The 288,358-nt window shown below is 41.2% G+C and overlaps 9 protein-coding genes and 1 long non-coding RNA gene across 16 annotated transcripts; 7 read left to right on the top strand and 3 right to left on the bottom strand.

The window, feature by feature from the left end:
• Positions 1-17,046: 17,046 nt before the first annotated feature.
• Positions 17,047-19,125, top strand: sox17 (SRY-box transcription factor 17). The gene is made up of 2 exons (XM_085468180.1): positions 17,047-17,574; positions 17,899-19,125. The coding sequence occupies exons 1-2, from the start codon at positions 17,277-17,279 to the stop codon at positions 18,792-18,794; spliced, it is 1,194 nt and encodes a 397-aa protein (XP_085324306.1). The 5' UTR covers positions 17,047-17,276; the 3' UTR covers positions 18,795-19,125.
• An 18,889-nt stretch (positions 19,126-38,014) lies between these two features.
• On the top strand, positions 38,015-46,688 carry LOC146701811 (uncharacterized). Its single transcript, XM_085469210.1, has 3 exons — positions 38,015-38,659; positions 39,057-39,213; positions 39,625-46,688. Exons 1-3 carry the CDS (start codon positions 38,015-38,017, stop codon positions 46,059-46,061), a joined length of 7,239 nt encoding a protein of 2,412 aa, XP_085325336.1. The 3' UTR covers positions 46,062-46,688.
• A 1,657-nt stretch (positions 46,689-48,345) lies between these two features.
• LOC146701810 (uncharacterized) lies at positions 48,346-64,746 on the bottom strand. The gene is made up of 10 exons (XM_085468179.1): positions 64,676-64,746; positions 56,018-64,049; positions 55,872-55,938; positions 54,671-54,728; positions 54,462-54,570; positions 54,166-54,297; positions 53,519-53,608; positions 50,394-50,537; positions 49,927-50,111; positions 48,346-49,816 (listed from the first exon to the last, which is right to left on the bottom strand). Exons 2-10 carry the CDS (start codon positions 64,046-64,048, stop codon positions 49,648-49,650), a joined length of 8,985 nt encoding a protein of 2,994 aa, XP_085324305.1. The 5' UTR covers position 64,049; positions 64,676-64,746; the 3' UTR covers positions 48,346-49,647.
• A 1,146-nt stretch (positions 64,747-65,892) lies between these two features.
• vps41 (VPS41 subunit of HOPS complex) lies at positions 65,893-87,852 on the bottom strand. 2 transcript variants are annotated; one of them, XM_085468172.1, is made up of 28 exons: positions 87,631-87,852; positions 87,306-87,344; positions 81,702-81,809; positions 80,158-80,235; positions 77,531-77,605; positions 76,469-76,531; positions 76,314-76,379; positions 74,481-74,600; positions 74,249-74,395; positions 74,095-74,161; positions 72,842-72,939; positions 71,439-71,568; positions 71,188-71,303; positions 70,968-71,086; positions 70,532-70,613; positions 70,309-70,401; positions 70,098-70,225; positions 69,334-69,478; positions 69,192-69,233; positions 69,052-69,102; positions 68,830-68,967; positions 68,697-68,751; positions 68,476-68,616; positions 68,240-68,376; positions 66,595-66,694; positions 66,462-66,506; positions 66,289-66,368; positions 65,893-66,177 (listed from the first exon to the last, which is right to left on the bottom strand). In XM_085468172.1, the coding sequence occupies exons 1-28, from the start codon at positions 87,649-87,651 to the stop codon at positions 66,097-66,099; spliced, it is 2,565 nt and encodes an 854-aa protein (XP_085324298.1). In that variant the 5' UTR covers positions 87,652-87,852; the 3' UTR covers positions 65,893-66,096. The 2 variants fall into 2 exon arrangements, with proteins under 2 accessions (XP_085324298.1, XP_085324299.1); XM_085468173.1 differs by lacking the exon at positions 87,306-87,344.
• Positions 87,853-87,867: 15 nt separating this feature from the next.
• Positions 87,868-167,168, top strand: pou6f2 (POU class 6 homeobox 2). Of its 3 annotated transcripts, none has more exons than XM_085468174.1 (11): positions 87,868-87,946; positions 89,722-89,819; positions 95,388-95,575; positions 111,398-111,495; positions 117,398-117,617; positions 134,798-135,144; positions 147,841-147,978; positions 153,222-153,431; positions 155,185-155,338; positions 159,234-159,402; positions 163,714-167,168. In XM_085468174.1, exons 2-11 carry the CDS (start codon positions 89,734-89,736, stop codon positions 164,219-164,221), a joined length of 2,118 nt encoding a protein of 705 aa, XP_085324300.1. In that variant the 5' UTR covers positions 87,868-87,946; positions 89,722-89,733; the 3' UTR covers positions 164,222-167,168. The 3 variants fall into 3 exon arrangements, with proteins under 3 accessions (XP_085324300.1, XP_085324301.1, XP_085324302.1); XM_085468175.1 differs by lacking the exon at positions 87,868-87,946 and adding an exon at positions 92,568-92,728 and having other exon boundaries at positions 89,769-89,819; XM_085468176.1 differs by lacking the exon at positions 87,868-87,946 and adding an exon at positions 92,568-92,807 and having other exon boundaries at positions 89,769-89,819.
• A 13,421-nt stretch (positions 167,169-180,589) lies between these two features.
• otulina (OTU deubiquitinase with linear linkage specificity a) lies at positions 180,590-183,124 on the top strand. 2 transcript variants are annotated; one of them, XM_085468178.1, is made up of 3 exons: positions 180,590-180,804; positions 180,977-181,098; positions 182,560-183,124. In XM_085468178.1, exons 1-3 carry the CDS (start codon positions 180,766-180,768, stop codon positions 182,960-182,962), a joined length of 564 nt encoding a protein of 187 aa, XP_085324304.1. In that variant the 5' UTR covers positions 180,590-180,765; the 3' UTR covers positions 182,963-183,124. The 2 variants fall into 2 exon arrangements, with proteins under 2 accessions (XP_085324304.1, XP_085324303.1); XM_085468177.1 differs by having other exon boundaries at positions 180,590-180,842.
• A 964-nt stretch (positions 183,125-184,088) lies between these two features.
• Positions 184,089-207,061, top strand: LOC146701806 (uncharacterized). 2 transcript variants are annotated; one of them, XM_085468169.1, is made up of 10 exons: positions 184,089-184,399; positions 188,033-188,599; positions 193,115-193,333; positions 193,574-193,864; positions 194,250-194,314; positions 194,447-194,553; positions 194,669-194,812; positions 197,551-197,682; positions 203,325-203,594; positions 204,049-207,061. In XM_085468169.1, the coding sequence occupies exons 2-10, from the start codon at positions 188,049-188,051 to the stop codon at positions 204,256-204,258; spliced, it is 1,989 nt and encodes a 662-aa protein (XP_085324295.1). In that variant the 5' UTR covers positions 184,089-184,399; positions 188,033-188,048; the 3' UTR covers positions 204,259-207,061. The 2 variants fall into 2 exon arrangements, with proteins under 2 accessions (XP_085324295.1, XP_085324294.1); XM_085468168.1 differs by lacking the exon at positions 184,089-184,399 and adding an exon at positions 187,202-187,353.
• Positions 207,062-209,045: 1,984 nt separating this feature from the next.
• Positions 209,046-221,797, bottom strand: ankha (ANKH inorganic pyrophosphate transport regulator a). Its single transcript, XM_085468170.1, has 12 exons — positions 221,537-221,797; positions 220,053-220,269; positions 219,727-219,845; positions 219,496-219,579; positions 219,241-219,411; positions 219,016-219,150; positions 218,335-218,427; positions 218,155-218,247; positions 212,504-212,633; positions 212,266-212,389; positions 211,975-212,074; positions 209,046-209,924 (listed from the first exon to the last, which is right to left on the bottom strand). Exons 1-12 carry the CDS (start codon positions 221,630-221,632, stop codon positions 209,796-209,798), a joined length of 1,491 nt encoding a protein of 496 aa, XP_085324296.1. The 5' UTR covers positions 221,633-221,797; the 3' UTR covers positions 209,046-209,795.
• A 14,305-nt stretch (positions 221,798-236,102) lies between these two features.
• myca (MYC proto-oncogene, bHLH transcription factor a) lies at positions 236,103-238,807 on the top strand. The gene is made up of 3 exons (XM_085468167.1): positions 236,103-236,369; positions 236,713-237,437; positions 237,776-238,807. The coding sequence occupies exons 2-3, from the start codon at positions 236,747-236,749 to the stop codon at positions 238,396-238,398; spliced, it is 1,314 nt and encodes a 437-aa protein (XP_085324293.1). The 5' UTR covers positions 236,103-236,369; positions 236,713-236,746; the 3' UTR covers positions 238,399-238,807.
• A 798-nt stretch (positions 238,808-239,605) lies between these two features.
• On the top strand, positions 239,606-277,118 carry LOC146701803 (uncharacterized). 2 transcript variants are annotated; one of them, XR_014922393.1, is made up of 3 exons: positions 239,606-239,708; positions 269,664-269,854; positions 276,627-277,118. It is a non-coding gene; the product is annotated as an uncharacterized LOC146701803 (long non-coding RNA). The 2 variants fall into 2 exon arrangements; XR_014922392.1 differs by having other exon boundaries at positions 269,664-269,957.
• Positions 277,119-288,358: the final 11,240 nt, after the last annotated feature.

Genomic DNA, 288,358 nt, shown 5'->3' with positions numbered 1-288,358 from the left:
TTCTTGCTTTTTTCCGTTTAGTTAAAGCAAGCAGTTACACAAGATAACAGACTCTGCTCAAGTACAAGTCGTGCATTTATAACCTGACTTTGTCAGAGCATTTAACTTCTAAGTTGCAGATCATTTAGGTGCAAATGGCAGCTATGCAAGCAACCAAAACTTAAAAATGACAATTTAATTTCAACAGTAAATTTCATAAAAGCTGATGACTGCAACTAAAAGCAAAGACTGGTTGCTTTACCCCGTTATGCATCATAGCTATCACCATGTGTGCTAATGCTAGCTACCGTGGTTAGCAAAGTGAATCCACACGTGCTACTTCAGTGGTAAAAAAAGTCTACAATAGTACTCATTAACTCACTCAAATAAACTAAACCACAGAATTTTCTGGAAAGCGTTAGCACTGTTAGCACAACAAACTGTACAAAAAGCCACTAACTTTGCATACAGCATTAAGAGGTTCCTTTTAGTGACTCACATCAGTCAAAGTTACCATTCCTCTGTTTAATGTCAAAGGGATGACTGTTAAAGAAAAAATAGCCTTCATATAATGAAGAGCTAATAGAGCTCAAAATATTTTTTTAAAATGCACTGTTAAAATAATTAATTTCTACCAGTTTCTAAAAGGTCTTCTTTGCTTATTTTATCCTTCTAGCACGCACTGCCCAAACATACAAGAGTGTTTGCTATCAGATTGGGGCAGTGTCCAAAGCATTTGACACAACTGGTGTATGGATTAATGAGTCAGCTGCAGACAAAAGTGAAGTGAACATAAAAACCCGTGTCGTTCATTGCCTGACAGTGAAACTGCCAACAAGTCATTAGTCAGCAAGTGGAAAATATGTCTGCTAATTCTTTGTCTTGAGACAGCACAACCAAAATGTATAAAATACATTATTTAGTCTAAATGACCCAAAACTCAACAGCAAAGTGTTTACAGAGGTCAGAGGAGAAAGTTTCATATAGATTTCTACAGCACCACAAGTCTTTTTGCACCCAGAGTTATTTCCATCTGGAAAGCTGTCAGACAAACTAATTCTTACTATCACATTGAGAATGTTAACATTGGAGTCTATGGAGTTTGACCCCCTTTGGAGATGGCCTCGACTGGACACTATAATGAAGGTTAACACTTGATTAAACCAAGTGAAATTTATGTGATATTTTTTAGGGTTAACCCTAAAACCTAACCCCCCTAACCTAACCTCTAAAACCATGTTAATGAAAGAGAGGATTGCTTGATAGCTGATAAAATACAATAAAACATGTAACACTCGCTTAAAAAAATATCAGACGTCAACACCTACCTCAAAACTGTACTTAGGAGCATTGCTTTAGTCAACATGCTTACTTATGTTGCATGAAAAACAACAATAGGATAATGCTTTTAGTTCGTATTACTTTTCACATGAGATCAGGTGGTGTTTCCTTTGATGTTGCAGGGTAAAAAAAAGGAAAAGCACCTTTAGATCAGCCTTATTTCTGGCATGAGACACATATTCTAATGTCTGATCCCCTTTTCATTGCTTCCTCTTTCCTCCGCTGCCGCTTTCCCAGGCAGCGGACCCAGAAGAGCAATGCAGGGGGGATCAGGAATGACAAGGCAGTCCGGCCTCCCATTGTACATGAGCGTTTACTCAGCATGGGAGAGCAAGGACAGTGAGCCTACAGGAATACAATAGCCTCATATTTATTTACTGCTTAGTGGCAGCCTGGGAGACTCCTCCCAACCCCCACAAGTTGCTGATAGCAACTTTACAGTAATAGACCACTAATAAATACATCAGAGGGCAAGTAGAGGCTAGACTCTCTGGCTCTGCCCTGAATGTGGAAGACTTCAGAGTTATAAAATACAGAGTTGTGAAGAAAACTGAGGCATATTTCTCATTGAATTATCTTCTCATTGACTAAATTGTGACTCAAAAAAAGCATGTGTTGGTCTTTGTATTTTTGGAAAGATGATGATGCTGCCGCCTCCACCGCCTTTGTGCGCTTTTTACTGCTGAAAATATGGTAATATAGTCTTAACTTGATTAACCAGTTTATCGTTTGAGGAAGTTTCTTATTTATGCACTTAAACGGACAAAAGGCCTCTGCATGTGCATTTTACTGCAATAGATAGAGAGATATATAGATAGATGTCTTTTATGTATTTAGTTATGTGCATTTGAAAAAAAGAAGAAAGATTAAAAGGGTTTAAGCTCAATCTAACCTGAAGTGTAATGCATGTGAGTTCCAGGAGAGGGCTCCCCTCTGTTGTGCTGACCTTCCCAATAGGACTCAACAAACCAAATGTAAAACAGAGAAGCAGAGCTGCTGATCTCAGAGAACAAAAAGACATTTTACTTAAATGTGTTTTCCATGAAAACTCTGCATAATTGTGCTGATGTGAATCCAATCCATCATCTTTGGACCGAAGGTGAAAAATCAAAGATCACATTCAGCCGAGCTGCTGTTTTCAAACACAGCCTGACAGATGCTTGACCCTCGCTTACATTTGTCTCTTCCCGTGTTTTAATCTGACTGAAAAATGCCTGTAAATCGACCAAACCGGCTTCCACTATCTGACCTACATGACCGCGACCCGAGCCTAAAAAAAAATTAATTTTGTGAGAGGCATTATGAGAGTGTGATTTATTGGTTGCCTTGTGGGTGTAATTGTGAGAGCAGAGCTGATGCTGAGTGGCTTTGATGCCACGTCCGCTCCCCTCCTCCAATCCCTTAGCTTCAGAGATTAACTCAGTCACTGGATTAAAATCTCAAAATAGAGAAATCCTTTTTAGATGAACAGGTTGATTAAAAATGAGAAAAGATGAGCGCGTGGTTGACCTGTACGGCCGATATTCTCACCTGGGAGTTCTCAAATTAAAGCTTAGCAAGTTTGCTGATTTAAAACCCAAACGTTTCAAGACGCGTCGTTTTTACTTGCAGGTGAAATCCTGTTTGACCTGAAGGCAAATGAAAGGTTTTCTCTTTATCTTTAGGTTAGCCTTATTTATCTCTCACTCAGAGCTGATAATGAATTATGTGCAGAGTTCTGTGGTATCACAACTTTTACTCAAAATAACCGTTTAACCTTTTGAGAAATACACTGGTGAGCTTTCTTTCTAAGAGTAAAATGAACACAAAGCTACATTCACCAGTAGCTTAGCACCAAGGCCAGAAACAAGCAGAAAATTCTTGTCTCTGTCCAAAGGTAGCAAAATGCACCTACGAGCACCTCTAAAGCTCTCGAACAGTGAAAACCATATTTAAAAAAATAGAAGTGAAAGATGAAGTCACGCATTGCTTTGTGAAATCCTGTTTTAATGATATGGCCTTTGAAATTTCACTTTTTCTGGTGCTACAGTGCTGTCTTGAAGTCTTGAACTACCTCTTATGTCTTTATATTTTGCAAAGAAAATGGGAAATAATTGCAATTTATAGAAATATGTGCAAACATTCATGGAAATACAATATAACAGGCAAAAGCTGTGTTTGTACAATTCTAATTAGCTGGAAATTTAATATGTGGTATGACCAGCTTTATTCTTCAACACAGTCTGAACTCTCTTAGTCAGCTTTCTTGTTATTTATTTAGGTAGTCTTCAGGAATAGTTCTCCAGGCTTTTTAAAGGACATTCAAAGCTCTTCTTTGGATGTTGGCTCCTTTTTGTTCTGTTCTCTGTCAAGATGATTCCAGACTACTGCTTCAATAATGTTGAGGTCTGGAGTCTGAGTCTTTTTTTAATCCAGGTATGCTTTTACTGCAGGGTCAGTTTGTTTGGGATCATTGTCATGATGAAAAATGACACTGATATTGCATAGCAGATCAAAATCTAACTATTTTCACAAAATCTGCAACACTGCTGGCTTAAATACAGACGTAAACCATGACAGAGCCTCCTCCGTGTTCTGCAGACGGCTGTACAGACTCATGTTGTGCCTCTCTCCTGACCTCCTTCTTGCATTTTAATGGTGGTTTAAAACTAACAAAAATTCAAATTTGGATTCATCACGCCATAACCTGCTGCAGCTGATTTTCAGTCCAGTTCTTGTGTAATTTGGCATACCTCAGCCTTTTCTTCCTGTTTCCTTTCTTAAGAATGGGCTTCTTGACAGCCACCCTTCCACTGAAGGGTGTAGAGAAATCCACCAAAGTGCCAGATGCGTCTCACGTGGCCCGCTCTTTTCTGAATTTCTTTCATATTTCTCCAGAGCATGACATTCAGATACTGTTCATATGCTGTAAATAGTTTTTATGCCTACCACTTTTTCCTTCCTTGGTCCTCTTCTTGTCCAGTTTCCACAATTTTCTTAACACCAGACTTGACACCATTCTGAGATATGTCAAGTGTTCGACTCTCAGCTCTTTGAGAATCATTTGTTTGTACAAAAATACAGTTTTATGCCTCTCAAACTGGGTTATCTTTGGCATTTTTCATAGAGTCAACTAAAGAAATTTTTCTTTGCTAAGTTGTGTTAAAATGAAATGAAAAAAAAAGAGTGATTACAGTAAAAGGACATGTTCATGCTGCACATATTTTGAAGCATGATCATGCATATAATACAAACTGCATGCCTGCTCAAGCACATTTCAGTTTCAGAAACACTTGAGAGCTCTGATTTTAGGAAAAGCTGCAGGATAACATTGTATGTTTTCATATTGCTGGGTCTGGTGCTAACAGACAAAAGCCTGATGCTTGATATCGTCATCATTGTGTGGCCTGTTTGATTGCGGGAAGCAGGTGTATGTTAACGTGGCCTTTCAGACCAAATTTAGTCATCCACTCACTTCCCCCTGGACCCCAGGTTCCCTTTGCATTTCCTAGCAGAGCACAGCTCAGAGAAACAGTGCAGAGAAAATACACCACATAGCACTGTTTCTTTTTCTTTCTTTACTTTTTCCCCACTGCTCTGCTCCCTTTTCCTACATCTCTCATTGCCCTCATCCTCCATCTCCACAGCTCCCCTCTCTCCTTCCAGACCTAAGCTCTCTTCCTTCCTGCCCTCTCACAGCTTCCTGCTCCGGCTCTTATCACTCCAGAAAACGTGACACAGTCTCAGCCCAGTCAAACCAACGCTAACCTCTGTAATCCCCCTTTTTCCTTGGCCATCACTGCCTTAAATGGAAGTGATCCAGCCCTGGTGGGGACTAGCTGCTTACAAGGGGGTGATAGGATGTCATAGAGGCCCCTTTCACCCACCTGGGCCAAATCTGTTAATGGACTTAATTACTATAAACAATATAGTCCCTACTTCACAGCCTACAGAGGAACAATAAATCTGAAGTGGCCAGGCGTGTTTTTATTTATGTATTTATTTATCTGAGAGGAAGCCGTGGGCACGCAGGGACATTATCAACTCATTCTCCTCCAAGGGGTTTTCCTCTGAGCTGAGGAAATTCTCCGCTTTGATTTACTTTGAGACAAAATCTGGGACGTGGAAGTCAGGGACAGAAGATCTTCCAAGGCCATGGAGTCCACTTTTGGAGGGAAAAATACGAAAAAACATATTTGAGATGACGCATATTTAAATTTGTTTGAAAAACAACATTAATTCGTAGCATTCATCAAAGTAAAAGATTGCACTAACTAACCTATGTATCAGACTAGGTTTGGTATATTTCCTGCATTAAATCTCAGATTCAAGCAGCCTATCCCAGTTTATAGGAGCATCTTGAGTAATCTTATGTGAATTGCTGCATTTGTTATTATTCTGTGACAGTGTTGCCAGATAGGGGCCTGCTAAGGCATGATAGAGTCCTTGTTTTTGTAAGGCCACAAGGCCATCTGATAAGCCTTCATGCTGCACAGCCTGCGACGATAACACATGTTTTGGATGGTATCAGGCCAAAAGAGCTGAACCTGCTGCTGCACAGAATGCAACAATAACTGCAAAGTTCAAAGTCCACTTCATGAGTACTGATCAGAATATGTGGATGCAATTTTTCAACTGCAAATAGAGTCCTCTTGGGTCTCCATTGTTCCACGCGCTGCAGCATGTCAGCGCAGGTAGCAGGCTTTTGTTCGAATGCAGTCAGTGATGATATCAGGAGGGACTTTCCCCGAGTTTCCTGATGCAACTTTTTCCCAGGTTATCTAATCGAAGTATTCACAGGGAGGCTAATCGGCTGACATGCAATGCTAAAATGTGCTTTAGCTTTGTTTTTATGTAACAGCATCTACCACATAGCATCACTGTTAACCTTATGGCGAGTCTTAGCTTACAGATGACGCACATCGGGGCGGTAAATATGACGCTGGTGCATGCAACCGGTTAGCTTAGCTATGCAACTATAAACAAGTGGAACCAGCTAGCCCGATGCTGTATAAAGGTAATAAAATGCATAGTGTGTTTATATGATGTTTCCTTCGCCCACACCAAACCACAGCAAGCTGTGGTTTTAAGTTGACTGGCTGCTGGCTGTGCATGTTACAAATCAATGTGAAGTGTTCACAGGTTGCTCTTCAGTAGGCTACGTAACCCACCGCAAAACCTCGCATTGTGCACACTATCATGTTAAGTTACTGATCTTTAGAGGTCCTAACAGGTGGGTTGTGTTACCTTTGGACCAAGCTAGGGTAGCTGTTTTCTGCCACCAGATGCTGCCAGTGGTTTCATACTCTCTGCACAAGTCTAACCTTTTAACATTCACCAATTTAGGATAGAAAGTGAAGTTTTCAAAGGCTCGCCCAACTGGATGAGTGAACTGGATAGTCAAGGCCAATGTCCACTCCTGTGTTTCCCTCAAATGTTTAAATAAGAGATTAAGAACGTCTGACTCATAGGTTCAAAGTCTAAGATTAAAATGTAGAAAACAGTTTTAGCATCAACTGTTTTTTGGGTTGGTTTTTTTTTTTACTTGAGAATAACTCCTAATCCTCTGGTTTGGCTGTAAATCCAGTTTGATTTGGGTTTAAGCATTTAAATCAAGTGGTTAGAGTTAGGATAATCCAGTGGCTCATATTTGGGTCTAATTTTGAGTGAATTTTGCTTAAAGATGACATTCGAGTTAAGTGTTTGGCACAAAGACGGCTAGTCCTTTGAAATCATTGGTCGAGAGTAGAACAGTTCACTTGGGGTGAGGTTAAAGTCAGATTTTGATAGTCATTTTAAACTCCAGGTTGTCAGGTTTAGCCATTAAAACATAACTTTAGGTTCAGGTTAACTTTCACCCCTTTACATAATTAGGCATAACCAAATTAAAAAGTTAAGAAAGGGTGTTATCTTTTATTTAAAAGATAAGATCTTGTAATTTCTGAAAACAGTGTTTATTTAGTGTGTGGCTAAAGCTTAACTTAACCTCAAATGGGTCAGAGGGCAAACTGGGGCTGCAGCTCCTCTTTGGTGCCTTATAACCTCAGTGAGCAGATATTGATGATCCAGACCATTGTGTGTAAATGAACAGAGGAGATAATCTTGATCAGGTGATTTCAGACTCTGAGAGGTTTAGTCAAACACCGGAGCTCCTTGAAGTTTAAGATAGGCCAGATATGTGAGATAATGAGCTGGTAAAGTGATCTCATGACGTAGTTTTCACAGTGACGTGCGTGGGTAAAACAGACAGGTTTCACTGTGAAGATGCGTTCCTGGAACATGTTAATATCAGCCCTCTCGATAAGGAACATTTTTAAAAAGGTGAAGGCAAAGTTTTCACACCTGAGGCTGATTTTTATTCCACTGACACCCATCCATCTGCCTCGTGATTGTTAATTAGGAAGACAGGGCATTAATTTGACAGGAGGATTGAGCTTGAGAAGAGAGGGTGGGTGGGTACGCTTTCAACCCGAAGAAACAATTTCACAGAAAATATGTGTGAATCCGATTAAAAGGTGGGCAGACTCTTCCTCTCAGTGACACTTGTTTCTATACAGCGTTAGTGTAAAGGGAACAACGCAGGGAGGAAGCACTCACACACACAGTGCATTTCCTCCATAAAACCACAGCTGTGCAAAAACAACACGAGGCGCATTCCTCTGCCATTTCTGTCGCTTTTGCACAATAAAACACAACAAGGTCTGCACATTATTGTAGCTTCTGGTATGTCTGAAGTAAAGCTGATTGGGAGCTCATTTCTGTGCATAAAATCTGCATCATTGACCGTTCAGCGACAGCATGCTTACATCAGTAACGGACATTTAAAGATCAAAGCTGATGTGGGAAAGCAGTTTCAAGGAGCTCTCAACCGCGGTCCATTAAAGGAGAAGTTGCAAAGTCTGTGAGGAAGTTCCAGGCATGACTTTTGGAGTATTTGTTCTGTAATCTCCAGAAATGTCATTATTATTTCACAGCAAGAGACACACTATGAAAAGTCCCCCATTAAAAAAAAAGTCTTATGATTTTGTTTCCACCACAGCTCAGGATTTTCTCTTATCTTCTGTTTCTGAAGTTCCCTGCGTACCTCTATTGATCCAGATTCCTACTGGCTGCGATGCCACTGATCACACATGCTATTATTGATTGACTTTGGCCACGCTGGACCAACATGGCGTCCTGTTAGCACCTCGGGGGTATCAGCATTGTTGTTCCGCGGTGACGCTTTAGCGCCTCAACAAGGCAAAGGCCACACATGAAAGGATCGGGAGTGTTTGAGCGACTGAGGAATCAATTCACGCTCTGATTGTCATGTACAAAGGCCTCACTGTCTCCTTTCTTCCCTCATTTCCAAAATCTGGAGAGTCTAGAGAGTCCGATCAGTAATTAACTAATCAGCTTTCATTATAAAGACGCTGATTTCAGAGTTTCGATGATATTCTGATTTAGATTTATCGGAGAATGAAAGAGCAGCGTCTTCAAACTGCATCGTCACGTCTCTGCAAAACAGATTAGATGAATTGAGGGACTTCTACTGGCGGTGGGGTCAAATGCAGGTCAAGTTGCAGGGAGTAGTATTTATGTGGCCGGTGGCTGTCAGGAAAACAATAATGTGGCCTGAACATAATCTATCATTTGTTTTTTCACCAATAGTTACAAAGCAGTTCCTTATTTTGCCACACAAAGACTACAGTCAGTGTGGGGTTTATGTAAGTGTTGAAAATGACAAACAGCTCTTTGGGTGTTTGGGTATTGTTGGCACAGGAGTGGACTAGTTATTGTTTCGGAGCATTTCTAGATTCAATTAATCCGGAAAAATTCTTTATTATACAGCTAAACTTCTTTTTATCGTGTGGTTCAAGTTTGTAATAAGTGGATGAAAAATAAAGGTTATTTCAGGTACACGGTCATGTGCCAAGGACAAAAAGAAAAGACGGACCCAAAATAGACGAATCTTATCAGTTTGGGAATGGTCATAGCACCAGTGGAAACAATGCAGTGGCAAGATGGGAGCTGAGCTTGACCCTAATAATGCGACTGGTCTGTCATGAAAACCTGGAGAACAGGAAGCCCGCCGTACCCCCTGTCTTCTTGGATAAAGTCATAAAAATGATAAACACTGGTTTCAATTAGACTCGGTCGGGACAATGAGCTGCACCGCTGGTGGGGAGGATTTGGGCTGGGCCAGTAAAAGTGAAGAGATGAAAGCGTCCACTCTCCCGTGTGGCTGACCCAGCTTTTTCGTCTCAGTGAGGAAACCTGGGTTTTCCCTTTCCCCTCTTGCTAATTGTAATTCATCCATCAATCATGACATTTTATTAATAGATTTTTCTGGGATAACAAAGTGGGAATGCAGTACTTTAAAAATAAGGAAACGTCACCCGGAGAGCAAAGGGTGCCTTGAAGTTAAATGTATGTAAGTACAATAAACTGCTCGCTAGGGCATGCTTAAGTGTCTGGTTTTAATAGAAAATACAGGAGAACTTTATAATAATCAGCTCGCCGGGTTAATGATGTGTCGATCTTCAGATAAAAGTGTTTCTTCAAGAGCTGTAACATCAGTTACAGCTTTTATATTTGTACTGTTCACATGTTGGAAACCAGTTAGATCGTCATGCTGTGCATTACAGCAATGAATCGCTGTGGCTTCCTAAGATGTCGGCATGGAGATTCATCTTAGCATCCTGACTTTTTGGTGTTAGTAGTGTGGATGAGGTCATCACTGACACGTTCTTGTCTGCAGTTAAGGCTCTGTCCACAAGTACATGGCGCAGGTATTTCTGAAAACTCTGTGTTTTTTGGCCTTTCGTCCACATTTTCAGAAACTCACAGAAAACAAGAGGGTTTTCTCTCACAATGTCAACGGTTTGTGCTATGTTTAAGGAGTTCTCTTTCCAACATGTATTTGTTTCAAGCGATGGATGGATGAACCACGATTAAAACACTATAAATGAACTGCAAGTATTTCTAGATGCAGTTCAACAAGATGTTTTTATTCCTGGGGAGAAGATCAGGTAAGGAGACCAAATATGAAACTAACAATACAATTAACAATATATGTAAGGGTGTGTCTTGGTTAAAAGAGCAATAATTAAGGAAATGTTGTTGATAAATTGTAAGAAAATGGACTGTAGTTTAGCTTAGCTTCTATGTTTGAACAGAGAAGCTAGTTCAGAAGCAAAGGATAACTCCTCTGGTTACAGAAATATTTTTTAGAAGCCAACAGGAAACTGAGTCTTTGGCTTCTTTTACTTGTGTCTTTGGTAAACATTTTCCTGGTGCATTTATGGTCTCAAGTCTTTTGAAACAACGCATGATGTTTATTTTGTCAAATTACAGTTAAACTGAAGATTTAGAAGATAAACCGTCCACTACGTGATTGACAAGTCACTCCATTATGACTGTGCAGTGTCCCTCAGTCCCTTGCTTGTCAAATTTGATGACAGCCAACATGAAACCCATTGATATAAAGTTCATCAACCTTGATGCTAAAGGATATCCAGTGAGTTAAAGTGATGCACGGGTCTGCGTGTGGTAAGAGTTACAGTATTTTTCCCTTTTCTTTGCGTGTAAAGGTACCATGTAGAAAGGTGAATTTTACCACTTTTGCCAGGATGATGCATTCATTTACTAGTCTTCCCACGTTTGCAGCCCCTCCTCCAAAGACTCATAAAATATCCTTGATATTACAGCGTTGCATTGCTGCATCCTCTAAGTGGCCTGAGTGAAACTTCAGCTCTATGGATGTTCTCAGGAAAGAGACTTTGATTATTTTACTTGTTGCTTCCGCTTTATTGTTGGCTGACCCCTGGCAGTGCGCAAACCCAGAGGTCACCTCAACTTGTGGCGAACAGTTTCCAAACATCCTCGTGTTAGCATGACTAAAAGCATATTTAAGATTTGTCTTGGACGCAGACTTCAGTTTTGTAAAACATACAGAGAAAGAGGGCGAGACGAGAAGATAAGGCGGATGTGCTCATCTCCAAACTGAGCGGCAGAGACAAACAAGAAATAGTTTTATCATTAGAGCATCTTCATGAGGCAGGAGGTGGGTGGAGGCAGGGTGGCGAAGATATCAAAATGTCCCCTTTTCTAAACGTGGAATGAACTGGCCAATAAACACAAAAAGGGGCTGAGTAGATTCCCACCTGATTCCCAGCAGATCCCTGACAGATTAACGCCTCCAGAACAATGAGACGAGAGCGTAGACGGCTTCCTCTGTGTCCCCCCTCTTGTCTGGGGCAGACAACATCCCTGCGCTACCCTTTCAGTGTGGTTAGAGTGTGTGCTCACGGGCAAGGAAACTTTCCCAGCAATCCCCAGAGGGAGGGGGAAGACTATACCACCAATAACACACAAAACATCTGTGTGTGCATGTGACAGAGACGCAACATTTAAGACAACGTGATCGTTTTCTCTCTCTCTCTCTCTTTTTTTGCGTCATTTGCCATAATTTCAAGTCCCCAATTTCTGTAACCAACAGTCTTGCTTAGCGGATTCTGGAAAAAACATGAACCAACACAGACTCTCACATCCTTCATGTGCGCATAATTTAACCACCATAGCCTGTGGATGATCTCTCATATCTACTATCTCACATGCGGGGTGATTTTCAGGCTACTACAGAGCAACCAGCAGCACAGCACGAGCTTTGAATAAGTGGAACTGCGCTTTTTATTGACACAGTCCCGTGTCTGGTCCTCAGCAGGCTTCTGTAGTTTGACAGGTGACAAGAGGAAGGACTAAAGTTGAAATGTTCCAGCTTCAGGAAAAAGTGTGATTTCTATTTACAGATTCAATCTCTGACTTTTGTCTCCACCTTTCTCCCTCACACACCTGTTACGTGCTTGCTTCCTTAACCCCCACACTCCCTCTTTAGCTAAAGAGCTCTTCCCCCCCCCATCCTGAAACACCTCCTGCACCCCCGAGCAGGTGTTGGAGGAAGTCATAGCCTAATCAGACAATCTAAACAGTCGCTATCACGCAGCTGATAACAACAGGTGTCTGTACACTAGTGAAGAGGTCCAACGCTGAATGGCTTCCAATTTATTTTCTATCTTTAACAAAGCTTCAATAACCAGACACTAAACATTTACAGCCCGAAAGTGTGATACACGATCGAAACCAACTCTAATTTCAGTATTATTTATTTCCTGTTACATGATCTATTACATTGTTTAATCACTGGACAGAAATTTAAATTAGAACAACATTTTTAAAGCCGGTCCACAATAATGAAAATAATTTGTTGTTTTGCTGGTGGAGACTAAACTCCTGAGTGTAAAAGACTGCTTTTCCCCTAAACTCACACTTTATTACATCCCAATAAAGTAATGCATAATTCCTGAAACCAAAGAAAATCTAAAAAATTAAAATAAAGAATATAAACAGATTAGAGGCATAGACTGTATATAAAAGATGGCCATATCCACCTACACTACCAGCTGGTTAGTGAAATAATTTCTGTGATTTCTTGAATATTTTGGCCATGACCATCTTTCTCGTTTGTGACACTGTATGGTAGTACTCACATTAAACACACCCTCCATTATCATCTATTTTAGATGGGATTCTAACCCTAACCATAATTTACAACCTCAACATCATGTGGTGATTAATAAGACTTGAAACTAGTGGTTGAAACCATTAGCACATCAGGACAGTGTTTACTGGTGCCCAATTTTTTTCTTTCTTTTGTCTCACCCAACTTAGCCATTAAGCTCAATCCAAGTCCACATGCATAAGGGTATTTTATAAAATACCTTATGATATTTATAAAATATCTTTGTCTAAATGAAAACACAAAACATCATGTTAACTGCCCAGAGCATGCTAACGCAACAGGTGGTGATACATACCTAACAACATAAAAAAAAAAGTCTACACTGTTTTATGCAGTTAGGCCAAAATGTATATAAAACGCTATGACTACCAAAATAGCTGTGTACGTGTGAACAGGGAATCAGTCCCAGAAGCTACTGCCATCTTTTCTATACAGTCTGTGATAAAATACAAACTTCACAAGCAGCATGTCGGTTGTTTGTTTCGTTGTTGTTTTTTTAAGAAAGCACATTCATTATGATAACTTCCATTCATCCATCCGTTGTCTTCCACTCATAAGTGTTGCAGTGGGCTGGACCCTATCCCAGGTACCACAGGGCAAGAGGCAGTGTACACCCTGGACAGGTGGCCAGGTAACTTTAAAAAAGGTAATGATTCCTCCTTCGTACATTCATCCAACACTCTGCGCATGGATGAATGGATTTAAAACTCCCATTTCAGGGATTTTTTTTAGTTATATTATATTCTTATAAACTTTTAGGCGTAAGCTATGAGTTGTGAATATCTCCAGTCCCCGAGCAACAAGACAGCATCCCAGCTTTACAAACCAGCTCGAGTTTCCCACTCTTTCTAAGTACAAAATAGGTAACCAATAATCCCGTCTCCTCTTTGCTTGCTTCTCCCTGTTAATTTAAGTATCATAGCATGCTGCTAATACATATGCTAAACATACAGCTGTGGTGACTCTGAAACAGACCCTAAGAAGCAGCTCCACACAGGGGTATACAGGTAAGGCGGAGAAGATCATCTGTATTTTGAGGTCAGACTTAATATATGGTACACTCTGGAGATGTGTGACGTGTGAGACTAGCATATGTCTTAAAGTAAAACATCTGATTCAAAAGAGTTTGCATAATGATCTGAATTGCCTGGTAAAACTGCCCTCTATGTAACTATCTATCTATATAATTAGTTAAGTTAAGTTAATTAAGTGGTAATGTGGTTTTATACGGAGGCAATATGTCCTTCTTTTTTTTACAGCTTTTTGCCTTTATTTGCTAAAAATGTTTTTTTGTTTTTTTTTAAGTTAATGCAAGTTTAAGTTTACATATGCAACAATGGATGACAAGCCATATATATATGTCTATGTTCTTAGGCATCATAAATGAATGATTTAATTGTATTCATCCCACTAGTGGAATAGGCAGAACCCGGACAAAGCTGTTTTTTCTTTCTTTATAAACTTTCTTGTAGGCAGACATTTTTCACATTTGAAGAGCTTAAAGTAGTCAATGTTTGGCACATTTTGTGCAATATGTGTGTTAAGCAGGTTTCAAAACCATTGTCAATCAGTTGATGTAGTTTTCCAGTCCACTCACCCATTTATGGCCATATTCTTTATAAGGATAGGGCAGAATATCTAGAACACTTGCTGCTAATTACCAGAGCATTGTTTAAACTTTGTGGCCTGTGCAGCTCCAGCGGCTCAGGGGATCAGCGTGGAGTGCTAACATATATATACCTTCCGTTCCTGTGATTTAAACTAACACTCCTGCCTCGCCACTCAGCACAAAGGAGCCAGCAAACACATTGTGCAATTCCCAAGAAAGCCACCCACAGACATTTATACAGCAAGACTGGCGACCAGCAGCTCAACTGCGTTTCAGAACTCACTTGGAAGGCGGACAGTTTGTGCTGCTACGCCAAGGACAGGAAGTGCTTGCAGAGGGACAGGAAGTGCTCACCGCTGCAGTAGCCGAGGCTGGAACTGAGATAATGCCATTGTGTAAGCAAGCCAAGTGACCTCTCCCTGAGCGCAGAGTCCAGAGGCTGGCGTCGAGAGCCCTGGCCCCCACCCAGCCCCAGACTCCCCAGGCACGGGGTGGGGGACTTGGTGGAGGGACTGGGGGAGGAATGGAAGGAGGAGGGGGGGTATGAGGCGTGTCACCTCCACATTCCCCCCCCACCATCCCAACACCGACAACACCACCTCCCCTCCTCTGGGTTGACTCTGAACCTCACCTTGTAGAGGAAATGTGGCTACGACTCCAGACTTTATGACTTCTCCCATCAAAAGCCAGGGTTTTTCACTCCCACACAGAGAGAGAGGCCATCAGGGCACACTCATACCCCACGCCCATATCAACACACGCATTCACAGAGACACACAGGCAACCACCACACACACAGCGTCCCTCTTTCTCTTTTCTCTTAGGAACGGAGGGGGAAAACCCTATCAGGTCATCAGCGGTAAAATAGACGATGACAGTATTATAGTCCAGATCCTGTCCCATGCAGCTCCCAGCTGGACCTCCATCCAAAACACCCTCCTACTAACCCCTAGAGGGTCACCCAGCATGCTCTGGAGTACTACTGGTGTCTGCTCGGGGCATGAAAAGGTTGCATAAGCATCTGTCATATTTCTGTCAGCCCCTTTTGACATGTCAGAGAGGCCGTAGACCACAACAAGATGGGAATGGTCTGAGAAAAGACGGAGCTGACAGTTTGGGGTCTGCTGGCTCTGATAAGAAATCCCGTGGCCTGGGGGTGATGTTTGGATTTCTGACCACAAACATGGGCTTCATTCTCTGAGAGATAAACACACCATGTCTGGATATTTCAGGTGCAACAGGTTGCTTTAACCTTTGCCTCTGCACCATTACCCAGGTCTGAGTCGGTTGCACCAAAAAACAACAAAAAAACATTTTTGCACAATTCAATAGCGTTTGTCTGTCTGTGTGTGTGTGTGTGTGTGTGTGTGTGTGTGTGTGTGTGTGTGTGTGTGTGTGTGTGTGTGTGTGTGTGTGTCATGCGAGTTTATAAAGTTTATATTTGACTACTGGCTGATGTCATCTCCATATCCGAAGAGAAGCTTGCCAAAGGTTTAACCTCCAGCTCAGTATGAGACTTCAAGTCACAAGGAAAGGGCAAATATAGAAAGCAAAAATATTCTTTGCATAGTAAAATCAGGTTTATCTTTAATTTTAAAACTCATACAAAGTATAATAGAGAGCAAAATGACAGGAATGAGCACCTAATGAGATGAAAGTAATTATTAGACGTGATATTTGAGATATTGCAGATTAAAAGTTCCTTGCGATGTTGAAAAGGGTGCAGTATAATCGCTGGGAATGAAATTAAAAAGCCCTTTAATAAGGCTGCCAAGCAAGCACGTTCTCAAGTGGATGGATCGAAGGGATGTGATTAAGAGAGTTTTGAGACCTCAGTTTAATCAATCAGCTGTTTGCTGACATCGAAGCCCAGACCCTCGGTGTGTCTACAGCAGGAGAAACTTGACTTTTTGAACATCGGGGTGCTGAGAGAGAAGCTGCAGCGCTCCAGTATCACAACACTTTGTGGTTTTAATGTTTATTTCACCCCCCCTGTTCATTTCACTCTCAGAAGACTCGAATCTTCAATGGGCGTCTTTTGTCCAGCGCGTCTTATTATGCTGCTCTCAAAGAAAGTTTGCATCGAGACAGCCGCGCGTAAAAGTTGCTAATGACGGAGCCATTAAGTCCATTAGATTGCAAGAGCCTCTAACGCAGTTTGGGAGCCAATACACAGATTGGTGATGAGGTATTGGTGTCTGACGCAAGAGCGAGGTGAGAATAACAACGCGACCGGCGCGCGTGGCTCTGCCTCTCCGTTTATTGTGGATTTAAAAGTTTTTTTGTTTAGTTTCAAGTCTTTTTAATCCAAACGCATAAATCCAAATGCAAAGTCTGACAATGTTGCACTAATGGCAGGATACGTGTTTAAATTCATTGCAGAATTCAACATCTAGCTGCACATGACTTTCTGCACCTATTTGAAATACCGCTGCTTCCCCCCTCCTCCCCCTTTGAAGGATGTCACCACACCAAACAAGGGTCGTGGGCGTGCTCTGAACTTTTTTACACCTTTGTAGTAGTGGGCACTCCCTCCACACGGCGATTGGCTGCTTCTGCGTTTATAGCGCACCGACATTCACGCTCACTGCTGAGTAGTCGGTATCTTTCGGTCCATGCGGCTTCTAAGAGACGCTAATGGATGTGACTAATTATTTTTCATTCCACTCTGAAAGCAAGGCGCATTTGATTTTTCTTTGATTTGTTAAAAAAAACAAAAACTTATTATTAAGAATTTATTACTTGTCGTGTGTTGTCGCCTCTGCGAGCTGTCCGGTGGCTCTCTCCAATCCTCCCAGCTGGACAGAGATGAGTAGTCCCGATGCGGGTTACGCCAGCGACGATCAGACCCAGGGAAGGTGTACGCTGTCAGTCATGATGCCTGGAATGGGACACTGCCAGTGGGCCGACCCTCTCAGTCCTCTTGGGGACACAAAAGTGAAAAACGAGCCGTGCGCGTCCAGCTCCGGCAGCCAGAATCGCGGGAAAAGCGAACCTCGGATCCGACGGCCCATGAATGCGTTTATGGTCTGGGCAAAGGATGAGCGCAAGAGACTGGCGCAGCAAAACCCGGACCTGCACAACGCAGAGCTGAGCAAAATGCTGGGTAAGGGCGTTCATACTTTTCTAAACAACTGTATTTGTCACATCTGTGCAGTCACGCTTTTATTTTCCACTGATTTTCAGTCTTTACGTGATTGCATTTTTACTGTTATGTCAATTTTATTCTCAGATAAATGTAAATAGTCCTTTCCCAGCAGATGACGTGACGTTTTTAAAAGTTACTCTTGTCTGAGTTGGCTGTAGGTGTAACCTCAAAAACCTGTCCCAGTCCCCTAAAATGGCAACAGGCTATTTTTGTGTGCATCACCAGACTGCACACGATATCTGCTGACATATCACTGATGTGTACTCTCTTCTTGACCTGCAGGAAAATCATGGAAATCGCTTCCTATAACAGAAAAGCAGCCTTTTGTGGAAGAGGCAGAGCGGCTGCGGGTCCAGCACATGCAGGACCACCCCAACTACAAGTACCGGCCCCGGCGGCGGAAGCAGGTGAAGAGGATTAAGAGGCTGGACTCTGGCTTTCTGGTCCATGGCGTGTCAGATCACACGGCCTCATTGATGCCCGGGGAGAACAGGGTGGGTGTGGATAGCCTTGGCATTGGCTACCATGAGCACGGCTTCCAGGTTCCTCCACAGCCGCTCAGTCACTACCGTGATGCTCAGGCTCTTGGAGGCCCCTCTTATGAAACCTACAGCCTGCCCACACCTGACACCTCTCCCCTGGACGCTGTGGAGTCAGAGTCCATGTTCTTTCCCCCCCAATCACAAGAGGATTGTCACATGATGCCTGCATACTCTTACCAGTCACAAGCTGCAGAATTTCAGCCCCAGGACCCCCTCTCCAACCACCACAGCAACGCCATCGTGCACCGACACCCAGCCTCGGCTCAAGAGCAGCCCCCTCAGCTCCCCCCTTCGTACATGGGGTGCCCCAACCCTTTAGCCATGTATTACCCTCACCACTGCAATCCCAGTCACACCAAACGGCACCCCGGTGGAGCAGGACAGCTCTCCCCACCTCCTGACGCTCACCCTCACTCAGCAGACAGCGTGGAGCAGATGCACCACTCTGACCTGATCGGTGAGGTAGACCGCAGCGAGTTCGAGCAGTATTTGAGTTCCTCTTCAGCGCGTGCGGACATGACAGGCTTGCCGTACGGGTCACACGAGGCAGGCATGCAAGGACCTGAAAGCCTCATATCATCGGTGCTGTCAGACGCCAGCACAGCTGTGTATTACTGTAGCTACAACAACTCCTAACCTCCTGCCCGGCCTGTTACCCTGCAACAAGGACACATGCTCTGACCTCAAATCTCTGTAGCTAAATCTGAACAAAAAATGTTTTTTTTTTTTTACTGAAGCAGGAGGTTTAGGAGATTTAAACCCAGCTTTGTACTGTACAAGAACAGTTAATAAAGCCATTGAGGATTTTAGTAGGAACACTGGCTTGAACTTTTCTCTTCCTCTCTCGCAGGGATATGAAGTCATTTTGTGATGATAAATATTGTACAGTCACTATTTTAAAGTTTATGTATATACTGAATGTTTTTTTTATACTTTTGCACTTTTGAGAAATAAATGTTTGCAAATAGTCTTGTTCTCTCGCGTATTATTTTGTCTATATTCTTAAATTCAGAATGACATTTGATGAAATGCATCGGATTTCATATTTTAATTTTATATTGGGGTATGTTTTATTTCATAAATATGTCAATATTTAGTTATAAAAATATTATAGCACAAATTCACCTTTTTATGCAGCCCAGCCTTATTCCTTATTATGTGGTTGTTTGTTTTTCCGACTTCCACACGGAGCTGAACGCGTTCCCAGCAGAAACGGTTGCTCACCTGGAAGCAGGGCAGCGGAGGGCTGCGACCCGGCTTCCTGGCCCGGACACAGTGGAGGCAATCTCAGTGCCTGTGTTACACATGGCGCCTTGTTTTCGCAGCATGGGAGAGCAGTTTATGCTCCGGATATCCTGTCTGTAAATGATTTAGTCTTTTCTGATTAATGGTAGGGGCCATTAAAATTACGTGTGGACAACTACACGTCTTTTGAACAATGGTGACCATTTATTTTTGCGTGTTTAACAACAGAGCATTAGGTATACGCTTCAATATCCATCCTCCAGCTATGCTTAATAACATGGCAGTGACATCAGGCGTTATTTCTGTGGGTATACCGAACGGCGATGATATATTTATCCACTAATGCCCGTCTGTCGCTTTGACATGAATCAAACTTATCGGGCTAAAATCTTTAAGAGATCAACCCAGACCTTGAGGGTAATTTGATGTATTTATAACACAGCAAGAGTCCCATTTTATAAATAGAGGTTTTTCCTATTTTAAAAGGAAGAGGTTCTTCTCTCAGGGGTCAATCACCCTGACCTCACGAGCCATTTTTAGCACTTCAGAGGAAACATGGTCCTGAGGTGTGTATATGTATTCGTACACTTTGTTCCCTCTGAATGTTCTAAGTATTCTCTTATGCAGAAACAGATGTTGGGCTCAGGGTAAATACTGACGCTCTTCCCACAGTTCGCTACGTGTTTTGCTTTCCCTTCTGTCACCCAAACCCGACGTATCTACCTCCAGGCCGTGCAGGAGAATCCAGCGTAATGGCTCTGAATGTGTTTAAATTCAGTCTGCAGCTGAGTGGCAGGTTTATCCTCCCTGTCGTTACCGCTAATAGGTGCATAACAACAGGCTCAGGCCACGATCCCCGAGGCATCAGCACAGTGGGTGGGGGTCACCTGCGCGGACTTAGGGAGAGGCAGACCCCCCACGTCAACCGTGATATTATCTCATTACGATAATTGACCCGGGCTAATTGACGAGGAAGAGCTCAAGGAAATCTGACAATTCAGACAGATGTGGGAGGTGTTGGATAAAATTATGTACATGTTGGAGATATGATGGAAACTTTTAATCAGTTATTTGATTGATTTCTTTTGTTTATATTTCTTTTTCATTTATAATTGAATCAAATTCACTTAAAAACAGCTTGAAAAACATTCTGCTTTTTATATAAAAAAACAACATTTATAAAAACGTAAAATTTCTCAGCAGTAGAATGTAGATGTTGTAATTTTATTTCTGGTCTTATGTTTTTTGTTTTGTTGGTTTTATTGGATGTGACACAGGTGGTGATTGGTATCCTGAAAAGCACTGTATAAGTACATGTAATTACTTACTAATGTAAAAGACTTAATTATTATTTGCTTTTGTATTTAACAAGCTAGATACAGTTTATGGTGTTAAGAGGCCATTCAGTTCAAATTTATTTATATAGCCCCAAATCACAACAACAGTCACCAAAGGCATTTTATATTGTGAGGTAGACCCCACAATAACACAAACATGCATTTCTTAATATAATATTTTATACTATACAACTGGTTGTTTTCATATTGTCCCACATATAAGAAAGAAGAGCATCTATTTAATGTTTTTCAGCCTATTTATAACAGTGATGTTTGTATCAAGCAGCAGCACTGAAATGTTTTCAGGTAAAAGCAAGAAATTCTGTCAGAGCAAAGAGAGCACAGCTCAAAGCTCAGGAAATCAGGGCTTTCATGATGTTCCCACTGCAGCAGTAGTGTGCACGTGTGTGTGTGTGTGTGTGTGTGTGTGTGTGTGTGTGTGTGTGTGTGTGTGTGTGTGTGTGTGTGTGTGTGTGTGTGAGGTTTTTTGTGTACCCGTGTGTCCTGGGGCTTCGCTGCCAGGCAGTGCGCAGGGAGCCACTCAGAGATTACAGCAGCACGACGGGCTGCATTAACACAGCAGCACTTAATCATGGCACTGCCCTAATCTCATCTCAGGTAGCTGCCTTTCGCAAACACACAGACAAATACGGCCTCGTGTAGCCGCAAAGGAGACAGCTGCAGTTTGATTCAACAAACCGGCACCGTCGGCTGTATTTGACCTCCGAGAGGTTTTAGCAGATATTATTATGTCACCACAGCAGTGCGTGATTATGCTCAATAAACAGCAAACGCACAGTATAGATAATACAGCTCACCTGAGGAGCTGGCTCCAGGTGCAAGCACTTATCCCTAATTGAGTTCTCGCTCTTAACATTATACCATTCAGTAACAAGGAGAGCAAATAAAAAGCCATGTCACGTGAATGTCCCGAATATGATTTTACTATAAAGAAAAAATAAAAAGCTAATAGTTTATCAACTATTATATAAAAGTATTTTTTCCATAAAGTTATTTTATTAAGGTTGGTAACACCTTATTTATAGTGAGAAATAATCCATTCATTGTATTTATTTTAAAACAATTTCACTGCAGCTTGGTTTGACTTTTTTCAGCAGCTTATAGAATAGACTAGAATACCTTTTATAGTAACTATACAAATATACAATGAGATTTATGCAAAAAGGCTGCAGAAGACCTGGACTTTCTGATATTTTACCAGCATTTGCAGCATAAGCATTGCCCAAGGAGACTTTTCACAACCTGCCAAATTGGTTCTCATTAAGACCTTACAAACCACCTAAAATAAATAAGTATTTGATCTTGATTTGACTGTTGTAATAGGTTTAATTCAGGTGTCAATCATCCCAAACGCTGCGACTCGGTGCTTAACAACTGCATATCCCCCATGTTGGTTTCTTTACACTGGCTACCAGGCAGTTTTAGAATTGATTTTAAGATTTCACTGTTTGCTTTTAGGGCATTGCATAGGTTGGCGCCTCCTTACTTCTCTGATCTCTTAACTTTGTACACTCCCACTAGATCCCTGAAGTCTGCTGAGCCAAAAAACATAAAGGAGATCAGGCCTTTAGGTACACCTGAACTAACTCTTCACATCAGCTTTTAAGCCAGGCACGACTTTACGTGTGTGGTTTTACTGAAGTTTTCTCGTTTTGTGCTTTGATTTTTAAAATCTCTCTCATTGTTTTGTATGAATTTATTGTTTTAGCTGTACAACACCGACAATAATAGATGCTGCTTTTTTTAAAATGCTTGTAAACAATAAAGTAATCAAGTAATTAAAGTTATTATATTCAAGTTGTGTACTAAAATACTGTCCTATTAGGTCTTAATACCATTCATACAGAAAAAAACGAAACTGTGGCTCAAAATAACGTGAGGATCTGCTGTGTTTCGCTGACATTTTTCAACGTTGGTCCAACAAAACAAGGAATTTGATTACATCAATTTGTGCTACAACTCACAATGGTACAGTCTCACTATTTCCTGGCATTTTCTATTCTAAACAGTTAATCGGTCAATTGTATGAAGACTGATCAGCATGAAAATGACGCACAAATAAATAAAATCATATATGCATATGACACGAGGTTAGATTTCAACATGGTTTTACATCTGTAACTGACTTTGAAATGGGTTCAGTTTCAACACAAGTGTGACGCAGTAACGCACATAAATCAAAACTCTGTGTGCAAACTATTGAAAGTCTGGGTTTCAGAGAGAGCGACAGATAGGGGCTGCAAACTGATTAAGTCATTGATAGTAGATTGCAAATACAGCATGCGAGACAGCTGCAGGAGAGGGTGTGTCCTTTGTCTAAAGCAGGGCTGGTTGTTCATAATCCCAGGCATATGCTATCCCTCTCAGGCCTGATCGCTTTTATGGTCTCTGCCTGTCACACCATCGTCCAGTTGTGTTCCCACTATATATAGTTTCACAGATACAGTCAATCTCCACTCAATGCTGTGACCTAAAAAGCTTTCTTTTTTTTCTCTATGACGACAAAGTCAGATGTAAGCAATTTGTTTGTGATTTAATTAATTGAACAGGTATTCTGTGATAAATAATTACTGACTTGAAGTCTTTTTAATTGCATGGTTACAAGGCAATGTTAACATGTTTCACAGGAAGGTGTTTTGTTTTATATAAATTAGTTAAAAGTTCAACTGCATGATTTTTGCTTCGTGCAAAAAAAGCTGGACATTTAGAGAAATTAAAACAATCACAAAATGTGATGCATAATACATTCATTCATTTTATATTACATACATTATGTAATTTCAAACACCAACAGGCCAATAGAAGGAGTATAGTAATATTTACGAGACATGAAGATGCTGCATGCAGGTATAAAAGTATTGGTGCTCAACCTAGCTTCAAAGCAGAGGTGGCCTACATACGTAAAGTGTTTTGTTTTGGTTCGTTTCTTAAAAAGGTGTTTCAAAAGAGAGTAAAAAATATGCAGAAATGATAAAGTGTTGCAGCAGAAATAAGTAAGATAAGGCCAACAGAAGCTAGGTCTGATAGTGCTGATTATAAAGTTGTGGTTTGGTGCCAGAGAACATTTTTCAAACTGGCTAGCACATTTGTTTCACAGTCAGGAATTGACTCAGGGAGCTGAATCAACTCCAGGCCTCTCCTGATCAGCTCAGCACTCACTGTTCTTTTGTCTGAATCCCCTTGTGGCATTCAGGACAATTTTTAGCTCATGTCCAGGCGGGTAGTGAGTATAAGATGACTACATCAGCAGTCAGTTTCCTCTCGGCTGTGTTTTTTCTTTGGGAGGCTAAAAGGTGTTGGCAGAGTGTTCAGCCACACTTTGCTTTCTTTAAGTTTTGTGTCCTCTTGTTACAGGATTCCCTGCTGGCTCCTTTCTTGAGAAACAAGTAAGGAAAGTGAGCAATGATGAACAAAGAACATTGTGTAATATGATTAGTCATTAATGAGTAACTTCAATTTGATGCCAGCGTTGAGAAGAAGTGAATGCAAAATCCAAATAATGTGGAAAATTACAACATGAATTTCAAATACACTTTAAAAGCAAAGTGAAAAGTTGAAAGGGCAAAAATGTATGAAATGTAGATAAAATACAATGGATATCCTAAAATATCGTCATGGAAAAGCTAAATAGTGTCAGTCTTATTTATATCGTACAGTTCATTAAATGTAAACTCAATGTGCTTACCATAAAAGATAAAAACACTTAAAAAAAACTGTGTAGCTCTACAAGAGCTTAAAGCTTTGAAAACAATAAAATAAAATACAAGTTAACTGACATACGCAAACTTACACTTCTTGGCCATTCGTTTTTGCTTAAAAGCCCAGATAAAAATCATAAAGTTATGTAGCTGAAATGTACTCAGTGAACAATTTACTGAAATCATTTGCTTAATTTAAGTGGTTTAATAGCTAAAAGTATTTAACAGACAAATACTAACAAATTAGATAATTATTTGGTTAGCTTAATTAGCTAGCTACAACTAACATGTTTATGGTAAAACAGATTTTTTTTTTAAAACATTTAATGTAATTGCTAGCTTATGGCAATTAACAAGTGACTGAAACAATTAGCAAAAGGTAATCATAAAGTACAACATTTAATGAAATATAATTAAAAGCAGCAGGCTATGTAAATGCAGATTAATAGTTCAGGAAAAGTAACCGAAAAATGAGGACTAAATGTTTGAAACAGAATCTAAAAACTGCTGAAATAAATAATAATTTCTGAAAGAAAAACCTGAAAAAATACAAAAACTTTCAGTTGCAGATGAAATAGCAAACCTAACAGCAGAAATACTTACTTAAATATAAAAAATTAGCCCTTAGCTAAAAACAACAGAAATGGTTTAAAAATAACTTAGCTAAGGATTAATAATAGTTAGGCCTTAGCTAAACAGTTTAAGCAGATAGCTAAAAGACAATGAAGAAGTAAATAAGTAAATAAAGAAAAACTGATGAAATAGGTTAAGTAACTGATTTATAGTTAAAACCAACAGAAGCTAGGTCATGGATTGTGAGTATGAAAAGACACTTGAGTAAAAATTGAGTAAACAGCTAAAAGAAACTGAAATAAACAGTGACATGAATCTTTCAGATCCTACAACAAACTGATTTAATAACATCCAAAATACTGCAGCTCAAGATAAACGTGGGTCATTGTCTGTAGCTCTGTTTTTTTCTTTCTTTCTTTCAATCATTGAATCTTCAGAGAGCACCTGTCCCCACTTCCTCGTTCCGATGACTTCTGTTTGCTCCATCCATGAAAGATTGGCTGGGAACATCCTCTATCCGAGAGGAAACCATGCTCTGTGAAATTCACACCACTGGACCCATTTTGGGAATCACCGGTAGGACTTCCTAAAAAATAAAAATACATAAAAATATAGTCTAAATAAAGGGAGGAGAGGGCAGAGTGTCATGACCCAGGTCACCTGCCTTTGTTGTCGCATTGTTTTTGTGTGTGAATGAGTGTGTCTTTGAGTGTATGTCTGAGCTGCTGAAACTGGGGTGTTGTACAATTTATGAGATGTTTTTGTTGTTTGTGCATTTATCTTAGATTTTACCCACATTCAAGTCAACTTTACCTTCCTAGAAAACTGAAACTTGAGCTCAGTATCTCTTTTAATCAGTTGTTTCAGTTTGATAAGTGATTACAGGACAGTTTTAATGCTAACCTCTCGATATGAAATAAAAATACTGCATTCAGAATAAGGCAGCCTGCTAAATTAGGTAATTATTTTTGATGGCTTTCCAATAGTTTTCATTATAAAGACCTAACGTCTCAAGTGAGGCCTTGGGAAACTTTTGGAAAAAAGTTTTGATATCATATTTTGAGATAAACATTTTAATAAACTGCAGCACAACATTGTCTAGACATTGTTTGGTGTTTTTCTTTCAATAACACTGTGAGTCTGAAGGTTGTCTCTTACACAGGAAGCGTATTTGCGCTAGTGATATTGGATTATGAACTTCAAACAAACATCAAACACATTTCCACTGAAATAGCAAACAGCCCACTTCCAGTTCCTCAGGAGCTCATTCCTCCACCTGAAGGCCCTGTCTCCTCCACAGCAGGCCCCATCTGTTAGTGACGATGTGCTGCGTTCATATATTTTAACATATTTTGGTATTTAAAATCTTTTTTAAAATTCAACAGGTTTTTAATATTTGAATGCTGTTAGAGAGTGGTTGGCGTTTTCTGGAGGCTGTAAAGAAGCCATCTGTGTTGTTGGTTGTAGCCACCAGGGGTCAGCTGAGTGCTGGGCTACGTGAAGCTCACTGTTCAGCCTTTACCAAGTGTGTGTCTTTAAAACACATACTCTTACAATAATGTGGCAAGTTCAATATCCAAGCACAAAAACATCTAAGATAACATTATATGATTAAAGTTTAATATTAATGTTGTGATGTAATTAGGCAGGTATAACACTGTATGTATGTAAACTAAAAATAAATGTAAAACACATTGGCATATTGATTAAAATACTATATAAAGACGCTGTATATATAGTGGGGAAAGTTTTTTTGTTATATACTATATAACAAAATACTTCAAAATACTTATCTTGCATTTATACTGATTGTTACTAAACATATATGTAATATTTTAAAAAAAAACAACATTCCTTCAAAAGACATTTACCCATGTAAGGCCTGAATGATGGTATTGGTCGTCCCATAAGAATGTAACTGGTGATAGTAGATACCAAAGCATATGATTCACATAACTTTTTTATATCCATCAAAACACTCAGTGACCCTCTGTGACTCATGTAAGCGGTCATCCTGGAATAAACCACTCCTATCCGGATAGAAGTGTTTCATAGGATAAAGTTGATCACAATTTCCAAAGCTCTTAACGCTAGGGCTAAATAATGCCGTTTTTCTTTTAATTTATCCTGTCTCTTTAAATGTATCTGATGTACTTTAAACAGTAAGTTTAACTGCACAGTATACCTGATCAAAAATGTTGTAACTCGTGAAAAAATTAAACATTTAGCGATTTCTCTGTTAACATTGTTGTAAATGCAGAACATTGTAAAGCAGGGGTCTCAACTTGTGGCCCGGGGGCCACTTGTGGCCCACGTCACCCCTACTTGGCCTGTGTATTAACGGGAATAAATATAATGCAGTTACTTTTTGTGTTAGGAAGGATTTGTTTGTTGTTGAGTGCAATTTTAAAATAAGTTCTAAAGCATTTAATATAAGGGCAGTATGTGCAGAGAGCACAAACGTGTTGAGGGATTGGCTGTGTTAGTTCAGTCAGTTATTTGTAAAGAAAACAAGTTTCACTAGCAGTCAAAAGCTAATGTGTATAGTTATGTCTGCATTTTTATTTTGTTAAATATGAACAAAATTATAGCAGAAGTGCTGCCACGTGTCTGGCCTGGAAGAGAGAGCACCAGTTTGTTTATTTGGTAGTTCAGTGAAAGGCTTCAGTTAGAAAAAAATTGTGTTCATGTTTGCAGTTTTGCCTTTTCATACAATGTTTTAAATTTTCAAAAAACAAACAAAACACTACAGTTTTGGACATGTTTGTGGGTGTTTTCTTGTTTGTTTGTTTTTGTACTACTTAAAGACTAAAGTGGCCCTCACATAAGATGACAGTGCCAGCAGTGGTCCACAGCACATTTAAGTTTGAGACCCCTGTTGTAAAGTAAAAGGCTGATAATTTAGCCAGTCAGTGTGAGATTACCGCAGAGTGCGTGGGAAAAAGCATAGTGTGTGGTTAGTTGGGAGCACGTGAGCCTGCAGTGGATGCAGGTGAGGTGGGATAGCTGGGTAATCCCGGACAGAAGCCCTGCAGTGATGATGCACGGCCTGGTATGTTAAGCTCCAGCTCTGCTTTTGATTTCAGCATTTCTTGCAACACACCATTGAAATAACTTATTTTAACACCACGAGTCAAAATAAACGTGACAACAAAAATTATAATTACATAACTACGATATCTAGCATGCACACGATCACACGCTAAAATGTTTTGCTGCACATAAATTTTAAGTTACAGCAAATATTTTAAATTCATGAAGACACAAAGGTTACTTGAATGTTTTGATTATAGTGTAATTTTTAATATACAGATAATGTGCTGATTTTTAAAATAGATTTTTTTATGCATGCTAAACAAACAATAATATAATATAATATAATATAATATAATATAATATAATATAATAAATAATATATTCATAAAAATACATTATTTTAAAATCTTTAAAACACAAGGACCAGAACCTGGACATCTCAGCCTACCTGCCCACCCCATATTTTAAAAAGAAAAAAATAGACTCTGAAAATAAAAATTAAAAAAAGGCAGCATGATGTTAGACAAATGGCTTTAGTGAGTCTGCATATGTGCCCCCCTCCTGATTTCTTTGTTATTTGCATACTTGTCCATATTTTATGTTTCAGATCATCAAGCAAATTTTAACCAAATATAACAAGCGAAAATACAAAATTCAGTTATTAATGGAGAAAAACGCTATCTATAGCTACCTGATCTTATGTGAAAAAGTAAAATCCCAATCATGAATCAAGAAATCACTTAAGTAGACCCTGTCTGACAAAGTGAAGCAGGCTAAAAGATTCAAAAACCAACACATCGTGGCACATCACCGACTCATCCAGGAGGTCCCAAAAGACCTCAGAGCAACATCTAAAGACCTGCAGGCCTCTCTTGCTTCAGTTAAGGTCAGAGTTCATGATTCGACAATCAGAAAGAGACTGGGGGGAAATGGCATGACACATCTCACATTTACCAGAAAACATCTGGATGATCCGCAAGACTTTTAGGAAAATATTCTGTGACCTGATGAGACAAAAACACATTTTTTTTGGAAGGTTTGAGTCCCGTTACATCTGGTGTAAAACTAACAGAGCATTTCATAAAAAGAACATCAAGCCAACAGTCAGACATAGTGGTGGTAAGGTAATGGTCTGGGACTGCTTTGCTGCTTCATGAATTCTGCTTATTCCCAGAAAATGCTGAAGAAGAAGTTCAGGACTCGAAGCTCAAGCACACTTTGGTTATGAACATACCAGCAAGTCCACTTCTCAATCATACACACGCACACACAAAAAATGTAATAAAAAAAAAGGTTTCAGTGTGGCCCAGTCAAAGTCTGGACTTAAATCAGATTGGGATGCTTTGGCACAACCTTAAACAGGCTGTTCATGCTGGAAAACCCTCCAGTGTGGCTGAATTACACGCAAAATTCCCCCACAGTGAAGTGAAAAACAGGGCCAGATAAATTTGGGAATCATTTTCTTCCTTTAATAAATAAAATCACCATTTAAAAACGGCATTTTGTATTTAATTATTTATTCAGTTAGCTGGTCAGTTTGATTGTCTGAAAGGCATGATGAGGACATCTGATAAAATCTTCACATTGTATTGTGTTACATTAAATGCAATGTTGTCTGTTTCCTGTGTTCTGAAAGTATAGATTTAACGACTTGCACAATAAAATTATTCTGCATTAAATATAAAACATTTTAATTTCTGATCATACTAGAGTCAGTAATTATTTGAGAAGTCTTACCTGATTAATCATTATTCATCTTTTTTGTTACAGAGGCCTTATCGAGTGATCATAATTAGCTTTTTATAGCAACTCAGAAACATGCAGCGATGTACGTGTGTGTGTTTGTGTGCACACATGTCCAGGCTGCTTCTATTTACTACCTCATGACATACTGTGCTGGCCGCACCATGTTTTGTACAGCTAAAAGGAGGAATTAATAGGGATCCCTGACTGCATACATGGCATCACACTCTTTATTTAGTGCTACAAACAGCTCGGGCCATCTGGATGTGCTGGTCTGAGCAAATAGTTGATGGAAATGTGGAGCAAAGCCTTTTGAATATTGCATAATTTCTATATCTGACATCACCATTTCCTGGTTTTGTCCTGTTTCCTTGAGCATTGGAAAGATTGTAAAAATCAGATGGGGGGCTGCGGCTGTAAACATATGGAAAAGCAGAGGATTGTTGTATAGTGTATTGTTTCAAGTTTCAAACTGCAGTGATAATCATTTCGAGTTTCCTCTGGCAACTGTTATCTGCCTATTTGTTGTGTGAAAATGTCTGCTGCACGTTCAGATAAAAAAGACCACTGATCATTAAAAAGAAAATCTGTTAGCTCAGATTTATGTGTTTAGATTGACTAAACTCCACAATAAGACAGAGCATTTTAAACCAGCCTGACTGTCAGAGAGGACGAACCGATGGCACGCCTTGTTCTTTTGGAAATTCTGACTATGAGAACAAGCCTGTAATTTCTTTCAGTTCACCATTCAGCAGCTGAAATGAAAAGAGAAGTTGAGTTTCACGCTCAAGCAGAAGTACAGTGTGTGATTTAAATATGAGTTAACCAAATTCTGCTCAACAGCTGCTTATTTACAAGTATTCAGGGTGAAAGGACCCACAACAACCACAACATAGAAAAGGGAAACTGTCAATAGCAATGCAGAACAACCCAACTGTATAGAGGAAGATGGGCCTACTTAAGTTGCTTAGATTTAAAGATATACAGATGAAATAATGTTTCCAATTAGCACCCAATTTACTGCTTTCATACAAGAGCTTAAGAGAGAAAAACCTCATACAAATACAAATATTAAAATAATCCCCAAGTGAAGGCAAGAGCTGATTTCAAGAAACAATGAGTGCATGAAAAAGTATTTTGGGTCATTTTTCTCTCACACGCACACAATAGACACGATCTCGGCTGAAATTGATTGAGGCGGTAACCTGTTTGTGAACCCTGAACATCGGGAGCACTGATCTTTAACAGTCCACAGAGACAAGTCAAACAGTGGGCAACTTGGATTCACCACATCCTTTTGTTGTCAGGTTCAGAGAAAGTCAAGGCCAACTCAATAAGTCTTTATCTTGGCTTTGGTGTGTGTGTGTGTGGGTTAAAGTGTGTGTAAGTCATGCATAAAAGGGTAGAAATAATGACTACGTGCACATTCCTGTGTATATGCCCGCTGGTAATAATGTGCATAAGTGCACGTGTGTCTATTGTAGGCGTGCAGTACATGTGCCGCTCGCAGCGTCTGGAAACTCCATTTGAGTGGCGGTCAGGATGCCAGTGTCTCAAACAGGGAGGCCGCCTGTCTCGCCCTCTCCACTCAGCCCTGCCGCTCAGTGACTGACCCTTAATCAGAGGAAGGTTGTCCGATGCGAGCACAGACGGATAAATCACTCCTCACCCTGGGCTGCTATCTGGGTCGTGTGTAGCCAGGGTGTCCCGTCAGCGGACTGGCCCTCAGCCCGGGCCCTCCAAAGCTAATAGCCATGTGGCACTGAGCCCTTTGGTGAGGAGGACCCTGCCTGCCACTGTCCTCCGGGGAATAATAGTCCACATTCTGTGCATATCAGTGTTTATATTTCTGTTGAAAGGCTTGGATGCTGATATAGTGTAGCCTCACAATCTGGGGACACTGCAAAGACACTGTCCACTGAACATTTTCTTATCCGCCATTGTATATTGTCTTTATTTCCTTATTTAATACTTTTTCCCTTCACACTGGCTCCCTCTTTGTAATACTGGAAAGAAACTTTGTTTATATAGTTATATTTACACTCTACTGCTCAGATGAAAGATAAAGTCTGAGCTATTTATGTGCTGAACCAGTGTACGTAAATTTCCCCATTCAAGTAATGTGCACCCACTGGACACTTCATTAGGTACAACTGTTTCATTTATGGAAATAGTCCAATAGATTAATCAGCTGATCACATGGCAGCAACTCAGTGTATTTAGGCATTTAGACATGCTTAAGACGAACTTCTGAAGTTCAAACTGAGCATCAGAATAGGGAAGAAAGATAATTTAGGTGATTTTGAATGTGAAATGGTTGTTGGTGCCAGACAGGCTGGTCTGAGTATCAGCCGAGATGTACCGGGATTTTCTCGCACCACCAGCTTCACGGTTTACAGAGAATGGGTTGAAAACCCAAAAATATCCAGTGAGCGGCAGTTCTCTGGATGAAAATGCCTTGTTGATGTCAGATTAGAGGCGAATGGTTAGACTGCTTTGAGCTCACAGGGAGGCAACAGTAACTCAGATAGCCACTTGTTACAACCAAGCATGCAGAAGGGCATCTTTGGACATGGAGCACATCAAACCTTGAAGCAGCAGAAGACCTCATCACTCCTGTCAGCTAATAACAGGAAACATTTTCTGGTCTGATCTATCTCAGTTTCTACTGCATCATGTGGATGGTCCGAATTGGGTGTAAACAGCAGGATACATCCTGCCTTTTGTCAGTGGTTTAGGCTGGTGGTGGTGATACAATGGTATGGGAGATATTTCTTGGCACACTTTGGGGTCCTTAATGCCAGCCAAGCATCATTTAAATGCCAAAGCCTACCTGAACACTGTTGCTGATCGTGTCCGTCCCTTTATCTCAACAGTGCGCCCATCCTCTGATGGGTGCTTCCAGGTTTCTTGAACATGACAGTGAGTTCACTGCAAAGATGTACCTAATATAGTGTCCAGTGAGCTATAAGGCTAATGCTAATCCAAAGAGCTAATCCCCTAGTTTAACAGTTAACAAGATAGGCTGTTGCATAGCACCAGTACACGCCCATATCAGCCTTATTAACTGTTATTGGCCTTTTGAATAATAAGATGAGGTTTACATGAGAGATAGAGATGCTTTGCATTAAGTCAGTTTTCCACTGGTCATGATTTCAAACCACACTGATGAAAAACTGGAAGATATAACAAGACAAAGATTTCTGCTTTCTTGTCACAATAAAAGGAAAGTAGAATTATGATGAACTGTAATATAAAAATGCACATTTTCAGTTAATAGAAACAACCTGTGCTTTTGATTTCTTACAGAAAAGCAGTATGTTAAAAAAAATGCGTAGTTACCGCTAAATAGGATTTTTGTTTGTTTTTATAATTAAAGGTGATGCTGTTGAAAGGAAAGAAAAAGATTCCAGCCATGAAATTATCGTGCACACCCTGCAAGCTTTTTACTGTAATTACCAAGAATGTTGGTGAGTTTGAGTACAACCTAATTGAATAATGGTGATATCAGTGAACGAGGGGGGTGCGGAGTGATTTACCGCACCGAAGAGTGTGCTTATCTCTCCCTCTGTCCTATGCAGGAAACACTGGGATGTCACCAGGCAGATTAAAAGCTTGGCACAGCTGATAGGGAGTGCTCAAAATGGACGGGGTGGGGACCTCTGACTGCTGTGCGAGGGGTTTCGGAGGGGTCGGGACGGGCGGTGGTGTGACCTTACGAGTCCTGTTTGGCACGGATTCATTCAAAATCTGGGAATTCCACTGGAAGTTGGGAGGGGGAAAATAGATATAACATCATGCGGCTTGAATGGAATTTTGAATAGTAAGCACATTTTTCTGTAAACGTCTGCCAAGCCACATTTTTTTAGTTAAACCAATCGACGCCAAGAGGAGGAAAATGGAATTCATCAACTTTGTCACACATGTTTAAAACTTCTGTAGGAATAGCGCGCCCGCATGGATGCAAGAAAAGTTAAAAGAGGTCATAGTTGCGGGTTCGGTTGCACGACTTTAATTTGGAGCGAATGTTTCTGGTTAGAGTGCAGCTGTATCATTGTTAATTGAATTTCTGACAGCTGCAGTGCCGGCAGGAGTTCCACAACTTACAAAGGCTAAACAGAGAGCATCGCATTTTATTTTAAGTCATAACACAAAGCCCAAATGTGGCTCAACATCAGAGGAAAACTATTATTATTTTCTGTGTAGCAGGGCCTGATGGAGGCTGGCAGAGGCTCTTGAATTGAGGCAATATAGGCAGACTGAAGAGAGGTGTTTGATGGAAACACGGGGAGACAGATCTGGAGGAACAGCTGCACGAGAGACGCTGGGCCAAATATAGAAAGGGGACAAGGGCCAAAACATATCCCACATTTTTTCCCATTAACAGCATAGGTTTGAATCTAACTTGGCGCCAATTAGTTGCAGTATAGGCGCACGGGCTTTAAATATAGAGCATGGCAAAGGGTGGCAATACACCCGGAACGCAGAGACAGATGTCTTCGTCATGGCAGCCTGTGATTTCACGTGAAGGAAAAACAACAGTATTCATGTCACCAGCTGGTTTGTTCTGACTGTGACGTGGAAGGTTATGTGACAAATGGAGCTTCAGAGAACTGTTGCTATTACCTGCCGCGCTCCGTTAAGTGCAGAGCTTCGGCTCAAGACTATTTTCAGTCCGATTCGTGCGTGTTTGGCGGGATCCGCACTGCTCTATCAGTGTAACCAGACTGTTTTTAACCCTCGCTCTCCGTTTCAGCCTATGCTTGTCTCTTATCTCTCTGCAGTGAAGGGCTGGAATGAGGGGCATGCAGGCTTCGGGCCTACCTGTTTACGCTGAGGGCTTCCTCCATTGTTCGCCCCCTGCTTCCTTTGAAGGATTTTTCACATTTTTGTGCTCGTTGTTGTTTTGGGAACAGGTCATGGGCTGAGACCATGGGAGCCTCCTGTGGCATTCCTGAATCCCTGTCTGGTCGGGGCTCGGCAGGAATTCTTTCCTACAGCACATATCGTGTGTTTCGTACACACCTGAGATATTTTTACAGCAGTACAGTAAACTGTGCGACAGAGTGTCATCACTTTATCCTTTTGTACTAAGCTGAAACCCGATAACTTTTGTGTATTCCTTTGATTCCTTCACTTCAGCCCCAGGTTTACTGTGGAATTAAGTCATCCTTGCACACTAATCCCTTTCACTACAGAAATAGATTCAGTTCAGCCCATTTTTGGTAACTGTCATGCAACTCGTGATCGTTCATGGTTAAGGATATTCGTGACTGGCTAATGCCTGCAGTAATACCTTTTAACCTGATCTACAACTGGAGTCCATTACCCTTCTAAACCTAATTGTATTTCTGGAACAAACACTATTTTTGTTTAGTAAAGTCCTAAAAGTCTGCGAGTGTTTGTCATTGTACTTTTATGTGTCATGTAGTGCATTTGTTCTGCTCAGAAAGGCTCAAAACAAAGACAAAACTAACCTCTATTATAAATTATAAAGCAGTCATGAGATTTCTCAAGGAAAAAAGGTGCATGTTTACCCATTTCATTAAAAACAAGTGATCGTCTCTGTGGGTCCTGAGAATGGAGAGTCCCTTAATCCTTATTACTTAAAGAGGTCTTCAATGAGATTACAACCCTGCACAAATATTGTGGACATCAGTGGACCATCTGTTGCCACTTGTGAAGAAAACCAAACATTTTAACCTGTCTAACCTCATAATTCAACTTCAAATATGAGTACAAACACTCTGAATGTTGAAATGGTGGTGGGGAAAACCAAAGTTTTTCAGATTTTCTTCAGCCGCTTGCAAAATTTTCCCAGGTGAAGACGCACATGCATGACGTGTAATTACATTTCAACTTAAAACACATAGTTAATAAACCTGAGATCTTTCTGACTACTTCTTTAACCTGTTGTGACACCCCCACGTTTCTCTGTGACACACCTTTCTGGAGAGGATTTTCGAGCGCTGCACCTGCACCTGCAGCGCAGATTAACTCTGAGCAAAGATTAAGCAAATTAACTATGATGGAGTCTCCCGAAATACACTGTTACTGTGCAGTCAGTTGAACAGCAGTTGAACAGCAGTCACAATGTAGAGCACGGAATAACATTTCATGGATCCTCTTAAAAACATTTGGGACTTTTGTGATGCCAAAGAAGGTGAGTTCCCACTGAAATCATACAATTGTTTATTTGTTTTTACTTACTGAGCTATTGTTTAACCTATTTACTTACTCAGGTGTAGTGTGTTTATACTTGTAGTGTTTGTAACACCATAAAAATCCTAACAGATTATGTACCGATAGCATATATATACTTTGTCCATTCTGAAAATGCTTTTTTAAAAATCTATTTATAGTCTGCTCCAACTAACTTTACTATCAATAATAAATTAAATAGCTTAAATGGCACCGTAAATTTTTTAAAAAGGAAACTTGAACATTACATGTAACTGTGGCATGTTTACGTATATGCTCAAAGTAAAACTGGTAAGAGGGAATTTATTGTGAAATATTTCTGTCACTTATGCGCCGCTAAGCCAGGTAATCAGAAGCAGACGCCACGCAACTGGCTGGTTTCCCAAAAGTTAGATCATGTTACCTGATGGCAGCAGTTGAGCAAAGTAAACAACATATGCTCAGAAGACGTCATTCAGCTGTTTGCCTCGAACATGGTGTTAAGTTGTTTGTGTCGTTGCAAAAATCCCACGAGGTACAGTCATCTTTAATACAAATTCATGAAGCAGCTTTATAAAATACACCCTGAATGCAGGATAGCTGTATTTAAGATTCAGAGAAGAAAAAGGTCAAGTAGGTGTTCGCAAAGTACGAGAAAACCTGTCTAAATGGATAAAAAGCATTTGATTGTCAACGAACAATAGCTCCCAAAATTAGAGGAAGAATAATTATTAATATACTTAAATGTTAATTTAATGTACATCTGATATAAATAACTGGAAATGGTTAATTCAATGAAAAGAAAAAAAGACATATGAAGTTGATTCACAAAGAAGACCGAGTGTTGTTTGTTTGCGCGAAGATGCTTTTGACACATCAGCAGGAAACTACAGTGGGGCCTCACTCCCAGTGTCTCACATTTAGATGTGTGTTCAGGACGTATTGGAGTCATGGGTACTTAATGGTGTCATTTTTTAATGTGCAGGGTTAACTTTGTAATTGATTGTATATTAACTCTGACTGCAAACAGTCACACAGGCCTAGAGACCAGTTGGAGACCATCTGGTAACCTCCGGTCAGGAGGAGAAAATGTGTATTCACCAAATGGTTGTGAGTTGTAGACAGAGTTCATGGCAGTAAGTGGGAAATCAATTCAGGAAACCCTTTTTTCACATAGGCTTAGAGAACACTCGGTGTCTCTCCAGTAATCACTGGCTACGAGGGAAAACCAGTTGGCAAGTGGTTGCTGGGTGTCATGAAACTGGTTGCAAAGAGTTATAATCTGATTAGCTCAGAGACTAAGAGCGTTTGCAGACAAGTCAGTGTCTTCCATTCAAACTGCCAGCAACTGGGACAATTTTTCACCAACCACTCACTAAATACATATTTTTGTCTAGCACCGTAGATTGTCAGGGGGTCAATGTGGGTCTTGAGGTCTGTGTGACTGAGGTCTAACTTAACCAAGTAGTTCTGGTCCCAAAACCTAAAGAAACAGCAAGCACAAAAAAAAAGAAACCAACAAAACAAGTGAAAATTAATTAAATGCAAAAACAAAGACCAGCATCCTGTTGGCTGGCAGTTATATCCCCGCAGCCAATCCTGCTTTCATATATCGACATTGTTGCTGTATGACTATGGCAAGTGTGTCACAGCACCAGCAAAATGAATACCTTATGTCTATCTCAGAAACAGCAGCAGTGCAGTGTTTGACACCACAGAAACCACTTTAAAGAGTCCAATGGATGTTCAACATACATGGACTTTATATAGAAACTCTGAGCGGGGAGAGCCAAGGGAAGAATTCCAGTCACACTCTGCCAACATCAAAATCTAAGGTGTTTCATATTTTCATATTTCATGTGTAGTAGATTTGGGCTGCTTCTGAGCAATAACTCAACACTAGAGGAGCTTTTTGTACCAAAAGGCAACAATCAAAACCAGTCAAACACAACAGTAAAGGAAAATCCGTTGTTCTTGCTGAACTTCTGTTCCTCTCTTTCTCTCCTCTCACAGCCAATCAGCGATGATGAATGAGGCAGGACTTCGGAACGCCCTCCCTGACCAGTCATCGGGGAGTGGGCAAACTTTTGCCACCTCACGCCACCCAAGCGTCATTGACCCTGTCTTATCAAAGAGGGTCTGTTTCTACAAGAGCGGAGATCCTCAGTTCAATGGTTTGCGCCTTGTCATCAACAACCGCACCTTTAAGACCTTTGATGCACTCTTGGACAGTCTCTCCAAGAAGGTGCCCCTGCCGTTTGGGGTGAGGAACATCACCACTCCTCGGGGGATTCATGCAGTCAAATCTTTGGATGAACTTAAGGATGGGAAATCCTACATTTGCTCCGATAGCCGTAAGGTAAAGCCCATCAATCTGGCACTGGCCAGGAAGAAGCTGCCACCCTGGTACCACGCCAGACCGGTTAGCTCTCACCGTCGGACTATTCAGCAGGGTCGGTTTTTCCCAGGCCAGAGCATCCACAAACAGGAGCCAGTGCTTATTCGCACACCCAAGAGCCTACTGGTTTTCCGCAATGGGGACCCCTCTGTAAAACACACTGTGGTGCTTCACAAGAAGACTTCTCCAAGTTACGAGGCTATCCTGGAATATATCTCAGAGCTCATGCAGTTCCATGTGGTGAAATTACACACTCCTGATGGCAGACGTGTGAGTGTTCTCCTCTGTCAGTGCAACACATAGAAAAAGGATTTAAGAATTAATGAATATTCACAAAACATTTCCTCTAATTGGAAACAAATTAGTATCATTGTTGAATAGATTACACTTCCCATAAGAGACTGATTTAACCTTGGCATAAAATACCTGTCGCATGAGGAGAGAAAGTGTTAAGCTTCTTTGGCCACTCACCCTAATACCCAGAAAGGCCTTCTGGGATACTGCACTGTAAGGCTTTAGGTCAAGGAGCTAATACAATCAGAACCTGAGGGTGATTCACAAATAATAATTAGAAAATAATACTTTTTTCTAGTTATGCATGCAATTTGTGTTATTAAAATCAAGATTATTTGAAAGGACTAACTTCTTTATCTCTTGTCTGCTGCAGGTTGACGGTGTTCCAGGCTTGATATTGTGCTCTGGAACTGTGGTAGCTGTGGGCAGGGAGCCATTCAGGCCTGCAAACTACAGTGCACAGAAATCTCCATCTCCAACATGGCGGCGTACCAAGCAAATGAGTCTCAAGAGGCAAAAGGCTTTGAATCGTAAGTTTATATTCCAATAAACATTTTTTAATTAATTTTTTAAAGGTTTTTAAGACTAAATTATCGTATTTACATGAGGAGAATACATTGCAGGCACGATTCGAAGAGTAGCGTCAGTTCAGCAGACCTCTTTTCATATGACATAATCAGTGCGTCTGGAGTAATCTACCTGGCCTCATGGGATAAAGTTTGGAGAAGTGCTGAGGCAACGCTATGTACATAATACTGTAGATGACCTACATACACAGTCACTGGGTTGGCTGGCTAGTCTGCTTGATGAGCAGCACTCATATCATCTTTCTAATTTTCCTTTTGCTCTTTCTCTTCTCCCTTCATGCTTCTCGGGTGTCCTCTCGTCTTCAATCCTTGGATATTTCGACTCTTTTTTTTTTTGCCTGACTCCTTGAAAAGGTAAAAAGAAGTCAAGGAATTTTTCCTCGTCATCTGAGAGGTACATCGTTCATCAGATCCACAACACCATCGCAGAGAGTTCCTGTGATATACGCAGCAACCCCACAAACTCTGTTGAGTTGGAGTCAAATCGCATCCTGGAGTCTGTAGCAGAGACAGATGGCAATGAAGCTGAAGGGCAGGACTACATGCTGCCCAGCGACGACAATATTGAGAAGTCCTTCCAGGTGAATCAGGACGGCAGCATGACGGTGGAGATGAAGGTGAGGTTGACAATTAAGGAAGAGGAAGCCATCCACTGGACCACCACCCTGACACGCTCAAGCGTGACCAGCCAGCATAATGCGAGCTCTTTACCGGAGACTGAGGCAGAGCTGGACATCTGCTCGCCTAAATCAAACTCACTGGATTTACAGAGTCTTGCTGCCACTGTCGACACCAAGTGGAACAAGGACAAAACTCAAGACAACAATGACGATGATCCACCATCGCTCGGTAATGGAGCTTTAAGTGAGAGCGGTAAGGAAGAGGAGATCGTCAAAAACCACTCAGATGCATTGTCCTCTGGGAGAGCTCCAACACCAGGATACAAGAAAATTAGCAAAAAGCAAGCCTCTGTGGAGAGTATCATATCAGTTACAGAAGATGGGATTCAGCAAGGAACTATTGGCTCTTATTCCTACAGTGAGCAGACAGGAAATGGAACAATGACAGAGCAGTATTGCATGGCCAAGCAGAGCAGCACTAGACCGGTGCCCAAACCAAGAAGACTCAGCTCTGTTGATGTCAACAGTAAAAATGTTTCTGGATTTAAATCTGCAGAAATGAGTGAGATCGTGCAGAGTGAATCCAGCGGAGAGGAGGTGACTGACACAGTCATGCACATATATGAACAGCAAACATGCCAGGACAATTTCCTTGCAAATGTTTGTGCACACACTACTACGACTGTTGGAAGGCCACCTACTTCAGAAACAGGGCAGATGTCATCGAATAATAAATTTGAATCAGAACTCTGCAGACCGTCAACTGCATCCGAGTCCATTAGTATCTGGAAGAGTGAAAGTATGTCAGTAAAGTTGCAGCACAATGGTGGAGGAAAAAATAGACAGCAGCAGTTCCAAAATCCCAGAAAAATCCAAACAAAGACCCATCAAAAAGGCGCCAGCATGGATAAGAGGGCATCCTCAAAGCCCAAGGTGGTTCGGAGGCTCGCAACACCACGAAAAAGACTAAAACAGAATACTGCAGAGGCAACGGAAGCACATAAAAAAGTAAAAGCTTTCTCCAGTGCCGGATACATTAGGAGGATTTATGGAAACAAAATGAAGTCATCGAAAAACCTTAAAAAGAGACCAGCACAAAACAGGGACAGAGGTGTTACAGCAAAGAGCTCAGAAGTGTCAGATGAGACAACAAGAAGCACGGACAAAGATTCAAATGTGCAATCAGTATTAAAAAAATCCATAGAGAGAGTTTCTTTTGATACAAGCCAGATGAATGTTTCTCCCAATGAAGTCAGCCAGATACGGGGAATACTAACACGGCAGACATCGATGCATGTGGAGAAAAGGAGCGAAAACGAGCCCGATGATATTAATGGAAGCGTGTTGCCTGCTTTTAACACCTCCAGCGCTGTTACAAATGAATATGTAGAAAGCTGGCTGCAGAAAGCCCACCTCAACCACCCGTCTCACCTGCATGAGGAACGTCAAAAACTGGAAGCAGAAAATGGCAAGTATAAAGAGCCTAAAAATAAGCATGACCTGATCGATGTGGCAGAAGATGTAAAGTGTTCGGAAATACAAATGTGTCAAACTTCAGAACCTCCACCAGAGAGTTCACTGGCAACATCTGTCAAACTTAGAGTCCAGTCTTTTGAAAACAAATCGAGTCCACCCGTCGAGAAAGCTACAGCCAGGCAGCAACTTCATCATTCTCCAAGCACAAAAAACACAGGAAACCAGAAGAACGAATCCCAAAAAGAAGAAATAAACCATCCTGTGCCACCAAGTGATAAGATCTCAACAGAAACACTGTTAGACAGTGAAGTGGAAAATAAATCAAGCTCAGTCCGGATCTCGTTCCAAAAAGCAACGCCACTTAATACGCTTTCAATGGAGCTACCACCGCCACCTCCTCCTGCTGAAAGCACAGAGCTATCAAACACTGAATACTGCACGGAAGATGCGTTATTAGTGAACAGCAGCCCATTATACAGGCTCTCATCAGTGAGCAGTGAAGGGACAGATAATAATCCATTACCCATCAGTCCTACGTCATTTAAAGATGACACAACAGCATTGCTCTCAAGAACACCCTCTATTAAAAGGGCCCCTTTGGTCAGTAATCTGTCTCTTGAAAGGAAAATGTCAGTGAGAAAGGCTTCTGTTGATAAATATGCTTTAAGCAGTGAGGCCACTCCAGAGAAGACCACATCATTTACTGAGAACAACACTGTGGGAGGTGATGGCATCTGTTCAACACCATCGCAGCGATCAATCGAAGCCCAACTAGAACCGGCACACTGGTCAGGTCTGACGAGCTGCCCGTCGTGTGGTAATTCTGTGTCCCCATCTAGTTTAACATCTGATGAGAGGCTGTCATCGCCCAGTATCTCATCAAATGATGCATCAGTGCCAAGTAATACCCCATTTAAAGTGAGAGAAATGAGTAAAGAAACTCAAAAAGAGACATCAACACCTAAGATCCTGGTGAAAAAAGCAAAAGCAAAAACCAGCCCATCTCCAGAGAGGAAGTTCGAAAACCGCCCCGTGGATAAAACTCTGTCTCCAAACATCAGACCACAAAAACATGCAGCTTCAGATGGCAGCCCCTCCACTGAGAGAAAGCAGACTAATAAACCAAAACTGCAAAAGAGACTCTCTCCATATTCCCAGTCTCTGGACATGGCGTCGCCGCCTGTCAAACACAAGTCAGGTAGAAAGTTGCTCTCCAAAGATCTCTCCTCTGACAACCCATCAGAGCAAACAACTATAAGACAAACGACAACATCAATCCTAAGAAAAAATCACCAGACACCACAGTCACTAAATTCAAAAGCCGAACTGGATAAAATGCTGACCTCTGTCACTTTCATGCCACTGGAAGCGGACCGGTGTATTGAAAAGAACGAGACAGAAGGTGAAGCAGCAGATCAAGAGAACCCTGTGACAAACATGCAAATAATAAAGCCATCAAACACTGCAAAGCAGCCAAGCATGAAACCAGTCCTTGAAAAGATTTGCTACTCAATCAAGTCAATAAGACAGATGACTCAAAACAAACGTCCATCCTGTCTGGAAAAGTCCAACAGCTTGCCAGACTTCTCCTCCCACGTAGCGTCTACGTTTGGCTCCTCATCTAAAGCTCTCCTCGCTTTCTTGGCTGTCATGACCCTCCAGGAAGGGCTTACAAACTTGAATAGGAATGAGCTGAACGCAAACAGCGTCAGCTGTGCGGAGGCTTTAAAAATGATCGATTCGCTCAGAGAAATTGCCGGAATCGAGGATTCCCACAGATTACAGACGAGTTTGTCAAATTTGCAAAAAACGGCCTCAAAGCAGCTCCTGCAGAGCTGGAAGGGCTTTCAGGAACTCAGTGACAAATGCAAAAGCCGCAGCTCAACGCCAAATGGTTCAGAGGCAGAACTCCTAACTGGAGAGAACCCCGAACAAGAGCGTGTCGCTGAAGAAAACATTATTGACGAGATCATGGATAACCTCGATGTACCGGAGAAGCTGAAGGAGGAACTGGCTTCTCTTTCATTAAGTCCAAAAAGTGAATCTGACATTACAGAGTCGTCACCTAAAGATAGCAGTAAAGAAATTGCTGATCATTTCTTCAAAGAGAAAGCCGCCACTGTTTTGGATTCCACACCAGATGATAAAGTGGATGTGGATGTAAGGTCCATCATTAAGCAAACACAACAATCTGGAGCAGACAAATCTCACCTGATGGCAGAGGAAGCAAAGGACAAACCGACAATCCCAACCACTAAAGACAATGATCCACCAGCTAACCCTACTGTTACTGAAGAAAAGTGGCTTCACAGTAAAGCATCGATGCTACAAGAGAACAAGGAGGACTTGCAGTCATGTCAGGACACATCAAGGGAGAATATCATCAAAGTAGAAGTCGGGAGTAAGAAAAATTTCAAGAAGGACTCAGGTGCAGATGATGAAGGGCAGAAAAAGAACTCAAGTGCCAGTAAAGAATTAGCAGAAAGAGGGAGTTGTAAGCAAAGTGTGATCAGTTCAGATGCAGGTGAGCTGAAGAGCTCAGGGGACGAGTCGGAAACTTCATGTGAGGAGATCAAACACGAGAGTATCGAGGGTGAAGACCTGTCCAAACCTGAAAGTCCCTCTGAAGAGGAAGATAGCAAGCTACCAAGCCCCAGCCAATACGTGGAACTAAATGTAAGAGAGGAGAAAAGCATAACCAGCCAAGACAGAGAAAATCGGACAAAGGTCACGTGTACCGAGATGAGCAAAGGTGACTCGTCTGCCCCTGTGTGTCAGCCCAGCTCTGAGAAGGAACACCCGAGCCAAACATACAGCATGGGACTGACGGATGAAAGCACCGGAAACTCAGACATGGATGAGCCATCTTCAGAGGAAGAGCAGCCAGAGGTTGATAGCAAGAAGCTGCAAGTTATTGTTGAAGAAAGCACTGAGGAAGAGCAGGAGGACATGGAGGCGAAACAGCTTTGTGACCTTCCAGATGATCGCGAGCAAAAGAAAAGAGCTTCATCGTCTTTAACAGCTTTGATTGAAGAGCCAAATGAAGACAAGGTTAGCTCAGAAGATGAGGACCCTTACATTGAGGAGACATATATTTATGACAGGACAAACAGTGAGAGCACGCATAGCAATTTAATAGAAAATCAGACTTTAGAAAAAGAGAGTTGTGGGTTTAATGCAGACGATGATAGCGGGAACGATCACAACAGCTTTGAAGAGCACGCAGATGAAGAGGAGCCGAAGGTCCAAGAGGAAAAAATCACCAGCTCAATTGAAGAGTTAAGTTACTATGAAAAAGAGTCCAGCTCAGAGGAGGAAAAAGCTCATGTGGACAGATATAAAGGAGAAACTGTAACCGACCAAGCAGCTCCTGCACTGGCAACACAGTCTGAAGGCACTACCTCTGAAAAGTCTGTGGAGAAGGTCCAGTCTGAAGAAATGATTTCTCAGTCAGTTGCAGAGAGAGTAATTCTTCTAGAAAAGCGAGTTGCTGATGCAGAGAAAAGAAAAAGCACAACAAAAAGTTCTGCAGTCAGATTTTACTCGCAAAAAGAGGCCCCTCAGGACTCAGGCGACGAGGATTCACCCTGTGAATCACCCACATCTCAGGTGACTCTCTGCACCCGATCAGCTCCCCAGTCGTCATTATCCTTCAGCTACGACTCCAGTGGCGTTATAACCACCGAGCCCGAAGGCAGCAGGGTCAGATCCATCAGGGAGATGTTCTTAGCCAGGAGCGCCACCAACATCCAGCAAACTCGTTTCCCAATTCCTCACACATCAGAGCTGGCTGAGCTAAGAGCCGAGACCTCCGTCAGTGGTGGATATCAATCTCAGACTTCAAGCGAACTGTCGAGTGGGGAAGATGATTCGGCGCGGAAATCCATCACTAAAGGCTTCGTGAGGAGGACAATCGAAAGGCTTTACGGCAAGAAGGATGCTAATACTGCTGAGGAAGCAAGTGAAAGGCCCCCATCTGAGCCAAAGCAGGAGAAAAATGGACAGTCGGGCATCCTCGCTTCCTTCCACACAGCCCGATCCAAAGCAATGTCTGAGGTCTCATACTTCTACTCCACAAATGCCCTCGACACCTTAAGCGAAGCGACGAGATGCATCGCTTTTAATGCACAGGTCGGGCCCGGCGACAGCATTCCCATTGATAACGGACGCTGGCTGCTTAGAGACAACACCCTCATCCGAAAGTCTGTTTCAGATCCAATTGGAATCAACAAATCTTTTACAAACACTCCTGAAGGCAAAGGAGCGTTTGAGGACACAGAGGAGAAAAGTCCCTATTCTCTGTTCGCCACAAAACCTGAACCAGAAGAAGACAAGACCAAACTGCTTTCCGGGAAGTGCACCTACTTTTCTTTGCCCCACGGCAGCGAGTCGGACATATATCAGGACGAGCTGAGCACGGTGAGCAAAAGCAGCGCATATGACGACAGCATCACAGAGGAAAAGGACAGCTCAGAAGACACCAAGACGTGGGCCAAGAGGAACGGCATGCTGCCTGCTGACTTTAAGATGATGGACAACAAAGTGCACCCAATGATGGAGCCTCAACCTGAAGGCGAAGTTGTAGTGGTGGTGCAGCCTGGAAAAGCTCAGGGTGTCGTTAATAGAAGGCTCCCGGAGCAGGACGTATTAGATGTACTGTACAATTTTTGTGGACAGCATTGTCCTTTACTGTAAAAGGGGCAGCTTTTTTTCACATAATCACAGAATATGGACGAAACAAGTGTTCATTATTAGGCCACAGTGAGAAATATTTTCTTTGGTGCCTACTTTTTTGCTGTTGCCATAGCTTTGGCATAATACACTATCATATGTCAAGTCTTTTGAGCCAATGCCAAGTGTGTAACAATGCGTCACAGATGCACAAGCTAGCGGATTAACCCTTTTCAACCCTTGCATTTGCCCGTGTGTAACAAGACCTTGTGCTTCGACTTGTCTTTTTATATTGCTTGTTCAGTACACAGAAAAAACAGTTTGATACATCAAGTGTATATTTGCCATTTTACACTCCAGAGCAGCTCTTCTCACCCTATAGGTTGCCTATCAAAACAAGCACTCAGAGCATTACTGTAATCTCGTTTTAAAACTCTAAACACTTTAAGTCCCAAGCAGATGTCAGGCAGCCCCGCAGAGTGAACAGGTCAGTTTGTGGCCTGGAACTCAAATTCTGTACTATACATATTGTATCAGTTGACTACAGTGTAAATAGGACCTTTCCTGGTTTTCGCTTAGTATCCATAGCTTAATGCATATTTGCAATAACCTGGTTTCTATCATTAGGACAAACTGTGTTATGGTTTACGATGTGGCAGCTGTGATGTTTCTGTCTTTTAAAATTGACATTTAAGAATTAAAAGTATGTGTTTCCAAATGTTCGTCTTCTATTTTTCACTTCTTTTACACTAAACTCAGTCCAGATTATTTTTATAGATCCTGGGTGATTAATGTCTTGGAGATTAGCCTTTTTTGGTGAGTAAAAGTGTAAAGGCCGAGGTGGGCGTCGTGTTACAGACACCTCAAGAAGCTCAGCTCGCTTGTTTTCTCTTGCTGATTAGCATCAGCAGATTTCTGAAGAGGAGCGGAGACCTCTGTTTTCTCACTCTGTTTGAGGAAGCATTTGTGTTGTTCTAAGGCTGTTTTGTTTCTCAGAAGTTGCCATCGAGCTGGCCCGTGTTGTGACAGGAGCGTCTAGGAATGCGCTAAGAGGGGAGTGTTTACATGTGCAACTACAAAGAGAAAACACGGCAGCCAGACATTTCCCACAATTTGAGACGATTTAAGACTATCTTTTCTGCTGAAGTTGATTTTTACATCAAAGCAAAGAAGGGTAAAAATCCTTCGACTATCACCGAACACAGATGCACCAGGACGATGATCACTAGATGGCATTACTCATAAAAAAAAAACAGGGTCACGGGCAATTAAAGCAGACCTAGTATGCTGATTTACAGCTACGTATATTTATTTTCAATCTTAGTATAGTAGCTTTGCATGATTCACTATTGAAAATAATCCTTGTTTATCTTATACTAAGCTCAGATCACGGTCTGTACCTCCTTAAACTTTATGTTTGAACAGCAAGTGGGTGGGGCTTCTGTGCCTGAGATGACCACATTAGGGACATCCACACTCGCTGACATCGCTGAGAGTCGAGTCAGAAAAAAACGGTCTAAAACTGAGTGATTACGACATTAAGCCTAAACTGTTGGTTCAAAGCGAGTATTTGCACATACAATCAATCAACTTGAACATGCTGTTCAACTGTTTGTTAAGCTAAATGTCTGTTAGAGGTCAGAGGAGAATGGCCAGACTGCTCTGAGCTGACAGGAAGGAAACAATAACTCAAACACTTATTACAAGCAAGTTATGCAGAAGAGCATCTCAGAAGGACTGCAGCGGCAGAAGACCACACTCTGGAAACTGACTATACAAACAGTCTAACCAAAATCAGAAAAAGGGTTTCTGGTCTTAGGAGTTTTCATTAGGATCAGAATTTGACATAAAAATAAAAGCATGGATCCACCCCGCCTTCCAGTAACATTTCAGGCTGCTGATGGTGTGAGGATGTGGGACTTTTAATAGCAACTGGGCATCACCGAATCACCACAGAATTGCTGCTGACCATGTCCATTTGACCACAGTGTTCCCATCTTCTCATGGCTGCTTCCATGTCACAAAATTCAAATGATCACAAACATATTTCTTGAACATGACTCTTAATCAAGAGCTTGCTGAATTAAAATGGACCAAAATCTCTGAGGAATGTCGTTGATTCTAAGCCACAAAGAATTGAGGCAAAAGACTGGTAAGATGTACCCAATAAAATGGCCAGCGAGTGTATACTGACCTCGTTATTTGAAACTCTTTTAATATCAGAAGCCATGACTATAACAGCATTTACATGACAGAAAATTAGGAAAAATCCATACAAGGTCAAAAGCAGCTAATCAGAAACACCAAAAATGTTTTACATTTTACTTTTATTTAAATAAATATTTACATAACAGCTTCGTATAAATCAAATGTCTTTTTCTTACACAACCACATCGTTCTAAAATCAACCGCTTTAACAAGGAGGAAGAAGAAAATAAGAGGTGGATTACGATGATACTGTTAATCTGAAGAGAGGCGGGTTAATCTAAACCCCTCATGTTGATCACTGAGCAAATATCCCTGTTTTCAATCATAAAGGCTGAACCTGGTTGATATTTACCTTCACTCAAACACCATTTAACACGTGACACTTAAGAACTTGCCCATCTTTCATTATAAATCTTGTTATACTATGCATAAATCTACATGATAATTTGATATACATTTTAATTCATTGTTACTAAGGAATAGGAAGATGATAATCTACACTATTGGAATAAAAAAACAAAGCCAGATGCTACTTAAGAAGAACATGTGGCTAAAAAAGTAAAGAAAATAAATCAACAACTTAAGTCACACATGATTCATTCAGGCACAAACAAAGCAAAAGACAGCCTTGGTGAAATTTAAAGACACCACTCATACAGTTTAGGCTATAACGCCTCGCTAAACGGTGTACAGTATATGGCTCGGCTTGAGGGAAAAAAAGTCAGGTAATGTGATCTCAGAAGATCGGAGCACACAAATAATGCCCAAGCTACAGTTCTAACCCACATCTCTCTAATCAAGGTGTCGAAATTGTTTCTGAAATACTACAATAAAAACATGACAGTGAAATCAAAGTGTAGGAAACACAGCTTAACCCCTCAAAAGAAATTGTGCAGTTGTGCCCTTCAGGGATTATCGACGTCGCTTAAACACATCTGGAGACAACGGCAGCTTAACACACTCCACTACAGGAAACGGGTGTAAAAATGACAAAAACCGACTGAGGAACAAACTTGCAAATAACCATTTGTTTAATGCAGCAGGTTGATGGTTACGCTTCATGAGGATTCAAAAGATAAAACGATAAAATGCTCTTTGTTTTCTATTGCTGTCAGGTCATGCATGTAAACTCTATTCTCCTAATAAAACCAATTGTTTACTTAAAAATGTATAAAGAAAATACTCTTTTTCTTCAAAATACTATGCGGGGAAGGATTAAAGGGTGAAATATCATGTTTCAACAACACCTCGTTGTTTTCATCCTGAGATTTGAACCAATGTGTAACCCCTCCGAGGAGGTTTTTCTTTTTAAAACACACGTGAAGATTCAGTGTTTGGTGAGGATGTCCCACTGGTCGGTGAGCGTCTCAGATGAAGCCATCGTTACGGTATCCGAAGACCGTCATACTGCTTGGGTTTTGGGTTGGTGCGAGCGTGTCCCGCTCACAAAGTTATAAACCAAAAACTGGGAAGTGCCAAAATAATGCGTGGCGAAGAGTTTCCCGTCGGGAGTGGGGTCGGAGAAGGCGATCTCATCTTTGCTCAGGTATGAACCGTATATGAAATTATTCCTGTGCAGAAAAACAAACAAATACGAGTTGCATTAATATGACTTTGATTGTGTGTGTGTGTGTGTGTGATGATGACGATGAAATGACTGGCGGTTTGCAGCCGTACTGACCGGAGGCACTCGAGCATGCGCGAAGCGATGCCCTGACGTCTCATCACGCTGACCACCCAGATGCGACTGATGCCGCAGATGGCAGGCTCTGGCGTTGTGGAGCAGCACCAAGCTCTCTGACGTTCAAACATCAACTTCTCTCCCTCCGAACCCTCTGGCATGGGCTCTTCAATCACCCTGTACCCCTGTGAGCATGCACAATCCTCAGTAAACGTCACAGAATAAACGGACACTTACTGATAGCAGCGGTCGAACATCTGTTTATTGTATTATATCCATTTGGTCTGTCTAAATGCTCAGATACCTTAAAACTGTTACATGAGGAAGAAAGAAAGATTAGAAACACAAAACGCAATATTTTAGTTCATATTTTAAGCTATTTTAAACATCTGTATCAGCCAAGAATTTCATTTATCCCAATTTTTACATGATGATCATTCACAAATGTGCTCATCATCATCTCTTACCTCTTGTATGTGCTCAGCTATGAGACACCCAGCCACTTTCTTGTCATTAGAGATAAAGAGGAAGGTTTTGGTCTTTGAGGGACACTTGGTCTCCACCTGCTGGAAGCCGAGGTCATTGTCCACCATCTCCCGGATCTCCTCAACCTGAGGAACAGATTATTGTACATCCAAGAATCAGTATGCTAATGCAGGGATGATAAATATTGGAGCATATCTAAGGATACAGTCCAAGTGAGACTTGAGCACTTTTTTTTTTTTTTTTTCAAAGGCAGGGCAGACTTGGAGTATTGGTGTCACATTTACAAATGCAAGCTGAAAAACTGAGATACCCGGTTTTAAATTTCAGGAAAATATAACGAGCTAATCCAGATCCAGGCATTCTTGTGATGTGCTTTTCAGCCTTAGCAGAGGTTATGCAGTCTGTCTGCTCACATTTCAGCTGTTTACAGCTCTTTAAATTATTAAGTGCATAAGGGTGAATTCTCTGCTCAGACTCAGACAAACGCAGCAAAGTTGGCTGCTTACGTCACACAGAGACCCACAAACATGAATGAGCATTTTACTTGCTGAAGACAAAAACTGAGCGATGAAAGACCCTACAACAGTAAATAGCTTCAGTAAAAGCTTTGAGTTTCAGACCTTAGGCCCGAGCCACACAGGCCTAGAGACTGGCAAGGGATTCCCAGGTAACTGCTCGTTGCTAGCGGAAAAAAATTACCCAATCAGTTGGCGAGTTGTTGAAGGCTATTGCTGAATGAAATGCAAACACTCACCAAAAACTCACTAAAAAAGAAAAGAAAACATCCACCTTCAAAGCAAAGCCTTCACCCTTTAAAATATATTGGTTGCACCTCGACCCAACTAGAAAGAATGGCCCAGGACAGAAATCTCTTGAGATCTACCCGTGGCACCCCATACCCTGGGAGGGGTAGCGGGCAATAGTAGTAGTAGTAAATTACGACTTTTACTTTGAAGGGGAACATTCTCTGTTTCTGGTTTGTGTCCCACTTTCTCAAGTTTAACTTCAGCTTAGTGCTCAGTTATCAATTTGCAGGCAAGTCAACGTCTTCCTGTGTGATACTGCAAATGTTGGTATTGAACCAATACTAAGTAAATACAGAGCCAATACTAGCGATACCAATACTGATACTATTAACTTAAAAAAGCAGCTTATGTAAGGAACAGCAATGTGTCGCGATTTATGAGTCGAATCATCACTAATTTATAAATTCTGAACACATTTTAATGGCCACTAAATTGCTGTGATTTTTACTTTCCAAAGTACAAGCCACTTAGTAATACACACCTTTCAGTTTTTCATGCATTTTGAAACAGTTTGGTGTTTTTTTTAGAAATGTAGAATTTAAATGCCTTCTGTTCTTTAAATGTGCTATAGGCTAGGGATGGGTATCGAAAACCGGTTCTTGTTGAGAACCGGTTCCACTGTTTCAATTCCTTGCAATTTTTTGCCATTTTTGCAAACGATTCCCTTATCGATTCCAGTCGCCCCAAATGACGTCACCACATTGCGGAGTGTCATTTACCTGGCAGGAAACATGGTGGCTCAAACGCTAAAAAGTTTGGTTATACTTTACGAGAACGGATTACAACAGGGCGCCTTGCAATACTTGCAAAGTAGATATTTCATTTAAGGGAGGAAACACTACGAATATGCAAAAGCATTTGCTCACAAAACACGTGATGACCTTAAATGAATGTCATGTTTTTAATTCCGCTCCGGACTCGTGAATCTCAACCCAGCAGCAGCGGTAACGTTTGCACGTCCTCTCCCTTTAATGCAGCAGGTAAATCATCAACTAACAGTGCATATTATGTTAGCGCGATCTGCCTTATTACAAAACCTGCCATTACTGTGCATTTAGGTGACCATGATGAGAGAGACAGAGTCTGGCTGGCTCAGATGCTGGCAGTTCTCGCTGCAGTCTGCCGGTAGCGTCTCCTTTCAGGCCAGGATAGACGAATGTCACCGAGCAGTGACTAAGTTTGTGGTAAAAGGCTTGCACCCATTTGCCACAGCAGATGCCCCCGATTTTCGGTAAGTGAATGTGTTTAATTGTAGGCAGGGACATTACTGGATATTCTTGTGTAATTGTTACAGAATAATTTATGTTATACTTTGTTATTGCTACAGAAGAATATTTATTTTATTATTTTACATTTACAACTTTTTTTCATGGGGACCTTGTGACACCCCATTGAAGAGCCATAGGCTGGATCTCTTAAGACCTCACTGTTGGGTTTGTAAGGCCATGCTACTCCTAAATTTCTATCTTGTTCAAAGAGAAGATATAAAACAAAGTTCTAAGCTAATCGACCTTAGTCGATTAGCTTAGAACTTTGTCTGAAACTCCTTTTTAAAAAAAAGAATCGATAAAGAATCGAATCGTTAAACAGAATCGAAAATGGAATCGGAATCGTGTAAATCTTGTCAATACCCATCCCTACTATAGGCTATAAATAAAATTTTAGTGCATGCTTGAGGTTTGTGCTTTTTCCATTTCCCCCAAAAATAATTTAACGCAATGCAGTGTGACACATACTGAACTTAGAGAGTGGAAACAAAATATCGATCATATCGTGCTAGTATCGATCTGATACCAATACCAGTGTTGGGATCGACACTATCAACACATTTGGATTGACCTGCCCACCTCTAGTGATCATGGGAATCTACTAGCAAGCAAAGCAATTGCAAGATTTTTGGTGCAGTACCTTCTTTGCAACACAAAGCAACCACTTGGCAACATGTCAGGGAATACACATTTTTCCCTAGTGGAGAAAAGTACCTATTGTTACCTTTTGCTAGGCCCGTGTGACTGCTACCTCAGACAGTCACTCCCTGCAAAGGATTCTCAAAAGAGTATTTTATTTAAATGTATTTATACTTATTATTCTGTTACACTTGAGGAGGTTGTTGCAACCTGTAGAATTACAGCAGTCTGTAATTCAACTGCATGCTGGCTATTTCATGTTAACTCGGTGGCAGTAAAAGACGGAGCCAAAAAATATAAAAACTGGGAACTTCTTGTTTTGGGGACCTAACTATCAATCCAGACATATAAGCCCTGAAGAGTTCACGCTAGCAAACGCTGGTGTAAACATACCTTCTTCAGAGCATATTTGGGATCATCTGGCAGGACGAGAATGATCTTGCCATCTGGAAACTCAGACAAAATCCTCTCCTTTTTCCAACCCTGACAAAAAAAAAGAAAGCAAAAAGAATAGAAAATATTTAATTATGTCATCTAAATGTCCTAAGTAGGTATTAATCCATTTTCTATATGCAGTCACTCCCAATCTTGGACAATTTTGGCAAATAGGCGCAAAACATTCCAGGTAATAAATCTTCTTATAAGCCGACAGAATCATTTGACGTAAACCAAATAAAATTACATTTTCAATTTAACTTTATTTACTGTCTCTTCTGCCACCAGAAAAGTCAGTAAGAATAAATCACACTTGAACTGAATAAACAAAGAGCTGTGCTGACCTACTTTTCTAGAGGTGGGAAGTTAGAAAATGTCCAACGGGCAATCCTAAGGAGGAATCTTATCAAATACCTGCAGTCTTGCTCACTGTAGTGCAGCATAGAGTGGAAGACGAGGGTCAAGACTCCCTTTATCAAGAATCCTCAGTTGTCCCTGCACTGCATTGTATATTTTTTGTAAACCATATCTATAAATTTGTTGGCATTTATTGCTCTGATCCAGGGAGTCAGTTTAACAGGCATAGGCATGTGACTTTCCCTCACCACATATTTGACGGCGCTGATGAACTGGTTGTGAAACAGCAAATGCTGAGATTCATCCTCGGGGTTGGCAGCAGAGTAGAGCATCCCACACACACTGCAGGCCACTGCTCCAAAATGCTTCTGTCCTGCATCCTGCGAGAACAAAGCAAAGCAATAAGCTCACTCTCAAGAATTCAATTTCACTTAGTTTTCCAGAGTGACAGAACACAGAAAGAACCCAACTTATGATCCATGTTTTCCATTGCAAAAGCGCAGGATTTAAAATGAGGTCAGAGGAAACTATCTCGTTCACTCACAATAACTGTTTGGGTGCCATCTTTGTCAGCCTCCTTTAGCTTCTTGACTTCTTTTTGCAGGCAAGCTTCGGAGAGAGGAGCCCCGCCATCCTGTGGCTTCACAGCTTTGCTGCGATTCAAAAACACATCGGGTTACTGAAGGTTTCAACCGCTAAGAAGCAAAAAAACCAAAATAAAACATGTCAAACAACTTTAGAAAAGCTTCTTACTCTTGACAAGGCTTTCCTGGTGTCTGCTCTGCTTCCTTCAAGCTTTCTGCTTTACTCTCTGGAGAAAGATCAACGTATAAAAGAAAGGATTTTACACAGCAACATAATTATACACACATTTAAGAAGGTTGTTGACAAAATACAATAAAAATAAAAAAAACTTAAAATATAAATTCCTAATTTACTTAAACAACATATTGAGAGTAAAATAAATAAATAAATAACATTTAGCGCTGATCTTGGAAAAGTTAATGCTTTGAAACATTAGTCAAAGATCCAAGACTGGACTTATATGACAACATGTGCTGCACTCGCGGTTAACTGATGAAAGAAGCTGAAATCTGAGGTGGACATAGTTTTATTGCCGTTTTTACCCTTTAAAGGAACGTGACCTTGTGGGTAACCTGTTCAGGTCCAGTGTTCGGCGATGTGAGACATAACACTACCAGCACAAAGCTGCAGACGCAACTAAGTGCACGCTGACAGGGGTGCTTACCTTAATGTAATCAGTATTTAGAGGCCTGAATTTCAACCTAACAGCTATCCAAACACTGCATGTTGTGTTTGCTGTCCTATAAGCAGGCAGATAAGAACCACGTTTATGCAACAGTGTCGGCCTGCCAGGAAGAATAAGCTGGTTAAAGATGAGAGATGTGAATTTCACTTTTTTAAAACATTTCTATGCATTTATTTTGATTAAGGTGAAGTAAGAAACAACCTAAAAGAGCAGGATTTAAAATGTGTGTTGCTTGCCTCATTATTTTGATAAATTATTCTAGTCTATGGCCTAATTCAAATCTGAATGATAAAAATTAACTTTTTTTTCTCATAAAAAATTGTGGATCGTACACTGGTAGTGCAGCCCTCTACCATAACTGAAAATACAGACTCTCTGGATGCTTGATCCAGATTAACTGGAGGTATTTTCAAGAAACCAAGATGATGCCTCCCAACTTTTCTTTTTTCCATTTCACATGTATTTGTGAAGCTTATGTTTTCTATTTTTCCTCAAAATAATAAAGAGTCTGAATCTGAATTAATCACGTCTACGTTGGGACACTTCTGGTAGCACTTTCAGGCAAACCTCTCCATGACTTTTTGAGTAATCCTGCTAGCAGACACTGGCACAGACAGGTAGACAATCTGGACGAGCTGATGGAGGTAAATCTGAGTCAGGATTGCAATTAATATACACAGATACCTGTAAGCTTGTCAGACACTTTGGCGCTCTCTTCAGGTGGAGCTGATGAAAGTGGATGAGCTGCATTCTGTGTATGAAAGAAAAAAGGTAAGTAACATGTACAGCGCCTGTGACACTGATCATAGAATAATTTATTTCTGACTTACCTTGCACTTGTCGTTTTCTTTACATGCGGGATCTGTGGGTCTCTGAGGCACTGAAATTGCACCAGCCTTAGAGGCAGCAGGCTTCATCCCAGATGTGGCTGCAACAGCAGGCCGAGCTGCAGGTGAAGCAGATGGTTTCAGCTGTGTTAGATTTGCATCGGCACCTGCAGTCTTCAGCTGAGGTGAAACAGAAGCTGCAGGCTTGGACTGAGCTGGAGCTGAAACAACTTTAGACTGAGTTGCAGTCGGGACTGGAGACTTTAACGGAGCATTCGCTGAAGAAGCAAGTTTGGATGAAGCTGCAGTTGCAGCTGTGGCCTTAGACTGTGTTGCTGGTGCAACAGCTGGGTTTAACTGTGCGGGCTTTAACTGAGCTGGAGCTGCAACAGAGGGCTTTGACTGACCTGAGATCTGCCCAGCAGGCTTGGTCTGAGCTTTGAGTTTTGCCTGGTTGGCAAGTTGCGCTGTGAGCGTGGGCTTTGATAGTAGAGTGGGTTTAGGCTGAGCCGAAGGGTTTGACTGGAGGCCGGGTGGTTTCGGCTTTGCTGGTAATGGGTCATCATCCAGCTCAAAATCGTCAGGAGAATATTTCGGCCTGGGTCTGTATGGCTTGTACTCAACTTCCATTTTCAGTTTCTGAGCATTAAGTCCGTTGGGCATGGGAGGTGGTATTGCTGGGAGGGTTCTCTTGGTTCCTGATCTTGTGACTTTTGGCGCGGGCTCTGGAGTAGCTGCTGCTTTAGTAGTCTGAGCCTTGCTTTGCCGTGTAGTTCTACGGTTTTCAGTACTAGGAGGCTCCGTTTTAGAGGCTTCAGGTTTGCCAGTTTCAGTTTTAGGGGGTTCAGTTTTAGGAGTTTCAGTTATCGTTGGTTGTTTTTTGGAGGTTTCAGCTTTAGTGGGTTCAGTTTTAGTGGGTTCAGTTTTAGATGGTTCAGTTTTAGCCAGCTCAGCCTTAGGCTCATTCTTGGGAGCTTCTGCCTTCAGTGTAGCAGGTTTGCTAGATGCAGAAGGACTCAGTTGGGAGGTTGCTGGACTGGCTGCAGGTTGAGGAGGTGGTGTGGTAACAGGGCTCACTGGAAAAAGAGAGGCAGCAGAAAAAGGTGCCTGCCAATCCATGTCTGAGAACATCTGATTTGCTTGGTCAGACTTTAGTTTCTTCACACGTGCCCACGACATTTTCTCTCTCTGCAGCTCGACCTGTCTGAGTCTTTGATATCGAGTCAGCTTCTTTTTCTCGTGGACTTTCAGCGGCACTGAAATCTGCGTGATGAAGAAACGTCTCTTTGGAGGCTCGGCGGAAGGCTGAGTTTCAGCTGAATCAGCCGTTGAGGGCTGGGCTGGGGGGGCCTCAGGAGCAGGGGTCACCGAAGGAGGGGCGCATCCCTCTGGTCCAGCAGGAGTTGGGACATTAACCGTGTTGGCATCTTGCGTGTTAACAGGCGGGCGTTCCTTCTTGCTGGCTTCACTCTTGGCTGCTGCTGCTGCCGCTTGTTTTTCTTCTTCTATCCTCTTCAGCAGCATGCTGTCTGTGGCAATGTCCTCTGCGATCTCCTGACACAGGGCTAAGAGATTCAGCTGCTGCCTATTTGCACTTCTCTTAGCTGCCGCAGCCTTCTGCTCAGCCAGAGCTGCGAGGCGAGCTTTGGTTCTCGCTTGCGTGTTCATTTCTTGTTTCTTGGGTTTTTCTGGCTCTTGAGCTTTCGTTTCCTCTTCGGTCTTTTCAGCTGTGCTGTTTTGCTTCATGTCAGGCCCACTAGTGTTACATATGTACTTCTCATTCACCTTTTCCTCAGGCAGGCCTGCCTCGGCTGTTTCTTGTGGCTTTTCTACTACTGCAATGTCACTGTCTTCATCATTCTCTTCCTCCACCACTATAATCTCATGTCCGATCTCGATGTCCTCTAGAATCTGCACTTCTTGTATGTCCAGGTTATCTTGAGCATCCTCTATCACCACTACATTAATGTCTTCAATCAGGCTTTGGGGTTCAGAGTCATGGGAGGTATTCATGTCCACCATGTGAGATGACTGGTGGTCAGAAGGCTGAATAACCTGAACGTCTTCCTCCACAGGTGAAATGTTTGTCTCCTGCTCTGCTACCTCCCCTGAACTAGCCGCCGCTTCAGTAAACACAGTTTGCTCGGAACCATTTAAAGTCCTCTCACTCTCCGCCTTCTCCTCCATCGACTCACTTTCTGGATTCACCTGCTCTGAAAGAGAGGCCACCAGACCTGATTCGGTTGCAGCTTGAGTGACGATATCAAAGTGAATTTCACTCTGTGGGACTGGCTCTAAAATCACATATTCCTCAGATGCACCACCTGGTACCTCAAATTCAGTGGAGGATGTAGTCGTTGTTGGTGGAGTTGTTGTTGTTACCGTGACGCCCGCAGCTTCCTGAATGCCAGCATCGTGCTGCACCTGCTCAGAAAACTCAGTGGCTCTGATGCACTCTGAAATGCCATTTCCTTCACTTTTCACTGTCATTTCACTCTTCACTTCTGCAGCATCTCCTGACCCTCCATCTGCCACGCTCATGTCACTGCCAGAACTGATCGGTGCAACTTCTTTCACATCCACGGTAGCGTTAATCTGCTCCAACTGTGCTGGCTGCGCTTGTACTTCCATTTCAACCCCTGCCTGGCTGTCTGGGACACAAATTTCCTCCTTAGCAACTTCATTTACCAGCTGCATGCCACCAATTTCTCTGTTGTCTTCATTACTGGAAAAGTTTGTTTCCATCTGTTGAGCCTCTGTGCATTGTATATCTAATATAGAAACGGCATCGTGCTTCTCTGCTGCCGCTGCAGACACATCACGATCATCATTACTCTCTGGGCTACTAATGGGCTCGTACACTATCTGGTTTTCATGGGGCCCGACCGCTGACTGATTAACCATCTCAATCTGCTCCTCAGAAGGCTGAATTACGACATTGTTGTTGTCGGTTTGCCCACAAACAAAAAGCATTACTTCGCTGCTATCCGCTCCTCCTCCTTCAATGTTACCAACAGATCCGTCAGCCTTGACCTCATTAAACATTTGGCTCCCCGTTTCCTCTTCTAACACTGAAGCTTCCCTTTCTGTTGATTCACTTGTTATATCCACGTCAGCACGAGGCCCTCTCTGTTTCTGAATTTCTAATAAGGCTGTAGTGTCTTCATTTATTTCCTCAGTAACATTACTTTGCTGTTTTGTTAGATAAGGACTCCCTTCTGCAGTAGTTTCTAAAATGTTAACACATTCAGAAGCAGGCTCTTCCTCATTTCTAGTCTCACAGCGTGCAGACATAAGATCTTCCTGAACGTCACCGACCTCCTGATTTCCATCGTTGTGTACTTCAACGTCAGATCTTTCTTCTCCTGATTCTGTTGTCTGCACTTCCATTTCTCCTTGATTCTCAACAGCGCTTAAGCTTTCCTCGTTAACCTCGACATCCTTTTCCTCGCACTCTGTCCCGGTCAAATCTTTTTCCACTTCAGTGTCTGTAGTGAGTTCGCTGACCTCTTGACCTCTCTGATTTTGTTTATTTGTCAGATAAGTAATCTTCTCTGGTGCTTCTACTGTCTGTATTTCCATTTCTCCTGGACTCTCAGTAACACTGACACATTCAGCATCGACCTTGTCATCCTTTTCTTCAGTATTAATGAAATCTTTACCTGCCTCAGTGTCTGTTTTGAGCTCAGTGGTCTCCCGATCTTTCTTACTTTGTGTTTCTGGCACATTCTTTAGATCAGAAACCTCCTCCGGTGTTTCTGTTGTCTGCACTTCCACTTTTCTTTGACTCTCAGCAGCAATGACACAGTCGGCCTTAACCTTATCATCCTCCTCTTCACTCAGAGCATTAATAAAGTCTTTCTCTACTGTAGTGTTTATAGTCAGTTCACTGACCTCCTGACCTTTCTGGCTTGGGTTATTTGTTGGCTCAGATGTCTCCTTTGGTGCTTCTGTTGCCTCCATTTCCACCTGACTCTCAGCAGCAGTGACACAATGTGCTTTGTTGGGGTGATTTGTGGGATTCCTTAATCCTTTGTGGACTTCTTTAGATATGTCTCCCGTAGGTTCAGCGGCTTCCTGTATCTCCTGGCTGTGTGCTGAAATAGAAATATCTGCTATTAATGTATCCTGCTTTTTGTTTTCATTCTCTGCACCAGTAACAGGCTCTGTATGTACGTCTGTGCTCCGTTCACAGACATCTTTGCTCGTCTGATTTTGTATTTCCGCTGCAGGTGTGCTAGAAATCTCCTCTGATGCAGCTGCAGACTCCATGTCGACTTCATTTAGGCTGTTCTCACTTTGTATTTCCACTGAAATCTCTTGTGTCGATTTAGCCTGCTCTTCCATTTCAATTTCTCTCTCTGGGACAGCGACGGGCTGCGTATATGAATCTTCTGTGTGTTCACTGACATCCTGACTCTTCTGCTTATGCGTTTCTGCTGCTGGTGGGATACAAAGCTCTTCTGATGTTGTTGTGGTCTCCATCTCCACTTCAGATAGACTTTTGCCGCATTGTACTTCCACTGAAATCTCTGCCTCTGATATCGATGGAGCCTGTTTTTCCATTTCATTTTCATTCTCCGAGACACTGATGGGCTGCATGAGTATGTCTGTGTTATGTTCAATGACATCCTGGCCCTTTATTTCCAATGCAGGTATGCTAGCAACCTCCTCTGGTGTTTTCTGCTCCGCATCCACTTCATTTTGACTTTGCACCAGCTGGATTTCCACTGAGGTGGATTCTTTAGGGGAGTCTGGTGTTGATGTCACTGACTGTGTATGTACATCTGTGCTATATTCTGTGATAACCTTGCTTATCTGACTTTGGATTTCCACTGCAGGTATCTTAGAAACCTCCTCTGAAGGTGCTGCAGACTCCATACCCACTTCACTCTGAATTTTCTCACTTTGTGCTTCCACTGAAGGGACCACTTCGGAAATCTCTGGTGTGGTTTTAGCCTTTTCTTCTTTTTTGTTTTCATTTTCTGCAACAGTCACAGAGTCGATCTGCATGCCTGCACCATCTTCAAAGACATCCTGACTCGTCTGGGTTTCTGTTTCCACTGCAGATGTGTCAGAAACCTCCTCTGATGTTGTTGCAGTTTCCATCTCAACTTCATTTTGACTTTTCTCACTCTGTAATTCCATCATAGAGGCATGTCCGGTAAATTCTATTGGCGATTTAGGCTGATCTTCTGTTTTGTTTTCGTTCTTAGGGACAGTCACAGACTCTGTATAAACTGTGTCTGTAATATGTGCACCAACATCCTGATTCTCCTGGTTTTGTATTTGCGCTGCAGGTATGTTAGAAACCTCCTCTGATGTTGCTGCAGACTCCATCTCCACTATTTCTGGACTTTTCTCACTGTGCACTTCCACTGAATGAGCTGCTTCAGAAATCTCTGGAGTTAGTGTCACACATTTATCTTCATTCTGCACAGTTTGGAAATTTTCAATCATTGAGTCTTCTGTAATCTCTTTAGGGATGTCGTCTGTATTGCATTCATTGATTTCATGATTTTTGTGACTTTGTATTCCTGCTCCAGGTGCAATGTCAGAACTCGTCCCCAATGTGGTCTGTAGCTCCACTTCTGTTTGACTTCTCTGGATTTCCACTGAAGCGGATGGATATGAAACCTCCATTGTTAATTTTGTCTGCATTTCCACAGATTGCACATTTTCAACAATTTGATCCATGTGTGATTCAGCTGTGGTAGATTCACTGTCCACCTGGCTCATCTGATGCGTTTGCTCAATGTTACAGATCTCCACTGATGTGGTTTCAGCCTCTACATCGTCTGGTGTTTCCATTCGTTTTTCCACAGCAGCAACACATTCAGCTTCTTTGCTGCTCTCATAGTTTGCAGTCCTCAGATCTTCCTGAACTTTGTCACTCGTGGCTTCGCCGTCTGGCCTCTCCTGGTTTTGTACGTCCACTTTAGCTGCTGGATTACTAACCTCCAAAGCTGATAAGCTCTGTGTTTGTATTTTCTCTTGGCTCTCAGACCCATCAGCACATTCAAAGGTTTTAATGTTGTCAGATTTATCATCCATAACATGAACCTCTGTGGATTCGGCTGTAGTAGCGTTGCAGATTTCCTGGGTCTCAAGAATTTGCACTTCTGTATTAGAAACTTCTGAAATCACTATGTTCTGTGTTTCTATTTTAGTTTCAGTCTCAGCTCCACTACTATGTCCAAAGCTCACAGAGTGTTTGTCTTCCATAATTCTACAGTTTTCTCCCACATGATCCTCATGAAAGTTTGTAGATATGTCTGCAATAGGTTCAGGAGCATCCTGTTTTTCCTGTCTTTGTATTTCCACTACAGAAATCTCCTCTGATGCTGCTGCAGTCAGTATATCCATGTTGATCTGGCTGCTTGCTGCAGTGACACAAATCATGCTCGTGTCTCCTTCTGTGCTCTCAGAATCTTCTTTAACTCCATCATCAGGCTTTTCTGCAGTGTTGTCAAAAAGTCTGTGGTTCTCCTGATTTTGCAGATCTACGCTAGGTGCTATCTGACCGTCTGGAACTGTAAAACATTCGGAAATCACTTCTCTTTGAACAGCCTCGCAATCAGGAGTCAATATTTCAGTGCAGCTGTCAGTTATCACACAGTCATGGCTCAGTTGTCTCTCAACCAAACCTCCAGGACAAGAGACGACCTGAGTCAACTGGAAGTCAGCTTCTTTTCCATCGCTTTCTTGAAGATCTTCCTCAGACCTTATGACCATTGTTTCCACATCAACACACGTGTCGGTAACTGCAATTGGCACGTCATCCTGCGTGTCTACAAGATTTGATTCCTCGTCGGAAGTAGCGAGAGCTCTGACAATGTCTGCTTGAGTCTCATTCTCTGGAATACCACTTTCCACAAGCAGCTGTTCTGATGCAGAGTTGAATTCGTTACTAAGGGCTGCAGATATGGTGGCAGATTCAGTTGATCCCTTAGCTGTACACTGAACACTCAATTTATTCTCTCCAGAAACAAACTGTGTGGTTTCATTTGTTTTAGTTTCAGTTCTCAGACTCTCTGACATGCAAGACTGTTTTTCATCTTTACACTTTGGATCCACCTCTCCAGCAGCCAAACTTAGTGTTTCCATTGATGATGGTAGTGTTTTATCATCTAAATCCTTTTGAACGAACTCTTCCTCATCCTTCTTTTCAGCCTCGGATATGAGATGGTCTGAAATGTCTCTTGATGATGCTGGTGTTTCATTATCTACACCCTTTTGGCTTTCTACATTTTGTAATTCTTTATGTTTACTTTCATTAGCTGAAGACTCAAATTTGGTGTCTGTTACAGAGACCGTAGTTTCCTTTGACACCTCCTGTGGTGCAATAGCTGATATTTGTGGTCTCTCTTGCTCAGTAAAAGATTCTGCAGATTCTTTTTTAATGTTCTCATTTGCCTCATCTGTAGTTTCAAGACATGGTGAATCTGTGAATATACCATAATTGTGGTCCATCTGTATGGGGTCCTTAGGTGGAGAAGATAAACCTTGACTCGTATCCTCGGAGACAGAAGGAGACTCTTCCGTCTTTCGCTTGGCTTTGACTCGATTTGAGTATTTTCTGATGCAGCGGGCCTTGTCTTCATCATCCCTTTCTCTGAAGAAGTCAGCCTTACTACCATCACTACTCAACTTGTCAGAGTCCATGGAGGCAGTTCGCTTCAGGGAGGTTTTGGAGTTCGCTTTCGGTGAGGGAGCTTCTCCACAGGAGGCACTTGTGGCTTTCTGGAGCTTGGCTTTTTTGACAGGTGGGTCAGGGGAAGTTTTGCTGGAATCCTTCAGAGGCGAGCTCTGTTTGGGGGACTTGGCTAGTTTATGTCCCCCTTCCGGTGAAGCACAGAGTTTTTTCTTAGTCCGTGGGGCTGCTGTCTTTTCTTTCATATTTCCTGTGTTGTTATGTGACTGATTATTGGCGGCTGGTACAGTTTTGGATGGCGCAGCCTCTCCGTCCTCATCCAACTTCCTTATCTTGGACTGCGAGTCTGGAGGAGACGATCCTCTCTTTGAGGCCGGCATTCTGCAAAATATTTCACAAAAACATGATAAAGCTGAGGCGAGGACTTACAAGGAAAATAATCCTGTAGTTACAAAGTAATTCACTTTTTTTTCCAGCATCATGGATTTTCTCAGTAAAATGGGAACACCTCCTTTCTTGGAAATGATAAGCAATGATAAGGTAATTATAAGCAAATCCATCAACTATTACCTATTTCTTCCACAAGCAACAAAGCTGGCTAACGTTTGACATAAACAGTGATAAATCGTAAACTAGGAGGCTAACGAGTCACACAATGTACGATCTACTTTCACGCACTAATTCCCCATCTACGCGCCTTATTTCATTAGCTGTCTGGCAGCCAGCAGGTTTTACTGTCACTCGGAGTTCATCAGACACTCAGAAATGGTCAGTTAGCTAGCTGAGCGTGGCTAGCGTGCTAGCTGGAAGTCCACAGTGATGGAAGCTAACAGCTAACAGCTAGCAGCAGCAGCAGCCAACTCGCAACAAATGAGCGAACCGAGCCTCGCTGCTCCAAATCAGCCTAAAGAGCGGCGGGACACACCGAACACAGCCCCCACACAGTAGTCCTCACGATACTAAAGTCAGCGAACAGGTAAAGCACGGCATTCGTCCATGAAACTCACTTTGATGTTTTCTTTTTCAACAACAGCTGTTTTTTTCTTTTTTTTTCCGTGAATAAAAATTAACTGTACTTCCGGAGGGAAACGGCGGATATGACGTAGAAGCACTCATTGCGCCCGCAAAATCGAGATTTGTAGTTTTTGAAGAGGAAAATTTAATCACCCAATTCAGTCACAGCTTTAAAACGGTTTCTACTGATACTGATAATTACAGTCTAATTATTATTATTATTATTATTATTATTTACCGAACGTACACACAACATAAATAATGACTCAAGTGCACACATATATATTTACATATATATATTTATACTGTTTACACTGTATTTGAAACTCTATTTTTGTGTTTTGCGAATATTCTTTTCGTTGGACTGAACGGGAGAGCATAATGGGAGAGCATATTCTGATGCTTGTTCAGAAATTCTTATAATGAATGATGATTTAAAAAATCTCTACTGTGGCATATAATTTCTTGAAATACTTATTTAATTCTAATGATCATTTAAATGAGACTGGATACTAAGGAAGAAGAAAGGGACTTGTATCAATTCGAAAGGATGTGCAGCATGTTCGTGTTATTAAGGACAGAAATGGAAATATACAAACATATGAAGAAAGTGTGCAGAGAAGTAGGAAGTATTACTTTGAGGAGCTAATGAAGGAAGAAAATCAAAGAGAGAGAAGAATGGCTTGAGGACAGTTTGTGAAACAGGAAGTGCAGAAGATTAGTAGGGAGGAAGTTAGGACAGCTGAGAGGATGAAAAGTGGAAAGGCAGTTGGTCCAGATGACAAACCTGTGGCGGTATCAAGATGTCTGGGAGATAGCCCGGTGCATTTTTAATTCAGTTGTTTAATGCAATCTTGAAGAGTGAGATGAGAATTGAGAACACCTTTAGTGTGCTGGTACTGGTTTTTAAGAACAAAAGTGAAGTGCTGAAGTTTGCTAAAGTTTATGAGCCGATAACATTTTAAACTCTACTTTTCAATTCAACTCTATTTATATAGTGCCAAATCACAAAAGCACTCAGCTCAAGGCCTTTCAGCAAGCACTTGGTGACAGTGGGAAATAAAAACTCCCTTTTAATAGGAAGAAACCTCCTGTAGAATCAGGCTCGGGGAGTGGCAGCCATCTTCTACCTTTGAATACATTTCTACCCAATTAGCTTGAAGTGGATTTTAACAAAGATGTGTATAATTATCAGACACAAACCACAAACTGCTTTAATTCCATTTTAATTTTCATACAGGTTATCACACACACAACAGAAGCAAGCAGACGTAAATGTACAGAGACAGTCAAACATAAATATTTATGATTTTTGCAAGTTTAGAGTAGAGTGACTGAAGGGAAGTAATATTTATTGACCAATGCGCTGAGTTGACATGAGAGTTCAGTAATAAGACTCTAAGTACACCGTTTATTACTTTTTCATCTCAAGTATTCCGCTTCCCGGCCCTCGTCTCTTCGCACTGCAGATGTTACAAAACTGCAACCCGGGAATCTGAGACAGGAAAGAGCGAAAAGTTACAGGAAGTCATATTTGAGCTTCTCAGATAAAATACCCCAGCACCAATGTGTAAAGAGTGATACAGCATATAGAGATGTCACTTACTGTTCCTGAAGATGGCAAACACTCCTTATGAAACATGTGCCTGCAGTGGAACACCACCACGTTGAAGGTTTTGGCCATGTCTGAAACACACGTTGCAAAAATTGGCAAAGAAGAGTTTTCAAATGCAATACAACATTAAAAACAGATGAATACACCTACATTACATGACTCACCTGAGGGTAAAATTGTAGCATGACATGACTCACAAATGTTCTCCTCTGAAAAGAAAAGCAGCAACGTTCTTAAGAGTCCAGTTTAATATAGCTAATCTCAAAAGGAGCTGCACGAACACCAAAGCGCACCCACCATCAACCCTGACGCCTCTCATCTGTGTTCGATGCATCTTCTGGAGCAGGGAGAGGGAGTCGGCCACCAGGATCTTTTTGCAGCCTTCCCTTAAAAGAATCTTAGAAACAAGAAATCAAACGAGCTGTCAACAAACAGGATAAGAGGTACAGAAATCGGTGAATTGAGCAATTTAAAACCACCCTCGAATGAGGTCAAATTAAATTCTAACAGTATAGTCATATGAAAAAGAACATACATCTTTACTGAATTAAGAAGATGAGAGAGCAGCCAGGTGCTGTTAATCAAACTCACTTGATTAACTGATCATCAGTGAGCGTGAGCATATCTATAGAAGCAGAAGTTTGAGCAGTTTGCCGGTCTGGAGCATTCAGGTGTGTTAATGCTTAATGTAAGTTAATGCCAAGGAGGAAAGACATCAACAATCATGACCTTAAAGTTCAGTGTTGGAAGGTTTATAAACCAATTTCCAAAAGATTTGAGATTCATCATTCTACTGTTAGTGGAAAACATTCATCATAGCTGCTAATCTCCCCAGGACTGGACGTCCCAGCAAATTCGCTCCACAGAGCACATAGAAATAGCAAAAAACCCAATATCTACATCTTAGACTCTACGGGCCTCTGTTAGCGTGTTAAATGGGCACGCCACATGGGCACCTTGCAGTCATTGTTTGACCATGAACTAATCTGTAAACCAAAGTATTCCAGAGTCAAATGTGAGGCCAACTGTCTGACAGCTGAAGCTCAACTGGAACTGGGTCATGCAACACGACAATGAACCCAAGCACAGCAGCAAATCTACAAGAGAATGGCTGAAAAAGAAGAGGATCAAGGTGTTGCATTGGCCCACTCAAAGCCCAGACCTCAAGCTGACTGACATGCTGCAGTGAGTCCCTAAAAGAGCTCTGCATAAACAAATGCCCACAAAATTTAATGAACTGAACAGCGCTGTAAAGAAGAGTGGGTCAAAATTCAAGCACAATGATGTGAGAGACTGGTAAAGTTAAACAGAAAACAATTACTTCAACTTATTGATGTTAAAGGTGGTTCTACAGGCTGTACTTATTCACAGCACTGCAGTCAGACAGTTTATTAAAACCTCCAATGACTACGCCTGCAACTTAACTCAAACATATTTAAAATGTCTCTCTGGTTTTATATCTCTTTATACTCTGTATATGTCCCTTGATCTTAGAACCAACTATATTATTGAAAAGAACTGTCTTTTAAGCTTTAAATGATCGATAGGATCTTAAATCACGATTGCCCTACCAAGGGGTCTAATCCGGACTAGTGATTGGCTTTTGCAGAGTTTAAAGTTGAGGAGGACATACTGTAGTTTGCACCAAGAAGCATTGTGATGCGAGTTGTCAAGAATAGATTGCATTCTTTTCAGAACTACTTTCAGCTTTCCATACCACACCAAAGTAAGATGGGTAAGCCAAGGAGTTGTGGCAATGTATTTCTTTGAGAAAGCAGACTGACAAAATGTGGACAAACAGAAGAACTGTTGAAATTTCCTTCACTTATTTCTTAAGATATTAAAGCATATGTCCTTTATCTTATAAACGGCCCAGTAAATTTGAAATGGGCTGAAGGGTGTGGAAAAAATTTCAAGATAATCTCCGGGACGCATGTCTGACCTGTAGATTGTAGTCATGAAGGATTTTCACGAGGGAATCTCTGAGGTTTGGGATCTCCATGCCTTCCTTTATGCGTCGGATGAGCAGAATAGGATCAACATGAGTGCCGATATTATTGAGGAGACCGGTGATGAATGCTGGAGTAAATAAAGTAAAAAGCAAGAGATAACTAAAGTTCAGATTTATTGATGCACAGGTTTACCATGACTGACTCGATAGGAGATTTGGTGACATACGTGGTTTGTCAATAGAGTAAGAGATGAGATCATCCCACAGCTCTGCGTCATCCTGGTCTTTAGCAAACTCTATGGCTTTGTCAACATCTGCCAGCTCCTCCATGATCATCTGCAAGGCTCGTCTACAGTTTCCCATCCTGCCTGAGAGAAACATGTCTGATTAGCTTCTTCCTTATCTTTTCAAATGAGAGTACGAATCTTAATCCTTAATCAACACTTACTGAGCAGGAAAACTGTCTCCTCCACAAAGTTTCTCTGCTGGCAAATCTCAAGAGCCTAAGGAGGTCAACAAAATGACTTATGTTACCCAACTTCACTTCTAAAGACGAGAATTTATGATTGGATGACATGTACCTTTTCAAGAGGGCAGTGGGTGCTATCTCTCAGGAAAGGTAGCAGATTTGGCCGGTCGTATTCGGCATATAGGCCTATCTGTCTCTCGTGGTACTTCTGGCCTTTGTGGTGGTCCCGTTTGAACAGTTTGTGGAGGTACTGTGGGCAAAAGGCTGGTCAAACTCCCTGCATTATAACATCTGTTTTGAATTCAGTAACCTAAGGTGCTCAAATATAACTCACCACATGCAGAAGTTCAGGTCTGTCTGCTAGTTCTTCCACCACCTTGTCTATCTGTTGGAGTCAAAACAAAATCCATCACTTAGAATCATTTGTTTAAATCAGGAAGATAAAGAAGATTCAAAGAATTCAGGGGTACTTACTGATATCTTGTCTTCATTATCGAGAAGCATGTCAACAGCTTTCTGACAACATGAAGTCATACAGTTTAAATGGTTTAAATGTATAAGAACAACATCTATAAGTAACAAATGTAGGGGAAATCAGTCGGTGATGACTTTTTACCTCTTTGTCAAAGTCCATGAGGAGTACGATCTTGTCCTCGATGGAAGAGAAAAGGTTGTGTTTGTGGATCAGCTGGTAAACATCTTTGTGCCTCAGTCTCAGGTAGATTTCTAAGGCTCTGTCGTATCGCTGGTCGTAGGTGTACCTGAAACAGCATCGAACACCAGCAACTCACAACAAATTTAACATGATATTTAAAATCCCCATATACCAGTATCATTTCCTAAATGTTGCCAATATAAACAAAGGCAGTCGAAATTTAAGCAAAGTGTTAAAGATGAAAGACATTTTTTTAAAATTTCACCTTATTTGACCTTGAAGAAGAGGTCAGAGGTCCAAATATATCATTCTATATACTATATGTTATTAATACAAAAAGTAAGAAATATAGAATATAGTTTTAAATAGCTCTGTATAGCCTTATGATCACTTTGACCTTCAGATCAACCTTGAAGAACAGGTCAGAGGTCAAAAGTGATGTTTTAAAGACGTTTTTAAGATTTAAAATATCATGTCATGTCAAATCTTCATATGGTACTTTGTATATGTTGAGAAAACACAGCACAGGTGTAACCATAGCAGTTTCTAAGTTATATTAATGGATTGTTGACATTACCGCAATCTACACCCTTACAAAGTTTTATGAGAATTCATTGTGTTTACAGACTGAATGACACGCATGGAATCGCTCCTAAAAACTTAGCCTCCGTGCTGTAATATTCAATATTCAATATTCAAGTAATATTCAAGTTAAGACCACTCACAACTCAGCCAACGTGGTGAGCAGCGTGCTGTTGGTGGGATCCCTCTTCAGGTGATCGGTGACAGCCTGAACGATGGCCATGTTATTATAAAGATCTCCCGGCCATTCCCGGATCAGGGTGGCAAAACCCTTTACAGAAAAAAGCAGCACGCACTATCAGCCGTCGTACGTTCATCACGCCAAGACTGCACACGGGTGGGGGTGTAACTTACCTCATAGTCAGTTTTCAGGAATTCATGAAGGATCATTTCATAAATGGCCGGCCTGAGACGCAGATCTCCTCTTGGCAAATACTGACTGATGGCCTGAAACATGACAGAAGTGGCACCACATACAGCATAAGAGACACAACTTTCCACAGGGCAAGCGTCGCACTTCATTGCAACGTTATAACCACTTTAGTGATGCCTTCAAAGCACAGCCGTTAAAACCTACCTTGAGCTGTCCAATGGTCTTGAACCTGTACACTTCATTCTCCCACAGTTCCATGTTTTTCCCCAGGACCTTTTGACACTTTCTGAATAAAAGTAAATAAATAAATACATTTAAATTAAAAACAAAACACTTGAATCATTTAAATGATAAAAAGAAGATTCTGATTTTTACATTTGGTCTTTTGAAGAGAAAGCATAAGTGGTCCAATTATATGAATAAAGATACAACATTTTAGTTTGTAATACTTCAAGCTCTAAGTCAAAGGTCAGGGTCACACAAATTAGGAAAAAGCGTTATGTTCTATGGGATCACCTCCAAATTTTAGAGCAGTCACTGAGGGACTTAAGCACTTTCTTTGGTTGAGCTCCTAAAACATTATCTTGTTCTTTACATATCTCATGCCAACACTGCTCACCTGCAAACATGCAGGACTTACCTCGCAGCGCTGTCATAGTCTCTCGTGTTCACCAAGTGGTTGATGTATTCCATTCCAATCTTCTGAACGTCGTGCCTCTTAATGTTTTTGAAGCTAATCTCCGCGGCCATCAGTGCCTCCTGATGTCATGGTTAAAAGCGTAGTAACAGGACACAAAATCAAACTCTGACCTTGCAGCCGTTAACCTTTAGCAACCCTCATGAAATTCAACAACACAAACCTCGTATTTCTTCTTTTGGACCAGCCAATCAATATGGTCGTCCTGGTCTCGCTCCTTTGCCACAACGATGTCTTTGGGACTGATGATATAGAAGAGTGACTCTCCCTCTGAATGCTCTGTTGATGAAAATACATTTATTCCTCTGCGTACTCCCACATTACAGCTGACATTTGATAATCGATGCATAATGAAATCAGGCTGCAGTAAAAGGCAGCGTGACATTTCTCTGGGAGCAGATTTTACAGTCTCACCGAGGCGGTAGTCTCTGCACTCATTGTCCTGGAAGTTGCGCACCGTCAGCGCGTCTGAAGAGATCTCCTCACAGCTCTCGGGGAGAGGCTGGATGATGTCGAGACGAGGCCGCGCACATAACTCCTCATCCTGCGAACATATGTAATGATTTTATATCTGACTTAGGTTTTTGAACACCTACACATTTGTTGTGCACACTTTTGCAGACTTTCAGCTTTAATTTAAGGGTTTAACAAAAACTTTTGCATTAATTGTTTAGAAATTACAGCTATTCTTATACAATCAACAGTAATTGTAAAACAAAAATTATAATTTTAAAAATTTGGATTGTTTTTAACACCTGGGTAAAAATCCTTTGTAGTCAAAGACTAAAAAAAAAAGAAGGGTTACTTTTGCAGTTTGCTTTGGACCGCTGTCCATTTTCAATATGAAGTTCTCTCCAATCAGTTTTGCAGCATTTGAATGAATCTGAGTATAGAGTGTTGTCCTGCACACCTCACAATTCATCCTGCTACTTCTATCAGCAGTCACATCATCAATAAACACTAGTGCCCTGGTTCCACTGGCAGTCATACATGCCTATGCCATAACACCGCCTCCACCGTGTTGGACAGATGATCTGGTATGCTTCAGATCATGAGTTGTTTCTCTTCCCATCATTCTGGTAAAAGTTCATTTTGATTTCATACCTCCATTTCTTTTTCATGACTCTTTTAGATATTTTCCGAAAAGTCTAATCTGGCCTTCTTCTTGAGTGTAACCAGTGGTTTGCACCTTGTTGTAAACACACTATATTTACATTCATGAAGGCATCTCTTGATGGTAGACCATGACAACGACACATTCATTGCCTTGAGAGTGTTTCCGACATGGTTACATGTCGCAAAGTTCTTTTTCATAACCATAGAAATAACTTATCATCAACGTCTTCTTTGGTCTCTCAGCCTTTTGGTGCTGCTCAGCCGGACAGTGGATTCCTTCTTTTTAAGAATGAACCAGATTGAATTTAGTTATTCCTAAGGTTTTTGCTTTTTAGCCTAATGATGACCACTTTGGCACATCTTTGGACTTCATATTGAGAATTCCACTAAAAAGATACCACATAAAAGTTCAACGCTTGGAATCAACTACAGATCCTTTATCTGCTTAATTTCTCATGGAGTGATGAGGGGTACAGGCCTCACCTGGCAATGAAACTCGCTGTCACTCTGAAAATTAGGTACTATGAATAAAACAGTAATACAACCTTTCTGGAAAACCCACTGATTTAAAGCTTAAAGTATGCACTTCCATCTTGACTGTTGAATTTACAATCCAGTGTCATAGACAGATGCAAAGATGCACAAAAAATGCCTAACACCTTATTGACTTTCTTGTATGTTAAAAGAAAAAATATTGTTACCATTTGATCAGAGTTTTCCTTCACAAAGAACAGAGTGACCAGCTGATCTGCCAGTGGTGCCAACCCACAGATGAAAAACTCGGTCTCAAAAGCAGAAACTAAAAGAAACAAAATATCAACAATCCACATTTAAAGAAAGTGAGTGAGAACAAGGTGAAATATTTCTTCCCTTTAATGCCTCACATTTTTGTGTAGTTATACGCAAGTGTCCTTCTGTTTTCATACATCGATTGAACTTAAAAGGATACGTGCATAACGCAGCCTTTAGCTTTACAACTACTAAAGTAAGCAACTATTAAACTTTTTTGTTTCTCAGTTAAAGACTTTAGAAAGCAGAAAAAGGAGATGAAATGCATTTATTTCATTTAATTGTTTTTCCATCTTAAAAGTATGCACAGACTGAACCTGAGCGCCATTTCAATTTATCTAAAGCCGTCTGAACAACAGGACCCTTTCTTCTTGCAGCACTGCCTTCTTCTGCAGTTGACGTGGTAGAAATTTCCCATAATATCATATTTACATCTATACTTTGTGCCCCGATCAGCCCCAAGCTTTAAAACCAAGCCACTCCCAAAAAGTTTTTGCAGTGTGAGCCTTTGTCTTGCCAGAGGAGCATGAACTGCAATTTAAGTTTTCAGGCCTTGGGAAACAACGTCATTCACATTCCCTGAATTTTTACAATCATCACTATATAAACTGAGACAAAAAGCCCCACAGAAGTACCTAAAATTCCATTTTCAATTCAATTAAGTTTAATTTATATAACGCTAATTCACTGCAGTCATCTCAAGGCGCTTAACATTACCAAGGATGCCAAGAGAGGGCTCTTTAATTCAGCATTTGGGCCATGTTAATAAAAAAAATTGATTTACAAAGAGATGACAAAAGAACCGAGAAGATAAAACTGAAGAGAGGCTGCTGCCATCGGAGAAGTATTGCCATGAGAGTGTTTTTGGTCTGCAACAACGCTGAGCTGAGAGGTATGTGTTAAAGTACGATGCACATAAATGCCAGAAGTTTTCCTCAGAAGCACAATCAATAATATAGGATTAACTAGGATGATCAATATCGTAACCACACGATTTCAACGATATGTAAAATTAGAGCTAAATTACGAGGCACAGAGGACGTTTGCAATCTCTAACTTATGTAAAAATATTACTCAGTGCACAGATTTCATTAACTCTGTGACTCAGAGTGTGCACATTTTTCAGTGGTCTCATATGTGGAAGACGAAATGGGGTGCTCTGTACCTATTTCCACATAGCGGCTGGGCAGGTCTCTCATTTCAGTTGGATTTCGCTCTTTCACAACACAAATCTGAAGAGAAATAAGAAGATTAGACTGAACGCACGCCACAGCCGGCGCCTGTGATTAATATTAACACGAGCAGGAAACAAAGCAAACCTTAATGGAAGAACCCCAGCCGACAATGAGAGTGGTGTTGTCCTTCCAGCACAGGCTGCACGGGTACATGTCGGGCCTCAAACTCACATTATCCCTCAACACATTGGTGATCCTCTGCTTTGTGCTGATGTCATATATTTTTACTCCCTGAAGGTAAACAAGCAGCATTTTTACATACGAAGCTGTGCATACAGAAGGATCGGGGTTTGCTTAACTGTCGCGGAGATCTCACCACATTGTTGGCCCATGCAATCAGGTTAGCTCTCCATTTGATATTAGTGATTGTTCCCTCGCCCTCATGTAGAACTGAAGTCTTCCAGCGATTCAGCCAGTTTCTCTCATACAGAAGGAGCTTGAAGGGGGGAAAAAAGTAAGGACATTTAATTCAAGGGTGCAATATTACACCCCAGCCTACAGAGGGCAGTAGATGAACAGTGTATTATACTGGAACAAGCAGTTAGGAAGCTATGTCTGATAAAATCATGAAGTAAAGCCCTATTTTCCTCCACATGTGCAGACTTAATCCCACTTTGGAGCATTTAAGCACAAAGAAAATAAAGATGGATGGCTCAACGTGAGTCAACCTGAGGGAGAAGCTTCACCAGCTCCACTGGTGGACGAAAACATTAAACATCCACATGGCCGAGATCATTTGTGAAGATGGTGTTGAAAATATGAGGCATTACAGTTTTGATTTAATACATTAGTTTTCTTCGTCCCACTCCTTTTTCAGGCAATTTTTGTTTTTTGTTTTGTACATTTTATGTTCAATATAGGTATTTGTTGTGCCTGAAAATGAACAAATAACCAAATGAATGAATGAATCCTTCTCATCATAACATGGATACACGGCATTAACATAAGGTGCCGTGGATAACAATTTAAGCTACACGAATAAGTAAGTTCATTACTTTTTGCGTGCACCATCTTTACTCTTGTGCCGTCTCGAAAAAGCTGTGAAAGCTCCGAGAGAGCTTTGAGTGATGTGCGTGGCTTGTGTGCTTTTAACCACAATGCAATGTGGCATTGACAGCCCTGAGAGCTATTTCATGAATTAAAGCTTAAGTTAAGTTTTCAGGCCTTGCACCGCACCTTCTGTGGAGGACAAAGTCGTTCACATTCCCTGCATTGTTGCGGTTCTCACTATATAAAGTGATACAAAAAGCCCCCCAAAAGTGCATATTATTACCAAGGCGGCCGGGAGAAATTTGTATAGGCTCTTTAATTCAACATTTGGCCTATGTTAATAAACAGTTTGCTCGACAAAAAGATGATATGACAAAAGAACTGGGGAAACAAAATTGAATTTCCTTTGACAGAATGTGGCTCCCGTTGAGGGGTATTGATTTTCATCACAGGCAACTTGTGGAGGCCTTCACAACTTGGAACTGAGAGAAATCAGTGCCAATTGAAAGAAAATAGCAAAGTAACAATAACAATGGAGTTTTGTGGTAAAAGTTTTTCCTCGCCCCTGTTGTATAAATGTCAGCACACTTTATTTATAGGTGGTTTGTGCAATGGCGCCACATCGGTGCAGCTTGTAGTAGTGTAATAGGCAAGCGCTAGTAGGTAGCTGTTTTTACCTCAAAGATGAAGAAAAAAAACAGAAAATGACAAATCTAATGTCTAATATGCTTTTCACCTTCCGCGATGACATACCCAGCGGAGGCAACTTCCAGAGAGAGATCACCGTATGTGCCTGGAAATCCTAAGACTATGTACCCTCTTGATAATGACATCTATTTGCTGTGCTTGTGAAGCATTGCCTTTCAAACACTGTTGAGCGAACAGCACTTTGTGAAAATGGGCAGCTCTCCCGAGAGCACTCCAGCGAAAAGACAGAAAAGTAAGAGCCTTTCACACCAGACAAAGGCCTGCGCGTCGCCCTCAGCCGAGCCAAAGCGAGACAGTGTGCAGGATTCGGTTTCACCCGGACACAATCAGGACGCATTATTGCGGCAGGAAATGTCTTGAAAATGGCGGTTTTAAAAAAATAAAACCCCAAAAAAACAAAACAAAAGTGGGTGTAACAAGCGCACAAGTAAAAAGTACTACTCAAACCTACCTTGTTGCCCCCGGTGACAAACTGCTTATAGTTGGACCTGGTGAACTGAGGGTGTAATGCGACCACCTGTGAAGAACGTTTAACAGTTTAGAAGAGCGAAATCTATTCATTCTATTTTCCATCCTATAACACTGCAAGTCTGCAGAAAAACTTACTTTGATGGGACAGTCAAAGTTCTCGTGGAAGCCCTCTCTTGTGTAGAGGCCGAATACTTGAACCTGGAACAGAGACGGTGCAGCAGAACAGCAAGCAAAGGTGAATAACTCAAAATTTCTCCTTTAATTGCTGCCTCTGCAACTATCTGAGGCCAGCGGGGGGAAGTGTGGTCAGAAAAGACTTTTGATTGGCTCCCTACTTCTCCGCTGGGTCACCAATTAGTGGGGCCAGTTGATTCTTCGAACCCTGCAGGGTTTACAGCAGAAATCCTAATCGTGGACTGACCACAGCCTCAGTTGGCTACAGTAGCCTTTAATGTACCATTAGAGTACATGACGCCCACTTTTCCTCTACCTGAAGCCCCCCCACCACCACCAAAAAAAGATGGGGAAATAATATAAAACTCTGACGCTATCTCATCTCTTGAACCGCAGCAGTGGTTAAGGATTAAGTTCGATTTCAAAGGATTATCAGCCAGCTGAATTGGTGAGGGCAAACAATTGCTATAGCATTGATTTTAATTGTCTGCTCCACTTTTTTTGCGCGACAAGATCTTGTTTTTGCCACCAGAGTGCTGGAAGCAGGGGGAGGGCGATATCAGAAAGCATATCTTGACTGCAAAATCCATGAGGGATGGTGGTAATGATGAGAAGAGACAAGATAACAGCAAGGTGGAGAACATGGAGAGGGTATCCATAGATGGGCTGATGGCTGACTGACAGCTCAACGGATCTGAGTGCAATCCTTCCCTCCCACCCCTCCCCACGCTTCAAAATTGTTACAAGCTTTTTATAAATTCCCGCATCATGAAAAAAATATGGGGCTTATGTGTAGATATGGAGAAGATAAAACTCCAGGTTAATGCACCGAGTGCGGAGGAAGTGCCGTCTAAAAATTCGCTGCTAGTTCCAAATCATTATGATAAAGTTTCAGGCTGATAAGGCGAGTTTATATGAATCAGAGGATGAATTATGAAAGATGAGAAGCACTGATTGGTGATTTCATTTTTTGCTGCAGGCCCAGAGATCACTAGCCAGCGGTGATGAGTGGAGAGATCTCACCTTCCCATCCTCGGAGCAGATGCCCACATGCTCTCCACTTTCATCCAGACTGATCTGGTTGATCTTCACTGAACTCTGCGGAGACACAATATCACGGCATCGTTTTTTTAAAGAGGTGGGCGAGTATCATAGTGGATGGCCAAATGTTGCTAGCTGACATTTTACCCCAACTAAGTGAAATGCCAGGAAAAAGAAAAAAAAGGCAATGGATGCATGGTCCCATATGTGTCAATGCATAGAGAGTGCATTAATACTGAAAATGTTAGGGGTCCCTCTGCTGCAGATGCTTTTAAATTTAGGGCTCTTAAGATAAAAGGATCAACTAAATGGCATAAATTACAGCAAATGTTACTTTAAAAACGTCCCTAAAGTGAGGACGGTGCCTCAGTGTAGACTTGAAGAGGAAAGAAGTTGTTTTGCTTATCATAGATTTCCAATTTTTCCAAAGCAGTTGCTTCAGCTATTTGGTAATCATATTAAATCCAACAGCTAGAGCACAGCTGTGTCTCTCCTGTTCTGTGAAACAACCTCACTGTTTCGGGTTATGATTTTTTTTAAAAACTGGCAGTAAGTTTCTCTGGTAAGTAGCACTTGAATCAACATGCTCAGCAGGCGCACAACATTTGGAAACACGAGTGCAGGTACAGTAATGTAAACCCACTCCTCCCTGCCTACCAAATCAGCCCTGATTACTGAGTTTTTGTTTTTTGTTTTGTTTGGGGGGGTTTTTTTGGTTTTGTTTTTTTGACTTGTAAATTAAATTATTGTTCAGAGTTCATTCCCTCCAGATCAGTGGAAGTAATGTAGTAAAATAGTAGGAGTAAATTAGAGAGAGGCAAGCTCATTTCTGGGTGTGAAATCTTCCTTCAGGGTACTACGTGAAATCTCAAAATATCTCCTTTTGCTTCCACATGGGATCTAAACTGTATTATTTTGTCTGCAGGGCCCGAGTTAACACTGTTGACTGTTAGGTATTTTTTTCAGGAATATAAAAGTTTCATCAGCCAGGAGGAGAATTGCATTTTTACAATGAAAAAAGAAAAAAAAAAAACCTCTTTGGGTATCTGATCAGCCAGTTGTGGTTTTCGACTCAGTGTTTACCTTTATTATGATTCCATACATACTCCACTTAGACCTTTAATGATTTAACAGCAGTATCAGTCTTGACCACAGCACTGTCTGTCTCACTACTAAAGCTTTCTGCGTCATTCATATAACAAAATACAGTTTCTGAAGACAGCAGAACTAAAAACAATGGCTAAAAATGGGGTTGCAAAAATCTATGTTATCCAGTCGTAAGCTTCCTCGAGCTGTGACCTCAGTAAACACTTTCTTGATGAGTTTGTGGTCTAATTTGTCAGTTTCCTATCTTATTTGTGTAGCTTGCCATCACCAGTGTGTGAATGTGTGTGTGAGTGGGTGGATGACTGGTTGTGTAAAGCGCTTTGGGGTCCTTAGGGACTAGTAAAGCGCTATACAAATACAGGCCATTTACCATTTATTTATTAGCTAATGATGTTCTTTGGTAAACTCTGGCTCCTTTTAGAGTCAAGAATGATAACAAAGCATGACGTGCTTATTTTGTTATTAACAAGTGTGCAGGGTACTTGATTGCTCTGGAATATCCATGTTTCTTTCATGTTTTAAAAAGCTAAAGGAAAATTTATAGTGCTGCTTTGAATTACTAATGCTGATGTCTCTTACATATTGATGTGTGCTGGTGTGCATGACTCAGGAGTGAAACTGAACTGAGCATGTTGGAGCTAATACATCTTAAACAGCAGCTACTAAAATGTTGGAGCTCCAACAGGTTAGGAAATGCATGGAGGAATGAAGACTTCAGTCTAAACACATACTCTCAGAGCTCGTAATAAAACAACTGTCTACACTGGCAGGAAAGTAGCTATTTTATTAATAATAATAATGATAATAATGGATTGGATTTATATAGCACTTTTCAAGGCACCTTACAATGCCACTATTCATTCACTCTCACATTCACACACTGGTGGAGGCAGCTACGGTTGTAGCCACAGCTGCCCTGGGGCAGACTGACAGAAGCGAGGCTGCCATTTTGCGCCATCGGCCCCTCTGGCCAACACCAGTAGGCGGTAGGGTAAAGTGTCTTGCCCAAGGACACAACGACCAGGACAGAGAGCCCAGGAATCGAACCGGCGACCTTCCGGTTACAGATACGCTTCCCAACCCCCTGAGCCACGGTCGCCCCTAGTTTTTTTTAACTTTATTTTAACATGTTTGTTTTTTGGCTCAATTCTTTATTTCATGTGTTTAATATGTCTTGGAGTAAAAGTAGAATTGAATTCCAAGTACAGCAGATGAGTATCACTTTGATTTTACAGGTATTTAGTTACACAAGAAAGTAAATTCAGATTTCTAACTGATGACATCACTGGATGAAAGGTTAAAGTTACAGAAATCTCAGCGTTATTAAAACGTTTCCTCTCGGGACCATGACTGCCAACTGATAAACAAATAGAACAACAATATAATGTAGTTAGTAACATAAACAGCAGACTCTCATTGCATCCACTGAGCTAACAAGGCTAAAAAGTGTTTTAAATTAAAGTAATTGGTTAATGTAACCCAAAGCATTTTAATGTACTCACAATCTCAAACTTCTGAGTAATATTTCCTTGGATGTCCAACAGGAAGACCTTTCCAAAATGAGTACCTAAGGCAAGAAACTGAAAGGAGACAAATGTAATGTAAATTAAACCAGAAGACACCTGAAATCAATTCCAGATTTTCCAGAAAAAAAAAAATCTTGTGTTTATGACGGCTGTGGGAGAGGATAAAAAAAATATTTCCTGGATCTGCAGTGGCATGGGCAAAGTGGGGATTGGGTGGGCTTGGAGGCAAAACTGTGAAATTGCAGGGGGTGGAAAAGCCCTATTTATTAAAGCAGACAGTGTGAAATGGCATTTTTTTCCCCTCAAATTAAAATGCTTAAGCATAATAAATGCACTGTACATCTGACTTCTTCCCATGCAACCCAATCACCTCCCTGCCCAGCACAAGGCTATTATTTCTACTGAGCAGCAACTGGTTTCCGTGTCTTGTGCTTCGGCAGAAGCGCACGTGTGCATATGTATGTGTGCGTGCGAGTGTGTACACGAGTCCACTGGGACAAAAAAATTATAGAAACCGGGGGCTTTGGCATTAGATTAAGTGTGTGTTCTTCCACCCCAGCCCCTGCTCCATGCCCTCCTCCTAATCCCCCTCCCTTCTAGACCAGCATGTGGATGTGCGGCGAGGCCAGCATGCTTCAGTGCAGTCTATAATGAAATGCTTATATTTACAGGCACAGCTGAGCATGTCAGACAGAGCCCCTGCAATCTCCCCAAATAAAATAACCAAAAATAAATAAATAAAGGGTTCAACCTTGTGAGGCGGAGCGACTTTTAAAGGGATTTATCAGAATGGAATTGTTCAAATGAAATTCCGATTCAGACACTTAAAATATGAGGCAACATAAGGCAGTATGTGCTGTCGGTGGCTTTTAGGGTTGTGGGAGTTTGCCACAGAAGAGGAGGGTGGGGGAGGGTAGTGGTGGTGTGACCACACAGGTAGCTGGATGGCAAAAAGTACATAAGCATAGAAATCCCAAGAAGAAAGACAAGTCAGATCAAATTTTAATTTTCAGCAAAGCAGTCTCTCTCTCTGTGGCACAGTTGCTGTTTTTAGGTTAAAAGAAGGAAAAAAGGGGGAACAGAATCCTCAAAGTACAAACAAATACACGAACATCAATAGTGGTTAATAAAACATCAGGTGAGGAGACATAACTGGGTATGACTTTTGCTCTGCTCAGGCGTGCAAGTGTGCCACTGGTGCCACGATGATTAACCATCTCGCCGAGAGTGGCCCTCTTAAAAAACAAAGGGAGACGAGGAGCAAAAAATATGTAAGAGTGGGAATAAAAAGAGGAGAAGACAATGGTGCCTGATGCCTTCTGATTCACCTCCCTGAGAGGGAAAAGCAGGGGAAGGTGAGAAAATAATGGGTCTGCCTTTACAGATTCAACAGAAGGGAAGAAATCCACCTTTGAAGCTGACGTCTCTCAAATGTGTACCTAAACAATGTGAAATGTCTGCGCGAGATGGGTGAACCTGACACGGAAATGCCCCTGCAGGTGGTGGATCATAACCTCTACCTTGTCATGGACGGTCATACAGCTGGCTGCATCGTTCTGGAGAATTTCTGTCATCCCGTTGGAGAGCCTCTCATACTTCAGCTTGGGCTCCTCCTCACTGTCCTCCTCCTGGTGAAGAAAGCAGTCTCTTAATGATATTTTCCAACCGCTATTCTTGTTCCCTAAAACCCCCCAAATCATCACTGCAGTGAAAAGAAATATGCAAAATCTCCACCCAACCTGATGTTGTATATTAAAATCAGATTTTTATGAAACACGTGCTACAAAATATGACAAAAATCCCTATTTGTCCAACGTTACATCTTAAAGGTGCCTTATTTAGTTTTTGACCACTAGGGGCTCTATGGAGCAACATTTTTACACGCGAGTCCCTGATTTGCATCTTTTTTTATGCAAGCACACAAAAGGGTATAAAAAGATGTGCACCACAATACCAACAGACATAAAGACCATTTTACACCATTTTTATCCTTTTTGACAGAAAACAAATGCAGTGATGTGTGAACTAAGATAACAGAGGAGAAACACATCATTACTCTAGAAGACAAATTGAGCTTGTTTTTATGAGAAACAGTGAATGTCACTGTTACAAAAACAATCAAGAGGGCACCAAAAATGGTTAAATACTTGTTTTGGTTATAGTGATATGACTAATGTAAGCAAAATCACTTGAAGGTCAGTGAATTTACCTGTGCTTCTCAGAAGATACAAATAAAATAATAGATATCATAGTCTGTACATAGGCTGCAAGTCACCTGCCAACACAATTTGAAATGAATTTTATAAAGCAGTTTATGTTTAAGTAAATGAAATAATAATTTTGTTTTTATTTTCACCACGGTATTTAAATGGGCATTGAGAATCATTTAATACATTTGGTATTGGAACTACTCAATTTCTGGTATTGTGACATCCCTGCTTAATGTTTTTCTAAACTGATTAGAATTGGAGTTTATCACTTATCACACTTATCATAATGAAGTACTAACAGCCGATCAACAAATTGCTGCAAATTATTAGTTTTTGCATGAATTCCTAATAGCTGAACGAGACGATGATTACGTGGAAACACATTCATCTTCATTCAATTTGAAAATAATAAAATATTCATTTAAAATAGAGATGCACCGATATTCTTTCCCACACATCATTATCTCACTATAATCACATAATCATCTTATTATCATTATATGCCACTTCAAGCCAAATAGGGTTATATTAACCTAACCCTTAAAAGACACTGAGATAAAGAGTTGAATGATGTTTTTTTTAGTTATTATAAAGAGCATTTCCTTTTATTCCTTTTCCCTTGGTACAATTGGAGGAATAAATAACAACAAAATGACACAAACACCCAAAATTTCTATTGTAGCCCAATCAGGGTTTTTTTTTTACTTTGAATTATTATTCTGTTCATCAAAAGTGAGAAAACAGTTAAAAATATGACAACACTATAACAACAGCTATTTCAATCACTGAATTACATTATACTTAATGATGAAATGATGAATAAGATCCTCACATTGGAGAACCTAAAAGCAGACAAAATTGTCAAATGTTTGGCAGTTTTGCTTTAACCGATCTAATTTAATTGACTGCTATTTATCCATTTCTAATATGCAGGTAATGCACAAATTTACTGTATAAGCATAACTGGGATTCCTTTCAGCAGCATTTATTGCAGCTATCAGTCTCCAATAACTGTGATTATTCCATTTTTGAAGCCTGTGTACATGAACATATGTGTATAGAGGGATGTATGCACAAAGACAAAATTTCCATCACCTTGCATGAAATGCTTGATAAAACAATAAAAGCAACATCTTTTCATGACACTGTTCATCCCCAGTGAAATACATGAATTTATAGTCTTTTCATAAAGCAAACTTAAGGTATTATACTGTGTTACACTTTCCAGCCTGAGTCAACATTTGCGGCCAGTCACAGCCTGAATATTACTCATAATTCAGTTTATAACCAATGCTGCACAGTCTGTGGCTGCCCAGAGGGTGCATCAACTCAAAACATTGTCTGCCATTATGTGCTACTGGGTTGGAGGTGGGGGACAATAGCGTGGAAAAAATGTTATTTTCAAAAACAATCCTTTCCCACTCAACAACGCCATATCTAGGCTATTTCCTGTGTATTCTGGTTGTGAGATTTCTGATGCGAGGGCATTTGTCACGGGTTTCAAAGGCGTATCAAACAACAAAGGCAAACTTCATCCCCACAGAGAAACTACCCATTTTAAAACTTTTGCCATCTCTTGTAAGTTGCTCTTTGTTTTGTCAACTACTCAGCTGGCCTTGATGTTGTAACCATTTTTGCCATTTTCTTTTAGTATTGGCTGTTAAAATAGAGCATGAAGGGAAACATTCAGCTTTAAATATACTGCACAGCGAGGACCACACTAGTTGGAGAAACGAAGGCGTGTACCCAGTATTATTAAGACAAACAACAAATCATCATGTGTCATAAACACAGTTTACACACAGGTGGCAAAGTAAGGGAAAGATCAACACATAGTATATATAAAAATTATATTAATCACATGCTGCAGCCTTTAAAGTCAACTCAACACAGGAGGCCATACACAGTGCTCTCCACCAAGATTGTCAAACCACCTCACTGAGTATTTCTGCTTCTAGGCATTGTGCTTGATCATAAATTATGATAGAAAAGACGCACTGCTACAGGTTTTTCGTTATCATTTTTTGCATGTTAACAACAATAAATAATTAATAACAGTAATCAACTGGGTATATTAAAAGATTACGTAACATATCGCTCACTTCCCACATTTCTTATTGCGAGGACTGACCTTTAATACAAAACAAATTCAATCCATTATTACAGAAAACAGCCACATGCATTATTAACACGGCTGGTTATTAGGTTCACACTGATCCACTGAATGATTCAGTTTATTTAAAATAATGCAAACAATATTCAAACCGAAGTCACTCATTTGCTGTTTGTTTTGTTTCTTTCCGGTTGATTAAGAAGGGAACGAATATCACTAAAAGAAGATTTTTGACCAAACAGTTTCAGGACAAGGTGCTTATGACACACTGTTACACAGTAATAACAGTTTTACAACTGTCATATATAAACTATCAATTTACATTTAAAAATATGATCTTCGATTAATTATGGCATTCAGAAACGTAGCATTTAGACACAAACTAATGAGCTATACATGTCACACCTGGGCATGTACAGGATAAAATACACAAAGTTAACATTATCATGTACCCTAGTTAAGCACACCTTGTATGTTTCAGTGCTTGCGTGGGTTCCTGCCTATATCAAACAAAATCAAGAGTCTGGTAATAATTTTTTTCCATCATTATATTTGCTTGTTTCAGTCCACTTGGGTGGATTAAAGCCATTTCTTTACAGCTCTGAAACCAATGTTTTCTAACTTTGCCCATTTGTTTGCAGGACTGTTCTTGTTTTTAAATAACTGGAGATCATACCTTTATCCTGATCATAACATCAGTGGCAGCTTTATACTGCCCACGATCCCAAATTCAGTAATAGACTTGTCAAATTCATACATCATCATTTCCTGTCAGTCTCGCAACCTGCAGTATATTAACAGTGGCTGTCTTGATGTCATTATCAACATCTATATTGAACTTAACTGCATTTATGAATTTCAATCCTAGCACGCATGCTGGTGGCACTCCCACCAAACTCCTGATTTGCATGGGTCGTGTCCAAAGACCTACGTTTATGAAACCAGCATATAACATGCTATAAAAACTTTGCTTAAACTGTTTTCCCAGCTGACATCAGCTTGGTCCTTTGTCCATAAAATGAAAGTGTGTTCATAATGCTGTTTAACAAATTAGCTTTTAGATTTTGGTACTCAAAGTGAACTTCTAGTGTTGAGGTTAAATTATTGAAAATTGCTAAAATGAATTTAATTAATTTGCTTTTTCTTTTCCAACAGTAGCACAAAGACATCATCAATTATTGACACTTGAGGGTGTGAATGATTATGTTGTTCCCATTTATTCTTTCTGGAATTAAAAGATCGCAGTCTAGGCTTACAGAAGCGTTGCTTCTGCCTGATTCTGTTCAGTCACTACATGGTGCAGAGATCCTGATTTATTGTGTGCTGTTTACACTGTCTGTGCAATATGTGATGACTGAATAAAACTAAACTAAGCTAAAATATGCATTAAACCATTTCATTTGCTTCTAAAGGAGTGGCAGAATCATGTAGAGCACTTAGAGCCTTATAGTGGTCCAGCAAGTTGCTAAAAATACAATGCATGATGTCTTTTCTTCCATTTATTACCCTTCATTCTCTACCTTTTATGTGCTTTCGGGACCACAAAAGTACATTTTTTGACAGGCTTTTATGGAACTCACCCTTTCGTTTTTCAGCTGCTGGGGTTTCTTTTGATTTGTAACCATTTTTGCCATATTCTCCATCTACTGACAGCTGAGCTAAATGAGACTCCTCGTGTCATCATCTAGCTTAATGTTCAAGGTTCAAGCAAGACTCGCCCATTTGTCTGCTTTTAAGGGGAACGCTGTAGCTGTTAAATCTAACCATGTTAGTTTGTTTGAGGCAGAAAGAGGGGGAAATTGGTGCAATCAGTCAACTAATATGTTGCTTAAATCTATCGTTTTAAGGGTTTGATCCGCTGAGCATACTAAAAAGCACTTACAAATCAGGCTTATTATTGTATTATGTTATTACAAATTAGACTAATCTAACCAAATCATGACGTTGATGAAGAGAATGCCTCTGACTTTCCAGAGCCACTGCTCAGACACATTGTTACCCTGCTCATCTCTTCTGTTAGTAGAGTGTAGAGCAAACAGCCCCTCGCTGCCTTCATCTAGCGAGGCTGCTGTCAAGCTGGTAACAACAGCAGCCAGCTACAGTATATTGCAATATTGTAAGCAAATAATCACCTGTTTGCAGCAGCCACTCAGAGGAGACTTGCAATCCCACAGTCCAGTGAGTGTTTGTCCATGACTACTGAACACATGGTGCACAGACAGACCACTATTTACAAGTCTGGTTTATTTTCTTGAGAAAAAAAGTAGTAGCTTGAGAAAGGTGCAGGTGTCCAAAATGCAGCATATATCTTATATATGATTCCATCCTCTGCTACCGATGAAGAAAAATTCTCCTTCCTGTCAGCGTGATGTGTAATGTTATATTTTATTCAGCCCATGTGAGATCCTCCGAAGCACAGGTGTACTGTAACATGCCAGAGTTCAGTCATAATATTGATGGATCTGGAAAGCTATATGTAATTCATGAGTGTTTGACACCACTCAGAACCTGACAAAGATCCTTTAGGGATCAAGCTGTGCTGATAAAGGCTATGTTATGTATTACAGCCCCTTCAGTAGGCAGAGATTTCAAAAAGCATCCAAACCTGACAGAAATATGAACACTTCTGTCACTGACAGTATATTATTGGTGATGCATGTCTACACTGACATACTGGTGCAACTGCATGACACATTCAAGTCCATTTTTTCCAGTTATTATTTTTTTAAATATATATCAAGATTTCTTAAAATAAATTCATCTTAGATGAGCTAAAATGATGAGGTATTTTTGATTCTTACCTCAGACTCATCTGTGGTTTCCTCACTTGGATGTCTGACCTAAAAGCAGAAAAATGTTGGGTTGCTTTAAAAAAATATATTAATGTTAAAGCTTGGTTTCAAAGGCCATGACTATTTATTTAGAGATTAAATATATACCAAACAACTGCAAAGCTAAATTAGCACCTAAAATGTTAGCTTTCCAAGCAGAGAATGGCTTGATGAGAAGCTAAATCAAATGAAACCACAGCAGACAGCTCTCACAGGCACACTTTGAATGCATTTTTGATGTAAGTGCGTTTAAAACAGAAACATTTAGTAGCTAGCTTTAGCATTTTGAGCTTACCTGCTCCTCCACTTCCGCCATTGTGATATTATTTAGCGATATATCCAAAGGTAACAGCTATAATACTTTAACAAATATTTTTTAAAATATCCGTTAAATCTCCGCTAAAGGTTCGTTTCGTCTCAGAAACACCCGCTGTTACGTGACAGCAAAGTGATGTTTGTTGTCGAAACCTGCTTCCAGTCATAAGCTAAATCACATGACTTGAATTCGAGTATCAAGGCGTTATGGGTAATGAAGTCATTCAGATAGAGAAACGACAACGCGGATACTCCGACAGAATAAAAGGAGACGATTATTTAAAAAACGATGCCAGGTGACAGTTCATATGTTTTTCGTGGCAAATACTTGTAGCAAGTTTTATTGGGTTTTAACAATCCAAGTGTCTCTTTTCTTAAGTGTCAGACGGCAAACTTGTGAAGAAAATGTCTTTTTTTTCAGTTGAAGCTAACAGTCTTGAAACTGCAGCCAAATAACCCGCAGTAAAGCTAGGTATAACCATAAAGCACATCTTCACTGACAACATTAATAGACCAACCTTAAAAATTTGAACGGTCGCCAGATACAATAAATTAACCTGGACTAAAAGTCCTCCAAACTTTCCCCAAGGGGGATGATAAAAAGGCTGATTTCTGCTGTCATTAAAAGGTATTCAAATAAGAGGCTAAAAGGAGCCAGCTAAATCCACCCCCTTGTATACAGCTGAGTATTTTAATTTGTTGTATTAATTGTCTGAAACATATCAGTGGCAAATAGTGTAGTTTTTCCCTAGAGGAGAAATTTATATCATTTATAGTAAATAATAAAAATAGCTCCAAACAGCAGAAACATGCTACTTTTGCTTAAGGTCCATCAATACTATTACTTATAATTAAGTAGTTTTTACAAAAGTAATGTCTGAAGTAATTATGAGTATCATTACAAGAATTGTTAGGCAAAAATATTTACTGTACACATTGTCCCCTTTTATATTGATTATTTACTGCCACTAGCCAGATATACAGAAGAATGTGAGGTAAAATACACAAAATGTTCTTCTAATAATTGAGCACTAAATGAAGCAATAATCTCAAAATGATAACTTACAAGACTTTAAATTCATTCACAATCTCTCTTTGTCTTAATTAAGACAATTTGAATAAAACAGGACAAACAAAACTAACTGAAATGATTAAGACTATTCGATTTAAGTATGTCCAGATTTGTCTGAACGTAGTGGCTAAATTAACCCTTCAGCTATTGTTTGAGTCCCCTGGTTTCAGAAGAATATTAAATTATAATTATATATTTTGATACTTTAAATATGCATTTTACTACCAAGACTGCATTGAAGATTCAAGACACTTTATTATCATTAAGCAAACATAACGAAATCAGGTAATACTTGCTAAGATGGTGAAAAAAAGCTTAGATAAAATAAACATTTTTACATAAATACATAATATAAATATTATAAATATAAAATACAACATTTACTGACAAGCATTAAAGAGTAAAAAGTATTGGGACTTAATATTGCATGGTTGGACTGAACATGAGTTATTTATTTACAGGCTGTGCATCTGTCTGTGTAATGTATATGCCTTAGGGTTGTAATTGTGTGAAGCTGAGCAGCACAAAAGTGCACTTTACATGAGTTATTTTACATATTATAAAATGTACACAGTGAGGTATGTCCCGAGTTATGGGATGTGGAATTGGGTAGTGGAATATTGCACATGAGGGTTGTACATAATTACTGTCACATGGTGTTTAGCAGTGTTACAGTTGTAGGAAGGAAGCTAAATATGTATATGGGTGCATCTTTACTCTTGATGGTAAAGAATATGAATACTTTGTCCACTTGGTAATAAGCAGTAATTGCATCCAGATTGTGCGTTATTATGATGAGAAATAGCAGCTGAAAGTATTTATTGTGCCTCTTTTTGAAGTAAAATCTGTGGTAGATTTATATACAATTAAAAGTACAGTACTTTTCTGAGGTTGTTTCCTATGCCTGCCTTAATAAAGGAATGTGCATTCACTAATAAAGCAAACACAGTCAGCAAGACTTCCAGTAATAATTAGGCTATTTGTTTTATATATTTGCAGACTTCTCTGAACATGGTGGCTTCGGATATTGGTCGACTCGCCCGGTCCTCCGTCACTCTGCTGACAGCTGCTTGCCTGAGTCCAGATGAATGCCAAAGGTATGATTTGCCTCTTCTTTATTGAGATTGTCTCACACCCCTGTCTTGCCTCATCCATCCTCAGGAGAATCCTAATGCACTGATACCAAGGGGGAATAATTTTTTTTTTCTTTACAATCTGCTTAGCAATGATTTATTGATTGCGGCTTCCACCCTCACAGAGAATTACCGATCCTTTTTGGGAAATCAGATTTTCACACCTTTCATGAGTGTGTATGTGGCGCAGGTCTCCAGAGACAGTGTGAGGGGAAACTGACTTTGAGGAGCAGCAGTGTGTGAATCTCTGCGGTGTCGCTCCTCTGCTGCTGCCAGTGGTACGCCCAATGGATGGCCCTGTGATTCTCTGTTTCTCTCTCCATCTCTCTCTCTATAGTTTTGCATTATTTATCACTCGATAAATACAGTATCCAAGCTTGATTTGTTTTCATTCCCTTTCAAACCTCCAAAACATATGCTTTGCCCGCTCTCCCATCATGCAACATGCAAGAGCCCCATCTAAAGTTTAAGCACCTCATGGACAAAAAAGTAAAATAGTAAAAACAACCCTCGCCCTCATAGGAGGAGTCAGATTAGTGCACCGAAAGCTTTGATGCTCCAGAATGTCAGCTCGGTGGATCGATCCAGCAGAAAACACACACACACACACACACCTGACCAATCAGAGGCGTCTATCTGTTGTGGACCTGCTGGGCACTGTGGTTTACAAGCTTCAAAGAGCTCCTTTTAATACACTGCTTTGATAGCTCTCAGCCTTCACTGACCCGCCGACCGTCCGCTGGGGAGCGTTTTAGCTTTAGTGGAGGAGAGAGGGATAACTGTTGATCATATTAACGAGCGCGAAAAGAAAAATCATCTCAAGTCTCAGATATTTACACCCCTGACCCCACGAGTCCCGATAACAGTCTGTTAGATCAGCTGCAGATAAAATAATACAAATTGGCTGCATTTTTCCGAGAGTAATTTAACACTATTAACAGCACTTGTTGAGATTTAGATGCACAAAGGCATGAAGTGAAAGCATAGACAGAAGAACAGTTTGGTTAATAACCCTAAGGGGGAGACAAATCATCACCTAACAAACCACATTACACATCTCCATATGCTCGGCCATCACAGCACATCCACATATTCATAAAATATATAATGATCGCTTCAAAAAGTGTCGATACATTATTTCAGTGTAGACATTATATGTTTCATTTAAGGTGGAAAATAAAATGATTTACAAAATGTTAAAGAAACCTTATTTTAATCTTAAAGCAGATGAATACTCGCCGATATCAGGCGTTATTAATCTGAGCGTATGTGTCTGTTTGCATTACACAGGTCCAAAGAAAAATCAGATACTTAAAGTATTTACGTGCCTTTTACGTCACTCATAGCAGCAAATGAAGCTGTTGTGTGTGATTTCTCAGAGATTGGAGAACATTTGTCACCTCGGAAAGTCGTGTTAACTTACAGAGCGAGCTGATGGTTTGACGTTACATTAATGTTTAAGGACAAAGAAAGCATGAAAGAGAATTTTGTCTTTAGGGTGGATTATAAACCTCATTCTGTCGTGCGTTTTTCAGAGCAGGCTGGTGTGCTGCAGCCTGTCCCAGGTTGAAATCACCCTGCATATGCCTCCAGTATGTTGGAGATCATTTGAAGCTATTGAACTGTGCTTTAATTCCACACCTAATAATTACTCTAAACATGTTTTAACCTCTTGAATATTCTTCGTAATGCTGCTCAATAAAGTGTTTTGTAATTTTTTAAGTAGCGTGTGCCCATTGTTCAAACATAATATTTAGATTTTATACTTTTCTGGTTCAACTAATCCCAAATAGCTAGGAGAAATTAAAAATGCATCCCAAACAAGAGCTCGGGTCTCAGGAGGTTAAATATTTATATATGTACAAAATTAACCATAGTTGTTAAAGTTTCAACAGACTGTGTGGTTCTTTTGCACTTTTCTTCCACAATGCAACTTTTAAAAAAACAAAGAAGCTTCAGAAGATTACAGAATATTTAATCTCCAGGGTTTTTTCAGTCTCACTTCATAAGGCTGGTTTTGTGAGAGAAAAGTTTGTTTTGAGACATGTGGCTGCCACTAATGATCATTTTCATCATCAGTTTATCTCTAATATCTCTAACTTATTTCCTTTAATATTAAAATAATCACTAATTGCAAGGAAATACTGAGTGGTCCCACAGTGGGGTATATTACACGTTCACCTAATAAGTGAAAGAGACCCAGTTTAATCCCAGGAGGAGACACAAACCTCTTTGGTGTTGTGACAGGAAGAGCATCCGGCGTAAAAAGGAGCTACCTGCTGTGGCGAACCCTAGCTTTTTAAATACATGCACATGTTGAACATTTGAAATGTCTCAGAATCTGTGTATAGCAAACAAAAGGATACAATTCTTACATTTAAAAATTCTGATCAGCAAATTTTTGCTGAACTAATCAAACTAATCTACCATCAGACAGCTGCTTTTCAAATGGACTTTCTACCTTTGTTTATGTCATTACACAGTAACTATGTAACATCTTTTTTGTTCAGTTTTAATTTGACACTATTCCTGTTTCTGAAACATCTTCATTTGTTGCTTTTTTCCGCTGTTGATAAGAAAATAATGCGGCTTTGGAGTCACATATAATTTGGTACACTTTAAAACTACCGGAGATCATTTATTAATATAAAATGATGCCATGACAGTTACACAGGGTGTTATTTATTTATCTTTTCTTTCTTTGTGAACCAGGAGTGTTCACCTTGAGTGTTCGATCACATGCTGAAGACCGCCACCCAGTGACGTCTCACACTGGAACGGCACTGGTAAAACCACCAGCTCTAAGCTTGGATATCTGATGACACTCGGGACGCTCTGCTAACCACCGATTCTCCACCCACTGAGGGCTTTTGGTGAGCGTGAGGCGAAGAGCAGGGCATCAAGTGCTTTTTCTTGTTTCTGCGACCTGTTCCCGAGCCGAGGCCAGACTGGGTGAGGAGACAAACCTTCTCCAGTCTGTCCATGTCTGCTCTTGCCATCAGTAGCTCACGTTATTGCTAATCACAGGTCTCAGAGCTACTTATAATAATGAAGATAATCCGTTACATCCTTAGAAGCAGCAATGCAATTTCTGATGTCAACTTTTTAAATATCCCTTTTTTTATTACGTATTATTGTAACAAGATTAGCGTTATCTCATTACTCACTCAGCTTAAACGAGTCAAAAACATGCACTTTGGTTGGAGTGACTGCAATAAAGCAAAGCTGGCTGTTTTGAAGTAATTAACAGCTGTGTGAGATGGTGAGAGATGTGTTGCCCCCTTATCCTGGAGCCTCAGAGGCCAGGGGAAGATTAGAGCTCTGATCTCATTCCCAGCACTTGTTTGGAGTCTGTCAGGAAGAGAAATGCCAGCATTAGAGAGGTAGCGCCACACTCCTGATATGATGAAATAAGGAGAAAAAGGGAAAGGGAAAAAGATGGAGGGATGGACAGAAAGGACCCTGCCCTTCTCTGAAGTGTCAGTAGCTTGTTTATTCTATTTTTCATCATAGCTGCTGGGGCAAAGATTCCCATTTTTCCTTTTATTTTTCCCCCCCCCCACCTCCTAACAAAAACCACTGCTCTCATTTTTTATAGGTCTTGCAAACTCTCATGCCCCAGTGAAAATTACATTGTGAAACGGTAGAAATTTCAGGGCTGCCTGTGCTCTCCGCTGTCCCTCTGAGCTTTCAAACAGTCAACAGACTGTGAAGAATAAATAATAAAAAACTATTGATTATTTTGATGACTGCAAGATTCAATTAGGTATTAATTTTGCCCTCCAGTGGACCTATCAAGCAACTCAAAGGAGAGGAGCTAGGAGGTGGAGGTTGGGGGGGTGGACCCACATGCATGCAGAGTGCGGCCAAGCTCAGACAGAGGGGAAAATGTGTTTACCTCGGCGGGCCGAGAGGTGCATTGATGCGCAGTGTCCCACATTTAAGTGCTGCACAAATGAAGCCCTGATGACTAGTGACATTGTTACCGGGGATATGAGTATTGACCAGTCGGCTCACGTTTTTTTAACGACAGCCTAAACTACCCCTATTGATTAACATTTTCATAGATTATCATGTGTCATATCAAAGAGGGCAGATTCTCGTGATGAGCACATTAAAAAGGCCCCTCTGGGTAGGAATTCATTGACCACCCTAATAGACGTTGTGGGGGTTGCTGATGGGTGCAGGGGGCGAGATAAGGCTCACCCTTCTTTTTCTTTTTTTCCTTTTCTGCGCCTGTATGAGCCGCATGGTCACCTGTCCTTTGCTCAGACGTATTTAGGTTGTACTCGATTCATAAATAAGAAAGAAGGCCGTAGTCCTGCTGCTCCGTGTCTGCGCCTCAGAGCCTGAGGTGGGATGAACGCTGTCTGAGGAGCTTTCCAGTGCGAAGACACAAGGAGGAAGGGACAGAGAGGGAGGGAGAGTGTGTGTGTGTGTGTGTGAACAAGAGAGGGAGAGAGAGGGAGGGAGGAGGTGACATCTCCAGGGTTTGTCTTAGGAAGCTACCTCAGGCTTGAACCTGTGGTGGCCATTCAAATGCAGGAAGGTTGAGGAGGCTGCTTCTGGTTCAGTAGAAAGCATGCAATAGCCAGTCCCTGTGCTGTGGTGGTTTTAGCAGGTTTTAGCTGCTGCTTTGACTCTTTTCAACATTTGGACTTTCATTAAACACTTTTTCCCATCTTTTCTGCTGGAGCTTTGTCTTGGTAAGAGAAGTTTTTCCTTTTTAAGAAAGTTTTCCATAAAATGAAAACAAAAAACAGACTTAAATAGGCGCAAGTGCTGCTGCTAAATTATGTATTTTTAGCACACTGTGTATTTTCCTCAGTTTAGGCTAATACTTTAATCGCGTCACGTTGATGCTTCTCATTCTTGTTTTGAAGTGTTGACAAAAGAAAAAGAAAAGATAATAATTGGGATAAAAATTTGGGAACATCGGCGACTTCATCTCTTGTTTAGATCAGGCCTTAAGTTCACGTTGTCCCACTCTGCTGCGCGGTGTCACCCTTAATCTCATCTGTTGTCGCAAACTATGTGAAAATTGATATAATCAGCGGTGTGTACTGTCGCTCATATGTTCCTTTTAGATGTAGAATTAGATTTATTTCATTTATTTATCAGCGCACAGTCCATGGACCTCTTTGTAGACTGCTGTCAGCTTAGTGTTTGCTGAAGATGAGGCACATGTCAGGTAGTAATGAGCCCTTGGAGATGGATGTATCACTGTTTTAGGACTGCAGGGTATAATGGCAAAGCCACGCGATCCGTAACAGTTCTTCACCAGGCAGCAGCCGGCAGTATCAGCGGGGTAGCACCAGCCTCAGATAAAAGAGAGAGCTGGAGAGGGAGGGAGCAGGAGAGAGAGGGAGAGTGATGAGTGAGCCATAGAAAGGAGAAGCTGGGTAGAGAGAGAGTGAGTAGAGGCATAGAGAAGGAGCCGGTGAGGGTGAGACCACGAAGCACATCTAACCAGGGGCATTTTCTCTTTTTTCCCCCCCCCCTCTCCTCCCTGTTTCCCACCTGGGCTTTCAGCTCCCTCCAGGATCCGATGATTACAGGGCAGCTGAGCAAGCCGCTGCTCTCCCTGCGCAGCGACATGAGCGTGGCAGAACTCCGGGCGGACGACAAAGCGGCCACTCCAGACAGCGATCTGAACGACGAGCCCCTGCTCCTGCCCTCCGAGGCCACGGACAGAGAGGGCACTCCCAACAAGCTTTACGGTAAGTCAACTTACACCTTACGTCCGTCCGTTCTCCTCCACAAAGCTGCTGGATGAGGTCTGGGTGAGAACTGGTACAAGCAGAGGGCTTCCAGTGCTGGGACAGGTGTCAGCAGCGGCAAACTAAGTGCAGCAACAAGCAAGTGCTTAGATTTGTTAATGGTTAAATTAGTGTTAATAGAATTCATTCACCTACAGACTTCAGAAAATGTGCACAAGTATTTAAGCTGCAGTATATTTTTATTTTATTGCATGTTAGTCCTGAATAAGTTATGATTGGAGGGAAAAAGTATTTAATATTGTTGTGTATTTTATGAAAGCAGCATTTTATGGGTCTCTTCTATTATAAAGTCAATTAAAAAGTTGATCTCAAACTGACTAATTTTTTCCAGTTAGAATATTTTTTGCTTTCACTCCAACTTCACATCTCTGAGAGTGTCTGATAATGTAATACAGTTCATCTTTAATCTAAATGGAGAAACTCTTGATTATTTATAATTTAAACAATGATGAATTTTATGCAACTGATCCTAATTATAACATGCATTCTTCCCAAAATTATTGTATTAATTCTTAGCACATCACATATAAAATCTAGCATCTGCATAATTGCTGAGACCTCTATTTTTTTTAATGCTGCTTGTTTTTAGTCTAGAAGTTGGGAATTGTGTTCAAAATTAGACAATTTCTCAGTCAGCATGCTCATTATTTCTGCAGTTATCTCATTAATTGAGTGTTGAGACTGTTTGGGCTGTGTTTAGATAAGTGTGTGCTTTTTAAAAAAAAACTCAATCACCAAGCCTCGTCATAAATCAATAAGCATAATGACAGAAATAATCATTTTAGCTAGTTTTCTAATTATAATTTGTAATGAAAAAATGAAAATTAGCTCTAAACGTTTGTTTTTCATCATTGCTTTTATTATCTGAATATTTGAAGATCTATTATTATTTTTTCTGTCACACAGAGGCAAATTGAGATTACAGAATTCAATGAGAATTATGTACTTTTATCCATATTTGTGAGTTTTATCCATCTTCACATATTAAATTATTATATTATGGAGTTTATTTATTCTGCTTGATTCTTTTTTTGCAAAAGACCTTTTAAAATGTTCTAGAAAGACATCTGAAGGATTTAAAAAGCTGATTATGTCATCATCTTAGCATTTGACCTTTTTATCTTTATTTTAATATTAGTTTATTATATTCTTTCTTTTTCCTTTTTCTTGATGTGGAAGAAAGCAAGTGACAAAATTCTCCTCTAATGGCTTCAGATGTTGGCACTGAATATGTATTCAAACTTCTCCTCAGCTTTTGATGGTCTGGAAGTTAGGCTGTCTCTGTATTTGTGGAAGTGGGTTTTGTGTGTGAGTGATTTTGATATGTAATTGCTTTTTCTGGTGCAGTAAACAGTGCAACTTTTTTTAATAAGAGGCGTTAATATGTTGAATATGTGCGTCTCTATCTGAATGTGTGTGTGTGAGTGTTGGAGGGGGGTGTGGAAGAAAGTATAGCAGCATGCCTATAGAGTGATGTGGCCAAATATTTGTGAATGAAGCAAAATATGAATTTAGAGGAGGGCGAGCCAAATTTTACTCTCAGACCCAATCTGAGAGAGTTCGGTTGTCTTTTAAATCCTTATTTCAAGAATAACCCGAGGCTAGTCTTCTAAACAAGGACTGCGTTCTGCAGGATTTGTCTCAAAAGTGTTGCAATTTGGTTTAATAAGCATCAAGTTTCTCCTTTTTTCTTCCTTTCTGATCAGTTCTGAGTCCTCTCACTGCTTTTTATTTGTCTTTTTCTCTCACGTGTGTACACCAAAATATAAGCAGATGCATTGCTAGTTTTTTTTTTTTTTTAGATATTTATTTGATGCTATTAATTTGCTTTGTTAATGGAGCAAATGCTTAGAAAAACATGCATAGATCCAGTAATTCCTGGAGCACTGCTTGATGTTTGCTGACGGTCTGTCATCATCGGACATGTGTCTAGTCGGAGCCGCTCTTCTTTAACTTGTGAATTTCGAGGAGACGTTTCCTCTCTGCCCGGTGGCAGAGCCCTGGGCTGTGCCAGCAGCAGGTTGAGTTTGGGAACCGCTGCCCACACGACCTGTCAGGGAATGGCGAGGAGAAGTGGCGTAGTCATGTCCTCTGCTGTGAGGGAGAAAGTGGAAAGAGTGGGGGTGAGGGTAGGGGTGAGGGGTTGGAGAGGAAGAAGAGAATCAGCATCTTTCTTTCTTGAAACGCTTCAGGACTGAAAAGGAAAGGCATGGTGTGGTGGTAATTTATGCTCCTGCAAATGTAACTTTTTGGTATTTTTTAGTTTTTAAGTAATTCTTTTTTGGTATTTGCCATTAAGATTCATAACAACATCTCTGATGCTTCTCCCAAGTCATCTTAGTCTAACACGTGTGCCCAGAAAGGTTTAAATAAACTAGACTGTTTAACTTAATTCCTTAAAAGGTGACAAATTTGACCAATTTTGAGTGGATGAATAGTTTAAAGAGAGAAAGATCTTCACCAGTAATTAACAACTACAGCTTTTGTTGTCATTATGAGCTACATTTGCTTACACCCGTGTTTGCAGGGAGCTCTCATGGCTGCAGAGAGATTGTATTAAGGTTCCAATTCACTATTCTATTATGATTATAAATGCTCCAACCTTGAGACAGGCCTTTAAACTCAGCCTTATATTTTCCAATGCTTTTCTTTATGTGTTTCAACTCTGTGTGGCGAGGAAGCGAGATAATGGCATACTTTCATTCCTCACATTCACAAGAAGAAAATACGACTTTGTTCTGTTTTACGCCTCTTATTTTGAAAAAATCCCTGACAGAATTGCTCCAGTTTTTTGATTGACAGACGTGCACGAATAGACGGCGCACTAATAGTTTCAAGGGAATGTAAATCATGTTGAGACTTCATTTGTTCCCCTGTAATTTAACCGAGTCTTTCGATTCATGATTCAAACAGTTTGAAATATAGTGACAGACTCCAGGTTATACACGATGTTTTTTTTTGTTTGTTTGCTGTTTTTTGGGGGGGTGGGGGTGGGGGGAGGACTGTTGATAGCAAACAGCTTTTGCTGAGTATCAATATTAATGAGCGTCTGCACTGAGATGTGGTTACATGTGCCATTTATGTGTTTTTATATTTGTAAGGACGACAAAAAGCTAACTTTTCTTTCCCGTAGGCCTCGTGTATGACTTTTTCATTGTAGCCTTAATAGTGTTTAAAAGAGTTTGTGCCAGAAGAAGTCAGGGGGAGACAATGACAGTAGCGGTCATGTTTGTCTACAGTAAATTGTCCATCTTCTACACCCACCACATGCTTACATGCAGTTGTGAAAGGGTCGTTCTCCTCCTAAAAGCTTGCCTGTGCAAATAGTCTTCCACTTCAGGTAACAGGGGCTATGAGGCACCACAAACATCCTGCTGCCTTGTATTTATTCCAAGTAGAAGTGGACATTAGGTGGGAAAGCTGTGGTTAGTAGGGCAAGCAATCTTTTTTTTTTTCCAGAGGACGAGATGGTGTTGGATGCGTACAGTTTCTGTCTTCTCTTCTCAAGCAAATCTCCCCCTTTCAGACATCAACAGACAAGATAATAAGACACTCAGAGCACAATTCGGTATTATATTCAGCAACCAAAGGCTCATCTCTTGTCAGTTTGCATTTACTCTCCCAAGGATGTGACGCTTCTATCATCATGCTGTCAAAGAGAGCCAGGCTGGAACGACAGGAGCACTCATTTCATACACTTACTGTCTACATGAAATGGTCTGCACTTATACGGATTCTGGCAAAATGGTGGAACATTTTCACAAAGGTCACCTAGAGGCACGCCCCCCTCCCCAAAAGAACAAAACAAATCTTCATTGATTCCCAGCGCTGGAGGTCATTCGGAACAGAAAGTCCAACCCGAACGGTACGTCTGCTGTAACGCTCCAGCGTGCTGTTGGGTGTTTTCGTTCCCATCTATAATCAGATTGGACTCTGGATTACTGATGCTAATTTCATCTGGACTAAAGTCCGACCACTAGTGGACTTTTGAAAAATGTGATTTTCATAGAAACATTTCTTTAAATGTATATTGAGAAAGGAAAATCATAGTATACTTCAGTATACTTTAGTTAGACAGTGGCATTGTTGGATAACTAGAATCAGCAAATCTGTGATAAATCACTTGGGCTCTATTCTGTACAGTTTAACACTTATACTCAAAAACATCAACCAAAACAAAACAGTCTCAGCTAACTGAAAGAGGTCCAATCTGCTCGATTAACAACACTGGCCATCATAACTGAGGGTAACCTTCTTATGTTAAAAAAGACTTTAATAAGGTCAGTGTGAAGCAGCCTATAGTCAAGTGTTGATCCCAGCAAGGGATGATTTAGGAATAATCCCAAACTAGAGTAGGGAATTCACATCCAGCTTGGTTATGGTTGCAGCTGTTGCTGCTACTTGCAGACACAGGAAACACAGGAAGTTGTTACTTTGTCTTATAAAACATACTGAACGGTGCCATTTCTGATATGTTCACTTTTAAAGTAAAAAGGAAGAACATTGTAATTTCTCCTTGAGATGTTTTACCATTCTAGTCGCTGAGCTGTAATTTGGACGCCTATTTCCAAAAATAACATTTACACTTTAAAAAAAAATGAAGCCACACTCGCAGCTTCTTTGACAGGGCGTCAAGTCAGGTAGGAGGCAAATATGAGTAAACATTTAGTAAATGCAATGAAATTAAATTAAGCATGAAAATATTTTAAAAAGGATGTTTTTCTTCCGGAACACTTTTTCTGCTTATTTACAGCATCACAGGTAAACATATCGATTTGATGTAATTTCATTTTAACTACTTTTTAAAGAATTTTAATGTATCTGTTATCTCCAAGAAACTCAAAGAAAGCATCTCACAGTTCTCTGATTCATGTTTTCCATCCATAGAGCCCCTCAGACAAATCTAATTTGAATCCAGGAAAGAAATCATATCCACTGATTATTGATTTGTGTCATTACAGATATTGTAGTACTCCTATTTTAATCACATTTTGCAAACCAAAGGTTTCATCAGATTTTCTCTTTAACCTTTTCATGATGTTAGCTTCACATATTTTGAGTTTGACGATATTTTACCCCAAATTCATAATTTTACTTGATTGTTAAATGCTTGTAATTGTCACTGAAATTGAAGTTGGCATTTTGAAATGTATTTTAGGTCCTTTTGATGGAAAAGTGTTTCTCAGTGTAGTGGACATGTGAAAATATGACAATTAAAACGAATAAATAGCGAGCAGAGGTGAATCCTCTTCAAGAATTCTTAGAAAACAACCCAGAATAATGTTTTCAACTGGATTTGTAGATTGGGCCTTGTTTCTCTGAATGCTTCCATACTTGGTGATAGATATATTTTGCAGCTATGAGACAAAACAACTGTGTTGTGTAAAAAAATCTCTTTCATGCACACATATAATCACACAAAGGGGCGTGCACAAGCGCACACTGCTCGAGGCACGGGTTCTTATTATTTTTGTGTAATCAGCTTAGCGAGCGGGATGCATGATGTGAAAGGCAGCTTGCTGATGCAGAGAGCCTCGCAACGTTGTGTGGTGAGGTTAAGTAATAAAGTGGCGCAAACCCGCCGTTGAATGGGCCACGCTGAGTAAATAAGAGTGGATAAAGGAGGCCGACAGGGAACAAGTCTCTCCCCGGGAGGTGGATCTCATTATGGGGATTTCAGCTGTCTGCGCAAACTCTAAAACAAGCTTAATGCATGCCTGTAAAGCAGGTGTAATACATTGGCTAATGTGCCCGCAGAGCCCGTGGCTAGCGCAACACAATCAGTGCATGGCGAGGAGGACAGGGAGGGAGGATGAGCGCAAGGCGGACTTCTTGTTTTTGCTACGAGCAGCAGCAAAGGTCATCACGTTTCTGATGCTTGTTTATGCAGAAATGACTTTGAGCAAAATGTAGAACTTCAAAATATCTGCCAGTTTAATTCTTCCCCATTCTTTGTTGGCTTAAAGTTGAGAAGATTGACTAGATTACAAGATCTATAGGTGGGCATCTGGGGAGAAAACAAATTGAATTTGAGTATGCATTTATTTTAGTTATCCACGTTCTTTAAGTTGGCAAATAATTTTCAAAAAAACAAAACAAACCATGCATGTGTTGCATCCACTCCATAACCAATATCTCTAAGCCTTTCATGTAGAGCTAACAAAGAGGCATCACATCTCCTGGCACGGACACGGTTTGTGTTGTTGAGATGTAATTGAAGCTGCAAGGGTCACATTTTCGGAATAGAAATTACAGTCTTGTCTTTGACTTGTGTGGCGTGAACTAGAGATGCATCCCAGAGCCCCTGTGTCCTTCACAAGCCTTTATTATTTATAACGCTCGCTCTTTGAGCAATGACCAGTACTAATGCATAACCTTCTGTCCTTCTGGCTGATTCGCTTCCTTTGAAACCAAAGATTGAGGCAGGAGAAGTGGGTGTATGGTGGATGAGGCAGGGGTGTGGGCGGGCGAAGGGGGAGAGCTAGTATAGGGCAGTGGAGATCCAGGCTATCGAGAAGTTATTATGTTTTTTTTCCTTTATATCTGAGGATGAGGAATAACACTGTGATGCTTCTTTCCTCCAGAACAGAGTTATGGACTTCAAAGCAATACTATTTCCTGACGTCCCTCCTTCCACTATTTGTCTGCTCCACCAGAATAATGTGCTGGGAGTGGTGGGCTGGGGTGGGGTGCCTTTTAGCTGTATGATTATTTGCTTGTTTCCACCTGTACCCACTCAGCTCTGTAAATATGGCCACAACAGGGCAATACAGTAAGAACTAATACTTTGGCCAGATAAACTCATTTCTAGATAAACTCCGTGTAGCTCAGGTTCAGTGGAGGTAAGATATACTTTTGTGCAGCCCGTATCACCTGATGTTATCCTGTGGTGATTGAGCCTGTGCTGCAGCGCTGCTGTGATCCATTGTTATTATACCTCTATGACAGAAGAAACGGGTGAGGAGTGGGGGAGGAGGAGAGGAGGCATTGAGGGGCAAGGGGTAGAAAGTGGGACATAGGCAGCATTAGCGCCAGATAGCCTGGGGGGCCGAGGCTGATGTGTCAGGCATGACATGTGGGTGTCTAGCCCCCCACACGTGCACACACAACTCATACACACCACGCTGGATTGGGCTCGCACCCCACCGGCTACTTCTATATGTCCTGCAGTTTACCAGATGCAGGTTTAAAAAAACAAAAGCCTCCTCTTAACCCGATCGTAGTGTGAAGATACAAGTTTGAAGCTCTTTAAGTGGGATGCATCAAAGTTTTTGTTATTTACTGCCCTCAGTTTACTTTAAAGTCAAAGACAAGGCTGCAGCTAAAAGTTGCTTCCAGTTGCTAATTTATTGGTGTAAAATCATCAGCAAATAGTAAAAAAGGAGTCATCACAGAAATTAAGGTTTAAATCTCTTGTTTTGTTCAACCAGTGACTTAAAATCCAGATTTATTCGTTTCACATGATAAAAAAAACAAAGAGAAGCTGAAATAGTTCGCAATAAACAGCTCAAGTCTCTATTTATTTATTGCAATTTTTTTGCTTTAAAATGTTTTTAGCTTTACTTTAAGAGCTGTAGGTTTACTATGTGGGTTTGTCTATAAAAACAAAGTAGAGTGGTATGATACTGAGTGCAAGGAAGGCCTTTTTTCATCACTGGCTTGCAGGCTGCAGGCGGGAGAATCCTATTTACAGCAAATATCATTTAAGTAATTTAAGAGGAGGAGCAATAGTGAAGCAGGCATCTCCTAAAAGGCTTACAGCTCTCTAAGACTAGTCTTCATCGCAGCGTCCCTCCTTTACTGATGGCCTTAAAAGGATGAAGAATAATTTAGATTGTTATTTGCCTCTTTCAACCCTGAGCTAATCAGGTTGACATTGCTTTGGGAATGAGGAGGACGCTCCATAACAGATGTGCTCATGTGCAAAGTGTCCCAAGTCCCCTGTGAGGATGCAACACAAAAGCCCTCTTTTCCCCTTCTTTTTCTTCTCCTCCTCCTCCTCCTCTTCCCTTCTCCTGCTTCCTCTCGTCATCACACCATCTCTCCTTCTTGACCTTTGAAATGGGCATTGCCTCTTCTCACCAATTTACCTCCCTCTGGTCCCTCTTGTGCTTGTGCCGCTTCCATCCCCACTCCAGCATCAAGGAAGAGACAGGTAAGAGCCGAAGCAGAGCACTCTCATGTCAGAGAGCCTTTTGGTGAAGACCTGTGGCCATGAGTGAGAGCGTAAGTGTTGGCGCACATGACCCTCGCTGCTTTAAGCATTGTTTACATGCATATTCCTCACCCGTTCATCACAAACTGCAGGCTTTCTTCTACAAACTGAAGTGCACTGTTTTCTGTTGTTTTCATACATAACCTGTCGCCTTCGTTTTTCATCCACTTCCTCTTTGTCTGTCCTTTGAGATCTTCCTCATCTGCTTCTGGCTTAAACATGGCCTCAGAACAAGTCGCAGAACTGCTGAGGTGTAAAATCCTTTCTGTTTGGCACCACCTCCGACGTAATTCCCTAACTCCATAATTCCACTTTGTGCCAGAATAACGAATGAGGTAGATTTTTTTTCTCCCCTGTAAGGTCTCCGCCCTTGCGCGATGAGGAATCAGGCTTTAATGCGGGAGGCCCGGAGAGATTGCCGTGGCCTCTTCTCCCTCTTGCCCCTCGCTGTGCTCTTAATTAAGGAAATGACAGCTCTCCTAGCGGCAGCAGTAGCCATAATGTAGCTAATAGTGTTACCGGCAGACACTCAAAAGTCAGTCCCTGGTGATTTTCTATCCCCAGAAACACTATTGACCTATCCCTTGCAGATTCTCCACCCCAGCCTCTAAACAGAGTATTACTTCCCTGCAGGTCCAGAGGGAGCCATCTGACTAAGAGCACCTGGAGTTATTGGCAGAAGATTATGCCCTGTGTTATTGTTGAGGGCTTTGGTGGGAGTAATGAAACACTGAGCTAAATCACTGGTGATTTTGGCTCTCTTGCATTCTACAAGGAGTTAAGTAAATCACTATAAAGCTCGCACTGCATATTACAGGCTGCTCTCTTCTATAAAGCACTGTGCCTTGGGTGTAACATTACTTTTTAGACTTTATTCCACGCTGCTTGAGATAGAAAAATGAAAGTGAAATGGTCTGTCTCTCTCGGCTCTCAGCGCAATGCCACATCAACTTTCCAAGTGGTATTAACAAAATCAATGGTCAAACAATCTGGGACAATTGGTTGTGTATTGATGGAATTAAACCTTGTGTATGATGTGGCTTGTTGTCTATTCGCGCTCATCCTTTACGCTCCGACAGCCCGCATATCCCCGTCCAACATAAATGCTCCAAGTCAGCAGCGCAACACACTTTTGATGATGAAAACCGTATTATAGTGTCGCGTGTTGTCGCAGCGCCGCAGCAGCTCCGCTCAGCAAACAATTAAGGACATAATTAACTTTTAATCTTCACTCTTTTTTTTTTTTTTTTTTTTTTTAAATGTGAAATTATTTTCCATGGATTAGATTTCAGTGGAAAAATGATTGACAACATCTTAATAGCAAACACACGCACTCAGCCAGACATTTTCAAAAGGACCATTATAAAAATGGGGGCCGGCTATTCATTCTGAAGAGCCTGAATCGTTACCGGGCCTCTCGTACATTTGACAACTTACATAATGCATTTCCACTAAAATAGCTTAAGTGTTAAAGCTTCTTTTATGGGCAAAAATTGATTCATAAATGCACTGAGGCGAAAGCTAACGTGAACAGCTTTCAATAACACCCACTTTATACAGACTGTCAATGTGTGAAGCGGTTGCATTAGACAAGGTGGCGTGCTGATTGCTTTATGAAATCCAGGCTAATTGTTTTGTGGTGCAGTCCTTGGGGCTCGCTGCATTAAGACAGGCCGAATGAAGTCAAATAAATATAGCTCTTTGCCCCCCCGCCACCCTCCCTCCCTCAGCACCCACGTAGCCCTGAGAGGCCTTCTGCCTTGTGTGGCATTGAAAGTCACTCTCCAGTGGCCACTTTGGTGATCAATGAGAGAGAATTTATATAGTGGTGGATATTGGCAATATTTCCATGGCATAACTCACCTCCAGCTGCACTCAGTGCTCTGTAAGAAACATAATTATTCCGCTTACATTTTTTTAAAAGAGCGAATTTGCTCTGATGTTCCCGTCATGTCACCGTCAGAAAGAGTTTGAATTTAATAAAGACTGCTTCGTGTAAGCAGTCAAGGCCACGAAGCCATGCATGTATGTACATTTGTGGGCTAAAGGGTGCTTTGTTCCTCCAGATGAAGCTGTATTTTAAAGGCACTTTGCGCAGTTACAACGGCAATTAAAGCTGCTTAGGAATTCATAAAGTAAAAAAGGAGATGTACCCTGAATGTCCTAGATAAATGTAAAGCTATGCTGAATGCACGACGCTTGTTCTTTCATCCGTTTGTCCTCTTCTTTCATCTCTCCTCACATCAATACATCCATTCATTCCATTTTATACATTGTGTGACCTGTGTATAATCACGGCATCAAAGGTGTTTCTTTTCAGTAAAGGTTTGATCGAGATATACTCTATTTTTCCTCTTCTGTATGCAGCATTAGTCTCCATCTGGAAATGCATTTAAGAATCATTCACGTTGGACAAGAAGATTTTTTAAATTTATTTATTTATTTATTTTAGGGAAAGAAAAGCCAAACGTGTACGTGAGATTTTAGTAATAAAGAAGAATTGAAGATTGACTCCCCGGGTATTTCTTCTGTCAGCTATTTAATTTAGTTAAAGAAATTACACAAATCCTTTGGGGGGAGATGTGCATGTGTATTTATTTATTATCGATTTCTTCCCCAGCGATAAACATGTTAACGTTACAGATATTTGCAAGGGGGATGAAGCTTTCTAAGTTATTGTGAAATGATGCAATGAAAGGCATCAACGAATCGTTATTCATTAAGTCTCCCGCACTGTTTATCAGATAGAATCTATTATTCACAACCAGTATCTTAACTACAGTCATCAGCCCCACTCTCTGGAGCTTATAGGTGATTTTATAAAGTGTTGTTCTTTCATTATTAGATGAATATCCTCATTTTGCTAATTGACTTTGTTATGATGGTAATTGGATAATTCACTGGCGGAGAAGTTGCTCAGTAGCACTACTGGGTGTGTTATTGTTATCACAGCGTGGCAGCTGCATTTAGAGAATTGCTTTGAGATGCTTGGAAAGTTTGAGTTGCAGTAAATGAAAATAAGACCGTTTCAAGTCTAGAGGAAGGAAAATTGCTTTCATTTGATAAGGTTCAAACTGAGAATTAACTGCTTGGAGACAATACGGCTAATGACATCCAGTGCAACAATTTATGGTCCTGTAATATTTATTCTCTGCTTTTCCAAATAAATAACAGCAGATTATGACGGCTTTTGTAGTATCTCTGCTTTTTATTGACTGTAATACAGCCACAAAGTATTTCCTGTATGTTCAGACTGATCTTAATTCCAGATACTGAGTGCACAGGGTGGGGCCGGGCACGGCATGATCTGTAATGGGTGAAATAATTGGTGAAAAGAGACTGGCTTGTCAAAAAAGCCACTGCGTCGCGAGGTTGATAAGCGAGAGGATGTGGACCTTTATCGGGAAGCAGGGCCAGCCAGCCAGAGGTAGAAACCAGCTAGAAAAGCAGGCTCCCCCTTGGGCTTTCACATCAACCATCAAATGCTTGAGGTTCATTTGTTGGGTCATGCCATTCACCAATTATTTGGATTTTATGCAAAGATGAAATGATTTTAGTTGGCGGAGGAGAGTTTTAAAATGTACTGCATAAATATACTTGACAGGCAATAAGATCTTGCTGGCAAGGCTATTGAATAGTACGTTTTGTATGAGGCTTTTATAAAAGTACTAGAAACCACTGCATGCCCAGTATATTTAACAAAAAACGAAAGGCCGTGAATAAAAAGACACAATGCATCAGGGATGTGTTCTTTATTTAAAAGCTGTGATATTCCATTGAAGAAAATCAATTTTTGGAGTGGAAATGTGATTAATTTTTTTTTTCAATTCATTGCCGACATTGTGCAGTTTAGCAAGGTTTTGTGGCCTTCAAAACCATTTCCACATGATTGGTTTGATTTCATCTACCATTATATTCAGGGGAAGACTTGTTTTATGAGGAATAAAGTGCATTTAAAGAGATGTGTTAACTTTTTGGGAGGCCTTTTGTATCTTACATTCAAAACATGGTCGGGTTTATTAAATTCCACATGACATGTAACCTCTTTTTGTGTACATCTGAAATAAGTAAGTCAGTTTTATTGTGCCTGTAAATTTACTTGGTAACTATGAGTAATAGAAGTATGAAAACCTTTCAATTTTAAAGCTCATCAAAAAAACAGGAACATTTTAGTCTATTGAGAGTCTACAAAAAAAAGTATTTTTCTTTCTTTCCACCACAGGTTGTCCAGTCCAGTAGCATTGCAACATATTCAACACATAGTTCAGCTTTCAGATGTTGGTTAAATTATGCAGACACACAGCTCTTAAGTCTGTTTAAGGATCAGCAGAATAGCAAGACTCATTCAGTTTTCTCATAACAAACAACAGCTGCTAGCAGGGCAATATCAGAATATCAGATTTTCTCTTGTAGCCAAAAGACTGCATGAAAACAACATTTTCCTCAGATGAGTCACCTTTAATGTTGTTTATTGTCTATTTGCTTTCATTTCTGCAAGTGATTCACACTCATAATACGAGTGTAGGGAGAGATATAACAGTGCATAAGAGCAATAATTATCATAACTGTATTGTTAACATCAAATCACCATTTAATTTTCTAATATCATGGTTATTGTCACTTCTGGTATAACACAAGCCCGCTGACTGATGCCTGTCCAGAGAAATATGACACATTTGTGGACAAATTGACAAAGTGTCTACGACCCTCAAAGTTAAACGGTCTCTTTTGGGGTGGAGATACAAGTTTTATATTGTCTAGCCAATAAAAAGAGGCAAAACTGGAAGTGACAGATTTTAAAATGTTTAGATTTTCTTTGGGAGAGGATTAGATGCTCAGGTTAAGTGTTTTGGAGACAAAGTTAGAGACAGAGGATTCATGGATGTAGGGAAGGAGTACATGCAGAGAGTTGATGTGACCGAAGGCGATGCTTGGGATATAGAGAGATGGAGGCAAAGGGAAAGGGAGCAGCCAAATGAAGAAGAAGATCCAATGAGATGTCAAGATGAAGAAAAATATCATTTTCACAGGAAACATGAAGCAGGTGGTCAATGTTTGGTTTGCGGGGCTCTAAATGACCTTCAAACCAGCCAGCTAGCAAAACCTGGTTGCTTTGGAAGCATGGTAGCTGTCTCTCATGGTACCATGGCTGCTGGCTCGGTCCAGGATTTGTTCAAAAAACAGCAGTTTACCCGCAACATCCTGAGTGCAAATGAAATATATAAAATCAAAAGTTTATTTATTCAAAAGATTATTCTTTAAGAAAAATATACTTCCATATACTTCCAGATTCCATATTTTTGGCATAAATATGTTTTTGAGTGTAGAAAAATAAAGTACTGCTTATACAAAGTAAATATTTTCTTCATGCTCAGCATATAATTGTAAGCACAAGACTGGATTTTATTATGAATTAGCCACAAAACTTAAAATGCATAGCGTTAGCGAGCACTTACACCTAAGTTCATCCAAAAAGAAAACATCAAACATAACATCAACATTATCTTTTTTTGTATTTCTCCACTGTGGACAATGTGAAATATTGCAGGAAGTGACACAGCCACAGTGCAACAAAGGGCAATTATTGCCACACGTCTTTATTGTTAAAAAAAAGACACCGTCTTTGACATAATGTGACATATTTGTGACTAAAAATAAGCAGCTGTCAGTTCACGGTGAAGCTTTTTCAGGCCTTTATTTAGAAAAATCAGACTTGAAAAGAAGTGAGCCATTTCGCCTCATTGAGATAGGGTGGGTACAGTTGTTCAGATCTAATGAGAAACCTAAGCAGACATCAGTTTTGAATCAAATATTGCTGAACCCTAACTGATGCATGATAGCATGAGGCATCTAGTTTGTCCCAAAAGTGTCTGCTTCAACTCAAAAAGATGAGCAGAAAAAAATAATATGAATACAGAAATCTCTCAGGTGAAATCCACAGAGCTGATTTAACTTTGGCAGAGAAAGGAAGTTCTCACATACACTCCAACCCGTAAGTTGCAAAATAAGAAAATTCATGACATGGTTTTCATGACCTGTAGACTAATTTATAAGACACTTTTAATTTTAAAAAATCATGTATTAATTATCTGCACACATGGTACTCAGAGGAAGCGCGCACATTTTCCATAGTTTTTAGAAACTACTAAACTAAACTTTGTAAAAAGAGACAAAAAAAAATGTCCTTTACATACAAATCAATCAGAGCTGAAAAGGAAAGGACAGGATGTCACGCTGATGACATTTTTTTCTTCAAATTATTATACGATGTAAAAAAGAAAAAGAAAAATCCTCTAAGAAACCATCACTTGATAAAGATGTCTCCAAATAGAACTCGGAAATACCTCGAATAAGAGCTTGAAGGTCAATCAGAGGCAGCTTTGTTCACTCAGGTTAAGGTTAATATAATAAAACGTGCCATCAATAAGATTAATCTATGAGTAGAAATCTACTGTATTGACAGGAAGACTGTAAGAAAGTGAGGGACCTTGTTTGTAATAGTTTTGCAAGATTACATTTCTGCAGCGCTACACGTTCACTTTAACCAACTTATTCAAAACACATTAATCCTCTGAACCATGAAACTGCTTCTTTTCAACTCTCATATTTGAAGTCTTCTCATGAAAATCAATAGAAGGTTACTGTGTGTGTTGGGCCTTGTTTATCAGGTGTTTGTCAGCTTCTTTGATGTTGTTTTTAAGATCGTGTAATTGTAAAATCCGCACTTCTTGCTGCACTTTATCCTGATTTTTACTGCAGAGTCTTTCGTTTGTTTTTTTTTCTTTTTAAATCGCCAGAGTCGGATAGTAAATATTTAGGATCATTTAAGATTTTTCAAGAAGTGCCCTTAAGTCTTTGTGTCAATATTAAGGCATCACATGATCTCCATATCATCAGGGTCAAAGGGTGAGGGTCAAATCAGCCTTTTGGACCTTTTAGAGCAGTCCACACTCAGAGGACTGCTGGGAGATTCTCTCAGATAGGGATTGCTTTGATAACCAATCATCGGTGCCCTTTATTTTCCCTGCAGCCATCAGCAAGCTTATTATCATGTCCCTGTCTGCTCCGCTCCACTCTGCCCTCATAGCAAACAGGTCTAATTGTGTCTCATGGCTGCAGGCCCAGAGCAGGGGGGGTGGTGGTGGGTTTAGATGAGTGATACTCAGTGATGTAAATGGCTGAATAATGTGGCCCCTGCATTTGTGGTGGAGCTCTATCTCTCAGCGGTAATCTAGGCCATCGGGGACCCGCCAGTATGCATCATCCCCCATCAATGAGCCTCTCCGCTGGTTGGTAATTTATTCAGTGCTACAGCGGTTATTGATAAAGCACTTAAATACAAATTCCACCCCCCCTCTTTCCCCAGCTGCCCTCTTCTGTTCTGTACGAGACTCTATGTTGTAACATCGCAGTGCACCGTGTGCTGTGCATTTATCTACTTATCCAGCCTGCCTCTATCTCAGGTGGATTTCATTTTTGTTTGTTTGTTTTGTTCCCTTTTTCTTTGGACTCTGCTACATGGCTCTCTCTGCCTGTTGCTCTTTCAGGAGCTCGTGACGGATCGGTTCAATCTGACGCCAGCAGCAGTCCCTCCGAGCAGAGTCAGCTGGGCCAGACTCACCCAGCATACCCAATGGGTCCACAGGTGAGTGAGAAGATACACAAAAATCTGAACACAGGCTTGATGAAAACCTTTATTATCTTAAAAGTTAAAGACATTTACACAGTGCAAGCTGGGATACTCAGCTAAAAAAGTTGGATTTCTCATAAAGCTGACAGACTGTAGGTAAGATTTAATTAAAGGAAAACTAATAAGATATTAGACAAATAAAAGTAAAGGCATTTGCACTTTTCTGGCATTTGGTGAAGTAGTATCAGGAAATACGCTGACAAAAATAAAGGTAAACGAGGCTCTTCAAATGCACAAAGAACATATAACCCCCCCCCCCCCCCCCCCCGAGAACCTTCCTTCAAATGTTAATTGTTCTTGAAATCATCCAGTTTAATTAAATAATCCAGACACAATGCCTTAAAAAAATAGAGATCTTTAGTTATTGTTTGCTAAGAATTAAACGCTCAAATGTCTCCCCCATCTTGACTGTTTCATTAGTTTTCACTGACTGACTGCACTTTAATTAAATATTATAAAGAATTAGGCATGAAGCATATGTATGGTACCTTAGATAACTTACAGAAGTACAGAAAAAAAACTCCCCATTTCTTCTAGTTAGATGCTGAAGGCTTTATTTTTGCTGTATTTACAACTGCGGTGCCAAATTTCCAACCAGTTCTATACATTTCCACTCATTTTTTTTTTTTGCCACTGGTGCTGATGATGTCAGAGGCTGTAGGAGGAGCTGCTGCAAGAAATTCATCAACAGTTTGAAAGATGAAGCCTAAAACTTCTGCTACATAATGCTGTGTATTGTTCAGTTCTCAAGCCTGTTCTCAAAAGGAACCATCTCAGTGGATAAGAGATAACTCTACGTCCTTGACAGCTTTAATTAGACTCAGAGTCTCTAAAAATGATCCTTTTTTAAATTAATTGATCTATTTTCTTTGTATTTTTAGTAAGCGGGACAATTTCCGTGGCCAATAATGTCTTTCTATCTATTTTATAAGGCACGCTTTTATTTTCTTAAGTATACCAACTTTCATCAGAGTCACGGGTCTTCTAGTTATGTGTACTCGGATTACACACCCAGATTGAGATTGAGTCTTAGGCTACGTTCACACTGCAGGTCTTAATGCTCAATTCCGATTTTTTGATCAAATCCGATTTTTTTGTCTGCTCGTTCACACTACAAATAAAATGCGACAGCAAACGCGCTCCAGTGTGAACGCTCAAAGCGGCCCGCATGCGCAAAAGAAGATGTCACACACAACGCGCTCTGTTTAGACCCAGAGCAAACTATATTGTTTGATAGATGGCCCTTAATATAAAGACTTTGGACTTTACGTTTCCCAATTTTTGCTTTAAGTTATTTTGTTATCTACATAATAATGTAGATAACCTAATAATTATCCTTATTGCTGTTTTAGAGAGGAGCGGTGCTTCAAAGGATAGTTGCAGATTTCTGTAAGAGTCTGCAGATTATGCAGTACAAATAAAATGTTCACGTTTCTCCAACGTTGTCTTCCCAACAGTTTCACTGACATCTACACGGGATGGCCAGGAAGCGTTCGCGATGTCTTCTCAGGCGCTTCTCCAGCGCTGATAATTGACGTCTGTCTTGTATCAGTGACGTAAAAGACGGATTTAATGCGACTTGACCGTTCACACAGCAGTCGCTTTCTGAAACATCGGATATGTATCGGATTCAGTACCACATACAAAAGTGACCCAGATCGGATTTGAAAATATCGAATTTGTGCCGTTCACACTGTCATAGCATGATCGGATATGGGTCGCATAGGGTCAAAAAAATCGGATTTGATGCACTTTCGCCTGCAGTGTGAACGTAGCCTTATTATCTCAGTGCATGTGATGACTGAAACACGCCTGAGCTGAATCCTCTGAATTCTTTTCAGCAAAATTGTGAAATTGTGAAGTATTTAATCAGCACACATCATCTTCAAATGTTATTGAGTTGTGGCACTAATGAGCTGACAATACAGGGCCTGTCAAAACAACGTTGGGAGCAAAGAGCCTGAGCCTGCAGCCTTGTTAATAGCTCAATCAGGCATTGTCCTATTTGATTGGATTTATTGGCCTGGTGGCTCTGCGATGTTTAATGAACATCTATCTCATTAGCGTTGCTCAATGTCACCGCTCAACACACATGCACACTCGCAGAGTGTCAGGTTTCCTCCACCAGCTTTAATAAGGCCATTCTCCCTGCACTCAGTGTTAGTCAATGACAGTCAGTCCTCATCAGGAGAGACAAAAGAGGAAACATGAGACGTTGGGAGAGCAATTCAGGTCTGTTGGGAAGGTTTGCAGGGTGAGGAATCTCGAGTGAAAGACTCAGTCTGCGTAAGTGGCGATAAAAAATGTCCTTAATTAAAAGCGCTGTTCTGATAACATACCCTCCCTGGTCAAATCTGCTGTTTTACTATTAGATAAGAAATAAACAGAAGAATAAACAGGGGAAAGAAAGCTTCTCAAGCAGGCAGCAGTTACAGTCTGAGCCTCAGCAGGCGGCTCTCAACAGTCACCATCTAATATATTAATGCTGTCAGTACAGTCTCTGTGAAGCTAACACTTTTCAGAAACAAAGGCGCTCCGCATGCCATACCCAATTCTCTTGTTCCAGGATCAATATGTTTTGATAGATTCTCGCTCCAGAGCCGGATATTGTTCGAACAACCATTATCCGATGGTAGTTTACCCAACATGAATCTACCTTCCTTCTGTTTCCCACTCGCAGTTAGGATGACAAAAGTCTGCTATCTGGGTGATTATGGGCAATTTCTCAGTGCCAGAGCTGCCAAGCAGATAGAAGGGCCTATTCTCCCCTGATGGGCAGAGAGGCTGGGTACCACATCGAGTCCTGAGTGGGGCTGCTTCCCCTTCCAGAGCCGAACACACACACCCGGTCCGTGCGCCTGTGCGGCCCCTGGGAGACCACTTCTCAACACTCAGCTGTCAGGTCTGCCAAGCACTGTACAGCAGCTTTCCAGCAGCACCTATGGAGAAGACGAGTGAGAGGATCAGGTGAAAAGGCAGAGGGTGAACTGCCTGTAAAATCCGGATAAGCGACGCAGGGGATTCGCTCGCTGCGTGGCTGCAAAGCTGAGCTAATTATGTTCTCGCTAACTTCTTTCTCATCTCAGATTTTGACACGCACATATGCAGCCCTCGCACGGCAGATGAAGATCATAATCAGGCTTAAACTGGCGCAACAAACAGCCTAAACACCCAGAGCTCACTCGTGCTTTAAAGAATCTCCACAGTGCTTTCTCTTCAGCGCTGCCTCTGTGCCTAACAGCTGTCTGCTTCTCCAGAGCTGCCAGTAATGATAAATAAATCAGGGCTACATCTGATAATTGCAGAATTGTCTTTTAATGTTATTCCCTTCCATGTGAGGCTGTCTTTACTGTCAAGCCTGGCAATCTCATTTTGTTTGATTCAGAGATGAAATGTTCAAAGAGCGTCTTTGATTATGCGCCGCTTCGATTTGAGATTAAATTGAGTTAAAAAACTGAGATTAAACACGTGTCACTTGCAGCTAACAAACGCGTCGCCTTTGTTAGTGTCCTTTGAGGATTCTTTGAGCTCCCGAATTATTAATTCATTTTTTAAAGTTAATGGCAAATGTCATTTCGAATGCTGTCAGAAGCGTCAGTTTGTCATATGCTATGCACTGTTGCTGCGTATCAAAGCAAATGTTGAGAAAGAGGAATCCTTTACAGCGTGCGTGTGAAAACTCCTGCCAGCAGCGTTCACCTCTACAAGCTTTTCTCTTTTTTTTTATCCTTTTAACGGCTCAGAAACACAAACTGGTGTTCATTTGTCTCTTAGTGCGGATATTTTAGCCATGCTTTTTGGCTTTAAACCAACGTGACCTTGTACCTCTTAAACTGCGATCACATGTACGTCGGAGTGGGAGCGGGCGTTATGCACCACACAAGGTTATCACAGTGACACGCCTGTCACCTATGAGCACCAGGCTCGAGAGCAGGGTGGGCCCGCTTCACACCAGTCAGCTCGTTCTGCATCCTGTGCAAGCTGCAGACACACCATGCAAAACACAAGCAGATAGCTGACAATTGGAGTTAAAGCTTTGTGAACTTAAAGTCGCACCACAGCGCGCCCAGACTCACCTACTAATGTCCAAAGCAGCCTGCTTTGTTGGGGACACAACACAAAGTGACAACGCGCTTTTATTATTTGACTCCCAAACAACTCAAATTCCACGTTTAAATGTTCTCAGTCCAATTTTAATCAATGATTAATGACAATAAATGCAAATTAATGTGTAATTTTGTGTGTATTCGTAGAGCCATGGCACAAACCTTCCTACTTTGGGCTCAAAACTCTCAACGATAAATGTGTAGGTGCATTTTTCCCAGCCCCACTTCCTCGGAAAATACACGAAGAGAGCTTCAAGTGTGCAAAATATCTCAGAGCGATACTTGTGATAACTTATCTTTTCTTCTATGGGTATGACTGCAGCGATTCCACTTTAACTAATATGAATGAATGGATACATGAAGAGACGAGAGTGATGTGTTATAGCACTCATCAAAAGGGCAAAGTACTGCTACGTTATAAAAAAAAAAAGACTGTGTATTTCAAGCACATTATTCCGTGGTACCAGGGATTTGTTCAGTGGGATGAAACATGAATCACTGCATTTCTGTGAAAGGAAAAAAATCACAGCTCTTTCACAAAGATGGGGTTTGATTTCTGTCAGTACCAACAGCAGTGTGTTTTGACTGTCAGTCTGTGACACAGCAGAGCAGCACAGCTTTCAGCTGCAAAACAGCTGCATTCATCAGAACACACTGATTGGTTATGAAGTCAAGAAACATCTGCTGCACTTGTCTCCATTAAGCATGTCAGGATTTTAAAATAGCCCGTATGTTCAGCACTTAATATGCAGAGTCTTTATTTTCTGGGAAATAGGTGCAGTAATATATTGAAACACCTTCAAATATACATGGAAAAGTCGCATATAAGGTAAAAACAGAGTCAAGCTTAAAACTGCATATTTGGTGTGACCAACACAGTCTGAACTCTCTTAGGCAGCTGTTATTGTAATTTCTAAATAGGCTTCAAAGCTCTACTTGGGATTTTAGCTCCAGTTTGTTCTCTGTAAAGATCCCACGCTGCTTCAATAACCTTAAAGTCCGAGCTCTGGGGAGGACGGTCCATGACTCTTTGGGGTCATTGTCGTGCTGAAAAACAAATTTGTTGCCAATCAGATGCTTTCCAGATAGTACTGGATAGTATATCAAAATGAGATGATACTTTTCATTGTTCATAATTCTATCGGTTTAGACAAGATCTCCAACACCACCGCAGCCTCAAACCATGACAGAGCCTCCACCATGTTTTACAGATAGCTATAGACACTCTGTGCTTTTCTCCTGACATCCTTTCATTGATTTCAAAGGATGACATGATGACATGGAAGTCTGACACCTTGAAAGCGAAATCTAAAGAAACAAGGGCCTCAAGATTTTAGCACAGTTCTGTGTCTTAACAATACGTTTAACCATATCACACTAAATGTTTTACTGTTTGCTTTATGAAATCATTTTTGGCATTAGTGTCTTCTAAAGTGGGTCTAAATAAAAAACTATAGCTTAAAGTTGCAACTTTAATCAAAATACTGATGTAAATTTATAATATTCATGCAGACTTTGATTGGTGTGTGTGTGTGTGTGTGTGTGTGTCGGTGTGGGTGTGTGTGTGTAAAATCTGAAATAACTGCAAGTAATAAGATCATAAACACAATTTATTTCGCACAAACATAGAAATATATCGAATGATGTATTAAACCTTACTTTTATAACATTTTAAAGAAAAGCATCCGCGATTATCTGACCTATGATGTTATGCGTGTGTGTGTGTGTGTTTTTATGTGTGCCCTCTTCAGTCTCTCCTGGTGGCGCAGCAACTGGCTAACGCGGTAGGTGGCGTGATGTCCGGGGCGGCGCCAGGCCTGAACCAGCCCATCCTCATTCCTTTCAACGCAGGCGGGCACCTGGGCGGGCAGCAGGGCCTGGTGCTCTCCCTGCCCACCGCCAACATCCAGAGCCTGGTGGCTGCTGCTGCTGCGGGGGGCATCATGACGCTCCCCCTCCAGAACCTGCAAGGTGAGAAAAAGGGAGCTGTAGACAAGAAGCTGCAGAAAAATGACCCAGCTACTCTCAGGAATTGTTATTGCCTCGTATTCGTGTAGAGCAGACGATTCGGGAATTATTAGTAATACATAAAACAAGTAAGAGTTTTGTGCGCATTCATTTTAAGCCACTGAACAATGTTTTTTCCCCAACAAAATGCTTTAGAGGTCTCGGCCAGGTAAGAGTCCTTGAGGGGTTTAGATCCCAAAAAGCAGCTATCCTCGACTTGCCCAGAGGAACCAACCATATTAATTACAGGTCAGCGTTTTGCAGTGCAGCACAGAAGCACTTTATGCCTCTTTCCTGTGCATAAGAGTGCACTGTACTTCACTTTTTTATCTCTTTTCCACCTCATCTGTCCATCCACATGGCTGTACTTATCCTTGCCTTTTAAACTTTAATGCCCAAGTGTTCTCTTTTGATCATAGTTGTAAATGGTTTTCATTTTAATGTTTAAAACATTGTCTCTTTTATACCATTAGATTGAGGGATGGATGGGGAAACCGTCAGCCATAAATCTTAGATGAGAGAGCCGCACTAATGTAAAAAGATGCCAGGCTACATGTAAAGCAGTGTGTTTTTAGGAGGGAGATTACAATAATGCCAGTGCAGCACAAAGTGCAGGGAAGTCTCCCTTCATGTGGGGGAAATGGATGGACAGATGCCCTGAGTGAGGAAATGTGGAGGTAGAGGCCTAATGGACACAAACATGCATAAATAACAGCAGCCATCGCTGTGGGCAGAGCTTTTAATAAACCCGCATCTATCCAGCGAGCCCTTCAATGTATCCGTCAGTAGTGGACGATAATGGGCCCAGCAGGCCCGTCTGACTCACACTTCAACACATCTTCCTCGTGGTGCGTGAGGGACAACCCAGAGGCTTCAGCGATCCGATGAACTGATCGACAAACACATTGTCAGGGTGTCAGAACACCAAAACAAACACCTCTCAGTCATCCATATTGTCCACTGCCAAACAAACCAACAAAGAATCTGAGTCCAATGTCCTGATAAAATTCTACAGCCATCAGAGACACAAAGAGAGAGACAGAGGGGAAAAAAACTGTTGTGGAGAAATGCCTCTGTGGCAGATCTTTTTTTAAGCGTGCAGACTGACAGACTGCCTGTTCGCACGTCCTCTTATCTGAAGGGGATTCATTGAAGGGACCTCCGTGGAGAGAAAGTGACACAAGTCACGAGTGAAGCTAAATGTCTTGACTGTGTCCGGGCCCCTCTAGCCACACTGCGCTCCTCCACTCTCCCCTGTCTGAGTTCATCACAGCTCCGCTGAATGAGGCCTGCTGGCACAGCACCTCTGTCAGACAACTGCAGCTCTGGCCTCTGCCCCCGTGTCCCCCTCGCTCCCCCTCCCAGACCCTCCAGGCCTGATTAATCACACATATAATACGATGCCGCACTGTCGCCAGGGAGCAGTCAGCTCATTTCACGACTTTGGGAGCGAGTGTAGTTTACAGCGTTCACACTGCTCGCTAATTAGTGTCAGATCAGACAGAAGACAACAGTGAGGCACAGTAATGAGACTCTGGGAGGAGCCCAGCCAATGGCTGTATTTAAATGTAATGAGGCAGCTAATGACCAACTAATAAGGCTGTTTGTCTTGTGGAGTGGGCGGTGTAGGACAGAGGATATTAGATACATTAAATCTCTGTACATTGTCAGGATGTCATGTTTCACTAGCTATATTAGATGAAATGAGGGATTTCAGTGCATGCACTTTTTGCATTTTTATATTAACCTTTAATGAGGGAAATGAAGTAAAAAGAGAAACAGTAACCGCAGCGTTTTTGATCAGGCTAATCAAAGCTGGCTCTGTGAGAATAAATGTTGACAGAAGGGAACCGACTGGACTTGTACTAGCTTTAGGAGGGCAGCTCTCTCAGACTGTGATGAATAACTATCACTGTAATGGGGTTGTGCTATAAAGTAAATAAAACTGAGCAGCATCTTGTGGCAGACTCAGTAAACACAAGCACCAGTGTAACTGGTTATTTGTCAGAATGATTTATGCCTGCAAACATGCAGTAAAAACAAATCCCCAATGAAACTAAACAAGGGAGAAAGTTATCTTTTGTGACAGAGTGCACACAATTCTAGCTGACTTCACAGAGGCAAAAACTAGGTTGGGTCATGCTAGAGGTCTGTAAATATGACGGCTGATAGGAATAAAAATAAAAGAAAATCATACATGATTTTCACAATTTCAGATCTAAGTATGCACGACTGATGCAGACATCTGCAGATTTCTGGTCTTGAATATGACGCTACCTTTCTGCTGCATTTTTAATAGGCCTTTACTTCATAACAAGCAAAGCATGATTACCATACTTGTAAAACTAGTTGTTTCAAAGCTCTATACATGTAATGCTCATTGGGAGGAAGCAGAACAAAGTCTCATCTGTCTACTCCTCTCCTCTACGACTCACTCAAAGGTAATGCAAGAAGCTAGTTTACCGGAGCGCTTTCATATTAATAAGCATATCCCATCTTATTTGCTCTCAGCAGAAAGCCAGGGAGCACATCACATCAGAGAGCCGAGTTCTAATGCTGAGGTGAGAGCATTGTTCCTCTGTACTCGTCCGCAGGAAACACAAAACAGCACTCAAGCTTCCTGATAAAGGTCGGCATCCCACTCACCTGCAGTAATGAGACCCCGTGTCAGTGCCAATCAAAGGCATGTCTGCCGTTTTGATGAAAACGCTCAGCGGTGTCGTTCGCAGGTTGTGGGTTTTGCTGTGATACAAATTAGGGAAATCACTCTGCTCATTACACCACCAAAGGGTGGGCTCCTGGGGGGGAAGAGCCAAATGTTTCCACACTAGTTAGACATGTCAGATTGCATCTCTTCTGCCTCAGCTGACTGCTGCTCCTTTAAGAGGTTAGCTCACCGGGCCAGGCCGCTGACTACCTCTGCCTCCTCTGTCCTCTGTGGGAATGCCTCCGTGTCCCTTTAGCCATTACATTAGCAGAGCCGGAGAGTTTCAGATATTCTTTTTGGGCTTGTTACAAACACAGCAGCCGTTCATTGTGCGGCTGCTTTTCTCTTGTGTATGTTTCAAATCATTTTGGGGGGTAGAAGAGAAAAGAAACGAGCCGCTGCTGTTTGTGGGCACATTCAGCCAGTAGAAGAGTGCATTAGGAAGCGCCACGCGCAAGCGGTTCACACTTCCTCACCCGCATCTGCCATCTTAACACAATAGAGGCTAAACCCATCCCTTCTCCCTTATCACTGTTTAATTTGAAGTGTTCTCGAGCAGTATGTATTCCACGTCGTCCTTTAATGATTTAACTTTGCTGTGGTTGTAAGATGACTCGCAGGGGAGAGAGCCGCATTAAATAAATAACAGTGATAAAATGTAGACCTCATACATTTCAAAGCTAATGCAACTAGCGGTGCAATAGGAGCAGCTGCACACAGTCCTGGAGCGGTAATTTGATTGATTTGTTGTGACAGCAGCCAAATAATTGAGAGTGAGAGGTGCTGCTGGAGATGAAGCGCAGGCAGAGGCAGGTTCGCCAGCCAGTCCCAGCAGATATGGCACCCGAGTTCTCATCTCTGCCATTGATATCTGCCAGTGGTTTATTGTTTGTCTTCAATAAGAAGCTCCGAAACGTGCCGGGTTAGTGCCTTCGTGACAGTTTGGCGACAGAAAGGAGAAAAGAGGGGGAAAAATCGCCAATCAGAACAAACAGCAGAGCATTCAGAGGGTTAGGATCAACCACACGGGTTTGATGCACATATAAACACACACACTCGCTCTCTCCCATGAGGCTCATTTATACTCTGATGTCTGTTTTCAAGCTGAGATGTAAGTAAATTTCACCTCCTGCTGCTTCACTTGTTGCAGCCATGCTAATCATTTGTTCTGTATTCAAGTTACATATTTTCCATAATTGCTTAAAAAAACAACGATCCTCTGTGTTTCTTGAATATACAGTATGATTTTTTTTTTATGTATGCATCCCCAGACATTTCTGTGTTTTGTGTCTGGTAAGAAACCGTTGTTTTGTGTGTGTGTGTGTGTGTATATGTGTGTGTGTCTGTTAACCTTCTGGCTCTTGGCTCGTTTTTTGTTTCTATGGATGGTGGCGGTGTCACTCTGGTTCAGCCATGCCACAGGACAGCACGCTGCCAGAGCCCGAAATAGAAAGAAAGGAAAGAAAAAAGGGGGAGGCTTGGAGAGGAGGGGAGAGGGGAGGGGATGAGTCTTTATGGCGGTGTGGAGGAGGACAATAATATTGTTAATCAGATGTGGCTGTGTCTGCTCCTCCACAGCAAACCCTGACATCTGCCCTCACTGGTAAACACTGAGGGAGGCTCTTTGCAAAACCACCTGCCATAAACACACAGTCTACAAGGCGGTCGCTCACCATCGCACAGTGTCCGTCTGCGCTGTGTGTGCAGGCAGTGTGATGCATTCATTTTAATGGATTTTACTCAGGGTGGCAATAAAGCAGCGTGGATTAGGAGAGGATCGTTTTCCGAATTAGGAGGCGGAATTTCTAGATGGCAAATTCTGAAATTAGCTTCCAGTTATGTGAATAATCAAAAACACGTGGAGCAATCCGGCTATACGCTATTCCCCGAGCTCCGGAGCTAAAAGAGATTACCCTCTAGCTGCTGTAATTAAGTGTCTAAATGTGAAACAGCCACACTGCTGGCTTCATTTAGCCAAATTAACCGTTTTTGAATAAAATCTCAATTATCTAATCCTAACACGCTCAATGAAATCATCTTACACCATGATAGCTGTGCATGTTGATTAATATTCTAAACAATTATGCACAATCAATAGAGTTCATCTGTTTTAATCGTTCCCGTCGAGTGGACCAGTTAAATGAGGGAATATTGAATGGGGTATAAATTACAATACATTGTTTTCGTGGCATTTCAGCACTTGTAAAGTCTTTCCAGTAAATGCCTTGACCACTCGGCCCCAGAGTTGTTTTGTGGAAATTACATCTCACTTTTAGCCTCCCTCCTCTGACCACACCGCTTCCGAAAGATTTGCTAAAGGTCTGCCATATTGCTGAGGCGCAATTCAGGAGCTTTCAGCAACAATCTGTAGTCAAGCATTTTAAATGAAAATTGATTTGTGATTTACATGGTCAGTGAGGGGAAAATGAACTTATGAAATGTTGTAAATGAAATATTAGACAAGGTGCAGTGGGAGAGAGCAGACAGAGATGGTAATCTTGTGGAACTGGAAGTCCTGCCTGGCAGAACTGGGTGACATTTTACATTTATCTGTGTTCTGCATGAGTTGTAATGTTAATGGTAATTTTATGGGACTGAACTGGAATGAAAATGGTGTTATCACCGATTGCTTCAAATGTGGAATTGTGTAAAGCAGCACAGCGGCATCTTTTATTTCCCATTCCCCAATAATGTGAGTTATTGCGTGATGTGTCCTCTGAGGTTGAACTTGTGTGTTCAGCCTGTTTTTTATCAGTCAGGGTGCCTTATATCACATACCTGTGCCACCGGATGAAGCGTGCACGCTGCTGTGTTTTGATATTAGTAGAAAGGGCACAAATGTTTCTCCCAGACTTATTCAGCAGGTCTATTCTGCTTTTTCTTAATGATTTCCAAAGGTATTTGTGTTGTCACTGTTATGTTTTATACCTATCTGCATAATTGACTCACAGTAAGTACATATGTACATAACATTATAATATAAAGTAAAATGTTATCAAAACAGATCTATAATGGACTTAATAATACTAGCAAATCAATGTAGCATTACGCGCTGATCAATACTCCTTACACTGGGCCCAGACGTTTTAATTTTGTTCAATAACTTGTGCAGTGAACGTTTCCTGTTCCCGCTCTGACCGTGTACAACATGTATGGATTTTCATAGAGCTCGCTCTTTCGTGTTTGAAAGAGAAAAGAAGCAAAAAACCTGAGAGAAGAACAAACAAAGTGATCCTGCAGCAGCGGCGGCGGCAGTAGAGGAGCTGTGGGAGTCTGGATCACACAGAGGTCACTTTTAAACACAGCTCTCCGGTTCCCCGCGTGTGAAACCAAAGAGTCCGTGGTGACATTTGTCAGCAGATGGTGTGGAACCAAACCCCTCACCAGCTAAAAGCTATCTGTGGTTACTAATTGCTGACCAGGGCCTAATTACCTTAATTAATGGCTGAGGTATCTTGGGGCCAGATTTGTGGGGGCTTTTATCAGTATCAATGCAGCTTAAAAGGTCCCGCAGGAGGCCTGAGGAGTGCGCAAGTCCCGCGGGTGCTATTCCTGGACTAACTGCAGACACATCACAGATGGATCCCGTGGCATCAGTACAGGACGGCATGTTTGGAGAGAGGTATCTGATACTTACAGATCATAAGAAAGACTCACTAAGTACATGTGAGGGTATAGAGGGGAGGGGAAAAAAAGGCTTTTCTTGCATTTTTTTTCTCTTTTTCCTCTGGACATTTTTTCCTACTCTTGTCTGTCATACACAAGGCTGTTTCCTGAATTACACTGCCGTAATTCACAATGACAAAGTAGACTTAGCACCTTTTGCCACAGACCGTGGGGGGTTTTGTTCAGTGAGCTCTCACTGTGAAATTAGCCCTGGTACTTTCATTTTCCAGCTGCAGTGAAATGGTTAAAAGACACAGATCAGCCAGTATGGAAATAGAACTGATTCAACAAAATCTGCTGCTGCTGCTTCCCATTGCTTTGCTCTTCACCCATCCAGGAAAAAAAGAAGAAGGAAAAAAAAAAGGAAAACCCTCCCCTCTTTTCTCTCCAGCCACCCCCCTCTCTTTTTCTCCTTACTATCCCCTCCGCCTCTCCCTTCCCCCAACCCCGTCAGGCACCTTGTCCGCATCCGAAGAAGGCTTGTAAGTTTCGGGTGCATACATTTCTTTTGATGATATATTGTCCTGGTGCGGAATTTCATTTACTGCCGCTGCCCTTTGCTGAACCTGTTGCTAGTCAGTGAGCACGATAAGCGTATAAGTAGCATGCTACTTCATTCATCATACATCGTTCTGGGCTCTCAAATATCTCATATGCGATTCAGGAAGAAACTACTAAACCGGCACAAAGGATCCCACCAGGATCAGCTGTGGTTCCATTAAATGCTGTGTGCAAAAATAAAGCACACTGGGCCGCTTGTTATCGTTGCATCTACAAAACATTAGCCTTCATTTTGCGGTGTACACATTGTTTATGTAGCAAGGAAAAGACAAAAAAAGGGGGGGGGGGTGTATCTCAAGTGCTCAGTGCTCATGTAGTACATAATTCCATTCACATTGCATTTTGAATGCATGCATTTTGAAATCTGTTTTTTCCCTCAGTCATAGTGGCTGCTCTGTGTTGTATTAAACAGCATTAATAATCACAAGAGGCTCAGTGTCACTCAGAAGTCTCCACATCACTAAGGCAGACAGTGTTGTGCTGCTGGGCATGTTGTGCTGTGTGAAAGTGCTTACACGCTCCCTCAGACAACCAAAGGGAATAATTAAAGACAGAAGATGGAGGCAGAAGAATGGAAAGCAAATCCCATTGTTTGGGGTTATTTCATCCCACTGAATTTCTTTTTCTCACTTTCTTTTCGCTCTCTTCTCACATTCCTCCCCAAATGCACTGTGGGTATGCGGCACGTTATCAAAAGCATATGTAAGCGAAGCAGCGCAGAACAAAAGCCCTGTGATGTCCTCCTCATACCCACATTGTCTTTTGATTATTCTACAATCATTTTTATATCTGTGTAAGTTGGGAAGGAAGGGAAGGCTTAATAACCCCGTAATATACAATACTGTAGCTGCTCAGAAGTCACAATGCAAGATGTGCTCGAGACGATTTGGAAACAATCCTGCTTAGTCCTCTTTTTAATCTAATGGAGTAATTCTTCAACCCCTCAGTATTCAAGTTGTTACCAAAATAATCCACAATGAAATTCAAATTTAAGGTGAACTAGACTATTAGGGCGACTCTACTCCACTCCATTTCTGGAGCAGTAAATGCAGCCCCTCAATCTCTCTCAGCTTTTACTGTCAGTCAGAGAGCACTCAGTCATCTCCGTGCATCAGGCCCGCAATATTGATTTTTCCACCCACTGAAACAGCCGCATGAACATAAATTTTACATGAGGCTTTTACTCGCGGCCTCCGCTTTGGTCTGACGACACATGATGGGACCATGAACACGCTGTAATAACCCGGTCTGTCCTGCCAGGCAGACAGGCTCTTTTCAGGAAGGGGGAGCGCGGGTGGGGGGGGCTCAACACCTTCTGGACTTTGAAGGACAAAAGCAGGAGACCCCATACTGGGTTTCACTGCATTACATACCGTTTATGTGGAGTGTGTTTGAATGGAGCCTGAAAATATCTCAGAATGTGAAGGTTTGGTCATAAATGAAGCCGTTGTAGTTGCTTTAGACAAAATAAAGTATTTCTTTTATTTATTCAAAGAGATTTTAATGAGACAGCTATAAAAAATGTTTGAAACCAGGATTAGTGCAGAAAGTTTGCCACTTAATTTAAGAAACTTTCAAGCAAAGCGAGATAAACTAATTAGTCGCTTTGGTTTAATCTTTAAAAACCCTCACCTGTAAGATCACTGCACAAAAATGAAAAAATAAAAATCTTAAGGATTGAAATCAGAGGGAAAATAAACTCGGTCTCTCTCTTTTTGCTTGGGACCTCCTGGAACTTTATCGGGACCCCCCCCCCTCCCCAGAGGTTCCCGGACCACACTTTGGAAATCAATAAGAAAGCGTAAGCAACACCAAAAGGGCAACATTATCGAGCACACGGGGATTTTCTTGTATGTGTAACAACTCCATGGAGAGGATTTGATTCTTTGAAATGCTTCCCCCAGAGTGAGAATCCTGCAACACTGCTTGATATTGCCTTGCATCACAAAGTGAAAGCATTATCTCTGGATCCCTACAAGCGATGTGGTTTACTCTCCAAAATCCTGTAACTGCGACTCCGCTCAAATCTTAACTACCTATATTTTTTTTCTCTCTCTTTCTTTTTTGTAGTCGCTGAGTTCCTCCTGCAGCTGAAATGCTGATATTGACTGCTGTGGCTCTCTGAGTAATGTTTTTATTCAGTAGTTCTCCAGCTCCTTTAACGTTTCATTTTCCACGTGTTCATTCCAGCCATTGCCAACGCAGGTATCTATTCTCCATCCCCTTAACGTGATTACCAGCTGTATGCACTCGCCGGTGAAGGAATGTAACACAAATATGTTGCAAGCTGTAAAAAAAAGAAGCTCTGAGTGAGAACGTGTGTTTGTTTTTCTAAGCCTTTTTCTTTCTAACTCTAGCTAAACTTTTATTTCAGGGATTTAGGCACAAATATGAGATACTTCACTTGATTATTTGCATTTTTTTGCCAAAATACCAAACTAGATTGTTGCGTTTCATGGCCTTTAAGACTAAATGGGCCACTCGATGATTCGTAATTTCTTTACTCAAGGAAAGAGACGTTATTAATGCCAGCTGGTTGCTGCATGGAAAAATCGTAGTGTTTTCTGAAAGAAAAACCTTCACTTTAGCAGCAACATGTACAAACGCACTGAACAACTTTGACAAGCAGTTTGCAGCAAATAGATCAAACTAAATAGAAGCAAGCCTGAACAGGTGGGTCTAAAGTTTATTATTAAAGGTATCAACGGTGTCCACCGGGATCCGCAAACTCAAAAGCACCATCACCTTTGTCTTTAAGTTGGATCTAAGTACAGCCAACAAGTATTGATCAGCAGACATTAGAGATGTAGACAACAACAATGAATTAATATATAAAACTTTAATTAGCATTGTTATCATAGTTTCCACTGTATGAGGTGTAAACTATGAAGTATTAAGTATTTCATACTTTTACTTTTTAATACAGAGCTAGTATTGAAGTATTTTCAGTATTGCTGCCTTTATTTGACAGTCTAAATCAAGGGTATCAAACATAAAGTCCAGGGGCCAGAACTGGCCTTCCTAAGACTCTAATTCGGCCCACTGGATGTGCTTTAGAACAAGTGAAGGAAGGTACTGAATGAATTTTTGAAGTTTTAACTGTATTTTCATAAGTTTTACAGCTTTTCCCACCAATAAAGACCTTCCCAATGGTCGTTCATACTAAACCAAAGCAATTAAATGATTGATAAATAATTCAATGACATAAAAATTCATTTTCACTATTTACTATATACATTTCATATTTTTACAATGAGACTACAGTGGGAAAAAGAAATAGGAGGTTTTATGGCTAATGAACTCTTCCTGTAATTTTACATGTGGATTTCTAACTATTTAAGTCCAAAGAGTCATGCTGGCAGATTTCTTTCTTTACTACAGCAGCATTTCTTGATCATGTAGAAAAACGGAGACACACTGCTGAAAGTGCACTGCTAAACTAAACGTTTACCTAAACATCTATACACAAAGGGGAGTTTAGCTGGTTCGGCACATTTAAGATCAGAGTTTATGGGTGTATGTGGCCCACGGTTTAAACACTGACACTCCTGGTCTAAGTGTTTCTACCAAAACTGAACCAGATATGCTGCAAACCACACACGGGCAAAATACAGCCTGCGGGCCATCTCAGTCCAGCCTGCAGTGTCTTAAAAAACTGATTAAAACCAACCATTGTGTTAATAAATTTTAAGGTGAATGATTGTAATGAGTCTGTGCTACTTATTAAAAAAGGAAGCAATGATCCTCAGAAATGATCCATTATTCCTTTATTCATAAATAGTAAATGTAAGTCTAATTTCTACTTGATTCAGCGATGCAGGTCTGTATATTAAAGCTCAAGTCAGAGTAAAACAGTTGACGCAATATTTATAATGTATCGTGTTTCATGCAAGCAGTGGTCCATTGTCAGAAAATTAGATAGATGTAGGTGAATTTAAATGTTAGTATGATAGTCATGATAAGTGGATTGTTTTATGCAAGTCAGATTTTCATTTTGAACTCAGTGGGCACCAAATGAATGCTTTATGAAACATAAAGTATTTCCAGACTCTGAAAAAGCTATAAAATATTCTAGCATTTGTATTAAATGCAGGAAGTTTAAGATAACTGACCTCTATTGTTTGCTTATCTCACCAGTATGGCCTTTAGGAAACAAAAATAAATGTTTCCTGTGCTAAACTGTGTCAATTTACACAAATTCATGCCTTTTGTCATTTATCAGGTTAATACTAAATGCTCCACCTCTGATGCCACTTTCTTTTCATCTTTCTGTGTTTTAATAAATCACTTTTGAATTTAAAAAAAAGACAGACAGAATGACCAGTGATAGAAATAATTACCTTGACGCGTAATCAGTGTTATGAAAGTGAACTAAAAGTTAACATTTCACAAAGGAAATGAGAGCAGAAACAGTGATGTTATCCCCTTCATCAGTGTGCGAGCGCGCCGATCTAATCCACAGAGTAAAAAATGACCTTCCCTTGACCACCTTCATAATTACCAGATCTCATAGAGTCTAAATCTCCTTACCTCCAGTGGAGTAATTATCAGTGTGACTCACTGAAAAGGCAATTGAGACAGTGGTTTATGGACTCCCATAGAGGAACGTGAGGCAGAGCAGTAATGGGGAGCTTGTTTGTCCCCCCCTCACCTCTCTCGTCGGAGAATGACAGCCGTGTTTAGAGACGAGAGCAGTTCCTAAAGATACAGGGTGGGTCACATAGGACAATTTCATCAACCTGGAAAGGCTCCTCTGTAGCTTCTGATTAGCTCTTAATTTACTGCACTCCTCTCCTAAGTGAGGCTAAAGACATCCAGATAGTGCAGCAGTGTATAAGCAGCTAGATGAAAAACTTTTTCTTGGCTTTAAAGGAAGAGATGCATATGAAAGCCAGTGTGCATGCATGAATATACAAAAGGTACCATTAGATTTTATTCAGTCCTGAAACTCAGTACATTCTGTCCAAGCTTTGTGAACTATCGTTTCCTTTTTAACGGCTAGAAATACTGAATGCCTCCAACATGAGATCATCGTCTCCGACTCCTTCTGTCCATACTTTATGCAACACAGATCACGTGCGGTTTGATAGAACGAATGATAGTCAAAGTCCCTTTGTGTAGATGTGATTGCTATGACCCTGCAATCACTCTTCATGCTGGCCTTGCCCGGGTCTTTTCTAAGCGCTATAACATGACGACCACCTATTTTTTGCTTTTCAGAAAGGCTAAATGCATCAACAGATGTTTTCATATTTCATTTAACTCGAAAAATGCACTGTGGATGTTAGGATGACACGATACCAACAGGTAGCCAGACTCATTTACATATGCACAAACAAGCACACAGGCAAAGGGTGTATAAGGCAATTCAAGGGAAATAGTTACAAAGGCAGGTGTTGTACATCGGGAGGAAAACAAGGAGCTTGAATCAGCCCCAGAGAGAAAAGTGCTGTAATAGGTGGGTTGGCAGTGACTACTGAGATAGCGCTGGTAATGAGAGAGCAGACTGCCCGCCCTCCCACCCCACTACTCAACCGCACAGGAAACAAAAATAGCATTTTGTCTGACGAACGAGCCGGCTTTGACCTAGCCTTTCGACCTCTGACAATCAGTCTCGCTTCGTCCTCCACTACTTCACAAGCCTGGGCCAGGACAGTCAGAGATAACAGTTGATTTCTACTGTGGCACTAAAGCGAAAAAAAAGAAAAAGAAGAAGAAGCTCTGAAAGAGAAATGGCAGACAGTTTCTCAAAGCGCTGAGGTTGAAGGCCTGAGACTTCTCAGCGCTGGTGTCTCGGAGTCCCAAATGATTGTTGTTAAAAGTTTAAAATTGAGTTTCGTTTGCATCTGATCATTGCGCCGCATGATCTGGCTCATTCCTCATTAGAAACATTAACATAGGCAAGTTGTGACAACACTGAAAGTGAGACCCTTGCTCTTCCACCCCTCAGGCGCGATGACTAAGTGGGAGCGCTGACTGCATCGCAGCAGACGAGAACTAGTGAATATGAAACACAACAAAGAGACAGTGGGAGATATAATGAGCTCTATAGGATCCCGGCACCCTTTTGCCCTCTCTCCATCACAAGTGAAGCTCCCGCTCTCATCCTCGGCCCTGTGTCTGCTGGAGGAAGGAGCACAAACAATTAGCTGAGACAAGCTGTTTGGATTATGTGCTCAACCAAAGCAATCAGACAGCTGTGGTTAAAAGAATGAGCTTCAAAATGCCAGTTGCCCAGTTAGAGAGGAAGGGAGGGTCAGTGGTCCTGACAGTCTTAACAAGATGACAGAATTTATAAAGCACTGCTGTTAAAGAATATAGTTACCTGCAGTGTAGCCCTTATAATAAGGCCACATGGGGCTTCTTCCATATTCCCTCTGTATTTGTTTTCTTCTGCTTCATATTCTTTTGTTGTGCCTCGTGTTCCTTGGCGTAATGGTTGGCGCTGGAGGAAATTCTTCAATCGTCTTTGATCTTCGCCTGGTTTCGATAATTTTTTGACAGAAATCTCATTTTGCCCCCCTTTTGTTTTCTCCGTCTTTGTTCCCTTTTATTCCATCTTTAAATGGGGCTCAACATTTTGTCGTTGTGAAGTTGCAAAGGAAAAGAGCCGGTCCTGTCAGGGGCTCAGCGCTTGCTAGACAACTTGCCCCAACATTTCAAGTGCGAATTGGACTCTTGCCGTTTGCACAGATGATATATAATTCATGGTGGGGGTGTGAGAGAGGTGTCAATGTGTCAGGAGGTAGAAGAAATGTAAAAGTGTGCTGTTTACTGGCCAAGAGATGCCGGCTCTCTTTGGCTGGGCTTCTGCAGAGTGAGGAAAGAGGAGGATGATCTGATCTTCATCAAATGTTCATCTGTGCCTGTCCTGGAGACGAAGTGACCACGCTAATCAAAGACTTGTCTGCCCTGATGTTTTATTCATCTTTTATGAGACAAGCATACTTAAATAATTTAAGTGCATTGATTCGGTGTGTGTACAAGCTTGTCTACGATGTGTTCACAATTGCTGGGCCGTATTATCAATAGATGTTCACAAGTCATTTTCCAGTGTTTGTTATCAGGGCCTTTGTGTTATAGACACTGTAAATATTTAGCTTAGCTTAGTTCGGCCGTGTATGTTAATATAGTATAAATACATTATCTGCGACACTTTATATGTTTTTCAGAATGACATCACAGTTTACACCCTAGTTTGTGGATTTTTAGTTTTAAAGCATGAACATTTGACTTAAAAGAGGCAAACGTAGTTAATTTAGTTATTAATAGAAGTTTAATTGAAGTATTTATTTAGTCTTTATTTTCCTAATTCTAAAAACAGGAAGTGTATTTTTCGCAAAACTTGTTAATTTAGCTTGTTTAGACAGCATATGCTTTACTCAGCATAATTACCTTGCTTTTTAGTATATGAGATTTTAAAGACCGATACCGATATTTGGTGATTTAAAAATCCGAAATTTTTTTAATTCAGACACACAACGCAGAATTATATGGAGTAATTTAATAGTGTAGTCTAAGATAACGAAAGTGATGTTTAAAAAGTAATTTTGCTGTTACAACAACTCGTGGATTATTCGTTTACCACCGCCCGATAGTTCTTGAATCAACTGCCTGTTGTGGTTGTTGCAACCCAGAGACATATTGTAGAGTGCCCTCTGGTGGGCAAACTATGCAACATCAACACTCATAGCATGATTGAAGGGTGTTTTTCTGTGTTTACATTTTCATTTTTCTGGATGTTTTAAGCACTTTGAGGCGACTGTTGATGGGATTTGTAAATAAACTGAATTGAATGGAATTGAAATGCTAGTACTGAAAGATCAGAGTCTACTTTCCATCCAAAGAAGTTGTAGGTTTTAAGATTATTTTTTGACTTTTTTTAAGAACTGAAGCGGCTCTATAGTGCAGTAGTTTACACTTTTGCCTAACAAGCAAATGAGGCTGAATTCAATTTTGGGAGGAGAAACAAACTCTTTTGTGGGTTGTGTTAAGAAGGGCAAATCAAACATGCAGAGCTACCTGCTGTGGTCACCCTCTTCTGAATAAGTGAGCAGCTGAAAGTAACTTTAACTGTGGAAACAATTACATAGGGCAGAAATGTCTTTTTATTGTGCACTACACTGTAAAAAGCTAGATGAAATATCTCCATACAGATCAGTCCTGTCTCCACTAAACCCAAATTATCTTTTGCAGCACAGAAACAGTCAAATGTTGATTTCACTCTTTTCTTTTCTGTCTAAGGCTGTGTAGCATCACCGAGCAGTCCACAGCAGTCTGCTGGAAGTCAAGCGTAGCAATGATATGTTCTGATATGTAAAGTTGTTTTTAAGCGGTTGAACTGTCAACATGTTAAGACATACACCGGTTTTAAAAAGTCTCTTCTATCCATCACATCTGTGTGTAAACTCAGTTTGTCCTTTCTTCTGTTTAGGGTGTGAAGGTCAGCTTAGATGTTGTTGTTTTTAGCCCATTTCGCACATATGGTGTTACGGTTGATTCCTTTAGTAGAAATCATTCGTTGTCTGTGTTGTGCTGTGGCTTTCGTCTGACATCCAAACATAAAGTGTGTGTTTGTGTGTGTGAAATGACAGAAGATCCACCAAGTTGTGTATTCGGGTGTTTGGAGTGAACTGCACAGCGGTCACACCAACATGTTTTTACATTTGTTTTATGTCAGGTGTGCTCTCTGGGTACTTGGTAGTAGGGCTGGGCGATATATCGAGTTTTTTAAAAAATATCGATATATTTTCATACGAGATATAAGATGTGACAATATCGTTTATATCGATATAGTCTATGTTACGTTATAATTATACTTGTGGAGCCGCAGGTTTGCCTCTCTTTCGTCCACTTTTGTCTCTACGCTGCGTTACTCGGCCTCGCCTCTCCTTCACTGAACACAACTCCGCCTCCCCCATAGCTTCACCTGCAGGCAATGACAAGATGAAAGCGGAAAATCTCCGTTAGCGAGTTACCGTGCGTGGGGCTGGACGGTGTCAACGTGTTAGCGAGCTAACCGCGCTAACGACATGCAGCCCGGAGGTGCTGCACGGCCTAAAATCCTTTCATTTTCTCAGAAATCGACAGTGCACCTTATGTATGAATTCTGGTTGTGCTTACTGACCGCGAACCGATTTTATGTGGTACACAGCGCTCAGCAATCTGTCAAAAAATGTTTTAATATGACTTTGCTAAGCTACGGAGTTGCACCGCTTGATGGATTGTCAGAGGACTACGGCTACCGAGGAGGAGCCTCGCGGAGTGATACGTGTTCAGAGACCTGTTCAGAGACGTGGTGCAGCTGTGAAATCTGTCTCTTTGTTATTACGCTCAGCATCTATTAGTTTACATTTTGACTGCACAATTGTGAGCTTTTTGTTATGCACAAAAACAACATTGTTTTCTTTTATTTATGGACCATGATTATTTAATAAATGCTGATAATTTATTTTTGAGTAATTTCTTCATGTACATCTACGCTGTATGTAAGTAAAAGTGCCCGTGTGACAGCTGGGACACAGTGTGACTAAGAACTCTCTTTTTGTTCTTAACTTATGGCTTAAAAAAATAATAATATCGAGATATATATCTTATATCGCCATCCAGGTAAAAAATATCGAGATATGAATTTTGGGTCATATCGCCCAGCCCTACTTGGTAGTATCTGCATGTCTGGTGTGGCTGCAGCTTGAGTGTTAACTGATTTTTTTTTTAAACAGCATAAAAATTTATAAGCATTTAAATGTTGGAATTACTTTCTAATGGCACGCTATTATTGGATCCAATTAGTTAATGGGTTTATTTCTGAACTCTTACAGAGAAGATGGATGTCTCTTTCTTATGAGATTTTGAGCCATTAAACCAAAGATTCTTTCTTTCGCCGAGTGACAATGACGACTTTTGGCTCCGGAGAGCAATTATATCAGTCAGGCTTGATAGCTTTGTCCTCCAACTAGCTAAATTGAATTCAGTGACTCCATCATGCAGGCTAAAAACCCAGGAGGACCTTGTTGTGGCTCCATGCAATTTACATCTGTCTTTCACTGTTTACCCTATGCATCCCACACTCTATGTGTGCATGTGTTTCTGTCTTTGGTGTGAAAATATTCTTCAGATAATGAAGGCCTCTTGTTTATGTGCTGAAACACTTCTGCAGCGTGTGGCTCAGACACTACGAAGAATCAAACTCCTGTCCTTTCATCAACAGCTACCTCATCACTGAACTCCCAGCTCCAGCACCTGCAGCAGCTCCAACAGATGCAGCAGCACCACCAGCAGCAGCAGCAACAACAGCAGCAGCAGCAACAGCAACATCAGCAGCAGCAACAGCAGCACCACCATCACCAACAGTCTCACTCCCATAACCAGAACCAGCTGTCATCCCAGCATCACATGACCCCACCCAGCCAGCAGCAGCATCAGACCTCCGTCCCGTCTCCAGCCTCCACCTGCTCCTCCACCTCCGGGCAGCCGCAGCAGTCCCCGCCGCACCGACCCAACCAGTCTCCAGCCCGCAGCCTCCCGTCACCCGTCACTCCACCCATGCCTTTGCCCGTGAGTCCACAAACTAACATGTATTTGTAGATAAGCACAGGTCCAGCTTCTCCTCTCTCTAAAACAACTTCTAATTCAGCACACTCTATTTGGATTTTTGGCTGGAGGTTGCTGGAAAATTAATTGCTAAGCCCCAGATACGTAAAAAATGTGTACTCCCTGACAAGTTAATGAGTGATTGGTGGAGGCCACTTGGTGTCACTAGGCAAAATCGGTCTTAAAGACATATGCAGTGTCAAAGACATAGGCGAGTGATTGGTGTCGTTAGATTAAATAAATCGCAAAGAAGGTGCAGCACCAAAATCCTCCTTGTGATTGCTTTGGCTGCTAGCAGATTCACATGTAAGATGATGACTTGTCTGCAAAGTCTCTCTAACAAACTGGAAATGGAAAACCACTTAAACTAGCATGTTTTAAAAAACCGAGCTTTTACTTTGAAGGCGAAGTTGGCAAGTTGGCATCTTCCTTGCAAACTACATCAATCTTCTAGTAACCAAAACAATCATAAGGAGGTTTTTGGTGCCGCACACTTTGAGATCTATCTATTCCAGCAACAGCAACCACTTGCCAACCATTCAGGGAATATACATTTGTCCTTGTCTCTAGAGGTTGCCAGGGGGTTGCCAACTGGTATGAGTGAGGGTAGATCTAAAGAGGATTTGGCACTTCTGATTGGTTTTAATCCAACCTGTTCACCTACATCAGTACTCTTATATTTACGTGGATTGAGGTTTCATTTTTGGTCTTTATTAGTTCTGTTTTGGTTTAGAATGTAAATATTTAAAGGCTATTTTAAATTACATCAGAACAGAGTTAAAACGTATTTATCATCATGTCACTGCCGTTGCCCATTAATTTGTTCTTTTTATTAATACAGATTATCTACGTCAACCATAGTAACAATAGCTCTGCTCACTGATCTTGCAGTAAGGCCAAGAAGTGTTTCTTTTTAAAAAGAAAAGTGCTTCATGAGCTGACATGTGGATGGGAATCGCATCATTGTGGCCTTTACCAGCAGCTGTATACTCTGCGCTCGATTGTTTGTCTGCAGATGATCTTTATCAAGTGGTGTCCATGTGGACCTATTAGAATATGCATGTTTTTATTGAAGCCTTGACGCACTTGAGCACATCCAACCTCACAGCCAGGCGAGACGCATTAATCGTATCCTGCTGCTGCAGATCGAGGAGGGATTCTGAGGTTATCTATCCTTAGGCTTTCCAGTCGTAATCAGTCCTTTAATCTTTGCTGCTCTTCCCACTCAACCTCCTTTTTAGTCACTTTGTCTGTCCATCCATCTCTGCCCTTCTGTCCGTCTGCCTGTCACTGTGTGACGATAATAACCTATTTTATATCCCTGTGGTTTCATTTCTGGTGGAGACTGGCCAGGGTCGCCTTTCTGTCCCTGGTCACATTCATCAGCGTCAGACCCTTATTGGGTTGTGGTGCAAGCTTCTTTATGGCCAGGATGAGTTGGGCTATTTGTTTCCCCTCGCAGCCCTCTCCGGCCCTGTCACGGCCTAGTGAGACTCAGCAGGAAAAACAGCCTCTGGATTTAATGGGCTCCAAAGGCTGGCCGCTACATCGCGCCAAACAGGCTGTCCGGTCTGACTGTGGATACAAGAGCTCCTGACCAACATACAGATCCACACATTAAGCTTGCATCAGACAGTGTGTAAACACCTTAAGTAACAGATACTCTCTTAAGCTTTAATATGCTAGGAAACCACCACTTGGTTAAATTTCCAAGAATCTAAACAAAAGCAGCAGAACCATTGTTATTTCAAGCTCACTGCGTGTCTGAGTTCCCGAGCTTTATCGAGGTGGTGTTTCTGTGAAGGAAGCAGGGTTGCTGATTACGATGGCTGAGGACAGACCTTCTTTGAGGGGGCCAGAGGGGCCACATCGGGTATCATTAAGATATTGCCTCATCAAATAGGATTATAGTGTGTGTGTGTGTGTGTGTGTGTGTGTGTGTGTAGAAGAAGAAGCAAAATGGCCATAAAAGGTTTAGTTTCTCTGGGTCATTGCTGGGATTTTCAAGGGGTGAGTTACACAGGGAGGGGCTCTCTGAAGGACAGGCCGCGGCCTCAGCACCCTCTCATGGCTGCAATAGGATTTAAACAGCAGCTCCGCCTCCCTCCGCCGCTTGGGTCAGTGATTGGATTTTCAGTCCCACGTCTCTGGTTCATTTACAGAAGTTTTTAAATTCAAAGCACTTCCCCGAGTGGAGACTTTCTCGTGCGCACGTGAGCACCGTCACCCCGATCGTGCTTTTGTATGTTTTAATGAACAGCACAGAAGGGCATTTCTGGTGTTTCTGTGTTTTACCCAGAGGAACCAGTGTGTGCAGTAAAGTGGAGTCATAATTACCATAATACAATGAGCATTTTGCAGATAACACCCCTATTTCCTACCGTCATTATTCAAACAAGTAGAATCACTCAGCCATTCAACTATTTGCAGAAAAGACTGCACAGCGCCGCAGAGAGACAAACACTCATTATGTTCCAATTAATGTCCCATTGTAATTCTCTTCTCATGGGAGGTGTGTGATATTCTTTGTAAACTCACAGAGAAGAAATCCTAAGCCTTCATTACATCCCTGGTGTTTTTGAGGGTTTGGCATTTTTTAATTTGTGAGTCAAATTTCATTAATTAGCTCATTAATACTCGTATTAGACTACAAATCGTACGGCAGCAGACCGAACCCCCTCGAGTCGGTGTTTTAAACTTATATTAGTGAAGCTAATGTGGTTAAATGAAGGGAGAATTTACCTTCCTACACCTTTCACACACTCTGTCTGCAGCTCCCCAACATGCAGAGTGCAGTCAGAGGCAGCCTGGAGCTGCCTGAAATAGCCACCACAGTGATGACAAATAGACAGAGGAAGATTATGAAATTTGCTTAAGTGCGTTAATGGGCTGATTGTGGGAGCCCGCTGGATTTTGCTGGAAGTTGATTGATTAGAGCTGCGGGTTTTCTCCACGCCCGGAGAGCTCAGGGATTTGACGGGGTAAAGGCGCGCCAAGTCTGTTACACCGGAATTGATCTTAATTAGATCTGAAAGACCTGCCACAGCAGAATGGTCTCGGCGATTAAAATGAAAAACAGGAGAAATTACTGATCAAATTAATCATAATGTCGGGCTACAGCTGTAGGTCTGGTGTAATTTGCCACTCCAGTGAGTTACATCAGCCCAGGCAGGGGAAAGGAGAGGCAGTACATACTGATCCATGGCAGCGGGAAGCTTAGGCCAGCCTATCAAATGTCTTATTCCAGTTCGTCTGCCCGGACCCTCCTGACCCTGCTGCGCCATCCAGCGGAGGCCCGGCATCCGTCTCTTTGTGCCTCTAATCTAATTAGTTGCTTTTTATTGCCCCTTTTTCCCCCCTTCTACATTATGTCTTCCTCCATCCAGAAACTGCACCCTTTACAGTGCTGCTGTTCTTGTCATGGCTGTCTTGTCACCAGCGTGTTGTGTGTTCACTAATAGCTTCTGACCTTGGTCCAGTGTCTGGCTGGCTGGTTTTCGGGGGGCCTGGCGGAGGTGGAGGCGTCCTGTCTTCCTCCTCCGTCAGACTCCCGCCGTCTGTCTCTCTCCCCTTCGTAGTCGTCTCCTTGATCGCTGTCAGAGCCCCACACTGGGCCTGTCCACTCTCCATCCACACACTCATAGGGGTAATTACAGCCTAGGGGCCTGCCTCCTATCCCTGTGCTCCACAATTTACCACCAAAGCGTCCACAGACATCTCTCTTCTTCCCCACTGCACCCCGACATCACAAGACTGCAGGGCCTCAACCCACAAGTGCTGCAATTACCTGAGTCTCTCCTCAATCCTTTTCTCTCTCCCTCTCCTCTCTCTCTCCCCCCTCCACGCTCTCCTCTCCACCCCTTTGGCTCCCTCACTATTCCCTGGCAATCAGCCTTCATTAGAAGCCTCTGGTGAAAACCCATCGTCACCAAGGTCAGCCGCTGCCAACCACAATGGCCTTTCAGAGGCCTGGCTGTCTGCACTCTCCATCTTTCCTCACCTCCTTGCCATCCTCCCATTCCTCCTCCTCCTCCTTTTCCTCCCCATTCCTGCTCACTCCACCATCCTCCTCAAATCTCGAGCCCATCACTGCTGCTTTTGTCTCCAGCTGAGGCCCCTTCAGACACTCATGTCACTGTTTTCCGCTGCAGTGCACTTTTACTTATGTCAACCACTGTTAAAATCACCACTGTCCAATTTGCTCCAAATGTCTCCCTTTTTTTTTTTTTGTAGGGGGGGGGACATTTTTCCCATTATATTATCATGTGTATTAAATGAGTCTTGCACATCGATTAATTGATTTTCCAGATCAGCTCCGTGCTCATTGAATTTAGCAAAGAGGGAGCCGCCGTCATTCTGCAGGATATTAACTCAAAATTAAAATGACATGCTTAAATGTGGGCCCAGTGGCGCACGCTGGGCAGCGTTTACGTTAAAAGGGAAAAGTCGCTCTTAAATGTTGAAATAAAAAGAATTACAAAAACACATTATTTGAAATGATTTCTTCCAGTAAAAAGTGTTTTGAGTGTCTTTTTTCTGCCAGTTTTGGCGAGGAAGATACAATTAATGGAAATGACAATTAAAAAGACCATTTAAAAATATTTATGCATGAGAATAAAAGTTGGGCGTTCTTCTCTTATAATTTTACTTTCATGTAGAAGCTTTAAAGTGTCCTCACGTCCTGGCATTATCCGCAATAACACCTGCTTTAAATCCCCAGATTTCAAATAAAACTTTTAAATATATACTCGCGGTATATGATGGCAGGCTGTGTGTTTAAATGGCTGCTGGTAGCTGCGTGGTTTTAGAGCATGAGCGGGCCCTCGGCTCTCCAGCAGCTCAGCCTAGCCTCTTATTAATGCACAGGAGATCCGGCTCTTAAGAAGGCAGAAAATTGCCTTACATAACAAGCGCTCCACAATTTAGAAATACAAATGTGCACTGTTGACTGAAGCAGAAAATAAGACTGTTGCCCATCAACAGCACCACATTTCATATGAATAATTATAAAGCATGGGAGCTAGATGAGGAAAACAACCTGACCATGACAGCTCTACTACTTTTATTTACTTCAAATGAGGGATTAGGCAGGGAGAAAATCTAGAGACTTAAGGAGCGACGATGAGCCTTGAATTTCTAAATAAGGCGAAAGTTAAATTTATCATATTTCGCAAGGATCCTCTGGAAAACTGTGAGGGCACTTTCACTTTTAAAACTGCACCCACATTGCACCTTGCACTTACTTTTTGGCTTTTCTGGTTTTGTTGAGTTTTCAGAGCTCGCCAAGTTGATATTTCCGTCACTTTTTCTTTTTTTTCTTTTTTTAAATCTGCAATCCTTCTAAGCCTGGCCCCATTACTCTCGAGGTGGGCAGAGGGCTTGCAGCTCAGACACCCAGCAGAAAGGCACAGCTCCCTGATCAGCCCACATGGACACTGGGGGCAACACGCATTAGACGCCCACAGGGGAGCCCTCAGATGGAGCACCGAGCTAGGGCTCACCTAACAGTGGAAAAGGAATAGGGTTTCTTTAATTATGAGGCAGGGCTGTGACATTGAGTTCCCCCCTTTCTCCTCCAGCAGCCTCCCAGACACCGTCTAAGTGCTCCGCTCTGCTGAGGAGGCCAGTCCCCCCGCGGGGCGCGATTCCACTGCCTGTAATTTCTGATGCCCATTAGTGACCGCAAACAGAGCACCGGGCTCGCACGAGGAATACAGCTGCGCGGCTCTGCCACGCTGTAAAAAGGCCCTTTTAATGCAATGTTATTGCATTATACCCTCCTCATAGAGCAAGTCAAAAGTCCCATTTGTGGTCTCTGCAGAATATTATCAGAAATTCTTCTCTGCAGTGTTTCCAGTCGTAGTAAGCCGAGGCTGGATTTGGTGTATATTTTAGTAATATGAAGTGGGCTGTGTGGGTTTAAATTCCTTTCATTTGCACCTGCACTCTCTGAGGAGCTTTTTTGCATTTTCTCCCAACCCCAACCCCCACCTCCTCTGTCTACCTGCCCTTTTTCATTATTAGCGGGAATGTACAATTGATGGGTTTTGTAAATAGACTCAACTGGAATCCAAGAAAAGTGCACTTCCTTGAGTCAACTCCTCAAAGGTGGGGGGAAACCTTTGAAGTCGAAACTGAGATAATCAATACAAATACGGCGGCATATTTCATCAATTCACTTCTCCACTTATGCTGATTTAGCTCATGCCAACAACTCTGTATTTGTTTCTTTTTCTTTTTTTTCTTTTTTGGGGGGGAGGGATGCGGGGGGGGAGCGAAGGAGACATGGACGGAGGGGAGGGAGGGTGGTGGATTTATTGATCAAGAGTGACCACATCTTAGCCACAGAGCCCCTCTCTCGTGATTAATCTTAGGGCTCAGAGTTGGCCAATGACACATGACAGGCCTCCTCCTCAAACTCCTCCATTTCTCTTCATTACTGGCCGTATTTTTGGACACCACTGTGGAGAGTAATCATTTACCTTTATTGTGTTTATAAAGCTGCGGCATGGATGACCCTTCCTATATTGAATTGAGGACATCAAAAGATCACTGGACATTGATTAGGAAGATATTAAAGTCATTCAAATGCTATATTTATATGTCAAACAACAGCAGAGTGAAAAGAGATGCCATTTCCACCTAAACGAAAAGCAATGGGATGTAATCAGTCCAGTGGAAATACAACTCAAGAATCAAGAAATATGGTTTATTAAACATTGAATATTTGAGGTAATGCTCATCTAAAGGCTGCAAAGAGTCTTTGTTGATTCTCCACAGTCGGATCGCCTAATGATTTGATTTTTCATTTTCTCCCGTGGCCAGGTACCCACTTTAAGAAATCATAGCCGGAGCAGCAGTATATTTTCCCGCAACGCTGGTCGCGGCTGTGATTTCCAGCCCAGCGCTAGTATGGTACAGAAATAACTGCACCAAATATGTCACATCATGAGCTGAAATGGTCAGCACTTTCCTGTAGATACTTAATCACCAAGTAGTTTCAAATTTAATACATCTGGAAACAGCTAAATATTATAGATCATTCTCCAGGAAGAGGAATAGTGTTGGAGGACTGTAGTATAACTTATATTTTTACTCTCCGAGTGTCCCCTAACCAGTGGAAATATACTGCTGCGGTGATTAATGACAAGGAACCCGCTCTGAACCGCCGTGCCTCACAATTATCAACAAATGGGCTGGAGCAGATTTTATGTAATGATTAAAGCTGCTGTTAATTTCACATGAAGGTAATGAGCGGGGAGATTGACGGCCACTGTCCGACACTCCATCATCCCTTTATAGTTAGTTTAAACGTTTTCACGACTCTTTTCCTCCCTCATTTGCATTTCGCCTCATTAGATATGGCCATTTCTGAGACCGCCCGCGATATCCATTTCCTGGAGTTAATGCATTTTATTTGATCAGCCAAACCGCCTCAGTTAACTAGCTGTCATTCTGGTCTTCCATATGACATCACTCCATTAGCACCCGCCGTGCCACCTCGGCCACCTCCACGTCCACACCCGCTGCCACCACCATCCCTACGCTGCCTTAAGCAATTACAATGCCCGACTGTCACCGGATGCAGCGTTATTGTATTTTGCCGGGTGTTATCTGCCCCAGTTGTTCTATCTGTCTTTCACGTTCCAATATTTCTCCTCAAAAATGGCTCTTTTTGGGGTTTATTTTTCACAACGGCTGGAGCTGAGGCCCAGTGGTGAGCAATATTTGGCGCTGGGAGGGCTCAGAGTGCACAACCACGGTGCGAGGCCCCCGCCAACCAAGGGACTAGAGGTGTTTTGGAGGGCCTAATGGCATTTTGATGTTCATAAGCACAGCAGATGTGAGGAAGGGGAGACAGGGAGGTGGGCGAGAGGCTTTTTTGGGGGAGGAGGGGAGTCAGCAGAGGACTGTCAGCGGAAGACTTGCAGAGTCCTGACAGACACAGAACGTGTTTTCTCATGTCACAGCTGATTACATTCACTCCGGAGTGGGAAAAGAGCAGGGAGGAGACAGAGATGTGGGGCGAGGACGGACGAAGGAAGCTTCCATGTTGCTCCAGATAAAGGACATTCTCCTCATACAGAAACAATAGTGGTATTGACTGATGATTTACCCTGCTGGGTCCACTTTGATTCAGCTGTGGCTGGATGATTGAGGGTAAAACTTTCCGATATTTTTGTAGATGATTGTTTCTACCTGTAAAAAGTTTGTATGTAACCACTTTCAGCATCAGGTCAATTCTCTTTGAAATTTCCCTGTTAGGTTAAACGCACGTTTGATTCTTTTCTTGACTCACAGATGAGCAGAAAATACGCTTCGCACAAATCCCCGAGCCCGAGCGTAGACAAATCTGCCCCCCCTTCTTGCTTGCACCTCCACCACTTGTCCATTTATCTTTGCTCTTTTTTTGTCTAGTGCAGGCCCCGAAAAGGGGGGGGGAAAGCAATTAAGTTTAAAACGGCCACATGAAAAGAGCAAAAACCAAGAATAAACTCCAGTTGTTCGTGTCAGACGATTTTATTTTCAGGGGTCTCTCCACGGTTTGCGGGGACACTATTTTTCCCTCTATTCCTGAGATTACACGGGTTGCTGCACCAGGTGACCCTCATGGTCAAACAAGGCGACGGAGAGCCCGGCGGAGTTTAAAGACTCCCCCCTTCATACCGAAAAAGATGCATTTTTAACAATTTGCAGGCTTTTTTTTTCCTCCCCGCCAGACACATTTATTTTGTGTGTGTTTATCCCCGTGTATCCTTGCAAGTTTGCCTATATTAAACCAGGAGAGCGAAGCAGCTAGAGGGGGCTAAAGGTGACAAAATGTTGTCACATGATATAATGGAGGCTTTGAATTTGCTGGCTTGAATTTTACCTTAAAACTGTTAGTTGTTTTTTTTTTTAAATAAACACACCGACGTGAGCTTATTTCAACACTTGCGTTAAACCGGAGCATCCCGATCTGCCAAAAATCTTCTCAGACGCCCTTTTTCGTAGCGAATGAAAAGAATAAACCACAATGGTTAACATGCAGGCTCTACAAACTGGATGATCACTGTTTATCTCTTCCAACACATGCAATCAGTACAAATGCTAGGCCAGCTCTGTCATTTTGTGCCTCCCGCCGAGGTGTTGAGAGGAGTCACCGTGGCGGAAAATCACCTGTTTAGGTGTTGAACACAGCCTCGCCTCTCCTTATTCCTTGCTCTCCTTCCAACTGCTATCCATATTATCCCGTGCCAGAGACGCGGCAATAAAGCCTGCTCTCTTTTCACCTAGATTTACCCGAATAACATAGCATCTGAAAGGCCTATCATCGAATGAGGCTCAATGATAATATTTCAGATAAATCTGAAAGCTTCTCCAACAACCCATCACTCACACAATGACGCCGAGCGCAGCAGATTTTCAGGCAGACTCTGGGCGTGCTCGCCTGAGCAGATCACATTATCTGTGTGTTGATCTGTAGCCTCTGTTTAACTCTGTTTAACTGACCGTGTTGGCTCTTCTCTGTGTCCCCATTCACAATCGCAGCACCCTCAGTGCTGTGTTTTCACCCAAACGGCTCAAAGAACTCTCAAGTCAGCATTTTACATTCACAGCCTGTCTCACCTGGGCTACCACAGCGGCCGGAGCAGCTTTTATTTCTTCTTCAGGTAGACGAGGGGAGGAGATCGTCTGCCTCTCAGTTTCTCAGTCTCGCTACAAGTCGCTTCATACTTGTGGTATTTTTCAGGATTAGCAGTTTTTAGGCTTTGCTGCTGATGATAACGTGGGCGATAATGCTGCTTTATGTGCGTTCTGTGTGAAAGACAAAGCTGGTCAAATAGATCACGCCCTGTGATCTCCATTTCTTTTCTTTTTTTTTTTGCTTTTCTTTTTTTGTTTTTGTTTTTGAAAAGACATTTTAAAAGCCAAGAAAGCACTACTGGGAGCAGCATGCCAGAGGAGGATGTGGAGCCGTTTCAGCTTTCATGTGTCACCGACTTTTCAAAACATTCTCGACTGATTCTCAAAGTTTTTCCACAACAATCATCAATTCACATTCGCCTTTGAGCGTATACGAGGTCAGCGGTGATGACTCCTTTTTATCCCTCTTCCAGGAAAGCATTACTGCTGTTATTTTTTCATCACAATAAAGGTACTTTTGCTACGAATCTCTCTACAATTTTTGCTTTTGTATAATGATAGTAATAAAGGTAAAAGTATAATCAAAGCTTTTCCAGACACAAAATTGGGCTCCATACGGCACAGTTATTTTTTTGGCTATATAATTAATAAAATTTCATCTTATCCTATCGAGACTCTTCATCCTCTTATGGGAACATTACATTTTGGCTTTTCTGCCTCTTATACTTCCTTCTAATCAATAAATACAGTTTTTAAACAACGGTGACAGAGCTGTGCTATGCTGTAAAATAAACCCACTGTCCCCATCTGTGTCTGTTTAAATTTGATGCTCAGTTTTTATCTTTATAAGGTCCAACTAATGCCAAATAGCTAGAGGAAATTATAAATGCACCCCAAACAAGAGCTCAGGCCTCCGGAGGATAAGCTTGAGTAAATTAAACCCCACTTAAAAGTTGCATCTGGAAAGCCAAAACCTGTTTAGTGGGAGCCAAAGTTTTCTGTACATAGAAAAAAATCCATGTGTAATATAACCACTTACACTTTTATCAGGATATGCCATTTGTCAGTACAGTCACCGTTATAAATCAGGTTTTTCCTGGGTTATGTAGGAGCCTCTGGGGGGCTACTTTGTACCTAAGCACAATCGGTGTGTATGCAGTAAAGGCAGTGAGTCTGTGTTACTTGAAAGAAAACTGTGTTTCCCTGTTATTTATGACTGTCTGACAAAATGAAACCCAATTAACAAAGCTGGTTAAATAACAATAATGTTGGTTTTATTTAAAACCGCTGCAAAAAATTAAACATTTTTGCATGAAAAATCCTTTAAATATGTCACTGATAAGTAGTCACGTATAAAACCTAATTAATTGCTTACAGTGCCAAATGCTTCCAGCCCCTTGAGATTATTAATGTGCACATGAAATTTGAATTATAATTTATCAGTGTTTAGCAAGGATGTGGGTCAAAGGGCAGTTTAGTAAAAGCAAATGCATCTTTTAGAGAAAATATAAGAGTAAAGTCTTACTCTTGTTTTTTATCTTCTAATGGGGACATAATGGAGATTCAAACATACTAAAAATGACACATTGTGTAAGAAATACTGGCTGCCATATGATACGTACATGCATCTCCCATTGTTGCTTCTGTACATTGATGCTCTTTAATGTAGCAGCACTGTAAACTCAGATAATCCTGCCTGTAGTCGATGTGCTGTAGCTGTGCTGCTTAGGTTAGTCTTTATTTCAGCCTGAATTCTCTTATGCTACATATATACAGCTAAAAGTAGGCGCGCAGTTTTTCAGCGTTTTGAGATGTTCAGATATCCAAAGGACAACTGCTGGACACATAAAAGACAATCTTGCGATTATCGAGGAAAAACTGGATGACTTTCAGACGAGAGGAGGCAATATCAATCACGGCCAATTTGAGGCCACCAACATGAAATATGATTTCATAAGACAAATGCAGTGTCATTCTTAATGTGCTTAACCTTTACTGTCAATGAAAAAGTATCGATCGCTCGGTGGCATTTTTTCATCATTTGATTTCGAAAAGTGTAATAATATATATATGGTGGTGGGGTACGGTAAAAGATGAATGGCGACTGGGTGATCTCAGATGAACAGAGCTGAATTCGCTGCAGAGAAAGTGTGGAAAAGTTGATGTTTCTGGGGAGACTTTTTGTCGCAGCATGCTGTATTTTAAATCTTGTAAATAAACCCTGCTTTTAATTTAAGCATGTACCCGACCAGCATTAGCAGCGGGGAGCGGGCAGCCTGCTTCTTAAGCAGTGTTTCTATTATTTCTCTATTCTGTTGAGTAATTGGGAGGTCTCCTATCTCTTCTTGGTCTTTGATCTACTTACTCAACCTAATAAGACTTTGCTCTGCTGCACTACAACCAAATCAGCAGTGCATTTTCAGCCCCCTAATAAGTGGTTAGCTTGATTTATATGGGTAATCTCAGCAATGTGGCAGAGCTCTACAACCTCTCCCTGATGCACCGAGCCTCTTTTCACAACCACAGGCCAGACCAGATGAGTCCATTACAGCGAGGGCAAAGGCGGTCATTTTAACCCTCCTTTGCTTCAGCTGTAACAGTGAGTCAGAGGATTTCTGAGTCGAAGCATATTGAAGCGGTTTTACGATACAGTGATGCATGGCCACGCCGCCTGGCTCTATTGTGAGAGCGGGAAGCTGTTGGGTCATTGCTGCGGGTGGAAAGACTCGGCTCGGCCCGTGGGGAGCCCCGGGGGCCAGAGAAAGCACTTAGAGTGGTAAAATGGCCACTTATTCACAGCCGCCCTCCTGTTTTCGCTGCTCCTCCCTACCCTCGAGCCTCCCACTGGGTCCAGGAGCACAGACCTCTGGGAACTATATGATGGACTGTGCAGCCCTCACTGCAGTTGGCCTATTCTGGCCCCACAAACAATAAACAAAAGTGTGACGCCTGTAAACCTGCATCTGTAGGAATCTGTATTGTGCTGTAAACATCTGCACTGGTGCCATCAAACAATGTCTTCGCCCTCTCCAGATGAATCCTCTGGCCAGCCAGGCGGCGGTAGCGGCAGCAGCAGCCATGGGATCCATCGCCGGCTCACAGGTGTTTGGCAACGCCCTGTCAAACCTGCAAGGGGCCACCGGGCAGCTGGTCACCAACGCACAAGGACAGGTGAGTGCAACGAGCTTAAATATAGGGCTGAATAAAAACTCCAGAGAGCTCTAGAAGATGCTGGGAGTTCATCTATCACGTATAAAAAAGTGCAGCTCAGAATAAACAGTCTGATCTTTCCACGCAGACTTCTAGTAGCTAGTCTTAAAGTTGTTTGTCTACAATCCAGTGGCCGCCCCACATCATGTTAAGCATTTTGGGAATAAACAAAGCCCTTCCTTCTTTTATCCTCACGCGCAGCAAAACGCTGACCTTGTCATATTCACAGGGTGGCTGCAGAATTGTTCCATCAGTAGCCAGAGGCTTGAACGATGATGCTTGTCATTGCAGGGCCTTATCTAATGAATCATCTTATCTCAGGTGCACACAGCACATATTAAAGGAAGATTGTATGGACCGCGTGCCCTTTCGTGCCACATCGTGTTATTTACTTTAACCCCTGTTTCATCGCTGTTTCACACTTGCACTGTATGCTGATGTTGAAGCATTTCTTAGCACAAAAACATGCTGGATTTTAAAATTAACCGACTGCAGGAGCATTTCAGAGCCACCAGTTCGACCGCGCTTCACTGCGTATAGTAAAGTGTGTCCGAACTCTTGATGTTAAACGTTGCTAATGAGACAGTATGGACTTCCCTGGCTCACAAGGTGCCTGGAGCACTGGGAACAGATCACTGTGGATATGGACTTGACGGGATGCTCTGTGCTTTTGTAGTGTCTTGGTGGCTGACACTCCCTGACATAATCAGGTCACAGAGACGGTCAAAGCCTTAGGCTACATCCTTTGCTCCCCACCTCATTATTCCTCAGCATTATTCAGACGGAGGGCTCTGAAACATGCACTGCCCTATCAGAAGGTCCTGCCCCTCCTCCCCCCAACCACAGAAAATATTATACAGGCTAATGCGTACCTCAAACAAGGCTGGAGGTCTAACAAACACACACAGTGGCTTTATTTTGTCTTTACTAGAGAGCAGCTATTATCTTTAAGATGTGTCTTAAACTGAATTTAGGGACAAGTTATGTGTCATGTCTGTAATACATGAGTAAAAAGTTACCTTTCCTTGAATTTAAATTGTGCCTCTGTGCCGCTTCCTCTGCCAACTCTCCCAAAAGACCTTTTCATAAGCAAGCGTTCTGAGAACCTTGAGAAGTGTCAGACCTGGTGGATGTTTGGAGTTCAGTATGTTTTTAAATCTTAATTATATTGGCCCAAGCTTTTTTTTATTCTCCAAGGGAAATCAATGAGGCTCTTTTATCCTCACTGCCTCTGCAACAGTGATTAACAGTTGCGGATAAAAGGCACAATTATTAAGTCACTGTCACTCCTGAGATCTTTTTTTCTTTTTAAACAAATCTCTGGCCGTTTTTGAACCTCTTCTCTTCGGTGCAAATTCTTTTCTCACTGTTTTAAAATGCAGTTAAAACTGCATTGAGCACTGGGGACATTAAGGGCTGTTTCCTGACTTAAATCCCTGAAACGATCCTGGTATGGTTAGGACAGATTCCTTGGCTTTGTGCATGAACATCACATCTCTCCCAGCATCTTCTACCTTTCACGACATGTGCTGACGCAACAGGTAAGAGTTGCACTTGCTGTTAACCTGCAAAGTTAGTTAAAACAGGTGAAGCTGAGCCACAATACCATATAGGGTTAATTGTATATGAATACAGGAAATAGTGATAGAATAGAGGCAGATAGGAAACAGGAAATATCTTCTGTGGTGCACCATTATTAGTCTGCTGTTTGAAGCTTTAATTTGCTGTAAGCGCTAGCTTTCTTTAGACTTGTATGTTGACACAAGTCCAAACTTCCCAAACATTTTCCTTCCCGAGTTTCAATTCACTGCATGAACAGTGGTGGAGAGAAAATGGGCAGAGATATTGCCTGGCCACCATGGCTAAAGACACAGATTGCCCTGGCCGGAGAGATGAGATGGCATTTCTGCGGAAACAAGAGCAGCATAATCTTAATGAGTTCTGCTGGGTGGATAGAGGCACGTTTCTCACATGTCATTCCACGAACTGGAAAGGGAAGCAAACATGGGAAGCCAAATAAAGGCGAGAAAACGGAAAGGCATGCGAGGAGAGGGAGTTAGCAGTGAATGGGAGGAGTACCTGAAGGCTGCATATTTATGTCTGTGAAGGTTCTCAGTCATCCAGGTCATCATAGTCAAAGGAGCTTGCAAAGAAAAGCGTCTGGACTTCTTTAAGTTGCTTGAAGACGTTTCACCTCTCATCCGAGAAGCTTCTTCAGTTCTAAGGTCAAATGGTGGAGAGTCCCAGATATAAACCTAGTGGGAGAGACCCCCCACAGGCGATTAGAGGATCATCAGGGGGTCCTTTTGTCCCTCTGTGGGGGGTCACTCCCACTAGGTTTATATCTGGGACTCTCCACCATTTGACCTTAGAACTGAAGAAGCTTCTCGGATGAGAGGTGAAACGTCTTCAAGCAACTTAAAGAAGTCCAGACGCTTTTCTTTGCAAGCTCCTTTTTGGCTGCGTATTTATGAAATGGTTGTGTGATGAAAGAAACCGACAGCTGGACATTTTCAAATAGGAAATGATTTTATTTATCCATGAAATTCAGGCTAGCTGTAGAGTAAGAGAATTCACTTCTGGTTGCTTCAGGGGACTGCAGGTTTGGAAGTACACAGTCAGAAAACATGAGCAGAGTAGCTTCATATATAAATATATTATCATAATAGCTTTAGCAATTGCTAAAAAAGACTCAAAAACAGGACTTTAACTGTGCTGTTAACTAGATAAATTAGTTTGTCACATAAAAACATTTTCTAGCTTCACTACTAGAGTACCTTTGGTTGAATCATAGTTCAGCTCCCTCCCCCTGCTCTTTAAGCCGCCTTTCTTCTGATTGGCTGTCCCTTACAAACAGAAGATCTGAAGTGCTGGTGGGTGGGGCTTCTATGCTCACTGCCAGAGATAACGTCATTCACTCATTCACTAACTCGTGTGTAGAAGTATGTTTTGGAAAAATGTAGCTTTCAATTTGTAAAACGTGCACCACTCAGTTTTGTTCACAACCAATTAACTTATGCTTGCTACCTGCAGTCTGCACGATGCCATCCCCACATTTTGTTATATATGGAAAAAGTTGTTCCAATAACCAAGCCTAAGGCAAAAACGCAGGAGAACTGAAGAAACGAAAACAACTGTGTCTGAGGAGAAAGACAGAAAAGGTGCATATTTTCCAGGTGTTTCCTGAGGAGTGATAATGATTAGAAGGAAAAAAGTTGCTTTGACTGACAGAGATCACTCACACATAAACTGACCTAATTGTTTGGGACTCTTGTTTTTTAAGGTAAATAAGGAAAAAGAGAGGTTCCTTTTCCTCTACTACAACAAAGTGTCTCTTGCATTACGGTTAAATGATGGCCTTTGACCAAAGCGTTCTGCTCAACACTCACTGCTAAAAGATTAATTGTGGTCATAAAAAAATCATTGAGGCTCAGTGCTCAGAAATGAAAAATAAATAGGATTAGTTGATTCAGGACTTCCCATAAGCTTATACAACAAAGCCCTCCCTCCTGACCATAAGTTAACACCGAGGTACTTCACTACACTGTCACATCCCTGCCCTGCCCTTCCAGCCTGAGTGAAGAGTTGTGACAGCGCCACGAAACATCTGCCTGAGATATGCAGATGGTGAAGGATGGCATAGCGGGACGGGGATGAGAGCTAAGCTGTCAGTCGCCTGCTCTTTTATTATGCTTATAGAACAACCACTTAGTCCAATGACGATGAATAATTGAGCGGAACAAGTTCCCTGCCACCGTGGCATGCAAAGCGGGATCAGTGGGACTCAGGAGACACAAGCGTCAGGCAGGGCAATAAAATATGCTAAGTGGCAGAAGAGCATTGCAGAGAATTTGTAAAGCCAGCGCAGAGAGAGAGATAAATTATCTCTCCCCTAATGCGAAGCAACGTAAGCAAATGAGCCGTGGCAGGGATGAATTACAGATTGTCGGCCCACCTTTCTCTCGCTGATCCCTCCCTATTATGTCAAAGAGACGGGGGTAGGGGGAAGGGGGAGGCGGACCGTGCGCTAAAACACATTAGCGGTGGTGGAAACAGGAGCTAGGGACCAGAGAAGCCTGTGCCTCTGCTTTGCTCTGGGCTGAGGTGCAGAAGCTCGGACTGAAATATAAACATAAAAAGAAAGCTTCCAAGACAGTGCAATCTTAGCAAAAGTAGCTCTTTGCCCGGTTGCCAAATAACAGAATTTAGAGTGATGGGCGTCTCATCCGTGTTGAGCTGCTCTCTGGTGTAATGAGGCTTGGTGGAGGAGGGCGGCCAGCGGGGGGGCCAGGGCGACTGCTGCTCAGGAGCTGCCCAGAACCAGTCCCCAGATGACATTAACCTTCATCATGGTGAAGAGGCGCTAAGTCCCCCCTAAAGCGCCACTCTTGGCCACACTCTGGCAGCTCTGAGAGCTAAAATGTTGCAGTGACACTCTGCTGCCCCCTTTGATCTGCCCTTCCTGATTACAGCCACAGAGGAGAGGAGAGCAGGGGATGGAGGGAGGGAGGAGGAGGGGTGAAGTACCCCTGGGACCCTGAGAGTTGAATTAGAGACACGGGGTCCTGTCTCACTCTCTGCTGCTCCTCTTCTCTCCTCTTATTGTTTCTTTTCTTACTTGTTCTCTCCACTTCTTCCTCCCTGGCCTGGTGTGTGTGTGAGTGGGTGAAATGGGGGTCTCTGTCTCTCAGCAGCCTCACTGCTTCTCACCAGAGACAGACAAAGACACTTAAGCACAAACACACACACACACACACACACACACACACACACACACACACACTCACAATCATCCCAGTCTTGGCCTGGTGATGGATAATACACTCAGTGGTGTGCACCATCACACACACAGGTATTCAGCGCTGACCTTTGCAGTGCGCTCCCAGCAGTCTGCTTTGGCTTCACTTGCTCTAGGCTGTAAAACCACCTCAGTGACAGATGATCAGTGGACACTTCTGCATGTTTTTTCCTCCCCGAATCACAAACAGACCAGCTCAAAAGCAGAGCGCTCTCATTAACCACAGAACATGAGATATGACCAGTTTAAACTTCATTTCCAATCAGAAACACATAAAAAAAGCCTAAAGACTCACAGCAGTAGATATCATTACAACTGATACCTCCAGTAGCATTTAGCCTCTCCGCTCTTTCTACTTTTTAAAACCACCCAGCTGATTTTGTCTCCTCTCTTACCCCCTTTGTAGATAATTGGAACAATCCCACTGATGCCCAACTCTGCAGGGCCCTCCAGCCAATCAGGGGGTGGCAACCCAGCACTGCAGGTACAGCCAATTACACCTCAGCTTCTGACCAACGCTCAAGGCCAGATCATCGCCACAGTGATCGGCAATCAGATCCTGCCTGTCATCAACACCCAGGGAATCACGCTGTCACCAATCAAGCCTGGACAGCAGGTAACATATATGCTCATGTACAAACACACTCTCACACACACGTATAAAAAGGAGGAAGGCTTGCAGAGCAGCTTATTACATTCTTAAACTCGTACTCCTCAAGTGATCACGAGCTGTGTTTTAAAAACTGTCGAATGAGCAACACCTAGTGGAGTCAAACTAGAGTTAGCCTGTTTATTCATGAAAGCAAAAGCCAAGGCAGCTCTGTTTTATGATAAACACCTCATATTTTTCCCGCTTCAACACTCATAATGCTCATTTGCATCACTCCACTTGGAAAATTGTAGCTCCTGGTACAATTTTCACAATGCATGCATGTGTGTGTGTGTGTGTGTGTGTGTGTGCTTGTCAACCAACCTTTCAGCTTCAGTCTCAGCGAGACTGCTAAACCCCTGCAGAGCCCAACATAAGAAAAAAAAAAACACACCACTTTTCATCACCCCACTTAAAACTGAAACACTCCTCGCTCTGTTTTCCACCTGCTTTCCGTTTCACTCACCCTCCTCCTCCTGCCTCAGTCACACTCTCCATCCTTACGATTTGTCCTTTCTGACCTGAACATGAAACATTTTGTTTTATTTAAAGAGAGACACACAAAAAACCCCAGCTCTGTTTTTTTCCTTTTTGTTTGAGTTCACACTGTAAGTAGGAACACTCGAGCAAACACCTCCTCCCAATTTCGGCGAACGCGTGCAGCACCAGATGCATTCACGCCGACAGTGAAAAGTTATTGACTTGATAATGATGATGTCAGGGCTGAATTATAGGGTAAAAGTTCACATTGAAGGCCTCTACAGTCCAGGATGGATGAACTCTTAGCGGGCGGACACCTAATTGTGGGTCCCCCCCCCCGAGAACGGCAGATCATACTCTTGAATGAATTAATGCATTTGTAATAATGTTTATGCTTTTGTCTCCACTTCAAAGCCCCGCATGTACACATTGTTCCGCGGGCATAATTTACGGTTGTCACAGCCTGCAGTCTCGAATATTTCCAGTGAAGCTAGATAATTCTCTGAGCCTGTCAACAGTCCTGACAGTGTGTGCATTGCTGTTGACACCCCCCAAACAAACACATGCCACAGAGAAAATAATTAATAGCACAGAAGGAGAAGAAGAAGCCTGCCCAGTTTATGGCGGAGACAGCTTTTAAGAGTGGAGACACACCATCTTGATCTTGTAAAAGCAATTCAAATGTGCATAAAACATGAAAATACACTGTTTCTTTTTTTTTTCCATCAGAGCACGTAGCCTGCAGATCATGAATTATGTTTGATATGGGGACTGCTGTGTCCACATGTTTTTATTTAGGATTCAGGCTGCCGTTATTAGTATCAAGATACAGAGCAGAAGAAGATTCTTAATTGTTTTTCTGCAGATAGGCGATTATAAAGCTCACAGAGACAGCGGAGTGCCTGAGCTGAACAAGCTTCCTTTTAGACCCTCACTGCCAAATACAGTGGTAAACTACTGCTCTAGTCTATTGAGCAGACTATTGGCACTATAGTCTGCTCTGTCAGTGCAAATACTGCAGGCAGTAATCATCAGGTACAAGGTAAATCTAATTATATTCACCTTCTAAGTGGCTAATTTAATAGCTGCTGATTAATTGATTAGATTTGATATTGTGGCCCAATCACCATAATGACATGATTACTGTAAATTCTGATTATTGTGACGATGTGCACAGAGAGTAAAACATGCTGTCAGTATATCGTGTCAGCTCTCTCTCTCTCTGTGTGTTTGTGTCCAGCTGCCTCAGGCTCAGCAGGGTCAGACAGGCCCCGCATCATCTCAGCCCAACCTGCTCCACATGCCCCACAGACAGAGTCCTCTCCACCAGGCCTCTTCTTCCTCCTCCACCTCCTCCTCTTCCTCGGCTCTCAGCGTGGGGCAGCTGGTCAGCAGTAAGTGTCCAACACAGCTCAGCTCACAGCATTTTATAATGTGATTTATAACGAGAGGAATTACACAACTAGCGGAACGTAGCCATGGAAATATTTTTCTGTCATTCAATACAGCCGAGGTGGAAGGTTGTCGATCGCTGAAAGAGCAATGTGTTGTCATTATCCCCGGTGTTTCATTCCACATAACACTGCGGATTTCTCCAATTGTCAGAGATGTTTTTATTTCAAGTTGAGGCATGCTCTTATTTTCTTAAAGAATAAAAGTAACAACATTCCGTGTGTTAGTTCACATCTCAGCACTTTGTGACAAAGGTCTCTACAAAGGTCTATATCAAATGCTTTGTGTGGTTGCATTACATTATTGCATCATTCTATACCTACAATCTTTATTTATTATATGTTTATTTAACTTTTTTGCTCAATATAAGTCCATTTATAAGGAAATAAAAGTAGAAATAATATATTTAGATGTCGACAGAATTTAGTGAAACTGAGAGAAGATAAGCACGTCACAATGATAAAATGAAATAAAGAAAAACAGAAAATGAAGTCAGCATCTAAGCGAAGGCAAGAACTAAAAAACAACCTTAAATATGCATAAATATGATTAAAAACAGGGAATAGTGCCATTATTGAACTATATATAAAAAAGTTAACCATAAGAGTTTGACTATGCTCTGAACTTGCAGTTTAAGAAATACCAACCATAACGTACTGTAATACACAAAATCTCTGTCTGCAAACTAAGCAACCTGATGTGGTAAACAGGTACATCTGAAGGTTCTCATCTATACTATACATCAATACTATGGCAGTACATTGCCTAGCAACACAGCCTATGAACTACCTAACAACAGGCTAACATGACTCATTTTTAGCATTTATGCACATATAATACCTATAAACATTGTAGAGTTTTCATTTTGTTACAGTAAAATCAAAAACAACTACCTAACAATAGGCTAAAAACACAGGGCAAACAAAACCATAAAGTGGGCGTGTACCAGTCGCAATAACACACAACTACTGAAAACTGATCTAAAGCAGCATTTTTAAACAATCAAAACCAAACCAAAACAAGGAAATCCAACACAGAAACCAAAATTGAGGACCAAATTTAAAGCTGCGGATTAAAACATTTGGTGTTCTAGTTGGAATTTAAAGCAGCTGGATTTATATATGAATAACCAATAATAAAAAGATTTAACGATCAGGAGTTAACATAAGCTGACACAAACTCAAACTTGTAAACTGTTGCAATCTAATATGAACAGAATAAATATATATAATAGAAAACTATTTAACAAATAGTCCCTTTCAAATAAATAGAATCACTGAAAGAGATGTTAATTTAAATTTTTTGCCCAATACTGCAACATCAATGACAGAAATCTCAGAAACAAATATATTAAAACCAGAGAAAATAAAAACAAAATCTGCGTTGCTGCATTAACTACATGTTTCTCCTTTTTTTCTAATTCTAATAAACAAACCTTTAGCATCGCTACTTCACATCTTCATTACTCTCAGTGTAGACAGCTTTTGACTGATCCCTGCCTGCTAGGATTGTTTTATTTTTTCCTTTACTGTCATTTCTTTGGTTTATTAGACAATCTAAACTGGCGTCTGTTATGTAAAATGAGCATAAGTTTCATTCTGCCAGCGCGTGGGCTTTGGCAGGGCCTTATAAATCACTGGTCCACAGCCTGTCAGCGTGCAGCTATTGCCTTTAAAAACTCTGTTTTATTCAGATAAATTTCATTTGTCAGAGTCGATTCTCTTAAGCTCCATGTAAACTCATTTCAAAGGCAGCTACAATGCCACTGAATCTAATTTTAAAAAAAAGTCGCCATTGATCAACTTGTTGTGGACTTTGTGTTTAGTTTATGTTTACTTGCAGCTCAGAAAATATCTTATGAGGACAAAAATCATAGCGGGCCACTTGTATGGTAAATGAAATTAATGTTTTATGCTGAGTGCAAGCCATATCACTTCCTCTCAATATCACTTACAGCATTCATAGGCAAAGCAAAATCCCGTGACAGAATCAGAGCGACAGAAGCATTCGCTGGCCAAAAACAAAGTGCCAGAAACAGATTGAAAACCTCAGGATTTCTGTTAATAGAAGGACTAACGCCAGCAATATTTTTTATTGAGTTTGTTTTAATTTTTTTTATTTGGAGTGGAGAAGGACAGCTAAGCTATTGAAGCAGAAAAAAGTGCTCTCCTTAATATAATCTGGAAGAGTGTTAGGATTCATTTAAGCTAATGCAGGTGTGGATGCATATATTGCGATCAGACAGCTATTTGGAGGAGTAATGATCATTGATCACCTTCCTAATTTGAAGTAGACATTATTGGGTTTTGTGAACAAGAAACAGTTAATCAGAGTACTATTAAGCAGATACTGTAGATTCATCATCGTAAGCAACAACAATAACATTGTTTTTACATCATATCCATACAGCTGCTTCCAGAACAAAGATGCTTAAATAGCTTAAACCTTTTTGCGATTGCAGAGGCCCGTGGGATCAAATCACGTGTTCGGATAAATAGGATGTCTGATCATCAGGTTTGCCTGGTGTTTGCACTTTTCTGAGTCATGTTTTCCAAATTTCTACACTACAAACTTCATCATCAGTTATTAGCACTTCAAGTAAAAATAAAAGCATAAAAGAAGTATTTTTCTGCTAAACTGAAAGACAAACATTGGCACATAATAGCACAAGTCTAGCCTGTAATTTATGAAGGCAGCATTTTCTTCCTAATTTTCCTTTCAAGCAGATACATTGATTGCTTCACTTGTTTTTGTCCTGTCGTAATTATTAAGAGTAAAAAGTGTATTACTGTTGTAAAGAAAAGTCAGCCTCCTTTTCTTTGTTTCAGTGCTTTTAAAACTGAGCCTTTTGTCCACTAATCTGTCTGTTTTTGTGAGGCCTCTCATTATTGCGAGGTAAATGAGAAGGTCTTTAATCTTAAATCGTGTTTGGGTAAAGAAAAATATGGATCCGGCTGCCGCTAGTCTTTCAAACCGCTACGCAAATAGGCTCCAGTGGGAATGATGGGAGGATGCTCATCACTGTGAAGATGATAGGAAGCTGCGAGTCCTCTGTGTGTTCACACGTATGGAGCACGGCGCATACGCTACACGTCACTTATGAGGCACAGCGAGATGGCAGGCCCATAGATTTTTGCTTAAATACGCTTGGAGGATTCCTTTAATAATTCATTGATAATGACCAGGATGAATAATTCAGAGGCACAAACTTTGCTTTAGTAAGCAGGATGCCAGGGCACCTGACATTGATGTACAACGTGAAATCACTTTTTATTAGCGGAGAAATTCTTCAGTGAAGTTTTCAAATGTGGAGCTTCGCAAACAGCCTCTCTTTGTGTAAAAGCAGGGTATCGTTTGTGAGCGAGGCTCGCCGCTGCTTTGTAGGCTTGAACTGTGTTGACTTGGGGGGTCAGATGGGTGAAATAATTTCTTTATACATTCTTTAATGTTTTTCTGAGAAAGCCAGCTTCAAAATATATGTGTATTCATACAGAGAGCTATAGTAGCACAGCACCTATCTGTCTTTCCTTTGAATTAACAAGCCATGTGTCGTCTGTTTTTTGTCCATATGCTTTTATATGTGAGATTAAAGATTTACACTTGCCAAAGCCGAAGCCACAACACGCCTGTATTCAAACCTCAGATGAGTTTATTCTTCAAAACATTTCTCAGATATGTGTAGAGAGAAATAATAAGTTCTGACCCAGAGCAGGACTATTTTTTTTAAAGTTGTTTAGAGGCATCATGATCGCATATGGTTGGATGTTTGCCTCATTCACTCTGAAAAATAAGGTGAGCAGAGGGCTAATAAAATGAGATGTGTGTGTTGTATTGTAGACCCGCAAACCGCCCCCAGCGAGGTGGACGGGGTCAACCTGGAGGAGATTCGTGAATTTGCCAAAGCATTCAAGATCCGCCGGCTGTCCCTGGGCCTGACACAGACTCAGGTGGGCCAGGCGCTCAGCGCAGCCGAGGGGCCGGCTTACAGCCAGTCTGCCATCTGCAGGTAAGGACAAACGCAGGGGGAAAAAATAAAAACAACTCGACTACTATTGTCTACCTGTATTTCTAATCAGTGAAAGCAGCGCAGCTGCAATGAGCTGTCGGGTGCTCTCATCCGTGTTTTAACAGGCATCGTTAACATATTAAAATATATAATTGGCTGACAAACGAAGCTCTCATGTCTCTACTTAAACTCCTTCCCCTGACATGACAGCTGGCCGTCACTTATGCAAAATACATACACAAGTATTACACGGAGCACTTAAAGCATTTAATAATTACTAAGGCCCGGTGCTGTTCGCTCTGGCTGAACATGAGGGAGCTTGACGGCGATGATGTATTAATAAGACTGCTGTGTCTTACTGCTTCCACGAGGACAGTTTAGTCATAAATGGGACATTATACATTCATGAGACTATCAGACAATCAGTGTTTCATTCCTCCTGTTGTTCCACTTGACTAACGTTTTGCATGCAGATACCAAATGAGCCACGTTTCCATTTCGAGACAGAATAATTGGGCCACATGGTGTCCAAATATTGCTTTTAAAAGAGAACTAAACGGTGTAAAATAGAAAACAAAAGTATTTTAAGTGTCCAGATTAGATATGGAAGTTAACGCTAACTGGGTTTTGTTTTCCTCAAATCTAATCTTCTCTTGTTTTGCATCCATCTCTTTCAATAAAAGTCCCTAATCTTGTTTCTGTATTAAATTTAATGTCCCTTCAAAGTGCATGTGCATTTGCTGATGACCTGTACTGTTTATGTGACACGGCACTGCCACGCACCTTTAAAAATTTCATCACATCAACATCAAACAGCCGATAAAATGTGAAACACTACAGGAGCGGGGGGTTCTTATGAGGCCCGCACTAATGTTTAAAGTCGTCAAATCACACATGAAATATTTACAGCCAGACATAATTCAAATATTTATAACACACATTAGCTTCAAAAATAAACACTCTGTGGGCTGTTATTCATGCCGTTAAGACAATTTTTTTGTTGTTTGTATGACACTGGACATGATGTCCTGATGTTTTAAGTAGTGGGGCTAACTTCACATGCTTTAGTTTAGTTAACATCAACATAGACATGAAGTTTGAGGAGGAAACGGGACGTCACAGTAGCTCTGGGGCTGCGGCTCCCGACGTAGACAGTGAACAGACACTGACAGATGCTTCCATCTTGTCTGCTTTCATTGCTCACAATGTTTCCAGGCACTTTATTAGTTTATCTAAACAGGCACAGGCTTTACATGAGGGTAACATCAAGCCAGGGATGTGCCTGAGTGGCCCCTTTTGGGAAAATACGCTAAATGAAAACTTAAAGTAAATAAAATCGCTATCTTTTGTTTTTATTACAGGGTTTAAGATGGATATTTTGAATTGTTTCAAACTGCTGAGCTCAGGTTTAAAATATTTGATGGTTTAAACATATTTTTTATCCAGATATGAACAAACAGTTAATAAAAATAACAAGCTTAGGAAAGAAGAACACCAGTCATATATATAGTTTTATATGGCTCATATGAGAGCTATAAACTAAATTCAGATTTCCGTAATGGTTCAACAAACGTAGCCAAACATTTTAACATCAACATAATGCAGCCTTAACAACGACACAATCGAAATCAATCTAAACAAGCCGAGCAACATGAGCAGTGTTAGTCTTTGAATAATTATGATGGTAACTGTCAAGATACATCATTTTGCAACAATTTTGCATTTAGAGTTTAAAAGGAAACAAGAACACAAAGTCTGGACTTGTAATAAACCTGACGTAAAATGAGAGTAGAGTGAGGCGAGCCTGATTGTATGTATGTCCCACTCAGATAGCTCTCTGTGGGTATTGAATGTAAACCCTGCAGCAAACTGTAACTCAGTCCAAACATGCAGCATGTCTAAGCAGAGCTCCTTAGGTACTTTTAAGAAGAGCCAGAGAGGCTCGCTCCCTCGTGCTGATGCACTAGAGGAGGGGAGTGCATACCCCAGCTGAGCAGCTCTCAACTCATTTTAGTATCCGCGGTTCCTGTTGATCCATGAAATGTCCTGTCTCTGGTGACTCTTCATATTTACTAATGTATTCCCCTCAGTATGGAGCCCTCCTCTTTTTCCTGTGTTTAGGAGGAGGACGGGGTTATAAATAATACCGCCTGTCGACAAAGAGGAATGCACCAACGAGGTGTAGAAACAGAGAAAGTTCATGCATGCATGGGCATCTGGGCCTCTGTTTCCCTCGCTTTTAAAAACCGTCTCTTTTTGCATTGTTTGCTCCACAGAGAGCAGTGCTTCAGTGTAGCTTTCTTTCTAGAGTTATTTCACTGAAAAACATTTGAAACCAACACTTTCTGTCCCCATTTATCCAATAATGTTTGGAAGTGATGCTTTTAAGAGTTGATGTTGTTAGTACCAAATCATCTGTAGACCTTATTTATTGGGTATGTAGTTAAATTTAAGGTTAACTAAAACCATAACCACAGCATCTCTGGTTTGAGACTAAATTTTGGTATGTTTCATCTTGCTACCTAAATTTTTGCTGCTTTCTGTAATCTGCTATCAAATAAAAGCAAAAATCCTGAGATAATCCGGAGAATGCTCAAATCACCAGTGCAAAGATTAATGGAAAGAGGTAAAAGTGATAAAGATTTTTATTTTCCTGGAACAGAGAAATAAAAATATTGTAATTAAACATCCTGATTTTCTCCTTGAATAAAAACTGCTGATACTGGACTACTTTAAATGGACATGCATTTGGAAACATGGTGAAAGTGTCGTGTCCGTGACTTTCTTTCTTGTCAAAATGAGAAATAGCCACAAAACCGCACTACAACTTTTTTGGTACAGTTAACCTTTGTAGGTTTTTAGACTAAAAAACATTTGAAAATAACACTTGTGTCTGTCATGTTCCCATAATGTTTGGGAATAAGGCCTTTAAGAGTAACTGTTATTAGAACTGAATCATGTGTCGTTATGTCTCATCTCACTATCTAAATTTCTGCCACTTTCCATAACCTGCTATTAAAAAAATTATGACATACTTTGAAGAAATAAATGGAAATTACCATGCTAATATCACTAGTGCAAGGAACTGCTCATAGCGGTGTACTGTAATTGGACACTTGTTGGAAACTTATTAAAACTGCAGCGTCTGCCGTTTCTTCTCATGTTTTTTTGTCAACGTGACAAATAGCCACAAAACATTGTCACTTCAGCTTTGTTGATCAAGTTTTTATGTCCAAATAATATCTTCGGCAAATATTAGCCGCCCGGTTTGTGGTTTCTTTTATTAGAAATATGTACATTTTCGTACAATCACCTTTGTAATGATTACAGAACACAAACTGTCGTAAGGCTCGCAAAGTCCACAGTCATGGATATTTCTTTCAAAAACTTGTTAAAGTACTAGTGTCTTTAACAAAAAGGCAAATGTGCTGTTAGTTTATTAACAGATTTTCCAAACTCTGTCATGTCTTTCTTATCAAATACTTACCTCAAACTGCACTGTTGTTATTCAGTTCCATACAAGGAAAAAAGCAGTGAACACACTGATATTTGGGCTGTTGCCATTCAAACTCCTGAACAAAATGACATGATGTTGAATCCTAAATAGTTGTTCTTCCATTCTTAGTAAACATCATCTAATTCAGACTTCATATCATGTCCAAACTGCACCCGACAGTCGCTGAGCTGCCAGCTAGCATTGCTTTTTAAAACTCTGCCTTCCTCTCGTCTTACTTCCTGTGACTTGAGAAATGCAGAGAAATGGCTGAATTATGAGTAAAGTTGCAGGACTTGTAAATGTATTCTTATTAAATATAAAATGAGAGGTTGTTAGAAGATGAAAGAAAGGTTAAAAATGTATTAAATGTACATTTTGATGAATAATTCAAGCTCTTTTTGTAAATAAATGATGGTGCCATATTTAACTGCATGCATAAGTGGATTTTTGGGGGGAAGATGGGGTGGGGGTTTATTTCACCTGAGCAGAAGATTTTTGTGATTTTGGTTCATGAGAAATATTTAAAAGAGCAAATATTTCGATTGCTAGCCATTGGCAATATCTCCTTGTTCCACTATTGCCAGTTTGGGACAGAGAACCAGAGCCTCGTCCAGAAAATTAACACATCACTGGCAAAGCATCGCCTCGAGCTGCTGCAGCTCAGGTGTGTCCAGGTGCAGGATGCAGAGTTTGTTCACCTGGATGTTAGTCTCAGTCCCTGTGGCATTCTGGTTGAGGAGACTTAAAGGCAGGCAGCTTATCCCTTGTTCTGGCAGGGCACCTAAGTAAGATTGTTTTTTCTCAATTCTCCCCAGACACACCATCCTGAGAAGCCACTTTTTCCTACCACAGGAAGCCCAAGAGAACACTATAGGTAACAGTCTTACAGGCAAACTGAACCCTGGCCTTTTATATCCTGCCAGGTTTGAGAAGTTGGACATCACCCCTAAAAGCGCCCAGAAGATTAAGCCCGTTCTGGAGCGCTGGATGGCCGAGGCTGAAGCCCGCCACCGATCCGGCATGCAGAACCTGACTGAGTTTATCGGCAGCGAACCTTCGAAAAAACGCAAGCGGAGGACCTCTTTCACCCCACAGGCGCTCGAGATCCTCAACAGCCACTTTGAGAAGAACACGCACCCCTCCGGACAGGAAATGACGGAAATAGCGGAGAAACTGAACTATGACAGGGAGGTGGTGCGTGTCTGGTTCTGCAACAAGAGGCAAGCCTTGAAAAACACAATAAAGCGTTTGAAACAGCCCGACCTCGGCGCTGGCGCACCAATGGACCCTCTCACTGATTCTCTAGAGGAGCTCCCGAAATGAACGAGCTCTCTGACCAAACAGTGGAGTGGAAAAGTGGCAGCCATTAAAAACAACAAAAGGTGGATGAACTCCTCTCGAAATGAGAACTGACAAAATGTTGCCCAAGTCACCCGGATGGACAGTCATGAGTTTGCAAACGAAAAACTATGTGTTGTCAGTGTGATTACCACAATTATGTAAATTACCTTGGCGAAACCAAAAACATGAAAAAAGAGATTAATATCTGAGAATTATGTAAAAAACATACGGTGTGCTGTTTCAAAGAGTTTTTAGATTCTGGCCTTACAGACCAGACTGTCGCCCAAATTTTGGTTCCCACCAGGAGGGATTTAGTAGAGAGATCATACCAAATCGAAACACTATTTACCAAAGTCTGTTGCATCTGAATAATTTTGTAATGTAAATGTGCTCTAAATTTTTACATTTGTACTGGCAGAATCTAAGCTATATCTGTGAGGTTGAGTATACATTTTATCTTTGTCTCGCTTACTTTTTTCTTCATTGTTTGTATGTAAATACTTAAAAAAGGGAAAAAAGAAAAATGCTGTCTTCAAATTGAAATCACGCTGATTAAAAAAAAAATCTCTTTTTGGACATAAAAAAAATTTAACTGTTGCTGTTAAACAATTGCATAATAATGTTGTTTGCCTCCGACTTGTGTTTCATCTGCAAATATTTTCAGTCACGGTGTAACTTTGTACAACTTTTACAGGTATTTATTAATAAGTTAATGAGATGGATTCGAAGGATGGACTTAAGAAACTATGGACTGTCACATGATAACTATGACGATGATGATGAGGAGGAGGAGGGGTTTCGGTGTCTGTCAAGTCTACTGCAGCTTTGTTTCGAGCTACTGTGTCATTCTATTGCCAAAGCCTGATAGCCAAAGAACACACACAACTTCAGCTCAAGGACTGGGGGAAAATTTTACCTTTTTATTTATCTGTTCCCACGACTTTCTCTCCCCTTTTTCTAAAGTGTTTTATTCTGTGGGTCAAGTTGAACGAAACAACAAAAAAAGAGTCAAAACTGTCATGTCAAACAGCTCCAAAAAGTGTCTGCCGTGATGAAAATGTATTTTCTTTTTGAGCCGATTTGCTACTGCATGCTTCAAATCGCACCACATGATAAGATAGTGTATATGAATTTCACCAGGAAGGCCAAAATTAACATTAAAAATCGGAATTTTCATAATTATTTTACATGAAATGAGCCAAACGTGTGGTTGAAGCATTTTTTGTTGCCACTGACTAAACATCAGTGTGTTCTTTTGCAAAGATAAATTGCTCTTTTTCCACTGTATTTTGCATTCCTTTCAACTAAGTCAATGTCATGCTCATAAAATCAAAAAATACACCATCCTTTATCTTACACCTTTTAATTTAAGAGGTTAACTTGAAGAGTTCAATTTCAGTCCACTGATTTTTTGAGTAATTCACACTCCATTCCTGCGCGCTCTTACTTTGTCAGAAACGTCAATAATCCAGGGGGGGGGAAAGAAAAGAGAAAGAAAACCCTCTTAAACCGTCACTGCAAATATTTGGCTCCTGCAAAAACCCTCATATGAAAAAAAAAAATAGGTGAATGCTGAGAATAAGTGTCACATGTCAGAGTGAGTGAACTTAATTTGAAGTGAGGTGAAATTTGATGCAATTTATTCAGAATCATGTGTCTGCTCGATATATGTCCTTTCATGTCACATTGGTTATCTCAGTTTTTCACTCCTTTTTGTGAACTGCCAGGTTCTTCTGCGCTGCCTGGAAAACACACACCCACTGTAAATGGTAGAAAAACACTTGAAAAAGCTTTACATGTCTGTGTTTTTAAAGAAATCACTGAGGTTGTCTTGAAAAGGCAGAAAAGGCAATCGCAGACTGTGGAGAATTTCACTAAATTTTCATCTGCACATCCACAGCAGCTCCTGCTGTACTTCTTTTCACAGATATTTGTTTTGTTTTTCTTTTCGATGCATTCACACTTACAGATTTTGTGCATTTTTATTTTGCTTCTAGAAGAAGAAAAAACACTTAACTTCAGGCAAACCTTTGGCCAAGAAATAAACCTCTGCACAGATGTTAGAAAGCAGCAGTGGATCCGTTGTGACGCTTAACAATAAAAGCTGTAACCAAAACAAAAAAATAAAGGACGACACAGAAAGGAGTCATGCCTTTGCTCAACTTTTCAATGCTGGACCAAAGCTCTATAGTTATGCACATTGTACAGAGAAATAGATTCATGATGTTGACAATCTTTAAAATCTGAGAAGAAAAGGATTGAAGAGTAGAATTGTACATTAGTTCATCCAAGGTTTACCTCAGTACTGTTCTTGTGAGAATCATAAAAATGCCATACAAGCATCCGCAGGTCAGTAGAAAAGATGAAAAAGATGACAACTCTGCACTGTGTGTGTCCATGTTCACCTTCAATGGGAAGGAGACGCTTGTGGGTTTTCTTTTTATTACGTGACACATGATTGTTTTATTTTTGTGAAGTGGTCTCCTGAGCCACATGTGACTCATCTTTTATATTGTTGTAGTATTATTTCTTTTTTTTTGTGCCATACGTTCACCTCTCAGTTTCCACAGCTCTGTAGACCTACATAGAGGGAAAAGGAGATTACAGTAATGTTGCTCTTAGCTCAATTAGGATTATTTGTTTACCACCCTTAAATACGTTTGTGAAATTTTACTAACACAGACAAACTGGCTTGAAATTTTGTTCATAGTCAAAGAACTAGAAACCAAAGCTGAAGAGCCTGCAGAGGTTGATTTATTTTATTTTCGTTTTTATATATAGACTGAAAACTGTAATCTATAGAGCAATATCTGTTTGGTCAGTTAAGCAGCACTTTGTGTATTTCTAAAAAACAAAAATTAAAAAAAAAGCTTCAAGTCTGTCACATTGATTTGTACCATAATTAGTAATAAACAATTGTTTGACATGACTTTTGTGTTTGTGTGTTATGATAGAATCTGTCATTTAAGGCCAGAACATAGTAACGTGTGGGAACCTGTGATTGTTTTAGCTAATATAGTTATGCTTTTTCTATGAAATGACGTCCAAAATAGCCACTAGAAATATGATTGGCAGGAACTGACATTGCTAATGTGCTCAATTAATTCATAAAAATTTATTTTGCGCCACACTCTAACTTCTCTACATCACATTTTGACCAAGGTCGTTAGTAAGAGAAAACTCATCTGTTGAGATGATGATGCTGTTTGCACACAAAGCAGAGATGCTAACAGATCTCAGAACAGTGAAAGCAGCTAGTGGCAGCTTGGCTAGCATGCTGGTCTCTCATCAGTTTCCAATCAAATACAAGAGGTTTATCCACAATGCATATGTGCAAACAAGCCTCTCAGCTTGAATAGCTCAAGCCTTTTTTAACAGGACTCAGACACTAACATAAGATTTCTGTTGTTGGATGTCAAGCAGAGTCAATCCTGCTTCCAGAGACCACAGGCAACAGCAGCCACAAGGTGACAGGAAAAACACCCAATAAGCACTATAACAGAACAATGTTTGAGAACAAAGGAGAGAGAACATGTTCACAGTGGTAAAATTGTCTACTTTTAGATTTCACTAGGCAAGTGCCTTGCTTGCCTCAATGGAAATTGCACTGATGTTTTTAAAATGTGCCTTTCTGACTAGAGAAATGTTTTCAATTTCACAAAACAGCTATCCGACGCACAATTATGTGCAAACCCTGCCTGTAATAAATCTGTAGTAGGACAGGAGGCTGAGCATGAGCCTGAAAATTATGCTCAGTGGTTTTTTTTATGGGAATTTTCTTTTGTATACATACTGTAATTTCCTGTCACCACCTGTTTTGTTCTTGGTCTCCCCCTGTGCCATACTATCAAAAAACACCCTGGAAGTCCCCCTTATGGCAGATAAATTTTCTTATGATGTAGAAAAAAAACGTTCACCTAACTAGCTTAGTAATGCTGATTATGCCAGCTCTAAATATTGCTTTATATTTAAATTGGCTGGGGATTAAAATAGAAATAGGACAGCAATATTGAAGTTTAATGCATTATTTAGTTCAGTCTAGGCAAGTAAGTGTTTTATTACACATTAATACAAAACATACCACTTTCTTTAAAAGCACTTTAAAAACCAACAACGAGACTGTTCAAAGAGCTATGCAGTGAAACCAAACATTAAGGACAAACACAGGCCAAGATAAAAGATATGGGGCTGCAAAGAAGCTAAATAAAAGAGTACATAAAAACTGAATTAAATTCACAGTCAGCACTGGGTCAAAAGTCAGGAAGTAATTTATAACTTTATTTAATACACTATTATATCTACATGGCAGAAACTCAATTCATTTAGGCTTGTAAAAACGGTAAATAAGATCTGCTGAAGTTCACACTGTGTATCAGAAATGTTCAGGGGATGAAAGGTGATTTAAGCGAGTTGGTTGTTGGTGCTGGCCGTTCTGACTATTCCCACACAACCATCTCAGGGTTTAAAGAGGATGGTATAAGAGAAAATATCCAGTGAGCGTAGGTTCTCTGGACAAAAACGTTTCACTGACATCACAGGTCAATTTCAATTTCACAACCTTAAAACAGCTGCTAAATTATCTGCGGGGGGGCGGGGCTGGAGCCTATCATATCGCTACCATAGGGCGAGAAGCAGGGTACACCCTGAACAGGTCACCAGTCTGTCGCAGGGCTAACACAGACAGGCAGACAACCATTTGCACTCACATTCACACCTACGGGCAATTTAGAATCACCAGCTAACCTAACCCCACTTACTGCATGTCTTTTGGACTGTACCAGGAGAAAACCCACGCAAACACATGCAAAGTCCACATAAAACAGCTCAGGCCTGATGGTGGAATTAAATTCAGGAGCTTCTTGCTGTAAGGCAACAGTATTAACCACCGTGGCACTGTGCTGCTCTGCTGCTAAATTAAAAATTCTAGCTAACCTCCAGCTAACGGCAACTAGCATAGGCGAGTAGCAGTTATAAGCCACATTAGCTTATGTCTCTAGTGCAATTTATGCAGTTTAGATTGATTTTGATAGATTGCCTATTTATTTCCCTGTTGGTTAACCTGTTTGTTATTGTACATCTTTTAATTGAAATTAGGTCATTATGGAGGAAAAAATGTAACAAGCTAGCAGAGGGTAGTAACATCAGCAACCATTTTGGCTTTGTAGCTACAGTTTGCTCTATTTATACACAAAATATTTAAACGATACTAATCATTGACAGTAAATACTCTGAATAAATGTAATCAAGTTGAAACAAATTTTTTTGTTACACTATATTTTCTCCCAAATACCGTTGAGCTATTTTGTGTTTCAGGGCACAAGGTGCTGTCGAGTTCAAAGTTTTGAGCAACATACAAATATTTTTTTTAAAAACATCTCTGATTCTCCTTTCATCTTTTCAAAGTCGGAGTTATTGAGAGTGCCAAATAAAATCACTTGTCCTGACTCTCTCTCTTTGGGAGGTCATGGTCAAGTGCATCTTGAATCACCCCGAACAAACTTCCACATCAGAGGTGATGTAGAGTTATTTGACCCGTTTGACCTATTGTTAATGGAAGGGTGGGTGAATGCATGTAACTGGCCATTTAAAGTGTTTTGATGAGAGAAGACGCTGTAAAAAAAAAAAAGAGGCGCGTATTTTAATACTTACCTCTTTATTTGCATTTGCTTGGGGTCACCAGAGAAGAATACGTGTCAGGTTTGCTTCTCATCAAAGCTTCATGTGTTCGCCTCACCAAATAACAACAAGACAAGTGTAAAGAAGGAGAAATATATAAATAAACAGGGAGAAAGCCTTTTGAAACTAAACTCAAAAGTTTGATACAGCTTCCCTGTCCATGATGCCTTTGAAAAATGGGCAGGCTGCTGAAAAGAAAGTAGTAAATAAATAAATAATAATAATAAAAAGCACAGACAACATAAATTATTAACATTAGACTGAAAACTGATGTTCAAGATGCTTTTTCGTCTTCCTTTCAGCCCTCTCTCTCACTCCCTCTCCGCCCTTCATTTCAAAACGCTGGATGTATTTTTGAGTAGCGATGGCTGAGGTGTACGCAGCTCGAGCGAGTTATTTGATATTCTTTTGTTTTCCATCCGCGCCATTTTCATTGTCTTTGCCATTAACAATGTAATTGTGCAGATGCAGCTCCTGACCCATATCTGTTTTCTCGAGCTGTTTGTATTCTGCTGCTGATAAAAGTTTACTTTCCATCCTCTCTCTGCAGCAGTACCGCACGGCTTTTGATTGAAGTCTAACGGCTCAGTTAAAAGGAGCTCTCATCATATATTATGGAGTAAATGTCGAGCTTTTTATCAGTCATGAATCGGTCGTGAATAGGGTATGAATGTGTCACGCTGACAGGTTTTGTTCGTATTTGTGCGCAATTTTTAAGTTTTAACCACTTAAATCTTGTTGAATCAAGAACGCTGAATCCTATTGCTAAAGCCTGTCTGTTGTTGATGCTCTTCATCCTTTTTGTAAAGGGACTCAAACTATGTTGAGACATCACAAACATTTGAAAGCGTTTTTTTTATTTATTAGCTGATCAAAGGAATGTATACAAAGGAATCTCCTCACACTCACAAAACTTTTCAAAAAATGATACGAATGCACTTAGAGCACCTTTATTAATGTTCTTTCAGTTTCAGCTTAGGATACTGTATGTCAGAATAAGACAAAACAGACGATAAAAAGAAAAAGAAAAGAGCAAAATCAAAGGTTAAAATGTACAAAGCTGATCATCTTCACAAGACAACCTCTTCTTCTACGCTTGCCAGCCAATTTTACCTGTTCAACTGCTCATTTATGTAAAAATTTAATCAGCCAGTCACATGGCATCAGTTAAATGCATTTAGGCATGTGGACATGATCAAGATGACTTGCTAAATTTCAAACTGAGCATCAGAAAGGGAAGGAAAGGTCATTTAAGTGCTTTTGAACGTGATGTGCTCCAGTGAAAAATATCCAGTGAGTTGGATGAACATGCCTGTTGATGTCAGAGGAGAAGAGGTCAAACTGTTTCAAGCTGATAGGTTGGTAGGTCAAATTACCACTCTTTGTAACCAGAGTAACAAATAGCTATTTGAGTTTGTTACAAAAGTAACAAGTGGCATCTGGTGTGGTGTTCTGCAGCAGCAGCAGAACACCACACCAGATGACACTCCAGTTAACTAAGAACAGGAAACTGAGGTTACAATTCATTATGGGTCACCAAACTGGAGAGTAACACATTGGAAAATCTTTCCTGGCGTAATGAGTCTTGATTTCTGCTGTCACATTCAGATGGTAGGGAATTTAGTGTAAGCACGAAAGCATGGATGCATCCTGCTTTATATCATCGGTGTAGGGGATATTTTCTTGGCACATTTTGGGCCCCTTAGCACCAACTAAGCATTTTTAAAACTCTACGGCACATTGGATATGAAGCCAACCTATCTGCAGCAACTGTGTGATGCTCTAATGTCAATATGGACCAAAATCTCTGACAAATGTTGTCCAGCACCTTGTTGAATCTAAACAAGGTTTAGAAATTAAGACAGATCTAAAAAAAAAAAGAAAAAGTGCCTGACCAGGTACTAGAATGGTGAAAAATAAGGTAGGTTTGTTGCCCCTGGTAACTGAGTATGCAATAAAGCTGAAACAGTTAGTCAAAAAACTAATAAATAAGTTATTGTAAAATGATTTTTGTAGATTTTTAAAAAACAAAAACTCCCATAATCTAACCTTTTTTTCCAGCTTCCTTTCTAACTTTAGATTTTAGAAAAAGACCAAAGACCTAACTGATTACATGGATTAGTAATGTCTTCATTAAAAGTATATTAAAATAATACTTAAAAATTAAATTTGAACATGCTTACTTTAGTGTGGGTCAAGATTCTGACATCTTTTATATTTTAAACTTCCCAAACCTAACAAATATAATTCTGTACTGTATTTATGTTTTTCATCAACAAACACTTCTGAGCGTTTAGGATTTTATAGTAGATTGAGTTATAAGCGAACTCCTCTGAGTGTCTAATGAAGGATATTACGCATAATAAGTGAAAATGCTTTTACAGTGTTTCACAAACTCTCTCTCACATGCCCAAATTCATAAGCCAAAAAAAGTTCACACTCTCCAATTTTTAGCATTTGTTAACAATAAAAAAATCAAATAAGTTGTGTTTTTTGGTGAAATATCATTTTGTTTTCTCTTCGTGTTTTACCCCCCCGGTCATCCACGCCCCACCAGTGGGGCCCCTGCACCCCACAGTTTGAGAACCACTGGCTTGGAGAAATACACAGTAAAACAAAAGGAAGACTCAACACGTATTTTGAAGAAAACTCTTGGAAAACCTACATTTGATTCTTTTCTTCTTTCTTTGCTAAGATCTAAGTGCAGAATACAGTAGTCAGAGGCCTTTGTGGTGTGTGATGTTTCTAGTAAAGACAGTCGCCCAGTAAAGACGAGTTTTGATCTCGGAATCTTTGTGAATGATTGTTTTTTATATATAAATATATATATATATTTATTTCTGAACCTGCAGAAGCTAGCAGGAGCAGCTGAGGTCTCCTTAAGAAGAATTTAAAGTAAAACTGTAAGTCCTGTTTTTGTATCTCAGTTTTTTGGGGAGTTTCTTTTTTTTGTCTTCTGAGCAGATTCAAAGTGAAGACTCTTGACTGTCTGACTGGTTGAAATAAAACATTCCTGTTCAACCTGCAGCCACCTGAAATTGTCCTGAATGGGGAGAGGGAGCAGAAATATAATGACACGTCGGCGCTCCAAATGGATTATGTTTCAATATCAGTCAGGACACAGAAACAGAAAGGTGGAGGGAGAGAGTGCATGTGTTGGATGCAGATGGTTTTAAATTGCTGCCTTTGTTTTCCATCAGGCATGATGCATTCACTTTCCTTATCTTTCAGACAATGCGCGGTGGGCTGATGTTCTGGGTAAATGAACTGTCTGTATATCCCTCACCCTCCGCTCCTCCGCCTTCTTGTTTTCACTTCCTCCTCGGGGTTGAGATGTTGGTACACTGACTGTGAAGCCCGAGCTGCTCAGGCGTCTCCCACTTTGCTACTCTGCACACCCAGATGCCTCTGGGGGTGCAATTACCAATCCTCACATGCAATCGAGGTTGGCCATGCATATGATCCCTTTTGCTTTCACTCTTGTTTCTGTTTTGGGTTTTTTTCCCCCTGCCCTTTTTTTCAGCATTATTAGCAATGACACAATGCAAGGTATTTGCAGGTAGAGGAGTTAATAGCCTGGTCTTTACAGAGACACCTGTCTGACTTGAGCAGCTGATTGCATCGGCCCATTTAACTTTCTAGCAGCCCGGGTTTTGAATGCATGTCTATAGGCTGTGATGTCTCTGTTTTAGAGCGGGAGCGTGTTTGCAAAGTACCACGAGCAAACCTGGGGAGAAGCTGCAGCTGCGCGCCTGCTCACTCTGCTTCCCACCTGCTTCACACAAACACGATCTATAAAGAAAATGGTCAATAACGCTTCAATGAATAGTTCACATCCAGCTCTTTAATACAAGCTTTTAGCCGTAAAAATACAAATACTGAATGCATCACTTTGAACAGAGTAAGCAGCCAGACACTTGGATATTTGGCAAAAATAAAATAAAATAAAACCTTTATGTGTAATATAGCTAAAGGCCCCATCACGAACTCGTTTTTGCTCCTGATTAAATACATAATGTTACTTTGACCTTGCGTTATATTTTATTATACCTTTACAAACATTTGTGAAAGAATAAGATAAGAGATAAGATAAGATAGAACTTTATTAATCCCTCGGGTGGGTTCCTCTGGAAAATTCGACTTCCAAAAAGCACAGCAACGACCGAAGTTACAGTTACAGAATTGTTATATATATATATATATATATATATATATATATATATATATATATATATATATATATACACACACACACACACACACACACACACACACACATATATAAATACAGAGACAGAATAGGTTAGTGTAAAGAGCTCACAATTCAAGTGTGGAGCTGTAACAGGATGCTGCTCTTGGAACAAGTCAGTTTGTGAAATTTCTTCCCTTCAGCTGTAAGTGGTGTTATTGCAAAGTGGAAGTGTTTAGGAACCACAGCAAATGGACACGAAACTGCAGATCACATAAAGTTACACAGCGGGATATGAGAGTGCTGAGGTGCATAGTGCATAAGTTTTTGTGCATTAACATCAGCACAAAAACTGTGTGCAGCGAGCTTCATGGCGTGGTCAGGCAGCTCCTGTAGGTGTAACAAGTAGGTGATGCAGTACTTTTGAAAACAGAGTAATACATTTAACAGTGTGCAACAAAAAGAAAGTGGACTTACACCAATCAGGCATAAGATTATGAAGCGAGTAGGATATATTAGGGAGCAAGTGATCGATGAAAAGTGGTCCAAGAAGGAAAAGTGATTAACCAGAGACAAAGGTCATGGGCAGTCGAAGCTTAGTGGTGCAAGTGGTGAGCGAAGGATGGCCCGTCCGGTCCGATCCAACAAATTGTTCTGATAGAAACAATAGAAAGGTGTCAGAATAGACAGTGCATCAAAGTTTTTTGTGTATGAGGATGCACAGCTGGAGACCAGTCAGAGCGCCCATGCTGACCGCTGGGCAGCGCCAAAAATACCAACAATGGTCATGTGAGCATTAGAAGTGGAACAGGGAGTAATCCGGTCGTTAAGTCTGACGTCACTAGCCATGTCTGGACCTAAACTCCGCTGCAGGTCCATATATCAAACGATCACTATGGCATTACTGAGAGTTAAAAACTGTCTAAAGTCTTTCATCTTTAATAAAATGATCAGCGTTCTGCTCTACCAGGTGTAACAATTGAGTTTAACATCCAGGCATCCATGAAAACGGAATTTATGACATTTAACGGAGTTAGAAGTTAGCAGGAAGTTAGCTCGCTAGCTTCTATCTAAATACAATATAGCATGTCCTGACTGCGGGGTTTTGGAAACAAATTAAAACGTACAGCTCTGTTATCACTTCCAGCATAAATGAAGACAGAAAACTAAACAGCAGTGACATTTGTAGGGTTACTGAAGTTGGGCTAGCTGGTATATAATGATGTGCTACGTGACCGCTAGCGACACAGCTATGTTAGCATAATATAAACAAGCTAACTTTTTTTCCACTCGATAAGAGTTAACGTGAGTGTTCTCGGTGGTCAGGAACAAATGTAATCGCATGGCAGGATGCTGTAAAAGGACCAAACTTCAGCCAGGAGAACAACTGAGATAATCCATCCACAATACGAGGTTAGTCATTCATATACTGCTGCATGGGCTGGGCTGTAGTTACATCCTAAGGTTTTAAAAACTGAGCTTAAATAAATGATTAGCGGTAATAAAAGCCGAGGGAGGTCAACAGTGATCACTGACTGTTTTTGGAGCTTTTTGAGATTAAATAGAAGAAAATACATAACATTAAACATGTTAACAACACAAAAGCCATATTAAACGCAGACTACTTTAGGCCCGGAAGTAGGATTCGTCGTGTCATCCCTGAACAACCGGATGACACGGTTGTTCAGCAGGTCAGTGCTGTTCTGGCAGCAAAAGGGGCACCAACACAATACAATACACAACACAATATTTGGCAGGTGGTCAAAATGTTGTGCCTGATTGATTAAATCCTCCAAACGTCAAACAAATATATCCAATTTTCTTTGTTTGAAAAGTGAAGTTAATGTGCCAGCAGGGGACGACTTCTGTAGGTGCAAAAAGAAGTTTGATTGATGAGAAGACACACTCGGCTTATGACTTTAGTAAATACTAGTTTCACGTCTTTCAGAACATAACATGTTATCTATTTTTTTTTAAATATGGACCCCACCAGAGTCTAAAAAAACAATAAAAACAATAAAGTTGGCTATGCTTTAAGATGAGACTACAAAACAAAAGGTGAGTCTAAGGCTTCATGACATGACTTCACTAACTGGCGGATGATGTCACAGTGGCCATGTCCATCTCTCGTATACAGACTGTAGCTCATATGCTTTGCTTCAAAAAATTCACTCATAATTTTACAGTTTTAATGACACAGGTGATGTCTTTGAAAATGCTGTTACTCTGAATCCGGTGGCATTCATTTAGAAGTTGCTGGCATAAGTAGTAAGACCGATATTAAAGTGGACAAGTAACACTTTTTCTGAGCAGGTTTAATTGTGTAATAAGTCAAAATCAAATGAAATAAAACATTTTGTCACAAATTTAAATTGCTGTATCAGTATATCTCTTATCTCAATGGGTTAGGATTATTTATATATATACTGTATGTAAATAAAACACTTAAGAACTTTGCACCTTAATTATGTCTGTACAATCTCTTAGAGCAGAAGCCATAGCAACGCTGAGGAAACACTGGTGATTTGGATAACACGTATACCATATTTATGCATAAAGAGTTTGGGGACTCATCGTATCCATTTAGCACTAGGAAATGTGCTGCAAACTTGTGACCTAATCTCATGACCAAACAGAAATGCCGCTCCATATGTTGCTTGAAATGGACGACCATGAGCTACACGCGGCAGATTAAAAAGCGAAACAGTTTCCCTTCTGTCAGGTAGTTTATACGCAGCACGTGAAAAGGCCCTCTGGCAAAGTGCAACTCTTCTGCGCATGGGTCATCGCAGCTTTAAGAGCTAGAGGAAAATGACTGGCCCTGCCCTCCATCATCCTCTCATCCCACTGACCTCTACGTAGGGTATAGTATACTTACAGCACACACAGAGGGGGAGAGGGAGAGAAAAGAGAATGATTGCATATCTAAAGGCATCAAGAGAGCGGATATGGATGGGAGAGGAGTGTGACATGGTCGGACACGTCTTTGCTTTCTTATTAGTGAAGGCCTGCGCGGACACTTTGGGCCTTTTTTATGGGGCCATGATGAAACCCCTCTTCGTGCATCTGCAGAAAATGACCAGGGGAAATCACAGATGAGAATCACTCAAAGACAGGCAGATGTCAACAGGCCCATAATGATAGCTGATGGCCCCAGAACACTTTCCCTTCTTCCCCTCTCAGCCTCACCTGCCCAAGTTGCACTATCCTAGAAAACATAATTAGAGGTAAAACAGAGAGACGGAAGCTTTAGCTCTCTGTTTTCTGTAACCAGTGCTCTTTGTTTTATACATCAGGGAGTCCTTTTTTTTCTCCCCCATTCCCAATCTCTCTTTCACTTCGTGGAGAAAAGGAGGAGGAGGAGGAGGAGAGCTCCCTCTGTGAGACGCCAAGGTGCTCCCAGTCCATTGTGCTGCTGGCTGTCAGGTTAAATTAGGGAGTACAGGCTCTGTGAGTGTAAAAAAATCAATACTTGATGGAAGATTGCTCCCCGGAAAATCTGTTTTGATTCCAGGATTAATTCTTGACCAAAGGCTCCTGCAAAATGACATGCCATTAGCCTGAAAATGAACACATTCTGCAGTGGAAATTGGATGGAAATGTGTCAGGTGATTGCCCCGGCTGGTTGTTTTGACTCTTTGAGCGAGGGGGACTGAAGGTGTGGCTGCCACGAATGAGGCCTCCGGGCCGACTCCATTTCCAGAACAGAGACAACTCCACCGTGGCCTCAGAGTATTCTCAAGGCCATTGTTGTCCACGGCTGCAAATGCACTCCACCAAGGTGAAATGCATTTACCCGCTGTCCACTCTCTCCTGTGTTTTCCATAAAGCGTGGCATGAAGAATGAGAAAATCTGAAAATAAAACAAGGGGCTTGTTTTATTTTTTCCCCATTTCTCCCACTCTCTCTTCTCAACAGTGGGAAAAAGGGAGGTGAGATGCATTATGGATGAGTGAATAATGTGTTTGTCATGACGGATGACATTTCTTTCTTTGAAAACTTAAACAGGAAGCTGTAAAGATGCACCAGACTGTGATTCAAGCAGCAGCGTCTGAGCAGTTTCTCGCACTGAAATTATGTTTTATTGTGAAATACACAAGATTCATTTATTTTGCATTTATATTGTTCCACATTTTGCTAATCAGCTGTTTTTTAAATGAAAAAAAAAGAATAAGAGGTGGGCAGATCAATACAAATAATGATAGTATCGATACCAGTGCTGATATTGGTATTAGTTCGATACTAACATGATAAGATCGATACTTTGTTTCTATCCTTGAAGATCTTTTTTAATAAAAATAAACCTTAAACAGACACTATGAAAAATGTCTGAACCGTTTTGTGTTGAATGTCAGGTCTACTTTATTTATAGTATGTAGCACATTTACATTCACAGTTTTAAAAAGCATGGACGGCTGAAAGGTGTGTTTGTGTTAAATAATTATTGTGAAAATTTTAAATCACAGGGAATTAGTGGTCAATCAAATGTGTTCACAATTTGCAAATGAATGATGATTCATCTGATAAATCATAACACACTGCTCTCACCTACATAAGCTGGTTTCCTAAGTCAAAAGTGTCAATATTGGTACTGGTATTGGCAATAGTGCTCGGTATCAGATCGATACCAAAATTTGCAGTAATGCACAGCACTAATAAAAAGTCCTTTACAACATGTCCTAAAGAGCTACATGGAAAATTACATTATTGTTTATTTTTCCTTCTTTGTGTTGTTCTGGTTTTTATATGATCTTGCTATATGCCACATATAAGCATATGCCACACCCAAGCCATGTTTTGACTTATTATTTGATTTAATTGGGATGCTGTAAGAATTTTCGCTAATCACTGCCTCTCCAAATAATCCTCTCGACAGTGCATAATTACAAACACTAAAGAAACGCCCAAACCCATATTTTTAATCCTTCCATTTTATCTTAAAAACCTTGCAATCAAACGTGATGATGGTTTACATACTCAAGTATGTATAAGTATGTTGCAGTTATTAAGTAATAAAACAAAATAAGCAGTACTGACAGATGAAGCATCCTCTGTGTAATTATGATGATTTAAAAAAAACCACACAGATAAAATATAAAAAGAATTAGAAGACGAGAATAAAGCAAACAGACTGCAGGAAACCTGAGCTGAACCACAGTGATGATGGTGATGATGATGGTGTTGATGTAGCGTGTGGACCACACTCAGTTTTAAAGTAGGTCTTCAGCGCCCTCTGCAGGCTCAAACTGTCAGTGCCTGCTGGGTAAAATAACTAGGTGGCAGTGCGCAGCCTAGGATGTCATTTTACACATCAATACCACCGAAGAAGAGTGTTCTTTAAAGGGAAATTCCTCCCTTAAAATAAGACCTTCCTGAATTGACTTTTGGTTCAGGTGTATGCATACAAACCATCACAGACAGGCTGTCAGTGAAGCAGAAGCTCAGAATGTTCCTTTGCACAAATTGTTTCCTTCAAGTAAAGCAAAGATGTAACTATGCAGAGCGTGAATGTGAGATCAGAATAATTCATCTTATCTGTAATTTGGCTCGGGATAGACTGGTGACCTATCCAAGGTGTGGAAGCTGTACTTTTCCTTTCTTTGTTTTTTGTTTACATTTATTAATTATTAGTTTTCATTATCTTGGAATTTTGTGTGTTTTGTTGTTTTTGTTTTTTTAACTTTTAGTTCTTAATTTTAAGATCACGCCCAGTTTGATCAATATACTTTAACTTTTTACTTTATGTCACAATCACCTGTGTCACTTTCTGACATGACATTTTATTGCAAGATGGACAAATAAACTTTTTCCTATTAATACATATACAAAGACTTCTTTTTTTATTGTTTTCTTACAGGTTATTGTGGTGTTTTTTGTTTTTGTTTTTTTTTTTATTTCCTCCCGCAGCTCCTGAATTTGGACACACATTGGCCCATGAACTAAAATTAGTTTGGCACTCCCAGAAGAGGCGGGCGGATTAATCCAGATATTGATAGCATTGATACCAACACTGGTATTGGTATTAGATTAGTGTGAAAGGATTGATATTTTGTTTCTATCCTGTAAGCTTACTATTTAGCTCATTGAATTATGTTAAATTATTTCTTTTGGAAAAATATACATATACCGCAAAGACAAACTATGAAAGTTGTCTGAACCTTTCTATGTTGATTTTCATGTGTATTTTGTTTATAGCCTATAGTAGATAATCTATACAAGCTGAACCAAGGTGCTTCAGGGATGGGTACATTTACATTCTAGGTCTCCAAATAACCCAGCTTCAAGATACACGAAAATCTGACAAGTGTGTTTTACTATGTTAAGTAAGTACTGTAGAAAGTAAAAATCACAATGATTTAGCAGTCATTAAAATGATGATGATTATCTCATCATAAATCATGACACACTGCTCTCCCATAAGCCGCTTTTATAGATTAAAAGTATCGGCATTGGTATCGGTAGCACTGCCGTTGACTAACGGCTTTTTGTACTCCAGGCCAGAGGGTGGCGCGCACGCACATACAGTTTTCCATCGAGGATAAAGCGCGCTTGCCGTAGAAGAAGAAGCAGGAGATAGCTTCCATGCTAGTGCGTTTAAAACGGTGTTTTTGCTTTTAAATCGTCATGTCCTGGGTTAAAGCTCTGCCTGTGAGCGGAGACGATGTCTTCGACGAGAGTGCGGACGAGCTTAGCTTACAGAGTAAGGAGTGGACCGCCAACATGAAAAGGCGACTGAGGGTAAAGTTAGCTCACATCAAAAACGGATCCTGAAATGTTAACTCACACCGGCTCTGCGTGCTAAACGTCCTGTGTGTTTGTTTTTGTGATGTGGTGTGCTGTCCTGTGTTTAACTCGCTCATGTTTTCTCTCAGGACGGGTATGTGGACGGAGTTGATACCGCTGAGGATGCCTCGCTTACGGTGGGATTCAAACAGGGCTTCAAGGAGGGAGCAGCTCAGACTGTGGCTGTGGGACGACTCAGAGGAATCGTCAGGTAAACCATCAATAACGTCATACATCTGCCCCGCACGTGACTTGTCACCCTTACAATAACATGATAACATCTAATAAGATGTCACATATTAAAGTGACATCATCTTAAAGGGGTTATACACATGTCTATTTAAAACTTCATGATATACATGGTTTGGGCTCCTTGATTGCACATGTATCTCATCCAGCCATTGTCTTCTTCTTATCCGAAGTTGAGTTGCAATGAGAGTAGGTAGGTAGGCTAAGCAGGGTATCCCAGAGCTCCTAGTCCCCAGCCACAATTCACAGATCCTCCTGGGGGAATCTAAGGCATTCCTAGGTCAGACAGATATGTAATCTGTCCAGCCCAATGTATTCTGGGTCTACCCTGGAGTCTGCAGACTTTAAATTTTTTATTTTTTTTTAATTTGTTGCCTTATTTTATAATTCGTGGAAACGAATTATACTTTGGTTAAAAGTTTGATTAACTGTATTGTCCCATACACAGTGGCTTGAAGTTGTGATCATATGTCACTGTCACACCACTTACTGGTGACCTCCTGAAGTCAAGTATCGGTATCAGTAGCTGTCCACACACAATTAAAAAGGATTTCTTTTTTTTCTTTTTTTTAATAATTGGGTGGTTTACACACCTGATCAAACGATAGAGACCATACCTCCAGGTTCTCTTCCACCATCTCCCTCCTCTCATTACAGAGACTCCTGCCTGACCTCATCTATCAGTCCATCCACCAGTATTGCACAAATAAACATTAAATTAAAATGACAAAAATTGGCAGAGACTGGCTTGACGATCTCATGAAAATATCAAAAGAACAGGGACTCAATTCATGAATTCTGTGGAGGGAATTTTCACCCTAAACTCACTGTTACATTCAAGAAAAAAAAAAGAGTTGAGGTGATTTGAGCTTTGTGGCATGGTGTGTTATCCTGCTGGGTAAACACAACAATTTAAATGTTGCTGGTATTAAGAGGCCCAAAGTGTGCCAAGAAACTGACCCACGCTGTTACACCAGCAGCAGCCTGAACACTTGATAAAAGGTGGGCTTGACTCAAATAGGATGTGTATAAAGTAGCCAATAAGGCACCAACAGGAATGGACTCTGCCTATAATCATGTAGTTTAGAGTCAGTCATTGTCCCTGTCAATAGAAACTGTCCAATGAGAAATTTTTACAAAGTGTTATTTATGTTTTTCCCCCTCAGTTTCTAAAAAATCACGAGATTGTAATAATTGCTCAATGAAGGATATATTAAGGATAAACAATCAAATATAACAGACAGCATCCACAGTGAAATCTCTGTAATTGAGAAGTCCTCGTTCATGCCACATGGAAATCCTCTCAGAGGTTTCAGCCTCATTCTTGCACAGAAACATCCCGAGTCTCTTTTGTACCAACTGTCATTGAAGTGTCCTTTGTGTGCCATTGAATGTGACTCTGTTGTTTCTTTGTGTCTCGCAGCGCTATATGGTGCTGGTGCCAGATCCAGCATCCGGAAAAGCCCGTCCCATCCTCTGTGACTGACCTTCTGCACAGGGTCACGCAGCATGAAGACAGAATAGCGAACGGTATCAAGAATGCTCTGGAGAATCCTCCGCCCAGTGTGAGCGACGTCTCCGAGAGCATGGAGGACCTGGAGGTGGAACGGGCAGACCGGGGCTGCTGCGAGCAGCACTGTGAAGAGTCGGACTGCTGTAGGAAGGGAGAGACAATGGACTCGGACTTTCCTCACAGGCCACAAAGGATCTGCTCGGGGTCCACTGAGGAGCTGCACCTCCTCCTGCAGTGCTGCGTTGACGTGGTGTCAGAACTGGGAATGCCACAGGAGCTCATCGGCCACATAGAGGAAGTGAGGAAGCTGTAGTGACTGAAAGGGTTCGAGTGATGACTGAAACTGTGACGCTAAATAGGCTTGGTGTGAAGATCTTTCTCACAAAAAAACCATGAAGATGTATATAATGTTTTATATACTTATGGATTTTTGTATTTTAAAGTGTTTGGAAATAAACTGAAATTTCCTGCTGCATGTTTGGATCGTTGCCTCTAAAATGAGAATAGTCTATAGCAGTAGTCCCCAACCTTTTTTGCACCACGGACCGGTTTATGCCCGACAATATTTTCATGGACCGGCCTTTAAGGTGTTGCGGATAAATACAACAAAATAAAACTAGTACCGGTACCGAAAAAATGAAGATTTATTCATAACACACGTGAAAAGACCCAGGAAAACCGAGTTAACGATAAAAACGATGACAAAATAATGCTGAAAACCGATAAAAACCATGCATTTCACACCTGAGCCTTAACTCTCGTGGCCCGGTACCGGTCCGAGGCCCGGGGGTTGGGGACCGCTGGTCTATAGAACTCAGTTTTTAGGAATTGATTCAGTTAACTTTCAGTATCCTAAAATGTCTTAGCAAATGAAATGACAGCGATAGAGCCATCAGTATTGACTTCCATTTTTGTTGGAGGTCTACATATATATATATATATATGTATATGTGTATATGTGTGTGTATATATATATATGTGTGTGTGTGTGTGTGTCTGTATGTATGAGTTAAAAAAAAGGTTTTTGTCTTATAAAACGTTTTCAAACAATTAAAGACTGAAGTGAAATTTAAATCAATTAAAAACAAAAAGCCAAAAGGAAATAAACATAAAAACTAATAAGATATAAACCATAGCAACTCTGGTCCTGAGAGCTGTCGGCGATGCCTTTAATTGCATCTGCCTCTGTAGTTCGAAAGCATAACCTTATCAAATCGATTTTGATATGAAAAAATAAAAGCAGCACATACTCCCATTTAAACACGATGAACGGTAAATGTTTGGCCTTTCTGCTTGAAAGACTTAAAACGTTAATTTTCTGTCAAACGTTTTGATGAGTGAAGACTAAAAAACCGATTTGCACAAGTGTTCCGAAATTTCTTCTTTCACCTGAATGGATCAAAAAAGAACTCTCGGCGCACACGAGCATGACGTCATGCGCTCGGACCAAGCCGTGACCCGCTGCTCCTGCTAAGCTAAGGTGGTTCGTACCAACAGATGGTCCGCGTCAAACGCTCCGAAAACCCGCTTTCCTATGAAATGTGCCGCATTAAGCGATAACGGCGCAGTCGTAGGAAGAGCTACCCACCGCGGCAGCAGCGTTTTCAGTGAGCGCCAGTTACTCTCCGGGAACGCATGCTTGTATTTTAAGTTTACCGCAGCTAGCTGGCTAGCTCGTCAGCTCACCAAAAGTGAAACAGGAACGAGACTGAAAGCTCCAGGAGTTTGACTTCAGCACAGCCAAAACAAGGTGTGTTTTCACGACCTGACCTTGTCTTTTATTTGTACCAGCTAAGAAGTGTGCAGCCGTTATTATTAATGTTACTTTGCCGTGTTTGACAGGTGTAGCTGTGTTCATTTAATAAAGTCGTGTGGTTTAAAAAAAAAAGAAGAAGAGGGAAATGCCCTCGCGACAGGAGTTTTTAGCCATACTGCCACTGCATTGTTTTACTGTGCTTCATCACAGGCTGCCAAAAGGTGTTTTTGTATGAGGATCACACGTTTCCATACTGTAATGTATTCAGTCTGTAGTCCGAATGATTTTCAGTCGGACTGAATTATATACTGAATGATATTCAATCTCTAGTGAGTATAGAGAATCCCACATTAATATGTGTGTTATTCTTTTATGTTATATGTTATTGATTAGCTTGAAGACATGCCATGACTGTGCACCCCAGCTGTGGACATTGGTCTTAGGGGCACACTGTTGGATCACATCACTTCTAAATGATAACAAACATCTATTTCTGCAAGAAAAGAAAGTGTTTACACATACTGGACAACACGGAGTTATGGTCAGAGGTTTGCATGCCCTCATCATGTGCATAAATGTCACGTTAAATCTGAGCTTTTAATGATTTCTTTTTCCAAGGTGGAATGATTGTGCAAAAAAAAAAACAACAACCCAAGAATCGGGTGCTCAAAAGTATACATTCAGCCTCAAATATATGCATTGATATTTGGTAAACTGTCCCTTAACAAGTGGCACCTTAAGCAGATCTTTTTGGTGGCCACGAACAATCGTTTGACTTAATTCTGGCTTGATTTGTGAACTCTGCTCTTGCCAGAATTTGTAGAGTTCTTTTAAATTTGTTGGTTTCCTGGCATAGACCTGTTGTAGTCCACAAATAGGATGGAGATGAGGGATTTGGGAAGCCCGTTCAGGAAGTTTAATGTTAGCCTGCTTTTTCCTATCTAAATGTATGTTTGGGATCATTGTCCTGCTGGAGCATCCGACTTGTGTCCAAGTTTCAACCGTCTAGTTTTTGATCTGAGGTAGAGTTGAAGAATTTGGAGGTAGTCATCCTACTTCATAATTCCATTCAGTTTGTGCAATTTACCACTGACACGAAAACAGCCCAGAGCGTGATACTATCACTGCCATGCTTGACAGCTGGAAGCTTCGCTTTTACTCCTCCACACATACCTCTTGTCATTGTGGAGAAATACTCAATCCCTAGCTCGCCTGGCCATCAAACATGTATCCAGAAGGCTTTTGGCTTGTCTACGTGGCAGTTGCAAATTTCATTCAAGCTTGAAGGTGTCAATTTTGGAGCAGGAGCTTCTTTCTTGGACGGCAACATCTTAGTCCATGGCGATTTAAAACTCTTCACGGTGGAGAATGATGCTGGTATTTCAGCAATTTCCAGTTCATGACAGGCTTGAGCCTTCGTGGTTCCTGAACATCCAAATCAATTCCCCCTCATCCGAGGGAGTCTGTTTGGGTCGTCTTCCAGATCTTGGCAAAATGGTGACATATCTGAATAACTGGTACTTATGTACAACTGGTTGAAGTGATGATCTTGGAATCTGCGGTTGTTTAGAAATGGCTTCAAGAGACCTTCAGTTCCTTGGACTTTCCTGTTGTTCAGCGTATAGGTCAGCTCAATGAGTGCTGTCAAACAAATCCTCTTTATGATGACAAAGAGAAACTACTGATTGTAGTCAGTCATGATCATTAACCAGAAGTTAATGGGCTTTGGCCTTGCCAATTTAAAAGAAAAAAAAGAAAGAAAATCCCAAATAAATTCAAACTTGTACATCCAATTCTTGTTTGTATTTTTTTAAGTCATAAAGATCATTAAAAGCCAAAAATCATCATGACATTTGTGCTCATGATGAATTTATTTTAACTTCTTTATGCGACGTAACAATATAGCTGCGATTGACCTAATAATATCTGTCAACAAATTCATCAGTCAGGGGATAATTCTGGGTCTTTTTCTTGGCTCAGTGGGGGCCTTTAGGAGCACACTCATTGGTTCAGATATAATTAGCAAATAGTCTGTTACCTTAGGAAAGACTGGCTTATTCATTTTCCTAATATCTTTGGTGATTTTATAAACAACAGTAAATTAAACCTCACTTAAAAAAATAAGAGTTGTTGTTCATTTATTTATTTTTATCACAGTCTGGCTGGGTGCTGTCTTTTTTGCCTCATTGGGCAACATTTAAGGAGTCTTGAGCTTTTCCATATAGTTTATGCATGTAAACATGAATACTGTGGGTAATCATGTTTGGTTATATCTCAGGGTTTTTCCATGTTGGATGTGACCTTTCAGGTCCACCTACAGTAAATACAATAAGTCTTTGTTGCCTTATTCAACAGAAATCTGTGTGTTGTTGTGTTTCCTGGATGTTTGAAAAACAAAATATTTATCGTGTTTGAGAAAATGAATCCCCGTTGAACATAAAAGCTTTATCCTTCATAATGGACAAAATCTGCATGTACCAAAATATTGTATTTTATTAAATACAACACATTGTGTAATTACAGTAGCAGGAACTTGTTACATAACAAACTGTAACGTGTTAGATCACAGTCCGTGTGTTGATCACTCATTCTGTGCTTTTAGCTGTCAACACACTTTTTATAGGACATAAACATGGTTTCTCCCTTGCGTTAGCAGCAGCTTATCCCTCCGTCGTCATCATGGAGTCCTGAAATCTTCAGGCTTCGGCGACTCGCCAGGTCGCTTGTGGTTGCTTTGGACCAGAGGCCTCTTCAGCCTACAGCCTGTCCGACCTCCCAGGCTGAGGGAGCGAGCAGATGGGGAACTGGTGCTGTTGTCGCCATGAAAGTCCCTGCGGCAGTTTGGAGGAAAGAAGCGGTTTGCTGACCAGTGACTCGAAGGCCACCCAGTTCACAGGCTGTAAAGCTGTGGCTGGCAATTGCGGTCCTGAAGGAGATGATTGCATGAGGTGAGATGACTGGGAAAACACAGACAAGGAAACTCAAAGTGAGTGTGTGAAGGGTGCTGGGTGCTAATAAGACTTGGTGACCTAATCTGGTACAACAGACACACTTTCACAGGATTTCCCAGCAGTGTTTCGTTTCTCAGGTTCCTCCATAAGCAGCAGACCACAAACAATTTTAGAGCTGACTCAGAACACTTTCAGCTGAGACTTTTAAACGCTTGAAGAAAGCTTTGGAGTTTGCGGTAATATTGGATTTAAGCATCTAAAACACGCAGACAGTACCTGCATCTGTGGTCACAAAAGCAGCATTAAATGCTGGAAAATGGGTGAAAACAAAATGATGATTAGATTTTCCCCTGTGGGTTGTGTAGGATGCACCATGTGACCCAATGACAGCACAAAACAGAGTACTGAGATCAGAAACAGGGTGAGGGGGACTTCCAAAGGTCTTAAAGTGTTTGTGGAAGTCAAAACATTTGTCATTTCATGAACTAACTGGTAATCAAAGAGATAATGTTTTGAACAAAGGTTATCTGCTTCCTCTCCACCTACAGGGTTGAAGGAATCCTGAAACATTTCAACAGTGTCTTATCTTTGGTCACAAAACATTGTTTTTCTGGGCATGAAAAGGGTGTAGCCGAGGCTCTGTTGCATTGCTAATGAATACTGTGTTGTCACTTAGGGATGAGGAGCGGAAGATGAGTCCTGAGACCGGAGAGCAGGAGCCTAATAACACTCAGGAAAATGGACCCTTGAAGCAGGAAGTCATTCAAATAGAGATGCCTCCGCCCTGCAACATGTCTGAAGAAAACGCCACCGGAGTACAAGATACAGAGGAATCTCCTGCTCACAGTCGTCAACTTCCAATGCAGTGCGCTTTGGGGTCTGTCCAGGATGAGCACGCCAAGGCGGATTCTGAGGTTTTAAAAGCACCAGAGATAGAAGAAAACCCCCCCACGCAATACAAAATCCCAGATGGCACCTCTCTGACACCTGAGGTGGTCTGCTTTGAAAAAACTCCGCATACTGAGGCAAACACAACAGTAGAGCAAACTGCAGCGAGCACAACTCATCATGACAAAGAAGAAAAAGTGACTGTTGAAGCTGCAGCTAAACCATCAGGGGAGTTTTCTGAAAATCACCAAGTGTCATCAGTGTCAAACATGCTGTTGGCTGCAGCTGCCCCGGCAGCCCAGCTGTCGTCTGTGTCTGTGGGAAAGCAGGAACCTGAACCTGAGCCTCTGACATGGTGAGTTACATGAAATGAACCTGTAAGCTTAGAATTTAGCTTCCCTTTTATAATGATTTTAATATTTATTCTGAAGAGCTGGATAGAAAGTTCCAGTGCAGTTCAATGTCATATGTTGTCTGTATTTCTTTTAGAAGAAAATATGAACTTCTTAAAGCGCTTCTTTCTTTGTTGTGTGCTCGTTTTACCATGACATTTCCTGCATTAAAAATATAACGCCTTACTTAAAAGTACCACAATATCTTAGCACCTGTATAATGTCAAATACTGTAAGACTCCTTCTAACAGCTCCAGTGTCTAAAATTAAAATATTGTGACACAAATGCGACACGTTCTTCTACACGTGGTGGTTGTTTAATCAAGTTTCGGCAACACAAAACATTTATTTTGCTTTTAGTGGTTGGACACATTGATATGTGTATTGTATCACTTCCCTTTGCCATACAGGTGTTGATACATTGCTGCCAAATGTAGTTCGTTTTGCTAAAACAGGAAGCTGCTCTAAACGTCTGTCAACAACTTGACTTACCGGAGGATCTGCTTTATGACTCTGGGTTCAAGATGATATAGCTCTGCCAATGCTGTAAATTCCTCTCATACCAAGCAGATTAGTTTGTTTATTCTTTTTTAAATTTTTAGTTTGATATGAATTGTGATGTCAAGTGTCCAATTTTGTCCCACCTAGCAGTGGTGAAATCCCTGGATCGAGATTGGGATCAGTTCCAAAAGTTAATCGCTTCCAAGTTGGGGGGCAAAAAAACACCTCTGTTTATATTTTCTTTCAAATACGCCAAAGTCTTTTTGAGTAATCCTGCAACAGAAAGACAAACTGAACTGCTCCTTTGGAGGTAACGATTGAGGGTAAACTAAGTGACTGGTTTTTATATAGCCCTTTTCTACTTGAGCATTAAGAAAGCAGTTTATACAACATGTCTCATAACCCATTCATGCACATTCACACTCCAGAAGATGTATCAGGATCAACGTGTGGTTGAGTGTTTTGCCCAAGGATACTTTAGCATGCAGTCCACAAACCTCCCAATTAGTAGTACTGTACTACCACCTGAACACAGCCTCCAAGTGATTAGGAGTTGTAGTGAAGAAGAAGGCAGACAAAGTACAAAGCTCTTTACTTGAATTAACACACTGTTTAGAGTGAATATTATCATTATATATATTACAGTGAATAAACAGATGGTTACTCCTCTCAGCTCTGAAAAGCTGATGGGGTATTGAGATCACCCTGCCAGGCAGGCAGGTAGCTGTGAAGTGTGGACACGAAAGTTTATGAATGCAATAACTGGAGAACGAGGCAACATAGTATTTCAAAACTGATACCACAGATGCTACTTAAATCTCAGACGAGTGTGAATCCCGGACATCGGAGTCAGAGATCAACTTTTCAGATTTTTCAAATTTATACCATAGGTGCATTTACTAGGAGGCTGAGGGTAGCACAGACAACCGCTGGTATTTTTTTCTTCTGATGTATTGTTACACATATGTCTTGCAATATATAAAGTATTGTAGAATCACTGGGGATCAAAGTACTGTGATAGTATTGTGAGTTACTCTGTGACTCCCAATGCTGCTTGCTGCAGTCTTACTTTGGTGGTTTACTCAATTATAATAATCCAGATGAAACAGCTTGGCCTCCTTAAAAATGGTTTAAAGACAGAAGACTGTCTTATTGTTTCTAGAGGATTGTAACATTTTCTAATCACATCTGTGTCTGGTTTGGACAGCTGCTAAATTCTTTTCTTTCTTTTTTGTCGTTCAAGTTTTTATTTGTTTTATAACAACCAAAGGAATAACAAATCTTAAACGTAAAGCAGCCAAGTCGGCGCTTACCATACCATTCATGAATCTGATCGTCCCGGTGGTACAAGAGCAGTCCCAGGATTTCTTGAAGTTCTCTGTATTGTTATTTAGCTTGGCCAGCAGGTGTTCATATGACACTTTCTCCAGCATGAATTCCAACCAGTTTTTAATGTCCGGAGCAGAAGTTGTATTACATAATCTGTATAATCTGTGACCACTCCCAACTGTATCACTGTATTTTGGTGTTTTAATATTAGGTATTATTGTCCGATTCCCCCAATAGGCATAGTCTTGGTGACATGGGTATCACCATGCACATTCTTATGTGTTATAATTCTATTTTCCAAAATGGGGAAACGTATTTACAGTCCCAGATCGCATGTATAAAGGTTCCTGGTTCTGCTTGACATTTCCAACATAAATAATTGGTAAGTAGACCCGTTCTACAAAGGCTAGATGGAGTAAAAAAAACTGTACTATCTAGAGCAGGGTGATATGGCCAAAAATATTTATCACGATATATATTTGAAAATTTGCAATAACGATATAACCGACGATATAATTGATGCGAGACAAAATACAACTCCACAACATTACTAGCGCAAAAAGACAACCTTCCATTTATTTTCACTTAAACAAGAAGCTGGTTTTTATGTACATTAAAGCTTTATAAAAATGTAACAGTGCAAATGCAAATTCCTTGCTGAAAGTTTAACCAAAAGGCATTTCCAGTAGAAATGGGCTGACATATCCTGAGCATAACCATGTATAATATCCACTGAAGTTAAAAAGAGGTGCTTTGCAACATTAAACTGCAGTGTGCAGTACGTATTTTTCGGACCATAAGGTGCACGGGATTATAAGGCACATTAAGCGAAACAAAGCAGTCAGATAAATCAAACTTTATTAAACTCATTCTTCTTGCTTCCTCCACTTCTGTACCATTGATTCATTAATGTTGAATTCTCTGGCAGCTGCTCTATTCCCATGTTGTTGCAGTATATTAATGACTAACCTCGTATTGTGGATGGATTATCTCAGTTGTTCTCCTGACTGAAGTTTGGTCCGTTTACAGCATCCTGCCATGCGATTGCATTTGTCTCTAACCATGAAGAACCTTCACGTTAACTTTTATAAGTGGAAAAGTGTTAGTGTTCGTCCTCCAGCTTCACTGTTTATGTTATGCTAACATAGCTGTGTCGCTAGCGATCACGTAGCACATCATTATATACCAGCTAGCCCAACTTCAGTAACCCTACAAACGTCACTGCTGTTTAGTTTCCTGTCTTCATTTATGTTGGAAGTGATAGCAGAACTGTACGTTTGATTTTTTTCAGAAATCTCTCAGTCAGAACATGCAATATCATGCTTAGGTAACTAGCGAAACTAGCGAGCTAACTTCCGCTAGCTTCCTGCTAACTTCTAACTCCGTTAAATATAATAACTTTTGTTTTCATGGATGCCTGGAAGTTAAACTTTATAGTTACACCTGGTAAAGCAGCAATGCTGATCGTTTTATTAAAGATGAAAGAATTTAGACAGTTTTTAACTCTAAGTGATGCTGCAGTGTTGTTTGACCTGAAGCATACGGAGTTTAGGACCCAGATAACTCCCAGATTTAAGAGCATCTTAGTCCGACAAATACGACAATAACAACGGCCGCTTGCATGTTCTGCAAAAAAATGTGCTTTGTTGTGTATCTGACGGACAAACACCAAACCAGTTCCAAATCACGGAAGTTGCACCATTTTTACAAACCAATTCTGGTTCATCTGTTTCACTCAACAATCGGCCATGTGCGTATGAAAACAAAGGCACTGCGCATGCGCGTTTTACTCCCATTCTATCGCGATATTTCATTTTCCTATCGTTGCCTAACATTATACCGGTATTACCGTGAACGGTATAATATGGCCCAGCCCTAGTACTATCTTATAATGACTCTTTAATGTTTCCTATTATGTGACAGTATCTTTAACCATCCATCATCATTATTTGGACAGCCAAGGTCCCTCTGCCATCTGTTTGTATGCTATTAAATAATTTGTGAAATGCGGATGCCTTGTGTTTGATACTGAGTAGATCCATACATTTTTGTATGTATGAAATTATCTTTAACAATGCAGAATCTAATCTATAAGTATTTCCAAAAGTTATCTTTTTGTTTTTTAACATTATATCTAAGCATGAAAACCCCAAAAAAACACCCCGCCTGTGTATATACATCACCTATATTGTGTGTCCCCTCCATAAGTCACTTTCCAGTATGCAATTTATTCCCAACACAGATAAAAAGGTTGAACCATAATGAGGAGTACAGCTGTTTAAAATGTGACATGGCATGCATCCCGTGTCTCTTTTCTTTCTTTGTTTGCTTCTTGTCCCAAGTTCACCATCCCTTTAAATCATTAACCTCCGTTTTTTCTTTTTAGATCTGTGGTTGCATTAGACCATCAAACTGTTGCAGAATCACTGATCAGGGCCGTTTTATGACCATGCTGTTAACGCTCTATAGGCCTTGACTTACTACTTTTGGTTTTTCAAGTATGACATGAGGTGATAAGGGCTTCTATGGATAGCTTTATTACTGAACATTATTACACATGTACGACTGTTGTGTAATCACTTGCTTTTACATTTGTGCAAGCAATAGTCTATTTATTTTTTTTACCTTTCTTATTGCTATCTGCTCAGTGCCGGGACAGATGATTCAAATAGCAGGGAGCCCAGTCTTGAAGACCCAAAAAGCCATGATGTCTCCCAGTTGTCTTCTGGATTGGAGCCCACGGAACTCGACCACAGCGGTGAGGGACAGGACTCTGCCAGCTCAGTGAAGGAGCCAGAAACCACAGCTCCAGCAGACGCCAGAGAGAGGCCAGTGGGTTCAGAGTTTGCAATAACAAAACAAACAAGGTATTTGTTTACGTGAACTCTGGACTTGTGGCGGCAGAGTGGCACTGTGGCCACTAGGGGGCGAACTCTTACCATTGCATCTTCTATGACAGTCAGCCCTCCTCATACCTGCAGTTTTCCTACAGCTAAATGTGTGCTTTACATTTCTAAATACAACTTAAGTTGCACATTTGCAAGTTTGAGTTTAAGACATGAATGGTAAACTTGGCTTTATACACAAAACATGCATTTTCTTTTCAGCTTGCCGTTAGATGAAGATAAAAGGTCAGATGCGGAGCATACACCTACAATGTCAGAGGAGGTCGTGTCTGTGGAGAAAATCAAGCAGGAACCAATGTTAGTGCAGGATAACGATGAAGATCTCCCCAAGGTCAAGCGGAACGATGAAGAGATAAAAGAGGAGAGGTCAACTGAGGCCGAGACTGAACCTGTGAAAGATGCTGAAAGCGAGGAGGTTACAGGAAAAAAGGAGCAGCTGGCAGAGAGCGCAACCAAGAATGTTATGGCTGACACCACAGAGAAGGAAGACAGGTCTGTAAAGATCCCCTCTGTTCACTTTATAGTCCTGAATTGAATCACAGCATCTGTTGAAAGAATAAAGGAGGTAAAACCACTTTTACCCAAGAAACAGATGGGATTATGAGACAAAAATGTAGCAAAATACACACAAATTATGTGTTTATTATTTATAGTCAAGTTTATGTTTATTTATTTTTTATTTTTTTGCAAATGTCACAGAAAAATGAAATCTGGACTTACACATTTGAAGTGTGAGTATTTTTAGTGAGATTAAGTTGTCCCTGTCCCAGTTGGCATTGACTTAAAATTGCTCGATATGGAGATCCAGGACCAGGCTTTGGATACACAAAAATAACTTGTTGTTTGATTAAAAATAAGTGTTTCTGTTTTATCATAGTGAAGAAGATTTGTACAGAGGCGAAGAGGAGCTGTCTGCGTCACAGCCCGAGCTGGAGACAAAACGTCAGTACATCCTCCGCTTCTATTGCATCAGTGATTTTCAACAAGTGCAGCTTTTGTCTGTCATTTGAAATCTGGACAATAGTCTTTTTGTTCTGCCCATCGTCTCACCTTTCTCTGCTATCCCTCGCTCAGTTTTAAAGGTGGAGGACAGATGCAGTTTGTCACCGGTGGTGAATATTCTGTTGTACAGTGAGAGGGAGTGGAAGGGAAATACTCTTAAAAGCGCTCTCATTAAAAAGGTTGGTGCCTGAAGTTTCTCAGAAGAATCATTTCAGGTTAAAGCCAGTTCTTATTTATTTATTTTTACATTAATGGCTAGGATGTTTCCTCTAATGTCCCCGTGTGTTGGTGCAGGGTTATAAGGAGATGTCCCAGAGCTTTGCCAGCGTACGAAGAGTCAGGGGGGACAACTACTGTGCCCTCAGAGCCACGCTGTTCCAAGTGTTGTCCCACAGCACCCAGTTGCCTGCGTGGCTGCAGAATGAGGACGTCATCATGGTAAATTTTCACTTCTGCATCTTATCGTTCAGAGCTCATGCTGAAACTAGCCCCAGCATTGCCAAGAGTTGAAACCACTGCTGTCAGCAATTGCTGTAAGAAATTGCAGCTTCCACATTTTGTCCACCCGCCATGCTCTGTGCAACTGTTCAGACCTGTTTGTGTGAGAGGCCGTTCTCCAAAGGCAACAAAGCAGAACTGACTTTACACTGGGCACAGCAGCAGTGGAAAAGAGGAACTAGAAAAGTACCATGTACCGTAAACCTCAGTCACACAGGCGCAGGTTGGCGACTCCATGACAACCATTGGTTGCTAAGGAAAAATTGCTATTCCCCAATAAAAACCAAATGACAATCTGAATTTCAGTCATTTAGCAGTTCCTGGAAGTCACAAGGATTTACCAGGGGATCCCATGTGACTGGGGTACTATGTTAGTGCTGATTACGGTGATAATTGGCTGCTTTGAGATTCAACATGTTGTGCGTTCAGAGATACACTTTCACATCTCATGCTTGTAACGAGTGGTTATTAAAGTTACTGTTCGAAGGAGTCTGGCCATTTTCCTCTGACATCAACAAAGCATTTTTCACCCAGCGATCAGTGTCTGTTAATCCAAGAGATGGTTCTGTGAGAAAATCCCAACAGATCATCAGTTTCTGAAATACTTACACCAGCCTGTGGGCGATCGTGGCTCAAGAGTTGGGAGTTCATCATCGCCAGTGTGTGAATGTGTGTGTGAATGGGTGGATGACTGGATGTGTAAAGTGCTTTGGGGTCCTTAGGGACTAGTAAAGCGCTATATAAATACAGGCCATTTACCATTTTACCAGAAACTATGCCACCTTCAAAGTTTGTTAAATCTTCCCCATTCTGATGCCTATTTTGGACTTCAGCAGGTCGTCTTGATCATGTCTAAGTGCATTGAGTTGCTTTCATGTGATTGGCTGATGAGATATTTTTCTAAACAAGCAGCTGTACCTCATGAAATGGCAGGTAAGCGTATGTAGTTTGCCTGCCATGTCACTTACCTGCTAATTAGTGCTAAAGACTTGTAATAAACCGCACAATTTCACTCACAAAGAATAGCAACAGAGTTCTTAGTCATGGCATGGTATTTGCTAGATAAATATCTTAAGTCCTCCAGACTGTACCTCAAAGCAGCCAGTCCTAATAATACATAACTTTAACTGCTGATGAAGTTTAGATTAATTACTTATCAAATTTGCCCCTCATAAAAGTAAAGGGGAAATTGGCTATAGACCAAAACTAGGTTTCCTTATGCGCAATACTGAGATTGTGATTATGTAAAATGCAGCAGCAGAATGGGTTTTTGGGGTGTGACTACTCCTGCAAGCTTGACTGGCACACATATAGTTAAAGGTATGTTATTTAAAAGAAAAAAAGGATACTGTACTGTACTAGAACTGTGTGTAAATACACCTTCCAACAACTTGATGCGTTCTCATAAACATATAATTAATCAATAAAAAATACATAAAAGTGGGCATTTCCCGTATGACATTTTCCTTCTTACCCACGGTGTTTTACATTTGGGGCTAGAGACCGGCCACATAAGTATTGTGTCAAAAGCAGAGAAGTAGAGACGTCTCAGGCCTTAGTGTGCCCTGAAAGGACATTAATATTTGTTCCTGGATCTTCAGACTCAAGACATGAAGCATCATACCTGTTTTATTTTCAGAGAAGGGCCTTCTACAGATGGGGAAAACCTCCAAGGTGGCTCTGCATCCAGTGTTTTGTTTTGTTGTTGTTTTTGCCTGTTTTTATTACAAAGGACTTTGTGGTTTTTGACCTGTGAAAGGTGCCGTATAAATAAAGTTTACTTACTTACTAGTAGAAACAGGCTGGCTGGCCGTGCCCGTTACCGGGTACAGTCTATGTAATTTTTTTTTTTTTAACCTGTCTTGCTAACTAAAACTTATTTGTCCTACAGCAGCCACCGTAGCTAGGAGTATGCACTGTAGTTATTCTGTGTGCCTTCTCTCTCCCCAAGCGGTCGCGGCAAATGGCCGCCCCACCCTGAGCCTGGTTCTGCCGGAGGTTTCTTCCTGTTAAAAGGGAGTTTTTCCTTCCCACTGTCGCCAAAGTGCTTGCTCATAGGGCGTTATATGATTGTTGGGTTTTTGTCTGTATGTATTATTGTAGGGTGCACCTTACAATATAAGAATAAGATTAATAAGAATAAGAATAAGAATAACTTTATTTATCCCGAGGGAAATTCTTTTGTCATGTACATGCTCAAAGCAGCAGGAGAGACAGAGGAACAGATGAATAAGATATACAATATATACAATAAGAGCAGTAATATACAGTAATAATGCACCTTGAGGCCACTGTTGATGTAATTTGGCGCTATATAAATAAAATTGAATTAATTTGAATTGGGAGGAATAAGAAAACAAACCTCGGTTGACTGCAATCTGCAATATACCTAATCCAACAGTGAAAATTTTACACAGCGTAACTTTAAGAATGTATTATCTTAGTTAACAGTTTTCAATTTTCCTGCGACTTGTGTCCATTTTATAAACAAAAAATGTGTTTTATGCTGACAACATAGTCACTAACTCCTTGGTCTGAGAAGTCACGTTGCTAATATCGAATGGTTAATTATATACAGCTGTTGGTAGAAAAGAACCAAAAATTTACTGCAGAAGTGATCATTGCCCCGTCTTGTAAACACTGTTAATGTTACATAACGTAATTCTTTGTGTTTACAGCTGCCAAAACAACTGGAGGCTCAGGATGGGCTGATAAGTCAGTGGACATTTCCTGGAGAGTGCCTGCAGAGAGATGGGACAGGAGATGCCGTCCAGCAGCTTAAAGGCTACATGGAGCTTCTCCGTAACACGGTACTGGCTGCAGACCTTCACAGAAACTCTCACACAGCAAGAAAGTATTTCAAAAACACAACAAGCGTAAACCACAGCGCTATTTTTATGCCATTTGTGGACACTCGAGGGTATTGATATTCACCCATGAAGGGTTGGCTGATTGCTACCATATGTTAAAGGGAGGTAGTTTTCTAAAGGATGTGTGGCTTCTTTTTTCCTGTGTGTCATTAAAGCAGCCTGGTAATGCTCTGAGGGGATTTAGAGGAATAGCAGGAACTGAACTGATAAAAGCACTTTACCAGTCTGAGGCTTGGTGTTGAATTTATATTCAGTCGCTGCCTGGTAGGATGAGGAATTCTGGTGTTTACATACCTCTGTTGTGTTACGAGATGTAGCTGTGTATCTGACAGTATAATCTGTGGTCTGTCTCGTAGTCTGCGCAGTTTGTGTCATGTACATTTAAGTGTATAGGGGAAAGACACTCAATACAGCAGCTTTGCAATAGATAAAAATGGTGATATCTGATTCTGTAGTGTGTATCATCATAAAGGAAATAACCAACAAAAGATCCTTTTTGACCAGATCAGCCTGGGGACCAACGTCAAGAACAGATCAGTAACTACAAGTGTCATTTTCACACCTTTGAAAACTATAAAGTGGTGTATTTACAACAAAAAAAAAATCTCCCCGCAACAACAACCTTGGGGTCGTAATTTGTTGCTGATGCTTCCATCCATACCAAAAATTATTGAAACCATCAGTGCTTCCATTAATCTCTATACCATAAGGTTTCAATTTAGCGCAAGAATCCATGTGCCAAATAGCATTTGGCCCTTTATTGCTTAATAATCTGTTGGATTGACCCGCTGCACCACATATCCCATTTGAATAGCTCAAAGGTGTCCAGCGTTATCCTTGACTCTGTCCATTGTGCTGTAGTTCTTTATGCACAAATGACATCACCTAGAGCTGGGCGATAGAACGATAACGATATGTATCGCGATATAACTTTTACTCGATAGAGAAATTAAGCTATCGCGATAGACTTCGCCGCTCTTGTCCTCAAAAAAAAAAAAAAAAAAAAAAAAAAAGGTCAGCCAATCCAAATTAAGTAGCGCAGAGCCGAACCAATCACAGCCGCAGCGTCACGTCGCGTGACTTGTTACGTACAGCACAAGTGCCAAGCCACACGTGTGTTTGTTTGGGAAGCAGCCAGCGGGTAATGGAGCCAGCGCATAATGGAGGAAATGAGTGTGCCGACTAGAAAAATCAACCGAGCGTGACTGAAGAGAAAACAGATGATGGTTCCAGTGCCGGAGAGATTGTCGAACGGAAGAGCCATAGAAGTTCCGTAGTGTGAAGGTATTTCGGCTATTTCAAGTCTGACAAAAAACAGAGTAGCGTGCACTGTAAATTGTGCCGAAAGCAAGTCTGGAAATACAATAAACTGGTGCATGCGTCACACTGTGCGCCACGTTATTGTTTCGGTGAAATGAATTTCTACAATACTGTTACTGTTAATTGTACTCTCTGCAGTGTTTAAATGCTTACATATACACACAGTTACTGTCCCTCCACACATACGACTCGGTTCTGCTTCTATGCCCCAGCTTTGTTTACTTTTTCCCACCGAGGCTTCTAGACTTCTGATTGGCCAACATTTCTGCACGGTTAGGAATCTAGCGCCACCTGCTGCTTTGGCATGTTCATAGCAGCGTTTTCCTTCATTTCTGCCTTTATGTGTGGACGGGATTATTTTTAAAACGAAAACGGAAAATCTCCGTTTTCAAAAATACCCGTGTACGTGTGGACGTAGCCTCAGTCTCTGACTGGAAGCGCTAATTCGTCATTCGGCTTTTGTCAGACTAAAGTAACTGTTAAAACTGTTTGAAAAGCTAAGCTATACAACAAGGAGAGATTGAGAATTTCCTTTTAGTTCTCAGTTTATTTGATATTGACAAAAGTTAGTCAGTTTTGTCTGTTCTTCTGTAAAACAAACTAAGATTTATTTTTAGAATTAATATTTTGTTTCTAAGTGGAATTGACAATTTAGTCTGTTTCGTTTGTTCTATTTTGAAACTTAAACGCTTTAGCGGCTGCCTTTTGTGTAGTTTGCAATATTTGCCTTTATCTATCTGAAAAAGTCTCATGTTCCTTAAGTACATCTACCCTGTTGAACTTATTATGGGAAATAAATATTTAAATAAAAACAAGCTGCTGATTATTTCACATTTTACTTGTGAGCAACGGCACATTTAAATCTTACAAATATAGTTATTTGGCTTATATCGTGATAGATATCGTTATCGCCTGAAATGAAAAAAACATATCGTGATATGAAAAAATCTCATATCGCCCAGCTCTAACATCACCTCATCTAAATCGGTGTGTTGTCTTCTGGATAGACCCATTTCCTAACATCGTTTCTTCAAAGTCTGGATGCTTATGATAATGTGCTGATTCTGAGGTAAAATCATGAGTAGTTATTTGGTGCCACTATAAAAGTAAAATTTACTTGGGTCATCTAATGTTGGCAAAGCAAACCTGTTGTGCAAGGAGACGGGTTTGCTTGAACCCGCCTCTTTGCACAAAGAGACGGGCTGTATTTAAATACACCTGCCCTGTATTTTTTTTTTTCTACCTTCAGCGGCCCGTCGTAAACAAATGAATGTGTCATTATGCAAACAAATAAATGTTTTCAGCCAAGATATGTCAAGTGACCGAGTGCGTGCAACACAGTAGTCAATTTGCTCATTGACAAAGACTCATTCAGACTGATGGTGGCTACATGCTGGCAATCTGCCTGCATTTATGAATTAGAAAGCAGTTATTTGCAAACCTGCAAAAATCTCTCTGAGAGCGACTGCAGTCAGTCCAAGTCAGACTGTGACTGTTTGCACAAAGGTTGCATTCCCTTTAGGTGCAATCAGCTTGTGATCAAAGATGCTCGTGAGTGTGCAACACCCTCAAGCTCTGAGCAACCATTTAGTCACCACAAGTTGCAGTCAGCTACAGAATGTGAAAAAAATTCAATACACTCACCAATCAGAGGCAAGGAGGATGCTTTTTACCCATGTTACTGAGCTGTTGGCGTGCTCTGAATTAATATGTAGTATTTGAGTTTAACTTAATTAAACTTTAGCTATCCAGTGTTGGATTGCTTTTTGGTTGAGTTGAAGTTTGCTTAGCTAATGTTTTCTGCTCGAGATGAGTCCTCTTCTTCATTGTTTCCCCAGAGTTTTTTTATTATCATTATTTTTATTTTATTTTATTTTTTATAAAATATTGACATTGTGGTGCCAGTTTAGCTTAATGGATGTTTTTTTTGTCTCCCAGCACAGTGTCAAGAGCATGAAAGAGATTCTATGAGACAGACAGTTACTCTAGGAGAGGTGGACCGGGCTGTAGAAGGCCCTTAACCCATCAGCAGGATCTGTTTCTTCTTGTTTATGCAAGGACAAGTAGAATTAGCCTTGCCAGAGCAATGACCTCCAGCAGGCCACCCATGTGGGTTTCTGACCACGTGGCTGAAACAGACTTCATGAGGGCCCAACATCATCTAGTGGGCCCTGAGCTTACTGCCTAGCACCGTAAAGCACGATTGGCATTGGCCATAGAATACCAAAATTGGCACACTGGCCTGCTGTGCTTTTCACAGATGAGTGCTGGTTCACCCTGAGCACATGTGACAGACGTGAAAGAGTTTGGAGAATCCCAGGCATGCATGCAAACCCATGGGGGCCACACAAATTACTCAGTACCATTTTAAGCTACAGCAATGAAATTTTGGCAAAACCGACTAGCTTGACACATCATTTTTTCACTTCAGTTTTCGGGGACTCTTTGAACTTAGCGCTCTGTAGCTTGATACTTCTTATTTCTATCAAACAACATGGCATCCTTTTCTTCCTAACACATTACCCAGTCTGTACAAGTGTAGATTTTCCCCATGGACGTTTGATGTGTTTTCAAAGTATTCCTTTAACATTTTTGAGCAGTGCATTTTCATCTTACACACACTCTCTGATTGGCAGTTTTGAGGTTCAGCATCCTGACCAGCAGCACTTCGACTGACTGGAGGATCTAGTTACCCCCAACCTTCCAATTAGCAAACACATCCCTGTACCTCCTTAACCACAGCTGCCCCATCCCAACAACTAGGGATGGACCGATCCAATATTACGTATCGGTCCGATACTGACCTAAATTACTGGATTGGATATCGGAGAGAGATAAAAAATGTAATCAGATTCATTAAATATCTCAAAAGCACCTCACAAAACTTGCAACCAATGACTGTAGAAAAGGTCATTGCTTGCGACACGGCGTAACTCAGCTCATGACCCTAGCATGTTGGGGCAGTATGTGTCACGTGATAGAGCAGCTGTGGCGTGCGAGACCTCTCGGCAGTCGCTACCAAACCGGCATTTCATCTCCGAGAAAGTTAACCCAGAGAGAAGTAAAGCAAGTGTGTAAGTTCATCTTTGAATGTTTGTAAAGCATTTTAGCCTTCTCTCCCCCTCCCTCTCCTGTTGCTACTTCAATCATGAAACTGATCAATGATCAGCTGATCGGCTTTTCTGTTGCCACTCCTGTCTCTTGTTTGTTTTTGGCCCACTTCGCGCCAGAAAGAGGAAACCAGCAGCTAAAGAACAGCAGCACGTTTAAGCTTGATAAGCTGTTGTTAGAATTTATTTAATATTACTTTCTACACCAGGATCTTTTTCTATGCAGCTGACGGCTGGTAACTGTGCAGGGGCGGATCTAGCAAAGTTTAGCCAGGGGGGCCGATAGGGCATTAACAGGGAAAAGGGGGCACAAAGACATACTTTTCTTTCTTATTCTCATTTAAAATGTCTACCTTTAATTAAATAATTATCTGAATCTTACACCCAAAGTTTTAATCCGACGTAAAATGAATAGAAGTCCATTACTGTATATAGTAACTATTAAGTCTAATATATACCCTGGTAAGCTATACTACTTTTTCCTTTGGGAACCATCTGTGCGGTCTGCAATTCTGTTGGAAGAAAGATGTTGAATCTATTTAATTATTGTAGAAAAATAATTTATTTCTGTGCATTTATTTATTTATTTTTACACGTGCATTAAATTAAAGTTGATTACATCGATTAAGCATCACGAGGTGGAGGGTGGTTCCCTATTTTTTTTGTTGGCAACCCTATTAGTTAGGTTGTTTAATATTTCTGCTAAGTACTCTTTAAAATACCAGAATAGGGAGGATGGTGTGGGTTTAACTTTATTAGCTCAGTGTTGCTGAACTATGAAATATTTTGGGTGCAGTGTATTTTTTGCATACAGGTTTATCAGAATAGCTTTAGTGTTTTTTTTTTTGTTTGTTTGTTTTTTAAATGTATGAACCTATACAAAGTGCAGCAAGATATTAAAAAAACAGTTTTAGTGATTAAAAAAAATACACTATATCGGATTCATATCGGTATCGGCAGATATACAAATTTATGATATCTGTATCGGACATAAAAAAGTGGTATCGTGCCATCTCTACCAACAACCTGCCCTCATTATCTGAGCTTTAAGTTCCATAACCTGAAATTATGTCTGAAAAAAGCAGTAAATTCTCATGTATAGCCAGCTGTTTTAGACCTCTTCAGTGACTGATACACTTTGTTTGTCTCCAGTGGCAGGCAGCGGTGGACTGTGCCACCGACGCTGAGCGTCAGCAGCTCTGTGAGCGAGTGTTTCAGGGTGGAGAAGAGGAGCTCGGTCTGCTGGAGGCTCTCAAGCTGCTGATGCTGAGCAGAGCGGCAGAGCTGCACAGCTGCATGCAGGGCGGTGAAGACGTCCCCCTCTTCTGCTGGCTGCTGTTCGCGCGGGACTCCTCCGACTGTCCACGCTCTTTCCTCTCCAACCACCTCAGCCACGTGGGCCTGACCGCAGGTCTGGAGCAGGTGGGAAGCGTCTCTGTTGTTTTTGACAACTTTATGGTAAAAGGTTGCTGGGAATTTTCTTTCCCACTGAGTAAACATCTGTCGCACTCAGTAACAAAAACAACAATTCGGGCTGAACATCACGAGGTGGGTGTGTTAACATTTTTGTCATGTGAGAGCCGAATAGTAAAACATGCCGGCGCTTGCTCTGTTTTGTTTTCCGCTTGTTTTGAGTGATGCACCATTGACCCCGGGGGCGGAGGTAGTTCTCAACTGCTGAGCGTTTTAATTGTTATTTTCATTTTTTGAATAACAGATTTTACAAGCTCTGCTTCTAAAGAGAGACTCCACCCGTAAATGTTTTGTGCTGAAGCAGCTGATCAAACATGGAGCTGTTTGAGAAGTCTGCTGGAGTTCCTCTGTAACTGTGCAATTATCCCCTCCCCCCTCCCTTTGCGTTTTCTCTCTTGGGCAGGTGGAGATGTTCCTGCTGGGCTACGCCCTGCAGTGTACCATTCAAGTTTACAGACTGTACAAGGCAGACACAGAGGAGTTTGTCACCTACTACCCGGACGACCATAGGGACGACTGGGAATCTGTGTGCCTCGTCACAGAGGATGATCGCCACTACAATGTGCCCGTTGTAGAAGCTGCAGAAACACAAAAGGAGCTCCCCTCCAGCTGATTGCCACTGCAGAAAAACCTCCTGCCATACAAACACCCCTCAGGTTGATCAAGATTTATCAATTAAAGGTATAGTTTTGGGAAGTGTGCTTATTAATTGACAGCCAGCAGTAAGTTTGCTTAGTTTAGTACAAAGAATGGAAGTAAAGGGTACAAACATACAACCACCAGCACTTTTGATTGTTTGTTTTTGTTTGTTTGCTTTTACTTTAATCCACACAGAAATCAATGACACATGATTTTCTTCTTCCCTGGACAGAGGTGCCTCGCTAACCTTTCTCTATTTCCTTTATTATCTATTAACCTGTGCCGAGCATGGGTCACATCTGTCTGGACTGTTAGATGAAAAAGGGATCACAGATCTGTTGCTTTAAATTATGAGCGATCTTTATCACTGTGCACACACTCCACCAGAAGTAGAGGTGAATGCACGTTAAGAGCCTGGTCTCAGTTTTAATCTCCATCATAAAAAAGCTGTTTAAATATCAGCAGGAAAGCGAAACAAGACAAACTCTTCTGTTGTGATCGCTAGTTGGCTTAAATTAAGATACTTCTGAAGGAAAGGTGCTGGTGGGAGGATGTTCTTACCTTTGGAATGAGTGGTAACCTGAAACCTGCAGACCTCCACAAGAGACTGATGATTTTTGTTTTGGGCCTTTTATTAGAGATGTTCCTGGCTAGTCATCATTTCTAAAAGGCAAAATAATAACTCAGAAAACCTTTAGAATTGAGCAGACCTTAAATCAGGGATGTCAAACTCATTTTAAGTGGGCCGGACAGATGAAAATCTCCTTTGTGTCAGCGTGAAGAAGTTTAACTACACATTTAATCTCAATATAAGAAGAAGTGCGATTTCAACACTACGTCTCAAAAGAAATGCTGCTGCAGCAGACAAAAGAATTCTGGGATTTCATTACAAGAAATAAATGTTACAAATTACAGAAAAGTTCTGGTAGCTCATTGCCCAGACTGTCCTGCAATTATGAAGCATACTTTTTTTTATTTTTAATTCATATAAAATGCTCTGTTATTTATCAATTTTGCTGTGGACACACTGTAAAAAAGGAGAAACTTCTCTAGTAGATGGTGCAGCTTTTCTGTCATTTAATTGGTTATCCAGTACACAATTACTATGGTGCAGTATGTGTGGCTGTGGAGGCGATCTTAATTAGTAGGAAAAACAGTAAAACACACAGAAAACAGTCCAATATAAGTCCACGATTTCTTACATTGTCTAAAGATATCCAGTCGGCCAGATTGGAGTCTTTGCCAGGCCGATTCCAGCCCCCGGGACTTACGTTTTAAATTTGTCAAGTTAAAAATTTGACATTCTGCAAACACATTCCATGTTAATGAAAAGGTCCTTTTTTCATTCATGCAAGCACACCCCGGTGCAGAATGTGGTTAAACCTGGCTTTAGCTGCTTGTTTAACCAGCTATTTCAGCAGCTGACTAGCAGGGAGGCAACATTTAAATAACTAGTCAACTGGTACTGTTTGACAAATATTATGGTCTGCTGTGTAGTAGGGCCCATTCTATAAGTTTTTGCTTCAGTTGTAGTGAGTTACTGCCTGAATGTTGCACTGATTACGGAGCGTATCCGTCTATGCACTGCACCCATACAGTCTGTATGTGGAGCTTTCTGGATAACCTTGCGAGCATTAGCTGACACGTTGACACATCTGGCCCCAAAAACCAAAGTGCTTAAGGCCATTAAGCAAACATAACGTCACAGTGACTGTGTCCATCTTCGGTATACAGTTTATGTTTTTGGCAGAGAACAGCTAGCTGTCTCCCCCCGCTTACAGTCCTTATGCTAAGCTAAGCTGACTGCCTCCTGCTTCACATGTCTAACTCAGCAAATAAGCACACGTCCCAAAAATCTTGACCTATTCCTTTAAAAAAAACAACAACAAAAAAAACCAACACACAACAAAATGCTGATTCAAGACCACGTACAAGGTTTGGTTTACATGTTCTTGTACACACTGTACTGTATACACAGTTTTCTATTTGGATATGTGTACATATCGGATATCCTGTGATTTTCTCAGATAGACGCAGATTCCTTTGCAGGGTGTCATTTTGGAAGGAAAAAAAGCCCAAATTTTCTCAGAAGTCTTTTTTTTTTTTTTTTTAATGTAAAATTTTGAGTGAAGCTGCCAACGGCGCCAAAAACTTTAGGTGATGGTATTTACACTGGATGTTGGGCACTTTGAGTGTTAATTTATTGTTTTGTTTTTTAAAACAAGTGTGACCGTCTAAATTCATTAAGTGAAGCAACTGAATTAGTCAATGAAGGGTTGGACGATTTATCAGGTTCAACACCAGATGACGATCAGAAGATTACTCGCATCCTCTGTGTCAGAGGTGTGATTTGTGGCAGTCTGTGTGTGCATGTGTGTTTGACTTTGTGTGTATGTGTGTGTTAAACTCAATGTGTAACATGCTGCCTTTTAACCAAGCTGTTCTGAAGGGAAGAAATGTGCCAATGTTGCTGCTAACACTGGCAACAGACCCAACCACCAGCCGCTGGACTCAGAAAAGGCTCGCTTGGTCCTCCGTGTTGCCTTAGAAATAATGCACAGTAAGAATGAATGTTGGATATTGGTGATAAGAGGCCATTTATGTCTTAATTCCAGAGCAGGTAAAGGTGATTAAAGAAAATGTTATGCCATTTGCAGGAATGTTCTTGCACTGTCAAAAGTTTTGGACAGCATTTAAATAAAATGATTTTTTTGGGGTGGTGGGGGTAAAGTTCTGGATTGAGGTCTGTAGACAAAATAAAACAGTGTAAAAACGTTCTTAAAGTGGATCTTTCCTCTTTGTCTTATGTATACTATTACAATAGTGGATGCTCATTTAAAATAGGGCCAGTGTGCTCGGCATATGCACAAGTAATCGTTTTCATCCCATTTAAGAGTTTTCTTTTTTCTAATCTTGGCTCTGCATGAGGTCAGTGAGGGAGAGGATATCTCTAATATGGTCATCTCACAAGCTCCACCCACAAGTTTGCAAGGGGCAGCCAATTAGAATAAAGTTGTGTTAAACAGGATGAGGATGAGTTTAAAAGCATCTTAAACTGGGTCTTTATGCAGCTCATCCTCTGTGCGAAACAAGCCATCTCTTTAAGACTTGCATATTTTAATTCTTCACCCTCGGATACCTTCTTCTGGTCACCCTTGTTTCTCTTTCCCGAACTGGTGTCTGACCTGCTTCCAGAACAAAATGACTGGCTACGCATCAGGTCTAGGTATACCCTTGGAAAAACCTGGAAATTACTCCAGATAGATGTGTAGATAGCCACATCTATATACTGAATTGTCAACCCTGACGATCTAGGGTACTGGGGGAGGTTGTCAGATGTCTTTATGGCAGAAAAGAGTAAAAGCCCACTTTCTTCTGATTGGTTGCCCCTCGCCTGACATCTGAACCTGGTGCTTGTGAGCACCGCTTCCTTCGCTTGCCAGCGTTTTTATTTTGTTAATACCAAATTCAGATGTTGAAAAGAACAAAAACATTAGTTTGTAATCACAAAAGTTTTGCAAGATTCAAATTTGTCAACAGAGCCCCCCCCAGATTTATGAAAACAGTGTTTGTATTTTAATAGATGTTTTAAACTTATTAAATCTCACCCCTGACACAAATGTCATATAATGAATAAAAAAAAAAAACTAAGCTGAAAGAGTCCAAAATCCACTATAAATTCAGTTTCCTTTAGCTTTCAAAGCCAAAAATAAAACAATACAGGCCTAAAAAAATTCTGCCGTAACCAAACTTGTAACCAGTAAATTACATTATCTCAGATCCATTCATGCACGCTCTCTGACTGAGTATAATGCAGATTTAACAATGGTTACCTGCTTATTGGAGAGAACAGTAGGTTTAACTTTCACTCACTGGTTGTGTGAAACTGCTTTCATATTTCTGTTAGCAGGCATTCATGTGGGGGAAAAAGGCTGAAACGTCAGCTTAGTTTGAAAAATTTCGTTCTCTGAAAATACCGACGGCAATCTAGTGAAACTTTACTCTGTCACCGTCTGGACTCTGGTCAATGAAAACAGAGCTCTGAAGTTTTATTCTGCTACTGAATAAAAACATTTTCCATCGACAAGTTAAAATTTCAGGTCAATTATCTCAAAATATAGATATTTGAATCAAAATCTTTCCTGGGAATTATTGTTCAAATGTGTTTCTGTGGCAGAAATGAGCTTCCATACAAAAGTCTGTTTGGCTTTCCTGAAGGAATAAACACAAGATTAAAATTTATTTCACAACCAAAATGGCATTTTTAATTAAAACCCTCCAAACTTGCAGAGTACTGGGAATATTTTACAAAACCAAATTTTCTGACCACATAACATGGACTTGTTTACACATTTAACAAGTGAAAGGCTGCTGGTTTGATTCCAGCTGAAGACAACCCCAAGGGGATTTGTATCAGGAGGGGCATCTGGTGCAAAACCGTCAATTTAAACTTGCGGAGCGACCCTGCTCCCGAGGAAGCAGCAAAAAGGTTGCTTTTATATGAAAACCCCCTTTATTAAACTTTAGCAACACACAAGAGAAGGAAAAAATAATTTTTGAAGTTATTAAACCTTCATTGATTACTTGTACATAGCCCAAGCTTCAAATAAGTACAGTGTATCGATACTGTGAGCACCCACCACTGTGTACATGACAAATGTATAACAGATCCACTTCAGGGGGAGAAAAATAAACATGATTTTGCAGTGGTATCTGTTAGACTCAAAGAAACAAGAAGGTAAAGCCAGTTCCAGGTAAGCATGAAGATTATTAATAAAGCAATTTATTTGCCAAATAAGAATGCCTTTACAGTATATACAGTACATATGACAGCCTGAATACCACCAGGAAAATGCTGGGCAAAACAAAAGTTGACTCCCAGACTGCATGGAAAGAGAACAATCATGACTATTTTTTTGGCATTTTGGTTCGTTTTGAAACACGCAGTGATATATAACGAGGGATTCCTGACCCCCCTGGGCAATTAAATATACACTATGCATTACCTATATAAAACAACAATAATCTGTACACCGTTGTATGGAAAATACGATTGCACAACCCAACAAGTCCCACAGTATGTCTATATCTGAATCCAAGCAAGGCCTTGCTGCTTAATCGTCGATTAAAGAACATAAAGAACTCTTTTGGCAACTCCACCACCACTCGACAGACGCTTCCATTCTCGCCGCTGAGGAGGAAGAGCTCTCCCGTGTCGATTTCCCTTGTTTACCAACACATGAAAATGATTATTACGCCCCGCAGATTATGAGCACTGAAGATCGGAAGACGCTAACGGTATTTACATTGATGGATGAACACGTGGAGGTGCATGGCTTTCTTTACAGTGTGCGCATTAATGGTGAGGTGGTCGAGGTGAAGAAGAAGACCTCAGTTCTGTCGAGGGGACCTCTGAAACCAAAACCATACTCGGGAGGTCCCCTCTCTCCTCCAGCACCGTATGTCCCACATTGAGCTCGGCTTTACCTTCCTCCTCCACTCCCTCGGATCTCACTCCTGTTCCTCCTCGTCCTCCTCCTGGAGCTCCTCGATGGCATCCATCTGATTCCTGGAGCACACCTCGCTCATGGGGGCCGAGTTCTCGCCCTCCACCACCAGCTCGTTGGACATCTCGTTTTTCTGTGGACAAAGCAGACGGGGGAAATGGAAACAAAATCGTTGCTGTGCTGAATCAAATGAGTAAAAATGAAGCCACTGTGAGTCCAGAGGTTACAAAATCCATCCAGCAGCACCTCTAAAGTCACTAATTAACACCTTACATCTCTGTTTAATCTGGATAAAAACAGTGTAAAAAAGCAGTTTGCAGGTTTGTGCCTGATTATTTCTTGGCTGAGCACAATGATTTCACCATGAAGCTGCCTGGCTCAAACACCAGGAGGGCACAGCGTTTTAGCCAAGAAACACCACGGCCTTCTGGCTATGATCTCAGCCTGTTATGTTATCCAATTAGGTGTTTTTGTGCGGATTAATGAGCTGTAAGGTGTTAATCAGAGAGCTTTAGCCTTACTTGTAGGCAGATTTAGTTTCCTTTAAACAGGGAAAGACCAACTTTCCTTTATGTCTTCATGCAGAGCCAGGCTGACTACTGATTCATATTGAGTAGAAAAATACGATGCACCATTCATGAAACGCAAAGATAAATATTCCTTTAAAATAAAAAGCAAAGCTGGAGATTGTTTATTTGCCTAAAATGGAAGAAACGCCATGTTTTCAGATACTTTTTTTTTTTTTAATACAACATGAACACTGTGCAGCTTGCTGCTTCAACAGGATGCCGGGAGTAACAAGGTTGTTCATCTGAAACCGGCTGTCCTTACAAATTAACATTTTCCTAAAATAAACAAAGAGAATGTTATATTTCTGACAATCAGAGAGGTGTGGTCACAGAATAGCAAGTACAAGTTTATTAAAGCTGTACCGTTTTCAATTTTACTTTTTTTTTTTTTTTTTTAAAAAACAAACAGAACATTAAAGGTGACACTTTATGATGATGTCAACTTGATATATATTTTTTTTAATTCTAGAATTCTGCTAGAGGAGCTTTGCATAACTTACAGCTCAAAATAATCCTTCATAATAATCATGCTGTTAGTTCGACTTGTCTGTCGTTTTAGCTCCTCCTCCTTTGTGCAAGCTTTCTACTGGTTGGCTGCTCCTTGTAAACAGAAACATTAAACAGTGGCCGGGAGTTCTGTACCTGAGGTGACTGTATTAGACTCGGTCACAAAGGCCTACAAACCGTGACCCTCGGTGACCTTCGTTGCTATGGAAAAAAAATTCCCTGACAGGTCACAAATCACAAAGAGTGCTTCTGCACTAAAAACCTCCTTGGACTGCTTTGGTAGTGAAACCATTCACCTTCAAATTAAAAGCTGAGCTTGACCTGCAACCAGTAAACTTTTATTTTGAAAGCAAACTTTGTTTCCAATTTGTATTGGACTTCACAGTTTCAATTTAATTTGTTGCTTTAAAGTAAAAAAAAAAAAATTTATATCTTGAGGAAATGCAATTTTCAAAATTAGAGATAAAATCCAAACAATCCGATGATCTCTTATGACCAATCACTCATCATCCTGTTAATACTCCGGTTTAACAGGAGGGCAGTGCGTTTGCAGACGTGTTGCTATCTTCCCAACAAACCACGGGCCACTCTGGTGTTTTAGTGACCAAAGCAATGACAAGGAGGATATATATTTTTTTGTGTAGCGCCGTCTTTGCCAGAAGCCACTTGCCAACTGGTCTGGGAATTCAACCTGTGGTTGCTAACTAATCTCTAGGAGTGCAAGACTGAAGCCTGAGGGATGGCCACTGTCACTGACCTCACAGAGATCAGTCTGAAGCCTGAGCTTGTGGTTCACCAACATGTTATTTCAAACTTTGGCCAAGTTTCACGTGAGCATCCACCAGTAATCCAACAGTAATGAGAGAAAGCTAGGAGAAGCATAGCAGGTCCACTTTAAGCCCATGCACAGGGATAAATAAAAATGCCCAAGCCTTCTCCTCGCATGTGTGCTTTGATGGAAGGATAATGACTAAACAGGAAAATTATAATTAGTGAGGCACACGCCGTCTGTTCACAGACCCATAAAGAGCAAAAAAAAAAAAAAAAGAAAACGCAAAAAGAGGTGTGTACTCATGTTTAGAGTGACCTCAGTCCAGGTGTTCTCACCTGTTGTCGATAAACATAGCAGGCTGCTATAGCAACCATTGTGGACTCCCCTATGAAACCAGCGAGGAGGGATCCGACCCCGAGTGTGGCCCCGTGAACCCTGAAACACACACAAAAAAGGAGCAGATCAAGTTTTGAACACCGTGAACTAAACATGGACCGGTGCGGACGTGAATTTGCCCGTCAGGAGTAAAAAGTGAGAAACCGCAGCTACGTATTGCATAACTGTAATCCTGACTCACAGCGCTGACCTCTGTGAACCTCTCAGTGCTCTCTGAAGTGGCAGCTTACCCCATATAAGGCAGCACAACTAGACTGGTGATGAGGACAATGATGCGCAGAACCGAGCTGGGGGCCAGCACAAAGGTCTTTTTCAGGGTCATGAGCCATCCAGTCAAATGAGCCCGAACAGTCACTGCAAACACACAGAAAACAGAAACACTGCCTCACTTGTCCGAACGAAACACCAGTACAAACCACAGCTGGAAGCAAAAGTGAAGCTGAAAGAGAAAAAAAAGGTACGTCTTACCTGGCAGGGGAAAAAAGGAGAAAATCCTGAGTGGGACCACGCACAGCTTAGCGAAACTATCCTCCACTCCAATTACATCAACCAGGATCTTCTCTGACACATGAGGACTCCAAAACACCACAAAGCAAAGCTGTGCAGGAAACGAACAAAGACTAAATTAATTTATCCCCCGCTATGCCTCATTAGATTTCATTAGTTCATTATCTCGAGGGGCTTCGGACCGGACGCGGGCCCCTTTGAAGCGCCTACAAAACAAGCGAGCGAGCGAACGCATGATGGACGGCGTTATTGTTCCTAGAAGGCGTTTCCGAAGCACGTGCAACATTACTGTAGCCATCTCAAAGCAATTACCCTGCGAGCGGAGCATTAATAGTGTTAAACAGGACAGCAAACTGATCTGAACATGAATAATACATCGCTTTGTTTCGAATTGTAAAAACAGTTTCTCTGCACGCCGCACTTGGACTTAGATCAGAGGGGCTCTTCTATAAAGAGAGATTAATGAGTGAGGGAGGTATGTTGAGCCTAAAGCTAGAGTATTCAGTGTCACAACACAAGCGCTCTCTTTAATGTGGCAGGTCATCACAGCTAATGCTGAACACATACCGTGGTCTGGGAACAGGTCGTGTGCGTTCAGTGATTCTTTCAGCTTAAAGCATGCCTTAAAGGTCATGCAGATTGCAACGTGCAACCGGTTGAGCTGAATCCAAGTCACGCCAGAAGGATGCTGCACAGTGCAGAAAAATGCACTGCACAGTCAAATGAATTCACATGCAGAAAATAAAGATTTTTTATGCTCAGTTCCTCCCCTTTTATGTGAGCGTGCTCAGAGCCCGAAACAGGAAGACTGGGTTAACAGAGAAAGCTGATAACAGGTTATCACGCCCGTAGTTATCGCTGACTGGGTTTTTTTATGTTTTGTCTAAAAAGTCTGACCTTGTCAAATTTGCTTCATAGCTCATCCCTCTGGAGTTCCCGGAGATGCATTCATGTTTTGACTAACCAACAGCCACTCTCCATTTGTTACCAACTACAAGTACTTGCCGTCCTCCAGCTGTTTTTCAGGATTCCTGAAATGTCTCAACTTGGAACAAAACACTGATGATCTGATCATCTGACAACCAGCATGTAAATAAAATGCACTCGATCACCTGGTGTCATATTTAATCATCCTCACTTGCTGAGTCTACTCTCAGCCTTATGCAAAGCACCCAGACCTTCCAGGAGTCCTCGCTCACCTCTACTTGCTTTCCTGCTGCTTTGTGTAACTACTTCCTGTCACATGCTGTCACCCTAGCCCTCTCTGAAACCTGAATAAGTAGAGAACAGACTATTAATTCTGCTGGGCATTCCAGCTTCCTCGTACACAAATTTGGCCTTGCTGGGTGAGGCGGTGATCCACACTTTGAAACAGTTGACAAATGGAAAGCAGAATGATATAATCACACACAATAAATATCTCCAGTAGGGCTCAATCCCCACAGAGTTCACCAACAGGTGAAAACTGTAATCTAATTCAGGGTCATGAGAAGTCCTGATATAAGGTGCCCTCTGAACAGGCTGCCAGATTGTCACAGACCTAACACACCATCTTATCACTCTAAACTAGTCTCAACAGATAAATGTAAAATGCAACACCAGCTGAAAAAACCCCCCCACCTGTTACTGCTCTAGTTTTCATCGCACTGTAAACCTGCCTCTAGCTCAGCACCCATCGACCCAGATTCTCTCGTTCAGGTCTCTCTTATGCCATCTAATCTGAAAATGAATGATGACTAATCCCACCGTCACAGAGATGCAGCGAACTCTGGGTTTAAACTCCAGTCCTGTGTGGTGCACTCTGTGGTGGAACCAGAAGTTTACATATTACATTATTAATACTACATAGCCAGGATGTTAAACATGCAGTGCAGCGGATGGCTGTGAAAACTGAAGAAGGAGGGAGGATGACTCTTTTTTTCCCCCCTTCTAACTTAGTGAATAAAAAAAGGTACTCATTGTTACTTCTTCTTACCAAAACTAGTGTTTACTCTTTTTAGGCACTGAAAATTACACCTCCAGATTCAGAAGAATTACACAGTAAATGTTGTGAAATTATACCCCAAGTTGCCGACTGGATTATAAAGTCCTAACTTTTTACACGCGAAAGGCGCTCAGTCTGGAGGCTTTTAAATTAAAGTTATAAGGCAACAATTTTATAATTTAGTTCGGTTCTGTGGTCGATGATAATTGCTCTCAATCGGCAGCATTTGACTCAGCTCATTTATGGCAAGGAACGAGTAAAAAGTCACTTTTCTGTTCACTGGCATGTTGAATGGAGCCTTTCAGAGTCAGTCATGATATTTGTCCCTACACACCTTCACAAAAATTAAAAACTGTCAAAAGTGCAAGATTGAATTGATTTTCTTGCCCAGTAAAAACACTTCAAATAGTAAAAAAACAACAACACCTGATGTTCCAGCAGTTGTGATCGCTCAAACCTGCCACTAGCTCAGCACCCACCTACCCAGATTCTCCCACTCAGGTCTTTCTCATGCAGGCTAATCTGAAAATGAATGACGACTAATCCCACCATCACTGCAACCAGACCACTTTATTTAAATCACTGTTTATCTATGCATCACTTTAAGCCTGTGGCTCACCATCATGGTGCTTTTCTTTGATTAATGGTCGTTTGGGTTGGAGACATAGTAAGACACAATGCTCTGCAGTAGGGCTGCCACGATTAGTCGACTAGTCACGATTATGTCGACTATTAAAATCGTCGACGACTAATTTAATAGTCGACGCATCGTTTGAAGCTTTGTAAGATCACAAAGGACGCAGGAATGAGTAGTAGGATTTAAGAGTGTAATAACGGACTGAAACAGAAGATGGCAGCACTGCATGTCCAAGGATGCCAGCTGCCGTTAAACCCCGAAGAAGAAGAAGCTGTGTCCCAGAATTCATAGCGCAGCTGTCAACAATGGCGGCAGCTAGTTAGTTTTAACTTTACTCTTATTATTCTTTCTGGGTCACAAAATAAACGTTTAACATATTTTCAGGCGAGAATGTAGCTGTGTAAACCTCAAATATCTGCTCAGTTTATCAAGACACCACATATTTTCAAAAGCGCTCCGACGTTTTCGGAGACGTCTGTTACCCACTAGCTCGTTAGCTAGGCGGGGGCAAGGCTAACTAGAGCCGTGAGAACACCGGACTCCCGGCAAATCGTTTTCAAACCCACCGCCGTCTTTCACTAGTCAGGTTAAACATATATATAAGTCACTTAGATAACTTAAATGTTATTGTTTGGCTTTTTTCAGTATTTTATTTGTTCCTGAGTAAATCGGTTTGGCTGAGATTAAAGTTATAGTTTTTGCACAGCTAAAACTGTCAAGCAGACAGCTGATTATCAGAAGTGTGAGACGCTGGATAATATACTCCGGTGTCCTGTTATATTTTAGAAAGCAAGGAGTTTATTAAACTTCACCGAAACAATCTGCAAATTTCATTAAAAATTAATAAACTACCATCTTGTCTTTATTTTTAGTTAGCACAAACACTTCAAGCTGTAAGCTAATGATAGTTATATAAGACCAGATGCTGCTGGTGCAATAAGCTGTACGTCCAATGGATGATGATCTGATTAGTCGACTAATCGCAAAAATAATCGGTGACTAGTCGACTATCAAAATAATCGTTTGTGGCAGCCCTACTCTGCAGTATTTTCAACATCGCAGGAAGTTTCAGATTTCTGATCCTCTGAACCAAAGTTTGGGTGAGGATTACTTCTTTTGATGATTTCACCTGGCGTCGCCTCACCAGTTATCATTACTTTAGCTAAAAAATTTTGAGGCGAGCAATTTATCTGGCCCGAGCGAAGCCGCCAATCTCCCCTGACTCAACCGTGGTTACTCTAAACAAGGTGAGACACCCCAGCAAGGTCTGTTTGCATAAGATTTAATTATCCGTTACGAAAGGTTAGTCACTCCCCTCCTCAGATACGCCTCGTCTACCTCCTCCAGTTGTTTTCACTCTGCTGCATTTCCTGCATGCGTAATTAATACAAGTCAGAGCATGAGGGCTTGTTTTCGACACAGCACCTATCTGCCTGTGGTGCTTTGCCGAACACACACCCTCACATAGAGGTTTACAGCTCTGGGATTCCACATCTGGTGTGCCATTCTTCTCCTCCTCTTTCTCCTCCTTAAAAAAGACCCAACCTTTGCCACAAACTTCCTGTTTTTCTTATTCAAGCTGTTAGGACAGCTAACTGAAGAAAAAGCTCATTCTCACTCGTCGCATTAATACCAAACAGAAGGCGAATATGATCAGGAAGAGCGTTTTTGCCGATTTAAAGGCATAACTGTCCAAACATTTAGCAGAGAAACAAAAACAGTGCGCAGCAGCGTGCATAATGACGCAGGAGCACTCATTATTTAGCAGAAAAGCATACCTGCAAGGGGCTTTTGAAATGTGTTAAATGACATGTTTTATGTGAATGCCCATTTTGTGATGCTCTTAAAACTTGGGTGGGACTGGGACAAAAAAATAAATAAATATAGGCCCTTAGCCTGCTCACAAATTCCACCCTAATGTGTCTCCCTGCAACCTGAAACCAAGACGGCACAGCGAAGGAAGAGTACATATGAGTCATTAAAAAGTCGATCACTTAGAACCTTAGTACAGAGCAAACAGGGTTAGAGACATGCAAAAGCCATGTTGAACATGTTTGTGCAGAACACTGAACCAGTTTTGTTGGTCATGTTGGTCTGACTGACAGCATCTTTAACCTGAGGCAAGATTAAAAGTAGGCAAACAAGGCAGGCGGCTGCCAAAAAAACAAAAACGCAAAGGTTAGTGATGTTTGAAAGACAAACATCAGGAAATGCTGCCAAACAGATTTGCATGTTTTCCATGTGTGAAACAGGAATACCTGGCTTGGGCTAGGAGCTTTTTTTGTCAGATGTCAGATCAGCAAACAGCACCTCACACACTAGAACTCAATACAAGCTATCAGTTAGAAATGTGAGGCAACACGTTTAAGTAATAGTGGGGCTAAATTACAGCAACCTGACACAAAAGTTGTGTCAGGTCTTTACTAGACTTTTTTCCCCACATTAGACGACACTTCCTTTGTCCTTCATGTGTCCAATTTTCTCAAATTTTGGCACAACACACCAACACATGCAGAGCTTTCAGCTTATAGCTCTTTGTAAACCTTCCTGTTGGTGGAAAAAAAAAATTCTGTCTTACTGTGTCATCTTTGCCATTTTTCATATATTTAAGTTAAAGCACCGGAATAAATGATGTTTCGTGAAAAGCTGCTAGTAACAAAATCTAGCATTGGTTGTTTGCCAAGCGGTCTGTTATGTCTAGACACAACAAGTTTGTGGAGTTTGGTGCCTTTTCCTGCTTGACTGATTTATAGCTAAGTGTCAAGTGGCTTAACATTCCTGTGAAAATGGTCAGGTACAAGAACTGGACTGAAAATGATTTTTTTTAAAAAATAAAAAAATTGCAGCCAATGTCCAAAAAAAAACAAAAAACAAAAAACCTTCTGGCAAAATTACAAGTCTGGCTCCTTGGAAGCAAATTACGATGAAGTGAGGGGTGGCTCAAGACTCTGCACTGTGCCCCCCGCATAAAAAAAGAAAGAAAGATCTTACCGTGAGTGACAGCGCCAGACAGCAGAATGTAAACTTCTTAATATGCGACTTGGTGACAAGGCTGCCAGCGTTCAGCTTGTTGCTGGGATTATTCTACAAGTGAGAGAAGCTCATTAGTGTTCTAGACAAAAAGCAGACTTATTTCTACTGTAAACACTAGCAGGGACAGTCTGAGAATACCTTGTCAAAGGCTGGGTATACTGCTCTCAGTTCAGTCAGCCAACCGTAGGGCATGTGGCCTACCGGGTATGTGGCTGTGAGCACAGCAACGGCCTGGAATGACAAAGACACGACAGCTAGAAGTCATCAGCACATCGGCGCTAGTGCTGAAAATACCACCCGCGCCACACAAGCGGCTAAATTAATGATAGAGGCCTAACAATAGCCGACGCGAGAGGAGCACATGCGTCTCTCACTTTCCCAGCAGCGTTCGGGTTTTGAAAAAGTTTGCGACCGGCCTTGAGCTTGTTATTGTGTCCCGAACAACAATGGGCAGCGAACAGTACAGCCATGGAGGAATGTTTTCACTCAGTGTTATGAAGCCCTCAGTTTCACATGTACATGGTGAATCACCCAAACCACTGGCAGCCAGTGTTGTCAATGATTTCCAGTTCATTCTGGTAAACAGCTTTGTATTGTCTCTAGTAGTTGGGGATCTCTGTAAGCCAGAAAGCTCCAGAGGGAGTTTGTTAGCTTTACATCTGCAGTAACTTGAGGGGGGGGGGGGGGGATTAGACTGCGAAAGTCTCTCTTTACGATCCTGTGAAAGCATCGCAACAATTAGCATAGAATAGCATATGAAGCAGTTTGCAGCAAGTTCGTAATTAAAAGAAATACAATAAACACGAGTGATACGCTCACCTCTGTGGCATCACTGGTGCCCTTGAGGTCACGAGACACAAAGAGGTTGACGATGGGTCGACTGATGCGCTGAGTGGCCAGGATGAGGGCGAGAGGCCACCAGAAACTCAGCATCTTTTTGATGGTGGCGTCGCCCTGCAGGGACAGAGAGAGGAGACGTGCTTGAGACTAGTTTTATTATTACGAAACATGCAAAAAAAAAACAAAAAAAAAGTCAGCACATACCCCCACGTCAAGCCCGCTGGAGTCCGGGATGTTGTCGTGGATGTTGCAGTAGTAACCCAGCCCGACGATGCTGAAACGAACCAAAGCACCCATATACAGCGAAAGTATCGGGATGAGTAAGGGCTCCACACATTCCAGGTTACTGTGCAGGAGAATGGCCACGAAGACGATCTGCGGGAGAGGAGAGCGATCACGTAACACGCTCACGGGTGAATTAAAGTTTGATTGAAAGCGAACGCGGGTGTGTCTCGTCACCTGAGCCACCACGTCAGAGATGGATGCAGAGCCGACGATAACGCTGTACTTGTGCTTCAGAAGGATCCCTGCATGAATCCATGCCTTCAAACAATAAAGAGAGGTCAGCTCGAGACGCAAAGCGGCATTTTGCCCATTTTTCTGATCACAGCCTGATCGTATATTGGTGTGTTGTAGAAAACAAAACAGAGTTGATTAAAACCCGCCTGGTACGTTTAAACCAATGCTTACCATTGCATCCAACAAAGGGAACGCAGCCAGGTACAAGAAGGCCTTCCTTGTCTTGTGCCCCACAGATTCATCCACATGGTGGAGCTTATTAATAATGTAGTATCCTAAATCTGTGTATGCTGCAGGAGAAAAGGGGAAGGGGGCCACAGGTGGGTGAGAAGAGGTTAATGAGAAGATTTCTTCCCACGCTCGATTGTTTTGTGAAAGCTGCAGTAATGAACTCTTTAGGTCTGGCGCGTACAGACACACAAACACCAAAACGTTGCATTTTTAGGATGCGGTTTAAACACTGTCATCAGGCGTTCACAAACAACCCTTAAACACACCTATCAAGATATGCAGGATGAATGCGATGGCCCCGGCCGCCACCATGCAGAACACAGCCTTCCTCCGGTCCCGCTTGCTGTTGACAAACACCAAGCCCACATTCTTAAAGTCGCTCATTGGGCCGGTGAAGAACTTCATCAGGGAGTAGGCCAGACCGTAGCTGGCCAGCATTTCCACTGCATCCTCTTTGACTGTGGCTATGCCCCTGTTGAGGGCCTGGAAAAGATATGGCATGGAGGGAGGGAGGGGAGAGGAGAGGAAGAGGTGAGACAGCACGTGAGGCATGACCAGCCCGCATGAGCGTGACTTGGTCTAACTTTATCTCTAGCCAGACAGCACCACAGCCCTTAACAGTCCTTCAATAAAAAAAAAAATTGTTTTAAAAAGTAAAACACACAGAGGAATATGTGCCTGTCCTTTACAAGCGATCACACACAGTCACCCTGAGAAAACACAACTACAGCTGCTTTCTCTTTTTGCAGGACTCTGTGCTATTTACAGAGCCATTACATAAGCTTAATCCTGACATCTCCAAGCCTCTATGTGCGTGTGTGTGTGTTTTTAATTCTCACACTATCTGTACAGGCTCTCTGGGGTAAAAAGCAGCCATGAGATCACTCATTTGGCTAAGAAAGGACAGGAAATGTCCAGACAGGAAATATGACAATTAAAGGAAAATGTTGGGTGCGTTTTAATCCGTTCTCTATCATCTGCAAGTGGATCAGATTGGTAAATGGTAAATGGCCTGTATTTATATAGCGCTTTACTAGTCCCTAAGGACCCCAAAGCGCTTTACATATCCAGTCATCCACCCATTCACACACTGGTGATGGCAAGCTACATTGTAGCCACAGCCACCCTGGGGCGCACTGACAGAGGCGAGGCTGCCGGACACTGGCGCCACCAGGCCCTCGAACCGGCAACCTTCCGATTACAAGGCGAACTCCTAACTCTTGAGCCACGATCGCCCCGATTGACTGATAAATGACAGGAAAGAGGCGTGCTGTTAATAACACTGACAGCTCAGTGCGTTTCACGGCAGCAATGGCGACATTGTTTGTTTTTTTCCAGAATAAAAAAAGGAAGAAGAAAAAAAACATCAGGCCCTTCGTGTGGGTGAGAGATCCGCCTCTTTTGCTAAATAATGTACATAAACCTAATGGATGTCTCGACAGTCACATACACGACACCCCTCACGGCTAAGCTAGCCGCAGTTGAAGCCCCAAACCAGGGGGACTAAACGAGACTCGAAATGACTGGTGTCAGCTCGGGGAAGCGGTCGGTGTTTTCTGGGGCCATTTAAAAAAAAACGCTAAATAAATAAAAGATGCTAGTTGACACACCGAAGCACTCTCCCCGTCACAGCGGCGGAGTAATAAAACGGCCGTTAGCCGCCGCTAGCGAAGCCAAAGCTGCGGTGCCGTGAGTCTTCCTACCCCCCTCCCCTCCCGTAACCTGAAAACAAGCCAGCCGGAGCCGTTACCTGTTCTCCGAGGTCGATGGCAACATTGGTGATAGCCAAAGGCACCAAAAAGCGGATGAGAGGCCAGTAAGGGCTGAGAGATGGAAACTCCACCATAGTACAAGCCGGGATGACAGAGCGAGGGGCATCTGCCTCGGTCGATGAGGAGGAAAAAGAAGAAGATTAGCGGCGAGGAGAGGCAGTCGGAGCACCTGTGTTTCTGCCGTCGGAGGGGGGGTTAAGTGGGGCAGCGGCGGCGGGAGGAGCCGGGGCGCTCCGGTAGCGGCTGCGCTTCACGAGGTTGTGGTGCTGCTAAGAGGATCCGAAGGTCAATGGAAATCTCACACCAGCGCATCTTCCTTGCAAATCGTCATCATCAAGGGGGTGGAGAGGAGAGGGGAGACGCGAGGTGACATCAAACAAAAAAAGGAGGGGACTGGGACGAACCGAGGTGGAGATTCGGATTTTTTATTTTATTTTTTTTTAAAAAGAAGGACACGCGATAATCCGGAGCAGCTCGGCTGGATTATCAGTTTCCGACAGCGTCGTGTTTGATCTCACTGCGCCTGTGCTGGGGCAGTCCGGCTGCTTTTCGACCCTCCCAGAGGCTGGAACCCACTGCTGCCCGCACGTGGGCCTGGCATCCCGGCCGTGACGTCACCGCCAAGTATAAATCTGGCTTTTTATGACAGCGGAGCACGCGACACACAGGAGAGCTAGCAGCAGGGGGTGGTTCGGTAGAGATGAATAATCAGTTCACAACCGTAAAAGAAAGTAAATCTAACTGGACTCTGGAGGGCAATCACATAGTAAAGCAATCATATACACCTACGCATGTCAGGTGTATCTCCACGAGGAGAGTTTGGTCTCATAAATCCTTCTATGTTGCACATTAAACCTGCTTTGAAGACACTTAGGTTTACGCAGCATAAACGGGTAAACGTACAAAGACATACACTGCCACCTGCTGGACAAAGACATTTTAATGTGCAACTGGATGAACAGGGGTGTACCAACAGCATTCTCATGGGGTGCCACTGGCTCACTGTGTAATATATGGGATGATAATATTAATCGAATATGGTGTTTGCAAACGTAGTCAACATTTGATTCTATTTAATGCACTATCCAGTAGCTAATTAGCAATTTGTTAGTTGTATGATCTGTTGTAGTGTCTAAATATGATTCAAAACAAATAATCACATATAAATTCAATATAATACACTCACTTTCAGAGTGGACCCTTTAGTTACCAAACGTGAGTCCAAGCTTGATCATGTTCAGCAGAATTTTACAGACAAGTTAATGAGCAATTTGTGACAAAACTGATAAGAGGGGAAACATTCCTCTAAACCAGGGGTGTGAAACTTAAGGCTCAGGGACCAGAATAGACTCAGCTAATGGTCCAATCCAGCCCACTGGATCGCTCTGGAAAATGTGAAGAAGAACCCGTCTCGAATGCCAGTCGTACTATACCAAAGTCATTAACTGATTATTTCTTTATAACAACAAAAACTATATATATTCTCTGCTCAGTCTGAACAATGAACTTTCATGAATTTTATCTGTAGTTTTAAATAAAAAATAATCTCTCACTGCAGGATTAAAGCAATAAAAATATGAATGAATCAATATTTGTTATCCAGTAAAATACTGCATATGGTTCTGTGTAAGGAATACCTTTACACACTCTCTCTCTCTCTCTCTCTCTCTCTCTCTCTCTCTCTCTCTCTCTCTCTCTCTCTCTCTCTCAGATAAAACTGAGGTTATTGTATTCGGCCCTGAAAATCTTAGAAATATGGTATCTAACCAGATTCTTACTCTGGATGGCATTACCTTGGCCTCCAGTAACACTGTGAGGAACCTTGGAGTCATTTTTGACCAGCATATGTCCTTCAATGCAGCTATTAAAGAAATGTGTAGGACTGCTTTCTTCCATTTGCGCAACATCTCTAAAATTAGAAAAATCCTGTCTCAGAGTGATGCTGAAAAACTAGTTCATGCATTTATTACTTCAAGGCTGGATTATTGCAATTCATTATTATCAGGATGTCCTAAAAACTCCCTGAAAAGTCTTCAGTTAATCCAAAATGCTGCAGCAAGAGTGCTGACAAGGACTAGAAAGAGAGAGCAGATTTCTCCTGTTTTGGCTTCCCTTCATTGGCTTCCTGTTAAATCCAGAATTGAATTCAAAATCCTGCTCCTCACATACAAGGTCTTAAATAATCAGGCCCCATCTTATCATAATGACCTTGTAGTACCATATCACCCTATTAGAGCACCTTGCTCTCACACTGCAAGCCTACTTGTTGTTCCTAGAGTATTTAAAAGTAGAATGGGAGGGAGAGCCTTCAGTTTTCAGTGGAACCATCTTCCAGTTTGGATTTAGGAGACAGACACTATCTGTACTTTTAAGATTAGGCTTAAAAAATTCCTTTTTGCTAAAGCATATAGTTAGGGCTGGATCAGGTGACCCTGAATCCTCCCTTAGTTATGCTGCAATAGATGTAGGCTGCTGGGGGATTCCCATGATGCATTGAGTTTTTCCTTTCCAGTCACCTTTCTCACTCACTATGTGTTAATAGACCTCTCTGCATTGAATCATATCTGTTATTAACCTCTGTCTCTCTTCCACAGCATGTCTTTATCCTGTCTTCCTTCTGTCGCCCCAACCGGTCGCAGCAGATGGCCCCGCCCCTCCCTGAGCCTGGTTCTGCCGGAGGTTTCTTTCTGTTAAAAGGGAGTTTTTCCTTCCCACTGTCGCCAAAGTACTTGCTCATGGGGTGTCACATGATTGTTGGGTTTTTCTCTGTGTGTATTATTGTAGGGTTTACCTTACAATATAAAGCGCCTTGAGGCGACTGTTGTTGTGATTTGGCGCCATATAAATAAAATTGAATTGAATTGTGTGATAGGCCTCAGCCTCTATTGATCTTGTGCTCGGGGCATGTTCCTGTGCTGCCATGATTAGTACCTCTGAGCTGTCTTTTTTCAGTCCAGCTTTGTCCAGCCACTGGTTGGATTTCTGGATGCCAGCCACTTACTCTATCTACCAGTGGTACATACCGTGCAGGGGCCTGTCCTTCCATCATGGTTCTTCTCATTGTTCCTCTTCTTTCTCAGGTTTCTGCTCCCTGAAGTATTCTCTAAGCAGGCGGTCTGTTGTGGCCATCTTCGTGATGTACTCAAGTATGTTCGGGTGTTCGTCTCATCCTGGACGGTCGTTTTGACACTGACTAATCCTTGGCCACCTTACTTCCGCTAAGTTTACAGTCTCAGGGAGGTGGACTTGGGCTGAAACCCTCCATGCATGGTCAGGAGCTTCCTTGTCTTGATGTCAGCGGCTTCTATCTCCTCGTTTGGTCAGGTTATTATCCCAGCAGGGCATCTAATCACCGACAGGGCTTGGTCTTCCCATTCAGCTGACTCTTCAGGAGGCTTTGGTGGTTCACACACATGTGATCTTTCTTTTTAAACCTAATCCAATAGTGAGAGGTGCTATGATGTACGGATTGATGACAGTGACAAAAACACAGGGCAGACAGTCTCTGCAATCCCTTTAAAACTAAAGGCTCCTGATAAGGGGGAAACATTTCATTTTATCATATTAATATATTACTCCATATTAAGCTGTCAAATTTGGTTACTTTTTATTTAAACACAGTGTCTTAGTATTTATATTAACAGACTCAGCTTCACTATAATCAGTCCTTTAATTAACTGTGAAAACCTGTAACACAAAGAAAAAAAAATCTATTTTTGCCACTTTAGTCCAGGACATATGCAGTTAAAAGGAACAGGGCTGTGCGATGTGATGCTTTTTTTTCCGCATGGAAACAGAACCAAACCTTGAGGTCACTTTACTGGCTTTGGTTTAAGGTTTTCAATCATAGTTAATTAGACTTGCTCTCATTGTCTTTTTAAATTCCTCAGTTTTCTTGCTTACTTTGTTTAACCTGTAATGTCAAGACTCGTGACTGCAGCCCTGCCTGAGTAATCCTCAGTCAAAGAACACAAAAGTTGTTTGTGCCTTTGATTGGTGCCTGAGGGAGGCTCTGCGGTGGTTCTAAGAGTTGACACAGCCATTTACAAGCAGACATGCCATTCCCATGCAGCTGTAACTAGAGTCAGATGTTTGCTCATATCTGCAAGTGCACTTTGTATTTGGATTGTCATTACGTCCAGTTGTATCCACGTGATTCTTCATGATGATAAAACAACTCTGTGGGTTTTTATTTGATAAAACAGTAAAGAAATGTATTCCCAACTTTGTACTCTGACTCATTAAGTGGGTGGGGTAACAAAGGACAGAGTGGTCACCAGGTAAGTCTGAGAATGTGTTTGAGTGTTACTTTGTGAATGCTGCAACCAGGCCTGTTTGCCAGATGGTTTTGCATGGTGGCTCAAAATCTGATGGTACTTTCTTGCTTTCATAATTCTTGGTGTTGGATCAGATCTCCAAACCATGACAGAGCCTCCACTGTGTTTTACAGATGGCCGTAGACACTCACCATTTGACCTCTTTTACTTTATCTGAGTCATTGCTCTTCCATTGAGATCATTTGTGATGAGGCTTTGTTGAACAGTAGAATAATCAAATAAAGGGCCAGATAACAGTTTCTAAAAGACATACCTTTCATATACTGACTTTCATTAGGCCTGCCACCTTTTCACTTGTCCTCCATTTGTTTAGTTTCCTCAAACCTTTTAAGGACTTACTGCACTACATGCTGATATATGCTAAGTTTTTACTTATACTGTATCTTTTTGGGAATCACCATGTTGGTGCAGAACATGTCAAACTGTGTTTTCTTTTTCATTTTTCCATATATTCAACTAAAGAAAATGGAAGAAACTGTGTGTTTCGTGACAGGCTGTTAGTAACAAAGTGCCTAAAGAGACAATGCATACATACACAATAAATAGGTTCTTTCCTAAGTTGCCTGTTATGTGTTGACACAATACTGGTTCATCTCTTGAGTTAGGTGGTTCTTTTTATGCTTGAATGATTCAGAGGTCTGTGTGCAGTGGTTTTACAAACAAGAAAAACACTCCTGTGAAACTGGCCGAGTACAAGGGCTGAAAATGAGTGAAAAAGCAACCATTGTCCAAAGAAAACCTTTGAAGGATCTTCAGAAAGCTGGAGAACTAAAAGTCTGGCTCACTGAAAAATGAACTATAAATAAATAATGGGTGACTCGAGACTTTTGCACATTACTGTGTATGAAAATACTGGACCTGGTTTCATTTAGTTCAGGCTGTGGTTTGTTGCTGAACAATTTGGTGACTTTTGATGTGATCTCTGATATAGACATGAAGACAGTCCTTTGACATTTATGTACCTCCTGCGACATTAATTCTGTTACTTGGTAGCTCCTGGGTACATATAAGGGTGATAAAATGTATTTATATAGCACTTTTCAAAACAAACATTATAAAAAAGCTTTACACCCACACACAGTGCAACAAAGTACATAGTCATGTTTAAAAAAGGCAGGCATGGGAAGTGCAAAGGAAAATAAATAAATGTAAAATTATGGGTGCACTGTAAACATAATAGAACTATGCAAGAATTAAAAGAAATGCATTTTCCATACTTAACACTCATTGGTTTTTGAGATTTTGTGCAGTACGATGCTGCAGTTTAGAGACGCTCAAAGCACAAGTGACTAATACACTTTTATGGGCTCTTTTCACACATAAACCTTATATTTCTTTGCTATCAAACCAAATCAAAGTCACCTAAGATGAATTTTAATGTATATTTACAGGAACGAATTTAGTTGTGGTGCATTGAATCGATGTGTCTGGGTTTTAACCTCCCAATGAGCTTAGATCAGTTAGGAAGAGGAGTAAATGAATGGACGGATGGATGGTAAAGTTAAAGTTCGCCCTCTAGTGGCCACATTTGGAGCAGACGAACAGTTCTGAACACTGACCTGACTGAAATAGTTTAAGTCTTGGTCCCAAACTCAACTTATTTTATTGTTTTGCATATATTAGTTTAATAACTTTTATTATTTATTATTATTATCTTTTATTTTAGTCTTTATAACTTATTTTGAATTCGCTAAACTCTCTGTAATTGGGTTTAAACTACCTTACTGTACCTTGGTATTTGCTAGGAAAATATGAAATGGGTGCAGCAATTCGCTATGGCCACCTATATTATTCAACACAGCTTGAACTCGCTTAGATAAGCTTTCTTGTCTTGATTATACTTTTCTGCTTTCATATTTCCATCAATTTTGACAAATTTTTCATGTAAAATTGTCCCTTTGTCTGTGTTAATGCTGACCTGGCTGAATGGAAAGATCCATAGTATCGTATTTTGTCTCCATATAATCTTTTAATACAAGATATCCTTAACTACATGAGCTATCTTGTGCATGTGATGTTCTGATTGTGATTCTGTAACTGTGGCAGGTCTCTGTAAATGACTCTGTGCTTGTTACTCTTTATTAAAAGTTACACAGACTGGTGTTGCTCTATTTTGTTAAAACTTAAAGACACATGAGCACAAGCTGTTGTTGTTGTTTTTTTAAAATAGTTTTTCAGCTAATAGCTTTTTGGGAACCACCTTGCTGGTGAGGAAATTCTTTTAGTGCCTAAAGATTCAGTTTGAAACTTTGAAACAAGAAAAACATTCCTCAGAAAATGTCCGGTACAAGGACTGGACTGAAAATGAGTGAAAAAGAAGCCAATGTCCAAAGAAAAAGAAGGCCCAGAGAACTATTTCTCACAACAACCTTTAAAAAACAAACAAGAAAGTCCAGCTTCACAGCAGCAAAATATAAATGAGGTTTAGAGGGGTGGCTCAAGACTTTTACACAGTACTGTATACAGCATGAAAAATGTAGCTTCAAATCTACGATAAAGTCTAAGCGAGGCAATGGAAACCTGAGCTTCATCCAACTTCACCAAAATATCTAAATTTAGTATGGAAAAAAATCAGCTGCTGTTGAATGTACAGCGGTCATTAACGTCACTGCATGTTAGTCATGTACTGAAATACACAGAGGGGAACTACATGTTTGACAAAGATAACTGAGAAATGGCTAAACAGTGTCAAATAAAGGTTCATCACTCACCTCTCTCTTCCTCCTCCCCTGTGTTTACATGCCTTTAATCTTTCTTGCAATTCATCACATTCTGACTTTTGTGTGTGTGTGAAAACTAAACCGAACAAGCAAAATGTGATAGCTGGGATCTTTATCACACCTTTATTCACCAGCCACATGAACAACAACTTCACCTCCTTCCAGAGAAGAATTTAAAGCTCCATATGAGGAATTTTGTCAAGCTAGCAGACCCAGTTGTCACTAAAGGTTGCGCACTCACTGAAATGCAGAAATGACCCATTGTCATGTATGCTGCATCCACCTTGCCTAGAGGTAAAAAAAAAAAAAGCCATAAAGTGCAAAGAGCAGGGAAGCTTGCATTATTCAGACCTTTATAGCTGTAGAAAATGTCATGCTTTTATAAAACCTATCACACAAGAAAGCTAAAGCTGCTGCAATGATTTGCAAGAATGTTACTGAGGTGCAACTTGCACAATCCGGTTTCGGGCGCCATCTGATTGCGCCAGTCTTGTTCGTCAGACAAGAGAGTGAGCGGTCATGAATGCTCACTAGTGTTTCACTCACTATAATTAAAGAACGCTGGCATCAGTTTTGATTTTAGATCATTTAGCAGGAGTCTAAGGAGCTTGGAAAGAAAGCAACTGGACTTCTTTAAGTTTCGTGAAGTTGCCTCACCCCAAGAGGCTTCCTCAGTTCTAAAACCAAAAGGTTGAGAGTCGCAGATATTTAAACTCTGGTGGGAGCCAATAAGTTTCTAGTGAAACCACTGCGATGCCTCCATTAGCATCAACGCTAATGGAGATTTGCCGCGTTAATGCGGTTATGGCGTTAACGTCATTTTAATCGAGATTAATGCTGACAGCACTATTTTAATTAGATAACACCAAATCCCAACAACAGTCACCTCAAGGTGCTTTATTGTAAGGTAAAGGCTGTACAATAACACAGAGAAAACCCCAGCATTCACATGTCCCCCTACGAACAAGCACTTTGGCGACAGTGGGAAGGAAAAACTCCCTTTTAACAGGAAGAAACCTTCAGCAGAACCAGGATGTATAAAAATCCCTCAGATAAACACACTGCCATCCTACATGGTGGTATGATTTATCTATTATTTATTTGCTTCTCGATTACTTTGTATTCATCTGTTGTCTGGGTTTGTTTGAAAATGTCCATGTGAGGAAGGATGGCTCACCTACCTGCACAGCAAATCCACCTTCAGGTTACAAATAAAGTAACCTGAACCTGCACAGGAGTTTGGGTCGTCATTTTTTCCAGTGCAAAAGAAAGAAACAACGACTAAGCCACAAAAACACTGTGGTTTAGCTCTCGCAAGCTACGTCAATAACCATCCGCTGTCACTGTTAATAATTGATGACACAATTAGCTCTCTAGCTGTCTGACACATCTGCTGTCAACTCATTGTTGACTGCTTGGCTGGCAACCTGCTCTCGCCAGCTAAGCTGCACGGATATCGATTTCCCGCCTCGTTCCGAATCATCCTGCTGAATGGCATCCCGGCTGCACGAGAAGAGAAACACATGCTGGATTTATCAGCGCGTCTGCTGTTGGGTTTCTCCAGTTATTTGTGTCAGCCCGTCTCTTTTTAAATCTCTTAGTGCAGTTTTATGCGTCGCGCCGATCAGACTCCATCGGTGTTTCACATCTGTGGATTTTCCTTAGTGTAGAATACAGGATTTTTGGTTTCCTGCAAAGTGACGATGACTTTTCTGTATTATACTACGTCACACAACCCCAAGATCCGATATAAAAGAGAGAACAGAACTGCTGTTAGATCCACATTGTGGACATTTTAGACTATGTCTTCACAGCCAATGTTAAACACACCAAGTGACCTTAAATTGTACGATGGTGTGAGTAGCTTTCTGTGTTAGCTCTGCAGTAGACTGATGACCTGCCCGGAATAGGCTCCGGTCTGTGTGATCCCAAACTGGATAAATGGAAGAAGATGGATGGATGGATAATGAACAAATTGCATTCATTAACTTTACAACCATTTACTGTGCCAGCGTTTTGAACTGAGCTAGCTGTATTAAATTTTTTTATTGATTTTCAGCATGAATCATGTAACCAAAACTGTAAAATGTAGGCAAGTGAAGTGAAGTCCAGGTAAAGGTTTATACTAAAGGAAATGCTCCAAGTTTCCATCAAAGCTTAAACTCCACACAGATGTCAACATCCCCGCCTCTGCTGAACGCGCTGCACGTGAGAGTGAGCAGATCAGAAATGAGGTAAGCCCAGAAGAGCAGGATGTGGGTCACAAGAAGGAGACCAGTTCTCACGATTAATTCAACAGTTAGAGTAAATGAGGCGTCTGTGGCTAGCACCTGAGCCGCAGACACCTCCACTTATACTAGACTGTATATCTAATAGACCCAGGGCTCCCCAGCTTTAAAAACAGACTGAAATATTTGCTCAAAGACTCACAGACTCGTAAACATCGATGGCTGTTTTTTGTTGTTCGAGGCTTATGGCCGTGCGGTTGTTCTATCATTGACTTTCCGTGCGTTATTTTTGTGATCTTTTGCATGTAACCTCCCAAGGGACTGTAGGTGCAAATTAGCTTTATGCTAACTCTGATACAATAGATCAAATATAACCAGATAGATGAATAAATAAATAACCTGGCCACTGGAAGAATTGAAGAAGCATATTTTTTTTCACTCTGAGTACATAAAAGAGAAATCATATGAAAATATGAGAAATTTCTGGGAGGGCAGCATTGGACTGAATAAATTCATCAGGGAGGCTGGCTCTGTGACTGGCTGCACAACGGGCACTTTTGGAGATGAGGTTACTGAACAAACTGTCATCCATCATGGATAATCCTGACCACCCACTGTCCCACTTACTGGACAGGTCACCAGAAAGCACCTTGGCTAACAGATACGAGGACAGATAGAGGAAAGCTTTCATACCTCATGCAGTAACTCTATAATGCGACACAGAGTCATCTTGTATGTCAGCCCTGCACTCTCACAACATGTGAACACACATTATGATTCCTTACTGCACTGTCCACTACGCTTCACACTGTTTTATAGAGAGCCACTTAATGCCATCTAATGTTTGCTATTCTATTTTTTTTTTTTTTTTGTTGCTATATTTATTAAGCTATTAAGATTTTTAAGATCAGGTAACACCGTCTAAGGTCGTACCTTTAAAACGCGTGGGGATTGGGCTTGTGGACATCTCTTCCACGGTCTCCACACTGTAAAGACACCAGTGACTCTTGTAAAAAGCAGCTGAAGACATTTTTTATAGACAAGCGTTTAATTAAATTGTTGTTTAAGTAGCATTTTGCTTTACACTGTTGTGATATCTTTTATTTGTTGTTTTATTGGGGAGAACTTTGTGATTTTTTTCTAAAGGAGTACAACTTCTGTGCTGTTGCAGTGTATTTCCTGGCTTAAGGTGACCTCTATAAATTCTGCTTGATGTTTGCTCACAGATAATAGATACTAGTAAACACAATTCAGGATCTAAAGGCAGTGATTCCCCAGATATTAGCCATTATATTGCAGAGATGATACCCCAAGAAACCAACATTTATACAAAGACAGATGCACAAAAGAACCCATATTTATACCACATCTAAAGTGCTTACCTGAGAATTTAGGTTTGGATTTATGTAATATCTGTGAAGTGAGGTGACAAACTATTACAGCATAAATCATGCAAGCATTCAGGCCCACATCCACACCTATGGCCAGTCACCATAATGTGCATGTGTTTGGTCTGTGTGAGCAAGCTGGAGACAAACGGTGCAGGCACAGGGATGATGATGAGCTGTTAGCACTTCATCTGCAGTGTTATGGCTCCATTTCCTTAAGTTTAGTTTCTTTGTAACGTAGAAAAACTGAGATGCATTATTGTCCTTAAGCCACTTAAGGTTATAGTCACCAGTTTGACCAGTTTAGTCCACTTAAGCTCAAAATGGGCTGATGTTGTTTACATTACATCTATTTTGTTTTATGGTGACATTACAATAACTTATTAGTTTTTTATACTAAAAATAGGCAGATTTCTTAGTATTAAAGTAATAGTATGAGATGTTAAGGCTAAAAAATACTCCAGATTCAGATTAACATAACCACCTCACTTTCAGAAAACTAGGCCTGGACCTGGCAGACCTGCCATCCTCAAATTCAGACTCTTTTTGGGGAAAAGCGATTTTTTTATATCAACCTTTTGCAGCTGGAGATGATGAAGAAGTAGTTTATTAGTTTTTATGTGTTTCTTTGTATACTTTGATTGACTTTAAAAATGAGTTACTGCTAGCTTAATTCACATGGTGTCAATAAAAGCCCCTGGTCATGTTACTGTTGGTAGGATTTTGATGCGATATCAATGAGAAAGCATTAAGCGGCATTGCTGTAAGCGTAGTATTTATTGGTATAATAAACAAGAACCGTCAGGCATTGTTTTTGTATTTAAGGTAGCAGAGTGGTAGTACGACCGTAAATGACTTGAAGTGTTGGAGTAAGCTATAGCTAAGAGCCTCACTGTAATTTCCCCTAGGCAGACAACCTTTTCGGTTATTTGAAACACGTAACGCTTGTGTTGCAGGTTCTTGCCAGTTGTGCTAGTTTGAAGGGATTCAGGTGTAGCTCAGAAGGTAGAGCAGGTCATCTACTAATGGGAAGGATAGTGGTTGGTGGTTTTGTGTGAATGTTAGAGATGCAGTAGTTAGGCATAGAAAAAAGTTGCATAGATGGAATTAAGGTAGAGCAGAAAAACGCTATTTAAGAATCGGTCTATTTACCATTTTAGTTATGTGTCTGATTTAAGCGTTTAATATTTAAACCTGATATTCAGGTTTAGAAAAGGATATTTAAAAAAGAATGACATAAGGTGAATTTAAACATTTTCAATTGAACATGACCTTCTGCATAATCTTCGTTTGTGTTTAAGTTGAACTTAATCATGTCCTCTTAAAGCAATGGGACTACCTGCGTTGGCTTTTTTTTTTAAACATATAATTATAATTAATTGTATTTTACTTTTAAGATTTAAACAGCTGAGTTTGTGAGTTGCCATTTCATTTTTTAGAGTAGACAATGAAAAATTGTGCATATCTCTAAAAACTCATGTCAGATGTTTGAGTCTGTTTATCAGTTTACCAAAGCCAAACTAGATTGGATTCTCTGCCCTCGATCCTCTGCAGGTTATTCCATGTCAGTCAGAGTCCATGGAGGAAGTTTAACCAGAAAGAAAACACACACACGCACACACACACAATCAAAACCTCTCCTGAGCTTTCACTTATCACAGGAAACCATTCCAGCCGCTCTCAAAGCTTCCCTCTGTGTCTCCATGCAGGCGCTCTCAAACACGGTAACACAAGAAACATCCGGAGCCGATAAACGCCACGACCATAACGCCTGAACCTGGTGGTTATGATCGCTATCCTCCACAAGCATCCCACAGCGGGGAAAGGAGAGGCGTGAGAGAACGGATGAAGGAATGAGTATGAAGGGAAGGACGGAGGGTGTAGTTTCAACTTGGGGATTTTCTTTGCTTTCCCCCTCCTCTTGTCTCCTTTGTCTTTGCTTATGTGGTTTCTTATACATTATTTAATGAAAAAGGAAAAAGTATACTCGTGTAAGTGATGCTGCGGGGTTATCTATTCATTTAAATGTAAGGCCTCACAGTGACACAGCGTCCATGGGGAAGTGTTTAATTAGTTAAGTGTAACTTAGATCAAAACGAAACGCTCAGAATTCAGTCCAGACGTTTCAGCTCCACGGCCCCGACTGATTTCAAACAAGCTGAAAATAATTTGTTATGAAGGGGAAAAAGCTGCAGTGATGATGTCACTAAACACATAATCACAGATCGTTTTCATTAAAGAGGTCTTTTATGTTATAACCAACAGGACTCTGTTATATAAGAAGTGTTTAAAAAAGAGTAAAAGGGCCGTTTGCAGCAGTAACACACTCAGAGCTGCTGTCCTGGATTGATAAAAGTGTGTTTTTAAAAAGTGCAAATTGCACCATGTAATTCAATTTAAATGATTGAATTTTCAAGCACAAAACTCCTTCACCGTTTATGCTTTTGTCGTTTCCTATAATTGCTGCTTGTGTCCACAGCCTCGTGTTTTAAAATGCTTCTTAATGTCTGTCATGCGTAATGAAATACACACTCTGCTTGAGTCCAACTCATTGCTTTAGCAATTTGTTTAGCAGGATGTCTGACAACAGTAAGAGAGAAAGAGGGTGGAAAAGCCTACTGAGCATTTTTAACCAATTAACTTTGTCAGAATGGCAGGAGCTGGTTAAATTAAATATCAAATTGCAACCGACTTCGTCAAACACAGTGCATTGCTAATTAAATGTGCCATTTACTGCTTCTCCACGACTCTATTTTTTAATGAAGTGACCCACTAACCCCAATAAAGATCTGCACCAACCCACTGAATTGGGCTATTTTGTCCCTGACCCTTTTATAGTTTAACTCACTCGACCCTGTTTTTTTCCCTTTCAATTCATAAAAAAAATAATCTTTGTTCACGCATGATTGCAGGATTTGTGAGGTTTGTGGTCACCTGTCTCAATCTGTAACCTTCCACCCACCTAGCTGCTGTCTGCTCCTGCAACGCTTCAAACAGCAGAGGGCGCTCTAAGCCCGTTAATCTCCATCGACAGCTCCTGTTACAACGGGATAGATCCATCCATCTGATTCCTTTAATTGCTTCCTTCCTGTTGTTAATTGGTGCCAATCTGTCCAAACTCAGCGCTGCATTACGCAGTCTGCAGGATTTGTATTGGACATTTTCTCTGTGAGTCTGTGTGTATTAACTCGAACTCCAAGATTTTAATTCTTCACCGAGTCCATGTTGTAATCAGCTGTTTGAACCGGTTCAGAGCTGTCAGTGTCTGCGGCTCCTGCTGCACCTGTGAGCTTTTATTGCGAAATCAAAAGGCACAAACTGCGCAAAAGTACGCGGCACTTGCCTCATTTTTACACATTATTGCACATTTACAGTTTAAAAAAGGATTCCTGCTGTTATGTATTGTTTTGTTTTTTAAACAATATAATATAGTGTAAGGCCGTAATCCGGATCTGTGTAGTGATTATTTAGGGGTTGCCGTGTGTGCGCTATGACGCTCAGTGTTTGCGTATATTTCTGGCGCAGTAGTAGTAAAATAACTCAGCCCAATTATCTGCCACTACTACATGCATTAGTATTTTCTCTATGCAGTCAATGAAAGCACTACTCTACTCCACTCTGACCCCTCCCACTTGCAAAAAAAAAATAGACCCATCTCAGAGAAAGAGGGCAGAAAATATGCAAAGATGCATCCACGGCGTACTTTGGACGCACGCGATTTTTACTTGACGCAAACGGCTGAATAATTGCGCTGATGGGCAGAGGCTGGTATCGGGGGTGCTGTGTGTTGTGTTGTAGTAGGAACGCTCTCGCGGATGGATACAGACAGAGAGAGTGCGAGATGCGGTTTACTTTATCGCGCGGTGCTCAACTCTCAGCTGCGATTCTGACTGTGCTGATGACAGAGTGCGTGTCGCTCTTGCCGGCTCGCCTCTGCAGCCTTTTAACTTTACATGCATGCTTCACCCGCAGGCTGACAGACAGCCGCCGTACCGCCTCTGTGGAAGGATTTACTGTCACTGCCGCACTGGAATAACTTTGCTGCTCCCTCGTTTTTTTACATTTTCCTCCTCTTTTTGCGCCACTCGTCTCGCTTTTTTTTGCTCCCGTCTTTCGCCTACAGTTGAAAATCTGAAAGGTAAGGGTGGGGAGTGGGTTTGTGGAGCTTCGGTATGAGTATGATGACTGGAACAGTTCAGTGAAAGTGTGATTTATTAATTTTTTTCCTCACTCCGTCTCTTGCATTATTTAAATTACAATCCCGGTTAAGCACCTGCAGCAGTGGTGCATGCATGCATGCAAGGCGTGCACAGAGAGAGAGAGAGAGAGAGAGAGGGGGGGGAGGTGTCGATGTTGTCTTTTTTTTTTTTTTTGGAGGGAGTTGACCATGAAGCGGTTGCTTACACTCGGTGTTGCGGGCAGGGTCACGCTGTCTGCTCTCTGCTGTGAATCGACTAATCGCTCCGTTCTGTTTTCGCCAGCCTCACCGTGAGGAGAGACGAAACCAAACGCACCATGCCGCGGAATCCAAGTTTGGCGAGTAAGAACTACGACTACGACTACCTGCAGCCCTATTTCTACTACGACGACGAGGAGGAGGATTTCTACCCTCAGCAGTTTCAGCCTCCGGCACCCAGCGAAGACATCTGGAAGAAATTTGAACTGCTGCCGACCCCTCCCCTCTCCCCGAGCCGCCGGCCGTCCCTGTCCAGCCTCGACCTTTCCATCGCGGATCAGCTGGAGATGGTGACAGAGTTCCTCGGGGATGACGTGGTCAACCAGAGCATCATCTGCGACTCCGACTACTCCCAGACCTTCCTCAAGTCCATCATCATCCAGGACTGCATGTGGAGCGGCTTTTCCGCCGCCGCCAAGCTGAAGAAGGTGGTGTCCGAGCGGCTCGCCTCCCTGCACGCCGCCCGGAAGGAGTCTGCGGCCGGTGACGGCGCAGAGCTCGCCGGCCCCGCGGCTGCTGCCGCCGCGGCTGCCGCCGCCGCTACTGCGGCTCTTCCTGCGTGGAAGCTGAACAGCAGCTACCTGCAAGACCTGAACACGTCTGCGTCGGAGTGCATCGACCCCTCGGTGGTTTTCCCGTATCCCGTAGCCGAGACGCCCAAGCAGAACGCAGGGACCCCGCCTAGCAAGGATTTGGGACTAGACACGCCGCCTAACAGCAGCGGGAGCAGCAGCAGTTGTAGCGATTCAGGTGAGCTCTTATATATATATATATATGCCTGGGGAGGCACACCCCTCAGTGCAATTAGGGATTTTCTTTCTGTTGGCGGGGACATGCATGACATGACTGAAATGAGGCACATTCTTGCTTTTCATTCACACGAATTGCAGGCAGGAAGGTGGATCCTGCTGCCACTTCCACCCCATGTCATGCAGTAGACTGCTGTGAGATTAGCTGGAGGGAATGGCTGCATGTTAAGCAATCAACTGATGTGGCAGAGAGGGAAAGCCTGAACGGACTGCAGAGATGCTTTTAGAGGAGGATGTGGCAGCAGAGTGTGTGACTATGTTGTTTTTGCTCTTTTGCAGAGGAAGAGGATGAAGGTGATGATGATGAGGAGGAGGAGGAGGAGGAAGAAGAAGAGGACGAACAGGAGGAAGAGGAGGAAATCGACGTTGTCACTGTGGAAAAGAGGCAGGTGGTGAAACGGTGCGACTCCAGCCCGCTGGAGACCAGGCACCCCAGCCCACTCGTGCTGAAGAGGTGCCACGTCTCCACCCACCAGCATAATTACGCCGCCCATCCATCCATGAGGCACGAGCAGCCGGCTGTCAAGAGGCTGAAGCTGGAGAGCAGCGGTGGAGGTGCCAGCAGCCACAGCAGGGTCCTCAAACAGATCAGCAGCAACCGCAAGTGTTCCAGCCCGCGAACGTCGGACACGGAGGACTACGACAAGAGAAGGACTCATAACGTGCTGGAGCGCCAAAGGAGGAACGAGCTGAAGCTGAGCTTCTTCGCTCTGCGGGACGAGATCCCCGAGGTGGCCAACAACGAGAAGGCGGCCAAGGTGGTCATCCTGAAGAAGGCCACGGAGTGCATCTACAGCATGCAGTCGGACGAACAGAGACTCCTCTCTCTGAAAGAGCAGCTGAGGAGGAGAAGCGAACAGTTAAAGCAGAGACTCGCACACCTGCAGGGTTGCCGTGCTTAAACTTTGAATCATAAACTTTTTTTTAAATTTTTTTCTCAAAATAAAAGTTCATTACTTGGGGGTTGGGGGGGGGTTGGGTGTGTACAGTTGTTGCTGCATGCAGATGCAAAACGGATTAAGTTGTTTTGGAATCTGGTTTGATTACAATGTAAGAAGAAAAAAACTGCCTCATCTGATGAAGATATTTAAAAGTTTTATTTTATTAATAAAATGTTTAAAAATGTGGCTCACACTGTTGAAAGCCTGAACTTAAAATATGGATTTTTATGTTGTTATTTTTTCTTGTTTTTTTTTTTTTTTGTACATAATTAATATTTCCTAAGAAAATGTATTTTTGGATTGCGATTGTCTGGATGTTCAGACCCACTGTTTTTGTTTTTTTTTCATTATGTTCATAGATTCTTTTTCAAATATAAAACAAAAACCTGTTTCTTGAGCTTGTCTCTCATTCTTCACCACCATGACTAGCCACTCAGTCACACCTGAGTAGGGGGCGTCCACATGAATACATTAGAAAGTGAGTGGTTGGGTAGAAAACTTATCTGAGCGTTATAAAACTTTGAGTCACTCCTCTTCCTCTGACTGATGGAAGGTAAGGGTCAAAACCTAAATAAGAGTACACGCTGTGTAAAAGTCATGCTGCAGTGAATTTTAAGTGAAATCTGCATAAATGGTTTTTAAAAAAAAAAAAAACGTTGATCACGTGTTTTGTGCAGAAAAGAGGGAATTCCTCTTCAGACTTAGAAGAAGCCACCTCAGCTCCTTAATACGAGTCCTGGATGCTTGTGGAAGTGCACAGAAAGGTGGGAAGCTGCATGTCATGTTTAAACGCAGGTATAGTGAAGCTGTCTTTTAGATGAGGGCTGGTGCATTAAACAGCGCATCTGCGATCACATTTCTTAAAGTAGCACACTAATAAAAGTGTAGCACGGGAACTCGAAAGCTCGTTTATAATCTAAAACCACAGATAATTTATATATAGATATAAATATACGTTATATCTTTATATTTAAATGTAATATGAACTGTCTACGTTGGAATAAATGAATAACGAGGTGAAATTTATCTAGTTAGACCGTGGTAAAACCCCACCTGTTCCACTGTTGTCTCGAGCGGCTTTCCAGACTCGACGTGACGTCACACACGCCGTATCCCGAGCGCTCCCCCCCCCCCCCCCTCCACCTCTGAGCGCGTGGTCCTGGTCGCGAGCACATGGAAGTGAGGTTTGAGATTTGTGTCTGAGAGACGCGCGAGCGACTGTCGGGAAAACGGAATATAAAGTGAATTAAAGAAGCAGCCCGAGCAGCCCGGTAAGAGCTCCCCGCGCCCTGCGTCCATCTCTGCTTTTATATATTAAATGCTTATTGTTATTTTTTGAATTTAGGTGTGATAATAGAAGAAAGTAAATGTCATTCATGGTTCAGCCTGTCTTGTGAAAACTTAATTTAAAGGCGAACGGGATTTCTGGAGGTTTTAATTTGCTATTAATGGGACAAAAACAAAAACTATTGTTCTCTGCACAAGTGTTATTTTCGTCTGGTTTTTCTATTATCTGTCCAACTCCTGCAGTTTTGGGGCTGTGGGATGTTTGAAGCACGTGTTCTGTGAGTCTATTGTTGTTTCAGGTGACCACACTGATCACATGCTTTGTTTACCTTGTTTGCTTCAGCTCAGGTTTTGTACTTGTGAGCCTTTATTCTCCATGGAGTGCTTGCTTCCTGCGTGGCTTTATGTTTGCTGTCAGTTTGATGGTACAGTTGTTATGAAGGACAACAAAAGGCGTCTGTGATTGCTTCATGTATATAGGCGTGGGGGGTCCTGGATTTAGGGGCTGTTTTGTGCATCAAGTGGAGAAGTTTCTGAGCCGTATTGTTTATGTTCCTGTTTGTGACTGCACATAAAGGCAGTTTTAGGCTGTGATGGTGGAGCAGCATGTCTGAGGCATGAGGTGCAGCCACGCTGAGACATAGGGAGGACCACAAAAGATGGGATTAGTGTGGATTCATTGTGTGGGCTTTCCTGAGTGGGCAGGGCTGTGTGTTGGGGTGTTGAAGATCTCATGCACTCACCCTGCTGCTGTCCAGAAAAACACCACATCCCTGTTAGAATAAAGGTCCTCGTATAATTTCTGTGTGTTATGCTTTGGGAATCGGCACCCATGGCGTGGTTTTGGTGTGAAACGGGGTAAAAGTAGGCTAGATTTCATGAGTATTTGTCCTGCCTTGGTTAAAAATAACGGCCATTTTAAGCCACGTTCCTGTGGCTGTATTTCAGCGTGCAGTTCGAATCTGCCACACGCACAGACGTTGAGGTTTAGCCCAGTTTTATTAAAACCCTGATGCCTTTTCACCTGCGTATCACAAAAATGATGCCTAGTGGGTGTGTGAGGATTCAAATGGTTCACAGTGTTTAAACTGGATCACACAGATGTGGTGTTTCAGAAATTTCACAACACTGCTGGCTTAACTCTGCAACAGTCTATCCTTGAGTTAAAGAATATGACTCTTAAACGTTTGTAATAAGGCTACACTTGTCTTAAAGGACACCTGTTGCACTCATTTTCATTCTTTGGAGTCACAAAGAGTCACTTTTTATTTTCAGTTCAGAAAAACCCTTGTCTATCTCCTATTAGCCCTTTACAAGCTCATCACTGAACGCTCCATCTGAAACAAACTCCTTAAAATCCAACAGTTTTCTGATTGGCCAACTTAGGGGCTGCCTACCGAGGGGCTGCTGCCTGAACTTTCTGACTGTCCTCTATCTGTAGAAATCCATTATTTAAAGCACTACTGAGATTTTATTTTCCTTTAAAATACAACACAGTAGGTTTAACAGGAAAAAAAGGCCTTCCTTAACTCAGTTTCATCACAAAGTCTTGTATTCTCTAACCTGCCTAATAATGATAAAGATTGTGAAGTTATAGTGTAATAAAGCTCAGAGAGTACTAATGTTTAAGAATAGATAGTAATAAAGTAGTGGGAGTAAAAAAAACCCAAACATTAGCATTTATGTTTCGAATAGTCAACCAATCATTCATACCTGGGTGGGAGTGGGCTGTATATAATAAGCCACACCGGTTCAGCTGCTTGTGTCTGTCTGGGTTCTCAGCCATCCAAGTCATGGTAATCCAAGCAACATGGAAAGAAAAGTGGTGGGACTTGTTTAAAGCCCCTTTTCTATTAGAACCTACTCAGATTGACTTGCTACAGTGTCAATGGAAAATTGTACTTAGTAGTCAGTATAATCTTTTAATGATATAAGTTTGCATATGGTAGAATACTGCATCTAATCACTTGTGTTTAGAAGTATATAGTTGGTGGCATATTGAAAGAATGTCTCATCCTAGGAGGTCTGTAACATTCCAGGGTGTTCTGGCGTTCACCCCCACATCCTAGGAGCATGGAAAAGGTCGTACCTTGTCTTATTGTTTTACGGTAGGATTAACGTAGCTATGTCAGTTTTAGTCTAAGTGCTTTTTTACATATAGATGAACTGTTGGATTTTCCAGACCAGCAGGTTAAGGGAAGTCGTTTATGGGGTCACACTCTGACACACTCTGACACACACACACACACACACACACACACATTCCAATGTAAGGAACAAGCACCCACTGAGGTAGAGCTGGGCGATATATCGAGTTTTTAAAACATATCGATATATTTTTATACGAGATATAAGATGTGACAATATCCTTTATATCGATATAGTCTATGTTACGTTATAATTATAGTTGTGGAGCCGCAAGTTTGCCTCTCTTTCGTCCACTTTTGTCTTTACGCAACGTTACTCCGCCTCGCCTTCACTGAAGACAACTCCCCCTCCTACCCCATCGCTTCACGTGCAGGCAGCGACAAGACGGACACGGCAAATCTCCGTTAACGAGTTACTGCGCATCGCCCCATGCGTGGGGCTGGACGGCGTCAACGTGCTAACGAGCTAAACATGCTAACGAGCTAACCGCGCTAACGAGCTAACCGCGCTAACCCTAAAATCCTTTCATTCTCTCAAAAGTTGATAGCGCGCCTTATGTATGAATTCTGGTTGTGCTTGGTGGCCACGAACCGATTTTATGTGGTACACGGCGTTCAGCAATCTGTCAAAAATGTTTGAGTACGACTTTGGTAAGCTACGGAGCTGCACCGCTTGATTGATTGTCGGCGCATTACGGCTACCGAGGAGCTTCGCGGAGTGATACGTACTGTGCATCAACGTAATATTACCGTATTGTGTGTGTATAAGGACCATAAATGGCACCTGTAAGAGACGTGGTTATGAAGCGGATTTCAAACTCCAGGCTGTCAGTCACACAGTAAAACTTGGGAACAGAGCTGCTGTAAAATCTGTCTGTCTTTGTTATTACGCTCAGCGTCTTTTAGTTTACATTTTGACTGCACAATTGTGAGCTCTTTGTTTAGCACAAAAACAACCTTGTTTTCTTTTATTTATGGAGCATTATTATTTAATGAATGCTCATAATTTAATTTTGAGTAATTTTTCATGTACATCTGTGCTGTATGTTAATAAAAGTGCCTGTGTGACATCTGGGACACAGCTTTGACTAAGAACTCTTTTTGTTCTTACTTTATGGCTTAAAAAAAATATCGAGATATATATCTTATATCGCCATCCAGCTAAAAAATATCGAGATATGAATTTTGGGTCATATCGCCCAGCCCTACACTGAGGTATAAATAAAGACCGGGGCAGTCTCTCATTTGGTTAGTCTCTGAACCTCACTTTTGGTGTGTGAGTCCTGGTGACTGCCCTTGCTAGCAAGAAAATCTGTGTGTTTCTCCTCTCTGATTCTCTGCTGAAGAAGTGTTTTAGAATATATCTCTTAACACACAGTTTTTAGGGTTTTTCCATTAGGTCATTGTGGAATACACCAGGCACAAACACACGCACACACAGGTATGTACTGCCAACTTCCACATTTATTGAAGCTTTGAGTGTTGAGTTTTGACAGCTGACTCAGTCGTACAGTCTGACAGCTCACGAGCCCAGCTGATCTCTCTTCTGGCCGCCCCTCCCCGTCTCACTATAAACACAGCGGAGGGAGACCATCATCAGTACATAAACACCATCAGCTGTTCTTACCGGCCTCGCAGCGCCGCCCTGTTGAGCCTTCTGCTGCACTCCTCCCCTGCAGCTGCGCCCGGGGCCACGCCTCCGCCACAGTCATATTACTGGGTACCAGGTACTAAATTAATACCTGCACAGCCGGGTTCCAAAGCGTTGTGAGCAGGTACTAAAATATGACGTCATCAGACTACCACCAATGCCAATTGCAAGCCACAGATTGGCTGGTCAGTAGCAGCCCTCAATGAGTTCACAAAAATAAAAACTGCCATTTTTTAAACCGGGCAGCGAGGAAATGTCTACAAAAAACAGCAGCGAGGTTTGACGAAATGCCGCAGACTGAACAGCAGGTATATCGTCCCCTCGATGTCCACCTTTGTTCTAGCATTCATGTTGCATACTAATTAAGTCACGGGACGCTCGGCCGCGTTGCCGACCACGCACATTAGGTGGTACTAGATTGTAATGGAAAACGAGTCGATCTGAGTAGGTACTAATGGAAAAGGGGCTTAAGTTTCCTGAAGAAGTTTGACCTCTCATCTGAGAAACCTCTTTAGTTATAAGACCAAGAGAAGTAAGATGGCCTAAAAGAAGGTTGAAAGAAGTCATCTATGTCCACTGTGAACAATCAGCCTTGAACAGGTTGCTTATGACACCAGCTGTCTGCCATCTACAGCCCAGTTTTTAGATCCACTCACATCTTGCATCAGCATGATCAGTCATATGATGGGGTGAGGCAAGGTCTCACACTGGTTTCACCCAAAACTCATGCGATGAGGCACATGATTAATAATGAGCCAAAGACCCTCTTAAGGGGCAACTCCCACTATTGCTCAAATATCTGGAACTCTCCACCATTTGATCTTAGAACTGAAGAAGCTTCTCAGATGAGCGGTGAAACATCTTCAGGAAACTTAAAAAAGTCCAGCCGCTTTTCTTTCCAAGCTCCTTGTTAAGACAAACATCTAAAGAGACAATCTCCATGAGGAGAATGGGCAGACTGATTGGAGCTGCAGAAGAGCATCTCTGAATGCAGAAAATGTCGATCATTGAAGCAGATGGGCTACAGCAGCAGAAGACCACAATAGATGCCACTGTCAGCTAAGAGTTTAGATTTAACAAGGGCTCAAAATGGGACAATAAAAGACTGGAAAAATGATGCTGCAGTGTTAGGATGGGAGGGTCAGAATTTAATGTAAATCACATAAAATCATGGATCTACCCTGACTTGTATCAACAGTTCACGTTGCTGCTGCTGGTGTAATGGTGTGGGAGATATTTTCTTGACACACTGAGTAAAGTTGCTTTCTTGAACATTACAGTGAGTTCACTGTCCTCAAATAACCTCCATAGTCACCAGATCTCAATCCATTACACCACCTTTGGTATGTGGTGCAGCAGGAGATTTGCATCATGAATGTGCAGCCGACAAATCTGTTGCAACTTTGTGATGCCATCATGTCAACATGGACCAGAATCTGACGAAGCTTTTTGGATGAAGAAGGCAGTTCTGACAGCAAAAGTGGGTCCAACCTGCTACTAGCAAGTCGTACCTAATGAACTGTCTAGGAAATGTATCTGCTGTAATATATATATATAAAGATCCAGCCTCAGAAACATGAAACGTAGCTGCTGACATTTGTTTTAAAAGATGTGATTTCTGTCGAATATGAGTATCACCCTGAGGAAGTCAGATTCAAAAATATTTCCTATTCCTCGAGTAAGGAATGGAATTTCATTTGCATTGCTATAATTACATCAGCTCTTGGCTTGTCTGACACACTGAGACCTTGTACCTCTCACTGGAGCTGTTTTGCAGTAAACGGTGTGTGTGTTGGACTGTAACTTGGAGACCTGTGTGATTTCCAGCCAAATTCAAAGTGAGCCAAACTCCACTGCAGCAACTGCACACATACTTAGAGGCCCAGGGATGCACAGAGGTCTGCTGTTATGTAATCTGTGTTTTTCAGTCTTGGAAACTGGAACAGATTAAAGTAAAGCAGCTGATTCTCCTGAAAACTTTACTTTGCTGCCAGATTCGGCTTTTCTCTCACTTAACGGCATGGTTATTATCAGATGACATCACCTTCCTCTTTGGGAGTGTGCAGCCCTGTTTGCATTTTCTCTTTCTGTGTTGTCAGTGTGTTTTGATAGGCACCGAGACTGTTTAGAAATATGTTGATGAGAAATATGAGTCAGGCACTAGATGCAGCATCCATCTAACTGTAAAATAGTAAGCAATTTAGCCATCTTACTGACGTTATCAGTGGTGCCAAGAACAGTGTTTTCAGACCACATTTTTTCAGTAATGTGGAGCCATTACTCATCCAAATGTAATGAGATAGCATGAGTTTCCTTCCATTAGTTGTTAGTTATTGCTTGGTGATATTAATTGTGTGTTCACATGGACTTCTCAATGAACAATGATGCCTCATTGGTATTTGTTGCACCTATTTTTAATATTTGTCAGCATAGTTGAGGTGGCTAAGCTATCATTATAATATCATTTCATTTCTGTGTTTTTTACTGCGTTGCAGCTTATCCTTAAATGGCAAATGGCCTGCATTTGTATAGCGCTTTTCTAGTCCATAGGACCCCAAAGCGCTTTACACTACATTCAGTCATTCACCCATTCACACACTGGCAATAGCAAGCTACATTGTAGCCACAGCTGCCCTGGGGCGCACTGACACATTGACACACTATCCTTCTCTGTATATAAAAGATGGAAGTGGCATCCGGGGAAAATGAAGCCAACATAGAAGTTCTTTAAACCGAGTTATTTTAATGTCAAACAGAAGGGCCACTCCTCAGATTGCAAGAAGGAGAGTTGCTCTTGTATAGACGTTTATGGGAAATGGCCATTGTGACTCCCTTTCTCTGTGACCTCAGTGAATACTTTCATGATTACTTTATGGATTCAGTTACTAGTTTTAGGTCTTTCTAAATAAACATAAAGTCCATTTTGTAAATTATCAAATTAAAGACAGCTGGATTCTTCAGAGTATGGTCATTAGCTCACTGAATTAAAAGTACAGTGTTGCAGTGGTAAATGGAGTCTTCTTCACACACTAAGGTTAATTATGGAGTTCCACAGGGTTCCATGCTAGGACCTTTTCTGTTTATATTATAGATGTTTCCCTTAGGCAGTAATCATTCGAAGTTATAGCATACATTTTCATTACTATGCAGATTATACCCAGTTATCTGTCCATGAAGTCAGATAACACACACCAATTAGTTAAGCTGCAGAAATGTCTTAAAGATATAAAGGTTCATGGGAAGTCCCTCAGGAGCCTAAATCTATTGCAGCATAACTCCGGAAGGATTGAGGGTCACCTGATCCAGCCCTAACTATAAGCCTTCTCAATAAGGAAAGTTTTAAGCCTAATTTTAAAAGCAGAGAGTGTCTGTGTCTGAAATCCAAACCGGGAGCTGGTTTCAACAATTACACCGTTAATTCTTGCAAATGACAAGGACACAGCTTTCCTGTCTTTACGCTGACACATACTCTGTGACTGAGACGTTATAGTAAAAAGGAGGTCCGGTTTTAGTCATGCTGAACTGACCAGACTGAAAACTTATAGCAAACATACAGAAAACGTACTCTTACGTCCGTGCTCTGCACATTCTTCTGTGATTTGAGCCATGACACAACATAATATATACAAAACATAGATCCACCAGGGTCACTACAGTTTTATCCAGATAAGTACAAAGTTTTACCACATCGATAGTAGTTTATTGGTCATCTTCTTAATAATTTTACTGTTGCTGGCAGATTTGAGGTCAGTGTCCTTAGAAAGGAGTGTTGTGGGGTGCTTTCTGCTGTGTCTGGCTGTTATGTAACAGTATTGGTCACTCTAGGAAGTGATGTCATCGACTATGCTTGTAAAATATACATTTCTAAAATGAAAAGTTTTAGAACGCAACATGATCCAAGTCAAACAGATTCCAGCCTCCTCTCAGTTCACCAAAAGTGTCTTCCTTTGTCACAGTGTAGCTTTTCGAGCTGCTCTTCAACCCACATTCAGATGGAAAACAAGCTGCTGAATACCGTAGCCGGTCAGCCTTTGTATTTCTACACGCAGAGGACATGAATGCATGCTGTAGCAGAGTGCGGCGAGTATTGTCATGCGCTGCTTTGTTTACAGCAGTCCTCATCAAAGCAGGACGGACCGGCTGGATTAGAGCTCGTTCTCCCACAAGAGTTCGATGTTCCACACAGGGGGCCAAGAAGAGGGCAGGATTTAAAGTTAAGTCTACTGGCTTTATAGACACAGAACATACAACTATATACTTTACTTGCTGATCTTATTATCTCTGGTTGTTAGCTGTGCTCCCATTTCTAACATGTCACACCATAGATCTGATAGCTCTGTGTGGACTAGTAGGTAGTTGGGATGGACTGCAGCCCTCCTGTGACCTGGATGGATGATTACATGAGATCTGAATATAATATTAAGCATGGAAGCTTATGGATGTTCCTTATGAGGATATTTTAATAAACCAAGCAAATATTCAGTGATTTCAGCTAGTCTGATTTAAAAATGTTGCATATGTGCTGTTTTATTTTGTCTTTAACGTTAAATCTGTGGGGGGTTTGGCTTTTGGAATACCAAAATAAGCAATTTGAAGATGCCATCTTGTGCTCCTGAATACTGGTGTTGATAATCTTTTGTTAACGGGGGCATCAACCTGGATTTCTTGGTGCCGGAGTTTTGATTAATGACCCTGGCTGCAGAGTTGTAACCTAGATACCAAAAATACCAGTGACATGACAGAGGAGACGCTTACTTATGTAGGACTGATTTAAAGTTGTATCTGTGTTTCTTATGTTTAAGAGGAATTATCCTCAATGGAAAGTCCAAGGACTCACCAATCAGTGTTCAGATGCGTTAAAATCTCCCTGCATTCAGACCCTGTGTTGCAATCAGTCACACTGATGAGCCGTTTCATCCACAGTTAAAGAAACTCACATCTGACCTCTGGTTTTAAAACTGTCCCATACACTTTTTTACTTTTTAAATAATTGGCTGCAAAAGTAGAAATTTATTCCATTTTGGGCAAGAAAAAGGTTTAAGGCTGGTTCTAAAACTGAGTCAGTCCTCTACGGTTGCAACGATTCACCGAATAACTCAATTACACAAAATCCTCGATGCAAATTCTTTGCTCTGACGCTGCGTTTAATCCACGACTCTGTAGCATTCAGTTGTCACCATGTAAACATGACCGCTTCACCCAAATTTTTTGACTAAAAAACAGACCTGCAATAAGCGTATTTAGGAGCCACCACATGTCTCCACAAAAAGACTGATAACAGAAGAGCAACAGTGGCGTCTGCACATATGTAGTAAAGAGCTAAAAGGTGGAGCTGTTACTGGGAAGGTGAGCTCAGGTGGAGTAAAAGAAAATGTTTTTTCTAGCATCCAGGGATGCGTTCGTTACTGTAATTGCCATCAAAACTTGCATTGGAAAAAGGCTGACAGCAGGCCTTCAACAATCCACCACCTGTACAACGAGCTCCAACGTGAAGGAAAAATTACTTTTCACGTGCTCCCATCCACCACCGTTTGTTTTACACTTTCAGTAAAGCTATAGAAGTTAAAATAAAGATGTATATATGCAGAACCGTCAATGTAGTTTGGCAGTTTTCTGAAAGCCGTCACACTTTTTCTACTGCAGTGATACCTGCAAAAAGCAGGGCCGAGTCTAAAGGGGGGGCATGGGGTGCACCACACCATATTTATTTAAAGGCTTTAGTAGTCTTATTTAGATTAATGTAAATATAAATACATTATTTAAATTGTAGTAATATTTAAAAAAAATATGGGAGTTTTAGTCTGGACACTGAATTATTATTAATTATTAAGATCTCCACCATCAGAACGTCTGTTTTCTGCAGCACTGAGCCACTGGTACTTATATGGAGCTTTTCTACTCCAACTAAACAGTCAAAGCATTGTTTTTACTACACGCCTCATTATCCATACACATAAATACATGCTTTCTAATGATAGCACACACACTGTTAAACTCTGATGGATTGCACGAGGTTCAGATGCTTCCAAAAGCACTCTGATGTGCAGATTGAGTGAGGTGCGGATGGAACCACCTACCTTCCTGCTCTGCTCCTGAACTAATACAGCTTTTGGTGCCTTCTGCCTTTTTTGACTGCTAACAGTTAGTTATGCTAAATGTTTATTCATATAGTGTGTGGTCCAGTTTCGGTGAGTGAAAGTGTTTGTTTGTTTGTTTTTTACATTTATTTGTGTATTTCTTTTATTTATATGTGTGTCTGTGCATGCCCTCATAAAGTCTATGCACGTAGCTTGTTAACTAAGTTCTCACACTAGTGGCTACGCCTGTTTTTTTATACTTTAATCTAGGCTTTATTCTTTGTGTCAACTCTGTTTACAGTATTCACTTATGTACACATATGTATCTTTTATTATCAACATTTCTTCCCACCAGAACAATACTTATTCCTCAGCATAATTAGTCCATGTCATGTGAAAATATTTGAGAAAACTGCTTAACGCTCTTGCCTCCGGAAACACTTCTTACTTTAAAGCAATTGCTTTCAGCTTCTGCCCACTCATATTTAAATGTTTAAATAAAAGGCTTCAAATTTTTTAAATACTTTCTAGTATTAAAGCAGCATATCCAGTTAGGACCTACTTCATCTTTCAACTCTTGAACTCCACCATGAATTCCAGGAGTTTATTTAAAAAGTCCCTTAAAAGACTGAAAAGTTTTTTTGTTTTCTACACATTTCAGAGTTTCATTGAAGCTTTGGCACAGATGCCAGACTCTTGCAGCTGCAGCTTTTATATCAAACAGAAAACTCAACTTACTGCTTTTTTTTAATGTGTGTGAGTCACTGAATGTTTTTTTCCCCCCATGACACACCTCTCTTTCTGATTTCTCCTCTCAATGCTAGCACCCGACATCGTTTATGCCCCTAAATGATACACGGATGTAAACACACCCAGGAGGTCCTGGGAACCTTGGCTGCTGTCAGTCACATCGACAGGTAGACGTTCAGCAACTGTAGTGCGGGGAGCAACTTCAGGGAGCAGGAGGTGAACCTTGCTCCACTTTCCCAGGTTCTCCTGGAGAGATGAGTCACACTCGGCAAACAATGTGTTTGGTTTTGCTGTCAGCTTACCTCAGGCGTGGAGGGAGAGAACAGACGCAAACTGTTTGACTGACCTACATTCTGTGTTTATGTGTCCTGCCACTGTGCTGTGGAAGGTCTTGTGTTTGAAAGGAAACATGCCTACACATTTAATGAGCCGCTTTCAGAATTCCTTTGTTGAGCTGACAGAGGCGAGGTGGAGCGGGAGACGAATAGACACCTTTTGTTTGCTTGTAGTATTTAAAGCTGAAGTCCACATGCGTTCTGGTGACGCTCGTGTCAAATAAAATGAGTAATTGGGCATGTCTTAGCAGTATTGTCATAAGCACAAGGAGCCGCTGTTGGTGGCCTTAACCCAAGTTCTTAAAAGCTTCAGTCCCAGATTATTTAAAGCTTATTTATTTTGTTGTAAAGTATTTTATCACTTCAGAAAAGAAACAAGCTGAGCCACTCAGCACAGTACCTGAACACCTCGGCTTCCGGGTTGCTTTTAAGTAAAACGGTTTTATTGTCTCTCAAATGTGTCTGTTCACATACACAATTATGGTTGGACAGAAACGCTCCGGTGCAGTCGTACAAAATCCTGACTGTGTTTTGCTAGAAGCAGATTACGTGAGCGTTTGGAGGGTGGTTGGCAAGTGGGCCGGAACAGATCAAAAATAAAGCATGAAAAGCACTCGGGGACTCCAGTGCTCACTTTTCATTGTTTTTAGCATTTGGTTTCACCTCAGCTCTTTGTATGGTGTAACTTTGCATTCAGGCCAACAAAAGCACTGAGACCCAAAGAGTGGCCCACAGACCCACCGTACTACATACTTTGTAGACCCCCTCCATCTGGCACCAGAGCTCACTGCAGGCAAACGGGCCATCCCCAGATTGGAGCGGACAGCGAACACGCCACCTCATGAATCCAGCTGTAGTTTCTGGGGGATCCAGTAATATTTACATATCAAATGGTTCCATTAACATGTAGGCAAAGACAAAATTACCATGTCGCATGTTTCTCATGCAAATTCCTTGGTTCACCTTGAAGGTTTGTAAGAGTGCCCTAAACAACAATAAAAGGCACAAAACCATTTTACTTTAACAATTTTGCTGCTATTGTGTAGTAAGACTAACACATTTGTTTAAAATCATATTCACTTTTTTTTACAGTGCAGAAGATAGGTCTTTCTTTGAGTCTGTGTGGAAGGAGAGGGGGTAGTTATCACTGACTCCAGCCCACACAGAGACCTGTGATAAAGAAGCCTTTCACAGGACTCCCTGTGAAAAACTAAGTACACCTCCGTTTTCAGTAACTTGTTAGGAGCACATTTAGCAGCAGTGAGTTGAAGTAATGGCTTTCTATATGACTTCATGACTTTCTCACATCACTTTGGGGGAATTTTGGCCCACTTCTTCACAGCGTTGCTTCAGTTCATTGAGGTTTGCAGGCATTCATTTATGGACAGCTCTTTTAACATGGACGTCCGTCAGGTTGCGGTCTGCCCATTGCAGTGCCTTGAGTCGTTTCTTTTTCAGCAATTATGTTGGAGATTTTTCACTGTGCTTTGGATCTGTTACTGCTAAGCTTCAGCTGTCAGACGGGTGGCTTCAGATATGACTCTAAAATACTTTGGGATACAGAGGAGTTCATGTTCAACTCAATGACTGCAAGGTGTCCTGTGGCTATAAAACAAGCCAAAATTATCACCCCTCCACCACCGTGCCTGACAGTTGGTATGAGGTGTTTGTGCCAATATAGTGGTGCAAGCCTTTATTTCCAAACACTGTCTTTAACTGCGTGCTCATAGTGAAAGTGCCAAAGAGAACTAAACATCAAGCACCGCTTGAGCCATTGTTAACAGTCTTTTTATTTTTGGCAAATACCTGCAGATGAATTGGCTTTCTCAATTACTTTAGTGGGTTTGCAATTGAAGACATGAAGAACATTAAAGTAAATGTAAATTTATGACAGAAATTTAAACACACTTATGGAGACAGGAATGGTATGTGCCCAGTGTCTGAAATGAGCTTAAAATAATACACTTCAAGGGATCACAAGCAGAAGCAGATGGTGTTAAAAGGTAACAAGTGCAAAAATACCACAATATAGAAAGCCACAAATGTGCAGTTGCATATTATCACATAATATGACAGCATTGCAGCTGAACAATGGTGTGTTGTCTCTCAGGTTGGAATAGTCAGGGACTTATAACCTTATTTTTCAGTAAAATGACTGCCTGTAGCCTCATTATTGACCATCATAAAGCTCACTGATGGTTGCACTGTACATCTCAACAGCATTATCATTTACTCACATTATTGTAAACTTGTTAATAGCAGCCCGCACATTCAATTTTCTTTCTTTCATCTTTGATATTAAAGTAGGTGGCTTTGGTGCTCACTGTCAGAGCAGATCTTCCTGAGACATTTCCATGAGATGGCCAGAATGCATGGCTTTGCTTTGCAGGTGTTATAAGCCTTAGAGGAACAGCAGCTTATGCCGTCTGGCACACGGAAAAACATTAAATGCACCTAGGCTGGGTAATGATTGCGGTCAATATACATTTGCATGTGGAAAGAACTCAGACCAGATGAATGACTGTAGAGTTTTTTTCCTGCAAATTAACATAAAAGAACGTAATAGCTACGCTCGTTGTGGTTTCAGCTTATTTATTCTATATGAAGTATTTTCTGGATAATCATGTGGTAAGCAGTTGGTGTAAAACATCACTGTGCTCTATTTCTCTCTGTTGTCTTACTGAAAGGCGAAAAAATACCAAAATGCAGTTTTATATGCTGATCCATGCCCTTTGCAACTTAAACATCCTCATGCTGTACAGATGTTTTATTTCCCACAGCAATGAAAAGCCAATCAGATTACAGCATCCAGCTTTGACATCCATTTATGACACAGAGGAGCGGGCGGTGTAACACGTGTTGAGTTCACGGTGCAGTTTAATGATCATTAAAGCACTGCTAATGCAATATTTATGGTGTCTTGCCAGTGCCAACTCTCTCCATCACTTGCTCATCAGGGGTTGGAGGTCAGCTGCTGTCTGCCTGGCAACACTCATTAGACTGATTAAAAGTCCTCGCAGAAGGTTAATGTAGTTTCACTCCCGCAGTGTCGCTAGCCTGCGTACTGTCAACGTGTGCTTCGCCAAATGAAAAGTTGTTTTAGTAAAGAGGTGAGAGGAGCGGCAGGCTTTTTAGCTTTACGTGGAAACGCCTTTCTCACACGCTGGTGTTTTTTTAAAGCCAGGGTGAAAGCTGCCAGTCTCCAGTAACAAGCACGAGCACGTCTGGGGCTCGCACACTGCGCTTAGGTGTGACAGGACTCTGACACCTCGTCTTCACTACCTTTCGAGACAGGTTGTCGCTCAGGATCTCCAGCTGTCAGTCTGGACGATCACTCGGAGTTGGTGAAGGCTTGAGGCAAGGTAGTAGCTAACTTCCGTCGAAGTTAGTGTTTTCCGTGACATTTAAAGGTTTTATCAATAAGCATGGCCTTTAAATGAAACCTGTAGACTGAATTTTGTGGTATTTTCAAGCACATTCACCTTATTTCCCACTCAGGTCTGATGGGGAGCCTCAGGCACTGTGATCCGGCTCCCTTTTGATGTGCTGACTGTCCGTCCCTGGGGTGGTTTTGATTGCCTCTTTACTCCCCTCCTATGTAAGTCAATAGGAGCCAGCCTGCCATCTGTGGGAATTGATACCTCTGCTGAATCATACTATTAAAGTGCACCTCCATCTTTCCACTATCTCCGCCTGCACCCTCTCACCCCTCTCTTCCCCTCCCCCTCTCCCTACTGAAGCTGTGTTGAGGGGACACGTCTTATCTTACTTCTAGAGATGCAGGAGACGTGTTTGCCAACTGGGGCCAAGGCCGTGTTCAAGCTGGAAATAGCACAGCGTTACAGAAGTCTGAGCGTTAGTGGTGGCGGTGAGAAGATGAAATACTAACGAGTCAGATTTGAATAATCATTTAAAGGCCTCTCGGATGCCAGAATGCTGCACAGCATTCCCTAATGTGACAGGATTGTAGCGGAGACGGGGAAATCCTTGCTGTCTCGGCTTTAATGACTGCAAAGCCAGGAAAAAAAAGAAATGCTTGTAACACATTCTTATGAATTTGATTGGTGTATTTCCAAACTACCTTTTAGTGGTCTCACTGAAAATAACCTGACATGGTGCCTGGATAGATTTGAAAACGGCGTTTTCGTCTGAAAACGCTCCGCATCCACACTAGCGTTTTCAGTCGTTTTCACAGAGTTGTGCGTCCACATTGAAACGGCCCAAAACGCTTACGTTCCAGTCCTGTGCATGCACAAAAGCGAGTGAGAATTAAAGAATTTGAAGAAAAGCTATCTGGAGCATGTACAAACTGATATTAATCATTTTTAGGGCTGTCAAAATTGAGAGCAAACAAACAACTGCTGTATAATGCCCTCCGCTATCTTTGTTTAATTGGTCACATGACTGCATCAAATGCGTCATCGTTTTAGAAAGTCTGCATTTTGAGCACCCACACTGCGACGGGACAGAAATGTATTCGTTTTCAAGAGTGTTTCCAAAACGCAGCTTTTTTCCTTGAGGAAAACGCCGTCTCAGTGTAGACGGGAGGCCAAAACGAAGAGAAAACGATGCGCATTAGTGTGGACGTAGCCACAGACAGACAACCATTCACACTCACTCCCGCATTCACACCTATGGGCAATTTAGATTAACCAATTAACCTATCCCCACAAAGTTGATTGTGAAATTTCTTTCCTTGTAGATATTCCACAAACTAGCTTGTTGCAATGTTTTCATGTTATTACGGTGAACTAAAAATGCCAAATTCTGCCACATCTCAGTATCATTTGCTTCTGTTTCTAGTCACATGTTTATTATAGTTGGGGTTTGGACTGTTGACCATTGGTTCTCCATTTAAATCGAGGCTGTAAGTATCTGAGAAACAATAGTTTGACATTTCTCACAATAATATGAAATCTCATAGGAAAAATGAGTAATTGTTACTAGCAGGCCTAAAGTGCATCTGCATGACTCGTAGAAACTAGCTGAACCAACACTCATCTTGCTCCAGTAATTAATAGAAAAACTAATAGAAAAATTTCTGGACATCACACTACAGTCAATTGATTTCTTGTGTATGCATACTTGTTACTGTAGCACTGTCAAACCTTATATAAATGTGGGGTTTGCAGTCATTTGTTTGGCTGGATTGGAAGAAGCTCCTTAAACAAATGTTTATTTTTAGTTGGGATTAATGACAGCCTGTAAATTGTTACGCTCCTCATGGTTAGCTTTTTTTTCTGTTATTCTTGGAGGACAGTTGTGAAAACACTGATAGTGACTACAGAGGAACAGGAGTGGCAGCCAGCTGACACCTCCCGTCTCTAATGGAGATACAGCGAGAGGAGCAGGAGGGGATTTTGTGCTGCTGCTGACTTGTCACTGGAGCTCACAGCAGGCTCATCCTGCTCCTGATTAATGGAGCTGTCTGCTGAGCCTCGAAGGGGGGAAGAACAGCGCTGTTTTCCCATTCCCTGTTTATTTGCCCACAACAGATGGGCCCCCCAGGGCCCCTGGCTCGTTTACACCTCTCCTGTATTATGTCCTCAGCATCCTTCATCTTAATCAGTGAACAGGTTCCTGCGCAGAGCCACCTAACCTACATGTGACCTCTGTAACCTGTCCACCTTCACGAAGATACTAGATACTCTTAAAAACAACGGCTCATTAGTCCAATATCCTCGGGTCTGACTGCAGCAGGTTTTCCTCTTTCCCTTTTCAGCCTTCACTCTGCTGGAGCATGACGCACAGACAGAATGACATATCTGCTGGTGTGTTGTTGTTAAACAGACCCTCGAATGCAGGGTTTTTTTATGCCAAGGTTAGACTTCGGGTGCAGCACTCATTTATAATGAGTAACATAGAGGGAATATATAAGTCCATATGCTTTTAGTTCTTATAATACAGTGTTATGTACAGCTGCCTGTCTGAATGAATGGGAAGAGAGTCAAATCTGCAGTTTTAAAGGTCACCGAAATGTAAAAACTGCATTTGTTGAATTAATAGTGAAACAAAACCAAAAGAAAATTTTTAAGCTTTTTGACTTTGTCCTCAGCATAAGGTTTGGAAAGCTTATCTTCCCCCACAGGTTACACCTCTACTCTGAAAAACATGAGAGGAAACTTTTATAAAGGCAGTTTTGTTACTGGAGATGGATGCAGGAAATATGTCATGTACCTGCCACATTTGATGTTAAAGTATTTTCCCATATCACATTTATTTATAATGGAGTTCTTCAAGTGACCGTCTCTTCCCGCAAGTAGTGTCATTTGACCAATGTGTTCATGTCCTTTGTTGCTTGCTGCTGTTTCTGGAGGTTGTGCAAATCTCATTTTTTGTAAAATGGCATGTTTTGCTGTTGGTGCCGCAGCTGTGACGAAGACACGAGTGTTCGATTGTGTCTGTTTTTACCACTTTTCTATAACTGAAGAAGCTCAGAAGTTCCAGTAGTTTGAAAAGATGATAGTTTGCTATTGTCCTGCTGGAGGTTTCTTCCTGTTAAAGTGGAGTTTTTCCTTCCCACTGTCACCAAGTTTTTCCTTAACCTCCTAGGACCTGCCGTCCACATATGTGGACATCACATTTTGGGTTATTTAGACCAAAATACTCAATGTTGCTCTACAACGGCCTGATATTCACTTACGAGGACATTATACTGCTACTGTTCTATCAAAATTTTAAACGAATATCCTCATATGTGGCTCTCATTTTTCTTAAAAACAAAAATAAGGTAAAAAAAAATAAATCTTGTAATTCTTTGTTTTTACATTCATCGGGCCCCAATATGGCCAAATATCAAAGAGAAATTAAAATGCCGTGGAAGAGTTTGGGTCTTAGGAGGTTAAATGTGGTTAAATGTGGTTGTCTGATTGTCTGGGTTTCTTTACCTTACAATATAAAGCACCTTCGGTTGTGATTTGGCGCTACGTAAATAAAAATGAATTGAACTGCCAGCTGCTAATACTGGCTTGACTGATTGTCGGGGTGCACTGATCTGAAATGCCATTCAGTTACCACTGATGCCTTTTAGTTACTGGAAGTGATCGATGAATGTCATATTAACATTCAGAGGTTCAGTGATGATCTGCCAGCTCTGCTTATAACCACCATCATCATGATTGCCTTATCATGTTCTACATGAAATGATAAACAATAAGATATTTAAAGTATCAGTAAAGTATTTATCTTATTTAAAGTATCAGTTAACACTGAAATAGCAGGCACTGCATATCTTACACTTGTAGAGCACAAAATAGACAAACAATAAAATCCCTCATAATGGGGAACACTTTAACACATTAATTAAGACATATTAAATCCTAGTGTAGTGCTGCGATTGGCTGGCAGCATGTCCAGTGTGTACTCTGCTCTCACCCTATGACAGCTGAGACAGGCTTCAACCCCCCTGCGACCCTGAATTGGGTAAGTGGGGGAAAAAAAATGGATAAATCCTAGTTGTGCCTTGGGCACAGAATAGTCAAGCGCTCACCCTGAATATGAATATAAAAATCATTGACTCCTGCTCATTAAAAAGAAGGATTTACTGCCGCTTCCATCACATATGCTGGTAAACTGATTATGTTTGGATCACAATAAGCTATCTAATGATATCACATAGCCTGAGTGGGGTTAATAATGGGTTATGAAAATGAAGGCCACAAATTACACATTTTTTAATATTTGCTTTCAGGTAATAAATAAAATATTTAAAATGAGACTCAAAGCTCAAAGGAAGAGCAAATATTCACATGTGGGAATCTGAAACAAACAGTTTTTGTTTGTTCTCAAATTACTGATTGAAACTTAGAAGGGGTTCGTTTAATTCAGGGAAGCCGTCCTCTCGTCTGCTCATGGACCGTTTTGAGGATTTTCTCATGCAAGCATCAAATATCCACGATTTCTGTGTGTTTTCTTTGATCATCACTTGTAAATTCAGCAAGAAGAAAAGTCCTGATTTGAAAATTAAATTACGATGGCACCGTAGCCTGCCACACTCCATAGTTACCATTTTGCTGCATTCAACCAAGCCCTGATTAGCACCATTCGCAAAATGAACTGAGACTTCAAACAGAAACCAGAAAATTTCTGTTACCAAATTTTTTTTCTGGTGCAGTTTCTATATAGTCATATGCAAATGCAGCTGTTTAGACGTTTATACACTCATCGTGTGGTAAACTGGGGCTTTTTGTGATTTCTTTGAACTGCTTTTCCAGGGTAGAGTCATTGTTTAAAAAACAACAGGGTGCATGTTTGAATTTATTAATTTATTAAATATTTTCTCTAATCCACACAGTGTCAAAAGTATAGATGTATACAAGCATTCCCATAAATGTTTCATTCAACGTCCCTTAGCAAGTTACACCTCAGCCAGACCCTTTTGGTAGCCACCAACAAGCTTCCAGCCTAATTCTGGCTGGATTTTTGACCACTCTTCATGACAGAATTGGTAGAGTTCATTTAGATGTGTTGATTTCCTGGGACCGACACAGCTTTGAAACACAGTCCACACCAGCATCACTGTCCACACAGTGAAGCCAGGAGCCGACCAAGAACCAAGAAAGACGCCCCTGCTCCAAAGTCGACACCCTCGTGGTTGACTGAAACTGCTCACACCGACAAGCCAAATGCTTTCTGGAGAAGTGTTTTATAGCACAAGATGAAAATGGAGGTAATTGGCCACAATGAGGCATATGTGGAGAAATAATGTTGAAGCTTTCAAACCGTAGAGCACTGTACCAGCTTCAGGCATGGTGGTGGTAGCATGATGCTCTTGGGCTGCTTTGCTGCCAGTGGTACTGATAAATTTCACAAAGTGGATGGAATAACGAAGGGCAAATTTGGTGAAACCACCTCCAAATTCTTCATCACCTCAAATCAACAGCTAGATCGTTAACACTTGGACACAGCTGGATGTTCCCAAACATATATCAGAACAGGTTTAGGAATGAATAAAGCAAGCTAAGACTACTCTTAAATGCCGAGTCTGTGCCAGGAAACTAAACCAGTTAAAAGGAACTTTTCCAATTCTGCCAAGAAGAGTGGTCAAATATCCAGCCAGCATTATAGTAGACTGTCAAAGCGTCTGGTTGAGGATCAACTTGCTAAGGGACAGTATTAGTCAGGGTGTTTTTATGTATTGGAGCCTGCATGCATACTTTTGTCCATGTGTGGATAACAGAAAACACAAAATAAATTCAAACAATCACATTCATGACCATGATGGAGTGTACTAAACTCACAACTTTGTGTTTACAGACACCATATAAAGACATACATTTATTTCCTACATGGTGACAAGTAAACAGCTTTTAATGTATGTAATCCAAACATGCTTGCAGTTTTCTTTGTAAAGACTGACACTTTCTGTCCCCGAGGATTAATTAATGAATAGAATTTGGCTGTGTTGCAGGTGCACTGAAAGTAGTAAGTTGCTCCATCAGCCATCCAACTCTCACAGTTTTCAATGCATTTAGTATTTTTAATGTGTGCCAGATTTTTTTTTTGTCTGATTACATTTATGGACTTGTGAATCTAATCATCAGGTTCTGCCAAATGAGACAAATTCAGCACCAGGCTGGAAAAATGCCTCGTCTGTGCTCTGCCACGTCTCGTGAGCCTTTCATTCACACAGCAGATTGTCCGCGCTTGTCTAAGATTCACGAGAAATTGTGCACATCTCGGATCAAGGCGACGGTTTAAAACTCCCCATTAATTGTTGTAAACGCACAAATGGAATCTTTTGTTTCACACTCGGATTTGGAGAATTGAGCGGGCCTCATCCTCCCGTGGTGACATTGGACATTGTTTCCTCTTCCTGCTGATGGCTGTTGTTCTTTTCACTATCGTAGAGAAGCAGGCTGGGACTTTTTTCAGTTGCTGCTGATTCACCACAGATTAGATTGCTGTTCTTATGTGTGAGATTGCTCAGTTGCACTGTAACATTACACGAAGCCCCGAGGTGTAAAGGAAGTTCTCTTTTTTTATAGCTGTTTTAACAGCAGCACATAAAGAAAAAGACTCTTTGATGTGTTGGTTTACTTTGATAAGCCGTGTCCAAAGCATTCGTGACAGATTTGGTGAAACCCCAACAGCTGATGTTTAGTAGCTTACTTCCATCGATCATTTACCCCCGAGGTTAAACTCTTGCTACTCTCTGACTGATCTTGGCACTTTTTCGACTTACTGGCAAGAGAAACAGATGCTTCATTTATGGAGAATTAGCAGCATCTCCAAATGTTAACTGATAAAGGATTAAAAAACAAGCGAGTAGAGTCCCTTCACTGCTCAGATGCTTTTGTCCTCTCAGTCTTAACCCCCTCCCCCGTTTTTCTTTCCTGCAGCATGCATTCTAAATATCACCAAAATTCTCAAATTCTCACCCATTTTAGCAACTATTTAAGCTGCCAAATGATTGAGATAAAAAAAACTGTCACGGAGGCAGTTTTGTTGCTTTATTGCAGAAGGAAGCAGCTTAAACGCTTCAAATGCAGTCAGATTTTCACAGAAGTGCTATTTAGCTGTGTTGCTTTTCAGTTGTTATTTCAGTTGCAAGAACACCAAAGTCTTCATATTTATATAAAAAAAAACTGTGAGTCAAAGATAGACAAAAAACATCCAGGGAAATCCCTCTCCCTGCTTTTATTTCTTATATTATGTTGAAAACAAACACTACTTTTCTTCTTCCACACTCATGAAATGTGGAATTTTTATGTTTTTAAACATATTTTAACAAAAATACCTTTTTGTTTAAAAATTCTCTTTAAAAAGACCTTTTGCTAATAATTTCTTCATCTTGTCCTCAGATGTTGGTATCAGTCAATTTTGTAACATTAAAGTTTCACACATTAGCCAAAAAACAAAACAAAACAATGTCCAAGCTTGTCATATTCAGCTTGATTCAGTTTTATTTGTTTATTGCCAAACCACAGCAGCCTCAGGGCACTTTATATTAGAAGATAAAGACTCTGTAGCAATATACAATCCACTGATCAGGAATTTAGTGAAGGTGGGAAGGAAGAATTCCCTTTTAACAGGAAGAAACTTTACCAGGCTCTAGAGATGAGGGGAAAAAAGGACAGCAAGACATACACGCTACAGGAATGAGTATAAAAAAAAGTTAACGACGAGCAGTACAGGGTGAGAAGAGATGCATGGAAATGAAGTGCTCAGTGCATCATGGGAAGTCCCCCCAGGAACCTGAGACGCAGCATAACTGAGGGATTGTTCAGGGTCACCTGATCCAGCCCTAGCTATGAGTTTTATAGAGCCTGCATTCTCATTTGGGGACATTATATTTGGGCTTTTCCGTACCTCAAACTTCATTGTGTTCTTTTAGCCTTTGTGCCCATATTAGGGCATAATATTAAAAACAACAACAACAACTTTTTATTCAAACATGATGTTTATTTTTTAAACTTATCAAGTCCAACTAATCAAAAACCCAAACAAGAGCTCGGGTCTCAGGAGGATATCTAAAAGGATCCTAAGAGTAGAGAGGGCGCCTGATCTCCTGCAGCTTAACATATTCACCATTCTTTTGTTTTTTAAGAGGTGGAACTTGTATTACATACATAAATGCATGCACAGGTATCAGATTAGTGGTAGAGACATATGCCTGCTGTAAACTACACCTGTGGTTATAAAAACTTTAATTATTTGGTGTTAAAGGAACTTAAAGTTGAATACAATTAAACAAAATTCAAGGCACTTGCTTAAACTCCAGGACCATCTTTTACTCTCTTGCTGTTGCAGAATGAAATGTGAACAACATTGAACGAAAGCTGGATTTACTGACTTAAAGCTGGTTTATACTTCCTTCCTGATTCATTTGAATAAAATTTTATGATGGCCAGGAAACAAAACCCACCCTGGAGTACCCGCATGCTTCACGTTTCTCTGCACTTTGGTTACGTAGAGCACGTTCAGTATCGTTTCTGTTGGGTTCTGACCAACATGATTGTGGTGCTTCTCACTTTACCTGGATGGGCTTCCCAGGTATATTCTTGCATCATGTTTCACTACTATTCAGCTGACCTGGTGACTGTTACGGTTGTCCTGCATGTCACTGCAGAGAGTCTCTCCCCTCTTATCTACAGAAGTCCTTGTTCTGCTTTGGAAATCTCTAACCAGAACCTGCAGGAGGTGAGAAGTGGTTCACTTGCTGCTGTGCCGAGCTCTCTGAGGCTGCATAGCAGAACAAGGACTGCTGTCATTTCCTGCTGTTCAGCTCAGTGGAGTTCAGGGGAAATAGCTTTTTTAGTTTATTGCTGTGCTGCTACTGCCACAAACTCAAATAAGGACAAATAATATGAATCATCTAGACTTTCCAAATTTTAGAACCAAATGGAGCAACTTCTGATCAGCAAAGGACTCACTGGATGGAGTTAGCAACCCTCAAAAAGATTTCACAGTTTTTCAGCCTTTTTTAAATGAGGGGGTTCAGTTTGCATCGCCACTTTTTTAGCCACTTTTCCAAACTCAGCGTATACCAGCTCTGTTCCTGAGGACTTAAAAGTGTGTGCTTTGTGGACAGTAAGCTACTTAGCTGAGCAGATTATGGTAACAGAGCAGAGAAAAAAAGTTTTAATCACTTTCTTACACTTTTTCTTTTGAGTTTTCAAAAATGTAGAAATAGACGACGTTCTTGAACCTCTAAATGTTGAGTGTGAGTCTGCTAATAAAATGCTTGGCAGAGTTGCTGTGTCCACTTACTGTATATATTGTGAAAATCTATGATTGGATAGTTTGGGGGAGGGGTTTAGGAAAGAGCCAATTAAGAAAGAAAATCCAGAAACCTCAATGCTGCGTGCCTTCATTCTTGCGTCCTGACGAACGCCATGCTCGCAGCTCATCATATAGCTCGTCGTCTTTGTGTGTAATGCCCTCGGATGGCAGTCTAGCCCACCTCGGTTTAATCCCTTTGGCCCTGACCCAACTCTAAATGCACAGATTGCCTCCTTTCACAGAGACAGCAGCGTCAGCAGGGCCCCGCCTCTCCGCTGAGCCCCCCCAACCGAGCAAACTCCCCCTCCCCGGGGGTCGCCGTCTCTCATGTCCTGAAAAGGAGGTTGAACCTGTGGGGAGCCTGTGGGTAACTGTAAAGTGGCCTGGTACTCATCAGCTGCTGGAGGTGTTTTGTCTACAGCTTTTTCATTCATTTACTCTGCAGTGTGAGTGTGCCTTTAACATTAAACAAGCAAAGGCCGACTTGTAAATATTTAGCCTTGCATGTTCGAGAGAGTTCAAAAGAGGCCGAAGAAGTGAATGAGAGGACACGCTCCTACTTCTGCAAGTCGGATAAAAGAAGCTGAAGTAACGTGTCCGTTAAACCTGCAGCGCGGTGGTCAAGAGGCAGCAATTAATCACAGCTCTGTGTCCTTATTGTTGAACAGAGGACACAGAGCTTCCTGTTTCACATGTCTCTTGAGTTGTTGATTAATGCAGTGCCTCCAGCATCATGTGAAGCCAGGTTAGTTATTGGTTGTTGCTTAAAGCAGCAGGCTTGCAGCAGAATGAGGGTCTTTGAGTGACCGCCAGCGGATGCTTGCTATAACTGCTTTAATGTTTGGATCAGTTTGTTGGTGACAGTGAGATGATTTGAATAAATTATGATTTTTTTTTTTTTTTGGTGCCAGTTTAGCTAACTGGTCGAGCAGGGTGACATTCGCCCCATGGCTTAAATGCAGAGGCCCGAGTTCGAGTCCAACCTGTGGCCCTTTGCTGCGTATCCTCCCCTCGTTTCCTGTCTTGTTTTTACTTCAAATCTGTCAACAAAGACAAAACCCATCTAAATTTTAAAAAAAAATCTATATAAAATTGAGCAAATTTCAGTTAAAAGTTAACATTTTATCTCCATATCGTGAACATTTTTCCAGTTGCATCAAAGTGTGCATTTGCCACAATTTTCCACAATCTAACAAATTTTTTTGACCAACTTTGAGCATTAATATCGTAATAAATCATGGTTTTAATAGCAAAATGTCACCAATTTAACAGTTTAAAGACCGAGTCATGAATTCTTTTGTGTCTATTGAACCTAACAAATTTAAAAAAAGAAATAAAATATTAATTTGCCTGAGTTTTAATTTGGGATATTTTCTTCATCCAGCTGTTGTTTTTGTTATTCATTGCTTAAAATCTATATAATTTTTTAGGTTATTTGCGATTTTTCAGGTGACAAAATAGGAAAAATTAATGATTTAGAAGTATCAAATGGGATACATTTAGCATCAATCCGCCTCATCTGTTGTTTTTGACTCTTAAGGAGTTTTGAAGACTGGACGTTTTGCAGTGTGATCATTAAAAAAATGTTTTAGTGAAAGTTCGACATAGATTTCTGAGTTTATGAGGTGAACCTGAATACATTTTCTGTTTTTCACAATCAACCAAAGGTCGGCATTTCAAAAGTGACGTAGAAGCATTTTTAGGTGGAGATAACATGACCACACCTTTCAAGTATAGAGGGTGTGACGTAACTGAAAGATAAAAGACAGCTGGGGTAGTTATCTATGCATTTGTGACGCATCACTGCAAACGTAAGACAAACATGCATTCGTATATTAATGAGAAAAGTAATCTGCATGTGGTCACGCCTCCAATGAACCCGAAAGAAAAAATCATGCCTGAAATTTCACATTATTTTCAGAGCACGTCAAGCAGCATCTTAAAATGAACAAGAATTTAAAAAAGCAGAAGCATGGTTTGAGTAGATTTCTCTCCAACACCACCACTGTTACATCCTACAGCAAACAGGAGAACTAAAGGCCAATAAATGATGCTCTAAACAGGAATAAACCAGAAATAGCTATAATCTCAGCCATTTTCTTTAACTGCTGTAACGGTCTTCAACTCACCTGCCTTACCTAACCAAAAACATTTGTGAGTGGAGATTATGAAGTCATTTCAAATAAAACCCATGTTTTATTTGAGCTATCCACATTATGTTGGGTCTTTTGAGCCAGGTGGTAACACAAACGGTGGGAAAATATATCCCTGGCCCCAGTCTCCTGAAACTAGTAGACAAATTAGTAAATCGATTGCCTCAAGACCAATTAGACGTGTGCACGGTTAACTGCACACAGTCAAAGTAGCATCACAAGACACACAAGGTACAGTGAAACTAGTGAACGCACAGCACCAAAAGTGATGGCAGCAGGCTGCTCACACTGAATCAGATTCACTCTGACTGCCGAGCTGCTTCTTTTCATTTGGCAGAAACGGCAGTGAGGAGGAGACGTCAGGAGGGGCAAACAGAGGCTCCAATCCTGGGTGGAGGTTTGAACCTACTGGTTAACACAATGAAACCAAGAAAAGGTGAATTTCTCCCAATAGATGCAAACTCTATTATTCGCACTCTGGGGAAATTCACATGTACAAATGTTTTGAAAATTATTCGATCGTTTACACACTTAGAGAAAAAACGAAACTGTCTTCTTTTAAAAAACGCTTTTTCATTCATTTCATTAGAAGATGGGTGGTTTGATACCGTTGCCATCGGGAAATTTTTAATTGTAAATCTGTATGCAGACATACGTTGCACATATGTGTGGCCGATAACATCAATGAATGAATAATCATTTGTTTGCTTGTGTGCTTTTGGTTTGCATGTTCCACATTTTATCTAAAGTCTGTCACGCAGTCCACTGATTGACTTATCGGACGGTGCGGTCAGAAGGTCATGACCCTTAAAAAACACTGGAACTACATTAGAGGAAGTTGTGCAGCTAAACTTAACATTTTTACTGCTTTATCAATTCATAAATTTCACATCAGGACACATGTGGCTTCTTTAGATGCTTTTTTTTCTCCCCTTTGGCTACCGCAGCGATCCTTCGTTATTAAAATCTGAGTAATCAGATCTTTCATCTCTTGTGAAGTTCATTTGTCATGTGTCACATTGGTATGAAATTCATGCCTTGACTGCTTCCGCTTTATTCCCGTGTCTTCCTGAACATGCCCGGCTGAAGCTGCTGCTGCTGCTTTTGCCCTCTGGGCACAAAAATACATGAAATTCCTCGTGACGTTGGGAAAAATCAGACACGGTGCAGCTTCATTATCTACAGCATCACATGGTTCACGGTTGGGTCAATCAGAAGAACTGACATCATGGAAAATGTCAGAGCTGACGGTGAGAAGGAGAGTTTTCATGAAAACGTTTTCTAAAGTTTGAACTCTTTAAGCATGTTTCTCTTACGTTAGGACATTAGGGGAAATTAGGGGCCTAAAAGCAGTGGAAAGACCCAAACTTAATTTTATTGCTGGTTATCTGAGGATGATAATGGTGTCATTCTTAAGGCAGGAAATAAGCACTGTTGCATCAGCATGCTAATGTGAGGGCTGGTTGTTCCTTTATTGGATTTGTGTAGGATGTTTCTTAATGACTGGATGTGGAGATGAAAGGAGAATAAACAGGAAGAAATTCCACGAATGTCACCGGGAACAGTATCAGCGTGACCATATGAATTATATCCCTCTTACAACTATTTCTACTGTGTCATAGAACAATTTCACGCAAATGTACTCATTAGCAGAGGAAGTCAGTAAAACAAAGCACAATGTGGACAAAGCCAGTGGTTTGTCAAGTTAGATTATGACCTGGCGTCCTCTAGGTGACCCCAAATTGGTAGTTTGGCTTTAAAGATTCTCGGATGTTTGCTGCATTATCCGCGTATGTTCAGTTAACCTTCACAATAAAAATAGGTTAATAAAACATTTCCTGAAGCATAAAAGGGTCCTCATTTGATCCCAGCATCATGTGAAGCACTCACCGGAAGTAATAGATTTGATTTTTAGTTTGCTGCTATCTCAGTTTATGCATGTTAAAGCAGCTTTTGCAGGTATTCTGCTGGTCTGGAGAAGGGGCACCTTGACTCGAGCATTAATCCTTTCAAAAGAAATGCAGACTTAAAGTAATTTTGGCAATTAGAGAAGAGATGGAGACCCGAATCAGGTGATAAAGAATAAACCTTCTGTTTATGAGTTCTAGTCCTGAACTTTTAAAGGAAAATTCAGACGCCTGAATTTGTATGGAGTGCGCACGGCTTATTAACCCCTACGCCAGTGTGTTGTGGGCTTTGTGACAACATACATTATTACTGAAAGATGGCAAGAGTTTTAGAAAATAGTCACATGAAGGAACAGATGGGCATGTGGATAAAAGGAGAAGTGAAACGTCTCCTGGCTTCTCCACCCACCTCACAAACTCTGCCATTCTCTAAAAAACAGTAGTTCTGTCTCAGCTGTCAACACTGCCATTAGACGGCTTTTTCGTAACGATGAGACACGTCACATCGGCACTGTGTGACACTCCTGGATGAGAATGCATTTTTTTTTCTGTATTCGCAGTTGCAGCTTGGCACATGAATGATGGCCCATCACCTAAAGAAAAGCGGAAAATAGTGAGTAGAGATTATTGTGCAAGCAACCTCAACCGGACTGTGTCATCTGTGGGGAGAAGCTGGGCAGCAGCTTGTTTTCGCGCCAACGGTGACGTCACAACCGCAGTTGCACGCCATGTTTTAGTGTTGCTTCAGCTAATACTCCACCTGAACGCAACCTGGTAATCAGTCAAGGGAGGAGATGGAAGGCAGTTAAGGTAGAGGTGTTACGACAGATCTGTTGGTGGGCATCGCAGTAAACACACGCTGTAAACTTGTGATCGTACATGAGACACAAACGTCTAATTGGGGGCTTTTGAATAACGTATGAACTGCAAAAGAAGAAAAAATAAACTTTAATCAAAGTGAATCCAGGCTGATCGCAGCAGACCCTTGTGCTTAATATTCACACAAGATAGATGTGGTTTGAGATGTCACCTTAAGGAGAGACGCTACAGTTTATCCACACAAATCTCTATCAGTGCAAAGTTATTTTCAAAGGACAGCTCAAACTAATATCTCAGACTGCGCCGGCCGACTTTGAGTAACGACGCTGAGCTGTCGAGTAACGTGGAAATAAATGTGGATCAGCAGGCAGATTAATGATAGAAAATCCCACCCGACAACAAAATACGCATTCATGCATTATTCATGTGCTCCAGTCCACACTGGAATATACAACCGCGATCACTACCATATACACTAGTGATCACTTTCATTAGATGTAGCTCTGGTGTCATATCTCACCATGGTTTTTCCTTTTGGTTTAAATCACTCAGCTAAGGTTTCACCGAACACCTCATGTTTCCTGTATGTGCCAGATAGGGATGTTTGGTTTTGTTTTATTATGATGATTTTTTTTTCTTTTTTAAAGTACTGCTCCAAAATGAGACAATCCAAGGTTTCATGAAGGACTATCGCTGCTTGAGTCTGAACACGCCCGCTTCACCCCCTCTTTGTCCTTGCTCATTCTGAGATTGGGGGGGGGGAAAAAACCCGGGTGACCATTCATTCTGCTCCTGCACCTGTTTAGTGGCGCGTCTTTCCCGTTTTACGTCTTGAATTTACAACCTTCAGCTGGAGGGACGACCTTTCACTCGGCCTCTGTGGCAGAGAGGCAGCAGCTGTGGTGACTTCACTGGCTCCTCGTGTAAAGAAAAAAAGATGCTGAAGGCGGGTGTTGGGGGTTCTCTTCTTACACCTTGAACTTCATAGCAGCTCGATATGACACACACTGCCTCCATCAGCTGTTAGTATCTATCTGATTGAGCTGATTTCAAAGATATGAAAAAGGCGCATTCATTCCTCCCTGTGGTCTCATTTGTACCCATTCATAAGAGTCAAAGAGAGGCAGGAAGAGCTAAGTGAAATGCCCACATTTTTTCATATGTGTGGTCCCCCTTTTCTTTTCTTTTTTTCTGTGAGAAGGGAAACAGCAACGCTGACTCATTACAAAGAGCAGCTGAAAAGTCTGAGCCAATTTATTTCTGGTTTGGCAGAGAAAGGATAGTGTAGCACACTTCCACTGAAATTTGAGCGTCACAGTGTGAGATGAAGCCTCTGCTTTGTGAAAGGGTGATTTTTTTTTTCTTTTTTCTTTTTAGGAAGCGCTCTCTCAGCCCGCTGGCTTTCCTCTGGAGCAGCTGTCGGTCAGCGTCAGTTGGTGAATCTCGGAAACACAGATCGCTAATGAGGCTGGAGCTCTCGAGGACTGCCTGGCCCTGAACTCAGCATCACACGGTGCTAAGTGACGAGGATCCCCTGCTGCACCCGGGGAGGCTTATGCATCTGAAACGTAAATATTATATACGTCACGTCGAATCAGGAGACGGGTGCTCTCGTCTGGCTTTGAGATCTCGCTGTGCTCGGGGTGGTCCTGCAAACCCAGGAAAGTCCAGGTCAGACCTTTCACCTCCCCCGGTGCCCTCCTGTTTCGCAGCTCCGCTCAAGAGGTTTTTGGGTAATGAGCTTGTTGTCGGTGATGGATAGGTCGCAGATCGCGCTGGCATCGGCACTCTTTTACATTCCTGTCGGTTCAAGTTACAACAGAGACATTAAGCAGCTGGAGTGGGATGAGTTTTAAGGGGCAGACGCTTCGTTCAGGTAGTGTGAAGCAGATGAACTTAGGTGAATGCGAGGGAAGAAAATTCAGTTGCCTTCGATTTGTCTGTGATTTTTCGTTTTAATTATCTGTGTAGCCAAGTATGTACGCAACATAAGAAAATCAACATAAATCCAAATTACTGACAACCAATTTGTGAAGTGTGTTAGAATCTGAATATCCTCCAGTGAGATGGGCGAGATCCAAGCAGCTGTGTAGGTGGATAAACATGAGTAGCTGTTCCTATTGAGACAACTGAAGACATGAGTCAAAACAGAGGCAAATTCATAATCCGTAATTATGGAAAGATTAGGGATTAAAACACAACTTCAGACTCTGACTGGACCAGAATCACCTCAGAATTAAAGCTGTTTGTCACCAGATGTTGGCTGTGATACAGTTTTGTTGTTTACTATCTTTAAAGGTAGCAAAGAAGAAGCAATTTACATGATTTTTTTTATGTATTTTGTTTTATGTAGGTATGCAGTACTGTGCAAATGTTTTGAGACACCTCTTATTTCTTGATATGTTGTTTGGAAAATGGGAAATTGGAGCCGCAATTTATTGAAGCATCTGCAAATACAGGATATCAGGCAGAGTTTGTACAGTTCTGATGAACTCAAAAGTCGATATTTTGTAAGACCACCTTTGTTCTCTTAGGAGAACTTTCTTGTAACTTCTTTAAATAGTGTTTAGAAATATTTCTCCCGGCTTCTTGAAGGACATTCAAAGCTCTTTTTGCTCTGTTCTCTGTCACGGTGATCCCACAGTGCTCCAACACACTTCTTCTACCCATGTATGCTTTTACCGAATTGGCACTGTGTTTGTGATCAGTGTTGTTGCATGGGATCTCAAAATGTGATGGTAGTTTTCTCTAATTCCACTAATTCTGACAAGTTCTCCGACACCACTGCCTTAAATGCAGCTCCAAACCATGCATACAGATAGCTGTAGACACTCACTGTCGTACCTCTCATGACCTCCAACCATACTGGCGACAATTTCAATTTTTCAAAGTTGGATTCATCTGTCCATAAGACCTGTTGCCACTGATTTTGAGCTCCCTGTTCTTAAGAATAGGTTCTTGACAGCCACCCTTCCACTAAGACCGTTTCTGATAATGTTTTGATGGTTAGGGTGGATGAAACCGTGGCTCAGGGGGTTGGGAAGCGTATCTGTAACCGGAAGGTCGCCGGTTTGATCCCCGGGCTCTCTGTCCTGGTCGTTGTGTCCTTGGGCAAGACACTTTACCCTACCGCCTACTGGTGTTGGCCAAAGGGGCCGATGGCGCGATATGGCAGCCTCGCTTCTGTCAGTCTGCCCCAGGGCAGCTGTGGCTACAACCATAGCTGCCTCCACTAGTGTGTGAATGCGAGAGTGAACGAATAGTGGCATTGTAAGGTGCCTTGAAAAGTGCTATATAAATCCAAACCATTATTATTATTATTATTAAAACAGTCCTTAACAGAAAACTATGGGAGAGTTGCATAATGTCTCTTTGAGGTGTCTTCGCCCAAAAGAGACAATCAGCAGAGGAACATATAATGTTGCTGCGCTGACAGATGTCTGCTGAGTGACAAGACTCTGCACGCAATGATTCTTAATTATTAGACTGAGATCTATTCTAGCTTTTGTAAATCCTTTAAAAGCAGAGTCACAAGGTAAAGAAATTATCTCTGACATGGCGACAAAGAAATCAATTGTAGCGAGTCCTAATCTCACATTTTTGAAAATGCGAGGGTCTGAAGAGTAAGTTATCTAGCTTATGGCATCACGCAACCAAACGTAAGCCTCCTTAATGGCTTAAAATTTGATTATAGAGAATTAATCTGTCTTCTAAACGACCTTCATTTATACATGAAAGATGAAAATAACACATACAAGTAAAACCTTCTAATAACTTTCTGCTAATTAGTTTATTTATTTAAGGTAGAGAAGCAGTGCGCATATTGGAAGAACATATTGGAATTCCATTGCACGGTGAGGCTGGAAGCTTGTGAATGAATGAATGTTTTTAAAAGATCGGTTAGATTTGACAGCTAATATGCAGCTTGTAGCGCTGACTAGTCCATCCATCCATCGGGCTAACACAGAGAGACAGACAACACAATTTAGAATTGCAAATTGTACGGCACTTTCATTTATGCTCTTAGACAATTTATACTTTATAAGCAGCAAACTAACCCCACGTATAAGACTGAGGTAAATGTCTTTGTACTGTAGGAGGAAGCTGGAGTTCCCGGAGGGAACCCACATAAACACAGGGAGAACATGCAAACTCCACACATATGGTGGAGTCAAACTCAGGACCTTGTTGCTGTGAGGCAGCAGTGATAACCACTGCGCCACCGTGCTGCCCCTGCTGAGAATTCATAGCGCAGAATTTGACTTTTGGTGGACCTCAGCCAACTAGTTCTCTCTGTGACCTATTGTAGACGTGACTCCCTTCCAGCGCCACTGTTATCAAATGACTGACCTGGTTTATTCAACATCAGATGAATGGGATTTCCCGCAGTGCAACAAAGTCACTGTGGGAAATGTCATTCGGGCTGCATGCCTCAGTGTTATACCTGCGGTTAGTTCGCTGCTTATAAAGTATAAATAGCGTCAGAGCATAAATGAAAGTGCCGTACACCATCAGAGCCAGATATGAGCACGCAGCGCCAGCCTCTCCATAACGCTTACTATAAAGGTACATATGACACTCTGCTGGTGGGATCACTCAGCTGCACTCAGATACCAAACTGCAAATAGGGGTGAGATCACGTGAATAGGCAGTGGGGCACGGTGCCAGCCGGGTCGTGTTGGTTACAACCTCGCCCACATTCCTTTTAACACTCAGTCACCCGCTGGAAATACATTTTCACAGACACGTGGCTTTCCTGCTTTAGCAACCGCTCAGCTGCCTGGGGAGCCAACCACTGTGTGAACCGTGTAACGCTTCTATAACAGGGCAATGATGGAAGCACCAAATATGTCAGAGTGACAAGATCCTCTGTTATTTAAGTGCTTTTAAGGCATAGCTATAAGTTTAATCTGATGTCACCACACATTCACTCGCTTATCATTTCAGATAAAACTAAAAAGATAAGGGGAAAATGCAACCTAGAGTTTGGTTGCATCTTTTTTGATTTCCTTTCTGCTTATTAAAAAAAAACTAATTTGGCAGGTGTCTGTGGGCTGTAGTGATGAAAGTGGTTAGGCAGGTTAGAGCCAGACCTTTGATGATTACACCAGTGTTGTGCCGCGTTGACGTCTAACACCAACCAATCATGTGGTGGTGTCGGTTTTATTATTTTAAGGTTTTCTGATGTGTGAGACATATTTACACCAGTTGTTTTCGTGAAACACCCTCTATGGACAAGCAAAACCGTTTATTGTTAGTTTTTCCATTCGAAAGAAAAAAGGTGATGTCCCAGACTGTTGTTGTTGGAGGTTTGTTTTTCTTTTAAGCAACCTACTCAAGCTTAAGGTGACTCAACGCCTTCATCATGTGATTGGCAGATTTAGATTCCTGAGTAAATGCCCCATCAGGGGCAGTGACAGGAAGTGGAGGAAGACTGTGGCAGTCCCAGCAACACTGTGCTGCTTCTTTTATAATGTTGCCTTCAGCTTTATACCTAGAAGCTACACTAAACTGCCTGCCTGAGTGCTTGTTCGCCAAAATCATTAGTTTATTTAGTTACAGCTGGAGAAACTTTATTAGAAGCTTTGTCCAAACACAAAGAGCTTCGGTTTCACTTGATCCTTGAACTCGTAAAAGTCGCAAACGTGTTTTGAACTTTAAAGAAATGCATTTAAAATGATGCAAATGCCATTTAAACTATCACATTTGATTAAATCGTGCATTAAATGATCTTATAATGACAAAATCTTGAAAGCAGATGTTTTTTTTAGGGACCTAATGTAATTTTGTCTAGTAATACCAAAGATGAAAGCCTCCAAAGGAGTGCACAGTCTAATCAATAAACCTTTGTCTACAGGTGTTTTTTTTTAAGCAGGGATTTTACACTTTCATGATAAGAAAAAAAAATGGGCGGATTGATCCAAATATTTATAAGATCGATACCAGCGCTGGTAAAGGTACTGGATCAATACTATCACAATACTTTGTTTCTATCCTCTAGAGACGATTTCCATTAGCATCTACTCCTACTTGGATCGACTCGCCACGGCTGGTTTTCCGTTATAATCTAGTACTACCTCATGTGCGTGGATGTCATCATGGCAATCCTGCTGAGCGTCCCGTGATGTATGCAACACAAACGCTACAACAAAGTTGGACGTAGAGATATACCTGCTGCTCGGTCTGTGGCTTTTCGTCAGACTCGGAGGACCACAGTTTTTATTTTCATGAACGAGACGCTCTCATGACTCATCAAGTGACGTCATTGACCGAATCTCACATTTTAGTACCTGCTTGAATCGCTTGGAACCCCAGATTGTGAAGGTACTAAAAAGTACCTGATACCAGGTACTGTGACCTAACGGAAAATCCTTAAAACCGTGGTGAACCGTGCAGAGTCGATCCGAGTAGGTACTAATAGAAAAGGGGCTTAAGTTCTGTAGGTAGCCAGATGAACTGTAATAAATTAATAATTTGGGGGAGGAATTAAAACTATACCTCAAACATGCACTGATGTATTTACTGATGATCAAATATTAATATTAATGTAAACACAACAAAATAGAAATAAAATGTATTTTATTTTTCTTTAAAACCTTCGCCAATTTGCAAATTCCAAACACAGAGCTCCCAGGAAAATTTAATTAGTTCTATGGTAAATGGTCTGTATTTGTATAGCATTTTACTTGGTCCTAAGGACCCCAAAGCGCTTTACACTATACACAATCATCCACCCATTCACACACACATTCACACACTGGTGATGGCAAGGTACATTGTAGCCACAGCCGCCCTGGGGCGCACTGACAGAGGCGAGGCTGCTGGACACTGGCGCCACTGGGTTCTACGCGTTTTTAGAGAGGATGTCAAGTATTCACGAGTGGTTGTGGTCCATAACCGCCGTTGACTGTACTGTACTAATGTATCTGATGCCAAAGCAACCTTAACCATTTTAAGACGCTGGCCAATCAGAAGAAATCAAACAATAACACAGAGGACAGTCTGACGTCAAAAAGGCGATAAAGTAGTGTACCGTTGACATTGCAAGACCCACTGTGAATGCAGGAATTTTTTAAAAAGCTCCATTTTCCATGCCCTTACATGTGAAGTAAAGGCCAAAACGTATAGAAAATGCTGTGTTTAGGGGCTTGAAATTGTTTAGACTGGATTAGTTTGAGCTTGATGTTCATAATAACCGGCCAATAAAAAGCAGATCTCAGTGTATTGGTTAAATTATGATTCAAGAGCATTATACAATCATTTCAACACAGTCTCAAGGTAGTTTGTGAAGTAGTCACAGCCTCTGATCTACTGATTTGAGTGTCAAGACGTGAATTTCCCACCCTATTTGCATGTCCTTGAACACAAATTAGTTTTTATCTCTCGTCTGTACTGATTCATATCCACGGTGGTGTAGCAGGTCACGCTAGAGACCCAAGTCCTGCATGTCATAGATCTATATTACTTTTAACTTGTTTTTAATTTTAAAGGGCCTAGATTTAACAACAACTGATTACATTCAGCCACTGAAACTTCCTTATGTCTGGGATTGAAGCTAAACTCAAGTTTGGCGCTGTTTAATTGATGTCAGCTGACATAATTGAGTCATTTGATTGGCCGATTATCTCTGCTTACTTGCTTCTATGCATTTTTATTGCAGGTACGATTTGATTAATGTGGGTTTTGGCTCGTCTGGACAGAAACATCAGCAATCTGTCAGCACACTGCAATCCTGTATGTAATGCATTACAGTGTAATGAGCTAGATCCAGGCTTTGGAGGGTCAAACTCATGAGGGGGCACTGTGGACAAAAAATGTAAGATGTGGCGGTGCGACAGGTTAATTGCAGGAAGCATATCAGGGTGATTTGGGTTCACCAGAAGTCAGAACTGATGTATTTTTAACCTGTGTGAAGAACCCGCTCAAAACAAAGAGGTGACACCTGCAAAAGGAGGCTATTTATTTTCAAATTCTGGCAGTTTTGTGACCCCACCTTTGAGCTCAATGCAGCTTTAATAGTTCCCAAAAAGAAGAGTAGAGCTTAACTTTATTTAGATCATTTACTTGTGCTAACTGGAAACCTTAAAGCTTCGATCTTAATCTTGTGTACTGTTTGATAGATAAACTGAGCTTTGGGTAAATGTGTGAGTGTTAAACTTTCCCCGCTCTCATCTGAATTTCACAGCAAATTTAGCACTGACTCCCGAGTCATAATGAAAGGACAGCTCATTTACAGAGTTGAAAGTTTTTTTTTGATAACTTGCATTATGAAACTAAGGTTTGTCCACAAACAGTCACATCGGGACTCTGACTCGCTCCTGTCTGCCCTGTGTTTTGCAGGCTTCTGCTGCTGCTGTGATGGTGGTGTTGCAGACCCCCCATGCCGGCCAGATCTTTCTGCAGCTTCTGCACCGACACATGATCTGACTAGGAAGGATGCAAAGGTGGAAGCAGACCGTGCTGGATTCAGTTTCACAGCATCTTACTGGAGCAAACACACACAACATACTGCAAGGTTTTCAGTAGTATCTACTTCCCCCTTTTTTTTTCTTTTTTTTGTTTGAGAGGACACGGATACACCCTGACTGGGCCCCTGTAGTGCTCTACATTGTGGCTGGGAAGTACCTAGTTTTACAACTGTCATGCTGGCCTGCTTAAAGGGACAGTGCTGATCAATTCGAAGCACATATTGAGGGGTCTTTTAGTCACCCTAACAAGGGGGTCACATGGATGTTTGAGTCGTCACCTGATGTGTGAGGAATGTGCAGTCAGAAGAGCCGTTTTCTGCATCAAGCACTGCATAAAAATACTGATTGATATTTGTTAAAAGAATGTCTTTAATAAAAAGTTGAATTGAATGGGGTGTGAGAGTTTCCTGCTTTTGAAAAACGAAAGAGAGAAGACTCACAGCTCTACAGGTTCTTTTTAGTCTTAATGCATAGTGGATTTGTTTTGAACTCTTAATGAAATCCAACCATTCTGAGGTGAAAAGGAATCTACCATGCAATCATTTCTAAAATCACAAATGTGTGTTTTCCAAGTGTTTTCTGGCACTTCACACTGTTGAATGGTAGGAAAAAGCTGCACACTTTGTCTGAATACATTTCTCAGCGTTTATGAAGGCAGAGTCCATAAAAGCGAGTTGAGTGCGCTCATTACATTGATGCCCGTCCTGGGTGTTCTGCATCACTGCCCTCTGTTTACAGCTGCAGAGAGTGAAAGTACTTAATCTGTACATGAACTCTCTGAACTTCACCATGAGGGTCATTTACACACAATGGACACCGGGCACTGTGACAGCACTTACTACAAAATCCTAAACGATACACACGGACCTGGCCAGAAACAGTTCCTGTGTTAAAGACTTGGCACCTAATAGATAACACATCTCCTGATAGTAGTATAGTATAAAAAGAGCAAATGCTCATCATCTCTGATGGAGTAAACCCCAAAAATGACACCAAATGGTGCTGCTTCTCCTCTATGGCTGCTTTTAAGTCGGGGGTGGTCATTCCTATTAAAAGTACGAAGCATGAACGGTGCTTCAGGAAAACGCGATAAATGTTGCAGATTGTTGCCACTGTACCATACAAATGCCTATTTCTTTTCCTTTTTAAAAAAATATTTTGCAAGCTACATGCTTGGTCTGTGCTTACAGAGTAGCAGCAAAGAATGTGTCTGACTCGGTACACCACAGATGATCCATGATAGCTTTGCCTCTTGAATCCACACGACACCACATTTATGAAATTCTGAAGGTTTCTTTTAAACCAGTTTGATAGCGATGGTAAAACTGTGACTCAAAGTCTATTTGAACATTTTTTTCCAGTTTAAAGAACATAGAGTTTACTGAGCACCAATTGTCGAAGCCATGTTTAGATTTCATGCTGCAAGTGATTATTAAACATTACAACCACTCTCACTTTCAGTTTCAGCCTCTTAAGTGGAGCGATAATTATCTGGCTAAATGTGTTTTCAGTCTGTGTGATTGTCTTACGCTACAAGACAATCATTTTGAACGCTACAAAAAAAAAACAAGAGAAAATTACTGTCATCAATAACATGCTTAAGAGAAGTAGGACAGACTTTAAACATCTGAATGGGAAGCACCTAGACGTTGGTAAGAAAAGAGTCCTGTACTGTGCAAAAGTCTCGAGATACCTCAATCTTTAAAATATGCTACTAGGAAAATGACAAATTGGTACAGCAGCTTATTGAAACGTGCAAACATGCACATTGTTTTTTCACCTTTATTCTTCAGCACAGCCTGAACTCTCTTAGGCTTTTCTTCTCATTCTTGAAGGACATTCAAAGCTCTTCTTTGGATTTTTCTGCCTTTTGTTCTCAAGTCGATCCCACATTGCTTCAGTAATGTTGAGGTCTGGGATCTGGGGAGGCCCAGATGATTGATAGAGCTCCTGTGTGTGTTTTATGCTTGTAACTGCCAGTGTGTTTGGGATCACTGTCATGCTGAACAGTGAAACCACTGCCAACTGGTGGTGGATGGTGAAATGGTGGATCAAAATCTGATGATATGCTTCTGTGTTCATAAGCCAATCGATTACGAGATCGCCAACACCACAGCCCCAAACCATGACTTCCCCTCCACCATGCTTTACAGATGGTTATAGATACATTTTCAGATTGGAGTTAGTTACTCAGTAAGACCTGCTAGAATTTGGCATACCTCAGTCTTCTCCCACATTTCTTACCCTTAGGAATGGCATCCTGACAGCCACCCTACCACTGAGACCATTTATGATGAGTTTTTAGCAAACAGTAGATGGATCAGTACAGTGGCATGGTGGTTAGCCTCACAGCAAGAAGGTCCTGAGTTCAATCCCACCATCAGGTGGGGATCTTTCTGTGCAGAGTTTGCATGTTCTCCCCGTGATGGATCAAATGAAGGGCCAGATGCATCTCTCAGGTTTTTGCTGGATTTTTTTCTGTTTCTTAAGGATAAGACTTTCACATGCTGTTAATCTGCTGTAGATATGTTTTTTAGTTGTGCTACCTATTCCTTTGTTCTCCACTTGTCTAGTTTCCTCAACTTTAAGGACAGACTAAGCAACATGGCCCATTTTCTGCTATCTCTTTAGGAATTACTGTGTTTGTCAAAAATACTATTTTATGTTTGTCAAACTGCTATTTGTTTGGTATTAGATTCAAGTAAAGAAGCAGTGTGTTTTCTGACAGGCGGCTAGTAACAAAGTTCCTAAAGATAGGGGAAAAAAACTGTCTCTTTGCTAAGTTATGCACAGAAAGAACAATGATTCATTACTTGAGTTTTATGGCTTTTTAATGCTTCAATGAGTCATAGGTAGGGTTGCCAACTCCCTGAAAAATAAATAAGGGACACCTCGTGGCCAGGGCCGGGCAACCCAGTTGTCTTCACCCTTCCCAGTGTGGTAGCTCTTTTTTTGTGTGTGAAATTATTTTTTAACCATTTGACTTGAACTTGATTTAAGCAGATGCATATTCTTTGTGATATGACCATATGGGAAACAAATGATCATTTAGCCATTTATTTTTAGCTCACAATGACAACATTAACACAGTAAAACAGGTCTCTTTCTTAAACAGAAGCCTGTCATGCTTAACTTTTGAGAATATAAGTAAATCTTTCTTTAAAAGAACTCTGTCCTACTTAACTTAAAATTATATAAATTAATAGAAAGCAATAGAACGAAAAATATTCTTGTAACAGTGCACATTTAGTGCATTTAGTACAGTTGGCTTCAGTTGAGGTATTATTTCAGCTTTTCTAAAGCTAATCAGCTGCTCCTGTTTGTAAACCCACTTGTTCCCATGATTACGCACCTTAACTCATCATCATTATTCATCTATGTATTACTTTTATGTATTAGTGATCTATTTGTTGTAATCATCTATCCTTGCAGTTGTTTATTACACAAAATAAATTATATTATCACACTTCTGGCCACATAGCGCTGATATTCACTGCACATGCCCATATTAACCTTAACCAGAGGGTTTAAAAAAACAAACCAGTGTTTACATACCATATCTGCTTCTGCCATGGCCTGGCGGACAAAAAATTGGTAAAGGGTTCCCCGAGCTTTCATGCCCCTCATGTTCTTCATGTGCCCACCAATAGAAGCATGCCTATGGAAAAAGTGCGCCAGCACACAGTGCAGTGCGCTTTATAGTGCACTTTTCCAGCCAGGTGTTTTCCTTTTCCCATTCCTCCCTGTACTTTTGCAGCCTTTTTTTTTTCTTTCTCTGAGGGGAACAAACATTGCTGCTCTAATGCTGGGCTCACACTGTGCGATTTTTGGCCCATTTTGAGCCGATTTTTGAGTCGTGCGACCGATTTGGTGATCAGCCCGATTTTGGCCTTCATCGTGCGTCGTGTAGTATACGTGGGGTAACGAGAAGCGATTAACACCTCACGACCAGCTCCCGATCATCAATCGCTCGTGAGGGTGTCACCGCAGCTGCTCACGCGCAAACACGTAAACGTCGGTGAAAAAGACGTTGCAGCACAGCTGTGCAGCGTGTGATCTGGACACAAGCGATGGAGGCACAACTTGTAGAACTTTGGAAAGCTCATCCGAGCCTTTTCCATGTGGCATCACAAAATTATCACGACCACAACAACCGTGAAAATAGTTGGATTTACATTGCTGCTCAATCACAGCTGCCTGATCAATGTTTTTCATTAGCAATTTAGCAAAGTTGATGTGGTGGTGTGTCTGTGTGAGTGAAAGACAGAGAGAGCGAGCGACAGATTTTCTGTTATAACCTTCATTTTATGGACGCACAGTGTGCCGTCCGAGACTTGCACCGCAGTGTCGGCGTTTGTTTCCCTGTTGGCCATGCTTGTTGTTGTGGTCATCGGTTGTCTTCCGGTATTTTCTCCGTAAGCGACCTTTCCTCGACCAATAAGATGAGCGGTAATCTGACTTGTCATACTCGAATTGTCATAAGTGTGCTGTCAGCTCATTGGTCACAAAGCAGGAGAGGGGCTGGGAATTATGTTTTCAAACAAAGTGTTAATTCCATTAAAAGTTATAGACTACTTTTGATTCTCACTGTATTACGGGACAAAGTGCGTCCCTTATTAGCTCAATACGGGACGTGTACTTTTGTTTCTAAATACGGGACGATTCCGTTTTTTAAGGGACGGTTGGCAACCCTAGTCATAGGTCAGATATAAGTGGCTTCACAACAACAAAAAAAGCATTCCTCTGAAAATGGTCAGGTACAAGGACTGGACTGAAAATGGGTGAAAAGGCAGCAAATGTTAAAAAAAACAACAACAAAAAAAACCCTTTAAAAGACCTTAAGAAAGAGTACTTTTTTGTAATTTAAATCCTTGGAGTAAAAATATTTTACAAAATAAAGGATTCAGACTGTTGCACAGTTTTATATTTATTGCCCAAAATTAGCACATTACAATGTCTGTAGTATATTAACTCACTTGAATAAAGGAACTTCCTCCCCAAAAAACAAAAAGAAATCTTTTAGTAGGATTAAAATGGGAAAAACCGAGGGGGAATTCCCCTTTTAGTAGTTCATAACAAACTGAACAACTGAAGCTTAACATAAAATGAATCACCATGTGTTATGTTTATTTAAACCTTTCATTTTGAAAAGGAAATGATTACCACTACTTTCCTTTTGCTTTTGTTCTTAACGCTAAGCTAAGCTAACAGTTTAATGGCTGTCGCGTCACAATTACTGTACAGACTTGAGCGCTGGCTTTGATCTCCTCATTTTACCGTCAGAATCAAAGCACACACTGGCTTTTATTTCCGGTATGTGTTGAGCTATTCCTTTAAACCGCACAGCTGGAGGTGAAGTGCCACGTTCGTTTGAATGGCCAGCACTTCCAGTTCCTTCTCCAGGTTTGACTGGAGAGCAGGTACGTCAGGCTCAGATCATCTTAGCAAAACATCCTTTTCTCTTCTCTCTGCCCTTCAGAAATCTTTGGATGTGGTCAGCTAAGTAATGAGTAATGAGTCATGCTCAGTAGACTGTATATCCTTCTGTCACCATCACTTTTTACTTTTATCTTGTAACCGAACCCCTGTTTTGCATGAAGACCTCCCTACTTCAGCTTTCACTTGAACCGCTCCGAAGCAGCTTTGGTCGTTCTAAGTCGACTGTTATGCGCGATTGCCGCCATAAACTGTGCTGGGTCAAGTTGTCTGATTTTTCTTTTTCTTCTTGTCAAGGTGTTGGATCTAGAAGAAAAGCGAGGAGGTTAAACAAACTCAAAGTTCATTGAAATAAACCTCTGTCAACTCCCACTCCCTGTTTCTGAGTATAGGAATGCGCTGTTGTTGCGCTTCACATCCCACGCAGAATTGCTGCAGGCCTTCAGGTAATGAATGAACAGGGGATGCCCACCCAGCAACCACCAAACAAAGAAAAGTGGGCACACTCACTCCCAGACTGGTAAAGGATGACTGAGTTTCCCATCACCGTGTAACCTCACCGTGTCATTTGTCAGCATGTTTACTGCCCGTTATTCATCTTCAGTGTGGAGATCTATACTGATTGATTTAATCATTAAATAGTGAAATTTATCCCTTAAATTTTAAAATAAACATTTTTTCTAACTGAAAAAGTATCTAAAATAAATTTGTGAGTACAGGTTGTCTAATAATGATTGCTTAAAAATGGTTATGGTGTGATGTGAAGTATTCGGGATCATTTAATATGAAATCTAAATGATGGGTAGTAGCTGCAGTGGCATTTTATGCACTTGTTTTACAGTCCACTAAACTTTAATGGAAACCTGCTTAACATGTGATTATTATTTTTTAACTAGGACGCAATAAGGGAGCAAGGTGAAGTAAAGGACAGAACGACGGTCTCATAGAAATGTGAATAGTTGGACATAATGCGACAGCCCTACCGTTCCCTCTAAAAGCTCATCTACATGTTTTAACGTGTCTCTTTAAAACCAAAAGTCCTTCTTGGAGAAAGTCTTGCCACCCGGCAGCCAGTAGGAACAGACACCCTGTAGAGACGGGTGGCAAAATGAGAGAAAAGTCAACATCACACGCCTGAACTGAATGATTTATTCAACATGAGTATATATTGAGACGGGTGGAGCAAAGCTGTTTCTTGGAAACACGTTTCTGTGTAAGTATATATGTGAGGCGTGTGTTTGAACACTAAAGGTCAGCAACATGTGTAATCATCTCAGATTTGTTATAAGTAACCTACGAGTAGCTCATCAGACTTATTACAGTTCTTGAGGTAATGATGAAGGTACAGAAAACAAATCCTGTGTGCCCACTTTTCTCAGCTCCCACAGCGATCCCAGCATCCTGTGTAAAAACTCCTTTGTACACTTGCTGGACACTTTATTTGGGATGAACTCTCTCCTGTTCCACCACATCTCAACGGTGCTCTATTGGACTGAGATCTGGTGACTGTGGAGGTCATTTGAGTAAAGCAAACCTCACTGTCATGCTCAGGCATCCATTTTTAGATTATTTGAGTTTTGTCACATAGTGCGTTATCCTCCTTTTGTCATAGAGTGATGCACACTAATATCCCCTACAGCATTAAACCAGCAGCCAGACAGAAATCAAGAGTCATCAAACCAGACAACGTTTATCAGTCTTCTGTTGTCCAGTTTCGGTGAGCTTGTTTTAAGTGTTGCCTCAGTATCTTGTTCATAGCTGACAGGAGGTGTTGTCTCCTACTGTTGTAGCTCGTCTGCATGTGGTTTTTTGAATTAATCTAGAGATGGTTGTATGGGAAAATCCCAGCAGATCAGCAGTTTCTGAAATACTCAGACAGCACGTCTGTCACGAACAACCATGTTGCGATCAAAGTTGGTAAAATCAATTCTCTTCTCCACTCTGATGCTCAGTTTGAACTTCAGCAGGCTGTCTTGAACCTGTCCACACGCCTAAATGCACTGAGTTGGTGCAGTGTGATTGGTTGATTATATATTCGTCTTAACAAGCGGTTGAACAGGTTTGCCTAAGAAATCAGCTGGTGTGCACCATTATCTTTGATCTTTGCTATTTACCGGTAAGTATTTTTCATTCTGAGTATCTGGACCTCGCAGCTTTTCTGCTCTCTGACAATACACTGCAAGTTTCTTCTTTTTTAAAACCTTATAAAAACCCCAGTCCTTGTTCTTTAGCCTGTTGGCAGTTCATTCAACCACAATTAAGCTTTCAGGAATTTGTCCATTTTATCACCGAACTGACAAGACGATACCTTCATACTAGAGATGGACCGATCCGATATTACGTATCGGTATTGGTCCGATACTGACCTAAATTACTGGATCGGATATCGGAGAGAAATAAAAAATGTAATCCGATCCGTTAAATATCAAAAAAGCACCTCACAAAACTTGCGACACGCCGTAACTCGCCTCATAACCGTAGCACGTCGGAGCAGTATGTGTCACGTGATAGAGCGGCTGTGGCGTGAGAGACCTGTCAGTGGTCTGGTTGAGCATTTGTAGCCTCGCTACCAACCCCGCATTTCATCTCCGACAAAGTTATCCCGAGAGAAGTAAAGCAAGTGTGTAAGTCCATCTCTGAATGTTTGTAAAGCATTCCCGCGTTAAGCTTAACAACCGATATATGGAGCGACTGCCTCTTCTCTCCCCCTCCCTCTCCTGCTGCTACTTCAATCATGAAACTGATCAATGATCAGCTGATCGGCTTTTCTGTCGCGAGTCCGTCTCTCTTGTTTGTTTATCTCCCACTTTGCACCAGACAGAGGAAACCAGCGGCTGAATAACAGCAGCACGTTTAAGCTTGAAAATCTGTTGTTAGAATTTATTTAATATTACTTTCTAGACCAGGATCTTTTTCTACGTAGCTGACGGCTGGTAACTGTGCAGGGGCGGATCTAGCAAAGTTTAGCCAGGGGGGCCGATAGGGCATGAACAGGGAAAAGGGGCACAAAGACATACTTTTCTTTCTTATTCTCATTTAAAATGTCTAGCTTTTATTAAATAATTATCTTACACCCAAAGTTTTAATCTGATGTAAAATGAATAGAAGTCAATTACTGTATATAGTAACTATTAAGTCTAATATATACCCTAGTAAGCTATACTACTTTTGAAGAAAGATGCTGAATCTATTTAATTATTCTTGAAAAATAAATGAGTTCTGTGCATTTTTCCCCACACTGCATCAAATTAAAGTTGATTATGTCGATTAAGCATCATGAGGTGGGGGGTGGTTCCCTATTATTATTATTATTTTTGCTGGGAGTTTTAGAGCCCTATTAGTTAGGTTGCTTACCCTTTAAAATACCAGAATAGGGAGGATGGAGTAGGTTTAAGTTCATTAGATTGATCAGTGTTGCTGAACTATGAAATATTTTGGGTGCAGTATATTTTTTGCATACAGGTATAACAGAATAGCTTTAGTGTTTGGGGTTTTTTTTGTAACTTGAGCATGAACTTATACAAAAAGCAGCAAGATATGTAAAAAAAGATTTTTATTGATTAAAAAACACACTATATCGGATTCATATCGGTATCGGACATAAAAAAAAGTGGTATCGTGCCATCTCTACTTCATACAACACAAAATCTTTGTAAATCCATGATTTTTCTTCCCTAAAACCTTCCCAAGGCATGACTTAAATCATACAGAAAAGAGACGTACATAGTTAAATCAATGACTTCTTGCTTTCTATACCTTCAACAAAAGCATGCATTCTTTCCATTTTTCAAGGGCTCTAAAGATAGTGCTTGTGGCTCTTGGCTAAAGGACGAATATGTCTACAAAAACGTTTTCCTTCTTTGAACTGAACATTTTTGAGAGTCTTGAGGAAATTACATTTATTTAAAATTGATTATAAAATAGAGTGAATTCCCAAGTATTCCTAGTTAACATCTTGCAGCCACTCACTTTCATGCTGTAACCCATCAGGAACCACACATTAACCACTGCTTTAGATCTAGAACAAGCAAACCAGTGAATGAATGAAAGACACAGAATCACCTTTGTCTTTATCAGGACCTTCTTATCTTCTCAGAGATATTTTTGTTTAAATCTGCACAAATGTTATCCTACATGATAACAAGTTTCCTTATTCTCCACATCCAGAGTGTTTCAGGTCAGGAAATATCTGGCAGTCTGACCTTATCTGTATGTTCACGCCCTGCGTCTTTTGATGTGGCTGCTCTGTTTGTTCACCAGCGCCAGCAGTCTGCTCTCTCCCATTCAGCAAACCGCCTCCTGCTAATTCCCTCACTCTGACCGGGCAGTGGCCATTGTTTCAGTTCCACACCAGGAGCTGCGTCTCATTCACACCTCGTGAGCTGCAGTCACCAGCTGCAGCGCGATCAGCAGCACCGCTGTGTGACTTCTCACAAGTTCAACACATACTTTGAAGAAAGTGGCAGGTTTGTCATTAATGCTACTGGGAGCTAAAACCTGAAAGCTTGAGCTTTTTATTCAAGTGTGTTGAGAAAATCTGGCCAGCATTTAATAAACAGCGAGAGCGATTATGGCATTTTTTCATCTATTCTTCTAAATTTTATCCAAACAACGAGGTGCTCCAACTTGATCCTCTGACAATCAGCTGATACTTTATTTACCTTCATATGAAAATTGTTTGACTTACAGGGAAGTCCACAGGGGTGGGGTGAATTTGCATTTTTAAGCCATCATAAGTTCATAAATACTGATATGTACATTAGAAATTTAAGGCTGAAAAACACATTAAAGCTCAGTTTAAAACTACAAACAAATCAGTTTTAGACCTTTTTCAAGTGTCACCTCTGAAAGACGAAATCTTTTGTGCAGCACGATTTTTAGCTCATCCACCTGAAGGACCGACAAGGTTATGCCACGGTGAGAATCACTCCTCCTCCTGAAGCGTCGGTCAGACTTTAATCAAACTTAAACACACTGATCACCAAGTTGGTCTACAGCCAAAGTGTGCGGTTTTTCATGTGCACTAACCTGTGAGGTGTGACAGATTGTGAGCCGGATGAGGTTAGTGCGTACCTGACCACCAGTACCATGGCATATCTCCGTGATTTCAATGTCTGCGATGTATTTAACAGAAAAAAGCACTGGTGCCCTGGGTGTTTTATCTGATTTCACAAGTACATTTTAAGTAACGGTTAAAGTGTCTGATCAGAACAAGTTACAGCAAAAGAAAGGTCTCCTGTTTATATTTTGATTTCATTTTCATTTAATAAAACTCTATTAATCCTGAAGGAAATCCATTCATTGTCATGATCGACTGGGTCATCTGCCAGGCTCATCTTCTTGCCAGGAGTCCCTCTGTGGCATGTTGTCATATTTTAATACTCATCAAATGTTTAGTTTGAAACTATATTTAGTCAAACTATTAAAACGATGCTAAGTGTGTGACCGCTATACACGTATACAGCATGTCAAAAAAAAAAAAAAAGTTGCACTTGCAAGTTTTACTTTGACCTTTAGTTGATGTGATGACCAGCTTGCCCATTCTGGTAATAGTAATGTCATTATAATAGGGTTTTCCCCAAAAGGTCATCATAACCATGCGAAGCTAAGCTGCCATAAAGTCAGTCCACTTGACATCATAAAAGTTAAGAAACGAGCACTGTGACCAAAAAAATAATTTAATGGTTTATAACATTTGAACCTCGTGGATTTAAACATTCAAACTATACACAGTCATGTGAAAAAGAGGAGTTCATCCATCCATGTGTAAAACTAAGTGCACTTTTACTGCTTCCATTGGAATTAACAGGATAAGTAGCTGCCAGGTGCTGATAATGACTTACTGGTTATCAGAAAGTGTGAGCATCTCTGTAGACATGGCAGTTTGCTGGTCTGGAGTATTCAGTATTCACCCTCACCTGAGGTTAGAGCGTGCAGACAAACTGCAAAAAAATCCAAGTGGAGATGTTTCGCCACGATCCACAGTGCCATGTTTGGAGAAAACTAACCACAGCATATCAGCACAAATTTTTTCGTCCAGCTTTCAAGCACGGTGGTGGACTTGTATGCATACCGGAGTATTCAAGAATCAAATTTAAAGCAATCTGTCTGACTGATCATGAGCACAGCAGCAAATCTACAACAGAATGGCTCAAAAAGAAAAGAATC

Source organism: Copadichromis virginalis, linkage group LG9, assembly GCF_057382275.1.
Source record: "Copadichromis virginalis isolate Kocher_CV1m ecotype Utaka linkage group LG9, C_Virginalis_male_GT1.1, whole genome shotgun sequence".
In the NCBI taxonomy this organism is placed as follows: Eukaryota; Metazoa; Chordata; class Actinopteri; order Cichliformes; family Cichlidae; genus Copadichromis; species Copadichromis virginalis.
The sequence above is the reverse complement of the archived record's forward strand: the minus strand, read 5'-3'. Positions and strand labels throughout refer to the sequence as shown.

Excerpts from the sequence above, each read along its gene's own strand:
- vps41 (XM_085468172.1), bottom strand. The coding sequence starts at position 87,651 with ATGGCGGAAGTGGAGGAGCAG. Across the intron at positions 71,087-71,187 it reads TCCAAAAGAAGAAATACGAG|GAGGCACTGATGGCCGCGGA; the intron begins GTTTGTGTTGTT and ends CCATGACATCAG. Across the intron at positions 69,103-69,191 it reads ATAATGAAGACAAGATATCA|ATAGACAAGGTGGTGGAAGA; the intron begins GTAAGTACCCCT and ends TGACTCCAACAG.
- LOC146701810 (XM_085468179.1), bottom strand. The coding sequence starts at position 64,048 with ATGCCGGCCTCAAAGAGAGGATCGTCTCCTCCAGACTCGCAGTCCAAG. Across the intron at positions 53,609-54,165 it reads TCAGCGCCGTCAAATATGTG|GGTTGGAAAAAGGAGAGGAT; the intron begins GTGAGGGAAAGT and ends TTTTTTTGTCAG. Across the intron at positions 49,817-49,926 it reads CGCATGCTCGAGTGCCTCCG|GAATAATTTCATATACGGTT; the intron begins GTCAGTACGGCT and ends TTTTCTGCACAG.
- sox17 (XM_085468180.1), top strand. The coding sequence starts at position 17,277 with ATGAGTAGTCCCGATGCGGGTTACGCCAGCGACGATCAGACCCAGGGA. Across the intron at positions 17,575-17,898 it reads AGAGCTGAGCAAAATGCTGG|GAAAATCATGGAAATCGCTT; the intron begins GTAAGGGCGTTC and ends CTTGACCTGCAG.
- pou6f2 (XM_085468174.1), top strand. The coding sequence starts at position 89,734 with ATGGTGGCTTCGGATATTGGTCGACTCGCCCGGTCCTCCGTCACTCTG. Across the intron at positions 89,820-95,387 it reads AGTCCAGATGAATGCCAAAG|CTCCCTCCAGGATCCGATGA; the intron begins GTATGATTTGCC and ends CTGGGCTTTCAG. Across the intron at positions 159,403-163,713 it reads AGCCAGTCTGCCATCTGCAG|ACACACCATCCTGAGAAGCC; the intron begins GTAAGGACAAAC and ends AATTCTCCCCAG.
- LOC146701806 (XM_085468168.1), top strand. The coding sequence starts at position 187,202 with ATGGGGAACTGGTGCTGTTGTCGCCATGAAAGTCCCTGCGGCAGTTTG. Across the intron at positions 194,315-194,446 it reads GCCCGAGCTGGAGACAAAAC|TTTTAAAGGTGGAGGACAGA; the intron begins GTCAGTACATCC and ends TCCCTCGCTCAG. Across the intron at positions 197,683-203,324 it reads TGGAGCTTCTCCGTAACACG|TGGCAGGCAGCGGTGGACTG; the intron begins GTACTGGCTGCA and ends GTTTGTCTCCAG.
- ankha (XM_085468170.1), bottom strand. The coding sequence starts at position 221,632 with ATGGTGGAGTTTCCATCTCTCAGCCCTTACTGGCCTCTCATCCGCTTT. Across the intron at positions 219,846-220,052 it reads CATCCTGCATATCTTGATAG|CATACACAGATTTAGGATAC; the intron begins GTGTGTTTAAGG and ends TTTCTCCTGCAG. Across the intron at positions 209,925-211,974 it reads GCTATGTTTATCGACAACAG|AAAAACGAGATGTCCAACGA; the intron begins GTGAGAACACCT and ends CTTTGTCCACAG.
- LOC146701811 (XM_085469210.1), top strand. The coding sequence starts at position 38,015 with ATGATGAATGAGGCAGGACTTCGGAACGCCCTCCCTGACCAGTCATCG. Across the intron at positions 38,660-39,056 it reads ACACTCCTGATGGCAGACGT|GTTGACGGTGTTCCAGGCTT; the intron begins GTGAGTGTTCTC and ends TGTCTGCTGCAG. Across the intron at positions 39,214-39,624 it reads GAGGCAAAAGGCTTTGAATC|GTAAAAAGAAGTCAAGGAAT; the intron begins GTAAGTTTATAT and ends CTCCTTGAAAAG.
- otulina (XM_085468177.1), top strand. The coding sequence starts at position 180,729 with ATGTCCTGGGTTAAAGCTCTGCCTGTGAGCGGAGACGATGTCTTCGAC. Across the intron at positions 180,843-180,976 it reads ACATGAAAAGGCGACTGAGG|GACGGGTATGTGGACGGAGT; the intron begins GTAAAGTTAGCT and ends GTTTTCTCTCAG. Across the intron at positions 181,099-182,559 it reads CGACTCAGAGGAATCGTCAG|CGCTATATGGTGCTGGTGCC; the intron begins GTAAACCATCAA and ends TGTGTCTCGCAG.
- myca (XM_085468167.1), top strand. The coding sequence starts at position 236,747 with ATGCCGCGGAATCCAAGTTTGGCGAGTAAGAACTACGACTACGACTAC. Across the intron at positions 237,438-237,775 it reads CAGCAGTTGTAGCGATTCAG|AGGAAGAGGATGAAGGTGAT; the intron begins GTGAGCTCTTAT and ends GCTCTTTTGCAG.